This window comes from Falco rusticolus, chromosome 7, assembly GCF_015220075.1.
Source record: "Falco rusticolus isolate bFalRus1 chromosome 7, bFalRus1.pri, whole genome shotgun sequence".
NCBI classification, from domain to species: Eukaryota; Metazoa; Chordata; class Aves; order Falconiformes; family Falconidae; genus Falco; species Falco rusticolus.
Window position 1 is genome coordinate 63,850,667 of NC_051193.1, and position 279,006 is coordinate 64,129,672.

Genomic DNA, 279,006 nt, shown 5'->3' on the forward strand with positions numbered 1-279,006 from the left:
TGCCAGGGCAGAGCCACTGCTTGGCCAGGAGCTTGCATGGCCCTGGATGCTGTGAGCAGTGAGTGCCCGATAACAACCATGGCTCATTTCTTTGTTCCGAGGAAGAAGAATGTCCTTTCCATCCTCACCTAATTACTTTCTTATGCAGCAGTGGAAAGAATGCTTGCGCCTAAACCTGACAAGAGAAAATTATCAACGCCATAAACAAAGCCATAAACAAAGCAGCCAAGAGCCCAAGCAGTGCTCAAATCTAGAGCAGGCAACCCTGGAGCATACTGACTTGGGATGCAAGTGGATTCCTCCTGTCTGGAGGTGCTGGGTCACCCCAGGGAAGATGGAGACTCACGGCACCCCCAGGAGACCACACCTCCACAGGAGCCTGCACTTGGAGCCCTGACGGTGGCAGGGCTGCAGGAGCTTGTGCTTCACTAACAGAGCTGGCAAACGAGACGTGCAAACCCAAGGAAGCCATCGATGGCCCTCCAGTACCTCTTTGCAGCTGGCTGTAGCGGAGCCTGGCCCAGGGAGCTGGCATCCCTTCTCAAATCAGCTTCACTCCATGTTTACAGTAACCCTCCCCACAGCTGGACACTGCGCTCCTTCCAGCCTCACACATGCAAACACTCCTGTGCTCTGCTGGGACATGCTGGTGCCGTTTGATCCCATGTTAAGCGCTGTGGCAGAGCCGGGGCTGGCTGAGGGCACAAGGGGCTGCAGGCACAGGCACCTGGGGAGGGGAGCGACCACATCCCCAGTGCAGGTGGGTGATGTCCAGGTGCTCAGGCACGGGCTCGCTGCCTCTTGGCCCTATGGCTCATTTCATATTTGGCCATCCCTGAAAACACACCCTTTGGAAAAGGGGAAGCACAGCACATGGGGAGTCATAGCTCAGGCTGGGCTTCCGCGTGCCGCTCAGTGGGGGCTCAGCAGGCAAACATGAAATACCTCATTTCTTAGGAACTCGCACAGGCAGAATGCGGACAGTCAGGCTGATGGTTGCTCAGATCGAACCCATGCCCAGGAGGAGATCAGCAGCAGAGAGAGGATGGGGCAGCAGGCTGGTAAGCATGGTTTGACAGCCTGGCCTCCATCAGCAGGGAGCACAGGGCTCCTCCGCAAGGGGCCAGCTGCAGGTGGGCAGCTCGAAGTCCCCTTCACTGCCTTCACTTCCCCTTAATTCACTGCACGAGCTTCTAGGCAGCAGAGATGGCACCAGAGGAGAGGCTGAGGGCAGCTGCAGCTGCAGTACCTCTCTAAGTCCATGCTTTCCAGAGCCAGAGCACCAAGGTGAACGAGGCAGACTTGGGGGCCAGCACAGAAAGCAAAGGTCTTATCAGATCCTGCAGAGAAGAGCAGCAAAGGTGGACTATGCTGATGGCATAGCCCTTCTCACCTGCCACTGCTACGGCAGAGATGAGGGGTGCTTGGGCAGCTGAGGATCAAAGCCACAGGGCCAGAGGCAGAAGGGTCAAGGTGGGCTGAGAGATGAGCACGAGTCACATCTCCCTGAGCCCTCTCAAAGGACAAGGAGGTAAGGGGGTCTTCAGGACTGCACTGATGGGGGTCCCTCTGTGGCAGGACCCCTCAGTGCTCTCATTCCCCTACCCACTTGCTCCACACCAGCTCTGCATGACTCCCTTGGGGGGTAGCACCTGGGAGCCATGCTTCCAGGGCCAGTTGGCCCCCAGATGTGGCTCCTGGCACTGTATCCCTTAGATTAATTAGCCCCCTTTCTCTTCCTCTTTAGAAGGGTTCACAACCCACATGTGCTGCTTCCTCCGCTGTGAGCAGAACCCTAACACGCTGCAGATGGGACACATTCCACGGATTCAGGAGCTGCCGGCAGCTCCCACAAAGGAAGAAGGAGCACTCCCCCCTACTCGGGGCTGAAGGGCAGGGGAAGGTTGGCCAGCTCCACCAGCTTAAAAATCAGGGTGTGGAGCCAGCCTTTTAGAGGTGCAAGTCAAGCTTCTCTGAACAGAGCTACCTCACACCAGGAGGGAGGACACGGCAGCCCTGGGGAGCTGGATGGAGAAATAATAGAGGCAGCAGTGCAGAGACACCTCTGGAGGGGACCTCTGTAACCACGAGCATCAGAGAGGCAGGAAAAGCGGCTTCTGAATTTGCAAACACATCCAGCAAATCCTCCACAGACAGCATTCCCACCCCTCGCCTTTGCCATGACATACACACAGCTCAGGACATGCATGCTTACAGCACCCAGGGAAGGAGACGTTCCCAGTGGACAGACAAGCCACTCCAGTCGGACACACAGCCTGGCCCTCCAGCCACCTCCACCCACTCTTGGTGTGTCCCTCAGAGCCCTGGGGTACATCCCAGCCTCTCCCTGTGAGGAAGCCGCCAGCAGGCAGCCGAGAGCCATGTAAGCCACGGTTTGTTGACAGAAAACAGAAGGGAAACTGTCCAGCAGCTCCTTGTCGAAAGCCAAAGTTTGCTGGTTTTACTGTTCCTTCTGCTTTGATTTAACCAGGGCCATCTCTGAGAAGGAAGAAGGAGGCTCAGACCAGCCAAGTGGGTGTCCCACAACTGGAATCCTTGGTTGTGGCTGAGCACATGCTGGAAAAGAGGTTACAGCAGGAGACGAAAACGTGCCGCTAGGAAGAAGAAACCTGGAGAACAGGACCAGATGGCAGAACCCAAGGGATGGGGGTGCAGAGTGAGGCAGTGAGGAGGTTGCCGTAGGCTACTGCAGCAGAAAGGCTCTGGTGGGGTTGGCTGCAGAGCACAAGTGGTTCCTTATTTATCCATCACATTCTTTCAAGCCCCTTCAGCAACCCTTCAGGAGAGGGGGAAAAAAACCCACCAAAAACAAAACCCAAAAAACCAACCCTCAGCTAGAATGTGACTCATGCAGAGCTACAGCAGCTCAGGGGAAGCTGTCCATTTATAATTAATGAAGTCCTGTTTGCAATGATCCAACTGCAATCTCCTCTCTCCCCAGGAGCCTGGTCTGGCCTCTCTGCTTCTTCGATACCTGCGGCTGGAACCACACGTGGCGGGGAAAGGGGCCTGGAAACCAGGAAAGCCTGAGCATCCCCGAGGAGCACGGAGGCTGCCCCGACCAGTAAACCCATTCCATCACACATTCCCTGTGGCAGCAAGCCTGGTCAGGACATCAACCTGATGTGAGGCTCCAACCAGAGTGCTCATTAGTCAGCTGTCCTCACTAAAGGGAGGAAAGGAAAGGAAAGAAGGAAGCAGAACCTCTTGCCATTTTCAAGGGCTGTGACCCATGAAGCGAGAATATTCCCCACGTGGTTGTGGCAGTGTTGAGTGTGGAAAGGGCCCCAGTAGTGTGGATTTCCATCACCTTTCTTCTCTTCCCTTTTCCACTGGGGTCAACACAAGAAGGCTTTTCCTGAGGCAGCCATCAAACATCATCAGCTTGTCACAGACTGAAAGGGAACAGGGAAGCAGGAGCAACGACTTAAGGATATGCAGGGAGCGTGGGGTGCTCTCCTCAGTGGAAAGTCTCCCTTCCTGGTCTCTGGTACCACTTCAGAGGCAGTGCTTCCCAACTAGCCCACAACCTGGAGAAAAGATAAGGGATCTAAGCAAGATGACCCAGCAGCAAGGACGGAAGAAACCAGGCGATCCCCAGACTGTGCTGAAGAAGGTCTCTCTGAGAAATTCCTCCCACACTGAACTTCTCAAAAGAGCTGCATTTCCTTTGTATTATTTTAAACAACAAAAAGACCAGAAAAAAACCAAACCTAAATCAAATTTTGATTTCTACTGGGATTAAAGCAGTTTCATTCCTGCTTCTGATTCCAAAGCAATCTTCCTAAAAAGCAACAACACTCATTTCCTTCAAGTTGCTGTTCTTCCCTTAAAACCCCCACCTTGGCTGCCCAGGGCATGGGGAACTCTGACTGGAAGTCCTTCAGCCCATCAGCTTTGCATATCCAAGGAAAACTGATGATGGCCACATAGATCCTGAAATGGGAATGATCAGTGGGGCTGACATTATATCTGTATTTTAGTTTGGTTACTCTCCTATCCTGAAATTGCAGGCCTGCTCCCCATCGCAGGATTTTAGGTGCTTTCCTAACAATTTGGGCGCTGGAATGGCTGCATGAGCAGTGATCTCAGCTCATTACAATGCAGTGATTTCAAGTGGATGTTTAATAGCTTATTAATGAGTGAATCTTAGGGAACTGCAAGAAGTGGCAATTATTAGGTGGCGTGTGTTAGGACTGAAGTCGAGCAATAGACCAGTTCATTGACACTTTACAGTCCCATTGGGTAATTATTGGGATTAGGCTGAGTACCCAAATTTCCCAGCTATGACTTCATAGGCTGGGAATCCAGCTCTCCCATGACATCACAGCTCCAGAAGTCTCCCTCACCAGTTGCCACACTGACTCTGCTGTCACCCACTCTACAAACAGGCATGGCACACAGCCTTAAGAAAGGGCCCAGACTCTTACAGGAAAAAGAATAATGAAGAATAAGTTTAACAAGGAAATAAATGCAGGGCAACTGCAGAGAACATGAGCAAAGCCCCTTTCCATGCCACACCACATCAGGTCATCTTCTGAGAAGAGCAAAGAGCTTGGGATGGGAAAGCATCCACTTCCCTCCAGGGCAGGGACCACGCCAAGTGCAGAACAAAAAAAAAAAAAAAAATCTATAGCAGTATTACAGAGATGGCACTTGCAATTTTCCTGCCTCTCCCAGAACTGGGTTTGGAGCTCAGGGAGAAACAGGGACAATGCAAACCTGCCCTCTGTGCCGATGATTGCTCCTGCCCCATGCGTGCTGAGCTCTGGCACGCACTTTCAGGCCATGCCTCTGCCTTCCCTCCCTCTCCCCTTCCCCTCTCTCTCAGCCCCGCTGAGCAGGCAAGGCAACCTCGCACAGCTCAGCCACGCAGCAGCGCCAGCAGCCTGGGTGGCTGCCCCGATGGCAGGGGTGGTGGCTGAGATGGCAGCTGGCACTGCTAAGGTGGGAGAGACCCTCTCTCCTTCCTCCCTCTTGGAGCCTGGCCCCACGCATCCCTGAGCCAAGCGAAGCATGTCTCGGAGGGTCGCAGGGCTGAAGGAGGTGGGAAGCTCCCAATGTCCCTGGGGAATGTCCCCACAGCAGCAGCATCAGGCCAGAACTGCCTGCTCCGAGGCTGTGTGAAGCTAGGTGGGTCTACAGGCAGCTCCTGCTGCAGGTGAGCCTACAGGCAGCTCCTGCTGCAGGTGAGCAGGAGGAAGGCAGGCAGGGGTACGGAGCAGCAAAGGCACTTGCACAAGCCAGGAGTGCTTGTGCAGAAGAGATGAAAATGAAGCAACAGCACCAGTCTGCCTTATGCCCGCCAGAAGGGACAAAAGGTTGCTGAAGGCTCCTGGCTCGGCACAGAGCATGGCCAGGGCCACCCCAGGTGCAGGAGAAAGTGCTGTTTGTGGGGGCCCCTCTCAATGCCACTTTGGGCTCTTGTTCCGTGAGCGGTTAGGACTGATATGGATCCCGGCTTTCCTCAGTGCTGCCCCTGGCCCGAGTTACCCCTGCCTTACTGTCTGCTTCCAGCAAAGGCAGCTGCCCCTACGGCACGTGCTGCCTACCTTGTTGCTTTTGGTCAGGCTCTGCTCCCCTGCAAGCTTGGCTGGCTCTGTGGTGGCTCTGGAGGGTGTGAGCATCACTGACAAAGCCTTTAGGCTACACGAATCACCCAGCAGTACCAGTGGAGCCAAAATCCTGTGTGAAAGCAAGCTGAGGAGCTTGAGGTGTAGGGAGATAGACCATCAGCCTGGCTGTCACCTCTGAGCCTGCATGCACCATGTGTAGCTAAGGTGGTGTGGTATCAGCCCTGCCTCATCCCCACCATCCACAGGCTTCCTGCACCCCCTGCATCCACAGGGCTAGCTGTCCCCCCTACCCCAGAGGGCTGGTGCCCCCCTCTCTGACAGCTCACTGCTGCCACTGGTCCTCCCACTGGGACTGCACTTCTCCCCAGCACAGCTTTTGGGAGCCTGATCCAGGGCCAGCAGCAGGACACCTTCCCCAGCCCAGGGGGGATGCCTGCTTTTCAGGCCAAAGGCACATGGGAAGTTTGGCCCAGGGAAGCAGTTGCCCCATCTCAGTTCCCTGGACAAAGCCGGTGGGAAGCTGCTGCGACCTGCAGTGCCTCCCAGACCACAGAGCTGCTGGAGGGGTTGAGACAAACCACAGAAAATACCACAGAGGCTGGTGGCCAGCTCTAGCTCTGTGCTTCCTCACCAGGACAGATCTGACCAAGGCTGATGCACCCCGCGGGCGCATCCATGTCGCCCGTACAACCAGGACAGCTTCTTCTGAGATGGCTCCAGTGCTGCTAAATGGAGGCTGGGAGCTGAGGGATATTCTGGCTTGCCCCTTTCTTCCCTCACGGTCTGACTCTGGGTTGCCATGAACTACGGCTGACCCACAGCTCTGTGCCTCACCTGTCCCTGCCCCAGTATCCATATCCTATATGGCACCAGCCCCTTGGCCTCTGCTCAGCTCAAGCCTCCAGCTGGCTTTGGGGCCACTGCTAGAAACATTATAGCACACCTGTTCTTCAGATGAGGGTTTACAGCCAAGGCTAGCACATCTGGATTGTAAAATAGACATTTGGAAGTTTATCAACATGTTTCCAAACAGTCTGGGTATGGCAGAGGCTCTGTCTCGATGCTTTAGTGGAGGAAGCAGCTGGACTGGAAGGGTGGTTCAGTGTCCTTCTCACGCCCCGTGCAGGCTGGGCCAAGCCCCACACGCACATGCACACCCCAGAAACCAAAGTGCCTCTTCCTGACACTCGTGGTCCAGGAAGCCGTGTCAGCAAGGCTCTAGGAGGGAAACGGGGAAGTGAAATCCAGTGCCCTTCCCACCCCAGAACCCGCTGACGCAGCTGTGCTGAGCCTAGACTTCAGCCAAACATCTCCTAGAAACACCGCCTGCTCAGAAAATTGGTTGGGAATCTGCAGCGTGTGCGCTGGGGGGGATAACTGACTCCATCAGCTTGGTCCTGTGCAAAGCTCAGCCGCCAACAGCCTCCAGGGCTTTCGCTCTCAGCAAAGTCCTGATCAGCAGCAGCGTCAAGCTGCCACTAATGGGTTTGTCAGCACCAAGCAGATCTAAAGGAGGAACATGGCCCGCTGCCCTGAGTTGTTTCACGTGCGCAGCCTCTCTCATCGTATTAGTTCCTCAGATGTGCAGCTCTCACACCCGTGCTAACAACAGACCTCCCACGTAAGCGTTCAGTAACATACTCTGATTTTGGTCTCTACCCAGCCATCCCCCGCCAACAGAAACACAGCTGATACTTCGGAGTGTGAGTGACACAGAGGCGAGAGTCGCACAAGACCTGTAAAGCTGGTGGAGCAGGAGGTAGCTCTGCCCCCAGCGTGCAGGAGAGCTTTGGTAACGTGGTGGTGGTTGCTTCCCACAAGATCTTCAGGTGGTCTAGGTCTAAGTTCACAGCAGCTGCTTAACAATCCTTCTCCTGACAGTAAAGCAAAGCAATGCTAGATACAGATATGCTGCCCTCCAAAACTGCTCCTCCCCTCACTCTCATGCTGCAATAGCCTAGCTGGCAGCTGGCATGGTCTCCCCTCATCTCATTCCATTTTGCCGGTCCACCTGCAGGTGAAGGCAACACTACTGCCATGCTGTGCTCTCCTCACCCCTGAAGGAGAAACCGCTTTGCTAACCTGGTGGCTGAGCACTGCACAAGTATCTACAGGAACCAGCAAATATGGCACAAAAGGAAACACTTCTTTCAAGCTGGATTAATCCCTTCACTTCTCTGCAATGCAGTAGCCTATACATTTATACCTATTTTACAGCCCTTTGGGGGCTTGGGCAGACCTAGGTTCCTGCATCAGCTCCACCTGAGTGAATCTCTTCCCTCTCCAACCCACATGTTCTCAGTAATATTGAACTACATCTTTAAAGGCACTAATTCAAAATGGTTCCAAGCTCAGAGCACTTTGGTGCAGGAGGCTGGGGAGAGATGAGGGTGTGAAGGCCAGGGGTAACACCAAACCTTCAAACGCTACACCTGCAGTGATGGAAATGCAAATGTATTTCTCTAGTGCTTTGCCCTCGGCCGGGTTCTTTGGCCTTATGGATCTGTTTCAAAAGCCTTGTGCTGGGGCTGCAGAGCTCCCAAAATATCCTGGAAATAAGAGCGACCTGACTTGGAAGAGCAGCAGCATAGAGAGACCTGATGATGCCTAAACAGAGCCCGTGACAAGGGGGGCGGGGCACTGCCCCACAGTGCTGATGCTGGGACCCGAGTTCAGTCCTGGCTCTCACACAAGCTGCTTCTGTGATCTCAGATGAACCATCGAGCTTCAGCCCTCAGGTACAAAGTGGGAAAGAGACCTCCCCCACACACCCACTCTCCTGTTTGCCCGTATCCCGTGCTGGGCCCTCTGGCACTAGAGTGAGCCACATTACACAGAACAAAGAGCATACTGTAGGAGAAAACATCTGAATTCATGTGAGAGCTGCACACACGCCACCACTGAGGGGAAACAAGCCTGTTTAGCTGCACCTACCCCTGAGCACGTGTAACGCTGTCCAAAGTGCATGCTAGGGCCACATTTGCTGCTGGGTACTTCTTCCATGGGACCTGGAGAACATGCAAAGTTGCTAGCAGCAATTCAGGGTGAGAGGCTTTGCAAGACATGACCTGGAAAATAAGGAAAGGGGATCCAAACTGTCATCTGGATCTTCAGGCAAATTTGCCTCTTGCAACTGGATGGGCCGGTGGGCCCATCTGCCCAGACCATCCCAGATGGTGTGTTTTCACCGACAGAGGCAATATAGCTTTGCATTTCTCAGTAAATTGAGCTGGTCACCTCTAAGCTTACAGGTCACTGGGTCTGCTGTCCCTTCCTCCCCCTTGGGGCATAAATCTGACCCCACCCCCACCCCCCCACCCCGAGGCAGGCAGGTCCTGCCCATGACAGCCAGCGCTTTGTTCGGCAGCTGAGCCAACATTTCCTCCCGAGGGAGAGTGTAACTCCACAGAGGCAAAGGTCAAGTGTGCTCTTCCCAAAGCTGAGGATTTGCCTTTGCCACTTAATCCAGGCTGAGATCTCACAGCCGGCACAGAGCTGCTCCCGAGGCCGGGAACACAGCCTTTGCGGGAAGAGGAGGGAGCACGCCTGGGGCACGAGAGACCGAACACCTGCCCTTCACCACAAGCCTCCAGGGCAGCAGCAAGGAGGATGCCAGAAAAACAACTCCCCACCAGATACCTCATCGCTATTTTGTGAAATAACCCTGCCCTTGCCCCCACCGATTCAGGTCGATCACCAAAGAGTCGGTGCCTAAGTTGCAGGTCACTTTACAGCCCTGCCTGCTCTGGGGAGGAGTGGAAGCCAGCCAGCTTCACCACCTCAATGCCTGGAGGCAGCACCTCAGGCAGCTTCCAACAGCTCTCCGGAGTGGTCCTACCCTGCAGGGCTCAGCCACAGCCCTGCAAGGGAGCGGTGAAGGACCTCATCACGCTGGTTTCAGAATGGAGGTGAGGAGGAAACAGGCTCCTACTGTCCTTGTCTCAGTCAGCCATAAGCCTCCCAGCCATGACCAAGCAAGAAGGTGGTCCTGGCAGTGGACAGCATCCCTTGGTAGTCTTCCACAGAACCACAGACCGGTTGACGTGGGATGGGACCTCTGGAGATGGTCCCCATCCAGCCTCCTACTCAGACCAGGGTGCTCAGAGCCACATCCTGTTGGGTTTTTGAACCCTTCCCAGGATGGAGGCTCTGCAGCCTCCCTGCACAGCCTGCTCCAGCGTTGTTTACTGTCGTCTGACCTCTAACACAGGTGGCCACTGGCCATCTTTGCTGCAATGGGTTTGGTCACCACCAGAGGAGATGGGGTGCCTGTCTTGGGGACGTGACATCCCTGAACTCGCACAACACTCCTGGCTGCGCCGCCTGGCTCCAGTCCCCAGGGGTGTCCTCCAACCCCCAAGTCAGGGCCGGGTTCAGGAGGCGAAGCCCAGAGCAAAAGGGGGGTGTCCCCATCACTCGCACTGACCATGCAAACAGCGACAGCAGATCCAGCCCTTGCTGTTTCGCTCCACTTCTTGCTTTCTGTTCAAGGCAACCGAAGAAGCATGGGGGGACACACACATCATTTGGCAGGAAGACTTTCTTCTTTCAGAGTTGATTGCCTCTGAGGTTGAGGAGGATTAACCCTACAGCCCCTCTGTAAAGACCAGACTCCCCCATGGCCACCCTCCCTGCCGGCCCTGCAGTCAGCGCGGATCCATGAGGATCCCCAGCCCATAAGCCTGTTTTCACGGATCTGTGCCATTTTACCTCCCGGTGCTTTTCTGGTTCTCATTATCTCTGCAGAGCTGATGACACTTAGACATTTCAACTCCCTGGAGGCTTTTTCTGGCACTTTAAGCCTGATTTATGCAATGCAGCCATGGCCTTCCCAATCACCCAGGCTCACCTCTGCCTTGTTAACACCCTGGCTGGCCAAGGACCTTCCCCCACCTGCCAGCAGATCCGAACCAGGCTGACCCTCTGCACCCTCCGGAGTTAAAGCCTTGGCAGTTTTCTCCTGCTATCCCTTTCCCTCTCATTCATCACTGGTCATTAATCACAGCAGCCTCTTTCCACGGGGGACCTGCCTCCACAGACCCAGACCTGCCCCTGCAGCTGCCAGGGGAAATCCCAGGGGCAGGAGCGGAACAAGGGTAAACCCAATTAGCAGTCATCATGTAACGCTACCAATAACCTTAGCCTGGTCATTAACCTCAGCTGCTGGGAGGGCATCACGGGCTTGGGGTCCCTCCCCAGCCCAGTGGGATGCTTCTGGCAGGGAAAACGGCCTCTTCCCCAGCCTCACGTCTTCTGCTCTTGCTAGAAACCAGTTCAGAAACACAACAGTTTGGGGTCTGAACAGCCCTTAACACTTATCACTGCCTGTCCCCAGAGGCAAATCCAAATCCAAAGTACAGCTACAACACATGTATATCTGTTTGCAACACCTCGTTGGAGGAATTAAAGAGTAACAATGATACCGTACTTGGGACACGATGACAACCGCTTCCATCCAGCCAAACAAGACCGAGGCCAAGGCTGGTCCAGCCTACTAAATGGTGCTAGAGCTTCAGGCTGGGCATGGTACCAAACATTACAGTGGAGCCCCTCTACATGGCCCCTAGATATCTTTGCATTTGCAGGCCTGGCGACCTTTCCAAGCTTCTCTCCACCATCCTGCTATTTCTTTTCAGGCTGTTTCTTGCTCCTTGTCCATACTGCCTGCACGAGCTGTTTTGCAGGAGGAAGGTCGTTTCACGAGCCGTCTGCGTTGTACCTTATGCAAGGCAGGGTGAACCGCCTCTGCAAGGCAAACCTTGCACCTCCATGTTGTACTTGGACGCATCCGTCTCGCTTGTGTTATGGGAACGGCCTGGCCTCTGTCCAAGTCAACCACTGCTGTCACCTGGAGAGGAAGGGTGACAGCTCTATGACCTGGATACCCCGCACATTCCCTCCGAGACCTCTGCAGCGCCCGCATCCCACCGGGCCTGCCAGGGAGCAGGATCGAAGGAGGGCAGCTGGACAGGAGCCCTGCAAGCCAGCCAGGCCTCCATGTACCGGCCACTGGATTTGAATCTGAAGCCGCTAACAAATGAGGTGAAGGAAAAGTCTGGAACAGGGACCAAGTCTGGTCGTGGTTTGAGCCCTGAGTCCAGAGCAGCTGGTGCAGCCTGGCAGGCGATACACAACTCAGCTGTCCCGAACACCCTTGCTGAGCTGAAACTTTCTCCAGCGTGGGCCATGCGTACCATTCCACCTCAAACTCCTGCAGTCTGGTAAAATTACAGGTAAGGGAAGGACCCTCTGCCCCCCGCCCAAAGCCGACTATGCATCCAGCGTGCAAGGCAAGCTGAAGCCCCAGAGAGCAGCTGCCTAAAGCTGTTTGTAGTAATTTACCACAACTGAACATCCCCCCACCCCCAAACTCCTAGGTCCCAGGACCCCAGCAACACATCATCCAGAGCACAAGCCTTCCTCAGCTCACACCGCGCTGTGAGCTCTCCTCAGAAGACGGGTGCCCCTTCCTACTCTGCTTGCAGAGCTGGGGCAGGCTCTCTTCCAACTGGATGCCATCCAGAGCCTCCCCCGAGGTCCGGAGAAGGGAGCACTGTTGCTCCGAGGGGCGGGAGAAGGGACAGGGAAGGCAAGGCACAGGGGTTAGGTGGCACTACAGGAACCCAGTACCTGGGGGTGTTGGGGTGAAACGTACTGTGGGGTCAGACCTTTCTGTCGCTACAGCTCCAGCGATTTCCCTCTTTCCATCTGCCTTCCCACCATCTGCTGAGGCGACTGCAAGGGAGAGGAGGTTTGCAAGGGTCACTCTTGGGCCAAAGCAGATGGAAAGGACCTGCTGTGAGCATTTTGCTAGAGATGGGCCAGACAGCTGCAGCATGCCTCTCAGCCCTGCCGATGGCTCACCAGATCACCCAGCACACGGAGAGCACCGGGGCCAAAGGAGCTGGCTCAGGACGGCACACGCTGCCCTGGAGGCTGGCCTGCAGTGACGGAGGGTCTGCAGCTGGGCAGAGGAGTGAACTAACAAGCTGTTCAAGTCCTTCATCAGAAGCCTGAGCAAACAAATACTGCCAGGACCTGGTCTCTCCCCAGTTGGGGACCGTCCTTCTGATCAGACACGGTTTTTCACAGCATTCCCTGAGGGGGAGAAGCAGCAGCACCTTTGCTACACGGAGCTCCAGAGCCTTCTCCTCCCTCCGTGCCTGTGAACCCGCTCCAGACTTCTCAGCCCTGCAGGCCTCCAAACCTGGCCTGCCGCAGACTTAATTAACTCCCTTGCTCATTTATGGTCTTTTGTCACTAAAGCAAGTAATTGGCGCACAGAGGCAGCAAATCCTCATGTGTGCTCACATGGACCCAACTGCTCCCTTTGGCCTGCTGGGGAAGCCCTCTCCTGCTCACCACTGGTGCCCGCAGCCCCCCTGCATGGCCAACCACTTCAGGATCATCCGTAGGGAGCAAGCACGCTGCCTCCCTGTTTGTTGCAAGCTCCCTCAGCACCTTTGTGGCCATCAGAAGACACCAGAGTCTTCTCAGGGCATGACCCCTTTGAATTGAAGCAAGAAACTTTGTCTGGATCATACACTGCACGCTGTCTCCCTGTCTCCCTTGCTAGCACCAAGACACCCCTCCGGGTTTCTCATCACTCCCTTTTGTTTGCACATTTGCTCACGCACGCTTGGAAGCCTCCAGCCCAGCACAGGCACCAGTGAGACTGCCACACTGGTTTCCCTCCTCATTAGTGCTCACTCAGGTTTGCACACAGCTGGTGTAAGAACAAGGTGGCCCCACTGCTCCTTTAACCCCCATGTTCCCTCTTGCCCCTGGCACCACAAGGATGGAGAAGAGCAGAGCGGCAAGGGCCTTTTTCACATGGGGGTATCTGGGCAGGATTACCCCAGGGTCCTGGACCAAACAGGCAGCTCCTCAGCCTTTGGAAACCTCCCTCGCCTTTGTTCCTTGGCCTTCTAGGGTTGGGGGAAGGGATCCCAATGAACATGTTTGTGCTGTTGTTCTTAATAGGTTGTTGTGTAACACAGAGGGAAGTGACTACACCGGGGACCCCAGCTGAGAACAGAGACTTTAATCCTGCTGCCCAGGGAAAACTTGGAAAAAATACCTACATCTGTTCTGTTGCATTAGGCTCATGGCTCAGAGACTGACAGCTGACCCTGGCTGCTCATGATGCCAAGGTACGGTCCCTGCCAAACAGTGCCAGGGTAAATTACCATGACTGATTAGAAAGGCAAAAGGCAGCCAGAGAAAACTAGGGGAGGAGCTCTCCCTGTGCAGGTTTTTCTGGAGAAGACCAAGCCAGAGTGCATCAGGGCACTTTATCTCGCCACATAGCCAACCAGAGCAGAGGAGCAACAGTGGAAGACAGCAGAGCAGGGAATGGGATGCAGGGAGAGGGATGAAGGTGTCCTCACCAAAAGCAAAGAAGAAATCACAGCTGCATCTTACCACTCTGTGGGGCTCACCAAGGGTGGCCTTCAGGAGACAACCCTCCTCCTCCTCACTGAACATGTGCTAGGCTGAGGCCACAGAGGAAAAAAGGTGCTCTTGTGTCTACAAGCAGGGATCATGGTTCAAGAAGGGGAGGGGGCAAGTATTGCCCGCACAGAGCAGCGCACACTCTTCCTGCCATGAGTCTGCCAGCTCTAGGACAAGTAAGAACACAAGTGTGGGGCTTCCTGACCCAGCACTGCAACACAGCTCCCTTCCAAGCTCAGGCGTTGTCATCACCTCACATCCATCCAACAGCTCAGAGAAGAGTACAAGGGAAATAAGTTACCCAGGGAACAAAACCACACTACCAAAATTTGGCTAATGGCAGACACCCAGACACTTTGGAAACATGTCAAAGACTTCTCACTGTATTTGGTGGGGCTCTACATTGATACACCCACTGGGAATGCAATAGATGCTGCACTGGGACCACAGGGCACGAGGGAGAGCCCCTTCTCTGTGCAGCCTCTCCTACAAACACAGCAGGGTGCTGAGGGTGGCCCTCCTGCAGCTGGGAGAGGGTTTCTGGACATCCATTAACACCCAGTTTTCTGTGAAGGATCTGCCTGTTCCTTATTCAAGTATTAAATCGACTCAACCGTAATTAGCATGACATCTATGACAGGATTAAAGCGGATTCTCTCTTCCTGCCTAGGGCCACCAGTTGCCAACCACTCCTCCAGGTCAGCATCCTGCACAGGGGTGGCTAGCAGAAGCAGAAAGGAAGTGCCTTTGTAACTCCTGTCTGTCAGAGGCAGGCTTTGGCCCTGAAGCAGGAAGGTTTGTTTGCTTTAAATCTTATTTAACCGCGGCTGTTTTCATTATCCACATCCATGTCACACTTTTATCCACCCTTCGGAGGACAGGGAGGAAAGCTCTTGCTTTCCTCAGTCCATCTGTGGAGCAGACAGCTTTGATTAGCCACGTGCTTGTTGCCTTTCAATCCCTGCTGGCTGTCGCTTTGACCTTGTTCGACAAGACAAAGAAATCAGGAGAAGCTGTGTTTCCTCAGGACCTTTCAGCCTTTTATAAACTTTTATTTCAACACCACAACCTCCTATCAGACTCCGGTCCTCCATCAGTCTCCATAGGCTACCTCTTCACACAATCCTAAAGCAAGAATCCTGCTGGGAAATGCAGCCAGAGAGATGCCTTCTGATCCATGAGCACTTCTGCTCTAGAATCTAAAGATGCTTCTCGGGTCCAGCACCACCAGTCCCATGACTCTACCACCTTCTTCCCACTCTGCTGTTGCTGTTTGACCTGGTGCCTTTCCCTCTGCTCCTTACACTGCTGGGGAACAGATCCATCAAGGTCAGAGCCTCAGGCCTGAGCTGGCTTGGCAGCACCAAATGCATTACACCTCGCTAATGTGTTTGGCATGTGGCTCCTCTGAAACCCTGCCACTTTGCACTTCCATCGCAGCTCAGCCCTGCTCAGGGGGAGGAACCAGAGGGGCTGAGGCACAGCAGAGCCAACTCCTAGAAAGACATTCCCAAAGCGCCTTCCAAAGCTACTTCCAACAGGCTACTGACACCACTAGCTACAAAGTGCAAGGTCATCTGGGCCAAGGCACCTCTACTCAAAAAACACCTGATGCAGAGTGAGGCCTGTGCAGGGACCACTTCAGGACAGTTGCCCTCTGAAGGTGGTAACAGGGTCCTTTTTCCCTCCTGTCCTTGGAATGGCTGCACTGCCTCAGTCACCTACTGCAACTCATCCAAGCTCACATCACCTTCCACTCCCCCAGGCTCTCTGGAAAGGCTAGTGGTGCCTGCAGTTAATTAAAAAAAAAAAAAAAAAAGGTCCATTTTGTTATAACGAGTCCTAGAAAGAGAATGTCAGGTCTCTCTGTGCTCTGTGCATCAGCTCAATTCTGCTTTCCTGGTTCATGCATTAAAACTCTTTCTCCCCTCGCAAACCAATGACTAATCTGCATCTCAGAGCCTGAGGGAACACATTTAATCTGGTTAGTGTTAACCGATGTTGTTTGTTTGTATTAAGCACATTATTCTTCCTAAGCTATTTGTCTTGAATCTCCTGAGAGAGGGCTGCAGGTTAATCATAAATATGTAAATCCAGCTTCCCTTCATGCATTTTACATGTGTTGCCTATTGGAAAACAAAAAGGCAAGGGGGAGTGGTGCAACAGGGAACATTTCCGAGATGCTCATGTCTCATATGCTCCAGTTTGGGGATTAGAAGTGCAGCAAGAGAATCTGCCAGCCTAACAGCCGTTTACCAGACTAACAACAACAAAAAAAAACCCACCACAAAACCCCAACCTGCAGCGTTTCACGAGAGCTGAAGCTGGCCGCTTAAACCTGACCAGCTCAAGTCGACTATCGGTCCCCCTCTGGTGGCCAACCAGCCGGAGTCACCTTCTGTCGGCAGAACAGGGCTGCCACATGGGTACCTGTCCCTGCACCGCGGCACCTGGAGCATCCCTGAGCCCGGGGCAGTGTCATGCAGCGGCACTTCAAAGCGCAGGGCTGAGTCAGGGAGCATGGCAGACCAGGGCATCAGGGTAGAATGTCACGGAAGTCTTCTAAAAAAGGAAAAGGTTCATTACCAGAACAGGCAGCATCTGCCCACTCCCCTCCAACTTGGCAGCCTTAGAGCTATCTACAACTAGGCTCTCCATTTTTAAGAGCAAAATAGTGTAGCACTAGGAGCCCCCACGTTGAAATAGGGCCCTATTGTGCAAGGAGCTATACAGCATCTGGTCACAGAGAGACTGTCTGCTCTTTGGGATGGGGAATGAGATGGGGAGAAAGGACAGGAGATGAACAAGAAGAAAGCCAGCTGAAGGGAACTGGTCAGTGTAAGAGAGAGCAAGCGGTGAGATGCTCTCAATGGGTGAGGGAACGCAGCAAGACAACAGTTCAATGTCTTACTAGAAGACGCCAAGGCAACATTTTAGCGCTGTCATTTTTAGTTTCAGCAATGACTACAATTGCTACCAGTGTACCGCACGTTGTTCCCAGTACAAAAAAGCCTAGGAGAGGGAAGGCTGCATACTGCTGCTGACTGCTCTAGTCACAGACGACTGGGCTGCCAGTTTTCCCTAAAAAGGAGTCTGAGTCTGTTCCACACCAGCAATAAAGGCCTCGGCAAACCTGAGCTAGCTTCTACACAGCAAACCGCTTCTCCAGACAAATCCGAAACCCCCAGAGCTGGTTTAATCATCCTCCAAGAGGAGTGCACAGAACCGCGTTTCCTTGTTTCTTCACCCACTGCCGTAAGCGGCACTATCTCACCTCAAGGCAACCTTACACTTCAGCTACTGCAGCACAAGAGAACCCCCGGCAGCTGTTCCTTCTGGTAAGAGATGAGATTTCTAAGATTACTCAGAAAATTGCATGAGTTTACAGGCCTTCAGAATTATGTTAGCATAATTCCCTAAATTAAGTGGTGGGTACGGGCCAAGACACTTCTTGCAGCTTATCAGAAAATTGCCTCAAGAGGGAGAAAAGAATTTGGTTTTGGCCACAGCAGAGTCACTCCCCCCAGAACCACCCAAACTCACTCCGGCCTTCACATGCTTCAGAGTTTTCTCTGAAGCAGCCTTAGGCCAATTCCAGTTTCTCCATCCCTCATATGGTGCAAAAGCTCTACTTCCTTCATCTGTACTCACTGCAGCTTTATACCAAGGCTGAGAGGCTTGGCTCTCGGCCTCACTCTCCACTTCCAACCCCGTGTGCAATTGCCCGTGCCCCAACAGACTTTGTAGCACGCCATCCCTGCAGAAGGGTAGCTGGAAAACACTGATTGGGAATTTTGGGTGAACTTCAGCTACAGCTGTTTCATTTTACTGCAGAAAAAGTTATAGCGAATGATGTCTACAAATGAACACATTCATGCAGTAACACCTCCCTCCTACAATCAAGTTTCATGCTCTGGAGAGCGGAGATTAGGGTTTCTCACGCATTCAATAAAAAAAAAACAAAAAACAAAAAACCCACAACAAAACAAACAAGGAAAGAGCTTAAGAGGAAGATTTTAGAATCTCAGATCTTTGCACCATACAACTGATGCCAAGACAGGCTAAGGTTCTGGTGGACTTTGCTGTTTCCCGTAAGTGTTTTCCTTTTATAGCTCCCACAATCACAAGTTCAAACTATTTCTGCTGCCATATGTCAGGTCAGTCAGACACAAGATGGTAGCAGAACAGCCAAATCCATACAAAACACAGCAATTCACAATGTTACAGCCTGGTTCAACTGACTAATTGAGCCATAACACTATGAGAGCAAGAAGAGATCTTAGCAAAATCAAGCATAATTTCCCAATTTTCTCATTCAGGTATCTGAAAGAAAGTCCTTCTCTGTTAGTTCTACAATTGAGGCAACCAGACAGCTGAGCAGCGAAACAGTGCACAAAAATCCATTTTTCCAAGCAGCACAACTTGACACATCTGAGGTCAAGTGGCTGTGTATGGAAGCAAGGATCCTAAGACATTAGGCAACTCCTTGCTATTGCTGGACACACAAGCTGAGGCATGTAGGATTCCAGCACGAAGCGCACAGGCATTATTTCTCTCCTAGCCACAAGTCCGTGCCAGGTGCCAGAATAAATGGAGGCTGTGCAGTCAGCAACAAGTCACTGTCACCACTCCCTCTCCAAGACATCACAAGAAACTGGCGATCAGGACGGACAATGTGGGCAGCCAGATGATAGCACACATCCTGCAAAGAGAGGCAGAAACTTTAGCACCTACTTCATGCTAAAGTAATCCAGCATGTCAAGCTCCCTCCTTCACACCCAAACAGATAGTTTCTGAAAACTCCAGCCCCGACTTGGCCCCCTTCCCGTGAGTAATACTGGTCATGGCGTGCAAAGATATGTCCACATGTTTTACTGTGTATCATTTTGCTCATGCCAAGTTTGCAAAGTCACCCACCTTTTAGCGCCCTAACCCCAACTCTGGCTGCCCTAGACTCACAACCTCTGCAATTTGCAAGGGTCACTGGAACTTCAGTTTCTGGATTCCTCATTGCTTTATCTAACCTCCGCCTTCTCAGAGTTCAGCGTAACACAACTTTGTTCCCACTGGAGCTTCTAAAAAATACCATGACCCAGCACAATGCTACAGAGGCAATCCCAGAGATGCACATGCACCGCTCGCTCTCTTCTATAGCTAGTGCTCATGGCTTGAAAGGCAGAGTCAAGGCTAGATGCCAGTTTCATAATACATAACATCTCCTTAGTTACGTGGTGGAACACAACACAGCCAGCCATTGCTATACTGGCTGAAGATGGGCTAAACTGGGAGCCCAGTGGGATGCTGGGGTGGAGGTACCACATTCTGTCCAGTACCATTGCTCCGACACCAAACACAAAGCCCAGGAAACAGTGTTTTCACCATTTTAAAGGCAACAATGCTATTGGACAGAGAATCATGTTGCAGAATCTTCTCAAGTTTTAAAGTTATGATTTAAATCCTTAGGCTATTAAAAAAAACCCCAACCTCATCCAAGGAAAACCAGCGATAAATTGAATGCTTTTTGTCAGAGCTAGCAACAGCTCAAAGAATCACAGAAATTGGATATTGCCCCTGAAGGCAACAAGCTGCTAATTTACTCATTACTCCGTATTTGTTAGCACGTACTTGCAGGTACATTGTTTCCACCCTGCAATCGGAAAGTATTTTATACAACTTAAAACTCTTCTCCTGCCTTCATCTAACCCTCTTAACGCTATAGTGAAGCATCAGCAGTACAAATACCTGCAGCTCAGAAAGTCAGGTAATACACGGCGAGATGGAAAAGTAATGGCACCAGCTGCATTATTAGTTTACATAAGAGTCCTTAAAATACTTTCTGGCATTACCAGCTGCTTCAGCCCATATTCCAGCCTACTGCAGAGAAGCCTCACGGTGGTCTGTAAGCCCCCAGCCCAGAGTCCTGCCTCTTCCCAGAAGCTCACAGGTCCTGGGTTCAGTCAGGCATCCTGAAAGGCTGCAGGTGGAGAACCGTCCTCCCCCGGCTGCAGCAGACCTCAGCGAGACACCTGAAGACCTGGAAAGGCCCCTTGCCTAGGGACAGCACTAACCAGTTTGATTCCCTCTGTACCAAAAGAACACTGAGCTGAGAAGGCAGCGTTTTTAAAATATTTTATTTATTATACAAACTATTTACAAAATCAGCTACTACAACCGCAGGCTTCCAAATTTTGGCTGTTCTCTGCCAGCAATTCACCAGAGGGAACTAGCATACGACCTGTATCATCCACAGCTCCTGGTTTCTAAAAACACGCAACATGGCCTGCAGGCACAGGCTGAAGCCAGGCCCTCTGCACCTCAAAGCAGCTTCAGGAGATACGAAACCTGTCTGAGATGATACCAGGATCCTAAAGATTTCTACAGAAGGGCCTCTATTAAGTGGGAATAGAGTGGGTAAAAAGAAAAGTAACGAGCCTCTGCCAGAAGTAACGTACAGTACAGGTGACCAAAGCACATCCCCACTGCCAGTGTTAAGGGCAGCATAAAAAGTGACTGTCCTGGGAAAGGGTATAAAGCTAGAGACAAGTTTAGAAACATTATGATGGATCTCAGGAACACGGGACCAGCTAGGGGCCCGTGGAAACAATGGGAATGGGTTTAGTTGACTAAGCACCCATCACAGTTCTGACTGCACTTGTGTTAAGAACTCCTTGGCATCTGCACAGCTGCTAGGAAGCATGGGGTGCTGGCTGCAATGTGATGAGAAGCATTTAGGAACTCCTTCCAGCAGAGGAAGACTGCTCAACATCCAGCTACTTTATCCTCAGAATAAAAAAGTCCAGCTCAAGAGAAGAAGGGAGAAGATTCCTGAGGAAGATGTCACTGGCAGAGTTTACCCATAGCTGCAAGTCTGGAAACGCCCTCACCAGGTGAGACTGCAAGACAAGGCTGCAACATGGGAACAGCATGAAGCTATGCCTCTCAACAAACAGGAGTTAAGCCAAGCACCACCACCTTCTCTCAGTCCCTGGAGAAAGCAGTGAAGTGGTGGCAGGGAGAACACAGGAGCTGTACCTCTACCGAACATGGAAGCCACCTGTAGCGTAAATAAAATAGTACCGTACTCTCCACCCAAAGGAGGTCAGGACCTTGCAGAATGGAGCCCGCACTAGAAAAAGGGAGAACAGCCACTACTGAAGTGATCCATCAGAGCGCGACAGTGGCAACTCTCACGCTGGCAGCCTCCCAGCACCTTGGTGCCAGTGAGGGAATGAATTCACAAGGCAAAGAAATCCCCCTGAGTAGTCTCAATGTTCAGCTGGCTGCTTTTTGGCACCAAAATGGCTTATTCTTTAATGTACAGAAGTAACACACTCAGCCCAAGAATGGCTAAGATGCTGCCTTAAAAACATTTCCTAGATGTAGAATGTTTCCTCCGAATTCTCCATCAATTCAACTAAGCTATACTGGAAAAGCACACACAGTTATCTTAAAATATCCATACTGCGCAGAAGTCTGCCCAGTTCAGCCTGAGGATAGCAGAAGGGGACTGAAGAGGATGATGTGACTTTTCATCTAATAGCGTTCTAAAATTAGCTCAGGAAGGCCAGTCTGAGACTCCATTCTGGAAGAAATCCAGCAATTCCATAATCCAGGGAAAGCTTACGTTGCAGGTAATAGCAACACAGATTTCTCATACTTTGACTCCTGCATGCCTTTGACTCCTGACCTGAAACGTCTAAAAAACAGTTGAGAACTTTAAATATCTTGAATTTTGCTTCACTGAAGAACTCATCAAGATTCTCAGATTTCCCTTCCCTTTATTTCCCTGGGAAGGGCTGAATGGACTGCCAGCAACAACACAACCCAGTCATAAGCTCACTTCTCACGCTGGTCTGCCCACTCCTCTCCCCACAAGCCAGACAACAGTGAGCGCAGGCTGTTGAGTGATCACTTGAGTGAAGTTCTAGTTAACATTTTGTGCTGGAAAGCCTGCAGTACTGAACAGAACAGGAGGAAAGGAGAGCTGAAGAAGGAGGTGGAAAGACTGGGAAGACAGAAAGCCAGCTGCTCTCCAGGCACCAGCACCCCTCTGGAAACTCTGCCTGAAATGCAGGAGAGAGAGAGAGAAGCCTCAGGCTGCTGCATGATAGAGGTAGAAGCCAAGACCCTGTGGGATGCTGGGGTGGAGGCACCATGTTCTACCCGGTACCATCACCCCAACAACAAACACAAGCCCAGTGCACACTGTAGCTGCTTACTGACCTGTCCCTTACTACAGAACGTACATACCCTGAAGGTGAACGTGGGATAGGCATTGGTGCTCAGCATTGAGGGATCACACCCATGCCCATACTCTCTCTCCTGAGGAAGGGAAAAGAAGGCAAGGGCATGGGACAGCTTCCTGTGCAACATCAACTATCAGAAACATTCAGTGGAGGAGAAACTCCTCTTCCAGTTCATTTGCAGAGGCTCATTACCAGCCGCTGCTGGAGAAGGACGCTTCTGCTGCTGGACCCTGGTGGAGGTAGTACAGGATCACTGTCAGGGCCAGCACTTGTGCTCCAGTGAGATTGTTCTCCCCCTTGGGTTATTCCCTCCAGTGGACACTGCCCATTTTTCTCTGTGGCACAGGCAACAGCAGCATCCAGAGCAAGATGGAGAAGAACCACCAGAAACCCTTCTGGGTCAGGTGCTGGAAGGATGGACAACCCTATACTCCTCACGAGTCATAGAGTTAGATGAGCTAATCGGAGACATCACTGGGGGAGTTGAGCCAAGACATGGGAAGTTACTAAGGCTTCCCGTGAGCCAGGTTTCCAACAAAGCTCCATGCTGGTCTTCCCTCTTCCTGCCAGAGAGCTACAATAAAGGCAGCTCAGCAGACATCCTGCACCTCACTGTAACTTCTGCTTATAAACTTCATCTTGTCACAGAAGGATGGTGTACAGGGTGCACAGAAATCAAATGCAGTATCTTCTTGATGAATGCACCACAGTCCTTTCACTGTTTCATGTTGACCCAGAGGGAGAATGAGGGAAAGGAAAAAGATGAGCTCTTGATGACATATCTGGGACACAGAAAGGCCACGTGACATCTTCTAGATAACAAATTCCTTTACATGGAGTCTTTGCTCTGCTTCCATTGCCCATGTGAAGGGAAGGAGAACAAGCAGAGGACTGAACCTGGGTCTCGCCACGAAGAGCCAGGAGGCTAGATGGTCTCCTGGAAAGGGGAAATCACAGCATGCCAAAGCCCTCACAACCCTCGCTGATAGCTAGCTGCAGCATCTTGTGCACTTCTTCATAGGAGTCATAAGTAGGGAGGCACAGCTGGTTAAAACTGTAAAACAAAACAAAAATTCCATTCAGACCAGATCTGAGAGGTGACCATCTCCATCAGCTGCTTTTAGACGAGTTGACAAGAGCATCACACACATTACATGTTACACATTGCTTGCCCACCACAACTAGCTAGTCATTCCCAAAAGCACGATGCAGAATGTTCCACTGTCCCAGGATACTTGCCAAGTGTGGGCTGTTGGCAAAGTACTGTGAGTTGGAGCCGCAATGATCTGGAAAGATGGGCAGAGTGCAGCAAAACCTCCTGGGGGCAGCTGGGAGGAACCAGTTGTGAACTGCAAGAGCCTGGCCAGCTCTTCCTGTGTGAAACTGGAAACCACGGTCCAAAACCACCTCATGACCTGTTAGGAAACAGGAAAGGTAAAACCAGGTCAGCCAAGCAAATCAAATAAGCATATAAACGATTTATAGGAAGATCAGTCAATTGCCCTTGCAAGCAAGTACTCTACTAATAGTCACAATTTTTTGTTTTTACCAGGATGACACATAGAGACAAGTATTAGATAGTTTGTTCTTATCAGTTAAGAAATGTCCCACGCTACTACCTCCCACCATTCCTTTCTCTTAAAGCAGAAAGGCTTCTGCTCTTCCCACAGAGATTTTATTTTTAGAAATACCTGCATAGGCAATGAGGCAGGTCTACAATGCAGAAGCTCATTTTGCTTCATGCACTACGCTAATCTCTTACTTTATCACATCCTCTGGTACTTTTGTAGGAAGGTGGAACCATCCATGTTTACAGCCAGAAGCTTGTATTCCCAGTCTCTTTTCATCTTGGGTGTTTTGGCAGCTTCCATTATTTTTCTAAATGAAGCTGCTACCATTACCATACCCCTCCCACCGGGAAAGGCAGGGAGGGATGGAAACAATTACAGGGTACAAAATTAGGCTACTACATCAGTAGCCTTTACCACAGCACTGAATTGCAAACACTCCATGTGGGCTGCAATCACGATCTTCAAGCATCCCTTAGAGATCAGTGTACCACCGTTAACATCTTCAGTAGCAAGAATTGCCATCAATTCCTCCCGATTCCCTGCTGAACTGTATTTTGTTGGATGTTCTTACAAAGACCTCTGCCGCTGATTTTTACCTCCTGGTAACTGACTAAGCATCGTCTCCACTCAGCCAGGCTGAAAGATCTCTCTAGGGGGAAACATTATTTCATAATGCAGGGAGTCCTACTCCTGACCCCTGAATCTTCCAGTTCATCTTTCTGGAAGCTTAATTTCCAACGAGGCAATCTGCCACTGCTGTAGTTGGGATAATGGGTTTCAGCAAGCAGGAGGGAGAAATCCTTTCATTTACCTTCTCACGGAAGTGCCAAGATCCTCCTACAACTACAGCATGTGCCTTGAAGTCACAGACACTGATATCTCCAGTACCACACATCAGCAACTGAAAAGCAAGAGACTGGAATCAGAAAGTCAGGAGCCCAGGAAACAAGGTAACAGCTACTGTGCAAATTACAAACATTTAAAATGCTTAGAGAAGAAACATTTTGACTTTATTCCAGATCCAGGAAGTGCTCTATTTGTCAGAGAGGAGAGGAACTTTGTCAGAGAGGAGGGGAAGTAAGAGTAGAGATCTTTAGGGAGGCAGCAATTACCTCAAGCTCATTCTCATCAAATATAGCCAGGAGGTTCTCAGGAACTAGTTCGTTAAGACCTGGAAGAGAAGAGCAGAGCAGCAAGTGCTATCCCCTGGGACATAAAGGCAGAAAGGAAAGGGTAGCAGACAGCATGTTACCTTTCAGGAAGTGATCCACCTCCTCTCTAACCTGATTGGCCAGCCTGTACTGCGCAAGCAGATTTAGATATAAGATTTTGTTTTCATTGGTCACTGGTACTTGTGCCCCTCCTGTCACCAGTTCAACTACCTGAAAACAGGAGAACACTTGACATGAGCAGCCTTCCCCAGACCTCAACTCCCAGCCAAAATAACCACAGGCAAGGAGCTACTGCCCAGAGTAAGCTCAGTTTTCTGGGGCACTGAGCCGAGTTCTCAGCCTCCACTGCTATAGGCAGAAGGGGTTAAACTGTCCCACCTTCAGGAACTGCCTCCCTCACCTTCTCCAGCTGTCCTGTTTTGCTATACTTCTCCTCAGCAAAGACCAGATCCATCTCACTCACATCATTGTTCAGTATGAAACAAACTTTGGATTTATAGAATTCTGGATCATCTGTTTCAAAATACTGTGTGAAAGAAAAAGAAGGCAGGGACATGGAGGGAATGAAAAAAAAAATATATACACTGTTAAAAATATATACACTGTTAACCAGGACTCTGGATCTGCTTCTACTACACTAATGTTCGACCTCTCCCCAGACCAATACAGGCTTCAGACGAGGCTGGGAAGGTTTACCTTATAATGCATGCGTAGTCCTATGATCTGAGCCAGGAAGGATCGGGTGAAGCGAGCTCGAACCAGTTGTTTGTAAGCACCTCCCAGAGATGATTCATAAAGACACTTTCCTACTAGGCGGCCTGCAAATTCATACACTTTGAGTCGTAAATATGTGGGACGCCCTGGATTTGGATGCACCTGTGAAAAGGAGGCAAAATGAAATATCCAAATATCAGACAAGGCTAGCACAAATAGCAAGTATGGAACCAGTTCAAGTCACTACATCTCTCAGGCTGCCCCAAGGAGCTTTAGTGTACTATCCTCAAAGCCAAGCAAGAGAAATAAAATACCTGAGCCAGAAAAGGATTCTGAAACATTCAAACCCAACATAACCTCTGGACACTCTGACATCAACTCCTCTTGCCCAGTCCACCCTTCCCTGTTCATCTATCCAGTTCTTTGACACTTTAATGTGTTAAGATCATCAAGCAAAGCTTTGAGAAAGGCACTGGAAGTGGCTGTGCAGGCAAGCTAAAGAATGGGTAAGGCTGCACATCGCTTAATAGCAGCAGCATTATTTAACCATCAGCACATCAATGCACACATTTCTGTGCATTCAGCATGGGAACTGCAGACTCACCAAGGCCTGGTTGTTATCACTAAAGCGGGTAAAGAGTTGATTGGTGGTATCAAATAACGCCTTACAGATGAGCTCAAACCACTCTCTTCGTGGACCTCCCCAGTCCAGAGCTACAAGATAAAAAAAAAGCTTGGTCATTCATGGGTCATTAATTTAAGAGTTTCATGCATGCTGCTTAGTATTACCTGACACGAGAGCCCATGACAGTGAGCAGCTCCATAGCAAAAAAGCAGTAGACAGGGACTCCAGCACTCTAGGTTCTTCCCCCAAACCTAATCCTAATACTTTTTATTTGGTCCCCATGTAAAGTAGGGATAGAATTGCAGCAGCAGGATAATTGACTAACATCTGTGAGAAAGTGAAAGGGCTGGAAAGCCACGAAGGATAGACATACTACAAGAAACCAGAACTTCAGACTAAAACTAATTCATCAGCATCCCTTTCATTTCCTTCCCACATATATTCACAGGATAACTCACCTTCTTCATCCTGAAAAATTACTTCAAAGTTTTTGCTCCAGTCAGAAACAGAAAAATTCCGTGTTGCTTTAAAAGACTGGAAAAAAAAAAAAAAGAAAAAAAGAAAATAGCAGCAGCCGTTACTGCTTGGCACCTCATAACCAATATGCAATCCTGCACATGTGGATGGGCAATTTAAGCAACACAAAAACCCAAGAAACAGTCTAGTACTCTAAAGTATAACAGTGAGAATTAGGAACTCCTAAGGTCTGATTCTTATTTGTCTAAGGTCACATAAGCCAATTCCTCATTTCCTATTATGAGACACATTATTCACACAAATACAGCTCATCTTAAAACCAGTGTGAGGTCTTAGCACAGCACAGATATAGCCCTCTCAGGGCTGCAGTACCATAGTTTAAGGTATGAAAGTGCCTGTGGGAAGAAGCAACTTCTGTAAAGCACTCTCAGCCCACGAGTTAGATTTAAAAAAGGAATGTTTCAGAGAGCATTAGAAAATAGCTTGAAGGTTTCACTGAGTTCATACTTTAAGCAAGTCACGATGCAAAAAAGTAACAAAATATTTGAAGTGTCTAGAACTTCCTGCATCCCAATTCTGGATTCCAGTTGAAGAAAATTTAACAAGCTATACAGCAGTCCTCAGTCATACAGGTAACTTTGTCTTAGCTTGTCTTCAAATAGGTTAGAGCATCACACTAGTCACGCCTCTGCACTAAACACACTGGTCACATTCATTGTGCCTGTCAACCTTGGACACTAAAGCTTACATCCATTATTACGGCACTAAATTTATTTTGTCTTACTAGGCTGTAACACCAATGCTCATGACCGTGCAGGAACTTCCAAAATAGTGGGGAAAAAACAGTCATGGAAATACTGTTTAGAAGTGAAGTCATTTTGTAGCAAGCTATTAAGAGAAACAATCTTGCAAACACTTCAAGCTTATACATGCAGAAAATATTCCAAAACACCAGGTTACTGAGTATAAATCAATGGAAATCTCAGCCACTCCTGCTTTCCCTTCTATGTTCTTTTCCATCTTTGCAACACTACTGTTGTGAGATGCGGGAACAGTAAGTCAGTGTACACCGTATTTAGAATGTCAGTTAACTGTATTATATGAATGACTCTTAAGTTCGATTTTAGAAACACATCAGCTCAGGTCAGCATCAGTGAAGCCTTAACTCAAGGACTCTACAGAATATTTTATCATCACACTGAACCACTACTAGAAGCCTGTTGATGCAGAGTTTCACGCATGCAGCTTAGCAACACCTGATTTGACAGCTTATCTCACTGAATGGCTCTGTACCAGAAAAACTGTAAATAAAGACTCAGAAGCTCTAGGTTCTGCACCCAAATCTGGTCCAGTTAGACATCTCCCTCTAGGCCTCATTCCCAATGTAAAGCGGGGACAGAACAGCACCAGCAGAATTCCTGCTTTTACAGGCTTTGCATGCATTTACCCTAGATATCTCGCAGGGCTTGATTTCCTCTGTGATGAGCTCCTTAGAACCTTACCAAAGCTGAAGTTTCCTGATTACTCAAGAAATTGATCTGATCTTACTGGCTGTAGAGAAGTAATGCAGGACCCCACACAATAAAAAACCTGAACACAGAGGAGCTACCTTGAAAATTTTTATGTGGGTTCCCCCCCACTCCCATCTCAAGCCATCTACTGGCATCTGTCTTGAAGCAGAAGGTCTAATGATTTTCAGCACGGTTGCCCTAGCACATGCCAGTTGGGATTTCTTTAGGCACCAAGCAGAAGGAAAAGCATGAAGAAAGCACCGGGTTTAAGTGAAGTGACCTATACACTCACCGACTCCAGCAGACAGTGACGGCTGACCTTCAGCGTGACCTTCGAATGAGGTCTTTTCATATGCACCTGACGTAGCTCTCGCTGAAAGAAGTTCACTTTGTCCTGGAAGGTCTCCGAGCCTCCTGAGAATAGCGGCAATTTGGGTCAGGCCTGAGATGTCAACACCGCAAAAATCTTGAAGGCATTCCTAAGACTAACTGCACAGATCAGCTTTACAGCCCAAGGATGAGTTTATTACAGCACGGTTTGGAGACAGAACTCCAAAGGCACTTTGCAGTTAGTCTTGCTCACATTCAGACACTCACAGGCGTTCTTTCAAAGAGCCTGACAGAAAACACGATATGAATAGGAACAGCTGGCATGATGAAATACATTCACTGGAAGCACCAAGAGGAATAGAACATGATATTCCAGGAATCAGAGTTTTCATCAGAGGTCATTGAGTGCTGGAAATCCTCATTCCCCAGGGAAAGTACCAGACTGAAGCGCTAATTTCCTGACTACTGTACCCACCTCACCACCCCTTTACCTATGTTTTTATGCAGAGAGCGAATGAAAGTGGCTGCCAAGATGTTCCTCTCCTTGCAGCTGAGCTCCACAGGGGGTTGGATCCCATCATCCACCACCAGTGTCAGTAATTTGTGCACAGGGTCAGGACCAAGGTATGAAAACTAGCAGCAAAAAGATGCAAGAAAGAGTAAACCCATCATGCACAAGACACAGTATGCTCAGCACAGAGCAACACCACCTGCAATCTAAGACTTTCTCTGCTCACCCATGCAGATGCAGCTAACAGGAACACTATTTCAAGCATTCAGACTCCAGTTAGGAGACTGCTTCAAACTTCACACCCTAGCCTAGGGGCTTCAGTGGACACAATCACAGCATTTTTATAGCAAGGTTATGAGGAAAAAAAAACCCAACCAAAAAAAGCAAAAAGAATCAAGACTTTTGCCTAGCACTGGGACAAAAGCCAGGAAGAAGTGATACAATAGGCTCCTATTCATAAACATTAGCAGAATTTAGGCACCGAGAGGGGTTGTGTTGATTTTTTTATGCAACAAAATGTTGCTCTGTGGGTGGAAGCCCTACTCTCCAAAAGGAAAAACGCTGTCGTTCACAAGGACCACAAGCTAACGACACAGAGGTGCAGTGACAGCTACATGGAAAGAGGCTCACCTTTGTGCCAGGACATACTCTAAAGGTGAAAAGGCGCCATGGAATGATCTTCAGATAAAATTCTTTCACTGAGAATTGCTGAGTAACAACAAGGAAAAGAAAATGTTAAAGGTCACACATCTGTTAAGGGCTGTCCCTTAAACATGAGGCATAGCACAGATCCACAAGGCCAGACCTCCCTCCACGCCCAGGGACAGGTTTCTGCAACATTTGGTGACATCTTCTGGCATGATACATAAAAACCTTTTATGTTATACAGAACTGTAAATTACCTGTCAGTAAGACTTTACTGCCTGCATTTATGATGCATGTGGGATCCCAGCACAACACAGATTTTACAGCAGTAAGCTGCTGCTTTCAGTAGAACATCACCAGTCTAACAGGAAGGTAATGTTAAGTACACTTGAGAGGCTGAATTCAGGACAAGATTGTAACGTACTGACAAAAAGGTTTTGGAAAAAGTCACACTAACAAAACTATTGCTGTTACTAGTCCCTAATTTTCAGAACCATTTCAAACAACTTTTTAAAAGCACTTGCAATTGCTAAATCCAGGAGATGTAGAGAAATTTCTTCTCAATGTATTTCTGCCAGGACAAATAACTACCAATTTTGGAACTGTGGCCTTCTGGAGAGCAAGCTAAAATGAAATTTTAGCATCTTTAGACAAAACAAAAACCCATTTCCTGCACAAGCCTGTTCTAGCTGTGATGACTGGAAAAAATGACGAGCAGCATTTCTCCAGAAACAAAGCTAATATGAAAAGCAATCCCTTAAAGCAATAACAGCATACTAAGTTATCTGCTGTAGCGGACAGATGCTCTAGGTACATATACAGATATCCAGGGATACAATTATGCAAGCAGGCAGCAGATTTCTAAATCTCTAGCAACACCCTCCATCCTGTAACTGTTTCACAGTCCTCTCTCTCTCAGAACAGCAACTCCTACATTAGTCTTTGATTTTGATATTTACCACTGCATTTTTCAGAATGAATTCAGATTGATAAATTAACAAAATGAATTTAAATTTATTAGAAGATTTAGTGGAATTTTCCTTCTAGTTTCCCTAAATGCTCATAGGCAATAATAAGGGGAAACAGTCCATTAACATATTCTTACTATAAGAGTTTCTCAGTTTCTCTTGACTTGCTTGAATTCTGTTTCTTTTACTTATACATTTATCCTTTGTCCTCTGATTACTTTTTTTTCTTTTCCCTGAAACAGTCAAGAAACAGAACAAAGACATAAAGTCTGAGAATCTCTAAGTTCCAGTCTACAGGTACCAGAAATTAAGAAAGTGAATTGCAGGTCTGACCTGACCAGAACAAAGGAAAGGTAAACGGAATATCTACTGAACAATCAGGAAGAAAACTCCTAGTGCACTTTAGATCAGGCTTAGAAAGATGCATGGAGTCCTAAAACTTCAAGGAGGATTTTAACATTATTCTCAGTCATGAGCTCTGTGTTTGCTCTCTAGCCTGAGGCAAACCTTTTTTAACCAAATCTGAGACGCCTAAATCTGGAGCTAAGATACAGGGCACAAGGAAGCTCTTCAGCTGCAGTGTACTTTAAACGTGCACTCAAGAGTGGTAACTTTGTGATATCTACCTTAGGTGACACATAGCAGTACACTTTTTTAGGTTTCTTCACTTTCTCAGGAGTTTGGCTGTCAGAGGGAGAATCTTCATCTTCATCCTCAGTTGCAGTAGAAGGACGGCGCTGGGAGGAGCTCAGATGCACTGGTGGAAGTTGCCACTGAGTGTTGGTATAACTAGGAGCATCATAAAGGTAGGCTTCAAAGTAAATACTGACACCTGAGGTGGACACATTGCGTTCTACAATGTTCTTTTCATTCTCTGTGGGAAACAGATATAAAAGAGTTGTGTAAATCTTAATGGAGACCAGAATCAAAAAGTAAAGTGTCCACAGACCACCACCAGATTAGTTACTATGATTTTAAAGAAAAAGCTACACATCCAAAGGAAAACCTCGTCAAATAAACTCTGATAAAGAGAACCCAGGAGTGAGATGAAAAGATTTCCAAACAGCAGTTTGTGTCCTGGCTTCAGACAGTGACTGGTTGAATAAAAAAAGGAAAAAGGCATACAGAACCTCTCTCTCAGAGCACCAGCCTGAAGGGATAGCCACTTGACAGCCACATTGCGAACTGGCTCACTCCTGAAGAAACCAGGAATTGTGAAATAGTGAAAAAGCACATAAGTTACACCATATAGCTTAACATACAACACCTGACTGGCTCACTTCCAGCATGGCTCAGATGCCAAGTATTAGCAAGCAATAAAAATTGCCTCATTTCAGAGGTAAACCACCTGAGATAGGGGAAAAAACACATGTGATTTTATCCGCTGATGGAACAAGTGTATCAGCCTTCAGAGATGTCCCTTGCCAGCAGCAAATTCATTTACCTTAGCATTTTTAAATGAACAGGCATTCCTTGAGCAATAAAGCATGGCTAGCCTGTAGGGAAGCCACATTTGCTCTGCTACATAAATGTGCAAAGCACCTTGTAAGAGGACACCTGGACAAAGAATACTGAGTAGCTCTTGACTCACCACTTAGAACAATGATATCAAAATCACCATTGCTTATGGGCTGGTTCTGGTAGGAGATGCAGGCATGGAAACATCCCCTACGGTGCAAGGTGAGTCGGAAGAACACTTCACAAGTCTGCCTATCGGACACCACAGACTTCTCAAACACAACGTCAGAGCTCTCTTCTTCTTGAGGACCCAGCTAAACAGAAAACAAATTAATAATAGGGGGCTCTCTAGCTCACCTGAAGTCAAGCGGCAAGGGATAAGGTTGCGCTCACCTCATGGATGGAGAGGCTGTAATTGTGCTCATCTATCAGGGACACAGAATTGCTGGTGGGATTGTCATACTCATCTCTGGGAGCTATCTGCAGAGTGTGCTGCTGCCCACAGGTCAGCACCAGAGTGGAGAAATGGCAGACAATTTTGGTTTTGGAGGGAACCACCATCCCTGAAGCAGACAACAGTTTAGAGTCAAACAAATTGCAAGGTGAAGCTACAAAGAACAAAGGAAAAGCAACTAGGGGCACAATACCCTTGAAAATGGATCAAATCTAAACACATTCCATGCCCCTAAATTCAAAAGACAAAGTATCTGAGCACTGAAATACATGGTGTGGTGCACAGGGCTTGCCTTGGATCAGAAACTTAATACTGATAAAGCAAACCCGGTTAGTAGCCCTCTAAGGAATACTTTTTTCCATCATCCCAACCTTCAGCTCAAGAACTTGATCCCACTGCACGTATAAAACACAAGTCGGCTGACATCCAAGGAAACCTGCAAATTCAGCTTACCAAACAAACTTTAGCCTGGAGGGCATCTGAGTTAAACCTGAGCTGCTTCTTTCTGAAGGGGTATCTCACCAAACTTTGTGTCTATTCACAATGCAATGATATTAGAGCTACTTTCAATGAACATGCACAAAAAATATAAAAGATGCTGATTGGGGTCAATAAACAAAAGTAGAAGGGAACAAATTCAAAATGGATAAAAAGGAAGTGTTTTTAAAGAAGTGTATAACCAAAGGTATCAACTGCTTCAGAAGCTTAAAGAAATAAAGTAAGGTATTCAAAAGAGGAAGAGTCAAATCATGACAGCATTTCTAATTCAGATACAAATGAACTCAACACTCACAAAAGGCATTCTCTGACTACTAGATGGATCACGAAGAACTTGCTACAGAACAGAGAACGTGACAGAAGTGATTAGGGTATTTAAGCAGCACTAATGACTTGTTCTGTAAGACAATTTCTATTTCACCACGTACTGGCAGCCACAAGCACGTTTTAATCATGGGTCTACTGCTGGGATCTACACAAGGCAAGAGGAAAATGGTGTAGGGCAACTCTTTCCCTGTAACTTACCTATTTTAGCTGGAAACACATTTACCTAACTGCCTCCAATACCTCGAAATCTACTTTGAATCATCAGAGGGCCACTTAGACCTTACCTGGCTGGAACACCTTGTAGTAAGGGCTGTAGGCCACATTCAAGCCACCAAGTTTTACAGTGATCTCGTATCTCCCAGCCCTGCGCACAGTGAAGGCCACTTTCACCACATTAGAGTTAGGCTCCTGAAGAACTTCCTGGGTTACAGGAATATCAATTGCTAGCTCCACATGGCAGATGTGAACTCGCAGCCCCACAGTTCGGTGAGCAGGGAAGGGCTGCCCATTTTTATAGAATAACTGCATGGGAAATAGAGAAGTCCAGGTAAGCAAAAATGTGCAGCGCACAGAGTAAAAGAAAGCAAATTGCCTTGGGGCAACAAGGGCAAGAATCCCAGCTCGGTAAAGGAAAAAAAACTAACAGCCAGCTCTGTCACACAGGCTGTGTTTTCCAAAGCGAACAGGGCACAAGTGGGCATTTAACAGCCTCATGCTCTTTTGTGCTGGGGTTCAAATGAGTGCCCTGAAATGAACATCTCTAGGCACTTCTTCTCTGCACTGTTAGTGCAATATGAGAGCAGAAACCAAGAGGAGCCACTACGGAAAAGTAAAAAGGAAAGCTACATGCTTTCAGAGAAACAAGCAGGTCTTGCCCATTTGTACAGCTAAGCTGTGGAAAAGCTGTCACCAATTTGTTACAGAAAACACCACGGAGAAGATGCCGACATAAGAAGCTGACCCAGTGTGTACTGATAAGAAGCATCAGCATGAAAATGCGTTAGATAAAAATCACAGGCAGCTCAATCACAATCTGCCAGACAATTTCAGAAGGTATCACACCTCAACAAGTACTTCTTTCCAAGGGAAGAATTACACCTTGAAACCCCGTGTGCATGGCTCTTCAAGAGCCAGCAGCTTCTGGGCCAGATCCTGCCTGCCACCTGCAATCAGCCTGCAGTCAGCAAACATTCCCTGTTTCTAAACAAGGGAGGGTGGGTGGCCTGAAGTAGTATGTATCCTGACTGTCAGTGAGAGAAATCAGTGCACCTAACAGCTACTGTTGATGAATAAAGGGCTAAGCAAACGGGAGACAAGCATGAAGCAGAAGGACTCACTTCTGGAGCTGCCATGAGTGAGAGTCAGTAAGGTGAAGGGACTATATTTAAACAGCAGGAACAGAACAAGACCCTTTCCCTTTAGCTCTTTTACACTGCCTGCTTTGGACTTAGAACTCCTCACTCATCCTCAAGCAGAAGGGTTTTCTTTATCTTCCCAAGAGGGATAGGTATGGCAACTTAGATGAACCTTTCTTCTTATTTTGATACCCTTCTGGATAGGGAAGGTGAGGCAGAAAGGTGGGCACATGAGCCCAACAAAACCTGTTCAAACTTCTTCCATGTAATGCCGAACTCCCAGCGTTCAGGCCCCTCTCCCATCTTACTTGTATACTTGTCCCATTCCCCTAGACTTGGCGTTTTGGGATTGGAGGGAAACAAGACTCCTTGGCAGGCTTTTCCAGGTCAGGCATAATAACAATAAATTTTGGAGGAATGGGGAGCGGCCATAAAGCACTAAAGCTCTTGGGTTGGTAAAATGCCCATTCCCACGCTCCTGACTTCAGCTGCACAACCAAAAGAAAGATAGCACCAAGTCTATTAAAGACAGGCTCAGCCACTCACTTCCCAGTAAAGGAAGCATTAGACAGGACAAGCTTGGTCTCCTCCGGCTCTTCAGAGGATTCTAATCAGAGGGAGATAATACTTTAAGGAGGGCAAACCTCAGATATGTGCTTACAGAGTTCTGCAACACAGTTACGGGGGCAGAAGACAAACAGATAGCTTTCCTACTCCTTGCTTGGAGCTTGGGCCCAACGAAACACATCTGTAAATCCCACCCCTCAGACCTCTGCTTCTGCCCCCAAAGCTGTATGGAAACAGAAATATTCCCTTACATGCACTCGGAAGGCCATGCTATGGCCCACCTCATAGGGGTCCTTCCAATCCCAGGAGATTTTGCAGGACCGGGGATCCAGGTAGTTGCCTCGCACGTAGTCATAAATAGTTCGCTCCCCTCGGCGTTCCCGGTCCTCATGCTGAAGGAAGCTGACTATACGTGCGGCAAATTCAAAGAGGAACTTAATGGTGAAGAAAGCTACCACAGATACCGTGATCCCACCTGCAGCAAGGAGAGAACAGAGGGAGGTTGCAGCAGCATGGCTGAGTCAGGCACCAAAATCCCCTCCGCATAAGCCCAAGATGCCTTTTATTAATGACATTCTACTCTACTGCAAATTAGGTGTTTAAGGCAGAAGCTATTGTGTGAACATTTATCATTTGTGTTATGCTACAAGTAAGGTTAGAGAGTAGCAAGTCCCTTGAAACCCTGCAAATGACTGCAAACAGAGGAAATAGGTAAAGGTGGTACAGAGCCTCAGGTATGGCTAGCAGACATCCCAACAGAAGCATGGAATTTCCTTTGAGTTGCAAATCAGAACTACAGAGGTTCCTTTAAGGGAAACAGTCATATAAGCACACAACCCCTGCACATCACATTAAGGCTGAATTAAGAAGCACCATGGAGGCAACAACCCTGCACTAGTTCTCAAAAGAAAAAGTAAGGGGATGGCTTGGGAATGAGGTCAATGGAAGGATTTTAGGAACAAGAAGAATGATGGAGAGGCAAGTCTGCCAGGTGGAGGGCACAGTGTGGGGTGACAGTAACTTCATGTTTGTTAGGTAGACTCTGCACTATCATGAAAGCAGAGGCTTTCAAGAAACCCTTCTAAAGCCTATGGAGAGGTCAACAAATACAATGGCAGCCTTTCCTTCACTTACCAATAATGTAAAACATCAGGTCCCTTCGGTGAGACACACAGCCGAGGATCACAGCTGCATCTAGAACACAAAATAGGCCAAGTCCAGTCCAATGACTCTTCCTCACACACATTGGCCTAAATTTAATCTAGGATTCCTCAGGCAAGTACCTATTGATCATCTGTCTTCCTCTCCAAAGACATCCCTAAAGCATTATTGCGTAAGACTGTGAAATAGACAAATAGCACAGCATGCTACAAGGAATGGGTCTCCCTCCATCACAGATTCAGAGATCTATAGGGACAACATACTACCCTCAGAAAACAGTGAAAGCAGGCTCTGGGTACAGCAAGAAGGAACTGCTTTTTGCAGGATCACCAACTTCAACAGCAGCAGCTAAAAGCCATTCATCTAAACACACCCACTTGCTTCTACAAGTTGCAACGTTGACTTCCAGTCTGCACATCACAGAGCCACCACCGAAATGGAAAGAACTTGGCCCTCAACCAGCAACCTTAGAAGAAAAAGCTATAGAATAAAAGGGTTGTGGACATCCCCATTTGTTCAGAACAAATAAAATCCTTCTAGGGTGGAGCAGAATCCAGTTTTTGCCCTGTAACTCTACGACAGAAAGTACGAATGCAACTGCACAACAGTCCACTTGTATTTTCCTACTCACTTCCACAAAGTGGAACTCACTCAAAGTGCTGAAACTCTTGCTGATCAACACATAAACTAAAACCTTGGGGTTTTACGCTACTAAGATTACCGCAGTTTTTAGAGACACCAACCTAGAATCAAGTTTTCACTGAGGGGACTGCTAAACAAACATGGAGTGAAAAGACCGCACCCAGAACAACAACATGCTGTTTGGTTGATAAGACACAGCTGACAGATGGAACAAGAGCAGCAGCAAGGAACATGTGTGGCAATTAGACAAACAATTTCACATACATTAATGCATACAATGTAGCTCGCCATGTCACCATTCAGTTAGTGAGAAGGTACATTGTGCATTCAAGCTGCTTTTTCTTTTTTCTTTTTTTTTAACCAAACACAAAAGGGGAGTTATTCATCAGTCATCTCAACAGCAGCAGCAATGGACATCAGCACGCAGAAAGCTTAAATGAGGTATTTCCCCCCCAACAATAGCCATGACTTTCCAGCCCAGCAAATCCCCTTTGCTGGCCTCCACAGATATTCCATCGCTCCAACCAAAGAGGATCCACATACCTTTACACAAGTGCCCATGTTCTAAAAGCCAAAAGGAGGGTATCCATTCTTCAGCATCCTTCCTCTTTGTGCCCAACACTGGGGCAAATGTCAGCAAGAAGAGGCCATAGAGAAGATGATGAAATTCCTGGAACTTGCATCACAGAATCACTGCTGAAAGGTGAGGACCCGAGCACAGCAATTCCTTCCTCTTTGTGAAAAAGGATTGTCCTGCAGTGCTGCTCCCTGTAGCTTGTTTGCTAGGTTCCCTGGAAATGGAAAAGGAGAGAGAAAAGTTAGATCTCTCCATTGTTGTGAAGAAGTCTAGCAAGTAGAAACATGTGAGGGCTGCAAGATGCAAGAGTATCACCAGACATCGTATCCATAGGAGAGGTGCTATACAGGTATCGCTGTCGATGAGGTCCTAGGCTTCACCGTATCCTCAAACCCTGCCCTGTCACAATCTCATTTCATTATATGACCCCCCGAAACCAGCAGATTCAAGATGGAACAAAGTATGTCCTCCTCCATAGGTTTCATCAGGCTCATGGGTTTCATGGAACAGCTAAGAACCTGTGCTGTTCATGAGGAGTGCTAAGGATCGGTACCACTTCAAGACTTCAGATCCCACAAAATGCCATGTACTATTCTCAGACTGATTTTTCCCAGATTTAGAGGGCTATTTACAGTAAAGCTTAAAAAAAGAGAAGTCTTTGAAAATTCTTGGACCCCAAATCAAACCAGGTAATTTTTTTTTTGCTGTTGTTTTAGGTATTCAGGAAACCAGTATCCTCATAAGGCACTTTGCTATCCACTAAATTACAGTTTACTGCCAGGAGTGAGATAAAAGAATAAAAATCTAATAGTAGCATACAAAACCCAGGACACATGCCAGAAGAAAAGCCATAGAGCCTACACAGTTGGTATGCAGAACACAGATTATATAAAGGAGTGAGAATGAAATGAGCAGACCCAGGCTCATCACAGCAGCTGTCTGTAAAGACAGTCACCTCTTCTGGGGATGTGATGTGCTCCTCCTGCCTGCCATACCACCACCTCAGCTGCCACTTCCTCCCTTCTCCCCCCTCATCTACCTTCCTCTTCAGATGTCTCTTATGTCCCTCCATCCCAATAATCATACAGATCTGGCTGCCTTCGTACACTTCCACTAAGCTTTCTAACACAGATGAAAACCGACAGCTAAGCCTGTGCGGAGCTCTTTGATTGCACTGCAGAAGCAGCCAGACTCTCACAGTCTTTTCATCCCCCACATCTCAAGGAAAATCCCACCCACCCAACTATTTTCTTCTTTCCTCTGCTTGAGCAAACAGTGTTGCAGTCCCCAGGGCATAAATTCTCATTCTCCTCCTAGACAAAGTTTCAGGTTTCTAAACTCTTATCTCTGAGTATTAAGGATCACAGAGCCAGCAATTTCCTTGCTATTTTAGCTCTTTCACAATACATACCCAAGATGTGCTACAAATGCCTGGTTGAAATTCTACTCCAGCTTGGCCTGGCTGCGGAAGGTGTGTGGCTCCTTCCCACACAGCTGAGGAATTTCACAGAAACTTATCAATATTTGGGAATCTATGAGATCTCCCTCCAGCACCTTACAGAACCAGTCTCTTCATGTCACCAAAAAAACGTGACACAAAACCGGCCCTGTGGGTTCAACTACCCAAGCTATTTCTGCCTCTAGTTGGCAACTCTTTCCCTTCTGTAAAGCATACCACAAGTTACATAGCCTCTCTCTCTCTCAAGCAATAAAAAGAGAAAGACCCATAATTTCAGTTACAAGCATTTTAAAGTCAATTGAAGCCTGAGTCTTGATCAGGGTTGCAGAATTTCAGAGCTCGCTGGACACAGGGAATTAGAACTGAATCCCTCAACCAGCACAGCAACTTCTCATTTTATTATCTCTGCATGAAGTGGTAAACAAGACATCAAATCAGGCAGCCACCAGAGATGAAGTGCCTGTCATACAATCAACCTCCTTCTAACATACACGCTGCCAGCAGCTTTAAGGATGCTCTTGCAGCTGGGATACATCGGGGTAAAGAACCTCGTGGCAAGTAGCTGGTATCCAAGAGATGTTGCCACTCATGTATCAGAATGCAGATCTAAATTAAAATAATATCCGCGTTAAGAATTGTCAGCTTACACTCTGGGAAAATAGTTCTGAAAATCAGCAATATCAGGTGCCAACATAGCCAAGCTGGAAAAAAAAATGCTGAATTGTCCGACAAGCCTTAGTGATCTTGATCCAAGGACAGAGCAAGCAATGGTCTCCTGCCACCTGCAGGGAACATGGGGATTTGGAAAGCTTCACCTTGACTCAAGGAGAAGTACTGGCATAATCAGGATAGACAGCATGGAATCATAAAGTAAACTATATTAGTGCCATTGCTTCTCTCAAGTCAGCAAGGAAAAGAAATCCAGTAATGGGCAATATGTCTTGTTTCTACTACAGCTCTGCAAAGCCAGAGGAACACAATGCAAAGCTCCAGAAGGAAGCACAAGTGTAGCTGCACATACAAAAATAACTATATAACGCATTCACACATGGCTACAGCTACAAAGGCAGTCATGAGCACGCTGTACAGAACTGATTTACTGAGCTCATTGGAAATCTATTGTGCCTACTGGGTTTTTTGGTGCTTTGATAAATTTAGCTTCCTTTCTTCTCTCCCTTGACAAGCTCCAAAATTAAGAAGAAAGATGGCTTTAAAACCTTTCTGCAGGTTGATACTACCTCATACAATCAAGATGAGAGAACATTTCATCTCCGTGCAGAATGTCCTCTCGATCCATGTGCACAGATGTCCACCACCAACAGCACATGCATCTTATGCCACGCACAACACAATTCTCTTCTGAATGAAAAGGCACAGTATTTTCTCACACGAAGTAAAGCTTGCACAAACCAATGGACAGGAATGCCCATGGAACCCAACTTTAAAATACAACTACAGAAGTCTGAAGAGTCAGCGCAAAAGGCACTGAGCAGGCTCCAGTATCAGCTGTCAAGGACAAAAGCCACATCAACAGCCAATGTCCACACAGAACAGTCACTCACTCATCAGGGCTGGAATTTGTCATATGCATTTACACACAAGCCGAATAAAATAGTGGCAAGAGGAAAAAAAATATAGGAGACTTGCCAACTGCCTAAGTCTAGTGAGTTTTCATCGCAACTGAACCACCACCAGCGCTGTCAGCTCCTCCCATCCTCCTCAAACACAGCCAGCCAGCCAGATGGCAGCTTTCAGGCCAGTCTCATCTTGACACCAGATCTGCTCTCCAAACCACAACATTCAGCCACTTGCCACCCTACATGCCCACGAGGAAAGCATATCACTCCCCTCATCCTTGATTATTTCCTTCACCCACACCTTTTACATAACTTAGGCAGCATCAGGGGAGCTCCACCAACTACATTTCATCAACCACCAATTAAGCCTGGTACAATCCCCTGGGTGGACAGCTCAGCCATAGTTTCCCTAATGAATCCAGTCCTTCCTTAAGCCTAATTTTCTTCCTCATTGTCAGAGCCTCAGTTCACAGTTCTACTGAAGCCAGCACTTCAGGAAAAAACTCTCGCATATTAAGTACCTCGTTGGCCGCACAGCTGATTTTTCTGACCAGCACACCAGATAAAACCGGTTGCATTTGGAAGATACCAACAGCTACCAGTTCCCACTAATCCCAGAATCTTGCATAAGAAAGATGGTAACAGGGAGGCCTCTCTCACCCTTTCCTGCACAGGGCACTAGAAACCAAGTGCCCAGGACTAGTTTGAGAACTTGGAGAACATCTTACGTGTGCAGGAAAGGTATTTTGAGCCAGCCTACACTATTACAGCTGCAGCATGCACAGCTGAAGTGACGCTCATTGGCTAGGATGATCTCGGGTCACAACTGTTGATAAGATCTATAGATAACGGCAGCTCGCTGCTCTTCATGAAGTTCCCGATCCAGGGCGCAGCAAAGCCAGCATTACGTTAAATCTTCAGAACTCGCCAGCCCAGCTTAAAGCGGGCTGAAGACCTCCATGGCCCGCCAGCCCCGCAGAGCGGCACAGCCGGCGGGAAGGCGGCCGGCCGGTGCGCTGGGGCTCCCGTCCAGCCCGCACTGGCTGCGGCCCGGCCCGGCCACCAAACCCCGCGGCCTTTCCGCCGGCCCCGCTAGACCGACGGCCCCGCGCAGGCGGCGCAGCCCAACGGAAAGCGAAAGCTGGAGGCCGCGGCGGGGCAGGCACAGTCAGCCCCTCCCGCTCACCCCGAGCCGCCCGGCCCCGCCGCGGCCCTCCCGGGGCGCCCACCCGCCCAGCAGCCCCAGAGCCGGCAGCGAGGCCGCCCGCGCATCCCCCGCTGCCACCCGCGGCCGGGCCGGCACCCCGGGGGCGAGGCGGGGAGGCCGGGACACGCCTGCCCCGCCTCGCCCCACTCTCCCCGCCGGAGCCCGCCCTCCCGTTTCCCCGAGGCGCGGGAGGGGAGCCATTACCGAAGGCCCCAGACGCGGCGCCGGACCCGCTGCTGTGCGCGACCGGCACAGGCTGCCGCTGCCCCGTGCTGGCGGCCGGAAGTGACGCCACTGCCGGGCCTTCCCGGCGGGGCGGGGCCCGGGAACGCGCCGTGACGTCACCGGAGGTGGCGGCGGCAGCGGCGGCAGCATGGTGAGCGGAGCGCGGCTCAGGGGCGCCGGGCGGGGGGTGCTGGGGTCTCTGCCCGATCCGTCACGGCTGCGTGCCTGTCTCGTTGCAGGGGAAGCAGAAGAAGGTGCGGAAGTACGCGGCCATGAAGCGCATGATCAGCCTCCGGGACCAACGCATGTGAGTGTGGCTGCGGCGGGGCCCGCTCCCGGGCGGGGCGGCCATCCCGGGCCAGGCCTCTCGCCGTGGCCGCCCTTCCCTGTCGCGCTCTCCCAGGAGTGCCTCTGTTTCTTTGCAGTAACGAGAAGGACCGGGCGAAAGGCCCGGTGAAGAAGAAGGAGGACCCGAGTGCCATCAAGGAGCGGGAGGTGTAAGTGCTGCGGTGTTCGGGGGGGCCGGCCACGGTGCCCCAAACCGAGGGGACTGGGAGATGGTGAGAGGCCCGATGGGTCACCGTGCCACGCTGCCGTGTGTTATTTCTGCTCGTTACCCTTCCTTTATTCTGTGCAAGTTCTAGGATTGGATGTTTTAATTGCAACTAACTGATTTGAATTCTTTGCTTTCCTGGCAGCCCCCAGCATCCCTCTTGCTTGTTCTTCCAGTATAATACCCAGTTGGGACCCCCTTACCACATCCTCGTTGACACTAACTTCATCAACTTCTCCATCAAGGCCAAGCTGGACCTAGTGCAGTCGATGATGGACTGTCTCTATGCCAAGTGTGAGTGTCTGCAGTGCTCGCAGCTTCTTCTGGACCATGTAGCACCATGGCGTGCACGTGATGTGCTTTATCGGCCTCACGCCACTAGCTGAGGATAATGGAAAACTTGAAAAAAGGGATACATGCCATAATCATCGAGCTCACTGTTCATGGCAGTGGTAACCCTGGAACTGTTTGTGGTTTCAGTCAGACAGTGGTCTTAAATGCTAATCTCAACAAAGGTAAAGCATTAGTAACTTAAAAATCTAAAATTGCCGTGGCATGGGCAAACTCAGTGGCTCTACATTTCATCACTTTGCAGTGTTATTTGTTCTCATAGGTTTAAAACTGTAAGTGATATGTTATAGAATTCCATGGTAGATAGTTCCTGGGCATGTGGGTAATATGCAGGGGTCTGTGAAGAAATACTGCTTGCTTTTAATACAGGCTTTTTTTACGTGTAGGTATTCCATGTATCACAGATTGTGTAATGGGTGAAATTGAGAAGTTAGGGCAGAAGTACCGTGTGGCGTTAAGGTAGGTGCAGGGTGTTCTTTTCCATTTGTGGAACTTAATATTTTAATATAAACAAATGAAAAGCACTTTTCCATGATGGTGCTCTGGCAGTAGAGGGTGTTGCAGAGTCCCAAACTAGGTTTTCTTTCTCTGGCTGTACGAGATCAGTACAATGGCGTGAGTTTTAGATTTTTTAAAAAAAACCTGAATGCTAAGTGTGAGTGCACAATGTTGATCTGTAAATATTTTTTACTCCTATGACTTTCAAAATAACTTTCTCCTGTTTCTCAAAATATATATTTTTTTTTTATTTACAGAAATTTCTAAAAATTAAGAAGTGACCCAAGTTTTATGGAACCCTTCACTCATGCCTCATGTTATTCTTATAGGAGTAGGTAGCATGTACTAATAATCTAGAGCCAGGTTATTGCGTGATCTGTACAAAACTAGTCCAATGTAGTTCATGCTGTCCCGGTGTACCAGTCATGTATTGTTCTTTACTTTTTATTTTGGCCCGTTGTGTTGTAAAGTATCTGAGTGCATCCCTTAAACAGCTTTGATGTTCTCTTTCAGAGAGCGAGTGAAGTGTTCCTATATGCATATGAACGGTCAGATACCAGAAGTTCTAGTTCTTCTCACAGATAACTTGTTTCAAATGACTTCATTAGGCAGGAGCCTAACATTGTAGGGATCTTGAATCCAACTAACAAGTAACCTATAAGAATTAGCTGAACAAATTTCGTTCTTTTTTTGCTCCTTATCTCAATTGACCTGTTGTGTACCTTTCACTCCATCCCTTCAGCCTTTGTTTTGAGAGTAACGTGCTGTATATCACAGAAAGGGGCATTCCTGTTCCTCCATACTGTGTTATGGTACACTCCAGCCTAATTGCTGTGATGCTGCCTTATGTGTCCCCACAGAATTGCCAAGGACCCTCGGTTTGAACGCTTGCCATGTATGCACAAAGGGACCTACGCAGATGACTGCTTGGTACAGAGGGTCACTCAGGTATTTCTGTTTCTGAAATTTTCTTTACTGTGCTAACATACTAAAAATTCCTGAACCTTCCTAGTTACTGATGACTTAAATTTCTCACAGACTAACTGTAAAATCTCACTACAGGACAGTTTCAGTCCCTAGCACAACTTTATTTGAAGCAAGGTATAGTCTTCCCTGAGCATTCTTGTATAGGACAGCACCAAGAAGCACTTGGGGTGGGAGAGCTGTTGGCTGGGAAGGCTGGACAGACTTTGGATGTTTCTACGAGTGTGTTTGGATGAGCAGAAGGACATTACTAGTCTGCTATGGAATTCTGTACAAGTCCTAGTTACACCTTGCGAAGGGCTCGTAGCTCTTGTGTTAAATGAGCCCACCCCAATAGAAGTTTTTGCTCAGCTTTGCCTCCTTTCTGTGAGTTCACTGGTGTTGAATCTTGACTGGCTTCTTTCTCTGCAGCACAAATGTTACATTGTGGCCACAGTGGATAAAGAGCTCAAGCGGAGAATACGAAAAATCCCAGGAGTGCCTATAATGTACATTTCCAGGCACAGGTAAGGGGCCTCTGACAGGGAGGAACACCACCTGGTACGATCTTGGTCTGACAGGGTGAGGCCAGTGTTTCCATAGATCAGTTCTGCTTACCAGCAGCAGGACTACCAGGCAGATGCATTCTACAAATCGTGAGGAAAAGAACCTTTCTTCTTCCACATTCTATTTGGTAGCTTTGTGTACCCTCAGCTATGTGATTTAATTTGTTTCTTAGCAAAAAACTAAACCAACTCAGAAGGATACTAGTGCAGCAATTTCAATGCAACAGATTTTTCCAGTACCTTCAAGTACTGGCTTACTTTATTATTTTTTTTTTATATGCAGTAGGACCAGTGATCTACTGTAAAAACATTTGTTTAAATTCATCTGTTCCTTCCAAAGCACTCGTAAAGCCTAGACTAAGAAGTCTTTACTCACCTTTGTCATATACAGTGTTGTAATTTTTCCTCTGCATAATGTACAGCCCAGCAGATCTATCTTGCATCAAGCCTATGCCAAATTGTTTCACAGTATGGTAGATCTGTTTGGTAGCATGGTAAGGAGATAAGTCAGGGTGTGGAGAGAAAAGGGCCAGTGTCTTCAGATTGGATGGGAGAGATACTGGAAAGGAGGCACTATGCTAGCAGTGGAGACAATGAGTCTAGTAATGCAGACAAAGCAGTGTATCAGAAATGTATAAATATACATAAATATGTAAAGTCTTAACTGATCTATAACGTGGCTCAGAAGATTTTTCTCTCAAAATGTCTTTGCCTCTTAACTCACTCTGGCTACAAATCATAAGTTGAATGGCCAAAGTTTTATTTGCCATGGTGGCTGGCTCTTGAATCCTAAGTCAGATCTTATCACCAATTTTTTTCCTTCTCTGGAGACAATGAGTTTTTGAGATGCCCAATTTCTGAGTTTGAGGTGAAGGATAACAGCAGTCTTATGAAAGTTTTTCACTTTTGGAAGTAATATTTTCTTGCTGGGTATCTGAACTGCAGATAGAAATGCGGCAAAGCTTGTTGCTGTTCAGTCTCCTGTAAGCCTGTTGCTGCATGGGGAGAGTAGAAATGTGGAGCAGGTTGTCTTCATAGGTTTTCCCTCCTTCTTTCTCAGATACAACATTGAGAGAATGCCAGATGATTATGGAGCACCTCGACTCTAATCTGTTCAGCCAAGCCATCAATGCCAGGACTCAGAGCCAGGATAAGGGTCTCTCTCGTTCCAGCCCTCCTGCTTCCTTTTTTTGCTGGGACTCTGCACATAGGACTGTGGGTGACATTGGACTGACATCATAGCCTTGATCTTCCAAGAAAAAGCTACTTGGAAGAGTCTGGTTTTATTCATCCTTGCTCTGACTTGGCCTGACTACCTACAGCTGGGAGAAGCACATGAGAAATAGAGGACAGCAGTGTCTGGAACATACTTAACTCTCTCTTCATTGGGATCATTGGAAAAAGTGATTTCAGCATTCTAAATTAAATATTGGTGATGCAACTCTGGCTGAGAATGAAACCACAGATACTTCAGAAGTTTTTTTATTGCTGCACCTGTAGATGGACTAATACTCCTCTGGGAAGCTCCCTCACACCTGTGCCATGAGCAAATCAGAATCTGCATTCTGGAGAAAAGGCATCAGATCTGCACCAGTTGGTGTGCCTTCTCTGGGCCAGCGGTCTGGAAGATTTTAATTCAGAATTGATAAGCTCTTACTCAACTGTACAATGAATGAAGTTCAGTTAAGTGTCCTGCTCAGATTCCTGTGTCTGTACTGGGTTAGCTGGCAGCCCGGTCCTTTTGCATGCAGAGTGCTGGCAGGAGGGCAAGGTTGGGCCAGGACAGATCTCTCCCTCGTGTTTGCTTGGCACCTATGCACCTCAAAGCCTTATCCCTTCCGTTAGGTGTCAGGGAAGAGCAGGAAGGTATCAGACTGTGACAGGAAGGTGTCAGACTGGGGAAGATATTAATGTGGGCTTGAAGCAGAGTTGGGGGGTGGAGGGGGAATCAGAGCAATGGCAGTGGATCAAGAGTCACACAGACCTGCAGCATTTGCTGCAGGGAAGGAAGTGGTCAGAGGAGGGAGGAAAAAGAAGTGGTTAAGCCACATGGAGAAATGCAGGGGAAAAAATACTTCAAAGCCATGACTTTGCATTCTCGTATCTTCATTACTTTTTAATTTTTAGCAATATAATTTGCTCTTCTGATCTCTGCGGTGAAGAGAATTGTCTTAAGACTGAGAGACAAGAGAAAATATATGAGGGTCACAAGGAGCCAACGTGCCAAATCATGCTTCCTGGCCAAAATGCTGGAGTTGAGCTATAGTGAAGGGGGAGAATTAAAATCTATATTCTTGGTATAATTAAGAAAACTTCCAAACTTTAAGAGTTTTTTATCCTGTAGTGCCTGGTTTGGCTGTAGAGAATAGCTGAACTCAGCTGTCTGTATGCTGGACACCATACAGCGATGATAATGCGTGCTGGTAACTTTCTTGCCAGCACTCTGCCTCTACAGATACTACAGAAAACTTTGGGAACACATCAGACTCACCCTTCATATTGTCTCTTTGCTTGCTGCAGGCTCACCTACTAAACTCATCCCTGAAATAGCAGCATACTGACACTTGCAAAACAAACCCCCTTCCAAGCTATCATAACTGAAGTTTATCTTCTCCACCTTCAGCCAGCAACCCTGAGATTTTACACTCGGTGTGTAATTGTACATTTCAAAAATAATATCCTTGGTTTTCTTCTCTCAATCCAAGTCACATTTCCTTAAGCTAAATGTATTGTCACAAACACTTGAAGACCATGTTTAGTCAAATGAGGACTGAGAAACCGTTGTAGAATGAGATCTGTGTAACTTTGTTTTCTGAATAATTCTGGTGGTTTTGAAAGATTTTTTCAAGTACAGAGTTAACTAGAATTGTTCCTGTGCAAATAACTTCACTAGAATTAGCCCAAATGGAAGGAGGCTGGAGGAGAAACGGTCGCTCCTGGTAATATTGGATAGAAATCTTTTTGGCACTGGAGAGGAGGTCAAAGGCACAGCAACATGATGAATTTGGGGGATGTCTATCTGCCAGCAGAATGCCTGTTGGAGGGACTTCATGAAAATATATGTATGTAGCATGAACTGTGGGTAGGAATCAAAGCAAATGTGTCCATTTACTGAAGTGTTTTACTCCTTAAATTAACGTTCCAGTTTTGCCTCCTGTTGCTAAAAAGGCAGATTACAAGGAATAGGCACAAGGCAATTGCTAAGGAAGTCTTAAGAGGGCTGGAGGATTAGCAGCAGAGAGAAAGTATTGGCAGTGAGAAAACCCATCAGGAAATTTTTATTAATTGAGGATAATTGGCAAGACAGATTAACTCGAAAGAGCCTAGTCAGAAGAGAAACAGGACAGGAAAGGACCACCAGAGTAATCAGTTGCTTCCCCTGCAGTCCCAGGGAACCTGAGTACCAGACACTTGGTTCAGAGGAAAAATATTTACTCCATGCAGACCATGGCATCCCAACCTCAGATCCAACTTACAGTATATCAAAAGGAGGAAAGATTATAACAGGAAAGAGTTTGGTAAGCGAGAATGCTTTGATGTTCCTACAAATGCAGAACTCTGCCAGTCCAAACCAGAAAAGAAATTCTTTCCTGACCCAACTCTGGCAGTTGGTTTAAACCTGCACATGAGTTAAGATATCAAACAGATGCCTGCAGTGTTTCTCGGTAACTCCAGGGAATCCGGCCTCCCCCTTAACATCCTGTCTCTTGCTGTAGCCAGTTTCCATAGCTTCAGAGGACAGAACAATCAGAAAAGCCACAAAAAAGGTCTGAAGTTATGCAAGGGATGGGGGAAAAAACAATTCCTGCTTCTTTCTGGGGGCCACCAGAAGGCCCAGGATTGCTGAGCATTCCCACTGGGTAATGTGAAGAGATGTAAGGTGCTGATCCAAGATGTGACAGTGGTTAATTGAGGGATAAGTGAAATGTGGTAAAATAGCATTTAGAAGCAGGAAGAGCACAGACTATTAAAAAATGAACTAAAACTAGCATGATGACATATATTAATGTTACAGACTGTAATAGACTAAAAGGGCATAATGTGGACTTAAAAGGGTTGCTTTAGGACAAGGTAATGTTGGGTAAAGCCAATGTATCTTGGCTGGCAGGAGGCAACTCTACTGCGGCACGAACCAGATTTGGGTATTGACAAAAGCATCTGTCAAGTTATTTGGAAATCACAGTTTGGCCTCCTTGATACAGGCTGGAAAACAGTTGCTGCTGAAGGTGGTTGAGTGCATGTATTTCTTCATAAGGGGTGTAAAAGGTTTCTTTGCAATATTGAATAACCACAACAAACAGCAAGAAACAAGCAAAACAGCAGGAGAGACGTGCCTGCAGGAAATAACGTTGAGTAAACTGATGACAAGAGAACTCGCTTTCAGTGAACCAGTCAGGAGGGTAAGTCAAAGGATGTTTGCAACGGGAATTCCTTATTTTGAAAGAACGGGCTTTCAAAAGCTTAGTGAGTAAACTGGTCCAAAAAGCTTGGGTATATAGGTGTCAAGTACATGTATGATATGGAGGAGATGGGGGCTAAAAGCACAAATGCTATCTGGAAGTCATATTTACTGCAAGAGAGATCTTAAGAGTTGCACCACCCTACACAGAAAAGGATTAGATGAAAAGAAAGGATGCTGAAGAACAGAAAAAACAGGATACTAAAGAACAGAAAAGACAGTTCTATATGTATTAAATTAATTAAAATAGTTTCTTTAAAGATTTGCATCTTGTAACTTGAGTTCATGCTCTACTTGAAGCTTTTCTTGTAGATTCATGGCGCATCACCTCCAGATTCCCTGTAACTATAAATGAACAAAAAAGTCCGACTTTTCCAGCAACTGGGACAACACTTATTTATACACCTAACAATCTGTTTTTCCTGATTGGAAAGGCTTTGGACTTTTCCTCCAACACCTGCCTTTCTCCGCTGGCCAGGGATCCTTGATTCACCAGCCCCAAACCAGAGACTGAACATCAGTAATTGCTCAGGTTTTCTGTTCAGGAAGGAGGGCAAGCAGCGGGACACCACAGCGCTGGTGTGCTGCTGAGCAGAACAGCAGCCACTAGGCTTTGCTGCTCAGCTTACTAGAATTGGTATGTCCAAAAGCTCCTGTCTATTCTCTACAATGGGAGTTCAGCACTTCGTATATAAACCTTTGTTAACCGGCTATGGAACATCTCTCTGTTTAACTTGTTACTTCAGTGTGGGAAGAGAGAAAGGAGGAAAAATTCTTCCCTGCTCCTCGGGGGACAGTTGCTTCTGGAATGGATGGGGCGGTTTCACATATCCGCTGCTCTGTTTGCCTCTCGCGTTTATTACAGCGTATATTCAGCGTATGCAGTGAAAACACAAAATCCTTCGCATCGATTCCAGGCGGCAGATCCCCTGGATCGCCCCCTCCCCCGCACCGCCCTTCGGGGCGCGCAGACTCCCGAGGCCCAGCCCGGCCGGGTTGTGGTTGCGCTCGTTTCACCCTTCAGTCACTACGACAATTAATTAGCTCCACCGGGGCACCGGCTTTGGCGCGGCCGCGGCGCAGCCCCTGAGGAGAACGGCGGGCAGGCGCGGAAACATGGCCGCCGCCCCGGGGTAACCGAGGCCGCCGGGCCGGCCACGCACCGCCTGGCTCGCAGTCCCGCGGCACCCGCCGGCTCGTCGCCCGCCGACACAAAATGGAGCCTCGCTCCGCCCCGCCCGCCGGGGTGCGTTCCATCTGCCCTCCGCCGCTGCCTGTCTCTCACCCGAGCCGACCGGGGGCTGGCGGGAAGCGGGGCAGCGGCGCTCTGCACTCGCCTCCGCCCCTCTCTATACGCTCTGCCGCCTCGTTAGCGGCCTCCCCCCCGCAGTGCCGGAAGTTTCCCGCTAGGTGGCGCGGTGCCGGCGCCTAGCCCCCGGCGGGGGAAGCCGCTCGACGCTCTAGCGCGCCGGGCGCGCTCTATTGCCCGGGAGGGCGGAGCGCGCCCCCGCGCAGGCGCCGTGGGCCGCACGCGCCGCCGCCGCGGCCTGTGGAAGCGCCGCGGTCCGCTCCCGCAGCCCCGCCATGTACCCGGCCTGGGGCTTGTACGGGGCGGCGGGGCACTACCCGCCGCCGCCGACCTCCATCCCGCCCCCGCCGCTGCCCATCCCTCCCCCCAGCGTGCCGCCTCCCGCCGTCCCGCCGATGCCGCTCCCCAGCTACCCGCCGCCGGGCCCCGCGCCCCCACCCGCCGCTACCGCCGCCGCCCCGCCGCCGCCGCCCGCCGGTACCTCGGGGTTCCTGAGCCTGCAGGAGCAGCACCTGGCGCAGCTGCAGCAGCTCCAGCAGATGCACCAGAAGCAGCTACAGTCCGTGCTGCTGGGGCCGCCGCCGCCGCCGGGGCCGCCCCCTCCGGGGCTGCCGCCGCCGCCGCTGCCCGGCTCCTTCACCGACTGGCAGCAGCCGCCGCCGCCCGTGCCGCCGCCGGTCCGCAGCTACCAGAAGCAGTTCGCCCACCGCGAGCCGCCGCCGCCGACCCGCAAGCCGCCCGCCGCCGCCCGGGAGCGCGACGGCCAGGAACCGCCGGGCGGCCACGGCGACTGGGGCGAGCCGGTGCCCTCCTCGCCGGTGCCCATGGACATGGAGCTGTCCTCGCCGCCGCAGTCCCCGCAGCCCGCCGCCCAGCCCTACCTGCCCCCCGCCCAGGCCTACCTGCCGCCCCCACAGGCGGAGCCCTACCCGCCCCCCGCCCAGCCGCCGTCGGCCCAGTCCCCGCCGCTCCAGCCGTACCTGTCCCGGGCGCAGGCCTCCCAGCCGCCCCCCTCCTTCTCCGAGCCCCCGCCCTCCTACCTGGAGCCCCCGCCGGCCACCGCCTCCCAGCCCTACCTGCCGCCCCCTGCGCAGGGCTACATGGCGCACCCCCAGCCCTACCTGCTCCCCTCGCAGGCCTCCCCCTCGCAGGGGGCGCAGCCCGGCCTGGCCCCCTCCATCCCCCCCCCTGCCAAGCCGTCGCAGGCCCATTTCCCCCCGCCCCAGCCGTCCCTGCCCCTGCCCGCCGCTGCCCAGCCGGAGGCCGCGCAGGGCGCCGCCAAGGAGGCCGGGGGCGCCGAGCAGCCGGACCCCTCCACCATGACTCCCCAGGTAAGGCAGGGCCAGCCCCGCACTCACCGGGGCAGCGGTGGCCGCTGGGCCGGGGCCCGGTAAGGGCACCCCGCGGGTGCGCTCGGTCCACGTAATCCTGAAGGATTCAGTCTGCCTTGGAAGCCCGGGAGCGACATGGCTCTGGCCAGGCTCCCTAAATTCTTCTTTACCCCGTGGTGGTTGTCAGGATGTAACAAACTATCGTTTCTCCAGAGCGGATGAGTTGTTTAAGGGACAGTCTGACTCCTGGCTGAATTAAATTTATTTGGTTTTTTGAGGGAGTCTCTGTTAGTCTCTGGAGAATTGTTTTCCAGCGTACAGCGTGTGGGCAACCTGCACCAAACCTTTGTTGACTTCATCCAACCTGTTGTGAGATGCAGCACTCTGCTTAGTGCCCGCTGCGGGATGGGTGCTGCCTGTCTTCAGTGCTGCCTTCATTTAGTTTTCTCATGGGATTGTGTTTCAGTTGTCTGATTGATGTCAGAATCATGACTTTTAATCTTGCCATACGTTGTTAAAGCTGCAAAAGTGTTCCTGTCACGGTACATTGTTGCCCGTCACTTAGACCTCTATGTTTTGTGCTACACGTGCTTGATCTTCTGGTCTCAAATTGTATGGGGCGTTGCAGGAAAATGTTCTGAAATGCTTTTGAGGTAAAAAATATTGTTCATGCTGTGTGCTTTTTGTGTACACTAGGGCCAGAATGCCTGCAAAATGTTGGCATGCTTCACTTCTTAAAGGTGGGCAGCTCCATTGAGCTTGACATTACTGTTCGTGTGCATTGAGTTAGGGACAGGCCACTTGCTTGAGGTTAAGCATGCACAAGGAGACACATGTGGCGAGGTCCTCAGCTATGTATGCAGGTCAGGCAGATTGACTGAAGCTTTTGCATGGTTTTAGGGTCAGGTTGTAGAGATCCGGCTGCTGGAACAAAGCTGAAGTGCACACTTTGCATTGAGATTATTAAAGTTTTAAAAGACAACTGGGTTTGGCAAATTGATCTTAGGATTTTGATTTGAAGCAAAGTTTGCAGATATCCTGAAGTCACTGACACTTTAAATGTTAATCGTTGTGACACCTTTTTAACTGTGTCCATTAAAATTCCATACCAATACCTGAGTATGTTTGGGAATATATAATAGTTAAGTTTGCACCATATAATTAATCACTGCCTAGCAAAGGGGTGCTTTCAGTTCATGCATTTAATTTTATGAAGGTTTTGGACAGAACTAGGTGATCTTTTACAGTGATAGCAATGGTGTTGTCTCTAAAATGACCGGTGTGCAACAAACCAATCTTACACATTGAGACGAGATACTGTTTTATTACAGATGCGCAGGTCTGGATGCTAACAAACCAAGCTAGCATACTGCTGTACAAAGTTACAGGCGTTATATACAAAATCTTATCACACTTGCCCTGCCAAGAAGGCAGGTCCATCTAGAGGATTGACTACACATTGGCATATCCATTACCTAACTTACTACTAGGTATGCTCGCTGAGGAAGGGTCTTTTAGGGAGCCTAGGGCTTTCCCTTAGGAGTGTGACTTTTAGTATTATAATGAGGCTAATTCACTTCTAGGGGAAGGCTAAAGACCATAAGAGCTCAGAGTTTTAACATAAATAAGGTGGTCTAAGTGATGTGCATGGCTTACATCAGGAAGATAGCATGTTCTTTGTTTCTCCCAAAGCTGACTCGCTTGATTAGAAGCCCAGTCATTAGTTGTTCTTGATGACTCTGGGGGTCAACTTGATGTAAACTCTGTGCACATGTAGTTAAGCACTAAATCAGAGTTCAAGAATTGAGGAGTTTTAGATGATAATGAGACTCATTAATTTTTTTAATGACAAAACCCTGAAAAATCAGGTGTAGAAAGTGATGTTAATTTGGTATTGAGGCCACTTGCTGACTTCTTAAATTACTGAACTTAAGGCTGAACAGTAAACTGTAATTCCTCCCCCCTGACGTAGCCTGCAATTTCATTAGTGTTATTTAATTGTTCTAACCACTCTCTCCTTTCCAGAAGTCACAAGTAATGCATTATTGTGGTGTGCACATAGAAGCAGCAGAATACTGCTGAAGTTTGTCTGGTGTATGAGTGTTTATACAAACAACTTCTATCCTGACTAATTGGATTACTGTCATGCACAATTCAGTCTTAACGCAAAAGGAGTATGGTACTTTTGCTGATCATAAAATCGTATAACAGATTGATACAATTTTGGCTGTCTTGGGCTGTAAAATAAGACAGGATTTGGAGCAACAAGTCCTTAAGCAACAGGAGTAGGAAAGCAAAGCATAGTGATGCTTTCTTGCTAATGGTCTTAAAATCCAAGTAGGGAAATACTGTAAGTTGCCATGTATAAGATCCTGTTAAGCCTTTGTTTAAACTGGTAATAGAAAACGATTCTTTCTCATCCCACAGTAACAGTGGCTGCAGCCACACAGATCAGTGTTTTTCTCTTAACGTAGACAATATTATGCAATTTGCCATGAGTTAGTGTTTTATTATTTCTCTTTCCTGTCTAAAAATAAGATACCACTCTTTGCCTTGACAATATTGTGAGTTTAGCATGGTTTCTTACATGGGTGTGCAGTTGGATTAATTTGCTGGATTCTTGTGTTTCTCTACAATCAGTTGCATCTTTTGTCAAGTCCTGATAAAAAAACCTGTGGTATGCTCCATCTAATATTCGGGTGCTGAATGCTGCTGTTTATTTGCAGTAGTAAACAAGTATGTGTGGGTGCCACTGTACCCATAAATATGCATTTATCTACATCTGTTGAAACTACCTTAGCTTTACCACATTACCTCTCAGGAGTCTGCTGCACTCTTTGAAATCCCCCCTTTGTTTTATAAAGGGTGCTAAGCCATTCTTTTGCCGTCTTTACCAGAAAAGGACCAAGTGTTCCCCAAAATAGGCATTATGTTATGGTCTAGGGTCACCTAAATTAATTTCAAAGTAGTCTTTTGGTACAGGCTCTGCGTTAATATTTTTAGTGGTATGTCCTGCGGTCAGGAGCTGATAGTTTTGGTTTCAGTGTTCCCTGTAGAATGCAGCAGGTGTAGTTTCTCGGACAGCCAAAGATGGAAAAATGCAAGTGTTGATGCTGCTGTGCTTCTTGGGTTTAAGGATCGTAACTGGACTTGAAAAATGACAGTCATCGTGAGAAGATGAGCGCTCAAATAACTGAGCTTTTCACCATCAGGGATTTTCTACACTAGCACTTCTGTTTTGCTCAGACTAAGCTGTAGAGATCTTCCTTTCCACTTTTCTTGTGCTTCTCAGATAGAACCTGCAATACATGTGTCACTGACTTCATCTGCTACAAACAGTAGGTGACAAGATGTTATCACAGCTCTTTGTGTGAACCCCTGGTCATATTACGGGTTTTGGCCCTTTGTCCAGTTGGTAGAACGAAGAGAAAAAACCAAGGATCTGCAGAGACAACAATTTTTTGGCAGTAGAACGGGTGCTCACCAAGCACAGCATCCAACACTGTCATGGTAAATCCACCTTTTGAGAGGGATAATTGAATCAGCTTCTGTATAGCTGGGGATGTATACTCCTCCCTGGTGTTGAAAGTTGCACTTACTACAGCATGTTGTTGAAGGCTTCAGAGTGTGAATTCTGGAGTGTGGATGTGTATCTTCCACCCAGAGCCATGGCAGCTCTTCTGAGTCATATTCTTGTTAAAAAGATTCTTGGCAGGAATTGCTGCAGGATCAACATAAAGTCCAAGAAGCATAGCCTCTCCTTCCATTGACCTCATCTCCAAGTTACAGTTCTACAGAAGTACTTTTTTAAAAATACAGCTCCGTGTTTAATTGCGCCTGCTAGATTACTACCAGTAGAAAACATCATTCCTTATTTGAGAGTAAGGTAGGCTTTTGGAGGAAGCGTGCGCTTCTTTTAAACCTGTTTTAAGATAGGCAGAATGGTTCAGTTTTGAGAAATCTCATCAGACAGTACCTACCGCTTTGTTATTGTCACACTTGTATTTTTAAATACCTGCATCTTTTCGATTCTTCTGTTTCTGAGTGGGCTTTATCTAGGTGTCTTTTCTTAATTGTGCATGCCTGGACGAGAGGGAAGAACAGAATATACGAAAGAAAAAGAGCAGTCACATTCTCGGAGGTAGTGGGGCTGACAGGAGAGCACGAGAATGGTTGCACTAGGTCAGACCAAAAGTATGGTATTTTATCATTGTCTTTGACAGTGAATAAAAGCAGATGCTAAGAGAAGAACTTAAAAATCAAGTGTGTAGTGGTAGTTCCTAAAATATAGGAGCTGCCTTAGCTGCAGTTGGTGTCATTTATTTTTAAAATCTGTAGACTTCTCTTCGATGAGCTTATGGAGCTGTGTCTTGAATCCACAAAACTGTAGCCCTTGCAGTGGTCTCTGACAGGGACTTTGGTAGCACGAGGCCATGTCAGGTGAAGAGCTGCCGCCCACGTGTTTTAAATCTGCGTCCTGCTAGTCTGGTTTGATGCCTGGTATTTCTTGCGTTGGGAGAGATACAGAACTGTCGGTTCCTGTTCAGGTCTTGTTAAGAGGTACCACTTCTTAGGTGCTGAGATACATACCTTCAGTGTTTTGTTCTTTATGTTGGTGGCAGCTTACAGTGCTTTGAATCTACTGTCATCTGCCTGGAGTACTCTAATTCTAGCCTGAAATAGTTAAAATTGAAAGCTTGGTCACTTCTTAAGTGAAAATTTTTTTGGGGTGCAACCATCTCTACTTACCTCTTCAGCTGTTCAATGAATAAGAATTAACGAGAATTCAGACAATAAATAATCTTTGCTATATGCTGGGTTCTGATCGTGCTTTTCTCTGTCACAGGCTTCATTGAAATGTCTCCACCACAATTTCTCAGCTGTCATTTTTGCTCTACTTGATGTGCATTCTCTGTTTCATTCTTTCTTGTACATTTCCTCCTTTTTCTCTTTACTGCTCCCTTACTCATATTTATCCTACATTTTCCCTTCATTTTACCTAAGTTAGTCTTATAGTAAGTACCTATAGTTGTTAGGAATAAAAAGCACTAAAAGTATGGTACTTATCACATATCTGTAGTAATTTGGTTTATTGTTGGCCATCTTTCTGCTTTTCATTATTGTTCTCTTTAGCTGTAAGCTTTTTGAGATAGGAAATCTGCTGTAGGTGCTGTGCCTTATGTAGTGGTTTCTGAATTTTGGTTTGTTCTTCTGACATCCATTGTAATACTGTCGATGATGAAGGGAGTTTTCCCTCAGATTTTAATACTACTGTAGAGTATAATTCTAGTGACTATCATGAATTAATTTTCATGGTTTTTCCCATGAAACTTGTCTTAGAAAATTTCTGTGTATTGTAGGAACAGCAGCAATACTGGTACCAGCAGCACCTGCTTAGCCTGCAGCAAAGAGCAAAAGCCCATGCTCAGGGACAGCAGCAAATGAAAGGTCCAGTAGTGAAGGATTCATCTGAGCAGAGAGCAAAGTCTGAAGAAGGGAAAATGAGTGCTTCAACTCAACAGTCTGAACCTCCTCCGCTTAATGAATCCCTGCCTCCAGCTTCCAAAGACGATGAGTCTTCTCTTACATCCACTGAAACCCAGGTAGGCTCTGTAAAGTGATGCCACTCCATTTGTTGTGCTAGATGGGACAAAGAAACAGGAAAATAATGCCATCAAATTGTCATGTATACTATGTAACAATAACAAAATATGGCAAAGCAATCTTAAAAGAACATTTGCTAAGGCTGCACCTATTAAAAAAAATAAAAATACACTCCTTGTATATAGACTTATATAGTCACCCACACATGCACCGAGTGAGTCCAAGCTTGACTCGCTTACAACTTCCCCAACATTGTCATCTTTATCTGTGAGATACACTTTGTGGTACCTAAGTGCAAAATCAAGTACTCGGTAGGTAGGGAATACTATCTTTAAGACACTGTTCCTTAATTCCTCTCTGGCAGTTTGTCAGTTCGGGCTCCCCTTCTCTCTGTGTTACAGTTTGTCTGAAAGCCAAGAACTCTTCATGCAGTATTTTTGTCAGCATGCTTAATTACAGTATATAATGGATGGAGATCATAATCAAAGTTTGAACAGATTGCTGTAGGGTAGTAAATTGACCTGCAGCATGTGCTCCACTTTAACCTAAGGTGTGTGGGTTCCTACCAAGTGGCAAAAATAATGCACTCAGAGTTACTTTACCTCATCACAAAAAAGCAATGTTGTCTCATTATGCTGTGAGCACCAGATGACAGATTTTATTAATCTCTTTCCTGTAGGTAGTTTCTGTATGTATGAATACCCTAATTGCTATCAACCTAACCTTTAGATTAGACTATTCACATTCAGAATAAATGATATAAACATCAGCCTTCCAGAAGCTGTGGGTGGCCAGAACACTGAAATACAGAGTGATAAAATAACAGACACTGAGAAAGTTCTGGTGAAGCGGGTAGTGGCCAAGCGTGTTTCTCTTTTGACAGAAGGAGCTTTCTTTTATTTATAGTATTTGCCTTTTTCTCTAGCTCAATATTGAACCTCCTGATGACCCTGAGGAAGATTTGAGATTGCAGCAACTGCAAGCAGCAGCAGCTCAGTGGCAGCAGCATCCCCATCACCGGGTTGGATTTCAGTATCAGAGAATAATGCAGAAACATGCCCAGCTGCAACAGATAGTACAGCAGTATCAACAGATTATGCAACAGCCTCCACATTTACAGGTGAAACACTAAGGAATATACTTCCTGCGTGACCTAACACTCATGATCTACTGAAAAACAAGTAGTTGAATAATTTCTCGTGGTTGTCTCGTTTGTCTAGCTACTTTTTCTGCTTGGGTAGAAGTCTATATCCCCTTTTCCTACTGTCACTCAACTTCAGAATGAAAAAAGAATTGACAGATGGCAATGAAGCTTCAGTAGGATGAGAAATACACAATTTTACACTTGTAAGATTTTTCAGACGTACCTGGGTGTTACAGGAGCAAAGCTGAACACAATATTTAATTTACTCAGCTTTGAATGTTTTACTGCTGGTGAAACGGTTCAGAAGAAAGGTCGGATAAACAGATGATTCCATGGAGTAATTTGGTGGCTGCTTTTCTTTATAACACTGTGTAGTACAAAAATAAATATGTACAATGATAAGTAAACAGATGCCCAAAAAATGCAGTTAAAGTAATTTAAAAAATCACTGTCTCGTATTATTTTTGACTCAGATAATCAGTGAAATAAAGAGTCTTAATAACAAGTTCAGATAGTTGTATCAGTGTTGCAACCTTTAAGCTTTTAAGTAGAAGATTTCTTTATTAGAGAATGGAGTCAGCTTTTTCTGGAGTGGGGGAGTTTGTACATTAAGGATTTCTTTGTAGCTTGGGCTGTCTGCTTGTTTTTTAAAAAAAGTCTTAGGATTCCCTTGAATCCTAAAAATCTCAGACAAGATCAAGCCATGGATATTAAGACCTGTATCTACCTATAATGAAAGGGAGTACCTCCTTGAAAGAAGCTTCATTGTGCTAATAAGATGATCTGGCAAAGGCTCAGAGAAGAATAATTGCTGACAGTGAAGCAGGTTAATAGCAGAAACTGAAACCTTGAGAAATAGCAGTGTACTGTATATATTGAAAGTGTGAAGAATGATTTGGGCTTTAGCCATTGTTATTGTCCAGTAATAATTCAGCTTGGAGCCCTTTGATTATAGCTTTCTTCAGCTGATCTGTCTGGAAAAAAAAAAAGCCTTTTACACATAGAAGTCCTCTGGTCATAAAAATGTGTAAATTGTCACAATGAGTTTAGACATCACAGTTGGCATTCGCTTTTGTTTCAGTGCAGCTCTTCCTCAAGCTTCTGCCCAAGTCAGAAATTGTGATAGCACAAGTGATACTGAAATATGTGGCTCTGAAAATAACTAAGATGGCATTTTGAAGCAATTCTTGTATTATTATTATTGCAGACAATGTCAGTGGACATGCAGCTGCGACATTATGAGGCACAGCAAAAACAGTTCCAGCAGCTTCATAAAGATTGGGAGCGATCAATGAACCAACAGTGGCAGCATCAGCTTCAAACCTACCCTCACAAAGACCAGCTTCAAGAGTATGAGAAACAGTGGAAAGCATGGGATGAACAGATGAAGGTGACTCAGTCCCACCTGCAGGAGAAAGTGAGCTCACTCCAAAATCTGAAGAACCAATATCCTGCAAATGTTTCGCTGCCACCTCCATTTGTTCCATATTCTCAAACCACTCAAGGTGGCATTCCTATTATGCCTCCAACGTTACCTTCAACTACACCTCCACTGGTGCCCCCACCTCTCTCTTCTCAGTTACCCAACTCCTCTGCCCCTTCAGGATCCAGTTCTCAAAGCAGTCAATCTACTGAAACACCAAGGCCAGCTCTGCTTCCAACCCCTGGTACCTATGCATCAAAAATAGCAAGTTCAACTGTCTATTCGTCTTACCATTCTCAAGTAGGTTCATCCTTTGGCTCTTCAGACCATGGAAAGTCTCAAGTTCATCTTGGTAAACAGAATATTTCATCTGAGCAAGGATGTGGGGATCTGAAAGGCACTTCTGCAGTGTCTTCAACACATGCACCTACCATGCAGGATAAGCCAGTGAGGTCGGGTGGATTGCTTCCAGATCCTCCCAGATCAGCTCGTTTTGAAGGCCCCAGAGGCCCTAGGTAAGGATGGTTTTGTTGATTTCTACATGTTCCAGGCTACAAGACGTTCAGTGATATGTTAAGAAATGAAACCTATATCTTACTCTTAAATCTTTCTGAGGTCACTTGAAGTGTTTTGTCTTTGGTGAAGGTTTTGGTTTTAATGTATGTACACCATGCTCTGTATTTATCTTATTAAAGCAAGGATAGATAGGTGCCTTTCACCTGAGCATTATCAAGAATAGAATGCTTCCCCCCCCCCCCCCCCCCCCCCCAGTAAAATGCTTGGGCACACCACACCATTTTCATTCCCAGAGACATAATATCCCTTTATGTGAAAATGGGAAAGCTCTTGTGAATATTTGATATGTCTTTGCTGTCCTTAGTTTGAAGATAACTCGCACTTGAAAGAGTGATCCTATATGAGAAGTGATCTAAATTCCCAGCATTTTCTCTGTGGTACTTGGAACACAGTTTAGGAAAATTTAAAGCAAAAATGTTGAAAGGTTGTTTTTTAAGGTGTTGCTATGTATGGTAGCACTTCAATGTGGGCATTCTGGAAGGCATTCAGGAAAGTATTCAGATGTATGAATGTACTAACGTAGCTGCTTACTGGCAATTTAGATGCTATTTATTTTTTAGAAATGACAAAAAGTACTCTGTAATCCAACATTTATTGCAGAAAGAAATGAAGGTTCAAAACTGTTCAGTACTTGAACTTCTAGTGTGAGAGAGTTCTGAGCTGTACACTTGTCCTACTCAATGCATTTTTCAAAGTGGCTGTTTGATAAGAGAGGTAGCGCTTGTCATAAGTACAAATCAGTGGTTTTCTACACGTGTGGCATTACTCAGCATTGAAACAGTTATAAACAAGCGAGAAGGAAAGAAATGAAGATTTGAGCCTTAGGATCCTAGCATTGGGATTCTTTGCCACTTTTTCTTTTGCATTACATCATGATGGTCTTTGTTTTGAAAGTTGGTACCTTTAAGTTTTGGTAAGATACGGGATTTTTTTCTAATTTATATCTTCATTTTTATCAGGTGGATGGCCTGCTGTCTTAATGTAAAGCTACTCTAAAAGCCAGTGTTCTGTGACTCTTAAGCGGTTTTATACCTGCCACACGGTTTAATCCAACACCTTGGTTTTGGAATGTTTTTCTTTCATACTTGTCGTGGTATCAGGTTGCAAAACCACATCTGTCCTGTCCAGTCATTAGTTCAAGATGGGTTGATGTGATGCCTAGTGAATCAAAGAACAGTGGTGTTCTGTTCAGTTGTTTCTATCCTTGCATACCCTGCTAGACTTTACAATCGTATCTTGGTATTTATTTCCCTTCTCTTTGCTTCCAAAGTTATTTTTCATGAATAATAATTCATTAATTGCTAGCAATGTCGATTATTTTTTTATAACTTTGAATAATTTTCTACCTCTCGTTTTGTTTTTTTTTTAAAAAGTGTTGTTTCTGGTGCTGGGGATTTGTTGGATGTACTATTCTGAACAGACTGCTTTCATGATTTGCTAGTGCATGTCTTTTATGTGTACTGGTTTAGAGCTCAGTGATGTGTGATGATTGGCTATGAATAATCAAAAAATCTCTACAATGTGCACACAGGAGCTCTGGTTTTGAGCATACTTACAGTATTTAATTAACACTGTAATCTTTGTGCATTCCTATATTGTGATTGCATGACCATTCTAGTGTTTTATCAAAGCTTTCCCAAAAATCTGTTTACTGTCTCTTCTTAATATAGTTAGTAGAAAAGAGAGTCCCAATAAATTTTTAACTGAACTTGAGATAAATTAAATTTTTTGTGGTTACCTGCTGCCATCCCAGCTAAAATGTCCCAGGTAATGACTAAAAATATGAAAAGACACACACCTTTCCCCTATTTTCAGCAATTTTCTCAAGAAACTCTAAAGAACTGTCTTGAACTAGTTTTCAGAATTTTGGGGATAAGTGTGTCTTACAGTATCCAGCCTTTTACCTGCAGCTTCCCTGTAAAAGTTGATCCTTCGAATCTAATTTATCTTGCCACTATGCTTTTAATTTCTTCTTTTTTCTCTTCCTGTTCATCTTGACCTCCCTCTACCCCCAAAAAAGACAGTTAACTGTGTTAATTTACCAGGGCTATTAAAGCTGTTTGAGGTTGTATAAATTATTTGCCAAATTGCTTACTGAAAGAGTAAATTCTACAAGTCAACTGCTGTTGGTAACTAGGCAGTAATGAATTAATATCCATAGAATTATAGTTTGAGTTGGAAGAGAGCTTTAAAGGTCATCTAGTCCCAACCCCTCTGCCATGAGCAGGGACATCTTCAATGAGATCAGGTTGCTCAGAGCCCCGTCCAGCCTGACCTTGAATGTTTCCAGGGATGGGGCATCTGCCTCCTCTCTGGGCAACCAGTTCCAGTGTTTCAGCACCCTCATGGTAAAAAATTTCTTCCTTATATCTAGTCTAAAACTAACCCTCTTTTATGTTCCAGCGCAACAGGCCTTACTAAAAAGTCTGTCCCTCTCTTTCTCATAAGTCCCCTTTATATCCATACTTCCATAAGTATTGGAAGGCTGCAATAAGGTCTCTCCAGAGCCGCCTCCTCTCTAGGCTGAACAACTGTAACTCTCATCCTGTCCTCATGGGACAGGTGTTCCATCCCTCAAACCGTTTTTGTGGCCTCCTCTGGACCTGCTCCAACAGGCCTATGTCTGTCTTGTGCTGAGGACTCCAGAGCTGGGCACGGTACTGTACAGGGGGGTCTCACCAGAGTGGAGTAGAGGGGTAGTCACCCCCATCGACCTGCTGGCCACACTGTTTTTCATGCAGCCTAGGATACGGTTGGCTTTCTGGGCTGCAAGCACACGTTGCCAGCTCATGTTGAGCTTTCTGTCTACCTGCACCCCCAAGTCCTCCTCCACAGGGCTCTTCTCAATCCCTTCATCCCCCAGCCTGTATTGATACCAGGGGCTGCCCCAGCTCTGGTGCAGGACCTTGCAGGATCTTTGTGTCCCTTGCCAAGTTCAGCTCCAGCCACACTTTAGTCTTTCTGGCACCATCCAGTGAGACACAACCATGAATCCCAAACGTCCAAGCAACCTGACTTAGGACATGAGTTCTCTATTTTGTGTAAAATGATTTTGATTTGTTCGAGTCTATTATGTAAGTCAGTATTTGAGCATATGCTTAAAGATTGAATTTTTTTTACTAGATTGGCCTTGTTAAATATGATCACAGTAATTATTCTTCATTAGTTTGCCTGACCTGTGTCCTCATATTCAAACAACAGTTGCAGGTGCTCTCAAAAGAAATTATAGAAGTGATGTAATGAAAATATATTTGTTTTAGGCATATGTTCTTGCATGGAACTGACCAGTTATCACAGTCTGTGCTTTCTGAAAGGATCCATATTTACAGATTTGTTTAGAAGGCATTCATCACCATAGTTAAGTAGGCTTGTTGCATACTGTCAAAACAAAAGTTTGAGTTGTTGACTGCAACAAAACTTCTGTTAAAAGTTGAAACTTTTTTTCAAATGAGTTTGCTGGCTTTCTTTGTCAGTCAGGTTTCAGTCCTGAGGTATTTAAACCAAATTTCCTTTTAGGGTTGCATCATCTGCAAATGGCTTAAATGGGTCTTCAGTGGACGATATTGAATTGGAGACCGTGTCTCTGTGCTCCTGCACTGGTTCATTAGGGACTGATCTGAAGGCACGCTAGGATTCATCAGTTAGAAGTTACTTTTGGAGGGGTGAAACTGTCTTTTAGAGGATTTGAATTTGATGTGTTCATGTGACTAAAATGGCCATTATGTCATCTATAGGTTTGATCGACCTCGAGGAAGAGGATATGACAAATTTGAAGGCTCCAGACAGAGAGGGCCTCGTTTTGACTCCCAGCGCTCAGAAGGATACCGGTCGCGTTTTGACCGCCAGAATACAGATGGACAGTCTTCAAGTAGGTGGGGGACTATCCCACGAGGACCAGCAGCACAGTTTTATACTTCAACAAATGCATCACACGGACATGGTTCCCGACCTAGCGGCCCACGGTGGATGGGGCCCAGGCCTCATTTGGGACAGCAGCAGCAGTCACAGGCAGACTCACAGTCAGAAAACAAAGAACCTTTTACAGATGTAGCTGGCAACCAGCAGTCCGTAAGCAGAACACAGTCTACTCCAGATGCACAGAGTGCAGGTTCCGTTGAGCCAAATGAGGACCTGACAAGCACTCAACAGGAGCCATCCAAACCCGAAGTTAAAGAAACTATTTCAGACCCGCCCAAAAAGTGGACGTGGAGTTCACACGATCCTAACCAGCAAGTAGAAGAGTCCAAAGCACCTACTTCACCTATTCAGAGCCAGAAATCCGCAACCCTTTCTAGTAACCCTGTAGCTTTGCAATCAGGTATTGCAAGAACAGGCGGTGCGGTAACCCCCGTCACAGGAAATCAGGATTTGGATTCACCAGATGACCAGTTGATTGCTTCAGATAGCACGCAGGGTCTGCCCGGCCCAGAAGGCAGAGGGAAAGGGCCCTTTATACATGAAGATAGAGGCAAGGGACCAGTAAGCAGGGGAAGGGGGCAGGGCAGGCTGGATGATGGCCGTGGCAGAGGGCAGGGGGAGGGCCGTGGCTGGGGAATGGGCCGTGGCCGGGGGATGGGCAGGATGGATGGTGGCCGGGGAATGGGCAGGATGGATGGTGGTTGGGGAATGGGCAGGATGGACGATGGCCATGGCCGGGGGATGGGCAGGATGGATGATGGCCGTGGCAGAGGATACGTGTACAGAGGCAGAGGGCAGGCTAGGCAGGCATCCATCCGTGGCAGAGGGATGTTCAGGAGAGCAGGCAGCAGGGAGAGGATGCCAGATAGGCGGTCAGGCAGCAGGGAGAGGATGCCAGACGGGCGGTCTGGCAGCCGAGAGAGGGGACTGGGTGGACGGTCAGATAGCCATGAGAGGGTGTTCTGTAGCCGAGACAGAGAGCTAGCTGCACGGACAGGCAGCCGGGACAGGGGACGGGCAGGCAGCCGGGAGAGAGGCCTCGTCAGGCGGGCGGGTAGCCGGGAGAGAGAGCCCATGCGGCGGGCGGGTAGCCGGGAGAGAGAGCCCATGCGGCGGGCGGGTAGCCGGGAGAGGGTCCCTGTCAGGCGGGCAGGTAGCCGGGAGAGGGTCCCTGTCAGGCGGGCAGGTAGCCGGGAGAGGGGCCCGGTCAGGCAGGCAGGTAACCGGGAGAGGGGTCCCATCAGGAGCTGTGAGAGGGAAGCGGGAAGATCGGACACAAGCAATATAGATAAACCCATTCACCTAGGAGATGACCCTGACAAATTGCCTCCATACCATCGAGATGAGACGCTCAGGGGTTCTTGGGGTCATGAAGATGATAGAATGCAGGAGGAATTTCCTTTAGATAGTCAAGATGACCCTTCTTTGGAGCATGAACGATTGGATGACTGGGAAAGAGAACGATACTGGAGAGATCACAACTCTGATTATCAGGATGATTCTGTAGATACATATGACAGAGATGACAGGTTGCAATCCCACCACTCATTGCCTCCATTATCTCCCCTACCACCACTACCTCCTTTATCATCTGATCGTGACAGACGAGATTCTTGGTGGGATGACTGGAAAAGGCCAAGAGAGAGGGAACTAGAGAGGGATCTAGATAGGACTGGAAGATCCTCAGATATGTATGATCAAGATATAGACCGAGAGTGGGATAGAGACTGGGACATGAGACCTATGGATGACAGAGAAATGGGGAATCGTGACCTGGATATTCCCCCTCTACCACCATTACCACCTCTTCCACCTCTGGACAGATACCGTGAAGATAGGTGGAGGGAGGATCGGAACAGAGATCATTATGACAGAGACCTCCGAGACAGGGGGGAGCTGAGGATTCGAGAATATCCAGAAAGATACGACACATGGCGGGAGAAGCAAGACTACCTTCCTGAAAGGACTGACTGGGAGAGGGAACGGTTGTCAGATAGGTGGTACCCAGATGATGGAGACAGAATGCGGTCTTTGGATGATCATTCAGATTCATCCCTTCCTCCACCTTCACATTCCTCTGATATGCTGGGAGCAGATTCAAACCTGGACTCAGACCAGTCCTTGGGAGGAGTGATGGTCCTTAGCCAAAGACAGCATGAGATAATTCTGAAGGCTGCCCAGGAACTCAAAATGCTTAGGTGAGTTGCCTGCTTCTGTCACTTTAGGTGGGAATCCCATTCTGTGGAGAATGGTGCTCCTTTCCTAATTCGTTCCTTGATTTACGCAGTAATGGCTTAATTTCTTGTCACCACAGCATGATAGTAGGAACTCAGGTGGAAGAAGTTATTTGGAGTACCTCCATCACATCTTTTGTGGATGGACTTTTTTCTTAAATAGGTGGTTGTTCCTTTCGCCATGAGTATGGAGTTTCCCTGTTTGTTACTTTCCAGGAAGACGCCTGTCCACATCACCTGACCAGTCTTACTGTTGTCCTCAAGTGAGCTTGTTGATAATTGCTTTTTAATAGTTACCTGTCAAGATTTACATTAGTGTGGTTCTTAATTCACACAATAGGACCTATTTAATTTTTTGATACTGCTTACTTTTTAATTAAAGCATATGAGGGTTTTTTCTTTTTACTATGCTCCCTCATTTGAAACCCAGCATAGTCAGTGAATAATTTTGTCAAGTTCAGTTGATCTCAGTTCGGAGGATCAGCATAACAGCAGGGGTAACAATCAGGAAGATGTGAATGCAAAAGTCACCAAGACCACGTTTTAGAAAGCAGCTACTAGACTCCCTAAGGCTTTAATAGGTGTTTATTTCAAACTAAATAATGGAATATCCTCTTAAACATCAGAAACATCCTACGACTCGGTAAATTTAGTAATATTAGAATGAACGGAGTACATATCATCTATCCAAATGCTATCTTTGTGATGTGATGCATGGGTTTAGGTGCATTAAGTGTATTTAAAAAAAAAAAACAAAACAACAAAAGAACACTGGAAGATTCGTTTCTTTTGACTATTTCCAGTGAATGGGATCTTTGAGGAGATTGTAGAGAAAAGAGGAAGAATCTTAGAGACAGGGGTTCACGCGGTTCATCCTATTCATGAGTTAGTGAGAGAGCGCTAAGGCTTAGTGCCTAGTAAAGACAGGGGTTTAGTTTCACAAACAAGATCTGCTAAAATAATGGGCAATTAAAATGAATGTTTGGTTATCATTATTCCATTTACATCAAACCATGCTGAAAGATACAGAGGTGTTTTGCACTTTCCTTTAAACTGTTGTTTTCAGACTCATAAGATTGCTAAGCATCTGCCCCATATGGAAGGCCTTAGTTGCATGCCAAAATGCCAAAAAAAAAAAATCAGTTTAAAACCGGAGAACTTTTATTCTGAATAATTTAATCTTTCACTGCAATTGGATTAATTCAACAGGTGTTAGTAATGGTGAAATCTGTGTTATAAAGCAATATTTGCCGAAAGTTTGGAGCAACAGATAATCTTCAGCTTCCTGACTTCCCCACTGCCTCAGCTTGCCAGGCATGTGTTTTGCTGTTTAATGTGACTAGCTGCAAGCCAGTAGACTTTAAGCTAATGACCAGAGTTTGGGAATCACTACTGAAGTGACTACCTTATTAGGGCTGAAATATTTAAACATAGGAACTAAAATGTTTTATGTAAGAAAGTAGACACATACACCTCTTTCTAAGACAGTAAGAAGGAGAAATATAAACATGATACTGATAACTGATTTTTTAGTTGAATATGAGGGTAATTTTAAAAAGAGCTACACTGGTACTTCTCATGAGGTTCTGATAAGCAGATGACTCCAGTCTGAACAGCAGGAACAACTTTAAGGAGACTGCTTATGTTTTGGGGTTTTTTTGGAGCAAAGAGTTATTATACCGATAGTGTGGTGCCTAACTGCTTTCATCTCCAAAAGTAAAGCCTTCATCTGGCTTTGCTTTTATTGTGTATAAAAGAGCATACTCTGAGTTGCATGCTGTTCTGTATTTGTCATCTGGTGTATTTTTCCTAAGCCAGGTGTAAAGAAGACATGAATGGTAGCAGCTGTTCACTTTACTCTGTACTAATGCAGCAATTGAGATCCCTTTCTCTGAGCCAAGTTCCCCTTGTGCTGGACACTGAACAGATTCATTACTAGTCAGGATGGTCTCCGTTGTGCCTAGTACAGAGGGATCCCGTTCTTAGTTGGTCTTTGGGAACTGATTTAATGCATACAATTAATATGAACAAAGTTATTAGCAATAAAAAAAACTAGATTAAAAAATGCTAACAAAAACTGGGAGGAAAGGAAATCATACTGAATACAACTTTGTAATCCGGTGATTGTCATATTCACTCCTGGTCTTGGTCTCTGCTTCGTATACTATGTATTGGTTGTATATTAAATAACATTTTGATATATAAAACAAGGAAACAAAAGTTTAAATCACCATTTGGTTTTAAATATTGGAATCTGTGTTGTATTTTGTTGGCCTCGATCCTGTTAGTGTGCAAACCAGAGCAAATCCCTGAGAGCATTTATGCACACATTTCCGATGGGCTTTTTGTTTACCTATTACAACAGGTGTTGGCAGAAGCCAAAATTCCAGCTTTGCTCTTTGCTGTCCAATTGGAGTGGTTCTGGCCAAGCGCAGAAGCATAGCTGCATCTCTCGGGGAAACTTTTGATCAAAAAAGGATGCAGCTAATACACTAAATACCACCATGGTTAGGTGGATATGAAACGGGGATTTCCGAATCACAGTGTTGACCATGCAAAGCATGGTGTGTCCTTTTCTTCTTTCTTCTTGGCCCCTGATGCTAGTGTAATACGTAGTTTTCACCATGAATGTTGATTTCTTTAATTTTTCATTTAAACTACAGACTGATAATGCTTTCTTGTGATTCATGTGCAGAGAGCAAAAAGAACAGCTACAGAAGCTGAAAGAATTTAAACCTGACATTTCCACGCAGGACTCTCCGAGATCACAGAACACGAGCACAAGGCCAGGTGCCTTTCAGGTAAATTCATCTTACTTCATAACATGATGTTAGTAATTACTACTAATGTGTATGTCCAATCAGTTCCATGCTGTGATGGTCAAACTTCTCTGTGGAATGCCTCCCCAGCAGCCCTTACGACCTCATCAGTCTTCTGTCGGGGCAAAGCAACTTCTTAGTTTCTTTAGATTTTCAAAAGCCTTTTCTACTCCTCCAGTCCACCGTGTCTTCTGAGCATGACCCACTGGGGACAGTAGCACATGCAGGAAGAGGTGAGCTCTTCCAAAACAGGGGCGTAAGGCTTATGAGAACACCTTCCTCTTCCTTGCCTAAGTTCTGACATCTTGCTCTGGTTTTCCTACTGTAAGAGCACTCTTCTCTTTGAAGTTAGAGAAATTTGAGGACAGGTCCATCCGGAAGTGAAATATTTCAACACAGAGTGGGCATTAGCTTTCTGTTTGCCGTCTTTACTGGGAATTCTCATTACCCTCTGGAATATTATAAAAGTGCATGGAAGCTCACATTTGTGTTCTTCCGTGACTTCGTCTCCTGTTGTGATGCAAGTTATTCCTCTGCTGCAATCTCCTGGTTGGTTCTGGGGACTCTTCTCAGCTCTTTTTTTTTTTTTTTCTTTTTTTTTTTGATTATTCATACCCAGTCATAAACCAGCTAAATTTCTGCAGTCCAGTTAACTGAGGTTTATAAACCCTACCTAGAACAAACAATTTTCTTAAATGTTTGTTGGAGGAGACACCTGGATCGATGCACAGTCTTTATTCTTCATCCCATATTAACCCCAAAGTTACCGCTACTAATAAATTTAGCCGTAATGAACTCTGGGTCTGACATTTAGCCAGACCAAGCTTCGTTTGTCCTTCCCTCCAGAGACGTGTTATGCAGTGAGTGAGGCACTGCAAGTTGTTGGGGTTTCTTGCCTGGGTAACCAACCTCTACCTTGTTTATAGTGTCTATAGAGTAAAATAATGGAACAGATATACTACCAAGAACTGCAGGTATGTGGATCCCTTTAGGAAGTGACTCTACTCAGCTTTGATATTTTGTATCTCAGACTACTTCAGCCATCTGCCTAAAGGTGTTCAAATAACTCTTGTCTTTCTTGGGATTCCTGCCTTCAGGTTTCTGCTGTGACTTTGAACTGTTTTTACGAAGTTCAGCTTTGCATCTACAACCATTCTTCAAGTTTTGTTGCATGTTACTAACAAGGCTGCTTGTAACTTGGCATCTGCTGTGATGCTGAAAACTCTTGTGATGCAGCATGCGGGGTTCCACAGGGATGTTTGGTCCATGATGGGTTTTTTTGTTGTTCTGGTTTTCCACTAGGCAAGACCTCCCCATTTCTTACATTGATCTGATGTTGATCTCATTAAGGGATTTCCAGGTTTTCTGCTCTCTGGGAATTTTTCCAGTGACTTCCAGAAAGAAGCTGGCCTTATCAGTCCTTTTGTGCCTCACCAAGCTGCCCTACTTTCAGACTTTTTCAGCCTCCTCACAGACAGCAGGAATCTTTGCAGACAGCAGGAGTCTTTGGGAATAAAACCATAGACACTTTTGAGCTGAGATAGGCCTACTGGAGCTTAAATTGGTAAGGTTATTTTGAAGGAGAAAATAAATGGTACTTAAGCCTTCACATAGTGAACAAATGCTGAATTAATTCAGGCCACCCGTTCTTGAAATACTGTCCTCCTACCTGTAGCACCTTGATGGAGGTACTAGAAAATGCTTATGATTTGATTACTGATTGCCATTGTGCTTACTGACTTACAGAGGATGAGAGAAGGTTAGTTTACAGATCTACATTAAAAGTGCTTTCTGCATCTAGGTCTCTTCTCAGCTATCTTCAGAGGCACCAGTAGAAGCCCAAGCTATTAAACCTTCTCCTGCTGTTATTATAAAGCCTCCCGTGTTGTTCAGACAGCCCACCCCTGTGACAAGACCAAGTGCCCCACTGACAAGGCCTGCTACACCTATGACAAGGCCACATGCTCCAGTTTCTACTCCAACTACAACCCCAAGTCATGGTCAGTCTTTAAAACCATCACCTTCTACTGTGGAACAGGAACGCTGGGATGAGGATTCTTTCCACGGACTGTGGGACACAAATGAGGATAAAGGAGCAAATATGGAGTACGAGTTGTGTAAACAGGAGTCAATGATGCCTCCACCTGTCTCCTCGCCTGTGAAAGTACCTGCTGTTCACACCCCTGTTCCGTCAGCCGTACCAGTGTCCCTTCCTCCAGTTATTCCACCGGTTCCTAAAGCACCTGTAATTCAGCAGACTGTGGATTATGGCCACGGGCGAGGTGGGTATTACAGTGTATTTGTTCGATCTGTGACAGAGAGCTAGCTAGTCCTCCTAGCTTCTTTCTAAGGAGTATGCCACACAAAGCAGGCTTTAGATGTTCTGCAGTTGACCTGTAGGCTGTGTACATTGCGATCCAATGCTAAGCCATGCAGTTTTAAGGAATCTGTAACCTCCAGTCTTGAGTTTAATGTTTTCTTCAATGCTGTGATAATGAGCTACTTCATGTGAACTGACTGGTGTATAGCTACATCTGCTTCTAATAAACACCAACTGACGTGATGGCATCGATGTGCTATATTTAGATTGATATTGATACTTTCCCTTAATACCTTTGCAGCTGAGTATGGAAATAACTATGTTAGAAGGTGCTTTGGATTGTTACAGTTCTTGGGTGTGACTTTGTAACTTAAAGCAGAATGTGACTGATGTTTGCATTATTTATATAGTGCTTAATGAGTGTGAGGTACCCTCTAGGCAGGGAGGGAGAAGAAGTCCTAGTTCTGAAGAGTGTGTGCCCTAGATAAGCATTTAACATATAAACAGTCAAGGGCTCTGATTTTTAGTGTTGAGCTTATCAAAGCTAAAACTCAACACTAGTTTTTTAATAGAATTAATTTCCTTCATTCTTCATTTTTTAACAGGAGTGAAATCATGTCATAAAGAAGTTCTTAAATTGTGCATTGCCATTTAAAGAGTGTTTTTTCTCTCTCTAGGGTGCCATAACATGAATTGAAGCCCTATCAATTTCATCAAGTAGATGTTTTAGTAAAAGCTGTTAGAAAAATCGTCACTGTTAGGAATCTAAAGTGAGCGTTTCAGTTAATATTCTTGACATTACAGTAGTTCTATCACTTATTGAAATTTCAGAGCATTTTAATGTTTATAATCTTGTGACCATGCGTGCTGCCTAAACTCATGTAAGAAGGCAGAAGTCCCATTCTTAAGGCAGTGATATACATACTTAAACACACAAACCCACTTCAGACTTTCAAAACCGTGTTGTTGTGTATTTATGTATAGCTCTTTTTGCATTATCCTTTAAAAGAATTTCTGGTAAATGATTCCAGTCACTTTTAATGCCATTGATTACTTTTCATGACAGAGGAAAGGCAATGAAAGAGGGGTATCTTAAGACCTTAATTTTTTTATTATTATTTTTAACCAGATATAACCACCAGTAAAGTGGAACAGATTCCATATGGGGAGAGGGTGACCCTGCGACCAGAACCTCTACCAGAGAGACAAACATTTCAAAAAGGTAGGGAGCACTTGGCTAGCTCTCAGAAAGTTAGTTAGCTCTTAAGAAAAGTTGTAAGGCACTAAAAGTGTATTTTAAACTAAGTAACTCTTGTTTAAGCTAGAACTGCTTCATTGCTTTTCAGAGGCCCATAAAAATAACGGTTCGTATTGTCAAGACGAGTAATGCAAGCAACGTAGCTTTAAGTAGGATGGTATGTTATGGTTGTCTCTTACAGTCGGGAAAGAGATTCAGTGGCTGATTAAGTCCATTCTGTATACCTTTCTTGCACTCTTCTTTATTGCTTTTCCTTCAAAAATAATAAGAAATTCAGAGTAAGTTTTAGTAATTTGGGTTTCTCCTTTCAGAGCACCCTGGTCGTTACAACAGAGAAAGAGATCGTGAGCCTTATTTTGAGCGTCAAGGTAATTCCAACACAGATCATCGGGATTTCAAGAGAGAGCGGGAATTACACAGAGACCGTGGTCCTGTGGACTATGAACGAGAGAGATTTGAAAAAGAGCGGCATCCCCGAGATGATAGGTATGTGGTTTTGGAACACTGTATACAATTCAGGCAGTGCTAAGTATCAGGCTGTCCATTTTGCCTATGAGATACATGTTCATTTCTCTCTGGAATGCATAGCAGAAATTCTAGAAATATGCAAGATACTCTTTTGGCAGGGTTCTTCCTCCTACACCTTCAAGGACTCAGTCTTACCGTGACAAGAAAGACCATCCCTCCTCCAGGCGGGGTGGTTTTGAAAGACCACCATATGAACGAAAGACAGATCGTCCAGCATATGATCATGGTCCTTCCATGTTTGGAGGTACAGTTTCTCAGTCTTGAAACCATGCTAGAATATTATGAAAAATATGGACTCACAGAGGTAAATATTAATCAGGAGAAAATTAATTTATTTACAGTATTTCTTTGTTCTGAATATATAATTCAGGAAAATTTATTTGGGGAGTGTCATGTAGTTTTGAGTGGTGATGTGATCAGGAGCACAACAGTTTTATAATCTGCTAAAAAATGTCTTTGATTGTAATATGTTCAAGATAAGAAATCTGAATTATTTTGAGGACAAATCTGTGAATTTATCCTAAAATAATGAAGGTCTGTTTAAATCAGCTCAGCTGGGTATGAACATCTTAATTTTTTTATTTTACTGAACTAAGAAAATTCTTCTGTCCAAACACTGGAATTTGAAGGTGATCGTAGAAATTACCCTGAGGAAAGGATTCCTATTTCTGCTCCTTCAATGCCCCGTCAGCCACCACCTGCTCCACGAGTGGAGAGGAAGCCAGAATCTAAAAATGTAGATGATATTTTGAAGCCACCAGGACGGGATAGCAGGCCAGAGAGGGTGAGTATGCATTCTGAAAGCAGTGATCGGTTTCTGTGAGGTCTTTATTCAGGTAAAATGCTCACAAGGGGAATATGTTGGGAACAAGCCTATATGTGAGGAAGCTCTGGAAATTCTCTTGGTTCCTTTGCAAATGCCTACACAGCTATTAGGAGTCTGCAGGAGATGTAAACTTCCTGGGATTCCTATGATAAAATTCCTGTTAGTGGATAACATTAATGTATTTTTGACTCTTCTGAGATCTTCATTTGGGTTTCTGATGTAGCGGAGGAAAGACTTGGCTTTACACAGAATCAGAAATTTGGCAACGCACCATATAAAATAAGAAAGAACAAGATTCATGCTATAAAACATTTAGACAAGTTTCAGTCAGTTAATTATACCTGAACCAGTTCTGTAACGTCTTACACTGTATAAGCTGCTGAGATGATTAATGTAATTTATTCTGTAGAACTGCTATCACTCCTCACGCCCTGGCTTGTAAAATTGGCAGTAAGGTATGCTACTGGCTTTGCTTGGTGATCTGCGAGCCCAGAGCAAATAATTTTCTAGAAGAAATTTTTTGCAAAAGGAGTTCTGTTAAATGTAGTACAGTATCATGTCTTCTTACATGCTCTTTGTTTCAGATTGTAATCATAATGAGAGGGTTGCCTGGCAGTGGAAAGACACATGTAGCAAAACTCATCAGGGTATGTAAACAACTGCTCAGTCTGTAGTGCTGCTTGTCCTTTACGTGCTTCCTCTGCAAAACAGCAGAGGAAAACAGCTTTCTGTTTGTCTGGAATTTCAGCCTGTTGTTCTTCAGTGTTCTGTCTTCATATGGCCTGTGAATCCCTTGCACTATTACCAAACATGAACGATGCTGCTTGCTTCTTGTTTTGAATATAGAGCAGGGGACTGCTCTTTGCCAAAAAAAGTTTGAAGATCATCTGTAGCAGGATGGAATTTTTACAGCAAGAGTTCATGTTTTCTTTTTGCTTTCTTTCCAGGATAAGGAAGTAGAGTGTGGAGGACCTGCACCAAGAGTCCTCAGCCTTGATGACTATTTCATCACTGAAGTGGAAAAAGAAGAGAGAGACCCAGATACAGGGAAAAAAGTGAAAAAGAAGGTACTTTTAGTTCAGTTGCTTATCTTGACAAAGAAACATTCTGGAAAAGCACAGTGGCAATCAGGATTTCAGTCTGTGGCTTTGTAAGAGTGCAGGGATCTGTGGGCTGTTTTTCAAAACAAGTCAATGTAACTGAAGGGCAGTATGGGCAGTTTCTTAAACGTTGAACTGGAAAATGTGTTTCTTACACCAGTGTACTTTGTGGACATGACAGTCAGCAGTGGAACATTAGCAATTTAATAGGTGTCCTCTTTCTTAAATGCTTTTGTCCTTGATAAAGGTGATGGAGTACGAATATGAAGCTGATATGGAAGAGACCTATCGTACCAGCATGTTTAAAACTTTCAAAAAGACCTTGGATGATGGCTTCTTTCCCTTCATTATCCTTGATGCTATCAATGATAGAGTGCGACATTTTGAACAGTTTTGGAGTGCTGCAAAAACCAAGGGGTTTGAGGTAATGGAGCCTAAAAAGCATTTGAACTTCCTAGCACCCATATGCTGGTATTTCTAAACTTTTGAATGCAAAGTCCCTCCCTCATTCAGGAAAAATGCTGTGGTCTACAGTTACAAATTTGCCTTTCTTAGAATGTGCAACTGCAGAGTGTATCGCCAGGTAGAAAAATAGCTCTAAATACTGATTTACAATATTTAATATTGTCTTTCTCTTTCTAGGTGTACTTAGCTGAAATGAGTGCGGATAACCAGACGTGTTCCAAGAGGAATATTCATGGACGCAAGCTAAAGGAAATCAGCAGGGTAACTGTATACATCTGGAGTCATAGGATTAATGATAGGTTTCATTGTATTTTTAGCCCTGCTGTTGTTGGAAAACTATAGACCTCTTTTAGACTACATAATGCTCACACTTCTCTAAGAAGAGCTGGTAGTTATTTCATGGGACTTACTGAAATTAATTTTCTTAAATACAGATACATCTTGTTCATTAATAGAAACCCAGTTTTCCATTGAATCTATTATATTTTTAGAGTTGCTTCATTTTTGTTTGTTTTTTGTTAGATGTCTGATCACTGGGAGGCAGCACCACGTCACATGATGCGCCTGGACATTCGTTCTCTATTGCAAGATGCTGCTATCGAAGAGGTGAGAATCTCTGTGCTCATTAAAATTACAAATTACATACATGTGACTATACTGAAAATACAAAGCAAAGCGTGATCACAACAGGGCAGTTATACTTGGCACTGTAGAAAGCCAGAATCACTGTGTCAGACAAGTGTATTCCATTATTCCTACCAATTACCCAAACATGAAAGTACATGTTACATTTATATTACCTTTCTGGAGACTAGACTTATACATCTTTGAGCAAGAGTTGAAGCCACTTTGCTCTTAGCAACTGTTGAGTACCAGTTAAAGAGGATCTTTGCTCTCTCAGATGAAACTCAGGACTTTTTCAGATTACTGGATTAGTTGGATCATAATTTGAAGAAGTAGTTTGATAAAATAAATAAACAAATTTGAACTACTCTCAGTCCCTGCTTTGAGACATACAGACCTGTAGCAGAGAATGAAGAAATAACTTGTAGCAGAAAATTACACTTGCTGTAGAGGATTGCCTCTTTTTTATTCCATCTCCAGTTTGCCATGACATGCATCTTTGGTGTGTTGGCTTTCTCTGTTGTTGCATTTTTCTTTGGCAGGTGTTTCAGGTGCTCTGGGAATAAAGTAGTATGTTAATCGTATGGTCATCGAAAATGTGCCATAGTTGTATGTTGCTGTCAGAACAGCTCTTGCCGTGGTCGTAGAAAGCGGTGAACTGCTGAAGTAGGAAGAGAGTTTACTCTTTGCAGTTTGTGGTGAGATCAGCAGGTTATTTTTGAATCTCCAAGTTCCTCGTGTCAGAAAATAGTAATCTTCTAGAGGACAGCAAAAAGCTCAGCTCTCATGTAGACGCGGAGAAGGGCAGATTTGGGATTTACTCTGTTTGTATCAAGGTTTTACTAACGGTATGAAGAACTGTACGTACTTGGAGAGTTTTAGGTATTCTATGGTATACACATGAATCCCTATTAGAGATGTGGACCCCAGAAAGAATTCTGTTAGATGGGTAGGGTTAGATGTGTGCCTTAACATAACAAAGAAAATGGATGCTTTAACCTCTGTGGTTGTTATTCTTCACTGTGATACTTAAATATATACAAGATAAGAGCTCGATTAGAGATGTTTTATGCAGAGCACGCCATTCCAGTGATATGTAAATGGCAAGTTTAAGATCTTTTTCTGAGATTTCAAGTTTCGAGATGTGATTACATGGGAAGCAAGAGAAGGATCTTACTGTTACAGACACTGACAGCACAAAGAAAGCATGTGAAAGAAGAGATTAAACAAGTGCTACTTTCCCACACAGTTTGTCACTAGCTAGAGCAGAGCATGCTTCTGAGGGAAGCTAAAATGGAGCCAGTACTCATATATATTGCATCATCATACTTTCCAAGATGAATCCTTTCTTTCCTCTTTTATTTGAACTTGTAATCTTCTACTTACTCTGCTAAAACCCCAATATTTACAAGTCAAGCCGTGCCTTGTAAGTCTGTGTTTGTGCTTTGGAACAGGTGGAGATGGAGGATTTTGATGCAAATATTGAAGACCAGAAAGAAGAAGTCAAGAAGGATTCAGCAGAGGAGGAAGAAAGTGAACTGGTAGGAGACACATCAACCATCTCTAACAAAATGTTTGTTAATGTGTCTGAGGGAGAATCTCAGTCTTATAAACGCCAACCCACTGCCATTCTTAGCAGTGCGATCTTAATACACAGATTTCTAGTTGTTTATTCCTTAAACACTTCTAGGAGAACTTTAATGTTAAATCATACTATTCCTAACTGATTTTTTTAAGAATCTGTGAGTGTATGCCACAAACCATTATCAGTGGAGAGTGGCAACATGCCTCTTACAGCCATTTATAAGTTGCACTATACTATAGCATTGCCTTCCAGATTATCTAAGAATTACACTAAGTTGAGGATGGGAAGAATGGGCAAAGATTAATTTAGCTTATTTCCTCTCACGTGTCTAAAGACCTCTTCTTGACTGTCACAGTATATGACAACAGTTTTGAAGAAGAATGCTTTCTCTGCCAAGGCTCGCTGACTTTGTTTGTCAGTAGGTATCTCCAAGATGAGGGATTAGGTCTCTTGGGTAAATGAAGGTTAGAGAATTGCCCTGAGGGCTGGTGGTTTTAGGTATGTATTTAAAAGGCTACGAAAGGCTTCCTAATGTAACTTCTTGGTATGTGTTGGAGCTGCAGCTACTCAGTGCTTGATGAGTTGAACGTGTCAAACCCTGGTTCCCACAACCAAGCAGTTAAACTCCAATAAACAGGAAGTAACCGAAAATGTCTGAGACGAGCAAGTCCTTTTTCTTGATGGAAATTCAGTATTCCTCAGGAGTGACAGTTTAGAAAGCAGTTGAAGGTACAGAATAAAAAAAATTAAGCTTAGGAAGAGTGGATTTTAATAAACATCTGGTTTTTTGCAACATGACTTATTTATTCTCTTTACTACATTATTCTTTGGCACAGAGTATGAGACTGCATAAAGTGTGGTTAGAACATTTCAAAGGCGCATCCATGTTTACAAGAATATGGCTGCTAGTCTCGTTTCTTGGAAATGAGCTATACCTGGAAGAGAAGGTTGTCTTTAGTTTTTGAGACATCTGTGCACAAGAGAGTGTGTGTGTATGTGTGTGTTTATGGGCTCTGGGGAGTGTCCTAATGTGCAGCCAATAAAACAATAGGCCTTTTCTTTATGAGACAAAGGAGAAATCTTGGTGGTGAAAACTATGCAAATTATTCATAACTAAAAGTAATCTACTTATAAGAACGTTTTCTATTCAGATTCACAAGACATGAAAAATAGCAAAGAAATACCTGCCATATGTAATCTCTGCTGTTCAGTCACATGGCTAATCTCGGAGAGGGTTATGTCAGACAGAAAGGTGGAACAGTACACTGTATTTGGTATCTGCCTTCTTGAGAGCAGTTGGTAAGGGTTCTTCAATTCGTTTTGCTGCATTTAATCCTGTGGAAAAGAGAGAGGTCTGCAGTTCCTGCTATCTGGCAGATGTCCTTGAAATATCCAGCTGTCTTGTACCAAAGCATGAAGTCTGAATCTTTTCTTATCCTATTTGAGGACCGGGATATTGTACAGATTCAGCACACAATAGGCCATTTCACACCATCAAAGTCACTCTTTTGTTGCTATTATCAACTCCCATAGGGTTGTTTGTAGCATTCAGACAATTCTTGCTTTTCTGTGCTTGATGGTATGAATTATTGATGCTTTTAACTTAGTGTTCTCACCAGTGTATCACATCACTTTGTTCAATACAAGCTTCTAGCTGTGGTGTAAACTTACTGAGCAAACTTTAATGTGCAACTTTGTTTAAAAGTATGAATATGCATATATATATATATACATGAAGTTTATTTGTTACAAGGAAATACTGCAGCACAAACTGTAGTAGTTTGTATTAATTACAGACTTGATTAAAAACAATAGAATACAGAGATCTGATAAGTCACTGATATATGCTTGATAGAAAAGAGGTCTTTCAGGGATTTTGGAACAGCAGTGCTGAATGTAATCAAAAGCATTATAGCTCTCTGGAGTAGTACACTGATTGAGTAACCTTTAGCATTAACAAATACACGTTTTACACACTGAGGCAACCTATAAATAGAGCAGGAAAGAAGTTAGTGTAATAAAACTGGTCTGTGGATTGTTGTTTTCTTGTTGAAATCTTCTAGAGTAGTTCTTTTCCCTCTCTATTAAAAATCATTCTTAAAATAATGATATTCTCACAGGGGTTCCATTTCACTACATTGAACTTTTTATGTGATTCCAGAGAAACATAAGTAGTTTTACACTGAATCTGAACAGCTGATATGAGTTATAAGGGGTGCTTAGTAAGGATTCACTTGTCCAAGAGTATAAAATGAAAAGATAACAAGAAGATATCTAAAATAAATAAGTTTTTACTGAATTTAGTATCACTATGCTCGTTTACAAGGAATAAACTGGCTAAAGATCATTATATGTAAAATGCATGATGACACTATTTGTAGGGAAAAAAGTGTTTTAAAAAAATCATTGAACTAAGAGGGTTATATTAAAATGAAAAATAATACTGAAATCTTAGTAATTCACAGATACTCGCATTTAAACTAAGGAAAGAATTTTGTTTAGATGTGGACTAACCACTCATACATGAATTTACTATGTCCCTTCGAAAGGATTAAGTAAAGTTTGTATGTGGTAAATCTCGGATGTAATGTTAAAAGTTCATGACTGTGGTAACTTTTTCATTTGTATTTGTAAAGCTTTGAATATTCTTTATGCCTGATAAGTTGCGTTACAATAACTTTGCCACCTGGGAAAATGTAATATAGTAACCGTGCACACAGTGCCATTGCTGTCTTTAGACTCTTTCCGGAGTTCTGTGTTTGCAGAGGGCAGCACTCTTGTAACGATTTGCAAGGGCTGCTAAAATCACTGAATGGGAAATGGATGCAGAAGTTCTGAAATACTGAGTAATTTGTTTCCTTCATCTGATAACAAGAATTGTGACTTACAAAAAGAAATACCTTAAGCTCCCATTATAATGCTGTTTCCAGTTCAAAAGTGATATGCATGTGTGTCTCTCTCTAATCCTCCGAGCTTCTCTCTGTGTATGATTTAGGGTTACATTCCGAAAAGCAAATGGGAGATGGACACTTCTGAGGCAAAGCTAGGTGGGTATTTATTTTTTCCTGTTTCTTATAGTTGGTATCTGATCATGTTTGCAAAACCTGAATTTTTTATTTTTACTGTGCCTCCTTACCCAAACCAAATAAATGTGTTGATTTCACATGTGTCTGAAACTGCAAAAACATTTGTGTGGAAAAAGAATGTGTCTTCTGCCAAAGGCAAGGGAGTTATGACTTTCTAACCATCACTGTTTTATATATTCATTAATTGTTCTTCCATCTGTTCAAGGAAAGTTCTTTGTCTTAAAATTTAAAAAAAGCAGTATTTCTGTTCTTTATTCATCTCTTCCGTATTATAAAAAGCAGAGTCAACTTACATTGCACTTGCATTCTTGTTCATACTGCATACCTTTTCTTCAAGCCTTAATGTCATCAGTAACTTACTTTCTTGGAGACATGCCTAGTAGCTAACTGTATTGAAGATGTTTCTCGCTCTCCAAAATAGACACGTGTGAGGACAAAGTAGTGCCGTGTTTTGAAGCTGGTTCTGAATGTTTAGGCCTCCGTGTATCCTATCAACAACTTGGGTATTGAAAAGTTAAAGTGCGTTATGCTTTTCAGTTCCAGGAGAATACTAGAATAATCCTTCTTAGTAGGATGCAAAATGGACTTTGCAGGAGCACAAGGGCACTATTTTTGCTATACTCTTTGTTCTGATTAGTGTTGGTGGTCGCGTTAGATGTAAGTGCTAATATTAGGATTCTGTGGAAGTCAAAAGCAACTTTCAGGCTGAAATGCATGCACTATGGCTGTGATGGAAGGTCTACACATGGAAAGGGGGTTTTAGTCATTATGATCAGTTTGGGAGTTTGTTTGTTTTGGGGTTTTTTTTCCCAACTGAATAGTAATGGTTCTAAGTGAAGATTTTATCAGTGCAATCTGCATAAAACTGCTATTTTCTGTCACATCTATGAGAAGTAACAAATATCTGAATGGGACACAGCATGTCTTAACATTTTTGAGGTTTGCTTCCGCATGTGTGGTACAGCCCTGTGTATCATAACTTTCCAATAACCAAAACCACAATTGCACCATAGAAACAGTATTAGAAGTTCTGCCTTACGTAAAGCAGCCTTTCATCCTTTGCTGTTAACTGCTTAGTTGCACCATCTCTTCTGCTGCTGTGCTCTCTTTTAAGTCATTTAAATATTAGTGGAATATATTGACACTGTGGCACCTGCAGTACCACTGGAGGAGCCTTGTACTTAATGATTCTGGCATATCAAACAGCTAGGCAGTTAGAATTAATTCAGGATTGCTCTGCATTTTTGTTAAGAGTTGATTGTTTTAATATCTTAAGATTATTTCTCAAGTTTGTAATGATTTTTATCCCAATTATGTATGAAATCATGGTACTGGAAAACTGTATTGTTGAAGAATGCTCTGATACTTTGTGTTGTATTCCAAATAACATAGACTACTTTAAATACTGAGTAGTAGGAACAGATGCATTGCACTGGATGCGGTGAACTTTAAGTCATCCCGTGTGTTTTACAGATACCACAGGAGTCCAAAGTGTGTTCTAAAAATACTGAAGTTTTGTGTGTAGTTTCTGGCAGCGTGGAGACTGTGACTGCAGTAGAAATTTACAGATAGCTTTCAAAATTGACCTCTCTCATGATCAAATACTGCTAAAAAATAGAAATTAAGAACTGTGTTGTGTTTCTTTGCATATGAAAACCCTGTAATATAAAACGCAGGATTTTTATATGGTCTCCACTTAAGTGTAAAAAGGAGGAGCAGGTAGCAGGGTCAGTTTTATGCTAATGTAAGTTACTTGCAAGGCTGTCGCAATAATCCTTTAACAATCAAAAACTCCATTAACAAACTGGATGTTAGCATGCTGCAAGACACAGATACAGGTGCCAAGAAGGTCTTTCTATTAAATCTATATTCACTGTTTTGCTTTCATAACTACCTTCTAGATTAATTTTTATAAATATATAGAACCATAGATTAAAAGTAAATTCTGAAAGAACATACATTTTTTTAAAAGCCAGGCATTCATATAGAAAGAATGATGTTTCTTTGAGAAATTGCTCTGCAAAGGCAGGCAAATTTTAGCTCAAGGTATGCATTATAAGTGCTTGCAGTCTGTGAGTAAGAATTATTATATTTATTTCACAATAAGACTTTGTTGTAGATTACCAATTAAAATTACCTCCTGAAAGGCATGTAAACTGTGGTATGCATTCGTTATTTCCTGGGAGCTGGCCTTCCCGTTAGGTTTTTTGCCTTGGTCCCAGAAGGCACACATTTGCAGAAGTGATTTAAGTGCAGAATCCAAAAACAACACTAAGTCTTGTTCTGCTTTTATTTTCTTTCTGAGTAAGCGTTGTTACAGGAAATCACAATAAGATCTTACTGATTGTAATAAGCCTCTGAAAAGTTGTAGTTCTTTAGCTGTGACACTGACTTGTGACAATCGCCATACTGTATGCCCCAGAGCTCTTGTTTTAGTTCAGATTTACTTTGGCAGGGGTGATGCATTCCTCACCCTGAGTATGTGTGTGGTATATCATTTCCTTATGTGCTGTGAGTGCACAGCCACATTTTTATTCTAAAGTCTAATTACTGGTCTGTCTCAGTGCATAATGCACACTGGTTCTTGCATTTACAGAAGTGGATTTGCACTTTAAAAATTTGACTGTATTCAAAGTGTTTAGCACAATACTCTGTTTCCAATTGCGGCTTAGTGGTGAGTTCTCTGAAATTTCAGGAAAGGAGAAAAGAGCTCTGGCATAGCTGAAGTTTTGGTACCTTTGTAAAATTTACTCTAGAACACAAATAACTTTTTACATAAAACGTTGTGGCTTTATTGTATAAGAAGGGCAAAAGATTCATTTAGTTTTTGAAGGAGCTAATTAAGTCACTTTCTGATGCTTTATTATTAAAATTCTAAAGGTGAGTTTTTAACTTCTGCGGGTTTCTAGAAATGCTGCTGCTTCGTTGTTTTTAAAATTGAAATGGTAAAATGATGTTTGATAGTTTAACACCAGTCATCCTCCATATATATTCACAAGTACCATTGTTACAAAATGACACCTTGTCTTATTTTCAGAAAAGAATGTTCTGAAATGATGCTTTGTGGTAGGCTTTTGACACTTCTGTAGTGTGTCTACTGCATGGCACCTGTGCTTTGAACCACGATAGTATGGATGGAAGCAGATCCCTCTGGAAAGGCAATCCAACTTCATACATGGAAGGAGATCACATTTTAAAATAAATTCTTTGTAGCAGTAACAAAAAGGATCAGAGGGGAACTTCACACCCTGAATGCCTCCTGAACTCCTCTGTTGATGTGTGAGAACTACACATCTCTTGGCGATATTTTCAGTTGGCCTGTGTGCAGCAGGGAGGGGGGAGAACGAACTCTTTTCTTCCACACTGGTGACGGGATGAGCTTGCATCGTAGCACATTGCCTTCCAACAGGAATATGTCTCTGTACAGATACTTGCCAAGAGAGAGCTCCTGAATTTTCAGTTCTTCATGTTCCTAAATGCTCCCCAATGCGTTTGTTGCTCTCCTTTTCAATGTTTTGGGTTGGGTTGTTGTTTGGTTTTTTTTCTGGAAACCCTTATGCTACGAATGGTCTGTGCTGATTGTTCTGAGAGTAATACTGAGGAGCAGTGCAAGTATGTTACATGCTGGAGTAACAGGGGAATATTGTATAAATTAATTTTGTCTTCTAGAGCGAGTGCCGTCTTTCTGTGGAGATTGAGCTTCAAATTTGGCAGATATAACTTAGAGCAAAAGAAGAACCTTAACTGAATTGTGTCACAAGATACCACGTAACAGATACAAATATCCTGCACTGTTATGTTGACTTTTATAAAAGGCAGAGGGGGATTAAAACGTTTTCTTAGCAGAAATTCTTTATCTGTTCCAGGGAAATGGGGCAAAGGTGGAGTCTTTAAAAACTCTAGAGTTGTATGAGGGAGAAATTACTTCATTAGTTTATGGCATTTAAATTATACTGGCATGTCTGCATCACCATTGCCTCACATTATCTCCGTTGTTGCTCTTTTCTCTCTCATATTAAGAAAAAAAAAACAACTCATCTCTGAACTGAGCTTCTTTAAATACATACCTTTGAACATCCTCTTCTGCTGTCCAGAAAATATGCTGCCTTCTATTTGGTTGAATTCTGAGGCCTTTTGTGGGTGAATTTAATTACATCAGTGACTTCTGAAACAATGTTACTGACATCACTGGAAATGGTTTACAGAATATAACTGCCAAGCTTAGTGTTCCTTCTGCATATACTTGAATTGTTGTCCTATAAAATGGTAGCATACATCGACAGAAGTACTAGGATTTGCTCTGACTTGTAAAGCTGATTTTCGTTTTCAGGCTTTATTGTTCGTAATATTACAATGAATACTTCATCTTTCTAAAAGCAGTTTGCCACATTATTTCAAGAATGTGTTGTTTTTTCACTGAAAATAAAGTGTCCAAAGAGGAACAAAATTTTAGAACCTAGGAATGGAATTGTTTCTTCTCATGCCTTATCGATTCAATAAGAAAAAGAAGAAAATTATGACTGTGGGACAAACACTGCTCAAATATTCATGACTGACCTCTTACACCATGAAACAAAAGATTCTGAGAGGGTTTTTTTCCGATCCTGGAGGATTTTTTGAGTGTGTTTTCCTTGTGGGGAGAGAAAAAGTAAGGGGGGGGGTTGGGGGGCGGGGATCAGGGTTTCCAAGGAGCTTTTTGTTTAGCAGAAACAGTATCTCAAAAAACTTGTCTTTGATGCGTTAATTTCTATGATCGTCACTTGTTCCCTGATACTGCATGTATGCCGTGTTTGACACAGTATTAAACCCCAAATTTGGGGAAAATGCTACAGCTTTAGTATTGTGTTCAAATACAGAAAGGTGGATATGTGGTTCCTAGCTATTTGTGGCTACATTGTACCTGTAAGGACAGACTCCATATAGTGTGAATATCCAGAAGAACAAGCTTTTTTCCCTCGTACAAATAACAAGACTGAGTGTTATTGCCACACAGTTAATGTGAAAGATCAATAAAACTTGAAAATGCTGTTGAGTCTTCTCTAGTTTATTTCAACTGTCATCATTCTACCTGTCAAGACAAGCTGGATGTACAAGTTCTGCTGCTCATTCTTTTGAAAATTTTTCCACTCTCGTCTTGTTTGTGTGAATAATGGAAAAAAAAATTCTCCTTTAACTCTGAGGCTCTGTGTTTGTTCTCAGACAAGCTGGATGGTTTGCGGACTGGCACTAAAAGGAAACGTGACTGGGAAGCAATTGCCAGCAGAATGGAAGATTATCTACAGCTTCCGGATGACTATGATACACGTGCTTCTGAACCTGGAAAGAAAAGGGTAATAAATTTTCAAATGACTTACCGTCTGTGTATGACCATTTAACGGTCTCTGTGAAAAAGAGTTTGTGTCAAGTCGTTCAGTGTCTATGAATATGGCAATTTCACTGACTCACTTTTCATTTCGCTATTCCATTAGATTCTGTAAGAGAATATTCTTGAGGGTAGGGTCTTCCAGAGGTAAACAGATTCATTATAACGAAGTGAGGCATTGTAAATAGTAAAGATTAACTATGCGTGATATGGCTTTTGAGATTGAGAATGGAATCATGTCCCATTTCTTGCCAGGGGAGATGACACGCTTTGTTTCAGAGCAACCCACAGAGTCCTGTTCTTATGCTGTATGTTTTGTCATGAGATAGTGTGATATACAGTGCAGATTCCAAGATAAGGTGATGAATTTATTAAGCTGATTTTTTGTCAGGTTTTGTAATAAGTAGGCAGAGAAATGGTAGGCTGTTCTTATGTTCAAAAAGGTTCAGCTGAGGAAAGTATCAGCTATGTAGGTTTTATATCAATTAAGTCTTGTAGATGTTACCTCCTGCATATACCTTACATATAGCTTGGGGGATGGTGTATAAGAAGTTGGCTTCAACCACTTTATATGTATTTCTGTTCTGAACACAAAATGCTACCTCTTCAAATACCATTGTGAAAAAACGGGCAAAAAATCAGAAGATGATGAGAGAGGTAATAGGAAGAGGTAATGCCTTTTTTTTTTTTTTTCTCCTCCAAAACAGAAAGACCAGCTTTTGCCACTAAAAGTAATTTGAGTTAACTGTTGGTGTTGAGACTCTGTTTTGTTCTGTAATGTCAAACACAAAACGGGACAGCATGCGTGAGGGAAATGGAAATACTAAGGCACTGGCAGAGAAAGTGATGGTGGAAGAACGCAGACATTGGTTATCAGCAGGAATGCCTGGGGAGATCCAAGTAGACTGTGAAATAGGGAGGTGCTGGCAGAAAGGTGACAAGCCTACGTCCCCAAATAAGAAGTCAGCCCAAGTGAGACTAATCAGTTAGGATGTCAAGGAAGAGTTCCTTCACTTACCGTTTTTTCTCATCCTGCAACTGTGTGTTCCAGCTGAGTTTCTGGACTGTTTTCCTTCATCATCACCTCCCTCACTCCCTCCTCCCTCTTGCACTCCCTCCCATTGCTGTCTGTGTTTGTGGGTTGAGGGAGTGTATGTCTGAGGGGGAGGAATGCAAGTCATCTGTGTGACCATGAAGAGCCACAGAGGAGATGGCTGCACCTGTAAAGATGGGAGATAAAAAACACATGAAGAAGTTTTTTAGTGTAAAGAAATAGCAGGAAGATGTAAATAGACACGTATCACAGAAGATAGAGAAGAAAATTGTCCCTCAATCACTCATTCAGTGCTGAGTTGCTCTTTAACACTGTCTGTCTGTAGTTTCATTAGTCATCTTCTAGATGTTTCCATTGTGCAACTGAAAGACAAGTTGTACAAAAAAGGAGGACATTAAATGAATCTTTGATCGTTCTTCCTGCAGAAAGCGTTGCTTTGAACGGAGAAATAATTGTAGTAATTACGCTTCAGCTCTCAGAATTATAGCATTGAAATGGAAAAGGCTCATCATCTGTACCTTTCTTCTACTCCATGGGACACCTGAGATACTAAATTAGAAATAATATAACTCCTGTAGTTTGCATCCTTACCCATTGGAAAACAAATCAATATTTACATGTTCAAAGGAAAATGAGTACAAATTAGAGAATTCTTGTATTCTTATCTGCAGTGGAAAGCCTAGACTTGTCTCAGGATTTTTTAAGAGGTTGTCTTACTGATAGTGTGTTCTCCATAGGTGCGGTGGGCAGATCTAGAAGAAAAAAAAGATGCAGACAGGAAAAGGGCCATTGGTTTTGTTGTTGGACAAACAGATTGGGAGAAGATAACAGATGAAAGTGGTCATCTTGCTGAGAGAGCCCTCAACCGCACCAAGTATATATGAAAAAGTGGTTAAATGGAATTTTGTGCCTTTAAGGTAAGTATTCACTCTTCCTGCGTGTTTATAGCCTTCATGGGTTTTAGATTTTTTAAGAGTTAAGGTTGCAGTTCCTGTCATTGTTAGAGTTCTCCCAGACAAGAGTATTTTATTTGGTACCTTGTGTAATAGGCATCAGCTGTGCCCATTCAATGTGCACCCTCCTGTACAGCATCTAAAAATAAAAGGTGAAGGATTGTCAACTCTCTCCAACCCTTATTATCAGGAAAATAACGTTTTCATTAAAAGAGTAGTTTAACTGCATGCCTAGTCCTACCTAGTTCAGATTTGGCTTACTGTATCTTAACTCTGACCACATTAATTGCTGTTTTACCGGGTGTAACAAACTTTTCCTTTCTTTACAGGCCATTTGCTCTGAGGAGAAGTCAACCAAGGTGTCATGAGCATCTTGCATGGGTCATGTCACTCCCACCTTCACAGTTTTTCTTTGTTATTTTAGTTTCAGCAATTTTCTTGAGATATTGGCAGATAACCAGTGCTCTCAAAAAAAAAAAAAGAAAAAAGAAAACAAAAAAAAGAAACCCCACACCGAATCCCACTGCTCCTAAGTGAGAGAGACAGTTTACTTTTTAATATTTTTGGAGGGGAGGGAGGGGGAGGGCCATTAGTTTTAGCTGCTGTTTGTGGGATAAAGTGGAAGGACTAGACAGATGTTACCTCCACTGTACCATCACAGAATGTTTATCACCTTTGCTTCGTGGCCGTTCTCGTTTTATACTGTATGTACCTTGTAGCTTATTGTATTAGGAAGCAGAACAATAAATTTCACTATAAACTCGGTGTTCTTGGTGGACCATATAGCATGATTTCTGTTCTGACATTTCAAATGTGGTCTGTGTTCACATGTTGGCAGTACTCAGAACCGTCCTTACCTGGAAGAGGCTGTGCTTCATATTCTGGAACGTGTCCTGTCTTCTAGGTTTATCACCTCTGCTCTTCTCAGAGAGAGCTCCATTAAGGCCCCAGGTTTTGCTGGCTCTTAGGAGTCATACCATTCTCATTCCTCCTGGAGAGCAGGAATGATTGTTATTTTTTTGAATCCTAGTTTCTCAGTTATGTCAAATTTCCATTACTACGTGAGTATAAATTCTGTTGGATGGCTCTGAAATACTCAAGGTAGTAATGTGTGAAAAACATTTATTTAATGCTCAACTTGAAAACGGGTATTGCACAGTTTTCTGGAGAGTAGCCTAGAAAATTCATTTTGGTCTTACTCTGTCTTTTAGTCAACACTGATCCCTATCAGGGTATTTCATTCCATTCCTAAGTCTACTGTCTCTTAGGAGAAACATCATGAAAAGAAGCAGCAAAGACCAGAAGTTATACCCTTCTATTCCTTTAATAAATGTGTTTAAGCTTGCTAAAAAATATAAATGAATAGCAGTCCATACTATTAAAAGTGGTACAAATTCTTCATAGGTGCTGGTATATGGCTTCTGCACAGCATCAGGTTTGCTGGTGAGAACGTTCTTTTGTCCTCTCAAGTTTTGAAGCAAATGCCTTGTGTTAAAAATGTTGTGACCAGGGAAGGTGTTTAAATCCGAAAATGGCTGCCGTTTTACTGGTGAACTAAATTTTTTCTCCTGATCTTTCTGAGGGAAGAAAATGAGGTCCTGAATTTCCTTCTCTGCTATTCTTTGTTGCTCTGCTGAGTGATTGCAGTACGGTTTGCATTTAGGTTGGCAAATCAACTAGTTCTGGTCTGGTGGTAGTTCATGCGGCTAAAGGAGAGCCGTGGTGCTAATGGATGGTTTGGTTTGTCACTCTTCATATTTTGATTTACTGGATGTTTCTCAGCCTCATCTGTGATGCATGATTGAAAGCCCACTGGTGAACGAGGGGAATAGCTGAACTTGTGTTGTGCTCTGAATGTGTTTAATACAAGAAAATCAAGCTCCCCAAATGCAGTGGTTTTAAAATGGAAGGTAATAAATGTGCATTTTCTGTGCATACATACTACTATGTAGCATATATACTTTTTTTAATGTTGCGAAGTACTCTTTGAATTCTGACTGAAAATTGTTCACAAAGGGAAAAGAATTAACGCGAAATCAGTATGTGTATTGCTGTGGAAATCGGGCAAGCTTTGGTTTGGAGAAATTACTCTCTCAGGTATGTGCAAAATGGGTTTCAGCCTATCCTCGGTGGTCCATAACAAAATGGGAGTCCTTGTGGCACACCATTGTTACGAGTTGATGCTGTTTCTTGACTTTTAAGAACTGATAATGATTTTTGTCTGTATTTTTGGTAATGCACCTGAACCAGATGCTTTTCTAACATTTTCCTTTCCAGGCTAAGTAATATTTCTGCAGCATGCAAATGGATAGTGTGTTGCAGAACTGATTATACTGTTTATTGTTTTTAACAATTTTGAAAGTTACGTTAGTAGATAACACCCGGAGGGGTCACACTGTTCATTCCATGGTGCATGTAGAATTAGAGATAAGCAGAGAATACATGTAAAGTTATACTTTACTCTGGTGAGAACAGAGAGAAGATGTATGAATCTTCAAGTTTAAGGAGAATTTTCAGTTACAAAAACGTAGTGTTTCAGACTGTCAGACTGATCAGAACAGGCTGAAGGCCTTGGGGTTTTTTGTTGTTGTTTTTGTTTTCCTGGTTCCCTGAAGGTTCAGAACTTACCCATTTCTGTAATGCAAAAATATCGTTCCATAATCTTTGCCTTTTGTTGCAGTTGCTTTGAATGTTTAGCAGGTCGGTCTCCACTTGTTTGATGGGAAGTGGTTCTCGAAGTAACTTATGCCATAACTACAGCCTGTAACAATTACTCTAGTCCTTCAGTGAATGAAGAAATGGAGCCAAAAGGAAGATTCATCATTGCTGCTGACAGAACTGAGAGTAGCTGGGTAGTCCCATGCTTGGCTCGTAGTCAGAGGTTGGTGATTAGTGATTTTGCTTTTGTCTGGAAAAGCCTTCACTACAGAATCAACTAAGTTTTGATCTTGATTTAGTTCTTACTCATCATCTACTCGCCGATACTGGCAGTAGATTCTTTCACAGCACTGAACAGAAAGAATACCCGCTTTCTTTGATGGCTAAATAGGAAAGTGTGCATCCAGCGCTTGGATAATGATCTGTCTTTGACCATGCTAACTCTAAGTTGTGCTGAGTCGTAAGTTGGACTGTTCTGTGCAGTGCATCACATTTAAAAATACAACTCGGAAAAAATCTTCAGCTGCTGCAGGATGGAACCGCTACCTCTTGAGCAGAGTTGACTGTTAAAACAATATTTTCTGTGAATTATGATTTCTCATGGCACTTCAGTTTTTCTCAAGATGGCCTGCTGTTTTTAAGAATATTGAAACTGTCTTGCAGTAGAAGTACACATGCTTTTTGCAAGGGAGTGTGTAACCTAAGACATGCTGCTGCTGTTTGACTGTAGGATTGCTCATTAAGCATGGTGGTCTGACTATGGTGTGAAAGAGTGAAAGCAGCGTAGAATGTTAAGTCAGTTCTGGAAATGCCATGGCTTTTTTTTTCTTATATCTTTACATTGACATAGATAAACGACTTAACTTGCATTATTAATTCCCAGTCTTTAGAAGGAAGATTTGTGCTGGTAAAAGCTAGGGTTGTATCTTTCACCCATCAGGTAGGATTTGGTATTTTTTGGACTTTGCTTCAGTCGGCTTTGTGAACCCTGTCCATTAATTGTTCCTCGCCTCTGTTGGTCAACAAAAATACTGGTTGTTACTGTCTGTTTGTAAGGCATTGTTTTAACTATTTTCTGAAACCTGTTAGTCTCTGAACAATCCTTTAGATACTGTGGAGATCCTCATTAGGATTTCAGCAGTGGCTTTTATGAAAGGATTGAATTGGAAAAGTAGAGTTGTAATATTACACTGAAACAAATATATTAACTTATCCCCAAAAAGCCTACATACAATCCAATTGGATAGTTAAAAATTATGAAGAATCGTGATTTGCAAGTCACATCAGAAAGTATGCTTCCTGCAGAAGAATAATCTGTCATTAGTGTGCTTTTAAATGAGAGAGAACAACATGACTTCACCAGCCAAAGTCAGGTTTTCCCAATCTGAGATTTCAACATCATTGGAATGCTCTGAGAATCCTTACCAAAGAAATGAAGTCATTCAGCCTGTGGAACAGCTTGTTGCCACCTAGACAAATTTATTGTTACCAGAAGAAAAAAATATTCTTTGTCCATTTATTTAACGCAGCTGTCACGGTGGATCGTTTCATGCCCTTCAGACACAATTTCCCTTGGCAGATTGTGCCCTTTTATTACTAATACTGCTGCAACCAAATTTGGGAAGCCCACACAATATTGGACGGACTCTCGGGACTTGAAGAAAACGTGGTTTATCTGAGTTGGAGGCAAACTGTGGGTTTTGCTATGAAGTTCTTAATGTCTTTGTCAGCATGCAGCTAGCTAACCATGAGTTGACTGAACTGAAAACCAGGAACTCTCTTGGAATATTGTGACTTGGTGTACATGGACTAAAAAGGGAAAGCATCTTTGCCTGTGGAACCTGTGGACCTGTTCACATGGTCTGCGTCTTCAGGAAGTCAAATACTGATGGGTGCATGGTTCCTTCTTATTATGCTTCTCTTTGTTATTTAATGTTTCCCAGATTACTTCTGGAAAATGAGGTCTCAATACTGAACCTGAAGTCCACTGACAATTTGGGATCAAACTGCACCAGGACAACCTGGATACTATGAGATAACGTATTTGAGCAGCAGATGTGGCCATCTCAGTTGAGATCTGCCCATGTGCAGCGTGAACTATAAGGGGGTAAAAAGAAATTCAAGTTCCTACAATGTGGTGGTGTAAGACTGTTTATACTTGGGTTTCTTACAGTAGAAATGATGAGAAAGAACAGAAAATTCCTCAAATTCAAAATATGAATGGCACAATTCTCTGTTTTGGGTGTCTAGAGCAACCATCTTTTATTCTCTCATAAAACTTGAGTCAAAATTGTTTTCTCCTGCTCATCTGTTCCTACAGGTGCGAGTCAAAATCTTTCAACCAGCTAAAGGAACACCAAGTAACTCTACTGGATTCTGCTCAAGATTAATCACTTTTTTCTTCACGGTGGAACTGTTTTGTTTCATTCTTACCAGGGGAGTGTTACAGCAATTCGGTGTCCCTTTCTACCACTGCCAGATTTGGATGGTAATGGACCTGGAGCCTTAAATCTTCTGTGTGCATGTAGGTTGGAAAATTGGCGATTTTGTTCAGGTGGATTATGACTTTCTAGCTGATTAATTCTGTTTGGCAGCAAAATGTGCTCTTTTATTCATGGTTTTGCTTAAACCAGGTAAGCGCAAGTCCGGTTACCTAACAAAAAGTACAGTACTGGAAATGGAGAGATAAGTGTGTTCTGAAGTCGTTCACGTTTTCCATTCTGTGTTAGGTTTCTAGCCAGGAGGCTCTGGTCTCTTTGGATTGTAGGATTTAAGATCTGAATGTGAAAAACCTTAAAGCTGCATGGGTGGAAATGGCATGGTTTCATTATTTTTTTCCTAATATTTTTTGGACATGTGGAACTCGAGCATGGAATCTCTTTGGGAGGGGAGGCCTTTCCCTAGGGCTTGTGCTCTGGAGCATCAGTCATTCAAATATTTCTCCATACTGCTTCGCTTGTATGTGTGTACAAGGGACAAAGTTTGTTTCCCTGACTGTTGAAGATACACATGTATGAATGGATCTTCAGCTTTACACAAGAAATTCCTGATACTTTTTATTAGGATGGCATCTGAACTGACTGCTGTGACCAGTATATTTATGTATGAAGCTACTGTGTTTGTACAGTTAGTACTCTCAGGGGAGCACATGAAGACTACAAGGTTGTCACCACTTTCCCAATTCCTGTGATGTTGCTGTCTTTGGAGAGAAATCATAACTGTAGTGCTCAAGGAGGTGGGGCATGGACCACCAACCTGAGAACTCCTAAGAAGTGAAAACTCGCCATCTAAATGAAGAAAAAACAAAGTGAAAGAAATGAAAAATAGGAATTCAGTTCGTTTTACTCTAATTACCTGAGCTGGAATCTGTCTTGTGTGACTAGAATATGCTAGCAATTCCACTGCCTGGGGTATCTGCTTTAGCAACTGGCTGCATATATATTTATGGAGGAGAATCTGAAATTAATCCCTACCGTTTTTTGTCTGCAGGTCAAAAGTACAGTTGAGCAAACTGATTTAGAAAGCAGTTCCTCTTGAAAAAGCCTGTTAAGGGTGATTTGAAAGTATGTTTTAATTCTCTTTAAAAGTACAAGCCACTAACAGTTTGCATGTAAACTGAAATACTGCCCCCCAAAAAATACAAGCATCTTTCAAAAACCAAGATTTCTTCTGTTTAAATCTTGTAGGATGTTAGTTTTCTCTGGGGAATTAGCACAGAAAGAGAACAGAACTGCAGTTCTTGCCTGCTTCAGAATGTAAATGGCCTTAAAATGCAAAAACCTAAATACTTGTTTTGACAGGTAGGTAATACAGGCAATTACTTTAATTTGGCACTACACCATATGTGGATGACAAGGTATCTTAAGCAGTGTTTAAAAATTATCTTTTTATTCTCTGTTGGTAAGTCTGATGCAGGTAGTAATAAAAGTTTTGTTCGACCACTGTTGCTAGCCTTTGTACACGTAGCTTCTGGTTTTTGAGAATGCTGTGTTACTGTTTGGAGCGTAGAAAACACAGCTTTACCAACAAACACCTAGACTGTTTCAACTTACTCATCTGTGGATGCTCAGAACTCTTGTGCCAGCAGTGAGTCTGTACTGCTATTGTTTGAGGTGTTTGTTTTTCCATTTCCTTTGAACCAAAGTTGCCAGATTCTTTTTGAAGAAGACGTGGACAGATTAACTTGTCTGGTAGCAGATCTCATTATACTCTTAAATTAGTCACACAGAAATCAATGTTTTTCAGGTAATGACAAGCAGATGGCACTAAAGCTTTGATTTCATGGGAGGATTACATTGGAGAAAAAACAAAAGCTTGAAATTGTTTCCACTATAATTAAATTGTTGTGGTTTCATATTGCTCAATACAGTTTTAAACTCTTAAGTTATATTTCACGAAAGAAAAAGTCACCACTTTTCTATGGAAAAAAATTCAGTGGATTAACATTGCGCTATTGTGTGGAGTATCACTTGCGGTCCACAGTCAAGGTTTTGCGCTCCGTTGAACCTGCGTGCTGCACAAGTATGGAACAGTATCTTTCCTCTGCCTTAAGAAGAGGCATCAAAATTAAATAGTCTTTCTATACCCTGCTTGAAAGCTTGACAACTACCAACATCTGATGGAGAATGAGATTTAACTTGCTAGTAGCTGCTTTTGGATTGTAGAGTCTTTAAATATATTGTAGCAAGAAATAGTTCTTCTGAAGCCTTCCAGGGTTTTTTATTGAATCTTTTCTTTTTTCCTCTTGGAATGAAGAAACCTAAGGATAAATATCCAAACCAAAGCACTAAAGATAATTCTAATTGAAGAACCCACTGGCTTCACTCTGACTAAGAAATCTCAGAACTTCAGCTTGATCAGAGATGCTACCAAGATCTCTCACAAAGAAACTTACTTGAAGCTCTGCTGTGAACAGCTCAAACAGGTTTGCATGATATATGATACAATTACTGCACATTTTGTAGAAGGTACTTTATAGTCAAGGAGGAATGTGAATACCCTTTTCCAGTAAGTCCACAATCTACATGTTCCTTTATTAGGAATATAATGATTTGTATCTCCTTTCCCTTCTCCCAGCAAGCAGAGAGAATCTGACGTAAGGCTGAAGGGATGGCCCTGAAGTAAACTTGGGTATAAACTTCCTCGTTTTTACTTGAAAGTCCGTCTGTTACAGTCTCATTGCAGTATATATGTTTCAGATATAGCTTGAGAATAATATTCAGATACCCTTTAAGCAATTTACTTACAAATCTCTTAGGGGGAAGACACTAACACGGTGAGTATGCTGCACTGCTACTAGTATGCTAACAGTGCGTGTCTGTACCTCCTATTTGAAGATTAACTTGGAGCAGAATAAAAATCTGACTAAAAAGCTAGATTTTCCTCAGTAAAATGAGTGGTACCACCTTCAGTGATAAATATTTCTCCATTGCCTCCTTTGTCATTGTGCCCGGCACTGGCTTGTAGAAGATATTCTCAGTCCTGTGGATTTCCATCTGTCCCTTGTCCCTAAGCTGGACTTGCCCCGTGCTGCATTGAAGGGACTATCTAGAAACGGACTGGCACGATTTATGTTTTGCTAAATGCAGAAATGCTGACCATACCATGTTGTCACTTTGCACTCTGCTTGGATAGTTGCTTGGATTCTGCATCTAAATCATAGCCTTGAATTTCAATTGAAAAGCCACAGTTGCCCAGGGGATTTCTCTCAGGCTGTCCTCCGCTCCATATTCTGCCGCAGTGGCAGCCGGCACAGTCAGGGTGTCGGAGGCGAGTTCCTCGGCAGTGTCCGTTCGAGCTGAATGTTCTCCTAGAGGTGGGCTCTCCAGGAGTATTGTGGAATTTCTGTGTTCATTCAGACATTTCTTCTCAGCGTCTGACCTTTTTGGTGCTGAGTTCTGTAAACAGAAACCCAAGGGTGCTGCCTTCTTGTTCATGGACAGTTGTTCACCATTCCTAGTGAAACAACTTCAGAAATACACATTTCCTTATAAATCTGTGCAACTGGCGTCAGGTCCGGGGTTGGTGATGAGGTGACTACATTTTTGCAGGAATGTGATTTGTGTGTGTTCTCTGTCTGGGTGTGTGTGTTCACAGCAGGATTGATTTCAAATGTCATGGCCTTGGAAAATACTCTTTTCTCAGCAGTTCTGTATAAGTCTTATTTAGATGAATGCTTTAGGCTGAGACTTTGGTATATTAGTTATTCCATTTTAGGAGATTTACCTTTCTGAGATAAAGATGTATAGCTTATCTCTTGCAGTACAAGAGATTTTCCTTTTCTAGACTATTGTGTCATTTCCTTTTATCTTAATTTGTCCTTGGCTACATGCGTTAAGATGAGGGAAATCTATTTTTAACAGTGGAAGCTACTTGTTAGCCTCAACGTACAGGAGAGAAAAATAATGTACTTATCTCCTGGTGTTAATTAACCTAATTAACCTTTTTTTCTGCATTTTCTAGCGCAGGTCATAAACAAATGTGTAATGCATCTCTCATGTAGATCATAGAAAACTTAAAAGTGTGATGCTGAGATCAGTTTCATTTACGTTCAGTTCTCCGGACTGGATTAGTCCAGTCCAGCAGGGATTTAAGACCTGTATGTGACCTCCAAAGCCTTCTGCACTGCTATTTTTCAAATTTCAGTCTTTGCTGTGATTTTTTTTTTTTTTTTACTGTTATTCCCTTCTGTGCTTGTGTCAAGTTGTATAGACCTGGTGAGTAAAGAGTTCAGTATAGCTGAATGTACAGATGGAGTCTGTGTACTGTAGAAACACTGTTCACTTTCTACAATATGTACGTTGCTTTCTTTTTATTGATTTTTATATTACTGGTTTCATTGTTCCCTACCTTTGATACGCCAGCTGTGGAGAAGGAAGACCTCTGAAAATAATGACGCTAAAGTTGCCATTGAGTTTAAAGTCATTAATGTTATTAAAATATTTTACAAATGCACACCTGGTCGGCATCTTCCCTGGCAAAAAGGATATAAATTTGAAGCAAAATCAAGACTGGACAGTGTTCTAGGTAATTTTGGAAAGCATAAAAGGGTAGAAAAACATTGCAAAAAAGCAAGAATTTGAATTCAGCGTTCAGTGTTATGGTCTTTTTTTTTTTTTCTTTGCTGACTTTCTAACTGATAAAAGACACAGGTTTTGAAAACAGGATATTACGTGAAATTCTGCTTTTTGTGATCTCAGGGAGAAGAATGCTCAGTAGGAATTGGGCACCATTTTTTGACTCACAGTGTTACTAACTGGGATTTTTTTGTGTGTGGCTGGGTTTTTTTTGCTGGTGTTGTCACAGAGTTTGGTTTATTTCAAGAGCAGTTTTGCCTTTGGAAGCAGCAGCGTACCTCCAGCAGCGTCACTGACATGTTGCCCTTGAACCCTATGCACACAGGGATTCCGTCCTGCGCCCAGGATGCCTCTGAGCCAAGTTCTGAGCAGTTAATGTGGAGCAGATAAGCCCTGTTACCAGAGAGGGAGTGGCACAAAGATGCATGTCTTCAGTGATGCTTCTCAGAAATCACCTTATAACTTCTCATAGACTAATTAACTTTATTTTTGTCTAGGGGTTTATCCTCATGAGTCAGTGCTCTTCTATTTTGCAGATGAGCTGGGGGGGATGCTACGCCTTAACGTGGAATGGTGGATGAATCGCGTGTAATTCTGAACTGTGTGTGGTGTGCATTCACGTGCTGAGGCACACCAAGTGTCCAAAGCTGTGCTGCGGTTGTATGTATTGATAACACACCTGTGTGCTAAGGCCTGAACCGTGCCGAACTGCGTTGTCATGGCAGGGGATTTTCCCAATGCTACAGTTCTGTTTAAATGTCTTATGGGGAAAACAGATCTTGGAGAGGCATCTGCGTAAAACCTTCCTCCCTGTTAATCTCGGTGCTCCTTTGTTTGTACCAGGATTTAGGGCTATTTATTGTATGTAGATCTTTCACATGTAGGACCTGATTATTTTTTTTTTTGTAATGCCATATTTACCTTGTCATTACTCCATTAACTTTACGGATTTCTGTTTTGCACCTGCATGATATCAGTAACATCTACAATAATTGCATTTATCTATCCTCTCCACATTCCTCTCCCCCAGCTCACTTAATTGTTGTTTTGTATATCTGAGAATCCTTTCTCAACTTCAGCTTCCAGCGTGCGTTGTTATGTTTTGGGCGTGGGGCTCGTAACTCTATGGTTTATTTCCAGTGGAAAAAGCCACTGAATTCTTGCAAACACATAGCTGCTCAATAACAAACTGAATAAGAAAATTGAACTGGCACCAGAAGGCTTATAGGAGAAGCTTTGTGAGACGGTGAACTGAGTTTTGCCAACCGCTGAACCAGCAAGATCCTTGGATCACCGGAGCATGTTGCGGGGGCAATGCAAGGGCCGGTAGATTTTTCTGAAAAGACTTTTGGGACATTACACGCTGCTTTCAGGTGATGTCAGTGCCTGAGGAACGCTTTCCACACTGGTTCCAGCCTCATTTGCAGAGAGGAGCTGCTCTGCAAAGGATTGCTACTGCCACCGCTTGCCAGAGAACAACTTCTGCAGCAGGAGCAGCTGCATGGTGCTGAGGCTGGTGGCTGGCTGTGGTTGGCATGGCAGGCTAACGGTAGTGTTAAGAGACTTAAGATCTGATGGTACCTGCCAGTCTACTGACTGACTGAGGCCTTCATATTTGGTATTTGTTAAGGAAAGTATCTTGAGTTTTGACGTTAGGGTATTCCCTAAATATTCACATAAATGTTGGCCTGTGATTCATAAATCTGGGGGTGAATGGTCACAGACGGAGGTGGGGTGATCGGAGTAAATCAAGGCCGTGAGGCGATGGTGGGCTTCACTGGGAGTGCGTCGGTGCAGGCAGACTGTAGGGTGTTGGTAGGGAATAGAGTGGCTGCTGGTGTTCCTGAGCATGTAAAGGAAAGAAAATGCTGTCTTTAAGATACACAGTGCAGTTTCATGAAAGCAAGCTTATGATAACTGGAGATACAGGATTCTGGAGTGCTGCCTCAGCTGTTTGAGAGTTTGCACGACAATGATTTGTTTGGTACCAAAGAGATGCTCTGTGCCATTGCAGTCTTCCCCAGAGTAGCTGCTCAAGAAACACTGATGCTGAGATAATTCCTTCCTGCACGAGGTGACCCCTTCTAAAATACGAAATGCAACCATCTTGAGGAGTAAGCCCAGGATCTGCGAGGATTTTGTTTCCCCTACTGGTGTAACCGTCCACATGCAGAAAGCATGGCCACCAGCATCCTGGTTACATTGCGGATATGGAAGATACTTGCATGAACAAATCGTAAAGTATAGTGTTAACGGACATGTTTCTGGTGAAATGCTAATGTGGGTGAGTATAGTATTGTCGCTCCTTTACATTTCAATAATTCATCAAAGCTCCCTGAAATTCTCAAAACAATGTTTGGCACAAGATCAAATGCTCCTGCTGTGGTTTAGCTTGTTACAGCCTTGGGAAGCCAGGATCGATCCTGTGCCCTGAATACAGACACCTTCACTGGCTGGACCATGACTGAGATGGTGTTTCCAGCTTCCAGGTGCTGCCAGTTCCTGCAACGATTGCTCTGGTCTTTTTGATAACATCACTCATTAAAAGTTTAATCAGAAATGGAGGTGAGATCGCTTTGAAGCTCAGGGGTTAGAAATAGCTGCAGAACCAGTGGTCCGAAGTCACAGCGTGACGGAGGAAAAGGCGGTGAAGGGCTTTACCTGCGCTCTGACAGCAGCAGCGACCCCGGGTCTGCACAGGGGCTCTACCCGGCAGTTGTGTGAAGAGCCCAGTGCTGAGTAAAAAACCCCCGGTGGTCTGTGCTGGCTTGGGAATGCCATGCCGTGGGCACGGACTTCAACAAAAACCAACAAAAAACCTCTGCCGGAGCCGAGAAGCGCGGCTTTGCTGCTGCTTGGGGTGATGCTGACGGCCGCAGCCTGGAGCATCGCTGGGCATGGATGGGTGATACCTGCTCTCTGTAATGGTTGCTCAGGAGAGGAGAGCGCTGTGGCTTTTAAGGATACAGTTTGTATAGCGTTACCTTTTTGTAGCTACTATTCCTAAAGTGTTTTATCTAAAAACAGCCTTTGTAATAGTTTTTATTTGAAGCCGGGTTGCGCTGCCAGCCACAGGGACTTGATAGGTGCGGAGCTGGGTAGGGCTGGCCTCGCCTCTCCCTGGAGCATGAATTCATGGTGTTTTCAAAAGTTATACTTATTTCTACTGTTTCTTACTCATAGACCTGGAAATCAGAAATGGATTATTAATTGAATATTCTGTGCTCTCTGAGAACCAAATGAGGACGAGTTTTATGTAGAGATGTATAGATACATATATACACATATATGTTGTCAGGTATTTCACTTAGTTTTTTAAAATAATACAAAAGTATTTTTTTATCATTTCTGTTCTTTATGTAAAGCTATGGATGACATATATACGTGCTTTGGGAAATCCAGTAAAATATTTTCTTTGAAGTTTCAGGTTTTTTCCTCTATCTTGTGTTTTTCGTACCCCCAGCTTTTCACTTCACCACCTGCTTTAAGCTGCTTGTTTTCCGTGATTGCAATAAGAAAAGATTGATCCTGTTGGGTGCATGCTGGCACTTTTAATAATGATCCTTGTTAATCTAGTAGAACAACTAGCGAGAAAACAATAAAAGCCTGAGCAATAAACGCCAGCAGGGAAGCTGCCGTGCTGGGCTCGTGCCAGTTGGATTTAATGCTGTGTCATTAAGAGTTGCTTGGTAGGTAATGGGAAATAGTCTCAGAAAGTGTCTGTCAAGTGCCCGTTTTATTGGAATAGAAAAACCCAGAATGGTGTTTGATCCTAATTCACAAGACGAAAATTACCCTACGAGCTTTTAATCAAAAGCCTAGTGCTAAGAACGGGATTACGGAATCTGGGAAGCCTGTAAGAAATACTGCAGATGCTGATGGTAGGTGTGATTGCTTACTGTAAATATGCTGAAAGTCAGCCAAAAGGGAAAGTGCTCAAATTTTAGGTCTTCATAATGTTTGTATGTTGCTAAAAAAAAAAAAAAAAAAAAAAAAAAGCCAATCGTGGCATGAGACTTGATGATAATGAGAGTTTACCTGCCACTTGTCAGCCTGTCCAGTTAGCTTGGAAGGAATGAGTATGGACTGTATTGTCACACATGTTGAATGTTGACCCAAATCTGCTTTTCCTTGAGACCCACGGCACAGCTCTTGCTAGCTTTACTTGAGTAGCCATTCTCAAGCATTCTAGGTGAGGCCTGCTTTTAAAAACGGATTTACTAGTTTGGTATTTCTCTGTGCATGGACAGATGTGCTTGTTCTCTGGCAGCCTGCCCCCCAGCTTCCCCACCCCAGCTGCCTCCCCTCCAAGACGAGCGTTACCCCCAGCCGACCTGCTGGGCCTGTGCTCAGCATTCAGCAGAGGCTGTCCGTCCTCTCCTCGCTCCTTTGTGCACCCTTGCCGAGAGTAAATATCCCCCTCAAAAGCCCCTGGGCTACAGGACTGCCCCCATATCGCTGTGCTGGCCAGTGCTGCCTGGTTGGGGCACAGCTCCCAGCAAGAAATCTCCCTTTTCCACCCTGTGTGTCCCTGCGCCCAGGGTTTAGTGCTTGCACCTGAGCTGCTGCAGGCAGGCTGGCAAGCCGGGGCGCCCCAGAAGGCAGAGTGCAGCCCTCTCTGTGTGGCTGCATTGCCACCATCTCATCAAAATGGTATTTTTATTGCATAAGTGGAGAGCAGCTCAGCTAGCTGCTGCTGGAAGCAGCTTGCACAGTCCCGCTGCCCAGCTCCCATCCCCTGGTCCATGGCTCCGTGCCAGTGTGATATTTCACGGTGTGCAAAAAAAAACCAAAAAAAAAACCAAAAAAAAAACCCCTTTTGCTGCCAGCTGGAGATACCAGTCTGTCCTGGGGGACCCCACAGGGTGTTTCATCCTTGAGACTGTCTCCACAGTCTCTCTGTGCATAGCTTCTCCTTCTCCTGGCGTGGCCCTGGGTCTGCAGCATAGGGCAGCTGAACACACCAGGTGCAGAGGAAAGGGTGTCTTCTCCAGCTGAAAAGTGATGTCAGATCTCGCAGATGTGGTATTTGTACTGTAACCTGGATTAATCCATCCTTCCAAGGCATGTAATGGGACAGCAAATGCTGCTGAGGCTTTGTGAGCACAGGCCACTGGCTCACCAGGGTACGCTAACCTGCAGAGAGCTGCACTGATGCCAAATACTCATCTGAGCTGCGTATATGAGGGAAGGTGCCTTCCAAGAACATCTGCTCGAGCTGGGAGCCTCTAGGGCTGGTTCAGTCCCTGCAGACAGGTCCAAGTCATTAGGAGTCAAGAAAAACTAGAGATATTTTATCGTTTGTCAGAGTTTCCCCCCCAAGCTATTTTGGCACACTGGATGCACATTCACTAAGAACTTCAAGCTCTAATTAGCTGTACTTGAGTAATAAGGGTTCTTATGCTAAGTAATAACATAGATGAGTATGGAAGTGCTCTCAGAACCTCAGCAACTTAGTCAGTGGGGTCACATCTCCCTCTTTTGGCTGCTGCGAGATGCCAGCAGTCTGGAGGCAGGGAACAGCAATATGTAGTGCTTAGCAGTCTTTGCTGCTGTTTAGCTGTATCGATGGGGTGCGTTGCTTTGCATGGGTTATGAATGTAACTGGAAATGCAAAAGGATAGCCCCAAGGAATTGGTCCCAGAGGAGACAGGTGCAGGCGGCTGTGGGCTTTTTGCGTATGCCACAGAAATTTGGATAGAGGGAAGGAAATGCTTTTTGGGTTTGGGGTTTTTTTTTAAGATGAAATTGAGTCAGCAGTAGGTGCATGTGCTACTCACATTGCTTTCTTGGGTAATTAGTGGGAAATGGTTAAGCAAGAGTCCACCCAAGCCCGAGGGTCATGACAGCAGTCACAGCCTGGGCATCGGCTCTCAATCTCCCCTGTTAGATTTTGTTTGAAAACTAGCTGCCGTACCTTGGGCACTGCTAGAATGTAACTGAAATTACAGGTGTACCCTGCGTGGCACAACCAGTAAAACGCTAATTTCTTAATTCATAGTTTCCCTTAGGCTTCGGGCTCCATTGCCCCTAGAGCAACGCCAGCTCTCCCTGTGTCCCAGCAGGTGTGCTGCCTTCTCTATGTTGGTGCTCCTGCGACCTCGCTGCAGGGAAGGTGGTGCGAGTCCCCCCTTCCTTCTGTGCCAGCCATCTGCTGCTTTCCAAGGCTCTCGCAGGAGCGCAGGGCTGTGATTCAGCTCGCCCCACTTCAGTGCCGCACACCAGAGCTGTGCCCACCCAGGTGCAGCCTCCCTGGCCACGGGCAGCCGAGCATCCCCGAAGGAGGCAGCTGCACCCCAGGCTCCCCAGAAAAAGAGCCTGGCTTGCAGGGGGAGCACGAAGTGAGCAAAAGGTGGGTATACGCTCCCTCTGCATCCTTGACAGCTCTGTGTTCTCGGTCACACTTGGCTGAAGGTGGACAGGGGTTGAAAAGTTGCTGGGGAAGGTGCCAGCCAGACAAGCACCCTGTGGTCCTGCATCCTTCACAGAGTCCCTCTAGTCCTGCTTTTTTTTCCTGTTCCTGTTGGATGGGAATTCTGCCTGGGAATTCAACCTGTGGATACAAGTGGCAAGGCCTCATCACTGGCAAAGGATAACTGAAGTGAGATGCTGTTTGTTGTGGTCACGCTTTCATGCATTTCACGTTGTGGTCCACGCTTCATAAAAGCCAGTGTAAACCAGCTCTGTAGCTCCTGCTCCTTTGCAGTTACATGGCAAACACTGGAGCACAGATATTGCTCTGAACACTGGGTCCCATCCCGTTCAACATCTTCATTAATGGCTGGGTTGTGGAGTCTCCCTCCTGGGAGACACTCAAAAACCATCTGGACATGGTCTTGGGCAACTGTTTGAACATGGGATTGGACCTGCAGAGGTCCCTGCCACCCTCAGCCACTCTGTGACTCTGTGACTTGTGGTCACAGGTTTGGCCTTGCCCTAAGCCCCCCACCTGCTGCTTTACTGACATTATAAACACACGTTATCAGAGGAAGCAAGAAACTGCTTCCCCCAGGGACTCGGCGTAAAAGCTTTATTTCAGCAGGACGTCTTCAGTAAACCTGTACCTTGGGTACCCTCACTGTTTAGCTATGGCCTAAAGAATTTACTGATTCCCTGGGCCAGGCCATCGTTTCCTTTCCCAGCAGCACAGGTTTTGCCTACCCGGCGTGTTACTTCAGCTCTGAGGTGGTTATTGCCTGCAGGAGCGGCAATAACCTGTCCATGATGCCACCAACTGTGCTTCCCCGATGCTGTACGTTTGAGTCCAGCACCTGTAAGCTTTGGGATATGGCTCTGTCTGCCTCCAGCCCCTGCTTCCTGATCCCCCCAAGTTCCACTTGGGCTCAGACTGACCCCAAGGCATTGGGGTGCAGTTGTGTGTTTAAACGAGCACATCAGTTAGTGGGGGCCGCTCAGCCCTGCAGGGATGCTGGCAGGAGGAATAAACCCTTTTGCTGGAGTGTCATTCTTTTCCCAACGAAAAGGCCAGAAATTCCCAGGGTAACGCTTTAGAGCAGAAGTTATCAAGTGGTCTCTAGGGATGTAAAGGGGTAACAAACTGCATTTATTTAAAAACAGATTGAGTAAATTTGGTGTTGGGGTTGCAAAATATACAAACCTCAAGAAATGAGCATACAAACAGAAGCAGGAAATCTGGCTAGCGGCACTTGGGATGGGGGAACTGCTGTAAAATTGCCCCTATTTTGGAGACCCCATCCTGCCCTGATGTTACCACGTGCTTCCTTACCCCTGCAGACGCACCCTGTGCACTCGTCTGACGCTGGAGCTGCGATTTCCCTCTCCTGTGTCACTCACTGGGCTCTAGTACCCAGCCGGCACCTGGCAGCACATCCAGCATCTTGGCCTCCTCCCAATCCTCTTCTCTCTCAGTGTTTTGCACAGGGACGTCATTGTTCATCCACAGCTATGCATCGCTGCCCTCCCAGAGGCCCCTTGCCGTGCCTCTCCCAGAACCTCCCTCCTCCTCACAGCTTTTTCCCTCCCCACCACCTCTGCCAGGACGGCAGCACTCTTAACACGCAACGCTTTGCCACGGTCCATCAGGTGGAAAAGCAGCCACTGAGTCTTGGTCACAGGGAGAAGAAACCTCCTTGCATTTACACCCCTACGCCAATGGGGCTGCAGACCTCAGGGCCCAGCTCCTCACCAGCTTGTGCTAAAACTCACTGGGACTGTCAGGTCCCAGATAATTTGCTCCTCTTTCACCACGGGCAGGTTGCAGCAATGTTTGGGGCAGCTTTGCCCACAGAAGCACAGCATACAGGGACATAGGTGGGTGTTCATCGTGCTGCCCTCCTCCCCGGCGCTGGGCTGATGGGGGCTGGCTGGGGGGGGCGAGGGGTGCCGGCTGCATGCCCTGCTCCCCCCCAGCCCCGCGGGTAACGCTGCTGCTGGACGGTGGCTCCGGGGCTGCTTCCAGTGGCACACGCTCACCGGCTTGGCCACAGCATGCAGCTGCACGGGGGGGGGTGGGGGGGTGGGGGTGGAGCTCTTGCAGACCAGCACAGGGGAGGGAGGGGGGGAGTGTTGGTCATGCTGGCTACAACAAACACTGGTTTTACATCTCCCAGACAGGGTCAACTATCCCCTCGGGGTGCTTGAAACGCTGGAATTCACCAGCTGTTTTCTTTGGACACGGGCTTGTTGTATCTGGACAGAAACCGAGGTGTGCTGTTGGACTGGGCACATCCACTAGTTTGCTGCGCCAAGAAAACTTTGCCCACTGCTAGGACCTCTGCCTGCTTTATAAACAGAAAGCCTGTTTGCCCTGAGCTGTGGCCCTTTGGAGGAGGAAGGTGGCTCACCCAGGGTCATGGGGAGAGCTGGGGCAAGGCGATTTCCCAGGCTCCAACCTGATGGCTTCATCTCTGTCCCTCCCCCGCAAGGGTCCCCACCAAGACCCCACCATCTTTGAGCAGACGAATAAAACACACACACCATAAAGTCCCAGCACCTGAGGGATGTGACAGACCTCACCCAAGGAGCTGTCTTATAGGCCAGAGAGAAAATACTCAGGATAATGGATGCTGTACAGAGTGCCCATGGGGTGCGTAGCACATGGTGGCTGCACACAGGACTCAGGGCTGCTTTCACAGAGTCTCAGCTGCGGAGCAGTTCCTGGGAGCAGTCGGCAGCTTTGAACCCTTCTGGGATGTCACTGTCCAGTTTGGAAATGATTTTGTAAATAGGTTTCTTCCAGGAGGGGTCGGCATCCTTGCCCGCCCTGACAGCGCTGAAGAACTCCTGCAGTGTGAGGCTGGCCACCTCCAGGAACCGCCCGGGCACCTGCAGTGAGACAGGCATCACCCACGGCACCACCAGGTCCCCAGCTCCCCCTCACCCTCGAAACCCCACTGCCCCACCACCCTTGCCCCCCAGCTCCCCCTCCTCACCTCAAAGTCATTCCCCTTGTTATAGTGCATGTTGAGGGCGCGGAAAAGCTCTGAGTCCCGGGAGACCCGGAGGGTGCCAGCATCCATGACGCCCTCCAGCAGGGCCTGCCGGGCAAACTTCTCCACCTGGATGTAGTAAAACTCACGGAAGTTGCTGAACCACTTGATGAGCTGGGAGGTGATGCAGCGGCTGAACTGCCGAGGGGGAGAGCCAGAGGGCAGGTGTCATGCCAGCTTGGAGCCTCTGCAAGCCCAGCCGCGCACCCAGCCCTGCCCCAGGGCTGCAAAAATGCCAGCCAGGACCACGACGACGTGGGGGAGTCTGTGGCACCTCTCACCGCTGAGACTCAGATCCCAACCACCTCGCGGTGGGGAGGCACGTTTGTGATGCGCTTTAATCCCAAATGCACCTTGATTGCACAAAGCAAAGATCTGGCAGCCCAGGTCTGCCACAGCCCTAAGCACCCACTCCAGGGCAGCCCATGCTGAAGCAGGTGCCATCCCCCTGCTCCTGCCAGCGAGGTGGAGGGCACACCAACGCATCCCCTTCCCCGTGGTTCCCTGGCGGGGAAGGTGCTGGGTGCCATGCCGCACGGGAGTCCTGCCTGGCAGCAGCACCAGGCGCTGCCGTTTTACCTGCACATCGAGGAAGTAGGTCTTCAGGAGAGTGGAGCTGGGGTAGCGGGTGAAGAAAAACATCAGCTTGGCCTTCTTCAGGTGTCCGGGTGTCAGTGCCTCCTGCATCTGCCTCGGGGTCAAGGAAAGCCTGCACGCAGCAGCCCCACCGGCTCGGCACATCCCTGAGCACACGTGCCTGGTGCCCACAGGAAGCCCCCACCACGGCCTGGCAGGAAGGTGTAGGGGGTTCAGCCCTGGCTGGGCAGCCACTGGCTTTTCCCTTTGGCATCCCCAGGGAAGCTGCTGCTCCCCACAGCGCTTCCCAGGCCGGTGGGAACAGAGATTTCCATGAGGCACTTGTTCCTGGCATAGGGTGCTGGGACTGCCGGGATGGCCTAAGAGCAGGCTTGGGAGCTCCCAACTTTCACCCCCAGCTACACTATAGCATCTAACCAACCCTGAGGAGCAGCAATGGCCCTCCACAGCTCAGGACACCTCTCCTGCTCACCCCTTAGTAGCTCTCTGTGCAGCAGCAGGGACCCTGGCCCTGGGGAGACCAGCAGGGGCTGTGCCGCGCTGTGGCTCCAGAGGACAAGGGGAACACACCAAAGCCCAGGGACATCTTTACCTCCAGCCAAGCCCAGGGACCTCTCCAGCTGCCCCCAAAGGATATATGGGTGGAGGTGAAGGGTGCCCCATCCATCACAACCTGCAGCTCCCCGCGGCCATCGCTGCCAGCCGGCAGCAGCGCCAGGCTCTCCATGTCAGCAGGGCTCAAGGGCAAGGGATGCTGCTGCTGCTGTCTCACAACCGACGACCTCAGTTTGACGGTTCCCCAGTGCAAGTCGAGGGGCTCCAGAGGACCCCTCTCTGGAGCAGAGGGGCTCCCATAAGAGCTGCTGCCCCAGAGGCTGCGCTGGCCATAGCCCAGCAGCTGGCTCAGCAGCTGGCTGTCCTGGACAGGGGCAGCTGAGCCCAGTGAATAACCCATGCTGGGTATCTGAGAGGGTTTTCTGGCCCCCTTTGAACTGAGAGAGCCAGCATGAGAGCCTGGGCTCTTCCCTGAAGCTCCTGACAGGGCCTCAGCCCGGGGTGAGCTCAGCAAGCCTGGTGTGTTCACAGGAGATGGCTTAGCAAGTGGCTTTCTGCATTTCCCAGCAGGAAAAGACTCTCTCTTGGCATCTGGCTCTGGCACTGGGAGGCTGCGGTGCTGCTGCAGAAGGTGACTGGCTGTCTTCGGCCAGATGGTCTTCAGGACAGAGTCCACCACCTGGGACATCACCCCAGCCAGCTCATGCTTCAGCGCCTGCGAGAGGACCCTCACTGCCAAGGGCAGGCCACCTGTGTCACCTCTGTCCTTGTCATCCTCTGGCCCATGCACGTCGAGGACGCTCCTCCAGAGAGGCACTTCATGTGAGTCACTGGTGGCAGTGGCACTGTCCTTGTCCTGTCTGTCTCCAGGCTTTCCAGGCAGTGGATGCACTTTCTCAGCACCTTCCTGGGATTGGGCATTGTCCCCAGAATCACAGACCTGGGAGAACTTCTCCTGAAGCTGCTTCAGCTGCTGCTCTAAATAGCAAAGCTGCTCCTTCAGCTGCTGGCAGTCCTCGGCATGGAGGCTGCCTCCCGCAGGGACCACTCGCCCAGCCACCCCTGCACCCTGCTGGGGCACCCTCGGCTTCCTCTTGCTCTCCCGGGGCACCTCGCCACCCCTCTCCCTCTGATGCCCAAAAGCTGCCTCCAGGCTGGTGTCAAATGCCTGAGGGGTTGGTGGGAGGCTCATGCCTTGGATGATGCTCTCCACCCTGGCCCGCTTGGCTCGGAGGTGCTGGTCAGAGAGCTGGTCCCTGTCACCAGCACAGGGCACGGGAGCCAGGGTCCTGGGGAATGCCAGGGCTTGTGCTCCTTCTCCAGCAGATGCACCACACTCGTGGTCCTGCGGCAGGGCCACTGCCTGAGAGGAAGGGAAAAGGATGGTGGGATCCAGGCTCCTGCCAGCCGCTGGGTGGCTGAGGAGCTGTGAGATCAGGGTTGCACTGGGGGAAGGCAAGAGAGAGTCGGTCTGGAAACAGGGCTCTGACTTCAGCCGCTGGCCGTGTCCTGAAGCAGCACGGTCTCTGTCCTGCTCAGAGCCAGTCCTGCCATCCATCATCTCTCCTTCCTGCCTCGACACCGGAGAGCTGACCCTCAGCTGGTTGGGGATCATTTCCAGTGACAGACTGGCAGGCTTCCTGCGTGTCTGATGTTTCAGACTGCTAGCGGTGTGGAGCTAGAGAAAGAGCAAGAAACATCAGTGGGCAGGACCTCATACAGCAGCTTTCCATGCACACGGCCAGAGATTTTTCCTTCCACATTTGCAGGGCATCCCTGCTCCTCTGCAAAACCTACTGCACCAGGGAATGACCCAGGCAGGAACCTCCAGCCACTGCAAAACCTGTGAGCAGGTTGTCGGCTGTCACACAACAGCAGCAACGCTCTGGACACTGTCACAGCTCCCACCTGCCAACCCGGCATTCATTATGCCCAGGCTACATTTAACATGTTGAGCCCTTAGATGTGCCCAGCAGCCCATTTTGGGATGTGCCCAGAGCATTTGGGAAAACTCCCCCTGGGGCTCTGGACTCAGAGTGGTGAGCACCAGACAGAGTCCCCTGCCACACATGCCTGGGCAAAGGTGGTTTTGGGTGCTCCTGGGTGCTGGCAGAGCAGAGGGACATCCCTGCTGAAGGCACTCACGGCACACAGCAGCTCAGCCAGGGCACGGCTGCTGTCTGCTTCTGCCAGCATCCAGCAGCCCAGAGGGCACGGTGATGGGCGGCAGCACTGCAGGGCCAGGGTTGCACAAACAGGCTGGTGGAAAGGGACATAGCGAGGGTGAAAGTGTGATGTGAACTGCTGCGAGCAGGGCACAGGGGGATGTTCAGGCTAACACAGCACGGGGCTCCTAAGCACTTGGCAAAACACTGAATGAAAGGGATGGGGATTACCCGGGAAGAGAAAAACTACTGACCCAGCAGCCCCAGGCTTAAAATTGTTACGCTGACTCCAGGCAAGGGTCCACCCCCTCCTCTCGTTTGCTCGCTCAGACAGCTTTGAAAAAGTAGGTGCAAAAGCTCGTATTCTGGGCAATTACAAAGTAACCACCCCTGTGGGATGCTTCTTCCTCATCCACATTAATTAGCAGTGGGTTTGCATCCCTGAAGTAGGACAGTTTGTGTCTCTTCCAGACACCTTTAAAGTGTCTGAGATTCTTTTGCTATACCCAGAAATAGCTGATCATTTTCATATCCATCAGTCTCCTGTCCCCGTGATTATCTGCTCCACGGCGAGTCCCCCAGGCTAATGAACAGTGTAGAAAATTAGTTTCTTCTCACTGCTTTATAAGCAGGGTGCCTTTCTTTGAACAGCCCTGTATTCCAGGCGGGTATCTGGGAGAGCTCTACCTTTTGTAGAGCTCTAGTCTTGACAAACCCAAGTATTTTCTGGGTTGTCCAACACTACTTGTTGCTCTCCCTTGTTGTCTCCCCACCACTCCCAACTAGTAGACTTTCCTTTTCCTAACAGTCTGCCATGGGGGCATTCAAACTGCTTGGCTTACTGATGGCCAGCGCCAGGCCGGGGTGCCAGCAGCTCATGGCATCACCTGGTGCAACAGGCTTCACCATGCCCGCAGCCGCCTCCCAGCCTGCCGGCCACTTCCAACAAAGCCACACAACAAATGCAATGCGGTCGCAGGTTTCATCCACCCTCAAGCCTTTCTGAGTGGTGTGGGCATGAGACAGCCGGTCCTGCTACCTCGCTTGGTTAATTACAGAAATGCCTTCTTTTGGCCCTTGGTCACAATTTCTCACCTCCCCTGAGCTCAACTGCAAGGTCAGGGAGCTCACCCAGCCCCTCCGCTGAGGCATCCCGGAAAGCCGGGGTGATACACCCCTTGCCCACACATCGCCTCAGAGCTGGCCAGAAGCTCTCAGCTTGCCTAAGGCTTCCAGCATCTTTCTGCTGGAGATCTGGAAGGTGGGAGCGGAGCCTGTGGTCTCAGGCCATGGCAGCCCAACGTGGGTGCCCTCCGCTCCCCACCGCAGCCTCGCCAGCGCCGGCAGCTGCTGCCCCCAGCCAACTGCCCCCGCTGGCACAGCAGCCGGTGCCTCGGTTCCCTTCCCACCAGCCGTCACCGTAGCACCTTCCAAAGCACTACAAAGCAGCCGAGGCTCCTCTTACCTGAAGAAAAAGACCAAGTAACGAGACGCAGATGCTCAGAAGGGAGCGCGTCCTCCCCCGCGGCAGCTACCCCAGGGGGGCTCCTGGGCAGGACAGCCGCCTGTCGCCCCCCGGCACCGCGGACCCCCCTCTCCGAGCCTTCCCCGGCCGCTGCACCCCCTGCCCAGAGCAGGGGACCCCCGGGCCGAGCCTGGCCCCGCTCACCGGCGCTCCGCGGGCGGAGGCGGCCGGGAGCAGCGTGCGGGGCCGGGGGCGCGGCGGCGCCTCCTCCCGCCGCGCTCGGTCATTTAAAGCGGGAGCGGGGAGGCGGGAGGTGGCCAACCGGCTGGGAACGGCTCCTGAATATGCAGATGGTGCCCGGGAGGTCAGGGCCAGCCCGGGGGCCGGGCAGCCCCCTGCTGCTAATAGACCCCGGCTCGGGCGGGGAAGGGGGCGAGCTGCAGGCTGCCCGGGTGGGCAGAGGGCCGTTCCCCCCGCCAGAATTCCATCTGGAAACCCCCAGCCAGCGTTCGGGATGCTGAACTGTTGGTGGGATGATGCAAATCCACGCGGTTAGAGGCCAAGCGGTGCCCCAGGCAAGTGAAGAGCCGCCCAGGGGTTCCCGGTGCTGCCCAGCTTCCAGGGAAAGCGCCCAGGCACTTGCAGCATCCCTGCCACGGCGGGACAGAGGCATTTCGGCTGGCCTAGAGGTCTGCGGTGGAGGATATGGCCAGGAAAGGGAACAAGACAGGAAAAGCAGCAACACCAAGTCCCTTGCTTACAACAGGGTGTTTTAGAGACACTGCCGGAGCTGTGCTCTGAGCTGAGCGCAGCCGGTCCCCGGCCCCAGGACAAACCCACCTGCCCCAGGGGCACGCAGGGTTGTGAGCTTTGTGTAGAAGCCATGGGACAGGTGGACAAAGCCTACGTACGCGTGCCGCTCCTGGGGCTTAGCCTCCTTTGCCTCCATATACTTCCTTGAACGTGGTGATGTTTGGTGTATTCATTTGGTACAGGAGGCTGTGGTTAAAAGCAGTTGGCATCAAGTGGTCTTACTCAAAGATATCAGCCCTCAGACAACAGATCGCAGAGAAATCCCTGGCAGAGAGGTCTTTCGGGCTCACTTGCCTTTTATTAAAGCAGTCAGTTCAACCTGAAAGCCACAGAGACTATCCCCTGTTGATTTTTATCCAACCTCTTACATTGAAAATGATCCCAAGGATGTTCATTGAAAATTTATATGAGGAGACTATTTTGAAGGTTGCAGTTTACCATTCATATATTATTAAGCAATGGCTAAATTGAGGACACGTGCATAACCTAAACTTGGCCTCTTTGAGAGCTGTCTGGCTGCCAGACAGCCTTTTATGACTATCCCGAGCTAATTCTCATATTCTGCAAATGGGTTCCTTGAGTTTTCTTCCACCAGCGGTCCCCCACCTGGAAGCAGGCAGAAAACAGAAGCTAGCTGGGGGATTTTCAAATGTTTTCAATATACAGATGGCATTCGAGGAACGGGGCTTACTTGTGGACTCGTGCATGTTTGTCATGGTGAGAGGGCCTCCTTGCCCATTTCCAGCCATGCAACATCCCACTGGCTAATGCCAGTGACCGTGTCATCCTACCTGAGGCCGACCCCATGATTTTGTCAAGGCGAGAAGGAAAACCACTGGTACAGCTGTCCTGCAGCAATCCAGAGTTGGTTCAATAAAGCGTCATGAAACGGCACCCGCTGGTTACCGGGTGTCCATTCACATACCAGGAACTGTAGGTAACATAACTTACAGGTAACATAACTTGTAATGTGAAAGCCCCTGTGTCCGCTTGTGCTGGGGCCAGTACAGCACGTGGACAGGCAGGGCTGCACAAAGGTAGGGACAACCAGGACACAAGGCGTGACTGAACCATCTGCCTGCCACGGGGTCCCATGCGGGGCTGTGGCAGACATCTCAGGTTCAAAGGAGGCTCTTGAGCTACCACAGCCTATCTGCAGCCTTGCCCTGCCCCACAGCCCCTGCCTTAGGCCTGTCCTCACCCCACAGCCCCGTCCCCAGCCTGCCCTTGCCCCACAGCCCCTGCCTTAGGCCTGTCCCTGCCCCACAGCCTTGTCACCAACCTGCCCCCGCCCCACAGCCCCTGCCTTAGGCCTATCCTCACCCCACAGCCCCGTCCCCAGCCTGTCCCTGCCCCACAGCCCTGCCTTAAGCCTGCCCTTGCCCTCGCTCCCCCCCCCCCCCCCCGCCCGCGGTGGTGCCGGCCCTCTGGCCCCGCTCCCGCCGTTCCGGAGAGGTTGGTCCGGCCCTACGCACTTCCGGCTCGCGCCGGGCCTGCTTCCGGTGTCCGCCCTCCGGCTCCTCCCGCCGCCGCCACCGCGATGCTGCTGCTGTGGCGGTCCCGCTGCCTCGGCCGGGCGCTGGGCCGCTCGCTGCGCGCCCTCCGGCAGGTACTGCCCGCTGCGGGCACCGGCCGCGAAGAGGGAGGAGGGAGGGGCGGCGGCTGGGCGGGCGAGGACGGCGGCGCCAAGGGCACCGGGACGCGTCCCCCCCTTCCCCTCCCGGCCGCCGCCCCGCGGGGGGGGGGCGGCGGGGGCGGCGCCCCCGGGGCGGGGGCCGGGGCGAGCGCGGCGCTGCCCCTCCTCGGGCTCCGCGCCGCCGGGGGCCGCGTTCCGCCCCGCGCCGGGCCGAGCCCGGCCCGTAGGGAAGGGCAGCGGCGGCAACGGGCAGGGCTGGCTGACGGGCAGAGCTCCCGCAAACCGCCGCTCCTGCGCTGGGCCGAGGCGTTGGGGGTCTCTGTTGGCAGCCGCCACTCGCCTCGCACCTCCCCGGCTGGGGTCAGCCCGGTGCAGCACTGGCCGATACAGCGGTGCCCGCTGCCTCATTTAGTTCTTGGGCTCCATTTCTCAAAGCGGTGGTTGGACCGATGCGAGCGGCGGGGCCCCGGGCCGGGCCGCCGTGGGCTCGCAGGGGCTAACAGCCAGTGCCAGCTGCTCACACCCACAGCAGGGCTGCTCACAGCCACCTGGCTTCTGGCCTTTGCTGACTTGTGGCCACATCGTTTAAATAGCAAACGTGCCTAGCTTTGCGTGCGTACATATATATGCACATGCGTATATATACATATACATGCATACCTACAGGTGGGAAAAGATCACTTCACTTCCAGATGACCAGCTGAAGGCTTAGAGCAAGACATCTGGTTTTAGCCATTGTGTGAGTCTAAGCAAGCAAGTGTTGACAGTTAATTGTAATGTTGAACGTTTAATTATGTCATGCTTCCTCCTAGGGCTGTTGTGTATTAAATGCTTGTCTCTGGGTGCTACAGACAGATTTGTGTTTATAAATACTTTGTGTATATATGAAACTGTGCTATAAACAATTTGTAACTATATTATATTTTGTTATATGTACATGCAAACTGATTATAGTGCAGTTTAAAATAAGTTTAAGTGGCATTTTAACAATATTGAGGTTTTGTCAGCTCTCAGTGGTGCTGTGTAATTGTACAGAACAGGGGGGAAAGCCAGATGGAATATTCAAACCTGTTACAAAACTAGTCTGCAAATCAGGAGGTTGCAAGAGATTATAGCTGAGGACTGGGAAGGGGAGGTAATTTTAGCTGTTAGGTGTACTGGAAGAGTTGAGAAGTCAAGGTGGTAGTAGTAGTTTAATTTCCATTTGTGTAGGTATATGGGAAGTAAGTTTTGACTAAGGGGGGTAATACATGCTTTTTGAACAGACATCAAACCTCTGATGGGAGAAGTGAGAACAATAGACGTGTACCAAATTCATAAGTGTAGGGTTGAATGGGAGAAAAGTGGAGTCGGCACAAAATGAGGGTAGGGAAGGGTTGGCTGGATTTTGATGATCTCGTGAAAGAGGAAGAGGTCTTGGATTAATCTATCAAGCAGAAGTCACGCATGTGCATCAGTAGCCTGCATCTGAGCATGTAAGACTCGAGGTGAGGGGGTACAGCTGTTGAAGGATGACCTGAAAAAGTCCAGAGAAGAGCTAGTCTGAAAAAAGATGGTTTGATCAGGAGTTGCATTCAGTGCTTTGAGAATCAAGTCCTTCTGTTTATGTGGGGAAGAGTTTGTAAGAACTTTTTCATCCCTGTTTGATCCTCCCCACATGCTGGAGGAGTTCTCAAGCCTGTCGTCTTAGTAACAGTATCCTTTACCACTCAGTATTGTTATCTCCATCTCATCTTAGCATCTGTCCTGCTGTGCTATATATAATTGTGTTAAAATCCATGAAACATGTGCAGTGGGTTTTTTGTGTGTAGCAGTGGTTTGGACTGATCCTTGTTTTGAAAGCAGCAGCTTCTTTGCTTTGAAGAAGAAGCTGGGGCTGGAGGACTGATTGCTGTGGTCCCTGTCATCAGAGCTGCCCAGCACTGGGCTTCTCTTTTGCCTCTGTTGTAATTAACTGTAGCCTCTTGTTCACTTGGTGTCCTTACCTGAACTGGTCCCTGTGCCCGCAGTTGCAGAAGTTTTGTGAAAATATGCAGGCTGTCACTTCAGCTGATTTATTCTGTAATTTATTTCAGTGTGTAGTGACCTACTGGAAGGTGACAGCTCCTTGAAAGGTGTGGCCTGGGACACTGTGCTAGAGTCATTTTGAGATTACAACAGTTATAAAAACAATTCTGAGAAGTCATGTGAAACATGGGGGAAAAATTAATCAGTTGATTTGTGAGTCACTAGCTAATTAGACCAGGATTTACTTTTCCAAGTGGAGGCTGCCTTTTTAAAGTGATCCAAAGTGCTAATGTCAGCTGGTAAAACCTAAATGTTTCCATTTTCACTGAAGAAGCTCCAAGGTCAGGCAGAAGGCAGATTTAACAAGGTGATACCAGGAACAGGTGCAATCATAGCAGTTCCTTCAGGGAAAAAGGGAACAGGAAACAACAGCCTTGTCAAGCATCTCCCGGTGATGCATGACACGCAATGGTTCTGCGGAATGCAGGACAGAGGAATCTCAGTATCTTGTATGAGCGACTTCCTCCTCACATTAGAGCGCTTTCCCTCATTTTGTAACCTAAAAGACAGAAGGGAAGAGTGATACCAATTTTTTCATTAATTTTGCACCAGTTGTGGAACACAAACTTGGCACCTCATGCAGGTGTGTTTTCTCACAACAATTTATTTTAGGACAGGCCTTCTAAACTTTTTTTTTTGTGTGTGTTAAACTTTACAATAAACTGGTCCTGAGAAAATAAAATTGGCTGTTTCTGCTTCAGTCTAAGTTCTTTCCTGACAAGTTATTGTCTGGGACGTTAAGAATACCTTTAACCACTTTTCTATAAAGCACCCAGGAGGAAATTAATGGTCAGAGGGGAGCTCAAGTTGCTTGGTATTTTATTTGTCATTTGACTTCCTATTATCTGGGACATTACTAGAAAGTGGGAAGGATTTGATCAATACAGGAGCTAATGTATGTGCTGAGGATTGTGGTGCTTTAGGTTCTTGACCAAGTGTGGTTACATTGAAGTTTGTCTTCCTGATCTCAGCTTGAGGCTAGCTCTACACAAACTAGATCTGAGTTAGCAGGGGGCCAGTGCTGCACCAAGATTAAGAGTTGTAGCGTTCACGATGACTCTGCAAAGACTGTCCAGTGCTCCTCCCTGCTTTCCCTTTCCCAGCCAGACCTGGGGCAGGGACTCCAGCGGGCCCCGCTAGAAGCCAGTTTTGCAGAACCGTTAGTCCAGGATCATCGGTCCCTGTAGTGGACCATTAAGCAGGGTAGCAGTAGCTGCATGGCGCTGGTGGGGCTCCCGAGCTCTGCCAGACCCAGGCTGGCTTAGCAGTGACTCAGCCTAGCTGCCTGCATCCGTAGCATGCTAACCATAACCATGTTGAACTGCCCATCGGTCACTGAGTTGACTATGCTTTAATATCAGAGAAGGCAAATCCATCAGTAAATTTGGATAATTAAACTGCCAGTGGGTCGATTCCAGGCCTGTTAGTAGTTCTGATGATATGCAGTGTTCACTGAATGTATTTTTGCATGCTACAGCACTCGGTCCTGTAGATGGTATGACAAGCTTAAGTATCTTTTTGGTCCTTGATCTCTGTGTTGTCATATCACACGCATCTCCACAAATTATTTTGATATTTAAGATCAGTTATATCCCATCCTACTTGCTTCGGCGAAGTTGAAATCAGGGCTTGTACACAAACGTCCCTTCAGACACTTGACAATGCGAATGAAATCTAATTTTTACCTCTTACCTTAGCTGCTGGGTAGGGGTGTTTTGAGCTCTTGAGTAGCTGTTGTTCCAAATCAGTCAGCTGTGCTTTTGTCATGCTTACCATGGTATTTTCCTATAGTTTTTAAAGAGTTCTTAGGTTCTCCAGATCTGCGGGTTTGATGCTAGAGAAATGTATGATAACAATAGGGAAAGTAACTAGAATACCTTAAAATGTCTTTTTGAGGAATGTTATGCTGAGCTAGAAGTGCAGTCAATGATTACATGGGTACAAAACGTCACCAGAAGGTGGAATTCCTGGCTCGCTGAAGGCAGTAGAAATTTTGCCATCGGGGGAAATTCTGACCTTCTGGAGTTCAAAGGCTCCATAGCCTTAAAACAAACAAACAAAGCCCCCCAAATGCTGCGTTCATGACTGTAGGAGTAAACAACATGGGATGTTTTTTTATTGTATTCAGTAGCTATCCTTGACCTCATTTGTAGCAAATTTTAGTGAATTGGTCTTTAGAAATCTGTTCCTTCTTAAAGAGGAAACTGTGCATGGGAAGGTCAAAGCAGCTGGAGCCACAGCTGAAAACCACGTGCATCAGGTTTAACGTCACTCTACAGGAAAGCGTCCTGGAAGCAGACAAAGCAAAGAGGAGGGTGTAGATGCCCTCACCATCTCCTGCTCTTGCACAATATGGGAAAGTAGCACGCCAACAGTCTGGAGCATGGGAATGGTGGGTCCTGTCTCTCTCTGATCCAGGTCTCGTGAGAAAACCAAAGTTCTTCTAGGGTGGGTCCATCGCTTGGCAATACTGATAGTTCCTCTTCTCTCTGACAGGGGAACTGTACTCTGGCAAGATGCTCTCTGTCTGGTGAGTCTTATGCTTTTATTTCATTTCAAACTACCTAGACAGAACAGAGCTGATGACGGAAGTTGGTAATAGGTTTGATTGGAATGTATTTCTGTCAATCAAGTCACGAAGGAACAGTTGGTGAAATGAGCTGTGTTTCCATGTGAGTGCCTCCCTTGCCTAACGTACATGCTGTCCATTCCATTGGGCTCTGGTGAAGATTTCACAGCAGTAGCACAGTGTATTTCAAGCATTGCAGTGCCTGAAACACATGCTATTGCAGAGCCTAGCTCTCTAATAAACTCCTTTGAAAATGATGGGTGAATGTTAAGTGACATGTCAAATCTAGTATGCCTCTGAATTCATCCTTGGTGCTTAAACTGGATTTTCCCAGAGCTGTTTTTTCTAGCTGTACAGTGTTTATATAGTGTTACATCACTCACTTCTGAGTCCACTTTGGGAAACCAGTTAAATCTGCTTACCTTCTCCGGTTTCTAGAGTTCCAATAACAGCTCTTTAGTAGGGGATGGCATCAAAATTATATTGCTTTTCTAAAAAATCAAATGGGGAAATGGTTCTTCCTTCTGGCATTGTGTAACTGAGATAATTATGTTCTTCAGTTGCTATGCTGACTCTTTTTAAGATCAGTCTGGAAAACTGCCCAGTGCCCTGAAAGAGACAAAGGACAGGAGTTCAGTTTGTAGTAAAAATTGCAGTGTCAGGGCATGTGAGCGGTGAGGGAAGGGGACACTGGGATATGTGAAACTGAGAAGCGATGCAAGTACCTCCCTGCTGTGAGTTTTGGAACAGGGGCTGGACAGAGAAGAGGGGTGCCGGTGGCTTGCTGTTTGGCCCTACACTGTTTTCGTTCCGTGAGACTGTGAGGCTCCCTGGGGGTGCCTCTTAGGGCACTGATGCCTTGCTCCTGTTAGGAACCCCTTTCTGTTCGTGAGGGTAACGCAGTAGCAACTGAGGTTTTAGCAGTCCTGGAGGTGTCCCATGTAGCTGTTCCCTGGTTTTGTTCTGACTGGGGTAGCTACTGCGTTGTTTGCCCTTTTCAAAAGTTATCCTTACTAGCTTTAAGGTCAAGAGAGAACTGGTTTTACCACCTCTGTAAATCTAGATGAAGACAAGACCACTGGCAAGCTCTGGGCAGGTTTGATGGCACTGAGGTGCCTCTCTGTGGCTATGTTCCCCACTTAGTCCCAAGCTTCTTTCAGGGTGAACAGTGGTGTCCTCTGCACCCTTTACCTGACAGGGACACTTGAGGACCGGATGGCTGGGTAACACCATTCTCATTCACAGGTGTGGCTGGAAGCCAGGGACTGGCTTACATGAACAGCAGGAAGCTTGTGTAAGTATCCCCTGGAAAGCTGTGATGTGGAGAGGTTGGGGCTGCTCTAGTCCTGATAAGATTTGAGGGCTGGGAGGCAGAATATGGTTGGCTGTCATAAAATCCCCGTGCATATTGTGGGAGCGTGGAGCTAGCCCTAACAAAATCTGGGGTTTGCAGGTCAGGAGCTGTGGCATGCTTAAATAAAATAAGCTTTGTTTGGAACCAGATACCAAGGCAGGAGAAGGACAGGGATGAGGAGACTGCTGATAAATGGATCTCTACCCTTTGATTATCTGATGAAAAGTCTTGTTTGCTATGTGGTGGCCTCCTGGTAGGATTTTGATAGGTGAAATGGAGTGGCTTAGGGAGCTGTCATATGGCAAGGTTTACATTGCTGGGGTGGTCTTGTAGAAATGTATTTGGGGAAATAACCTTAAGAGTGCATCCATAAAAGCCTGAAACGCTGGTCTGTTTGCACCAAGTAGCCTGTGTTAGAGGAGACGCTAAAGCATGTTTGCTTCAGGTTTCCAAATGTGTGAGTAGGTACAAAAAAATCCTTTGGAATGCTTGGGGTTGCCAGCTCCCTGTGAAGGGACATGGTGGAGAGAAGTAGCTGGATGCGTTGCCATAGGCAATGTATGGTTCTTTCTCTTTTGTTGTTGGGGTTTTTTTTTCTTCGTTTGGTTTTGGAGCAATCTAGCAACTTCTGTAGAGGGCAACAGTCCTGATCTGAAGGTAAAAAATGGTTACCCACCCATAGGGTGGGCTGGCTAGGTCAGCCTTTTATCAGTATTTAAACCACAGTGGTTCCATTGGGTTGTCTCCCTAAATTAAAGCTCCATAAATGTCAGTTCTCACTGAGTTTCTGAGGGCACTAGTGATGGTAAGCTGTTATGTTTCCTTTCTTAGTGGGATTGCTGCAGCTTGAGGGGTAAGTAGGAGTCCCTTGGAACAAATACATCAGAACAGCTGAGCAGCCTTTCAGATCAGTTAAGCAAATGTAAATTCTGTACTTGGGCTTGGAGCTGGCAGCCTGCAGAGGAACATCCTTCTGTGTTCATCTCTTTCTCTCTTTCTGCAGAGTAAATAGCTCCAGTGTCTTCACTGTCCGTTACTTCAGAACCACTGCATTACGTAGTAAGTAAAAAGCCAGGAGTCAGTGGGATGGCTCGTGTGCTACTTGTTGCTGTCCTGACAACAGCCGAAGCTACCTCTTCCCACCCATGGTCTAGGCGCATTGCCGCCCTGCCTCGATGGATGGCTGAGGGTTTATGTCAGCCCTCAAGATTTTGTCTGGCATTCCTGTCACAATGTGACTTTCAGCCAGATGGGAATTTCTCTGGCATTTAAATGTTAATCAGCGTTGAAGGAAGAAGGCCAACATTTGATGTCTGTTGACCTACCCCCTCGAAGTAGAGTCCTGCAGACAAGAATGAAGCAATGCTGTAAGTTTTGAGCTCTGAATGCATTCACGTCTGTCTGTCTCTCTCACAGGGGATGATGTGGTTACGGTGAACACACCAGCCTTTGCAGAGTCAGTCACAGAAGGAGATGTCAGGTGGGAGAAAGGTAAGCAGCTGCCTCTTCCCTGAAATTCTCAGCACCTTTACTGCTGCACTGGACAGCTCAGGGATGGATTGTAGTTCACTGGCTGACAAGACAACCTGCTCTGTGCCTTTCGATCTGTGACAAATGAGGCAGTTAACTGCAGTTCTCCTAAGGGGTAAGGATTGCAGTTACAGCCTTGGCACCTCTCTGTCGTGGGTCATGTTGGGTGAAGGGTGTTGTCTAAACTGGAAACAGACTGTGACTGTGCAATAGCTTGATTGATTGAGCTAGACTTTTCTTTAGAAGTTCTGGAGAGCTGGGGTGAGAAAATACTGGGTTAGTGGGGGAGACTGCTGTGGGTTAAGAGGGGAGGCTGGAGCATACCTACCTCCTCACAGTGGTCTTCATATCTATTGTTCAGCTGTTGGAGACACAGTGGCAGAAGATGAAGTGGTGTGTGAGATTGAAACAGACAAGGTAGGAGTTTTCTGGACCAAAACTTCTTCTAGTTCTGTAGTGGGTACCCTGTATGGCTTCTCTCCTGCTAAGAGCTCCTAGAGCCTGCAGGCCCTGCCTGTGTCTCCTGCTCCCTTCACGGAAAAAAGCTTTTCTCATCTAGTGTGAAAGCTGGATGTGCCTTAAGTGAGAATTCTTTGATAACCCTTGCTTCCTCATACATTTGGTTAAGCATCAGTGGTGCTGATGTTTGTTGGAGTTGCAGTTCCACTCCTTCCAATTCCGGTGCTTAAGCTTTGAAACCTGTTTGTGTTTAAACAGAGGAGAAATCTGCAGAGCCATAGGATGTCTTCAGATTGTGTTAAATTTAGCCTTTACGTTTACTCACTCCTTAAAGGACTCTTAAGCTTTGAAGTTCTTGCTAAAGTTCCCTGCCAAGTTATGCTGCTGGTGTTGCTGTCAGGAAGATGCTGGCAGTGGGTCAATTCTTGATTGTACCCTGGAGCAGGAAGGTCAGGCTATAAGTTACACTGCCAGCATCTCCTAAAACTTCTAAGTATTGGCACAAAATCCTGGTGGAGGATATGAACACTGGTGCCAATGGTGCGAGACAGAGCCGCTGTCTGTGCCAAATGACAGTGTGTATCTGCATATTGGCATCTTCTCTTGGGCGCTTGTTCTCCATCCAATGTCTGGGGAAGTTTCACTGATTTTCCTTTTTGCAGACATCAGTGCAAGTTCCAGCCCCAGCAGCTGGTGTGATTGAAGCCCTTCTGGTACCTGATGGTGGCAAAGTGGAAGGGGGGACACCTCTGTTCAAACTCAGGAAAACTGGAGGTGAGCCAGGCATATATAACTTGCATGAGCCTTCCTGTTTCCACTGATGTTTTTCTGAAGATGGAAGCAAGGCATTTAGAGGGATCCTGAGAGGGCTTATATGTTTCCTCCATCTACCTCTCTAGCTGGATGAAAATACTGCTGTTGTCCATTAGAAAAGGGGGGGAACTTTCCTTTTGCTCGCTCTGGAGGAGACTGCAGCTCTAAGCTAAAATTAATTGAGAATTCCCCTGATACAGCTTTCTTCCCTGCCCTGTTCTCATCAGCATCCAGTTTCCTACCAATGAGGAGATCGAAGGTGTTGATTAGTAAAACACTTTCACCATAGGATCTTCTTGTGGTGGCTCCTGTCAGTTCAGTAGTGCTGAGAATATAAAGGCCCTCTGCTGGGGGGTTAACTTACCATGGTTCTTCCTTGTCTTTCAGCTGCTCCTGCCAAGGCCAAACCAGCAGCAGCCCCTCCTCCTCCTGCAGCCCCTGAACCTGTAGCTGCGGCTGCTCCTCCCCCTGCTGCAGCACCAATTCCCACTACAATGCCACCAGTGCCACCTGTGTCAGCTCAGCCCATTGACAGCAAGCCAGGTGAGGCAACAGCCATATTCTCCTATTTTCAAGCCTTTCTTCCTTGTGGAGAGTGTGTAAGGTTAAAGACAGCAAACAGTTTGGTGCGTATGGTGAAGGCCTCCCCACATTATTGCCCTGCATGCTCCAGACTGGCGAGCTCAGCTGTGCCTGGAACCCGTCTAGCCCTGTTCAAGGCTGCTTCCACGCTGTGTTACTTGAGCAAGGAGCTCAAACGGGCTTTCTAACTCGGGGCATCGCGATCAAGACCTGGCTTCCCTTTTTGACTGATGTGTTCTTTACCCTCAGTGTCTGCGGTGAAGCCAGCTGCAGCCCCAGCGGCAGCCCCTCCTGGGGAGACAGTGCCCAGCAAAGGTGCCAGATCAGAGCATAGGGTAAGCTGTGGGAACAGGGGCATTGCCAGTGCTTCTGTTGCTGAGTGACAATCTGTTCCGGCATTTTCTGGCTGTGTCTGCACCTACCTGTTCACACCCAGCTCAATGGGGCTGTGACAGATGGGGATATTCTCTGCTTGGAGGCACACATTTAGGGGCTGGAGGAAGAGCCAGGTCCAATCTGACACAGGTCTTTTTGAGGCAAAAGTCTTGTCTTGAGCTCTCCTGACTGAGCACAGAAAGCTCAGTGTGATCTTCTTGGTTGGTCCACAAGCCCTCAGCAAAGGGCTGAGGCTGCTGCAGCTGCCTTGTGCATTCATAAGAGAACACGGTTGAGCAGCTGCCTTCTTAGCAATCTTGCTTTTCTCACATTAGCCTCATGCTGGGAACCTACACATGTTTGGAGGTCTTGAGAAACACATAGGTTGGAAGTAGTCATACTGTGATGCGTTTCAGCACTGCTTTTCAGGTGAACTGGGTGTTGAGCTGGGAAGCTCTGTAGTGATATCAACTTCTCAGCCTGTCATGCTCCTCAAAGAGACGAGTGAAAACCTTGGCCCTAGGCATCTTACTGGTCAACCAGACAGCAAGAAGAAGGGCCTGTTGAGTTTTTTGTGCATTTTGCCCCTTGGATGAGCTTGAGGCAGCTTCTGATTATATCTTTTTAATTTTCAGGTGAAAATGAATAGGATGCGTCAGCGTATTGCTCAGCGGCTGAAAGAGGCTCAGAATACTTGTGCCATGCTGACCACTTTCAACGAGATCGATATGAGGTGAGGACCAGATCTCTTTTTCCTTTTATGAGTCGAAATAGATGCAGGCAGTCATCTTGAAATAGCAGTCAAGACTTTGCTGATTCTCTTCAGAGAGATTGGCAAACGTATCTGTTGGGACCTCTTTCTTAGGTGTGTACCACACTGTTTGTGCAGCTTCACCAGGACCATGCTGGTGTTGCAATATGAGGGGTGCATAACTTCCTAATGGCCTGTTCTTACTTGGGAATCATCTGCTGCTTGTAAAAGGGGCAGCCTGGTTCCTCATCTGCGTGGTTCTTGGTTGAGGACTGATAGGTGTTGAGCAGAAGACCAGGTGTGACTGGTACCACTTGTAGAGTGGCTATTAGAAGACAGCAAGTTGTAGCATCTGCTTTCTGCCACCCCACCAAGTTACTGCTTTTGGAGGTGGGCCTATTTAGCTTCCCGTGAGGTGGTTCCCCAGGGCTCATCAGCCTTTCAGGTGAGTTTTACATAGGTCTGAGGCATTTGCTGTGGGATGGTGCAGATTTCCAGAGACGGACTAGCATCCTTCCGCATCCCCTTTGGGCAGGTGGGGGTCTTCTGACTCAAGCGATTGCATGGACTGAACGCACTAATGGCTTTGGAGGGCGGGCAGCTTATGTTACAGTGCATTAAGGGGAAATTGTGCCCAAATCAAATTGCTTTGTGAAATCCTATTCTGCTCCTTAAAGACAAAACATGTAAATATTTGGGTCTCAGAACAATAAGGCTGGCAAAATAGTCTTGATTGGAGGGGAAGTGCTGCAGCTTTATCTCCTCTCGGAGGCTCATTGAGGTGTCGCTTTACGCTGGCCTCGGGCTCTCGTTGCATCTGGTAATCTGGTTTGGATTGATTGCTGTGAGGTTGACTCTTGAGGACCTGTGCTGGGGCCTCCTGCTTCCCACGGGGGTCAGCGTCTGAAAGGAGGAAGCCATAATGAGCCGGTTTCATAGCAGACCTCATCCTTATTGCCGCAGTCCTTGTGTCTTGGGAGGCACTAATGTCTTTGGGTGGTAATCCTAGCCCTAAACAAGGTTAATCACGGGAAAACAAACACTCTAAACCATGGAGAACCTGCCCCAAGCTGAAGCTGTCTCTTCAAAGACTCAAGGTCCCTGGAGGGGGCAGGGATGGACCACGCAATTCTACAGCATCTGGCATTAGCCTGGTGTAGCCAGAGCTTGTAGCCACAGCTTGGTTGACTTTATAAATGGCCTATGTTCTGATAAATAGAAGCAGTGGGGAAACATGATTAGTCTGGATGAGAACTATAGGTGGGCTGGCACTCACTGCCATAGCATCTGGGAAAATTTCTCTCATATTCACTCAACTCCCAAAGCCGGTGAGTTAAGTACTGAGGCATCGTTGTGGTGGCAGGTGCTGGACTTGCACAACGATTGAAGTTTTTTCCCTCAAATCACCATGTGCGTCTTTTCTGCTCTTGGCATTTCCTGCTTTTTCACCCCTCTGGGGTTGGCCCAGGCACACCTGCAGTTGCTCTCTGTGGTACCACACTGGTATCAGCATTGGTGTCCCCAGAGAATTGGTGGCAATGTCAGGCTGAAGCAGGAAATACACCATGCCCCATCTTGCTTTTGTGCCTGGCAGGTTGAGTTTGCGGTCCAGGACCAGTTCCTGTTAGATCTTTTGGCAGGGGCCTTAGAGCCACCTTCAGCCCACTTCAGGTGTGACATTCGAAGGATTTTTCAGCAGACCAGGTGTTCGGCACTTGGTTTGCAGTCTTTGGGGCTGGTGCTGAAATCTGTTCTAGAGTGAGGGAGCGGTGTTTTCTTGGACTCCCTGCTGACCAGCGTTGTCATGTGTTTTGTAGCAACATCCGGGAGATGAGAGCTGTACACAAGGATACCTTTTTGAAAAAGCACAACCTGAAGCTAGGTTTCATGTCAGCTTTTGTGAAAGCTGCAGCTTTTGCTCTGCAGGACCAGCCTGTTGTGAATGCAGGTGAGTGGGGACCCTTGCCGGTGAGTCTCACCAGTGAACATGGCAGAGTGGGGAAAAGCAGGTTGCTAGGTCAGTGGCAGGGCTAATACTTTGGATAAGCAAGTCAAATACACAGGAAAAAGGAAGACAGTCCTGTGTGCTGCAGCTGGTTTTGCTAATGCCACTTACGTAGGCAGAGGACAGCTTGCCAAGAGGGGCTCTGTTATGCCGGGGTTGCCAGGAGCGGGGCTGGGGCCCCAGCCTGCAGAAAGCAGAGCCTGCTGGCTGCTGTAGTGGTGGCTGCTGTAGGTGCAGTGCAGTTCCTGGGGCTGTCAGAGGTGCTTGCTTAAACCCAGAAGAGGAGGATAACCAAGAGCATGTGTGAAGGGAACTGACCTATCTGGACTGTGTTTCCTTTCTGCCTATGCTGATGCTTCTCCCACAGGGGCAGCGAGGGCTTATTTTTCTCTGGAGTTGTGTTTAAGCTAGAGACGAGCAAGTTGTTATGATTTGGTGGCTACTTCTGGCCTGTTGAGCCCTTGATCCTGGGTACTGCATGTGTAACACAGCTTTTTTTTTTCTCCTAGTGATTGATGACACGACCAAAGAGATTGTGTACAGGGACTATGTGGACATCAGTGTCGCTGTAGCAACTCCCCGGGTAGGTACCTCAGATGCTTTGGCCATGCTTCCTCAGGTCTGGAATGGTCATATACTTGGAGCCAACTCAGCTTTGAGCTCTACTGCAGCAGAAACTTCCTGATGAGACTGATCTATAAATGAGACATCTTATACGTTGTGGACTGCAGAGATGGGTTTTGGGAGAAGATGGAGGACCAAAAATATTCTGCCACTGTACTAGGAGATATAGTAACAAGGTTATTATAGATCTCAGTGGTTAATGAGTAGGGCCAAGTTAGGGAAACCCTTTTTTTTTTTGTGCACCTGTGAGGATATGGCATAGACAATAAAAGCTTTGCATGTCCTGTCCTTTGGCTAACCCTGCTGTGCTGTTCCACCATTTCTGTAAATGACATTGCTGCTTCAAAGAGATATTCCTGTCCAGGGAGGGTATGGGATGGAGATACAGCTGTTGAATTAGTTGAGTCTGTTGTGAGGCAGAGGTTTGGCCAGGACTGAGGTTCTGACACTGCTCCCAAAGTCTAGGAGAGGTCCAGCACAAAGAGACTCCACTATTCTTGCGGAGAAAGAGGTGGCAGCTGAACTCTGCCCAGTGTCTCACCTGCTTTTACAGATGTGGAACTGCATCCAGACAGACCACGTATATTTTATGAGACGGGCTTACAAAGGCAAAGATGATGTCTCATTTACCGTGTTGGCCCTCGGTGCGTGTCCTGGCAGATTTCCTGGCAGGCTGCCAGGGTGTGAGGCAGCTCTGCCAACCACCTGCTGTGTGCTGAGACAGCAGGAACTCTGCTGGGCTGAGGCCAGGCTCCTGCCCCGTAACAGTTACCTGTGTGTCACTGCAGTGAGTTTGCTGATCATGCATTTCGCTTCTCCCTAGGGTCTTGTGGTCCCTGTCGTTAGGAACGTAGAAAACATGAACTTTGCTGACATAGAACGTGCTATCTATGAGTTGGGGGAGAAGGTAAGGAAAGTTGGAGGGTTTTCTGGAAAAGGTTGGGAGGAATGGGAAGAACTGGGGGTGCTGGACAGGCACGAATTGATTCAATCCCTCTGTGTCATCATCTCTGACCTCTAACACACTTGAGTCGTGCTGTGGGGAGTGATCCAGTTACATCTGTGGCTCTGCTCCTGCCTTACAGGCAGGCCTGTCTACTTGTTGCCTTTCCAGAAGACCAAAACCTATGCATTAGTGACATGGTGTGTCTTCACCGTTGTCTTTAGAGGCCAAGGCTGAGATGCCCTGGGGTAGAAGTCCCTGTGTCTGTCTCCTACAAAATCAGGAGTTGGAAATGAAGGCAAGAGAATCCTTCCCCAATGCCAGTAAATGTTCAGATCTAAAGACAGGGTGCATTTGCAAGTGATTTGTGCTGGTTTTCAGCTGAACAGATCAGTAAGTGAAGCTCCTGCCATTAGCATTTATTCCTGGAGAGGCTGAATGTCCAGACACTTGTCCTTTGCCTTCTGTGATCTGTGGGGCTTTCTAAGACCGTACTTTTTCTTCTAGGCACGGAAGAATGAACTGGCCATCGAAGACATGGATGGTGGCACTTTCACAATCAGCAATGGAGGGGTTTTCGGGTCACTCTTTGGGACACCTATCATTAACCCCCCCCAGTCTGCCATCTTAGGCATGCATGCCATCTTCGACAGGCCTGTGGCTGTCGGGGGCAAGGTAGGTGGAGCTGCGCAGCAGATTTCAGTGAACAGAGGGGAGGGCTCGGTGGAGTGAGGACCACAGCCCGTAAGCTTTTTCTAGGGAGTTGGTGTCAACTTCTGAAAGGCTTTACTGTGAAGGGGGAGCAGAGACTAATGGGTGTAAGGCAGCTTTTCTGGCACCGGTACTTGCCTGAGGTGTGCAGGGGGTCTTGTCCTGTTTGTGAGGGGGAGAACTGGATAATCTGCTTAGGTGTGGGGCAGAGGAGGGGGCTGTAGCCTCTGTGATAGAGAACGGGTCCAGAAAGGGACCTAGTCTTGTGTGGCGATCAGTGCCTGAGTGAGTGAGTGGGTAGGTCATCCTGCCAGGCAGGACACATCGAGGAGAGCCTGAACCCTGGATTCAGGATAGGGAGAAGGCAGGGTCTCCCTCAGTTTCACAGGAGGGCGTCATGCAGGCAGTAGAGCTGAGCTCGCTAATGCCGGTCTTATTCCTTCAGATCGAGGTGCGGCCCATGATGTTTGTGGCACTGACGTACGATCACCGGCTGATTGACGGCAGAGAGGCAGTGACTTTCCTGCGCAAGATCAAGGCAGCGGTGGAGGATCCCCGCGTGCTGCTGCTCGACCTGTAGGGCAGCCGCACCCCCACAGCACCCACCCAGAGCAGGGCCGCAGCACCAGCAAGGGCAATGCAGGGCATTCAGGAACTGGCAGGGGTCATTCCAGTCTCCCTCCCTCCGCTGTGGTTGGAGCTGTCCCAGAGGGAGTTGTGGGGATAGCTCCTACCTCCTTTCCTATTCTGTTTAACGAAGGTTCAGTTTCTCATGAGGATTGCTGTGCGGTGGGCCAACCACTGAACGGCACTGCCTTTCCGGAGCTGTCTGTATGGCATCCTCTCCCTCACAGCACCAAACTCTCACCTCTAGCTTGTCCTATACCACTGGAAACTGCTTGCTGCTGCTGGGCTAGGGTACCCTTCCCTGCCGCTCCAAGGCGGGTTCAGCTTTATTTCCTAGCACTGAGGTTCCTGGGAGGGAGAGGAGAGGAAAGGCTACTGTTCTGTCCCTGTTTTGCTTAAAAATATTTCACACTCATCTGCTTTGCGAGGGCAGTCTGGGGACCCCCCAGGCTGCTTGCAGCAGAGATTTTGATCAGAGCAGGGCTTGAGGTAGGTGTCACGCCTCTAGCAGTGCCCTAGTTACACTCCCTCCACAGACAGGAATGCAGCAGCGGCAAGCTCCCCTGCTTTCCCTTGGAGATGATTGTCTCTCCAGCCTGGTCACCGTGGCATGAATGTTCGTGTCCGGGTGGGCAGAGCGCGTGACCTCTGTGGAGGTAGCACTGTTCCTGGGGGAACAACCCTTTTCACCATTACATGCCTGACACGGGGGCAAGAACCAGCCCCCAGCAGCTGTCCTTGAATCACAGCTCACTGATGGTGGATCCGACTGCTGGCTTCCTGCGTGCGAGGGCTTGGCCCGCTACCAGCGGGGAGACAGCTGGGGAGGGCCAGGTCTTCAATGTATATCCCAGCCCAAGGCTGCTGGTTTTGGGGGGAGGGGGGCAGTCCTTAATCTGATAGCGCACACATGTATTGGGGAGTGAGGGGGTTGCTAGTGCCTGCAGACTCTATTACTCTTACCCTCTACACAGAACTTGTAACTAAAATATTTAACACAGCGGATTTTAAATGAAATAAAAATGGGCAACAACTGCGAGGTGGGGGTGTGTTTGAGGGGGCAGGCAGCAGCTCCTGGACAAGGGCCCTGGCATCAGCAGCGTCGCTAAGTGTAGTGTGAGAAGCCTGTCACCTGGTGGTGAGAGGAAAGGGAATGGGAGCTGGGCCCTTCGCAGGTGGGTCTAAATTGTGGCTTCTCTGGCTGTGAACTGCTGTCCTCAAACCCTCTTTGGCACAGGGTTGGCTGTTCCCAGCAAAGATGAGGTTTTGGGGGCTGGAAATGGTCCGTTTCTCGGTCTAGCAAGAGAAGCGTTGCAGACGGTGAGGAAATCCCAGTGTGTGGTAAGTGGCATGATGGCCAAGAGGGGGACTTGGGAGAGGCTGTTACAGTACCGGTGTGGAGCCGGGTTGGTTTGTCCCTGATAGAACAGGGGAGAGCTGTAAACCATGCACGTGGGGAAAACAGCCCTTAGGGGTTGCAGAGGGAGAAAGCAGGCAAGATCAAAGGACTGTCAAGTGCAAGTTGGCTGTGGTGCTGAGACTTTCCCCAGGGAGCTGTCTGGGTTGGAACAATATGAAATTGTTCCTGGATCATGGCAGGGTTTTTCCAGCTCCGACACCAACTTCAGAGAATGGTTTGCCTTTCCCGGCTATGAGTGAAGAAAGCAGCCCCTTTTAACAGAAAACTGTTCCACTTACAGCTTGCGTGCTGGTGAGAGCAGTGCCTGGTGCTGGTTCCTGCATCTTCCTGGCAGCTCTGGACAAACTGGTGCGTGGAGTCAGCTTGCTTCTGACTGCCCCTGGTTGAGGTAGGTGAGGAAGAGAGGAAAAACCCCTTCCCTTGCTGTATAGGAAGGGCAAAGAATCTAGCCACTCTTGCACAAGTACATTGAAAGAGAAAGTTCTGATTAGAAAATGCTGCTAGCACCAGTGCTCTGCGCTGGTTTAGGATACGGGGGGCCCACCTTGGCTTTGTACGTGAGCCTGGGGAAGGGCAATGGCCATGTTCTGTCAGAGGCTGCAATAAATGGGGCCTTCCAACTGGGAATGTACAGCCAAGCTCCTAAAATGATGCAGTTTAGCCAACTGCTCTTATTTAATCTGCCTGCTCTATTTAATCCGCCCTGCTGGGGCTTGCTGTAGGAGGGCGGTGCAGCTGCTGTGCTTAAAGCTGCCTTTTGACCCTCCTGGGTGACACCCATGGCAGTGTCCTGCTGGGGCTTTGGCCACAGGGTGGGTCCTGCTGAGCCTCCCCTCAATCACACAGGATTAGGAGGCTGGTGGCTGTGGGTGCAGCCAGGAAAGGCTGCCCTGGAGTGGAAAAGCACCAGGCGCTGCGTGGAATTAGCGGTCTGCTCCCTGGTTAGCCCTCTTGCTCCTGCACGGCCTTTCAGGTACCTTCGCTGGAGTGGGAGAGGAGTTTCTCCCAGGCTTTGCTCCCCTCTGCTGGACAAGCACCCGGAGGCAGCGAGGAGCAGGCAGGGTGGTAGCGGCCGGTGGCAAGCAGGAGCTGGAACCAGCTAGCCACTGGGAAGTTTCACTGGTGCCGGTAATTCCTTACCGTTGGGGATGAGGGAGCGCTGCGAGCACGCGGGGGGGAGATGCAGCACTCCACTGCTGCCATTGCTAGCTCATCCTTCAGCCTAGGGCTTTGACTTGCACAAATCAGCACAGCAGCTGCTGCTTCAGGCTGTTGGCAGATGCCTTTTCTTCCATCCTGGTTTGTCTTTACTTTTGCCCTTCTTCCGTCTGTGCTGGCTCTCAGCGTTCATCCCGTTAACGGCTTGCTGTTTGATCTACCAGGGGCAACTGCGCTCAAAGCACAGCGGGGAGGGCAGCGGGCTGCCGTCCTGCAGCAGAAAGGAGCACCCAGGCACGGGAGGCTGGGGCCAGAACGGGTAACAACAAAAATCAGGGCTGGAAGAAGAACACAGGTACTCTGTGCGTTTTTCTCAACTCTGATCTGCGGCCACGCAGCCCCAGGAACCTGTGGGGCAGGCAGCTCGGTGCCACCTTCTGGGTTTTGGCTGCAGGGTGCTGACAGCCAGTGGGTGATGCCATCCCCGGGGCTCTCCCGCACTCAGCACGCTTGGTCCAGGCCTGGCTGGCCTGGCTCAGATACAAAAGGACGCTTCTGCAAGCAATAATGAGTGGTTTATTTTATTTCAGAGGGCTGAGGGGAGAAGAGCAGAGGGCTCCCTCCTGTCTCACCCCTGCATCAGGCATTACCCACACACACATGCAGTCAGGGATGGGCACAGACCCCAGGCTTGGGCACCAGCCGGTGGGGCCCAGAGGAGATGCACTTGGAAGCCACAAAAAAAAATAACAGGGGAGAGGGTCGCTGTGGTAGTAGCAGAGATAAAAACCATAGGGAGGGAGTCCCGAGGCGAGACGCTAAGCTGAGCAAGGGATGCCCCAGAAGGGGAGCATAGCCTCACCCCAGGGGTGGGCACCTGGCTTCCCTTTCCCACCAGGGAGGACCTAGAGAAGACAGCCTGGCCCAGACTGCAGCCTCCTCTTGGAGACACCAGCAAACACAAGCAGAGACAGAAGAACACGTCAGGCTGCAAAACCTCATGCGTACCCCACACCGGGACAGCCCTTGCAGGCAACCCCCCCAGCAGGCAGAGCTGCCAGTGCCACCCGGGGTCGCTAGTGCCAGGACAGTGGCTCTGTGCCCAGCTCCCTGCAGGGAGGACAGCCTGCCTAGCCCACCAGCTTGTTCCACGGGACGGTGCTGAAGAAGGAGTGGGACTTCAGCTTCGCCATGCCACCTCCTCCAGAGCCCAGACGCCACTTTGGGTTGTACTGCAGGAGCTGTGGAGAAAGGGGACGGGGCAGCAGGATGGGGATACTGGAAAAGCTACCCCAGCTGGACCCTGCCTTTCCACAGTGCCTCGCCCTGTGCTGCCTCACCTCGGTGAGCAGCGATGTGGCAGCCAGGCTAAGCCCTTCTGGCAGATGCAGCTGGGTGTGAGGTTGAATCCCTGAAGGGTGGTTTAGGGACAGTGGCTGCAGGAGGTAGAAGGAGATGGTGAGTGGAGGAACCGAGAAGGGTAGGAGGGCCCTGCTGAGCCATCATTGCCACACAACCCCAGCCCTGTACAGCAGGATTTAAAACCTGGTGTACTGAAGACCCAGAGGCTGTGCACAGGCACTAGGAACCACAAGCCTGAAGCAACCTGGCACAGCACCGAGGTGCCAGTGGGGCAAGGTACTGTCCCAGCCCCGGCATGGCAGGGAGACCTTGCACCACAGAGTCACCTCTGCCTCCCCCCTCCTTGCACAGCTCCGCTGCCTCTTACCACTCCTGTCAGCAACTCATACAAGAGTGAGCCAAAGCTCCAACAGTCAGCTGCTTCGGTGGGCTCTGCGATCCCCCCCACTTCTGCAGAAAAAGCCAGAGAGGTATTAATTAGAGTGGGAGGCAGGGAGCACCAGTGGCTGTACCACGCTGGGCCTATCTCGCTGCCTGCAGAAGCCCCCTCTTCCCCGGTTGGTGGCAGTGGGCAGAAGGCAGGGGATGCATTCCTTACCTGGGGCACTGTACAGCTCTTCCCGTGCCTGGCTGCAGTATTGGGGCTCCACCTCTGTCCACTGGCCAAAGAAGGTGAGACGGACGTGACCTGCAGAGCAGCACCAGAGCCAAAAGCAGGGAGGTTAGGACAAAGCTAGGGGCTTTGGTTGCAGCACAAAGCCAAGCCACATCCCTGCAATGGCAACAGCCAGGGCACTGGGCCCCTGCCATGCCCTGAATGCTGAGGCACTGCACATCCCCCAGCCTCCCACCGCTTGCACGAGATGCCCAGCAGGCACTCGCAGCTGGTGAGACTGGTCAGGTGGGCTCCAAGCTCACAGACCTCAGTGCAGGCTGTAGTGAGGAAAGAAGCAGTTTTTAAAGGGGGGGAAGGTTAGCTTTCCCATTGCAAAGCTCTCTGCATTTTTCTTTTCCTAAGCAATTTGTACCTCTCCAGAGATACCCAGATGTTGCCAGCTGAGCAGAGACTTGCATTCAGCTTGCACTGACAGCAGTAGCCGTGGCTTTGAGGGATGGGACGGCTCCAGAATCCCCCAGCAGGCAGTAACTACAAGCAGAGGAAAACTGCAGTCCCACTAACCTCAGGCACAGTTCAGCTGGTCTCAGCTTCCCCATGCTGGGACTTCCCAGGCAGACAGCCCCTGCGGGGGAACAGGGGCAATGCATTCCTGTGGCTACAGCCCCTGACTCTCCCACTGCAGAGCCATCTCTTGCAATACCGCTTGGAAATCCCAGCTGAGACTGCACTTCCAGGATCAGCAACATCCAAACCCCTCCAGACTCCCACCCTCCCCCAAAGCAAACTCTAGAAGGTCCTCATCTCCTGGAAATGGGGCAAGTGGCAGTCTCCCAGCCAAAAGGCCATCCTCCTCCTCCTCAAGGCAGCAGCCTGGGGCACTACCTACCAGCTGCATCAAGCAACAGGTTCCTGGGGTTGAGGTCCCGGCACAAGACGCCCTGTTGGTGAAGTCCCTCTAAGGCCAGGAGGATTTCTGCTGCCCACAGCTGCACCTGCTCCTCCTTCACAGCCCACGCTCTCCGGCCGTGCTCCTGGGAAGCCAAAGCCCTGCGCTGTCCTGATGGTGGCTGCTCGCTGAGCCGGCCACAGGTCAGCCTTGCTCCCCGCGAGGGCTCCCGTGCTTCTGGGTCAGGCCCACCGGGCTTGGCAGAGCTGGATGGGGCAACTCCTGCATGAAGCTGTCTCTGACCTGAGGTCAGGCAGGGCTGAGCCCAGGGGACCTCAGACACTTGCTGAGGCGGCGGCTCCCCTGCCCCTGGCTGGCCCCCTCCTCTCACAGTCTTTGGTAGAGGGGCAGGTCCCTGGGGAAGCCTGGGGTCTTGCTGGGAGGCTGCTCTCGCCGATATGCAGCCCACGCCACCTGTTAGAGCGTCCCAGGGGTAGACGACCAAGCCCTGGCTGGCAGGGTGGCCAGGAGCTTTGGCTGATGCTGCCGGAACATGGTCCATGATGCCAGACACAGCCTGTGTCACACACAGATCCTGCCCTCTGGCTGCAGCCCTTACGCTGCCAGCGGGAGCAAGGCGAAGCTGGCAGTGGTTCCCTAAGCTGGTGTCCGTGGGGTTGGGGGACTGCTCCCCAGGCGGCGAGGCATCAGTGTTTCCCAGTACTCGGTGAGTTGCAGAGCCTGGGAGGCCATTGCCTGTGCAAGCAGAGAAGATGGAGACTTGGCTGCTGCCCTGGGAGCTTCCCACGCCATCCTCTCTGCCACGGTCCCTCAGGGCTTGAACAGCGTTTGAATCGGCAGGTCCCTGCTGGACACAGTACTTGGAGCGGAGGTGAGACCACAGCGTCTCCCCTGGAAAGCAGAGAGAACAAGTGATGGGGCAGAAAGCATCCGTGGCTCCCCCACTGCACACACAGCCCGTTCAGGCACAGGCCAAGGCTGACACGCTGGGGACGTGACCGAGCATCATTAACGTCCCCTGCAGCAAAGCTCAAGTCCATGCAGCATGCTCCCCAGCCCTGCAAGCACACCCGTGCTCAACACCACACCTCCCCGGGACCTAGCACACCAAAGGCTCATTCCACCCTCTTTTAGGAGCCCTGTTCCGCATTCTGCACAGTTGCCTTGATCTCAGCTCTGCCACTTCCATGTCACAGGCGAGCCACATCTTCATAGACCCCTGAACCCACCCCCACTTCCCCCTGAAAGCCTTTCCTCCCCGCATGACAGAGATGCCACAGAGCCCCCACAGCACGGCACAGAGCCCATGGGTCAGCGAGGAGCCAGCGCAGCAGGCCCTGGAGCCCGCAGCACCCGCCAGGGTTTCCCAGCCTCACTATGTTCAGCTGCTCCCTGCTTTCTGCACATTCACCCTACAGCAACACACAGGGCGTTTGAGACTCAACACACATCAGCCTTCATTTGCCATTGCTGGAGTCCAGCTGCAGCTTCCTACACATCCACTCAACCAGCAGAGAGCAAAGAAGCTCCTTAGGACAAGCCTCCACCTTGTCACACTTCTTCACCAGGATCTGGGACAAGCCTTAAGTTTGCCTCCTTGTTGAACCCGAACCCCGATGTGCTCCCTGCCCTTTATGCCCCAATTCTCCATCTCCTCTCTTTGGTCTGGTCTCAGAATCCAGTGCGACCTCTTCTTTTGTAAACAAAAAATGCTTTACAAAGGTCTTATCAAGGGAGTTTTGTTCTACAACATCCAGGTGAACTGCTTCACTTGGTTCTTCTCCATCACCTTCTTGTCATGGTCAAACAATGTCAGTAAAATGAAGGTTTTTTTCTTTTCAAGATGCTGAGCCACATCAACTTCTTTACATCAAGGCATGACATTTCCTCCCATGGGACTCTAGTCCCTAAGGACAGTTTCCATATAAAACACACCCACAACCTCTCTCCCCTTGTAGGTCTCCGCAGGTCCCATTTCTAAGTTACTTCCCCAGTCAGCTCTTACCAGACCTCCAGAATCCCCAGTACAGCCGAGCAGCTCCTTCTACAAAGTCTCCCAGCCTTGGTACCCACCACCCTTCCATGAAGAAGACAGCTTGTGCTGTCACTATTAAAAGTGCAGTTCCAAAGCAGCAGGAGAAACATATTTGAGATTACAAAGAAAGGGAGGCTGGGGATAAGAGCAGGATGCTCCACGGACAGGAGGCAATGTCATCTCCACTCACCCTGCACGTGCTCCAGGTGGAGGAAGATGGAGTCCTCACTCACATAGTAGCACAACAGCTTGACCATGAAGGGGACCCCATGAGGGATGATGGTCTGTCGCTCACGGGTCTCAACGTGGGATTTGGGGAGGCTCTGAGGAGGTACAGGCAGATGGGTGTTACAGCGTGGTAGAGACTTGGACTCCCTGCAACCTAGCACTGGGCAGGAGGCCAGCCAGAAAAGTAGGGTGCCATCTGCCCCACGCCACGGCTGCTCCCCTGCGACACCTGCAATGGAGCTCCCTATCTGCAGAGTCCTGCAGCTCATGCTGAGAGATCTGTCAGTCCCCAGCAGCCAGCTGTGATGAGGCAGGGCTCTGCAAAGCTCTGCCAAGGCAGACCACTCCCCACCTGCACTGTGGGACCCAGAGGACACTGCTGGTCCACCCCCCACAACTACCCCTACTCCCTTCAGACGGGAACCTGCCATCCCAGCCCTCTCTCCTCTGGAGCTGATGCTTCTCCCTGTCAGGCTCCTTGTCCAATTATTAAACTCCTTTATTTTTAGTTCAAGGGTGCTGGAAAACGCCCTAGGACTTGTACTGAGCACACCTCATCCACAACCTGTTTCAGGGGTTGACCCAGATTAACATGGGCATAAGGTTTGGCTTGCAGCATTACAAGGCAGAGAGAGGTGACCGAGGAGAACCACTTCCCTTCTGATCACGGAAGATGGCTGAGGCAGCCAAAAGAAACTTTATGAACAATGAACTTCCTCCAACACCTCTGTCAGCTGCTATTTTTTGGTCCTCCAGCCATCTGTTTGGACAAGGAGGCTCTGGGACAACAGGGAGAAGCAGGCAGATGGACCTGAAAACACCCACCTTCAGTATAAAGGTCCCACCAGTGGCCGGATCCTGGACAATCTGCACCTGGAAACAGTATATACAGCACCGGTCAGAAGCGGTGATGGCTCCCACCCCAACACACAGCCTACAGGAATGACCGCAGGGACTCAGCTCTGCATCTGCAACAAACTCCCACCCAACTCGAAGAGTTTGGTGGTGCTCAAACCCCTACTCCTGAACGACAAAGCACGGGTTATTAGTAATGAGATAGCCATGCAACCAGGGAGCAGAAAGTTAATCAGGAGGTGACTCCCACACCATTTTTGCTTCTCTCACAAAAGAAGGGTTTCGCACTGCTCCTTCTGGGCTCGGTGGGGTGCGCCGGGCTGCCCACCTGGGCCTCGGCAGGGACAGGAGGACCGCGCCAGTCCTGCCAAACTCAGACGTGTGAACAGCAGAGGAGAGCAGTGTGCCAGTGCGTGTATGGAGACGGTAACCTGGCACCTTTGCTCCAAGATGGTGAGCTACTGATTAGCTGGTTCAGCCAGACAGCTTGTCTTCTGCTGCAGTCTAGATTATCCATAGGAGTCCACCACCGCGGTGCCTAAGCATCAGGCACGATTCCATGCATGGGAAAGAACTGAATGCATCAACCTCCAAGCTCTGGTAAGAAGTAATGGGCACATTAACAGATTTCCCAACTAACTCCTACTAAAGGGTCTTGCATCCTTGCCTGCAAATTTTCCTTGGCGGGAGTGGCGTGGATGGATACCCTCACATTTCTTGGTGGGTGTGCTGGGGGCTGGCACCCCCATCCCAGCTGCCAGGACCCTCTAGCTTACACTCCCTTTGGTCCCACACCAGCCTCACAAACACCCCCACCCCATTCCAGGTCAAGTCATTCTATTACCTTATCGATCACGCCCACAACCTTACACCGTCTCAGGTTCTCCACTGCGGAGCTCAGTGTCCTGATCGGCCGGAAGCGCAGGCTGCTGTAACCCTGCAAGGTGGTGAGAGAAGATGAGGGACCTGGAGATGCTACCGTCCATGACAGCAGGTGACAGAAGTCCCCACATTTTAAAGAGGCGGCAACACTGCCAGGCCGGTCAGCATCCAGAGACAATGTTCCAACAGCTGTGCTTGACTCCTAACATCAGCTGAACCATTTTCCTGGCCAGCTCCTGGATTTCTGAGTTTTTTGGGGAAAGCTTGCACCTGCAGAATGGGTAAAATCACTCCAAAATTTGGACCCGGACTGCTTCAACACCAAGGGGATCTGTATAGAAGATAGTTGTCTTTCTCCCCTGTCTTTCTCATCAGGCTCTGACCCTGCCCTGCCTCAATCCCTTCTCCCTTCATTAACCACCTCCTTCCCACAATGCAGCAAGCAGCCATCATCTTTGGTTTCCATCCAGGTGGGAAGGAACGATGTGGCAGATGACATTTTTAACAAGGTGGTCTCCCCCAGTGCCTTCAGTCCCGCCAAACGCAGCCATTTTCACTGCAGCAGCAGCAAGCTAAACATGCCCCCCCCCTCATCCCAGGGGGGCTGGCTGCACCCCAGGCAAGCGGGGCCCACCTCAGCTCTTCGATCCCGGCAGGGCGAGGGGCTGCCAGCTCCCTCACAGCCACCAGCACGCCGGGACACTCTGCAGCTCATGAATCTGCCATTTTCTCTACACCACCTCACCATGGCATCAGGCAGAGGCAGCTGAGGAGGCTCACTGGGGCTGCTTTATGTGTGTGTGTGTCCATCCCAGGTTTCCCAGTGCCACAGATCCGCTGCCATCCCACCCATGCCGCCCCACACCAGCCCCTCACCGTGGTAGTGGGGTTGCCATCCCCTGCAGCCCGCTGGAGGTGGCAGTTGAAGATTTCCTCCGCGCGCCTCAGGTACTGCGTGATCTTCCGCTTCACAGCCTCCCGACGCTCCTTGTTGGGGTCAACTGCAGTGGGCACAGAGGGTGGGTGTGAGGGGCTTGCCACGCTGCCTAGAGGGACACCCTGGTCCCCTGGCCACGATGCCTGGAGGGACACCCCGGTCCCATTGCAACGCTCACAGGAGGGATGCCCTGGTCCCCTGGCCATACTGCCCAGAGGGATGCTCCAGTCCCCTCGGTCTTCTGCCAGTAGGGATGGCACTGGCCCCCTGCCTGCAATCCCTGAAGGGACGCCCCAGCCCCCTTGTGACGCCCCAGCCCCCTTGTCACGCTCCTCAGAGGGATAACCCGGTCCCATCGCTGCTCCCCGGGAGGGATGCCCTGGTCCCCTTGTCATTCTCCTCAGACAGATGCCCTAGTCCCCTGGCTGCCCCCAGGGAGGGATGCCCCGCTCGCCTTCACCGCCCCCCGGCGGGGACGCCCCGGGCCCCTCGCTGCCCCGCCCCGCGCCCCCGGAGACCCCCGCGCCCCCGGAGAGCCCCGCACCCTGCACGCCGCGCAGCAGCACGTCCACGCCGTTCTGGTAGTGGTTGAAGGCCTCCTCGTAGTCCTCGCTGACGTCCCGCTCCAGCGCCAGGCGCAGCTGCCGCGCCGCCTCCACCAGGTAGTCCCGGCGCCCGCCGCCCTCGGGGCCCGCCGGCGCCACGCGGCCCCGCAGCTGCCCCAGGTAGACGCGGGCCTGCGCCAGCGCCCGGGAGCACGGCTCGGCCTCCGGCCGGCTCATGGCCCCGCGCCGCCCCGCGCCGCCGGCGGACAGCGGGACGCGCGGGTGAGGCGCGCCGCACGCCCCGGCCCTTCGCCGGCCGGTAACCGGGCGCCGCTGAGCGGCACGGCCCCCCTGCCCCGCCCCCCGCCGCCGCCCCCGCCGCGGGCGCGCACCCGGGCGAGCGCCGCCGGCAGCATCCCCCGGTGCCGCCGGATGCGGCGCGCGGGGAGGGGCGGGGCCGCGCCGGGGCCGCGTGCCGCCGCCGCTCGCCCCCGGGGCGGTGGGGCCGCCGGGGCGCCGCCGATTGGCTGCGGATGAGATCATCGTCCCGCCCCCCGCAGGGGGCTGCGCCTGGGGAGGGGGACCCGGACCGCCGAGCGGGGGTGTCCCGGCGGGGGGAGGGGGGCTCCGGACCACCGCGGGGGCGTCCCGGCCAGAGGAAGAGTGTCTCCGCCGGGGGAGGGGGTCCCGCACCACCAAGGAGGGAGGTCCCGGCCGGGGGGGGGGGGGATCCCCGACGGGGGTCCCACCCCACCGCAGGGTCTTCATCGCTCTATAAGCACCGTTGCTCTGCTCGCGTTATCATCATCATTAGTCACCATTAATTACCCTTAACTAATAAAGCTCCCATTCATTAAGTTCTGCCTTTGCTACCCTATTTCCTTGCTCCCGTGCCACGTAATTAGCCGTGTTTTAAATAGGCTTTGCCTCTGCCTGTGGAAAGGCGCTCCCACCCGGGTGGTCCTCGCTCTCCCACCCACCCACCTGCTCTCCCACCCACCCGCTCTCCCTGTGCCGCTGCCCCCAGCCCTGGGCTCCCTGCCAGCCCTTTCGCCAGCGCTCACAGACCCGTTTGGGTTTACACGCTTGTTTCAAACATATGGAGCCAGGAATGCCAGCAGGAACGCGTTCAGGTGCTGCGAAACGCCAGCGCAGCCAAGATCCCAGGCTTGGGATTAGATAGCAAATGCTTTATACGTGGGAAATACGAGTGTCTGGCTCAACCTAGAAGCGTGCGTTCCTGGTCTGGCTTTTTCTTGGAAGGCCAGGTCTGCTGGATCACCGCAGTAATCAGCGAAGGCCAGGTCTGCTGGATCACCACAGTAATCAGCGAAGGCCAGGTCTGCTGGATCACCGCAGTAATCAGCGAAGGCCAGGTCTGCTGGATCACCACAGTAATCAGCGAAGGCCAGGTCTGCTGGATCACCACAGTAATCAGCGAAGGCCAGGTCTGCTGGATCACCGCAGTAATCAGCGAAGGAGACGTGCTGAATCAGGAATGCTCAGCCAGGCTCAGGCCACGTGGTTTGCTACGTCCATCCATGGGATCGTCGGTCCGGATCCAAATAACCACCTCACTGGGGTGGTGGCAGGGGACCTGCAAAGGGCGGAAAGCTGGAATGAAATCCCAGTGGTGCCCCAAGAAAGACTGTGCTGAGACTGGTTGGGAAGAAGGAGGCACCTGCATCTTTGCCCATCCCTTCCCAAGAGATGGGCATGTCCCGTTGCAACAGGAACCGTTTCTGAAAGGCAGTTTCACTGTGACAGGTGCTGGCCCTGTGCCCTGCCACCGCAGCCACCCCGGCCTGGATGGTGACAGTGCTCAGCCCCTGCTGGAGCCAGGACTCGCCATGGGCTGGCCCCAGCCCTTCCCAGTTAAAGCTGCGTCCCCTCTGGATGGGAAGGGAGGAGATAGATGATGGGGGGTTAACATCCTCCTGGGACCCCCCAGTGGTGCTTTGCAGAGCTGAGCAGGGCTGGCTTTGGGCAGTCCCCGAGCAGCCACACTGCGGGGCCAGCAAGGCAGAGGGGACAAGGGGCAGGCGCAGAAGAGAGTGAGCCAAAGGCATTGGCAAGAAGTGCCCCAAGAACTGGAAGGAAAAGCCTTGCAAGGGCAGGGAAAGCACGTGCACCAGCCCTGAGGCACAGCAGCCCTTACCTGTGGGCTTCCAGATTCCCATGCCAGTGCTGCCTGGAGGATGTTAAATTTGGGGGGCTATTTTTAGATTAACCTGCTGAAGAGCTTGTAGCCCTTGTCAAGAATTAAGAACTTCCAAAGTGAGACCAGCACTGACAACAGGGAGGGGAGTGAGAGCTGCCCTTTTTCTCACAGCCTAAAATAGATGCATGAGAGATGGCAAAAGCTTAAAACACCCTGAGACTGCAAACACCGCTGGCTCCAACACGCAGAAAAATCACACCTGAGGATGCAAAATCTTGTATGTCACAAGGAAGAGGTTAGGACCTTGGAGCACCTTCATCTGAACAGAGACAGGCAGGAGACCTGCGCTGGCATGAGCAGGGAGAAGGTGCTAGGAGGCAGCGCTCCACTGGCATCCCAGAACTGGGGAAGCTGGAGGCTACCAGCAAAGCTTTAAGGTCAGGGCCTCGTCAGCCACAGTGCTACATCTCTGGGCTGATCTCCACATCACCTTTGTAGGTACCTCCCCCCGAATAATTGATGTTTTTGTTCCTAGCGTAGCCTGGAGCCCAGCTTATGTTTTGTCTCCCCTATAAGTCTCCTTCTAAAGCAGCTGGCTGCAGCTCTGGCTCCTAAAGCCTTATTAAACAAACCTTTGCTCCGTAAGGCTGCGAGACAGGGAGCGCACGGACACCGATAACCCCGCGGCATGCTGCTCCCCTGAGACAGCTGTCCATCTGCAACGGGCACACAGGCGGGGAAAAGATGGGGGATTTGGGAGCACCAGGGCCAGGGCACGTTTGCTGTCTATCCCTGGAGGACCAGCATGGGTTTGTTCTGGCCCCCGCTGGCTTTGGGAGTGGGGGCTGTCCCGGTGAACCTGTCCCCTCCGACAGCCCCGCTCTGCAGTGCCTGGGGGACATGGGGATCTGTAGATGCAGCTGACATTGTCACAGTGCTCAAGGGACACTTCCGCTGTGGCCAGGGAGGGCTGGCAGGAGCTACTGATGTAAGCCTCCAAAAAAGGCACAACTGGGAGCAGCACAGAGTAGGGACAGGCAAACAGCGGCTGGTCCCCTTGGGAAGGAGCATGGGGGGTGGCCCTAAGCCCCAAGCCAGGAGCCCTGCTCTCCCCACCAGGGCAGCAGGCCCACAGCCTGACCCTTATGTCACCGTGAGGTGCAATGTCCTGCTGGAAGTCCCTGCCACCCTGGGATGAGGAGGGTGCCAGGGCACTGCCAGGACTCTCCTGTCTGGCAGGGACAGGAGCCAGTTCTCTCCTGGGCACATAATGCTTGCAACAGCCCAGGGAAGCACCGGGGGGGCTGCCAGGGCTCATTGGGTTTCTCTCACCAGTGAAGCCTCAGTGAAATATCAGAGCTGGAGGGAGCCCCAACACCTGGAGATGCAGCTCCCAAACCTTCCATGCCGGTGGTGCCTTCCCCTGCTCCTGCCCCAGCAGATCCCCTCATCGCTGTCGCAGCAGGACAGCCACATCCCTCCCAGGCACCCACATCCTTACCATCCACCCCGCCACCCCACACCAGGCGAGGAGCAGGGGATGAGGGTGCACGCAGCACCCAGGGGGGTCGGGCAGTGCAGGGGAGAAGGAACACACATGGCTGTGTAACGCAGACATCCAGCCCCACCGGCTCTGGTGAAAAACTGAAAACTCTCAGTGCCGAGCAACAGCCAAAGAGGTGATGCCCGACACCAAGAACTGGTAGGAAAAGCCACTGGGTGGGAGTTGGTTTGAATTGTTTTTAACCCTACTCACAGCTCTTGACCAACTTATTTTTATTAATTAACATTCTTGGGTTTGCGTAACTTCCTTTTTAAAGGCTTAATACTACCACGGTGATATTTTTACTGTTAAAAACAATACAGAAACCATCACGTACATCCCTTAAGCACTCCACACAGTTCTTAGCCTCACAGCGCAACCAGCCAGGCTGAAGCAGCACATGGGGATGGGGAGATCCTGCCCAGACCAGGACAGGCCACCCCAGCTAGGGTGTCCCATGGCCCACACAGACCCCGAGCAGTGTGGGAAGGGGAGCAGAGAGCCCCCCTCTCACCCGTGAGGCAGCCAAGGAGGAGCTTCGTGGGGCATGGTTGGGGCAGAGCCCACACAGGCTGTGCCGGGCCCGGGACACTGGGGATGCCAGAAGTGGAAATGGGGTCCAAAAAGGATCCAGCAAGCTCCTGGAGGATATGCCCAGCTGCACATGTGCAACTCACCCAGTCCATGCTGTGCTGTATGGTGGCAGCGTGGAGGTTCACAGCACCTGAACACCCATCACTGGCTTCCCCCGCCAGGGTACCACTGCCGCAGGACCTGCCCTGCCCCCACGGCCCTGTGTCAGCCCAGCATTGTGGCTCTGAGGGAGCCTGCCCTGACTTCAGGCTGCCACATCGGGTGTGGGGAGGAGCTGCCTTGGATCCCAACACCTGCTACGTTCAGGCTTCACTCTTGTTCCTCAGTGCAGGATAAACAGCAGGTCACCTCATCTGATGGCAATGTTGAAGCCTTTGCACATCTTACCCGCCAGCCTTTTGCTTGAAGTTTTCAAGTATAACCCTTGATTCTGTTTTAACCCCATGCCAGGGGTGTCCAGTTTGCCCTTCAGGCTTGCAGTTGTGTGCACCGCTTCGGGGCATGGCTTGCACAGCAGAGCAGCACAGGATGCACTTGGCAGCCAGCCCCAGCTCCGCTGCAGTGGGGAAGGGGGGATGGAGAGCCCCAGGGGAACCGCTGCAGGTCTGCAGACACAGGGGCTGGGGCTGCGCCCCCGGGCATGGGCACAGACCTGGCTGTGTGGTGAAAGCAGGGAACAGCAGCACCCACAGCCACCTCAGTGAGAGCCACCACCCCCTCCTACACACCCCAGGATGGTCCCAGTAAGAGACAGGGCCCCACTCTGGGTGAATGAGCCCTTGGTGGGTGTGAAGGCTTGCGGGCAGCCTGCACCCCCTCCAGCCTTGCAATCAGCCCAGCCGGGGAGAAGGAAAGCCACAGGACAGTGAGAGGCAGACGTTTGGATTGAGGGGAGTGCAGGATGGGGATGGTCAATGGGGAGAGGTACCAGCCCACACACCACGGTGTGGAGGAGAAGGACAGTTCCCCAAGGGTCTCCCAGTACCCTCCTGAGCTCCAGCACATGGGTAGCCTCTAGCCTGAGGAGCAGCTTGGTCCTGACCTGCTGGTTGCCCATCTCCAGCACCGCACCAAGGGCAGCCTCTTGGGTACTGCAGGAGCTGTTGCTGGGGACAAGCCCTGGGCCACCACAGGAGTGCCCTCCCCCAGCCTGGGTGGGTGCCCAGGGGGAAGAGCCCTGCCTGCGGCTGCTGGAAAGCAGACAGGAGTGCTCACGCTGCCAGCTCCAGTATCTGACCACCAGGTTTTATTGAGCACGGCAAGGCTGGGATGTGGCTGTGAGTACGCGAGGAGCTCTGGCAACCCCAATTCTCTCTCCTTCCCCAGCAGGAGAGCTTCCCAGGCAAGCTCCCTGGCACCCTCCTGGGCTGCCCTGTGCCAAGGCTGGGAGGGACGCAGCCCTGAAGCCTCGCCTGTCCCAGGTTTCCTTCCTCCCCAGCTGCAGGGCGCTGGCACGACAGAGCAATTGTGCAGCTGCAGCCCTCTGGAGCAGTCTCCGCTCGCCCCCCACATCACGCTGTCCCCAGCCAGCTCCAGCAGCATGTCCACCAGCTCCGCTCCTCATTGCCCCCAGGATGCCCTCAAACACCAGCACGCTGCTCGAGGTCCTCATCTTCAGCCCCAAGCCTGATCACAGGTCCTTTTGTCCTGTTGCTAACGGTGCAAGGGAGTCCTCTGTTCCAGACTGCATTCCCACCAGAGCCAAGCAAGGGTCCCATCAGCTCTTCCCCACCAGAGTCCTGCTCCCCACCGCTGCCTGGTGGGGCATGGCTCCACAAGTCCCCCAAGCCAGGGGAAAACGCAGCCAGCTCAAACCCAGGGGGCAGGAGCAAGGCCGGGGGCAGAGCGGAGGCTACCTGCGTGGTGTGCCACATCTGCAAAGAGAGCAGGGCATGGGGTGAGCACTGCCAGCACTGGGGGGACACTCGGACTTCCAGGCTCACCTGCTCTGCCCTAAGTCCCTTTGTGCCTGGCCCCCCTGACACCCTGCAGGGGTAGGGACCGCAGGCAGCACCTTCATGGGGAGGAGTGAGGGCAACGGGGCTGAGCCCTGAGCAGTGGGATTCAGACAAAATGGGGAAATGCAACACTAAAGTGCCAGACATGGGCACCATACCCCAAAGCGTCCGCAGTAAGCGTCCAGCCTGCGCCGTTACTGCAGGCGGTTTGGGAGAGTCAGCTAAACGTAAGAAGGGAAAGGGCAGAGTAACCCAAATAACAGCCAGTCAAGGACAGCAGGAAGGACACGGCTAGCAGCAAGATGAGGTTGAATCTGGAAATTCACAGATCCAGGAAACCCAGCGTGGTCTGTGATGGCAATAGAGCTACACACCATCCAGTCACCCATTCCATCCATCCCCACCCCGGGTGGGGCTGGCCAGCCTTGAGCTGTGGAGGCTACGGAGCACCTATTGAGCCTCCAGTAAGAGGCCCATTTCCCCACAGCCGCCCACTGTCCCCTCCGTCCTCCTGTCTCTGCCCCTCACTGCTCACAGTGTCAGTAAAAACCTAAAGGCTTAATGAAGCTGCTCATCCCAAAGAAATGAGTCCCCAGCCACCACCCATACCTGCCCCTGCTCACTTACAGTTCACAGTCTTTACGTCTCTTCTTGTCTTGTCTTCTCTTACCTCTGCCCTTGGACCTCCTCCTTGGAAAGGAAAGTACCACAGGAGAGGCTGATGGGTGGGAGGTGACACCCACAACCCCAGCCGGTAATGCTGCCCCCAACACCGCTTACCTTCCCAACCTCATCAGGTCCTGGCGGGGCCTGCAGGGTGGGAAAAGGACAAAGTGAAGCGGTTACTTGGGCAACACTGTCTGTCGAGCTGCTGGAGGTGGTTCCTTGAGATGCCCCAGTGCGCAACACAATCTACCACTCATGCTTAAAACAGACCCGATATGACTTTTCCCCACATTATCAACTCCTCCAGTAGGAGCCGATTGCAGCAGGCAGGGAGAAGGCAGAGCCAGCAAAGGAGCAGGGGATGGTCAGCTTTGGTGACTCCCCTGGGGATGTGACATTTTGCCCATGAGGCCGGGAAGCAGAGGTTCAGTTTCAGCTGCTCTCAGTGACAGCTTTCATAGCTCAGCTGGTTAAACAAGATGCAAAGTCCTGAGTAACACGTGGGATTTGCTGCAAAGTCTCAGCGGTGGTTCTCAGACAGCAGCCATGACATACTTGGCTTAAGCATCCCCTACAGGGGCCAAGGCCAGGACATCCACCGTGCCTACGCTAAAATTCAAAGGGGAGCAATGTAAAGGTGTGGAGGGCCACTTCAGGAGAAGCCAAAAGGTGCTACGAAAGCAAGAACTTTACATAGACTCAAAGGCAGCCTGCACAAGCGCGTGTAGACCTCCTGGGAGTTACCCTGGGTGGGAAAACCACAACAGGCTCAGGAAATTCCCTGCACGGAAAATAGCTGGAAGTGGAGCAGGGGGAAGTAACACATGTGCTTCTTCCCGCTCCCCCTTCTGCATCCACCAACAGATGCTCCAGAGATGGTACAGAGCTGGATGGGCCTTGGGTCTGCTCCAGCACAGCCGCTCTTACAACTGCAGGGGAATACCGACCCAGGGATCCTCAGGCTTTTCTTCCAGGCAAGGATCCTGTCTAACAGCTGCCCAGCAGGACACTCAGTCCCCAGTTTTCGCAATACTGCATTGCCCTTGGGTTATGATGGAGAGCAAATGCCAGGACCCCCCCGCCATTGGTGCTGGAGAGGCTCTGTGGCAGGGACAGGCTGTGGGCAGCACCCACTGGAGCCACCCCCTGCTCCCACAGCACCACAGCCCCCAGGCTGAGGCCCCTGCCCAAGCTCTCATCAATTCTGGGCCAACATGAGCACCCTGGAGGGGTTAACGACATGCGAGAAGTCTGTGGCAGTTTGGTGCTGTGCATCCATCCCAGGCCAGTGCTGCATATCCACGCCAGGTTGACACTGCATGTTTTAAATTGTCATTTGTCAGCTTGGATGTAAGCCCCTGCTCCCCAGCCCCAGCTGGGCAGCCCCCCTCAAATGGAAGCCCCAGGCCCAGCCCTTCAGCTTCCCCTTCAGGCCACAGTCACGCTTAGGTACGCCGAGCCATGGAGCTCTCTGCTAAGGCACCACCTTGGGCATGCTGTCCCACACCAAACGCCTGCCTCAGAGCCACCAGCCCTGCTCCACTACCCACAGGCAGCTCCTCCAGCCAGAGGAGCCCACACCAGGCATGCCAAGGCAGCCGCAGGGATGGGGGTCACAGACATCCCTGCTCGCAGAGCCAGGCTGCCGCAGCAGCTCCAGCCCGGGCTGCACAATGCTGCGCAGCCCACTGGCTGCGGGGAGCGGGCTGCGGAGGCAGTGTCAGCCATAAGCACTGGCAACCCCCCGTCCAGAGATAGCGGGTGGATGTGTTGAGGGGTGTCCCAGCAGGTCGGGGTGTCCCCAGGGCATCCTTGCCCCATGTGCAAGGCAAGCTGGCGGGGTCACAGGGGTGCAAGATGAGCCTGGGGGTCCCTACCTGCACTCGCACTGCTTGTGCTCGGTGAACGCCATCTCCACGTAGGGTGCCTCCCCATTTGGCTTTATCTTCAGGAGCTGAAAGAGGAGCAAAGGTTACTTCCCGGCCGGCGGCAGGAGGGGGCTGGAAGGGCTCCCACGGCACTGCCTCGCCACCCCAGCCTCTCGGGCAGACGCGTGTCTAACCTGTTCCTCGGGACCTCCGGCAGCGGAGACGCCACCTCTGCACGCAGACAGCGCCAGCCAGGCCCGGCTGCCCCGGCAGCTTGGGAGGCTCTGCCAGTGCTGCCCCGTGTCTTCAGGGCTGGAATTTAAGGCCCACGGTCTTGGGATTTCCCAGCCTTAGAGGAGATTTTTTTTCTGCCTCTGCCTTCGTGGAGAGCTTTCACGTATTTGACCACTTTGCACTCCTCCCTTCTCTGATGGAAATATCCCCCTAGTCACGTTTTCCAGACCATTCCTGGTGCTGCTACCTCCTCCTGGCTCCCTTTCCCACAGCACAGAGCCTGGATTCAGTAGCACCATGCCACCCCAGCCCCAGGGTGCAGGATTTGCCCTGTCACATGTCAGTCCACAGCCCAGCCTGGAGTTCAGGTTGGACATCCAGGGGCTTCACAGGGTATGTTCATCATCGGTGTGATCCACCCTAGCCCCCACAGTGGTGCCTGGCACTGCCACCCCGCACATGGCAGTGGGATCCCTCCGGTGGAGGCAGACCTGCACTGGGGGAGCTACCTTCCCTTGATGTCAGGCTCTTGCTCCACCTCAGTCAAAAATTTTTTTGGAGATTCCAACACATTTTCAGCCCCCAAGGGATCAAAATCACCGGTGATTTATTGCAGGCACTCTCTAGTCCATCACCCACAGCAAAACAGAGCTTTTCGCTGCTGCTGCAGCGGGTTGATCTCCAGCAGCGCGGCACAAGGGCTGCAGTGTGAGGACAATGGCTGCCTGGCACATGGGGCAGAGCCAACCAGCAGCTTGTTGGCAGCCCGGGATCTCCCACCCCACCTCGCACTGCTCCTACAGTGGGGACTGGAAAAGCAGCCCTTCATGCTCACCGTGCCCCCAGCACACATTTACTGTCATCACCACCACGGGCATCTCCTGTCAGACAAGAACCTTGCTGCTCCCTGCAACCAAGGGGCAGCTCCCACTCTGCCCCGGCAAGCAGAGTCACGGGCAACCCGGGCACTCCTAGCCCCACCGCAGGGCAGGGAAGGTCTGAAAAGGTGACAGCAGGCAGCGAGATGGACCATGCAGAGAGGAGAGGGCAGGGAACAGGGAGCAAGGCCAGTACCACCAGGGATGTCACCTGGCCTCAAGGACAAGCCCAAAGAACAGGCAGAGGGACCCTCCTGGTTTGGCATGTGTTTCAGCAGTTGCGAGCGAGCCCCCTCCCATGTTTCCCACGCTGCTACGATGGCTGGAGGATGTGGAGCTGCAAGTTGACCCTGCCGGTGCTTGGCGAGGAGCCCACCGCCTCCCCAGTGCGGCCACAGCCCCACAGGAGCAGTGCTTACCTGCATGGTGACCTTGCTCGTCTCCACAGGGATGCAGCGGAGACCCTCGTCCCCACAGCAGCCACCGCAGCGCTGCAGGGAGACGCAGGAGGGTCTGAAAATGTACTCCACTTCGTTGGGGAACTCGGTAATGACGTCCACCAGCTGCTCCAGAGGCCGGCAGAAACTACGATTCCAGATCTCCCGAAAGGTCAGGACTGCAAGATCCCGGGGTAGGGGGCTGTAAGGACCCAGCCCGGAGAGGCTGAGCCCAGCCCCCCCCCCCCCCCCGCCCCGCGCTGGGGCAGGTGCAGCAGCCGTGGCGGGGTCCTACATCCCTCACGGGGGCACAGGGATGCAGGGGACCCCCTCGTACTCCCCGCAAGTCCATCACCGCACGGGTACAGGGTGTCATCCACCCCGACGGGCTCGTTCTCCAGCTGCCCGCCAGCTCCTGCCCCTTCTCCACAGAACCCCAGCTTTGCCACCGCCCCCCGCCGCTCCCCTGCCCTCCCCGGCGGGCGCCGGAGCCCACCCCGCAGCGCGGGGGACACCGTCCCCTCGGGTCTCATCGCGGGGAGAGCAGAGGGCAGCCGAAGCGGGGTGTTCCTGCCCGGGACCCCCCCCCCGGCACCGGAGGAGCGGCAAGACCGGGGCAGGGCTGCGCTCCGCTCGGGGCCGAGGGGAACAGGCTGCTCCGCGCCCCGGCACAGCTCCCCCCTGCCCGCCCCCCCCCGAGCATCACCGCGGGGATAGCGGCCCCGGGGGTGCGGAGCCCCCCCATCGGCTGCCGCCCGCTCCCAGCGGGGCACCGGCGGCCGCCCGCTGCCAACTCACCGGGCGGCTCCGCGCTGGCCGTCCCCCGCGCCTCCGGGACCTACAGGGAGGGAAAGGCGGGCGCTGGCGGCACGGAGCGGGGGGTCCCGCCGCCGGCCCCTCACCCAGCGCCTGGAAGAGCCGCCCCGGCAGCCACGGGCGCCCCGGGCAGCGGCACCGGCGGGGGCCAGGCTGCGTCCGCCCCGACCCGCTCCCGCCCCCCGGCTCTCACCGGGGCGGGGGGCGCGCCCAGCGTCCCGGCCACCAGCAGCCGCAGGAAGGCACCGAGCAGCCGCATCGCCGCTCCCGGCACCGACTCCGCCGGCACCGACTCCGCCGGCACCGACTCCGCCGGCACCGACTCCGCCGCTACCGCCCCGGCATGCCGCCCCGCCGCCGCCAGGCCACCGGCCCCGCCGTGCCGCCTCCGCCGCCGCCGGGCCATGGGAGCGCGCCCCGCTCCGCCGCCGTATTTCACCGCCGCCGCCGCGCCCCGCCCCCGCCCGCCCCGGCCCCGCCGCGGGGCGGGAGCAGGTGCCCGGCCCCGGCGGCAGCGGGGCCGCTCGGTGTCCCCCGCGCGCGGCGGAGCCCCGCCGCCAGTTCCCCACCCCGGCCGCCCCGGGGCTGCTCGGTACCGGCCGGTGGCCGGTGCATCCCCAGCGGGCGGGGAGTGCTGGGGCTGCCAAGGGTCCTGCCCGCCCCTCCCGGGTGCGCTGTCCCGCGCCCACCCGGGCACCCCCTGCCCGTCCACCCAGCCCGTTGCCCCTGCCAGCCCCCGCCGCCGGGACCCTGGCAGGGGGTTTCCAGCCCCCTCAGCCCCGGGGGACAGCATCCCAGGGGACAGCATCCCGGGGGCAGCATCCCGGTCAGCAGAATCCCGGGGGCAGCAGCATCCCGGGGGCAGCATCCCAGGGGACAGCATCCCGGGAACAGCATCCTGGGGAACCAGCCGGGCCTGGCTGCTGTGGGGGGTCCCTCCAGCTGGGGAGGGCAGGGGCACAGCTGTGCCCTCAAGTGGGTCTGGGGCCAAATGCTGCCACCAAGGGTAAGCCCAAAGGAGCTCTGTGGCCTTTTCTGTTCTATTTTTAAGCCCCAGCAGCCAGGAAAAGTGGGAAGCGAAGAGATGCCAGCGGGCAACATGATCCCCCGTGGGCCACAGGTCCTGGGGATGTGACGGCTCTGTGTCCCTGCCAGGATTCACATTTCTGTCCTCCCGGGAGGGTGGGGAGGCTGCTCTAGGGCTTCCCTGCCCACCTCTATGTGAGGTCTGTCCCTGTGCCTTGTCCCCAGACCTGTGGGGTCTGTCCCCAGGGGATGCAGGACATGCCAGCCCCCTGTCCCCAGCCCCACCGGGCCATGCAGGTGGCAGTGGCTCAGGCATCAGTGGGAGCTGGGTCCTGCCTGGATCTTCCAGGAGTTCTGCCTGGAGCTTCCAGGCTTTGGTACTGCTGAGTGTGTGAGAAAGCTGCTGGAGTGGGGCCTGGCAAATTAGCAGGGAGATGCTGCAGAGATAAGCGTGCAGAAATCCCGGCCCCGCCAAGGGGGGGGGGCCCGGGTGCGCTGCAGTTCATCACCCATCGGCACAGCGCGGCGGCTGGCTGCGGGGGGCTGCCTGTTCACCCTCATCCCCAGCTGGGCAGCAGGGAGCACGTAATGCCCCCACTGCCGTGGCTGGAGCATGGCTGTGCTGTCCCTCTGCCACCCCACCAACCATCGTGGGCCAAGGCACCCCCCCACACCTCCCCTGGGATGGTTTTGAGACGGGAGCGGGAGCGTTTCCTCCCACCTGAGAGCCCAGACCAGAGGCTGCCCCGAGCAGCAGCTGCTGCCAACTCACTGGACAGACAGAATCCTGTTATTGCAAAGACCGTGACCACATGGGGCCTCACGCCTGTCCTTGCAGGAAGGTCCCTCGGGGCCACCCCTCAGACACAAGGCCAGCTTCTGGCGCTGGAGCAAAGGGCTCTCCCCCAGGAGCCGTGTGGCTGGGGAGACCAGCCCTTAATTGCTGAGTGCAATCCTGTTCCTGGTCTGAAGCTATTTCCTCAGAGGCCTTGGGCAGAGTTTACATTCCTGGGATGAGCATCCCCTTTCTAGGCAGCATGGAGCAGAGACAGGAGCAGAGAAATAATATTTGGACACTGGTAACCTGTGACCAGCAACATCCTTCTGCAAATGGAAGAAATATCCAGCTGGCTGGGGCCATGGCCGCTCGCTTTCCCCTCTGCTGCGCTCCTTCCCTGGGGGCCAAGCTTACCCTTCCCCAGCTGCAGGACAGGGCTGGAGGTCGATGCTATAAATGCACCAGTCCCGCGCGCTGCCGCCCACCGGGCTCTGGGGAGCAGAACTACGCACTTTGGGAACAAGGGACAGAGAAGGCTCAAGGGACCGGCCTGGGACATAAGGCAAATAGAGACATTTCCTTAAAGGGCAGATGCCTCCCACACGGTGAGCCCCATGTGTGGGCTGAGAGCATCGCCTCAATTTGCCACCGCTCGCCTGTGCCACCTCCCTGCCCCGCTCGCAGCACTGGGGAGCGAGGCGGGTGGGCAGTGACGGTGCATCCCTGCTGCGGGTGAGCCCCAGCCCCGGTACCTGGCTGCAAGCACACCCAGCGCAGCCCTGCCAGGGCACGGGCTCACCTCCACGTCAGCACGAAGACATAAGGCGCAGGGCTCCTCACGCCCGCCCTTCATCCCAGAGCACCCATGTTTCACCCTCGACGTTCTGTTCAGCTGCTTTCCCAGGCCCTGTGATCCAGCTCTTCGACCCTCCTAAGCCCCCCCATCAGTGAGCACGGAGGGCTTGGTTCGTAGCTAGTGCTGAGATAAACCCCCTCCGTCTTCTGCAGGTGATGCCGCTGGAGTGGGGATGGAAAGCAAAAGGTAGAGGGCTGGAGGCTGGCTGCTTGGAGCTGTGTGTACCTGCGTGTGGGGGTGGGAAAGGGGATGAGCATGGACTGGCAGAGGCTTCACCAACACCAGCCTCTCTGCACAGGGAAACCCAGGCCTCCCTGCTGAGAGATCTCGCTGCTGATCTCTTCTGCGAAACACAGGGCTCTCCAGTGCCCTTACAGGCAAGCAGGGCTGCACCAGTAACCCCTGGGTGGCCAGCATTGCTCCTCAAGGAAACAACCTGCAAACCACCTGCCTGGGCACCCTGAAGGACTCCCTGGAGCCATGCCGAAGCGGCTCCAGCTCAGAGACGCGCCAGCAGCAGCACATCTCTAGCTCCCGGCGGCTGCTTGCTGTGGAGTCAATGCCTCCTCCCAGGCCAGGTGCGCAGGGGGATGTGTTTGCCAAGGGGGAGGCTGACAATAGGGGGAAATGAGCCATGCCGCACACCCCGATGGTGGTGGCTCACGGTCCCAGTCGCTGCTGCCCGCGGCAGGCGGAAGCGTCCGGCCTTAGTCAGCCCCGGCTGCACGTGGCAGGAACTCTGCTGTTTGTTTTGGTTCCTCGGGAGGGGAGCTCGGCCTCCCCAGGGACCTGTGACCAAAACCCCAGGCACCTGATGGCCCGGCTGCATGGCTGGGGAGAGCAGGGTCTGGCTGCCCCTGGGTCACGGGCACTAGGGCTGGCTCAGGTCAGGCACGAGCTCGGGATGGGCACCAGGGCTGCCCAGGGGCACTCAAGGCAGGAGACTGGCCAGGCAGAGCCCGCAGCAAGCCCAGCAGCTGCATCCAGGCACCGTTTAAATCCTCTGTGGAGTCAGGGATGATGCGACTCAGGAGGAGATCCCTGAGACTGCCCGAGCCAAGCCCTGAGAAGCCATGACCCGCAGCCAGCCAGCGCTCCAGAACAGGTCGGTGGCTGGCGGACCCAGCACTGCTCAGCTTAGTGCTTCCTCTTCTAGCACAGGCTGGGTTTGGTGCTGAGGCTGAGCCTGGGGCAGGGGACAGTCACCTTCCCACCCGGCAAAAAGCTGTGGGCAGGTGGCAAAGCAATGCCAGCAGCAGACAGGGGGGTTAATGATGCCTAGCTGTTTCCCAGCCCAGCTGTCAGTCAGGTGTGCCTGGCTGGGAGGTGACACTGGTGACACTGCCGGCTGCATCCGCATTGCTCGGTGGCCAGCCGGCCAGGTAGCCCTGCACGAAAGGGACTGGCCAGGCCGCGGGTGTTTGCAGGAGAGCACAGCCCTGGAGCAGGGCGAGGCACCGGAGAGCCGAACCGCAGCCCCAAGCATACGTGGGTGCCTACAGGTAAGCGCGTCGTCAGCAGCCTCCGCAGGGCGTGCAGTGCCTGCGCCAAACAGCCCCTTGTACGAGAGGTACCGAGAGTGCGGAGCGGGAAGCTCCCACAGCACGGCTCACCTCCCGCTGCCCCAGCCCCGCTCCTGAAGCCCTGGGTGGGAGCAGAGGCCCCAGACCCCAGAAAGCCTGCAGGAATTTCTCTCCGGTGGCTGCAGTGTGCTGTGCTTGGGAAAGCCCAAACAGGCTGCGACCAGGACAGACTGGCACAGCAGCGTGTACATTACCCCCCACCGCCGGCAGAGATGAAACACCCCACGTTGTCTCATGGGGCAGGAGGGACAGGGTCTGGCAACCCCAGGAGGAACAGGACTCTCCCAGCAGGAGCGGAGCCGCCCCTCTCCCCAGGAAAGAGATGGAGGTTACTTTTCCACCGGAGAACCAAGCACGTTCTGCACATCTACCCTGTTTCATCTCTCCTGGCAGGAGGGCGGTGAGCATAGAACGGAGAGGAGAGGCACACGGGCACGAAGCTGCTCCGCTGCTGCCCCTCGCCTCCCAGCCCTTCGGCCCAGCCAGCCGGTGGGCAGGGGCTGCCAGGAGCTCCTCTCCCCTGCCAAACTCGATCCCCATCCACACCCAGCCCAGAGCTTCTGGCTGCTTATCATGTGGATGCAGTTCTCCTGCTTTTAGCTGTCATAATATTGACACAAAGCAAAATAATAGTGATGGCAAGACTCTGCCTGGCTCTGGAAGGCAAACAGGCGAGGAGACAGGGAGCAGCAGGCTCTGCTATTGTGCAGGACGGGGCAGCAGCCCAGGCTGCTTCCAAGTTCTGCTCCCCGGCATCACGCCTGCTGATAAGGGGGGGGGCTGTGGGATGCGAGCGGAGGGGGATGCAGGCTCCGCAGCACGCTCTCCCCGTCGAGGAGCGAACGTGTGCATCAGCAGGGCTTCATCCCCGAGGCTTTCCCAGAACGTGGGTGGAGGAGTGGCTCATCTCTCCCTTTCCCTGAAACCTGGCAGCCGCTGAATAGCTGCCATCACCCGCAGCAGACAATGAGCAAAGCGAGGCCGGGGCCAGCTGCAGCGCCGGGAGCGCATGAGCGGAGGAACTGCAGGGACCTGGCCGGTGACCAGGAAGCAGCCCAGACTGCTGGTGTCACGGACCCCTCGGTGACCACAAAGCGGCCAGCCCGCGCTTTGTCTCGACCCAAAGCCCTGGCTTCCTGCAGCCGCGCCGCCATTTGCTCGGAGGCTTCTCTGAAGCCAGCCTGGAGGGACGGGCCCCTGCCATCACCTCCTCCCCGGCGCGGCCAGCCTGCTGCGTGCCCTCTGAGCGGCGACAGAGCCATGGCCAACACCTGCACGGTGCCAGCCAGCCCCCCCCGAGCCACTCGTGCCTTTGGTGGCACCGACCAAACCGACGCCTTTTCCGGGTACAAAGAACTGGCACACCATCAGCAATGCCGGGGCCAGCACCGCCCGCACAGCCCTGCGCCGCGGTCCCTCATCCCTCGCCGGCGCTTGTTTTCCTACATGACATGCAGTGACTTCCCACACTTCCCGCGCCTCTTCCTGACCAGCCTGGCCTTTGAACCAGCTGCTTCCAGCTGCCTGCATCCCTGAGAGGAGACCTGGGGAACTGCCACAGATGAACGAGCCGACGAGAGAGGCTCCACATCCAGGGGAGGCATCTGTACGCCAGCTTCCCATGCCTCTCCCGCAGACTGGCAATGGCGCGGGGCAGCCCAGAAAAACCTTCCTGCTTCCCAGCCTTGGTCCCTATTTTTAAGGCTCTAAAAAGGAGAGGGGCACAAACGGCAAACTTGCTGGCAGGAGAGATGGTCCCTGGGCCAGATTCAGAACCGCCTACTCTTTTCCCGTAGGGATCGCAGACTCCATCGGTACCGCAAGGGTCTGGCTATGGGCTCAGCCTGCCCGCGGGCGCTGCGCTGACACCAGGATGAGCCAGCAGCCGTTCTCCAGGCAGACAGGCGCACGTACACGCGGGCTGCTGAGCAAGGAGCTGCATCCAACCCTTCGCTAACGTGAGGCACCGAATCCACCCAGTTACTCCCCATAGCACGCCCTGCCTGTTTCTCCTCAGCCACCCAGGCAGTCACAGCAGCCACACTTTCCCAAGGATGGCCAGTTTAGGGGACAGTTGTTAACCGGGTCATCAGCGAGGACCAGCAGAACACGTGCCCCGGTACCTGCAGCGTCACCCATGAATTTCAAGCATGCTAAAACTGCCGATGACGCAGGCAACACGTGCGTGCACCTCCAGACCCCCAGAGCTGACCCTTCCAGCTATTCACATGCCTGCTTTTGATCACCAGCTGTTTGTTTGGGGTTTTTGTTCTCTTTCCCTGGAAGCTCCAGTTTTACGCGTGCATTCGGTGCTCAGTTCAGCCCACCATTTCCACCCCCTTCACCTACTAAGCGACCTACTTTCTCCCCCGTAGCACGCAGAAAACACTGGTTTAGGCTTCCTCAGCCCTTCAGCATTCACTCCTGCCTCCTTAACAGCCCTGCCTCCGCATCTCTGGCTGTAAGAGCTTTGGGCTCCAGTTGTCCCCTCTGGTTTTGTCTCAAGTCTTTGAGCACAGACCTTCCACAGAGCAATCCTACCACACCAAAGGCACCTTTGGTGCACCCTTCCCCTTAGACTGTGCTTTGCATTCCCCCCATTCCCATGCCATCCTTAACTCAGTCATTTGTGCTCAGCGAGTGGCTTAGGCATCCAGCGATGACCCTATGCTGCGTCTTCCCATGTCACCTATCCAGCCTTCACAGCCCGTGCTGCGCTGACAGCCTGCCCTGTTGCTGCTGCTGGGCCGTGGCTGTGCTGGCTCTGTCCTGCTGGCTCCTTCCCTTCGCGTGAGCATCCCGCCTTGCTTACCCGGGTGTTGCAGACGAGTCCAATTACTAGAGTTCAGCAAACTCCAATTCCCCTCCCTGGCATTTCATCCAGCCCACTTATCTGCCGAGAGTTTCTAATCCAAACAGCCTCCCAGCACAGGATGTTCCAGTGCGCTCGGGCTCTACCCAGCCTCTGTCCTGCCTTCTCCTCCCTCACACGAGCACTTGGGGGATGACATTTGGTCCCCTGGGATGCAGAGTTCACTGGGTGGAGGGGAGCAGTGTCTCCAGCAGCCACCCCCGAGGGTACAGAGCAGGACACCATCCTGGGCAGGCTGGCAGCTCTCCAAGGAGATGAACCAGTTTTCAGCTTCTCTGCAGGCCCCGAAAATGTGCTGCCTTGCTCAGCTGGCCAGCTCATCCCCTGCTCAGCTCTTTTGCCCACAGCACCAGCAACCCCTGCAGTCGTGTCAGTCTCCTCGCTTGCTCACGCACCAACTGGGAAGCTGCAGCAGCCAACTCTGCTGGAGGGGACCTGGATACACTCAGGAAGGGAAGGGAAGGAGGGTGTGCTATGCAGGAGGCAGCTGCCTGTGGCTGCAGCAGGAGAGTGGGGTCCTAGTCTGCAACACCTGGCAACTTTGGACCACTAGATGAGTCTCCTTCCAGCTGCTCAGGGATGAACACGTGCACATCCCACCACATTGCCTCTGCCACAGTGGCCAGCACCGCCTGCAAGGCAGCAAGATTTCAGCTAAGTACACCAGGACACCAACATGCATCTTTCCAGTTGCCTTTCCCCACTTGCCCCGTGCTCCCCACACTGCCTGTCCTCTTCTCCACTCCCTCCTTTTCAGTCCTCCTGGGCACTCCCTGCCTAACTCATGGGTCCTGGCAGCAGCTGCTGGATAATGACAACCAGATGTCTCTCAGCTGCGGTCCCTTTGAGCAGCCAGCGCCTGGAGTTTGCCTTTCAGCTCTCCAGAGAGCCACAGGATCTGGCTCAGCTCAGCTCCACAGGGCTAACAGCTCCCAAAATCCCCATTCAGAGCCTTTCATTCATGAAATACAAGGCAGCAGACCAAGTGCAGGACTCTGTCCCTCAAGGGACACCAGACTGCTGGCCGTCTTTGGCTGGCTGTGGCAGCAATGCCCAGTGGAAAGTGCTGTAGGGAACAGGGCAGGAACAGTGCGAGCAGGGAAAAACCTCTGTAGCCTGGCAAGGCGCTGAGAAGAAACTGCCCCGCAATAGTTACTGGGACCAGAGCAGGGAATGTAAACAGCCCAGCATCCACAAGGAGGTCATAACCTCAGAGTCCGGTTTCCCTTCTTCTTCTCCCTCTCCTGCCTAATCTCCAAGAGCTGCTCTGTTTACTAGTGAGATAAGTAAACAAACAAAGGAAAGCTCCGAAGCAATTTTTTTTTTTTTTTTTTACCAAGTCACTGCATGTCCCAGTCCCAGGGTGCACACATGGGAGCGGTCTCTGCACGCCATGGCAGCTGGCACACAGCAATATGCAGGCACTGCCAGCAGCAGAGGCAGGCAGCTGATGGGTTGCCTTGCCTCCCATGTAGCTGTGTGGACAGGCAAAAGCATGAAGTGTGTGACCCTGTGCAAATACAGAGCCAGGTAGGCCTGGCTCCAGGGAGCCTCCAGTTTACACAAGGTGGAAGAAAACAGACCCCTAAAGCTGGGGAAAAGGGGGAAGAGAAGGGAAGGCAGCAGGGAACGAGAACATGCCTGGTTGGCACAGAAGGGCCCAGTACAGCTGAACCCACAGCAAGGCAAACCCTGTTACCCTTCACTGACTCTCTCCAGGGGCAAAGAACGAGACAAGCTCATCAAGCAGGGAAACTGTGACTTTCAGCCAGGGCAGCAGCACCCCCCAAGCACATCCAGGCAAACCCAGACATGTGGCCTTTCACCAGGTGATGCAGCAAGCCTCTTTCCGCAGGCTGGCATGCACTCTGGCTTCCAGGCACACTTGAGGAAGGGGCACTTGAGGAAGCCACAGGAGAGAGGTGTGGAAGGACTCAGTCCATCCCAGGCTTTGGGTCACAAATCATCTGCAATATGTCCCCAAGACCCAACCCACCGGCTGTTGGCACCTTCCTGGGGACCTGACACTCCTTGGAGAGCAGCTGGTGAGTCCTAAAGAATCAGACAAGCACAAAATAGATGTGACGAGCACCCAAGGCCCTCCAGGCCCCTACAGAAAGCACCTACTGAAAGCTTCCAGCATAAACCAGTTTGCTTTGATTTCCTAATCTAAACCAACAGGACACAGAGCAGCACCACGGAGTACAGCAGTGCCGCAATCAGAATTATTCCGCGGCTCCTGCCTGTTCCCTGGACACAGCGCTCCAGGAACTAGACACAAAGGAGCTACATTCCTGCCTTATCCAGGGCCGGTTCTGGCTCTGCCAGCAAGAACAATCGGACTGCCAGGAACTGCGCCTTTCCCACCCCATTTGCTTTGGCTCCCTGAGCCTGGAACACCGCACCGTCCAAAGTAAATCCCTGCACATGGGCTCTCCCTGCTGCTCGGCACAGGCCCGGCTCCCTCCCTCCCGCCCTACAGCACAGGCGCTGCCTTCCCTCGCACAGGCCCTTCCGGACACCGGCCCGCAGCATTCCCACCACCGAAGCGGCAGCGCGCAGGCCCGGCCCCTCCCCGTGCGGCGGCAGCCCCGCCGCTCCGCCCCGGGGGACCCCGCCAGCACCACGCCCCCCAGGCTGTACCAGGGGCACCCCGCCAGGGAGGCGGCCCGCCGCCCCCGCCCGCCCGGCTCCAGAACTCCCCACCCGGCCGCCCCGCACCGGCACCGCGGCCTGCAGCGAAGCGCGGCCGCACCCCGCCCCTCTGGGCCCGGCCCACCGCCGGCCCACAAGCCCCCGCGCCACGCGGGGTCAGGGGTCACCACCCCCGTTTCCCCGGTGACGGACCCACTCCCTGCCCCCCGCCGCCCAGGCCACGCGCGGCCTCCGCCACTCCCTGCCAGCCGCAGCCCGCCCGCGCTTCCCATTGGCTGCGCCACCGCAGGAGGGTGGGAGCGCTTTGGCAGCTTCCGCCAATGGGGAAGCGGGGCGGCGGAAGCGGAAGCGGGGCGAGTGGCTACGGAGCTCAGCGGGGCAGGAGCGCTGCCGCCACCATGCCGGGCGCCGCCGAGCGCGGCTCGGAGCTCTCGGAGCAGATCGAGGCCTTCGTGGCGCGGCTGCGGGGCGGCGGGGAGCGGCCGCGCTCTGAGGACACGGCGCGGCAGACGCTGTCGCTACTGCGGAAGATCATCGCGCACGGGCGATGGAGCCGGGCCGGTGAGGGCGGCGGCGGGCGGACGCAGTGCTTCTTCCGGGTGCTGGGAGGAAGGCGGCAGCAGAGCCCGGCGGCAGGGGCTCGGCAGTTGCCGGGTCCGGCGCTCCGGTGGCGGCCGTAGGGTGCAGAGGGAGTGGCAAGGCCGGGGCAGGCCCGGTGCGGCGGCCGGTGCGTGTGCGGTGGCCGGTGCGGCCGGGAGCCTCGCTGGCAGCTGCCAGTGGGTCCGGGCTCCAGCACTTGACCTGCTGAGCCGCAGAGCCTCCCACCCCACAGCCTTGCTCTTCTCTCGATGCGTCGGTCTGAGCATGGGCTGTTCCAGCAGCAGCCGGTTTCCTCTGTCACTCAACTTACTGCTTATGGTTTTCCGTAAGTTTTGAGTGTGTGCTGCGTCCAGGTGATTCATAGTACAGACACCGCAGTGGAACGAGCAGCCCTGTGAGCAGCTTTCAGCTGGCATCTCTGTGCTTCCTGGTGTTGCATTACTAGTGGCAGCACCAGTCTCTGGTTGTGAGGCATCTGTGGGGCACACGCATCGGTTTGATGCTTGCGTGGGTTTGCTCTGGGCAGCAATAACCAAGGCCTTTCCCTCTTTCAGGAGAGCTCATGGATCTGATCCGGACAGAGGGCCAGAGGATGATGGCAGCCCAACCGTCTGAGACAACCGTGGGCAACATGGTGCGGCGAGTGCTGAAGGTCATTCGGGAAGAGTATGGCAGGTGAAGTGCCCCTGTACCCCGGCGTACCCCTGTACCCTATACTGACAGGTCTTGCTGCCTGTACCCCTCCTAGGAGCCCAGAACAGCCTTCCCACACACCGTGTCCTGCTGCTTCTGTGAGATCTCTGTAGTTTCCATCACCCCCCTGTTCCCGCCTCTCCTGTAGAGGGGCTCGGTGAGTTTAACATCAGAGGAAACCTGTCATTTTCAGCATAGCTGATAACATTTCCTTTAGTGAAACTCCTCTTGGCGTAAGTGCTGTGGGTGCACGAGAACAGTCTGTGCCCTGACCTCGGGCCTCTCTCCTTGCATTCCCAGGAGGGTCCATCCTACTGGAGCAGTCACCTTGAGCCTGCTCCTCATCTGTGGGCTGCAGCGTTTGCATACAACTTAGGAAGGCACTTCATGGCAGAGCTTTGGGTGTCTTTCTGCTAGAGACAGCTAGGGAAGCTCTTCAGCACACTGTGGCGTGCCTCCTGTGTGTGGTTTTCCTTCCTCTCTGTTGACATCCAGGTGTGCTGCGCTGTGGGGATGGTACTCAGCCTGGCCATGCCCCTGCCTTCTCTCCCGAGGCTGAAAGGCTGTTTCTCATCTCGCCCCAGGCTTCATGGGCGCAGTGAGGAAAGTGACCAGCAAGAATCTCTGCACAAACTGCTGACTTCTGGAGGACTGAGCGAGGATTTCAACACCCCTTATCCTCCCCTCAAAGCTAATGTTATTGAAGCTATTAATGAGCTGCTAGTAGAGCTAGGTAACGGATGGGTCTGAACTGCCCCAGGGGTGGAGCTTCTTATGGGATGGGAGCGATGCTTTCCCCTCCTCTTGGGTGGAAAGAAAACAACAAGGATCAGGGAGGCTTAACCTGAAGGAACTAAGGAACTGAAGTCCTGCTGCTCCCAGGACTTAGTTTGGCTTACGGGGAGATGGGTGGAACACTGCAGAGGGAACAGAGTGGGGGCTGTTGGCCTGTGTTCTTGGTCTTCTGGGAAGTTGAGTCCTCTGAGGAAGAGTCTAAAAAATACACCAAGGTTGGACTTAATCCCTATGCACATATAACCTGACCCTTGTCACAGAGCACTGTGATACATTTTTCTTCTTCTGCGATCTTGTGACAGATCAGGTGTCCAGCTCTCAGTCTGAGGCACAGGTTGCCCTGCCTCTCCTTTCTGTGTGGTTCTAGTGCTATTGAACTGTCACTAGTTGTTGCATGGGCATGGTCGTTATCTGGAGTTGTGCTGACATAATCCACTCCCCTCACAATAGAGTTTTTAGTGTGGCTATTTCTAGGAGTAGCTGGGGAGCACAGGGTATTCAAGGGCCAGCTTCTTGGTCCCTGTCCACTGGTAAAAAGAACAGGGAGAAAAGCTGTTCCTGCTCTACCAGTGCTCGTAGCATCGCTGTAGTAAAAAATGATCTTGTTGGACAGCCCTAGCAGCACAAGTGTTGCTTTTCCACCTATGGCTTCCTTCTGTTACAGAGGGCACCACTGAAAACATTGCTATGCAGGCGCTGGAGCACATCCACTCCAATGAGGTGATCATGACCATTGGCTACTCGCGCACTGTTGAGGCTTTCCTGAAGGAAGCTGCCCGCAAGCGGAAATTCCAGGTCATTGTGGCAGAGTGTGCACCGTTCTGCCAGGTAAGGCCCCAGCTGGCTGTCGTCTCCAGGCACCACGCTGTCCTGCGCATTCTTACTGAAATCTTGTCTCTGGAGGCAAGCTGAGTGTTACAGAAGTTCCTTTGCAGTTGAGAGACTGAAGGCGGCTTGTTATCGTACCCTGTGTCCTTCAGTTGGAGGGCTGTATTTGTGCCCCATCGCTTGGTATTTTCGCAGTTCAGACAAGAATTGAGTGCTAATATCTCTACAACTGCACTGCAAGGAGCTGTGTCCCAGGGGACCAATTGGATTCTCCTTTTTAGGGTCACGAAATGGCTGTCCGGCTATCTAAAGAGAACATTGAAACTACTGTCATGAGCGATGCAGCTATTTTTGCGGTCATGTCTCGAGTCAACAAGGTAAGGAGGGCTCCACTGGAGGAGGGAGTTCACAGGAGGTTAGGTGCTTTGGCTTCCCACACCAGCCACAGGTCCCAGCAGTGATGGATGCATTTCTTCACTGAAAACTCAAAACTGTAATAGTCCCTGTTTACAGCTGGGGTGGAGATTTGGGGTGGAATCCCAAGTCAGTGTGATGGCTCACTGCACAGTGATAGGTTTTTCTGCCTTAGTGGCTAACAGACAGAACAGTTATAAGAAACGAAGCCAGGAGAGCCTCAAAAGGATTAACCTTAGTTTTTAAAGAAGATGGAACAAAAAGCAGCATTTCCAAAGAGGAAAAACTCTCCTTGTCTGGAATGCAAAATTGGTGGCGAAGGGAATCACCAAGGTGTGTTTTTTCAAACAACATACCTGTTCTGTACTTTTATAGAGATGAAGACTTGGCACTCCAAACTCAAAAAAAAAAAAAATCTTTTTACTTAATAAAATCTAGCTACACCAGTTGCAGCAAGGGCATTGTTGCAGGCAGCAGTTCAAGTTACTTGTGCAATGCTTACTTTGCGGGCTTGTAGAACAACAAGGAACACAGCCCAGTTTCTGCTCAGTGTTCCCTGCAGTAGAACATACATTTGTCCTCTGAAGTTCTCTGTGCTGGCCTCACCATGCTGGAGTCATGTTCTTGTTAGAGAGCAACGTCTCGGTGCAGAGCCAGTGCCAGATGAAACAGATCAGGCATCCAACTGTCCTGTAACTCCAGCCTTTGGCTGGCTGGCTGTTCTGACAAACTCCTCCTCCAGCTCATCCAGCAGGGTCCGAGCCAGGAAGCGTTCCTTCCCCACTCTGCTGTGGAACATGCTATCTAATGCTCATTTGCCTTTTAAGGTCATCATTGGTACAAAGACAATCCTGGCCAACGGCGCCCTGATCGCTGTGAGTGGGACTCACACTCTAGCGCTGGCAGCTAAACACCACTCCACTCCGCTCATTGTGTGTGCCCCCATGTTCAAGCTGTCACCACAGGTAGGCACAGCAGCAATTCAGGACTAAGCCTGCTCTACATAGAGATGGGGGGTGACTTTACGCTTGTGGGAGCTCAGGATGGACAGCACCATCTGTCCCAAGGGGAGGTTGGTAAATGAGCCATCTCCCCCATCTGGTGCTGTTACTTCACATAGGAAGTCCTGACGCATGCCACATTTGGAGGAGGGTCTCCTTGAAGCACCCTCTGCCACATGTGGTAAGCAGTGCATGAGGTGTAAGGATGTAGACCACTGCCTACTAGAGACTGACATCACCATAGTTATTTTTTCTTCAACCACAGCGGATTTCAATTTATATCTTTGGTGTTGAAAGACCCTGTGTACTGACAGAGGAGGTAGATGGAGATGCTCTAAACTGTTTCTTGCACCCTACTTTCTCAGTATTGCCAGATGAAGTTGCAGACCGAGGATTTAGCTTCTCTGCTCCAGTCCCCTAGGCTTTGCAGAAAGGCAGCCAGGTTGTAGGTGGCTCTAAAAGTGCTGAGGGAAAACCCTTCACCTGTAGATGTTACAGAGGTTCTAGGCACAAGCACTATGTAATTATTGTAAACAAGTGTCGTATCACCTGGCAGTCATCTTCCTCTGCTTCCAGCACTCAGGTTCTGTTTTCACTAGGATAATGAGGCAGTCCTTTTTTTTTTTTTTTTTTTTCCTCCCCCCCCCCCCCCCCCTTCCTGTACTCTTTCTCATTCAGTTTCCTAATGAAGAAGATTCATTCCACAAGTTTGTGTCACCACAGGAAGTGCTGCCGTTCACAGAAGGTACTGGTTCTTCTTTATATAGCCTGGTCAATCTGGTTCAGACTATAATTTAAAAGAAATTTTTTAATAGCTCACATAAAGCTTAAATGTAAGACTGTCCTGTAACCCAAGACAGAAAATCCTTTCTTACTGTCTTAAGCAGAAGAGAAGTGCTGGGAACCATCCTATTTTATACATAACTTTCTATTACAGGAAGTACAGAGAAAGGATTTCCCTTGAACACTATCTTTGCACTTTTGCTTCTGCTCTGAAATAGTCAGTGTTTTATTATAGGATTGTAATAATGGTGCCAGGCAGGTGGAAGTTTCCTGTGGGACAGAGCAGATGCCCAACGCTGAGGGCAGCTTCCTTTCCTTCCTACAACTCATGTTAACCTCCTGAAACTTTGTTGTGTGATCCACTTGTTGAAGCCCAGTATCTCTGCAATGGGCTGCCCACAGAAGCACCATCTTCAGAAAGGCACCAGCTCCCAAGTACCTTTTCAGATAGCAAAGCCTCCTTCAAAGCCCTGTTTCTATGTGACAAAGACTACCAGGTTTGGCACAGGTTTTTGGTTTTGGCCTTCTGAGCTTTTCTTTAAATAATAACTTTGGCAGCATCAGGACTCTTACATCCTGGTTACATACTGGCGGTTTTTTTTTTTCAATTAGTAACTACATCAGGGGATCTGTGGTCTTTTATCAGTAAAAACTACCAAAAGAGAGTGCTGCCATTCATCCAAGATTGCTGTATACCTCTAATTCCATGACATCAGTGAGGAAGCTGGAAAGTATCCAGGACATTCCAGTACTGACTTCAGGATGGCATGCACATAGCCAGTGAGCTCAGGAAGATGTTCAGAAGGCTAAATGTACTTTGAGTTGCTTTGCCTAATATTGCTGCTATTCACTTTACAGGGGAGATCCTGGCAAAGATCAATGTTCACTGCCCAGTGTTTGACTACGTCCCTCCAGAGCTCATTACTCTCTTCATTTCTAACATCGGGGGTAACGCACCTTCCTACATCTACCGCCTCATGAGTGAGCTCTACCATCCAGATGACTATGAACTGTAAGGCCACAAAGCGCATCACTCTCTAGACTCTTCCCAACCTTCTCTTTAGAAAGATACAACAGCTGATTAAAGTGTACCTTGTGGTCAGGTTGCTGTGGGGAATTTGCTCAGCAATGTCTTTCCTACCCAAAAGCAACAGAAGGCAGAGCTCTCGTACAGGTTTGGATCTCAGCTGTTAGAAGTCACATGGAGCTGCTAACCTAACTTTGATTTTTGAAACAGCAAGGTGGGAGTTTAACTCTCTGGGGCAGCTAAGCTGTTACTTCAAAGTAGGCTGCAATAAAGGCTGTTTACCATGATCTCACTGTTAAGCACGTTTTCTATATGCAGTTTCTTTGTTTCTTTAACTAGCAAGAGTTTTACCAATGTAGTGAGTTGCCTGCACCCGTGACGCAGTAACAGGCTTTAAGGTGTGCTTTCATCTATGTGTGTGATGGGAATCCATTGGCAGTTGTGTTCAAAATGGATTTTTTTTTGGTAGAAATTTCTGATAATTTTTGGTGACCTGCTGAAATACAAACCAGCTTTTTGTACAATGCTGGAATGGAATTTCCATTCTTGATGAAAAGCAGACCTTGAGAAGTCCTGTCAGCTAGCTGCTTCGCCTCCCTGTCAGAAGGCAGAGCTCAACCTCTTGTTTCGCTTATTGTAGTCTGAGGGTCTTTCCTTTCCTGTACTGAGTGACTGTGATTATTCTTCTTGGGTGGACCTCTCTCATTTGGAAAGCTCTCGATTTTTGTGAGGGTCAGCATGGAATGTCTTAGAAATCTCAGGCTGTTGCAGGTCAGTCAGATCACTCTTCATTAGTCCCCTTTCATTAATGTATGGCAATACACTACACCACAGGTAAGGCATCAAATGAAATTAGTTTCCACTCCTTTTGCTTTTGATTCAGCAGCTGTCAGTCTCTGGTTTGGTTTTAAGTTGTATCTCTGTGATTAAACAAAGACATCTTCTTCTTTTACCATTGTGAAATAAGCTCTACTCCTCTACCTTAGACTGAGATGCAAAATAGAATTGGGACCTGTAAAAAAATTCTACCTATTGTAAAAAAATGCCATGGGCTATTTAGTTATTTCTGTGGGGGTAAGTTTCTGTACCCTGGGAATGTATGGCTATACTAAGATTTAGAAATCTCTCACTCAAAAACACAAACTGCAGGGAGCTGGAGAAATCTGTGTGTCATTCGTTGGCTAGTTAAAAAGAATGGTTTTTGATCCTAACTTGGCCTGTATATACTATGAAGCTGGTCAATCCTCATTCCAACCACTACCATGAGCCCAAGGAATGAGTTTATATTAATTTTATTAGTAAATACCTCCCCATTTTCAAAGCACTATAAAATAAAGTGTCTTCTCTCTTATGCAGAATCATGCTGTAATTGCTGAAAAAAAGCACTTTAGTAACTGTGAGAGGGTGCAACTCCTTGCCTCCGATCGTCAAGCACTGACATAAGGCCCAGGCTTACAATGTAATTCCTTATGTTGAAGATGCTTCTCCAGGCTACGTGGGGTGGGCTCCTTCTGCTGTGTTCTCCTGCCTGGCCTCTGCTTCTTAGGTCAGTACTCGGAGCAGGAGACTGCACTGGCTCAGAAACTTGGCTCCACACAGGGTGTTGCTAACAACAGGGGCACCTGGATCATACCAACACTTCTAGTGGTTGCAGCTTACAGTCTTAACTTTTTTGATTAGGGTTGGGTTTTTTTTCCAAATAGATGCCATGCTCGTGCCATCTTCCGCAGTCTAGCCAGATTAGGTTTAGGCTGGAGGGAGAAAAATTCAGCAGCACTAAATCATAACTCATTTAAGTAAATGAGCTTCAGTGCCTCCACAGTTGCCCTAATACAGTCATTCCCAAGTTTTTTTAATATCTAATTTGAAGTTCCACCTGGCTTTCAACAGAATCCAATTTCATAACTTAACATAGCACAGTAATAGCAAAGGAGAAGGAATAATTTTTTTTAAGTGTTGTCATTTCTTTGCTTTCTCCCCTCCCCCCTTTTTACAACACCTTAAACTTCAGGGAAGCAGGCATTTGTTTAATTATTATCTCTTCCAGTAGCAGAATATCAGAATTTACCTATTTTTTAAGTTTTACACTTAAAAACTGCAAACACGTTAAATATATGCTTAACTTTTAAGGACGTGTGGACTGCATTCAAGTCAATGTGACCATTCAAATGAAATATGGTAAGGTCCTTGCTAAAATGTTTGCAGGACAGAGGTATCAGCTATGTAAAAATTCAAGTAAGATACAGCCATTGCTGATGGTTTCTAGTTCCAACACACCTATGGGGCGTGCCTCTGATAATCCAGAGTGTGGATTATCAGAGGCATATCTGTCTCCCACACAGTACCTGCTTTTCCTGCTGTAGATGGTCTGTGTCTGCAAGAGGCATCATGGAAGGTCTTCCATGAGCACACTGGAAGGGCAGCTGGCAAGATGACAAAGCTTCAATAAGCCTGCAGCTCTCCTCCAAAGTCAAATGCTCATTAAACTTAATAGCTCCTGAAAAAAAGATACAAATTCTTCCATGTGCTGCCAAAGAGAATTCAAACCACCCAGCTGACTTCCCTCCACTCTGTGGTTTTCACAAAAACAAGGCAGCTCCCAGAGATTAGCTGGGGAGGCACAAAGGCTGCATTAGGGCAGACCTGGGGCTTAGCTCAGACTGCTACATAAGGATCAGCTTCCCGTGGCCTAAACCTTCACCCAACCTAGGTCTGATGGACTCTAAGATTACTAGTTTTTGGCTTTTCAGATGACACTGCAAGAGGCAAATGTTTGGGGTTTTTTGCTTTTTACATGTGCGTGTGTGCCTGTGTTACAGGTGAAGACATAAGCAGTTCACAAATCAAAAACCAAGGTGACACCTAATATCAGTTCCATAGGCTTTACCAGTTTGATGTGCCTGCCACTGACAGGCATCAGTTCCAAGACGAAATGCTAGCCCTGCCACTAAGTCCTTTCTGAGAAATGAGCACTTAATGGTATCCAAAGGAAATCAGAGCAGAGTGTTAGGGACTCATTTCAGAGGTGTTTACAACCTTTAGTCTTCACAGATGCACAAGACCATCTGCAATCTGTCTTTCAGCCATGGGACTTTTTTAGATGTAAAGAAAATCATATACTGTCTGCAATTTGTAAAATGCAGTGACACGCTGTGAAAACAGATGCTTTCGGTTCACGTTTATCTCTTCAGCATAATCTTGTTAATACTGTATATGGCAGAGGAATTGCCACAAGAGACTATAGAGCTACTGCCATCTACACATGTAAGGTCTGCTCATTTCCAGGTCCTGGAAAGCCGTAGTCCCTTAGAAGATGTAAATTCTTAATGAACTCCTTCCAAAAATACTTCAAAGGTCACAGGCACACTTAAACTAGCACTTTTGGTACTTACATGAAGTAAAAAATGCTTTTTGGGAAGGGTCTGTAAGTGATCTTTCCTACTTGCTTTCAAGCACCTTCTAGCACCTCCTCTTGCCCCTTCACAGAGCTGTTACTTGAGTGGTTTAGAGCTCACAGGGATGAGTGCAGCTCAGAACTGTATTCTATCTGTGTTTCATATGAGGGTTGGAAAACATGAATAAATCAGAGCAGCATTGCTTGTCCCTCACAGTGCAGTCCATGAAAAGACCTTTATCTCCTCTTCCCTCTGAAGCACAAACTAATCCTAGAATTCCTGCAAACGTTCTAAAACCACTGCCCCAGGGAAGATGTGTAGAGACAGAAAGGTTAAAAAAAAGAATGAAAGAAAAGTACAGTTTCCCTACCATGACAGGCCTGGGAAGCTAACACCTTCAGAAATGTCAGAGGCAGTGGCCCTCGTGCTCCTCCTCCTGTGGTCTGCACTAGCTAAAAGTAGTAAGGGAACATCATCTTACTTTCCATTTAATATGAGAAAAAGGAAGAACTTTAACACAAGAGAGACTAAAAATGAGGAAAAGCTAGTGGATTATCTAGCCCACCTCTCATTTGAGATTTAACACACTCCCTTTGGTTCATGCAGTAAGCTTTGCATTATTATAGTCAGTTTTAGAAGCAGCCCCAACTCACCTCAACTTGTTCTTGAATAAGCTCCTGGAAAGAAAAAAGGTATTATCAGTTGCTATTTCTCCCTTTCATTACCCATATCCTACTTTGTCCACATCTGTGTATAATTTACTGTGTAACTGCCAAAACCAGGAAAAATGATGCTGTTGCACAGTGTGAAAGATCTAGCTGCAAGTCCTGGCCTCTGACAAATACCTTACCAGACCTTAGGCTAATCACTTGGTTTCTCTCTGCATCAGTTTCCTATGTGTAGAATGGGTATAATGGAACTCTCATACCTCAGGGTGCAATGAATGCATGTTATCTTTGAATAGCTGCCCATTCTTTGGATGATAGTCTATGAGGGTTTCATTTCTGATGTCTAAAATGCAATGAATTCATAATCAATCATGAAGAGGTGCTACCAGTCCTAATTAAAATAAAAAGGACTGCAGAAGAGATCTGCCAAAATGCTTATGAGATCTTGAGGCGTCAACTAACAATGAGTGCTCACGAGGCAGAGACCTGATCCCCTCCTCCACCACTTTTAGTGTTCTTGGCTCCCAAATCACAGCAGGGGATTGCATTTTGAGTTCTTCCAGATCATAACAAGGTATGAAAAGAAAATTTAAATCAGATTATGATCTCTGTTTCTTCTTTTCATATGAAAAGATGTATGGGAAGACAGGACTGATTCACAATGGCTCAGCCTAGGGGCTAAATACAGTGCTTCAGGAACAATTTTTAAGGAGTCCTTGAAGAAGTTATGATTGTGGAGAAATGTTTGCAATGGGAACTGCAAGTAATCAGTTCAGCAGTTTTTTCCTCAAACTGCAGAACATCTGGAACAGCAGCTTTTAGAAAGCTGTACTGCCCATGCAGAGATTTCATGACAACAACTTTAAATCTTAACAAATAATATTTCTGTATTGGCAATAGTGATCATTTTACTGTTCATTCAAGCATTCATGAGCAGTAAACTGTTGAAACATCTGTACTATTTACTGTTTTTCTTAGCTTCTTCACTAGTCCAAGTCTGAAACAGTCTCTTATTGTTTCTGTTATAGTTCAGGGACTTCAGCTGTGGAACTATTTAGCTATTAAAAGGGATGACACCCATGTTTGCCAAGGGACTTCATTGTCTCCCTCATAACAGAGATACTCTAATACCCTGGGCCATTAACACAGAGCAAGACCCCGTATCAGAATTTCACCCATACCCACAGCTGACCTCCACAATGTTTTTAGTGACAGGTTGTCTTTTCCGTCGTAATTCGTTGGCTTCTCTTTCTATAAAACACAGTGGCACTTTCCTCACTAGAATCAAGGAGCTGTTGGTCTCAGAAAATGATAATTCAAGACCCAAGTCCTCCAAATTTTTGTAGCAGCATCTGAGGAAAAAAAATACCAGAAAGACATCAACCACAGTAGCTATGTTTCCACAGCATACATAAATATTTCTGTAGTCTACATGTATGTTTCTTCCTGCAAGTTTCCGTAAAATGCAAGATGCAAGAATCCATGCATCATGAGATTCCAAGTAATTCTGCCCTTTCAGCCTACATTCAGCCGCATTTTTTCACTCCAGTCAGTTGTGCGTATTTCATGTTCCACAGCCACAAGATCTAAGCGTTCCTGTATTATGTGGAGCTTTATGTCTATATTTATAAATCTGTCTTTACTAAAGATGCATGAGGTGTCTGGTTCAACACACAAACACTCCAAATACTGAAATTATGCAGCATAAAGACTCCTTTCAGTTCAACCTAAAAAATTGTGATTTCAATTGGCATGTAATAGCAAATATTTACAATGGAAAAAATATTGTAAGAGATTTATGATAATTAACTTTATATCCCATTAAACAAAGAGAACCCAGGAAAGAACAACTTCTGGTGGATCTGACGTATTTCACCCTGTGGATGGAAAAATACACGCAAAACTGGGACTTCATAGTCAGACGAGAACTCATCTTCAAAATGAAAACAACTGTAGCAATATATAGTTTAGTTTATTAACTCAGGGAATATTCACTTAAAACAGTTGGTGAAGGTCAGTTTTAGAAAAAAGATTCTTTTTAGAAAAGAGATTCTTTGAACAAAAAAGCAGCTCATCTAGACTTACTAAAGTCAGTCATGAGAATAATGTAATTATTAGCCTCCATATGAAGATGACTTGTGTAATTCTACCCAAAAAAGGAAGACAAGTATAGCCTTTAGCAAAAGCAAAGAAAGACAGAAAAAGCCCATTGTGGTGAAATTACAGAATCCAAGCAGCTATTGAAGTCAGTCAGGGCTTTTCTTTTTTTCTTTAAGGGGGTGTTGGGGGGAAAGGAAGTTCAAGAGAGTCAACTGAACAATGCATTACTACAATGCTTGGTGGACAAATAACAGAATCAAAGCTGCAGGTGAACCAGAGGTCCAGCTGAACTGTTAAATAGCAAGCAGAGCTGAAGAGAAAGGTCTTTTAGGGAACTTGATTGATTTCATTACATCCAATTTTAACACAGAATAGTTATACTCTGCCAGCAACAATAACAGTATTTAGATTTGTACACAGTACTTTTTAATTCATAATTTTTAGTAAGGATAGTCGCACAGAATGATTGAAAAGAGATGAACTGCCAATAAATACCGATAAATTAAAGAGCAACACAATAAAAGCATCAGTAAGCCAGCACTAGTAAGATTCTTGAATCAATTTTTTTAATAATGGAAAATTACAACTGGCATCCCACTGTGCTGAGTAATTTAACCAGTGTCCTTAAAAGAAAACCATGCCTCTCTGATTTACTTTATCTTTCTGATTTTTGCAGTTTATTTGTAATTTAGCTGATGAAGAAAAGCAGCTCACAAAATTTATTTGGTCTTTCAAAAGCCTTTGATGATGCCTCTTAAAAGTAGCTAGAAAAGCAAATGCAGGAAGTTGTCATGGATAGAAGAGTAACATTTGTTGTGACTTAGAAACTACGGAAAAAAGTATGCTGGCAACAGATGTTCAGTGTTCAACATGAGTCCTCATCTGTATCTTCATAATTGTTTATCAATGACATGGAAAAGAAGAGGCATGGTCAAGCAGACAGATTTGTAGAAAACAAATTATTTTGGTTAGCTGAGACTAAAGATGATATTGAACTCAATCAGAATGTAAACAAAGTAGAAAAATGATGAATAAAAAAAGTATAATTAAAAATGGACATAAAAACCTAAATTCACTACTCCCAAAGACAAATATATGCAAATTATCAGGAATAATTTGATCTATTTGCACATTTTGCTGGTTTCTAGGTAAATAGCAAAAATCTAAAAAACCCCACAACTCTGTATGTTTCATTGCCATGACTATTCAACAAACAAGCAGTTCATGCAAGCAGCAGTAGCCAAAAAACCAAACAAAATATCAGAAGTGGATATAATAGACAGAAAATATGGGTACAACTGCAAAGCTACCATACAAATCAACATGATACCCTCACTTGGTATATTGTATTAAATTTTGGCCATCTGCTCTCAAAAGTAGATATATCAGAAGCCGAAGACATTCAAAGACGAGTGCAAACATCAGGAGGCACTGCAAATATTGTGGGGTTAGCAAGACCATCATTCAGAGGTGGGAACAACAAAGGCATCCAAATATTCCTGAACTATGAACAGCAACAGTTACAACCTCACATTTTTCCCTAAGGCTAGTGCTTTACACATTCCTTTGGAATTTCTGGTACTGGCCACTGTCAAAAAAGTTACCAAACAAATATAGCAGTGACACTGTTATGATTGGAATACGCCCAAAAAGGACTTTACACCAAACAAATGTATCCCTACAACAGGCAACAATTGTAACAAGGAGTGATTTAAAAGCTGTGGAGTTTGCCACAGACATCACAAAAAAGAGCAGTTTGAGAATAATGAGGTAGTCCTGTGAACGTTAAGATAGTACTTCACCTGAAAATGAAGGACAATGCAGGGGGGGGAAAAACCATAAATGCATACGGCAGGTGACAGGCAGGGATTTTGGGGAAAAAAGCTTGATTATTGTCCAATAGGTCTGCAACAGTCCAACAACAGATCTGTATCTAAACGTGCAGTACAAAAGTTAAATATCCTAATAGTAGCTAGGCCCCCATTCTGAAACATTTGGGCAACAGTGTTCATTAGTTACGCTTGGCAGGCACCTAGGATTAAAGAATGTGTTTTTGAAGGATTCACAACACAGACTTCCCATACCCCATCCCTCCCAAACACTGCCTGTTAAATCAGCGACTGGATCAACACTATGGGCACTGGACTCTGGTGTACACTCCCAAGTCCTGTGCCCCAGACAGCAGGATCTGTTGGAGACTGCGTTGGCACTTTACTGGCCTGCCCGTGAAGGTTTACTTTCCCAGGGAAAGCAGAGCACGCTGCGGCAGCACCGAGATGGCATATCACAGGGTTTTGTCTTGAGATGTTGTAACAACATGCCTGAGAAGCACATCTATATTCCTCGGCACAGATATAGCCAATTGGTCTCGGCTCAGGAAAGAATCAACAGCTTCTTTCCTGAGCTTCACGGTAACCTAGCAATGCACAGAGATCTTCCTGGTCAACAGAGCCATCCCCAAAGGTTTAGAGCTATTGGCCATTACCAACCGCAGAAATCTTCTTTGTTCTTCTGTAACTTCAATTTCCAAAGGGGGAGAGATGGAGGAGGACAGCAATTTCTTCTTGCCACATGCTGCAGCTTCCTTCTCATAGGAATCTGTGAATGAATCATTTAGAAGTATTCCCTCTTTGAGTATTTACGCAGGCATTATCCTTAATGACCCTATGGTTTGGCATGTAAACCTCTGTTTGGATTAAAAAGTGACCACAGAATGCCTTCTCCTGAAACTTGTGGAGGACTGGGAATGTCACAAACCAGACATCTAGTCTCTGGGGAAGGGTTGGTTAATGCCACTTTGTTTTTTCCCACCAGTTCCAAAAAAGAGTCACCCTAAATAGCAAAAAAACTACTGATATATTTAGTCCAACTCAGAGAGAGCAATTTTTCCACAGAAAAGTCTGATATAAATGACATTAAAATACTATTAATTAAGCGTTTCTCCTTTCGCTCTTTAACTTTTTTCACTACCAGACCAAAAGGAGTGGAGTTCCCGGAACCCTCTCTGCAGGAACTGCGCAGTATTTGTTGATGAAAGAGAAGGTCAATGATTTTTAAGTACTTGATGGATGACTATTGTGCTTTTTAACAGTGAAACCGATGGCTAATGAGCTTACAGAGAAGACTATTATCCCTTTGCAAACAGTTTCAGACTGTGGAAATGTTAGGCTTTAAGTACAGTATTCAGCTAAAAAGGAACTAAATGAACTATGCTCTTTCGTCCGCATCCCATGTCTTATTCCTCACAGTATAACCATATAATCTTATTGATGTTGTTCTATTTCCTCTTCATTGTTTTTCCTATCAGTCTTCCTGCTCTTTCATTATGTCAGGACTATTTTCGTTCGATAGTTCTGTCAGTAAAGACTGTATCTTCTATTTTTGGAAACACTGTACAATTCTCAGCTGCCAATACTATGACTGCTATACATACTGAATGTCTGCACTCTCCTAGGGATCAGGATAAAGATGAGACACGAATATCCTGTTGGTCCTATACATCCCAAACAGCTCATTTGTACTTTATGTGCACTAATTATCTTTTTTCCCAAGACTGTCAGAACCCTCACCTGCAATAAGCTGCTCCAAGCGGATCCGTTCATGAGCTGCATGTTGGTCCACCAAGATCAAGAGGTTTCCATCTAAAAATGTACCACAACAGATGAGAAATAGGCAACTTTGCACCAGACAACTGCACAGGTCGGGAAGAATGACCGCTCTCTACAGCCCACATTTAGAAGATAACTATCAACCAGTTTTACAGAAATAAAGTGAGGAGGAGGCTGTGTTGGCAGAACATAAAGTCACTACAGAACAGAATTTTAGTGATCCAAATTGGCGTTTAAATTAAGGTAATTAGATTGAGTCAGAAACTCTTGTCTATGGACATCTTCTAACGCCAGATTGAGAGCTAAGGTCACCCACAAAGTGTTCTGTTTAATACAGCCTTTAAAAATGTTACAAAAACTACTGGGTTTGAATGCCTTTTTTGTACAGCTTCAGCAAGCTTCAACAATGAATATGTCCAGACACTGTGAACAGAATCTGGGAGATGTTAGTAATTTGAGTACAATCTATTTTTATAACACTAATCTGAAGGCAGTAGGAACATTCAACAACATCCAAAATAAAGATAAAGAAGATCCAGGAAATTTCAAGTGAAGACTAACATTTTCCTCTAATCACAGTATCATCCCAAGGCAAGAAGAGAATACAAACAGGATAGCATTCCCTCTGCAGTCTAAATACACTTGACAGACACCTCAACTTTGTGTTAATAACCACTCTTACCTGCCTTTTTATCCATTTCTTTCCTAGTGTTGATTAAACAAGCAATAAATTTATTGTCCACTTGCTGAAGAACCTGTAAGATACTCAGAAAAATCACTACTCAGTGGTAAAATCATTTTTAAAATTAAGACAAACAAAAGAAGACAACAATCAAAATGGATCAAGTGCAACAAACAGCTAGTAGGATGATTAGGAGAGCGGAAACCACATCTTTTCCAATCCCAAAGGCTTAAAGAATTTGTCCTAGCAAAACCAAGATGGTATATAATTACTCTTTATAAATACAGTGGGGGGCTAAATATGGAAAAGGCAGCAATTATTTAAGCCAAAATACAATATTGGCACAAGGTCAAATCTGTAAATTGCTCATGAAACAATTTAGTCTGGAACAAAGAGAAAGTTTTAAAATATCCAAGAAAATTATTCTGGATCAAATTTTTTTCAAAGAAAGTCAAAAGGGCAAGAGCTCTAATTGTTCTAAGTTGGAGCTGGAAATCTACAGAATTTAATAGATTAAATGGTTGTGTAGAAGCCTTCTTGAATTGTGAGTTAAAGCTGTGCACAGCGACTCTGAGTATTTGATTTGCTGATTATCACCAAAAGAAAATGTAAACAACCTTTTTTTTTAAACTGTCCTGTGTTTAAGGACTTGTGCTGATCATCTGTAGCAGTCAGGAAGCATTTTTTTTTTTTTAATCTCATTTTCTGATGTAGAATTTGCCTCTATGACTTGAGTCCACCTTTCCCTCAAGCATCAGAAATGAACCACAGCTACAGGGAATACTGAGCAGGGCTGCACAATGCTTTCAGTATCTTATTCTTAGATGTAAATTAACAGATGTGGTGTTAGGGAGGAATTTCTCCCCAAGTCACATAGACAGAGCTCACTGAATTCTCTGTCTCACAACATGTGCATTGTTCACCTCCTAGGTAAAAATGAAGAGATGATCCTATTCCTTTGCAGGAATGAAAGACATTAATGATTCTATTTATTCTTTTCCTGCGGTATGATGCAACATTCTGTGCTTTTGGTCTTTTCTATGGAGATTCTAAAAATTACAATAGGGCACTGAAGGTAGCGTTTAGCTTCTTCAGGGATGGGAAGTGGTAATTTCTTCTAGCTTTACCTCCTTTGAAACATAAAAAGGAAAACATTACGCAGGTAAAGTTAACTACAGAACCACTCAGTAAGTTTTAAAGAATAGTTCTTATTATGAATAAACAGAAAAATGGTACCTTCCATTTTCCAGCTTTCCTCTCCTGTCTTTTTGAAACATAACCTGTTTACTGTAATAACTTTATTTACTCCTGTTATTCTTGCACACACAACAGAAATAAGGGAATCATTTGGATCCTTGTCCACTCTGGAGATCAACATTACCATGTCCCACACAGTCAGAACCTGCAACCTCAAATCAGCAACCTGATTGCATGAGAATAATGCTAACTGGGCCTGGAAGGCTTTTGTTACTGGGATGCAACAAAGGGAGAGAATCCACTGTGGCACTTCAGTCCAGGCAGACCATCAAAGAACGCAAATTGAAGCCACACATTTACATTAGCTTTTAAGCTAACATATAAAACATTTGATAAAGAAGCACTAAAACAGTTAAACTTGATGCTATGATGCCATTTTTAAGAATCACTTTTTAGGGCAGACATAAATCTTGAAGTGAAATTTCAAGCCTTTCTGTGAAGCCTGAGATTTGCTTTTGAAATTACCCTGCTGAAGAATTAAATTTCTAAGGTCAACACAAATGGAAGATGCAGGACAGACATTTCAGAGGAGTACAAACTAAGCGAATGCCTACAATAAATATAAAAAATTGCCCATTGAAATATCATTTAGTTAACAGTGCTTCTAAGCAGCAGTAGTAGGGCTGCCTCTTGATTTGATTTAACCATAAAGTCAAGGAATGTTAGAGTCACTTGCAGACAGCTGATTAACCACAAGCTGATACTAAGATCTGGCATGACATATGTCTGCTGGTATCACACAGCAACCAAGAATTCTGTTGGTGTTTGTGAAAATTAGGGATATGAACTATTTCCCTGGATACCTCTTTCCCACCAGGCAGAAACATCAGCAAATCCCATCTGCTGAATGGGAATTTGGCGGTAAAAACTAGTAATAGATCATACAGTACCTGCATTGAATGAACCATATCTTTGGTGAAACGATAAGGATACAATATATTGTGAATTTTTACAGCCAGATTGTCAGCCTGACCGCTGGTCACATCAACAGCAATCTGTAAAAACAGAATTACAGATCAGGCAGGCTATAAAGGATATGGCAAAAAAACCCAACAACCCAAACAAACATAAAATACTCCCAACAAACCAGCTTTAAGAAAAACTGGAACTAAGTCTGTATTTTGACAAACCAAGCTTTCTGCAAGGAACAGCACTAGCTAAAGATACCACACAACAAACCCTCTGCTTCCATCCCCATATACTTTCCCATCTGGATATTACCTGCTAACTTCAATGCATTCAGCTGATTTCAAGTACCTACCAGAAAACCCGAAGTTAATCATCAGCCTACGTGAGCTCTCAATGGATTGCATTACAAAAGATGCATTACCCTGAAATGAGTCAGAGTACACATCACGGCAACAACTGAACAAAACTGTTCCTTTTCAGAAACTCACCAGCAGGTGGTTTGCTACTCCATCCCTATTGTTTGCAGGTGGAAATGGTTACATACGTATGTTTACACACACACACGGCATGATGATGAAAGATAATGCTATCTCATGACAACAAAGGAAGTTTTTCTAAAAGCTCCAACATTGTTTCCCTCTCACATGCTATAATCCTGCCAGGCTATAAAAACAATTATAGTAAAATACACTTCTAAGACCCATTGCATCCCAGAGAAGAAAGGTGGATTATTTTAATTCTGTTCACAGACAACAGACACGATATTACAATTCTGCCATTTGATAACTTTTAAGATTACTATCTCTTAGACAGTAGAAAGAAAGACAGCTTACAATAATGTTTTGCTTTTGAAATAACATAAGCAAAAGATTAGCCTGATACCTGCTTCTCTGACTTTGAACAAATTCATGACAACTTAGTCTATAAAAAAACGTAACTGCCAGGTCTACAGTCTAATATATCACTGAAGACCTTATATGTAATTATTACAGTATTTGCAATTTTGGCCCCCATGTCAGAAAATAACCGAAGGCTAAAATGATTCTTACCTTAGCACGAGATGGAAGATAACACTCACCTCTGGGCAGGGAACAAAAACAGGATTATGCCATTCTGAAAGCAACGACTGGAGAGACTCCCCTTCAGCATCTAGGAAAGAACACATACACAACACAGGGGCTACCACCATCCATCAGTGGAAGGTGCATTGGGTACCTTTACCTCACACAAGTACTACCTTACTTTTTTCCTTCATAAAAAGGGCAGAATGTACAAATAAATAATGGAACGTGAGACTGGGCTTTAACTTTCTGCTTTAACTAGGAAGCACACTATGCAGCTTTCGGACTGCTGCAGCACAGTTCAACAGGCCCTGGAAATGGGGGGTGGGGGGGTGTAGGGAAGGGGGGAAGAAAGACCTGTTTAGCTACCCACTCCCTCTGGACAAAGCCACATACCAAAAAGATGATTTCATCCTTTCCACCACAAAAAAAGTTGTGAGGATTGAAACTATTTTTCACATTCCAAGGTTGGAACAAGTACAAAGAAGGGAGTAGGTAATTATTCTTTAAACTACTGACATAATTCAACAAAGAACTGGGTATTTCATCCTGTAAATAAGTATCCCCTAACCTGCCTTCAACCCTAAAAGATTTTTTTTTTCCAGTTCTAGATTTGAGATGACTCACACGGTCCCATTGTTAACAGACCTTGAGTAATTCTGGGTTCCTGTTGGGACATCTGGGAGAATTCTTTGATTTGTTTTTGCCACAGAACACTGTGTCCTGGAAAGCTGGCCCTACCTCGCAGATCCTGGCTTGCTAGAGTCTTCTCTTTTCGAGGTCTAGGAAGGAAGGGTAGCACAATCTCACTTCTAAAGGGATGGCACCTGAACTGAATCCCTAAACACAATACAAATTTACTGCTGTAGATTCAACAGCATGCAAAATTACAAAAGCTGTACAATTATTATATTCTTGTAAACAAGCCTGTGTTTAGCCCTGTACAAATTAAGAGTATCCCACAGATTTTGCAATCTAACATTGAGAATTAAAAGTACGTATGTAAAAAGTTAAGAATTGCCAGACTCGCACCAGGAAATGCATTTTAAAATAGTACCGTGGCTTCTGCAGGACTGTCCTTAAAAATTGGCTGCTGCTTTAAAAATGTAACAACTATTTCCAGAATTAGTGCAATCAGAAGTGTTATCCCCAAAGAAAAAGAGGAGGCATATAGCAGTCTGTCAGATACTGAATCACTCTTGAATTCCCTCCATTAAGGAGTGGCAAAACTGTCAGTCTATCACCACTCCTATCAGTATTTATCACAGTTATCAGGAACTTGTAAAACTGAAAACTACAAGTCAGTGAGACTGCATGAGATATCAGAGTTAGCCTAACAACATGTTCCTACCCACCCAGAAATGATTTAATGATATTACAAACCTGCACTGTTATCAAGATTATTAAGAAAAGTGGCCCACATTTCCAGCACAGTGGTAAACATTTCACCCTTCCTTTGGTACAATTCAGACTTCTATTCTTTGTGAAATAATAATGAATTAATAAAGTTCCTTTCTACTGAGAAATTAAGGGTGTGCATTCAGGAAAAGTGGCAGAGTGATAACGCCAAAGAAAAACAGCTGCGTGCTGATAAGCTGTGTGAAAAGGCTCTATGAGATCCTAGGCCAGTCCGTAGACTCCTGAGTGTTGGCTCCATTCCAGTAAGGACCACTGATAGTCCTACCCTGGGGACCAAGAATCCTTTCAAGAATCCAAACTGGCAGCCCAGCACAGGAGAGTAACTCAGCATCCCATTGTCACAAAATCCAGAAGAGAGGACAAGATGGCCTGACATGATTCCTGGTAAAGCGGCCAATTGAAGAATGCTGGCTAATTCAGACTCTGGCAGAACTTTTATAGCTATTGTCACAGAAAGGTATTATCTCTCAAGCTGACAGAAGCATACATGATCTATATGAACAGAAGTCCAGTATTTTATACATGTAATAAACAGTCATCTCCCTGCTTATTGTTGCAGGAAAATCCTTGTTCAGGATATACATTGCTCACACAGCTAGGATTTTCTTGCCCAAAGGCCAATAAGAATTCAGAGCTGGCAGAGATATTAATATGATTTTTCTGGCAAGTAACGTCAGAAAAGGTGCTGAGGATAATAATGTATCTACTTAATACATGCAAACCACATACAAGTACCATGCTTGAGTATTCATTTTCACTAACCTCAATTAGATCATTAAAATATCCTTACTGTAATGACGCATCAGTCAATAATGTAATAAAAGTAACAAAAAATGTAACTGTAGCTGGCATAAGAAAGACCAAGTTGAACCGGGATGTTAACCTACAAATGCATAGCATTAAATTATTCAAAAAAGCATCTGATGGTGAAATGAAGCCTGATGGATTTTCCCATAGCACTCAGTTTAATCAGTACAAAGATGCCTGAGGCTAACCTACAAAATCTAGCATTTCTGTTGAGCACATGGCTTGTGACTGGACAAGATGGCAGATGGCCACCACTGGAATGGAAAAGATGATATTGATTATTCCTACCTTTTTCCACCTGTCACCCACCAACATACTTTCCCTAAATTTGTGTATGAGATGCCGTTCTTAATAAATCATGGGGCTACAAAATTCTAAGTTGACACCTTGGGGTTACTGACGTTACTCTAAAAAGCAAAGTGAAAGCATACATAGCAAGTGAAGAAATTATTCCACTCCTGGGTCTTAACAACAGTCCAAAACAGTGCTCAACAGCAAGAGACATGAAGGTTACATTAGGATACAGCTATGTTTATTCCTACGGCTTAAAAGAATGAATATCCTTTGCTTGAAAAATGTGTCTGAATGTTTGTGTTGAACTTCAAAAATCTAAGCTCTATAGGGTCTAGCCACAGTGCAAACACCCTGTGAAGGTCTAGGAGGTCCAACCTTCAACTTAAAAAAAGCTGCAGTAGACATCTCACCAAAGAACACCACCATTGACAGAGCTAAGGAAGAGTGGCACCATCGGTACGACAGAGAGTAACACCAGTGATAAGGCTAAGAAAGAACAGTGCCATTGGAGGTAAAAAGATACAACACAATACACATCTTCAAGACTACAGACTATATACATAATCTGAAAGGGTACATGAGGTATTCTCTTCATAAACATGAATGTGCTACCCAAACGCCCTGGGTGGAAGGTCAAGCTTCACATCTCAGTGCTTTGGCTGGCTACCAAACAGCACTGTGGGCAACTGACCCACAGAAATTAAAAGTGTTAGTCCGGGAGAGTACATTTGCACTTGCAAGTAGTTTTACCTAATAAAACCAGAGACATTTATGAGCAAATTTCTAACAAATTTACTTAAATGGAACACCATAAATATTAAGAATTATTGGCATAAATTATTATTATTATAAGGGAATAGCTTAACAACTGAAACACCTACTGCACCAGTGTTTCTGTAACTGGTGATAAAGAAGGAAATAACAGAAAAAGTGAAACAAACCAGAGGCTGTCATGATTGATTAGACAAATATTTCATGGGAGAACCATCTAGAAAGAAGTTCAGACTACATTTTCAGGGCAAATTATGCAGCAGCAAATAGTCTACATGTGGAATAGCTGCATCTTCACTCATAAAATCTACCTATAGACAGAACAAAGAACAACTTTGAACAAAGATACGTCCATGGAAGGGAGAATTATCAAAAACACTATTCTGCCGAGCCAGATCAGGAGGACACAGAAAGCTAGACCCAACAGACAGATCAATGAAGACTCATGAACACCACACCCTTGAAAAATACAATGCAATGTAGTGTCTTGTCATTCCTGGAAAAGCTCCACCATCAGACCACCACCAGCACTGTACAACACCTCCTACAAAGCCAAGTGTGAAGGAACAGCCTTCCAAAATCTGCAGAAAGGAGATTACACATTCTCAACGAAGAGTTAAGATTTTCATTCATTTTCCAAAGGTTGTTTTAAATTGTCTATGCAGATTGAAAAAATATCATCTTCATATGGGGCTTTCAGTAACAACATATGCTTAGAAACATAACTGTTTAGGACAAAATGGTAAAAACCACAATATTTTTCTGGTACGCTTGCTTTGAAGTATGTTTCTCATTTTATATATGACATCAATTATATATAACTGTGATCACAGTAAATGTCATGATGCCCAGTGAAAACTAGGCAGCTGTCTGGTAATTGACAAGTTGCTGACATTTATTTTTACTGTTTTATTAAAAAGTCATCTTTTAGTATCTTGGATGTTAACATCTTACTGTCTCCATAGTTCCCAACACTTTCCTGTTTTCCATACAGCTATTACATGTAGGGCAGCAGTTATTTCAGTATACAGTCAGGTGCTACCAGCAAGATGTTTTATGCACATAACAGAAAACAAATGGCTTTCCTCATCCCATTTTTACCACCACCTCTCTTACCATTCTCTGAAACAACATTCACAGCCATTGTTGTTATATCTTGAATGCAGGCAGCTCGAAATTGTTCCGTAGGAGGAGTGCTGTAGGTGCTCAGTCCTGTTGCTTTATTGATGTATATTGTCTTACCCGATGAAACATCAAAATCTTGCAGCCAGTCAGAACAAGATAAGTCATTTCTGGGATCACCTGTGCTTGTGTTGTCTGCAGAGAATTCCAAGTTACTTAGGAAGGTCATATGGGGAACCTCAGTAGCTTTCAAATTTTTTTCTGAGGATTCATCTAATGTGCTTTTATCTTTACAGATTATGTTTGCACAATCCTTTTTAGCAGGTAATGATAAAATATTGCTTGAAGAGACTGTGCATTCCCCTTCTACATTGCTGAGCGGTGATGGGCTAACAGTACCTTTCACGAACTCTGTTATACTGTCTGACTGCCAGCACGCACCCTCCTTAGAAATGCTGTAACTATATTCCCCCATTTTTTCCACTGAGGATTTATATGTTTGACAAGTATTATACAAAAAATCGTTATTTGAAGATTCAAGATCAAAATAGTAATCTTTTCTACTTGGACCTATTTGGAGTTGTTCATCAAGTTGTCCTTCTACTTTGCCGCCACTTTTCATCCTGGACAGTTTGGATGACAACGATCCTGGAGATCTTTTACAACTTGCATTTTTGTTACTAACCTGAGAGTAATCAGACAATGTCAGAGGACTCTGACAAAGAGCTCGTTTGTCCTGTGAAGTTTCTTCAATGCAGAATAAAGTCTCTTCCAAAGAACCAAAAACTTGGCTACTATTATTCGAATCTGTATCTTCCACAGCTGGAGTTTCACAAGTGCTCAAGTTACCATGGTGACTATTCTCATTCTTTGAAAAGTCACAATTAGCTTGTGAATTTAAAATCGGGAGACCAACTACACTTCGCTCTGACAATGGTGTTGGTAGTGTACACCTGATTCTCCCATAACATCTCCTGAACTTTTCTAATGAACCCAGCTGTGTGGACAAGCTCAACTTCTTAGAGGGCTGAGATCTTGGCACAGCTATTTGTCTTCTAGGGCTTTTTGTAACTTTATAGTGAGGAATACCTGAAGAAGTTGCCAGCGGCAATTCTGTAACATTTGATGTCTCATAATGTCTTTTACCGGTGGCAGTAGGCATAGCTATCTCCTCATGCACCTGATCTGACAAAGTTTTTTTCTCCAACCACTCATTACCATCAGCCATGCGTACTTCTCTGGTGTGAGGAGGTGGATATTCTTTATTTGTATTACTGGAAATATTCTTACCATTTAAAGACTGAATCCGAAAATTCACTTTGTTGCCAAAAATATCCTTGGCACCGACAGGGCCAGGCCTACACTGCATGTTTAACGCAAGATTTGTTTCTGTTTGTTCACATTCATGTGGGGGCTCACTTTGCCTAGCACATGTTATGAAGCCTGTAGAGCACAATCGTAACGGTATTGAACTAACAGGTCCTCTTCTAGCATCATCTGTCACTTCAACTGTTTCCCTGTCTCCTCCTCCTGCATTACAGAGTCTCATCAATGAACTTCCGGAAACAGTTTCCGTTGCTGTTTCATTAGAGTCTTCTCCCTCAGATGGCAACTGAATAATATCATTATTTAAGATACAGACCTTATCACTTTTGTGCACTGCTTTGCCTTGCTGGCTTTCCACATCTTTTATGTAACTCTCTGCACAATGCTGCAGGTCACCACAACAGTCTATTTTTCTTATTTCTGATCTGGCCCCTCCAGTGAAAGAAGAACGAAGATTTTCTGAAGGTTTCAGATGAGTATCAGACGCTTTTTGGGAACTGTTAGTGTCTTTTGGCTCCTGCTCAGAGATATGTGATACAATGAAATCAGTCGTGTCATCTTTGCTGGGCAGTGAAATCTCCACTTCATTGTTTCTACATGGATCAGATGGTTCAGCAATCTTCTGATTCAGGGTGATTTCAGTTTCCTGTAAATTTTTATTTAACTCTGTAAGATTTGAAGATTTCTTTGCAGTAACAGATTTCCTTTTTACATCTTTTGATTGCAAGTTACACATTTCATAGGAATCTGCAATTTCATTGCACGCTTTCTCAAAACTGTCTTGGATACTCTTCTCATCAGAAATTGAGGGCTTCAGAACTGGAGCGTTATGCAAACAAAAGTCATTATCTTCATTAAATTCTCTGATGTCCTCACTACACGGTTCAATAAATAAATTTTCTCGTTTCAAAAATATTTTCACTCCTTCCTCTACACAATTTAGAAGAGCATCCCAGTTCTGGAACTCAATCAGAGTCTTTGCAGGTTCCAGACACACATCATAGTCACTGTATGCACAGGTCACATTGAGAATAAAGATCCCGTACAATTCCGGGCCACAACGATGGCGACCGGGACTTGAACTAGCCTGTCTGCTCGCAGGGCCACTTTTTGCCTTGCAAATGACACTTTCTTTTCTTAATAAAAAATCAATTAGTTTATGTAGTCTTGTCTTTAAAACAAGCCTTCTATTCACATACAAGAACTGCATATTCTTGTTGTAATGTCCTTCAGTACTGATATAACCACTTATCTCAAATCCCCCAGACTTATGCTTTATTTCTCGTAACTTCTGAGATCTGCCCAACCCATAAATTTGACAAAATCGTGAGTATACATCTCTTGTCTTAGGGAGCTGAAGCACCATAGAACAAGAAATGTCATTCCTTAAAGAAAGGGAAACAGAGGGATGCATCAGTGAAACAGCCTCTACTTTCTGTCTCACTCTCTCAAATTCCAGCATAGGATCCATACATTTTCTCCTCACCGGTAACTGATGGAACAGATTACACACAGTGACTGTAGTTCCACCACTTGGTCTGCTCAATTCAGCTTCACAGACTTCCAGTGCTCGCCCATTGTGAAACAGTTTCACAAATGTTTTTGCTGTCCTGCTGGTCTTAGATGAAACTTCCACTATACTGGCCATGTTGGCTATGCTTGCCACAGCCTCCCCTCTAAAACCGTAGAACGTCAGGTTCTCCAAGTCTCCCACTGAGCTGCACTTGCTGGTGAAGTACCGCTTTCCCATTAGATTTAAGTCCTCTCTCCCCATCCCGGAGCCATTGTCCACCACCTGGATCTTAAAAGCTTCCAAATCCACCCTGATAGCTATACATGTTGCTTTGGCATCAATGCTATTGAGGACAAGCTCCTCAACACACTGCCCCAGTGAGTTGATAGTCACTCCAGAACGCAGCTTGGCTCGAACATCTTCCACCAAACATTTGATCATGTCAAAATCAGATTGATGAGAAATTCAAGAAACTGCCAGGAGCTCACTCCTCCATGTTCCTTAAAATTATGCTCTGGGTGGAGAAAAAAAAAAAAACAAACCAAATTAAAAGCCTGGAAAAACTTTCATTTAGTGCATTCACCTTCATAAATACACTTTTCTCAGTTTTTCAGGTATTCAGAGGCTATTTCTGTGGTGACTTTCCTGCTCAGGCTTTGACTATACATCATTGGTGCCTTCTGGGTAAAAGCTCAGAATATGAGTCTATGCTCTTTACTAACAACATACTTGATTCTGAAATGTAACGCACCCAAACCAAACTCCAACCACGATGAAGCAAAACTCAAAGAACCTGCAAATAAAAGGTTTCTACTTCTATTTGTATCAAAAATACAAAAGTACCACCAAGAACTGGGCAGAGCATTGCTTTCCTCTGGTTTTCACCTCAGCACCCTCACATCAACTCACGATGCCTCATTCCGGCCAAAGAGCATCTGCTGCAATTCTAAGGAATACAGCAGGCTTGGGAACGGCTGTGGGATGGCTGAGTAAGCTGGTTATGTGAAAAAGGACCCACTATTTCCCAAGTCCCTCATGCCTGCAGGTTTCTCATTCAAGAGGGCGCGCCATTCCCCCTCACGCCCCCGGCGCGGAGCTCCCCTGCAGCTCGGCATCGCTGCTCGCCCCCCCCCCCCCCCCCGCCCCGGGCCCGGCGGCCCCTCCGTGACAGGCGTGCGGGGCTGCCCAGCCCCAGGGGCAGCGGAGACCCTCCGTGACAGGCGTGCGGGGCTGCCCGGCCCCAGAGGCAGCGGAGACCCTCCGCGACAGGCGAAGGGGCTGCCTGGCCCCACGGGCAGCGGAGACCCGCGCCCGGCCTCGCTGCCACAGGCGGGGCCCAGGGCGGCCGCAGCAGCGGGCCCTCCCCTCACCTGGGCCCCGCCGCTGCCAGGCTGGGCGACCCCGCTCCTACCGGCCCCGCGGCCCCTCTCACCCCTCGGTACCGGGCTGGGCGGGGCGGCCCCGCAGCGGCCGCCGCTCCCACGGTGCGGTAGGACTGGGGGGACACGGGACCGGCGCGGCCGGAGGCGGCGGCGACTACGGCTCCCAGCAGGCCGGGCGCGCCGCGCGGTGCACGCCGGGAGCTGCGGAGCCGCCCCAGGGCAGCCGGAGCCGGGACCCGGGCAGCGCCCCTCCCCCCGCCGCCGCCCTCACGGCCGCACCGGGCTCCCCCGCGGCACCTCCCCGGCCACAGGGCCGCGATCCATTCAACCCACGTACGACGCACCCGTTCCACACAAGAAGCAAGCTCCAAGCAATTTTATTCTAAATTAAAAGCCAAGGTCGGGAGCAAAATTCATGTTTCTGAGGCATTCAGAGCACAGAAATGACGCTTTTAGCAATCTGTCCTACCAGCACTGATTCTGTGATTTCCTTCATGTGAGCGTAACACTATACAAAATCCAAAGAATTTTACTGATGTGCAACTAAACCCCGCCCTGCGCATACATTCAGAAATAAAGAGGCCGTGTCCCTGCACAGCCCCCGCAAAAAAGGCAGCACACCTCTTCCTCCACCTGCCAAAACTCTGTGAAAGGCTGGGAGTTAGACTGACAGTACAACGAATCAATAAATTAGAAACGTAATAAAATAAAGTTCTCTAGAGCTGAATAGTGGCTAACTGAACTAACGGGGAAGAGGGGAAACATTCTGTGAGGGGACGCCATGCCGCAGATTTTGCTCCTTCCCGGACAAAGTTATTTCAAAATCTGGAAGTCTTGGTGTTCCAACTCCGTGATCTTCTTCTCATTGCTGAACTCGGCTCGGCTGATGCGGGACTGGGGGCTTCCTATCTTCCTGAGCCATTCCTGCAGCTCCCGCACCCTGGCTGTTGGACCCTGAATTTGTCCTTGCACAGTGCCGTGGCTAGTATTTTGGACCCAACCAACGAGTCCTAGCCTCTTAGCCTCCCCCTGAGAAGACAACGCAGAGCAAAACGAGATTAATTCGAACTGTTAAGAGAGCTACAGAATGACATTCACATACAGCAGTCAATTTTATAGCTAAGACACAGACTTCCAAGAAGCTCCTCAGGCTCAGGCAGCGGGAAAGCAGCAGAGGACGCACCCCAGCACTTCATAATATTCTTCCGCATGAAAAACTGGGGCTGAAAAGCACTTTTCAGCCGTGCTTATGTAACACAGCACAGGCTGCCCGCAGCACTGACAGGATGGCTGCCCTGACTCCGGAGCCCGGGCCGCGGCCATCACCCAGCCCACCCCTGGCTCAGTCCCACCGAGGCGCCCACAGGAACTGCGGCCGCCCCTCACGGCTTCCCCCCAGCCCGGGGCTAAGCCCAGGACCCCGCCCCGCCAGCCCTGCCCCGCACCTGGGTGTACTTGCGGAAGAAGACGCCCTGCACCTTGCCGTACACCTCGTAGTCCACGGAAAGCAGGCCCTCGCCCTCCGCCATGGCGGCGCCGCCCGCCTCCTCCTGCCGCCGCCGCCACGCCCCACTGCGCCTGCGCGGCGTCCTCTCTCTGGGGGTGTGGCCTCGCTCCCACGCCCCCCCCCCCCCCACCTTGGAGCCAATGAAAATCCAGGACCGGCATGCGGCCTCATGAATAATGTATATTGACTCGCCCTCCGCTCAGTCTCCCCTCCTCGGCCATAGAGGTGCGGTCCTCCCAGAGAGCAGAGTGGATGAATGACCGTTGCGGAGGAACCACAGAGAGGCCGCTCAGCAGCGAGAGCGGCGCAGGAACTGGCATTCGCGTGCCCCTATCCAGGCAACGCAGCGACCGGGGTGGGCAGAGCTCCGCGCTTCCCGGGCGACCGGCGGCAGCCGCGGGTCTCGGGTCCTGCGGGTTATGACAGACCCAGAAGCGAAACGGGTGGCGACGCCGCATGTCGCGGAGTCCGGGCGCAGCCCCACAGGTAACTTAGCGGGTAACCCCACTCGCCCCGCGACGCCGGCCTGCGGCGTGGGTACCGCACACGCTCCGGGGGATGCGGTAGAACGAGCCTACTGAGCTCTACCGGACACCTGCGTGTCACAGTCGTGTGCCGCACTGGAGGATCTGCCGTGCCGAAACTGGAGGGACGCGTACAGGAAACTCCCTGAGGGGGGGCTCTAACAGTTTCTGTGGCAGTACAGCATATTTCTGCTGTTACCGTGATAAGACAGGGCTCAGGCAGAAAGCTAACTGAAATACCTTATTTCTGGCTGCATAAATGATTGGGACTAGAAGAGGCACTATGGGAGCTCCCTAGATGGAACAAATGTAAAGATTTACAGAACTTGGAAAAGTTACAAAACCTTCGCTAACGTTCATTATAGTTCCTCAATGTAGCCTCCAGGTGTAGACTGTTCAGAGAAAATTTGTCCAGTTTTGGATAAGATAGTCTGTAATGACTTTGCTTCTAACCTCAGGCTCTTTCTCACGCACAGAATGGCTTGGTTTCCGCCAGTGCGTTCTGTGATGGCAGCTCCTAAGCTTGTTCCCTGTTCCCAGCTGGCATACCAGAACAACTTTCAGCATAAACTCCTATCCGATAAAGAGGAAAGTTTAAAGGATCACTATGCCCAAAAGAGCCAAAGCTATTCTCTTTCTCCGGAAAGTAGTCAATACAGCTCTGGGTATGGAGGCTTCTGTTCTAATGGGCTGCAGGGCAAGTACCTTACCAGCCAGGCCAAGACTCTGCCAGCTATATCAGTAGCCGGACGGAAAGAAGGAGTGGACCGTGCATATCCTTTGAAGCCAGTTCTTCACTACTGGAATGTGAGTGGTCCAGTGGTCAACACAGCACAGCTCAGGAGTTCCCCATACATGGAGGAAGCTCCAAATAGTAGGCTTAACTCAATGAGAAAAGGGCAGCTTCCAGCAGGGAGGTTTCCGCTAGCTACAGTGTTCTCTCCTTGGACAGAAGAACCTAAACAGTCAGCCTCCCACCTATACAGGAGCAAGCAGGCCTACATCCTAAAGTTGGAGGAAGATGGATGGAAAATGGAACAGGAAATTCGAAAGCAAGAGGCCCTCCTTAGAGAGAAGCTGAGTAGAACAAAGGAGGAGCTTAGGAGGATTCAGAGAGAGAAGGAGCTTGTCAAAGCAGAGGAGAGAAGAGGCAGAGAAGCAGAGAGGACCCATGAGGAAAAGGCTGCAAGGCACCCTGAGGAGAGAATGTTCAGAGTTGCAGTCAGGCCAGGTGATGGGGTCTTCGGTGGGGTGCAGTCCGCAGAGGCCACTGTCCCCAAGCCTGGCACTGCCCGCCACTCCCAAGAACTGGCTATGAGGAAACTCAAGAAGGAACAGCTGGTGGCCAGCAACAGCAGAATTCGAGACCACGTACCCCAGGAGCTTTCAGCCTCTTCTTCAGAGCTGGCCGCAGAAGGTAGCTCTTGTCCTGCCACCCATTCAGTCCAAGGTTCTGGTGACCACCCGTTTGCAGAGGCGCCATGCATGCAGGCTGCCAGTGATGAGGAGCAGCAGGAGCTTGGAGAGTGCAGCTTCTGCGGACGTAAGTTTTTCCTTAGAAGGCTTGAGAAGCATATGAGTATCTGCAGCAAGATCCAACACTCCAAGAAGAAAGTGTTTGACTCAAGCAAAGTCCAAGCTAGGGGCACAGAACTGGAACAGTTTCAGCAGTGGAAGAGCTCAGAGAGGCCTCAGGTAATGTGCAGTCCCTTTGCCTCCCTCAACCCACATCTGCTGCTCACATTCCTTCCACCTTGACATCTAATTCTGACTGAGATGTGAGCACCTTCACGTGTACGTGGGGCTAAGGGATAAAATCCAGCTATTGCCTCTGAAAGGTTCTTGCCAAATAGATCCATTTAAAATCTAATAGATGGGAGGGCGAGGGTCCTAACTTGTCTTTATAATGTGTTGAGGGTGTGTGCTCCCAGAGAAAGCTCACTCCTTGCTGTAGTCAGGGTGCTCAGGATGCAGACCAGGTCTGCTGCAGTAAAGCTTTATGATGGGAAGGGCTGCAGAGAACTGACTGAAAATCCAGGTAGTAACACAGGCTGTTAAAATGAAGGCAGTGGAAACATGCAGCTCTGTTCCTGCAAAGCAGCTGTAGCAAACTGCTCCAGTTCTATGGTCCTACTGCTTGCTTTTCTGGTTAGTCTTAAGATCTTTCTATGTATTGATGTCTCCATCAGTATTTCCTTCAAATCCTTCTCTGTGCTGGTCTTTTTGATCCCCTTTGATCCTCAGTTTCTCAGCGAGGGTTTTATGTCGACAGGGAGTGGCCAGGGAAGGGTGACCTGGGTTGGACCCTGAGCATAAGACGAGAATGGAGGCTGACGGTGGTGCCAGTTGCTCTGACTGCCTTTCCCTTCTGCAGAGGAAGCCACCCAGAAGGAACAACTGGAGACAGAAGCATGATTATTTAATGCAGACCCTGCAGCAGGCCCGTCAGGTTCAGCAAATCGTCTCCCAGGGAGGAAAGGCACCTGCCCCGCCCTCATTGCCTCCCATCGAAAACTCAGACTACGTTGCCTGCCCCTACTGCACCCGCCGATTTTCTCCCCAAGCAGCTGAGAGACATATTCCCAAATGCAAAACCATCAAGAACAGGCCCCCACCCCCACCACAGAGGAAGTGCTGTTGAGACGGTGTCCCACTGTACCTGCTGTTGTCATTCCCTGCCTGTTTTCTGCCAGGTTTCCAGCCACAGACACTTGTGATTTTCCTGCTTTCCCTAGTCTCAACACTGGCTGCAAGCATTGAGCTTGTAGTGCAGCAAGTGAACAACCTGGGACGTGTAAGCAGGATACTAGAACACCTGTACTTTGACCTGTGCCGCCCTGTGCAGGGTGCCCCTCTGGGTGCCGCTTCTCCCCTCAATGAACTCTCAGCGTAGGCGTAAGGCAGGCACTGGCTACTCAGCTGGGCAGGGGAAAAAAGGCTGTTGCTGGGGTCAGCAGTGAGGAGCAAACCAGTCATCAGAAATGGGACTGCTGTTCAGAACTGTATTTTGCCTGTAGGTTAAGGTGGCTTGGGTGCTGATTGTTTTGTTTTTTTTAACTATTGCCCGATGTGAAGAGAGCTGCTTTAGCTCACCAGTGGCTACAGACTCCTTTTTTTTTTTTTTTTTTTTCCCTTCTCCAAAAGCATGGAGTAATGCTGTTTGTGAGAAGAAGGGCTGGGCCAAACAAAGCATCTGCCTTTTGTTTGCTGTGCAGCTCTGTAGGTGCAGTATTCAACCCTGGACGTGCTAACAGCAACGGTGGTTCTGGCTAATGTAGCATTTTTATTGTAGCTACCTGCAAGAGACTGGGATGCAGGGGCTGCCTCTTTGGTTTTGAGGTGGCTTTTTTTTTTTTTTGTCATAGAAAGGAGTCCACATTCTTCAAAACTTTAGCATTTAGACAAGACATTTGGAAAAGTCAGAGGGAGGGAGGGGAGGAAACTATGTAAGCAGTTAACTTTTTCAGCACACAGACTGCTGTGTTGTTCTGTCCATGATACCTGTGCTAGATGACAGGATCCAGAGCTGTCATTTCATCCTTGCTAGTGCTCTGTCCTATTTGTTGTAGCAGTGTTCAGCTGAATAACGAAAGCTCTGTAGGTAGGTTTATTCCACGCTTGTTCTGCAGCAGCCCAAGAGTTTATTTAGATGCTTTTCTAGAATACTGGTGACAATCCTGGGCCTACGTCTTACCAGTTGAAGATCTGTAATGTGACCACTTAAAAATCCAGTGTGCCTTGTTTTGGTTGGAAAAGAAGAACTGGGAGGAGTATTATTAAATGCTTCCTCAACACAGGAAGCCCAGGATCAGAAATTCAGGGGGTTAGAAAAGCTACCAGTAGCAAGCATTTAATGTTTGGGTCCGTATGTCAATTCACGTGCATTTAACAGCTGAGTACTCTGGACCAGCCAGGCCCTAGAGGCAACAGAACAACCATCCCAATGCGTTACCTACCATGTATAACAGCTGGGGCTCTGAGCTGGGAAGGGGTGGAAGAAGAAATATTTAATTAAAGAAGAATGGCACATGAGATCAAAAATAGGTCATGAATAAGCACAGACTGGAAATTAGGTTTCTAACCAGGAGAAGAGTGAGATCACGGAAAAACCTTCCAAATAATTCAGCACAGGCAAGGAACCTACATTGTTTCAAGATGGACTTGGAGAAGATCACGGAGCAGAGCATACAGCAGGAGTTAGAAATAAAAAATTTTCATACAGAGCGTTTGTTGCTGTCTCCAGGCTTTTTGTATAATGTGTGAACAACACCTCAGTGGCAGTTCTGTGCCTCAGTGCATCACTTTCAGGATCTGAGAAGGAATTTCCTCCCCTCAATTCTTAACTTGGCTTCTGATTTTTTTATCTTTTAATTTATATCCAAAATATTTAAGAACTGTTACAGTTAAAAAAACCCAGACACCACCCCCGGACAGTACACTGAGGAACTTCACATCAGAAAACCCGTTAGCTGTTTCACTCATATGTTCAGGGTTAAATCAACAATTAGATTTAATATAAAAAAATCCTTCTTTTGCTTTCTCATTAAGACGCAAGATACTTCCTGGGGATTCTGGCCTCACACTAAAGGTCTTAGTTTGCCACACTGTCAGAGGGTCTTTTGCAGGAAATAGGTGTCCTACAGACCCTTTTAGAGAACCATCTGCTTGTAACTGGTGCCAGTTCCTGCACATTTTTTAAGTCAGTTATTTTTCCAGATTCTGATTTTTAATATGTCAGATTAGTTCTGTTGTGTAAAGTTGTTTTAAATGGTCACAGAGCGGTTTGTGTTCTCAAAGAATGACTACTTTGTATGACAGAGTTGCAACAGGAAGGAAACAAGGAAAAAAAACAACCCAGCAGCTCCTTTTGCAAGTCCTTTAGTAAGGTAGCAGCAGCTCATGGGAACCTAGAAAAAGATGAAAGTGACTAAACTGGACTAGTCAGAAGCTGAAAAAACACTCCAGCCCTCCATGGGTGGATGTGACTCCTGAAAGAAGTTGGAGAGCTTCTACCCTATAAATATGTGGGCAGAAATCTCAATCCCTTGGCACATCCTAGAAAAGCACGAAGGTCCCAGAAAGGGTCAGTGCAGTGCTGTGCCAGCGGGTAGGAGCATACAAACCTAGAGAGTAGAGAAAAACCAGACTTGAAACAAGGGAAAATAATTTGCTATATCCAAATCAATTGGAGAAGGAAGACCAACCAACACTTTAACTTCAGAGCTTCAAAATAGAGGACAGCAAGAGGTAGGAAAGGGGTGAAGTGGAACCTTTATGCCAGCCTCCTTGATGAAAGGTGCAACTGAATTAACAAAAGGTAGTTAAGAAATTCAGTACCACTGCCTGTCTTATAATATTAACTAATTTCTCTTGTGCTATGTTTTATTGACCGTATTTAGTGGACTCTAAAAGTCAGCAGAGTGCAAATGGTGACTGGGGTAGACACAGAAAAGCTTTTGATACTGTAAAATAAATCTATCTGTTGGGGACTAAAGTGACAGGCAAACTGCTAACACAGAGATTGAAACTGTAGATTAAATGAAAGTTATTGGAATTAAATCACCAGGCTTCATTTATCATATTTGTTTTAAAGCTAGCAGTGGGCAGCTGACCCCTCTTTGCTGAGCTATTGTTTCAGGTCAAGACAGACAGCAGTCCCCAGGAAGTCTCTGATAACTGGTTTAAAACTTAGTAACAGTTTAGCCAAAGTATCAGGCTCAGGACCAAGATTTACTCCACTACTTTGCTATCATGGGCAGTGTTAGCCCGGCACTGCTCAAGCTATGTTATTCACACCAGCTCAGTTCCTCTTTGGCTACTGCAGTACAATCCCTCTTAAAGACATGCTGCATTTTCAGCGTCCAAATCTCTGGTGTATTTTAAGGCTTTGACCCAGCTCTACCTCTCAAGATATTTTACAATTTACTAAAAACCCTGATAAAGTATGACAGGCTTTAAGTACAGTGTGCAGGACCAGTTGGCCAAGCAGATGTCAGGCAGGTTCTCCCTTCTGTGGGCCTTAATGCTCAGTAGAAGCTGTTCTGAGAGAAACAGGTACTTCTTCCCTTTGAGCCTCTCTCTTCCTGTTACTCATTTCCCACTTGGCACCACTGAAATAAACACAAGCACAAAAGCCCCCTGACATCACTAGGAAGAGATGTAGCAGCAAGAGAAAAAAAGAGTCAGTTTGTTGTTTGTTTGGTTTTTTAATGAAGGGACACAGAACGTGACTTTTTTGTTTCCCCACACCAAAGAACCTGCCAGCCCACTGGCCCTCTTTCTATAAGCAAAAAACCCACCCCAAAACAACAGAATGCCATGAAGCCAGCTGAATATATGCATATTTTCCCTCCCTCTCTTGCCAAAAAAACAACCAACCAAACCCAAACCAAAAAACCAAGACTCCAAACACAGGAGAATGAGTTTAAACATTTATTTAAACAGAAACTCCAAACCACTCCACCCTTTAACCTTTCAAAAAAAGACAACGACAAACTAGTTTTCAGCCAGAGTGTCAGAGCAGGCATAAGTTGTGTTCCACTATAACAACTCAGTAGCAATACTAGCAGGAGACCAACACATATGCAGCTAGCACTGCAAGAAGGGGAGAAGTAAGAAGGGGTTTGAAACTGCTCAAAGGCACTTCTGCCCACTTGCCCTTCTGTTTTCAGCCCAAAACAAAGGTGCTGGCTTTAAACTGCTTTTTTGGTTGCATAGCTGGCTGGTGTGAAATCTGTGGTCTGTAACAGGCACAACCTGGATAGCGTGAATCCTCTAAGGCACATATGAGATTGTGGAACACAGGGCATCCTCTGTCAGGAACCCTCATCCTCCACTAGATCCAAGGGGAATCCAGTCTGTGCACCTAGCTTCCCAACTGCAGAGCATTGAGAAATGAGGATAGCAGTGCACTGCAGGAGAGCGACTCCCATCAGCTTGGTGCTTGCTTATTGGACATGGCTCAGGCTCAACTCTTCACTCCTCAAAGGCACTGCTGCAATGTGACCAACTCAATCATTTCCAACTGCAACAACAACCCTCAAGCCGGGACCCTAACCTGAGAACTGGCTTCAACGCACATGGGGGAAAGGAGAGCAGTCACAAGGGCAACCAAGTGATGCGGCTGTGCCAGGGCGCCCGGCACCCACCACCTCCCAGGAGGGCTGTCCTCCTGCCCTTCCTTCAGGAACAATGGATGAGCACACTGGTACAATCCTTGCCCTGGACACTGCGCTGGAGAGACTACACTTGGTTCAGCTCCAAGATACTAGCAATAGGCACCGAAGAAATATTGAAGGAGCATAAGTTTTACAAGCAAATGGTTTGACATCCATCTCTAGAGACAAATGGGGAATGCTGGCTCCCCCCAAACAGTCTCTCGAAAGAAGTAGTCTAGGAGAGGTGACAGGATATCCAACTCCACTAGACCTAAGGCAATTCCAGTGACATGCCATTGATGGGGATGGTTTAAGCCTGATGAAATCACCTCACTCTCACAGCAAAGGTGAGAGGCACTCAGGACTCCTTAGAGGTGTCACGTAAGGCGGAGGAGGCAAGCTGCTCCCAGAGATCCTACCAATCCCATAAGCTTACTTCAAAGTCAGTTTGCTAACAAATTTAAGGGGAATAAAATTAACCTCATTCTCAAACAGGAAATGAGGAAATCTTGAGCATCTGACCATACTTCTTCCCATCTCCAATTTTCTTGGGAAAGCCTCTTGCTTCTAGAAAGAAGGTGAATTCCAGACAGAGACTTGATCATTCCTGGTCATTGGGGAAGGCTGCATCCTGTGACCACAGCATTAATGACCCCATTCTGGGTAGGAAACTGCATTCCAGCTTCATCAAAACACTGAGTGGAAAAACACTGATTCTTCCCACACCCACACAGAGCGTGGGCACCAGGGGCTGAGGAGAACAGAAGCCAAGCAGGGAGCAGCTACAGGCTTATGCCAAGAAACCAGAAGCTCTGGCATCCAATCCAAGTTGAACAGCTGGAGCAAGAAATGGGTGGCTTAGTCTGAGGCCCAGATGCTTGTCATCTGGTTGGGAAGCAGGTGGTCTGAAACCGAGAACTAGAGATCCCATCTCAGATAGTCCCTGCTCCTGCTGTTGGAAACAACACCGGATTCACTCATCTCGATGCACTGCCTGGAAGTTGGAAAGCTCTAGGCACCCAGAATAAAGCCTTTAAACTCTTGTCTGTATGGGCCACTGGACACAGCCGTATGGCCAGAAGCTGTGCCTCGAGGCCAGGGACATGCCGTCTACCATTATCTCCCTAAGAGGAAGATCTCTGTTGCCTCCAGAATGAGACCTTCTCTGCTCCCTCTGCCCCTCGGCAGCGGGGAGCAGCCTCACCGGCTGGGCCTTACCATATGGTAGGGAGAGGATCCAAGTCCTTCACCCCTCTGAAGTGAAAGTGGCGAGTCTTAGGGTTCAGCCAGCTTCAGTACAAAACAAGTCTCCTCCTCTCATCTAGAGATGCAGTGATGAATACTGGGGTCCCAAAGGCAGCTCCCAAGAAGCAGTGAAACAATGAAAGGGCCACAAGCTGCTACTGGAGCTGTTGCCATAATGGGGCCATTCTGCCTCATGTGCAGAATTGACAGGTAAGGTACAAAGAGGAGCTGCTGCTGCTTCAACCACTGAGCTGGCCTAGAGCTCAGGGGCCCTTCCTCTCTCAAACTCACTCCTAGTTCGTATCAAACGTACATGGGTGCTGCTCTGGAGCCTCCGGCCTCGCTCCTTGTCTGCGAGTGACCTGAAGCCAGGAAAGCCGCTCTCTGCATTCGGTTAGTGTGCTGTGAAATTAGATGGATCCCAGTGGGCTCAGGAGACTAGAGGCTGGAGCGGCACGAGTCCGTTCCCAGGAGACACCAGGAATCTGAATCCAAGTCAGGTTTCGGATCCACTTCCATCTCCTCTTTGGCTGTCTGTGTTCCTTTGGAATGAACCTCCACCTGCCAAAACACACAGCAGTTATCCAAACAGCTCTAGGACTAGCTGCAAAGAAGCTAAGAGCCACAGAAGGCACAGTTCCTATTCTCCACATCCCTTTGTAACTCCCCGCGACATCTGACCACCCATCCCTTCTCATCAGGAGATGATGAGAATCCCAGGGAATCCCAGACAATGAGGTCCCTCAAGGACTAGGCTGTCCTCACAGGAAACTCTCTTCTTGGCTTCATTCCTGTTGCTACTACCAGAGCCTACATCAGCAGCTCAAAGCAGAGCCAGGCATCATGCTCAGTGTCCCCCTTCTGCTCTAAGGGAGACATCTGTTAAGAGCTGCTTCCTGCTGCGCAGCCTCTACAATCCATGCAGGAGTGCAGTGAGCCCCGAGCATGGATGTGCACCCAGGTGACAAGTCCTCACCTGCTGCATTCCCTCCATCCCCCTGCAGAACCGCTGGAGTTGGGCACTCAGACGAACAGTTTCCTGCTGCAGCTTCTTCTGATCATCCAGACACTGTAAAACCAGGCCTCGGAGGTGCGTCACCTCCACTTGCAGAGCACTGCACATGCAGCCCACAACAGGAGATGTAGCCTTCCCTTCGCTGCATGGCAAGGTTGGACTCAGACAAGCAGGCTGCAGAGACATGGAGAGAAGTCAGGCCAGATCTGACTGCAAGGCCAGGAGTTATATACGCCACAAGAAGAAACCGTTCACAGAAAATGTCACCCCAGCTCATTTCCCAGCTTCCCAAACTTCTAGCAGCCAAGGTCAGCAAGCTACTAGTCATTATGTCTTCAATACAAAGCCACTAACTTCCTCCTTTTTCTGGGAAAGCTGCTCCTGTCCTCCTATCATCAAAATCCACCTGGTTTACCCCTCTTTCCCTAAGCCTGGGATCTGTGCCTGCTCTTGGGACAGAAAACTCCTGGAATAAAGTAGTCTCACAGGTTGCGGTTTCTCAGTGATTTCCTGTATCAGTGCTTCTTTCTATCTCACAGCAATTTCTGCTTTCTAAATTTCTATCTTCTGCTAGGCTTCTGGGCTCTAGGCTTCTCTTCTTTAACCATATTTTTCCACAGAACTGATCTCAGTATTTTCAATCTGACAAAGCTCAAGCTTCGTGTTCTAGATTCCTATGAATTGTTCTCTTTGCAGCATCATCTCTGATTATCAACAGCCCTCTTTTCCTCATCCAGATGAATTAGGCCAATCCAACACTCTCTTCTCAGCTCTCCCCATAATTCAGATGTTGCCATTTATGGTCCCAAACATCTTGGGGTGGGTAACATTACCCAGGGTTCCATTTTGGGATTGTTTAATCCAACAGGTTCCTCAGAGGCCACTTTGAGTCCTTGAAGTTTCTGGTAGGGGAGAGTCTCCTTCTCAGGCTCTGAAGATGCCATGCTCAGAGGAAAGGGGCTGTCAGGCATGGGGATGAATTCAGCATTCTCCAGTTCCTGGATACACAAAAGCAGCACTGTCAGGCCTGCCTGCCTTCATCTCCTCAACCAATGCACCCACACCCTCTTGTGGTAAAAAAGGCAGTGAGGCTTAAAGGGCTCCCCGTGCAGCACAGCTCTGAGAAGCTTTCAGAGCATCCCTTAAAGGTGGAAGGGGCCATTTGTTTTTCCCCAGCCTAGATCCCCAATTTAAGGCGTTTCTGAGACCCCCACTTACCTTCCGTAGCCAGCCAGGGCAGGAGCTGCTGTCGGAACTGTTGCCTCCCTTAGCTTCTGTGGTGCTGATCCAGCCCCCCAGCTCACGATCTGCCTCCATTGTTCCCCGAAAGCCTCCACTGGGATTGGGGGTCTCCGCTTCCTGTTCATTATCTTCTTCCTCTCCTCCTCCAGTTGTGCAGCTCTGAGCCACTAGCAAACAAGAGTGAAAACTTTATACTTTCCCCACCTCTGCTATTCCCATTGTCAAACCCCAACTGGAGCAGAGAAGATGCAGAAATTTGGGCTGTAAGGCCAGGATGAGAGCACATGCTAGTGGCACCTCCCTCAACAGCTCATCTCCTAACACTCCCCGCAGGCCTCCCCAAAAGGGCTTGCGTGCAGCAGTTTTCTGCAGCTTCTTGGCCCCAGCCCTCCCACAGGTCCAAGAAACTGGACTCCGTCTCTCCCAGCAGCTGCCCCATAGCCATCGTTCCCTCATCAGCTCCCTTCAGTGACTTCCTCACAGCTTTTCCCTGCGAAATTGAAGTTTGAGAACTACAAACGCCTCTCTGCATCCATGTTCTTCCGCCCATTAACAGTTCTCCCTTTCCCAGCTTTGGGCCATCCATTCCCATGCACGACACCAACTGGATTTCCTCCTTTTCACCTCTTCTGTGAGGAGTTTCACACAGAGAAACAATGCAGCAGGACCAGACTGCACCCACTCAAACCAACCACTGAACGGACTTAAACCACTGCTCCCCAGGGCAGGTTACTCACCAGTACCAATGGACAGGCCACTGCTGTTGGATCGGATTGTTTTAGAGTTCAACACCTTTTCTGTAAGGAGAGAAGCATGCTTTCAGTTAGAGTGCCGCATCAAAAGCAAGACAACTCCTAGAGGCACACAACAAAGCCAATGTTGCAGGCCTAGAGCTCCGAGCGGCTTGCCACGTTCCCCCACACCACCCTGGCCTGTTCCCAGGCAGGATTTATAGCCCAGGTCCTGGCAAGCAATACATCATCATAACCAAAATCCCAAAATTTCATCCTAAAGTGACACTTACCAACAATGATGATGGTGTGCCAGCCACGGCATGACAGGTCTGGAACATGATGCAACGATCCAAATATTGGCCGAGGCCATGAGGTACAAATATCCGAGCCGTGAGCTCTCTCAGTTGATGTCATTGCCAGGCGCCCATTCCCACCATTACCCCAGGCAAAGATATGGTTGTCTGAGGAAAGAGATTCAGAAGCCTCAGTTCCCTCCCTCTCTCCCTCTTGATCAGTAATTGCTACAGGGATCACAGCCTTTCTGCTGTAACTGCTATCCCAAACTATCTAATCAACCAGCTCCATTTTGCCAGTGGGAGAACAAACTGGTAACAACAGTAAACTGGTAAAACAGGCAGCCACCCAAGCTGGCACTCTGCAGCCCCAGGGACAGCAAATGCTTGGCACTGTGCTGGGTCAGCTAACAGCCTCCAGTCTAGGAGGATTTCTTTATTTCAGTGCAGTGCTGCGGGGGTGGTCTAGGAAATGATCAGTGGGAGTCAGTTAACCACCCTGCAGATCTAGTTCAAAGGAACCCACCACAACTTTGCAAAGACCCACTCACCGTCAGTAGCAGCTATGGTGAATTCATCTCCACATGAAACCCTTATCACCTGCTTACCCCCCAGGGGGCCTCCCAGCAGGTTAATTCCCAGGTGCTTCTTATAGTCCCCAACACCAAGCTGTCCGCACTTGTTGGAGCCGAAGGTCAGCAGGCGGCCTCGCTCTGAGAGGAGGAACGAGGAGACAGTCACAGCAAGGACCCAACTTGGGAAGCAGCCATGCATGCAGAGAACTAGCAGCAACAGCCCACGACCAGGAACAACTCTGCTGAGAAGCCAGCCAGGATGGGAGGGGACAGTGCCACCCAAGAGGAATGGCTTCAGCCTGGAAACACTTCCCCAGTTCCTTCTCCTATTGCTCCCCTTTTCTGATGCTGGGGGCTGGGACTCCTCCCTCCCAGCCCTCTGACTGGTGTCACCTGGGCAAAGCCTAACTCGGTCATAAACAATTCCTTCACTAGCGTAATCCTTCCCCAAACCTTTGTTTTTCCCCTTTAAAAAAAATGAAGGCTGACCCAGAAGCTGATGCTGCTGCTTCAGCTGGCCAGGAGGCAACGCTACTGAGGAACAGGAATCCTGGGCTCCGGGAGCAGGCCTAAGCCTTGCTACCAAGAGCACAACCCTCAATGTCAAGGGTCAGGCTGAAAGGGCAAAGCTGATGTAAAGTAATCCAGCAACCAGTATCCACTTCTTAATACACAGGGCTCACCATCAATGGAAGCTGTGTGTGTCTTCCCTGGAGAAATGGTACGGATCTTGTAGAAGGACAGCTGCTTGGCCAGAGTAAGGGAAGTGGCATATGGCACCTCACAGTATGTCTGAGAAAACACACGCGGATAAGCAGAGAGTCAAAACCCACATTCATCAGCTAAGATCTACTCAAGCAGGTCTTGGCAGACCACAACATTAACCTAGACAATCCCAACATGGGTATGGAAAAGAACTGCCAGAATCCATGTCACTGGCTAAGTCACCCTGGAGCAGCTCGCTATCCATTTCGCTACCTCAGACCTGATGTCAGCCCATAGGGCAGACAGGAAACTGAGGAACAAACCACCTCTTCCTACAATCCCAGTATCCATTGTCTTGGACTGGAACTAACAAATTGGCACAAAGCTAATGAAGGCTTGGTCACTCTCACAGGACCTCCATTTTCTCATATACTACTGACTGCTGGGAGCTGGAGCCAGGGACCCAAACGCACTTACGTCATGGTTGATTATCCCTGATGTGCACTGATTCAGGCCCAGCTTGTTGAACTCGTTGAGTCCGCATGCCAATACTTTGCCTGTCTGAGTGAGCAGGAAAGTACCATCACAGCCACAGTGAACGGACACAATGTTTAAGGTCTTTGGAACATCCACCTGTGTGGAAGAAATATATCCCAAAAAATGAAAATCCCAACACCTACTACACTGAAGCTGGCACACGGAAAACATATGGGGTTAGAGCAGCGGTTCAGCTAGTCTGGGCCCTGACAATAGCCAGTGCAGTTCTTTTGAGTGAGGGGGTACCATGAAGTCTATAGCATACCGAAACTCTGGTCACAACGCAGAAACTCAAGGCATCCTAGACCTTGTGTCCAGACACCAGTGAGCCAGCACAGGAACCAGAAACGTGGTGCACAGGCATCCTGGCCAGCTGGGGTCCACAAGCACCAGACCCAATTAGCTGAGCAGGGCTGGGTCTGTGCTGCGTGGGTGCAATACCATGTGATCGCGGATATTTGTCCTCCAGGCACATATTTGTTCCTTTCTAACCCCCAATGGGTTATATTATCTCATTACCCCTAGCACTGTATTTCAAGAGGGTTTTACTTGCAACTCATCTTTAACTCATTATGTCAAATTGAAAGACCCCCAGCTGTTTGCACTGCTGCAAGTTTCCTCTACAGCCCCGAGGTACACAGTTTGGTATTTCCTACTACAATTTCTACAACAATAAGTTTGGCATTTCCAGTTCCAGCGTAGAGATCGGAGCAATCAAGCTCTAAGTCACGATGCTGGCTGGATTGGGAGTGGTATGCCCCTCTGCCATGATCTCTAGGAAGAAATTAAGCAAAATGAAGTGATGAAGAAAAGTTAAAACCCTCGCAAACTCTATGATATCTCAGAAAAACACCTGAACCTCAGGCAGTTAATATTTCCAAACAGCAACTAATTTGGATTTACGCCATGCAGATTTGGAGAAGTAGTCACAGCCCTACCTTCTGAGGGGTGTAGTGATCTTCTTCTGAATCCAAGCCCAAGCGCCCTGCACCAGTGAAAACACTGCAGTTAGAAATGGCCTCACCAGGTGCCCATCCCTAAGGAATGGTATTGTCTCACCACAGTCCCAAAGGCATCTCCCTCCAGAACTAGAAACCTGCTCCCCTACGTGCACCGTTGCCTGCCAATCCTCAAGGTAACCCAATCCCACTCACAGAAAAACTGCCCTACCCAGATGGAAGCCAAAACTAAAGTGCCAAGTACTCAGTCCCCGGTTCCCCTTTCTTACAAGGAAAGAAAGCCCCAAAGATACAATGTTCTTTGCCTCCTGGTGCACCCAGACAGCCTTCACCCAGGGCCTGCATTACACACCTGCACCAAGCCACTTTTTCGAGGCATGCCCCAGAAACCCTCTAGGTTCCAGGGAGACTCTACCTACCATACTCTCCACAGCCCCAAGTGTACACTTCTCTGTTCCTGGTCAGCACTGCCACATGGTTATCTCCACACGAGACCTGCTCCACAGGGTTGGTAAGAAAGAAATCCAGCTGCAGGGGCTCAAGCACTTCAGAGCCATAAGCCTTGTCAACGCCAATGCATCCGTAATAGTCCGAGCCAAAGGCATACACCTGGCCCTCATCTGAAGGACACAAGGGAAGCTTGGTCAGCACAAAGAGCTTGTATTAGGTGGCATATTAACCTCTTAGGGCACGGCCGGAACAACCTCTTTTCTGTAATCCTCCTCCTCTTTAGTGCAGAACAATGTGATCAGAAGATAAGGAGTGCTTTCTTGTTCATGTTAAGATGGATGACCTTACTCCACCACCTTCAGCTATTTCAGGCCACCAGCGTAAAAAGATCTTGCATTGAACCTGCCACTTTCTTTAACAGAAACCCCAAAATCAATCCTGTAGCTCCCTAAGTCACTCCTCCAGCACACCAAGCATCTGAGCTTATCTGTCAAACCTCTGCTTTTCCAGCACTGGCAAAATAAGCTGGAAACTACCTTCTTCAAGATTTGTTTTCATGGGTAAAGCAAGAATCAAATTCTTCCGTAACAGACAACACCACAGTTAACAGATCTTCAGAAGTATGAGCAGGGTTAGGACTAGAGACAGCTACCAAGTCTCAAGCTTTCTGAATTAAATAGCAAATCTCAGATACACATCTTCTTTTATCATTGGGTGATTCTTTCCCCACACAGTCCAAAAAGAGTCTCAAACACATTTACATTCATGACTTTCAGCTCCTCTGTCTTTAATACAGGCATGTATGGAGGCACCACATGCAACAGCAGGGACTCCGCACAGCCACAAGGAGCTGTGCTCAGCACCCAGCATCATCATCAAAACAAAGCTCATCCCTAGCAAAACACCCAGCCTTCTAGGGAGTCAGTATTGTCCTCTGTAAAATAGTGTTGATCTATCTCCACTACTGTACCTACTACTGTCAAAACTGAGGGGTGAGTAACATATGAGGCTTTCTCCTTTGTGCACAAAGCTGCTCTGCTAATCTTACTGTGAAGGCAAACACCTCCACAGCACAGCAAAGTGAGGGGATGCTGGTCCCCTTCCCTCTCTCACCTGTGATGCACACTGTGAAGTCATCTCCACAGGACACCTGGCGAATGGCTTTTCCCTGAAGCTTCTCAACATGCTTTGGCTGCCGGTAGGAGGCTCTGTCTCCATGTCCCAGCTGCCCGTGCAACTTGGTGCCACCCTGCATATTCTGCAAGACAGAAACCTCTGGTAAGGTTATGTACCCACAACTCCAGAGACAGTGCCGATAGTTATAGCACCTCAAACAAAAACCAGAAGACAACAAAGAGCACGAGAAAGTGTGTTAACTACTCTAGGGAAGAGACTGCTATCTGTGTAGTGTAACAACATTCTAAATGCAGCACAGGCTTTCAGGCAGTTAGGTACTAACAAGGAGTGACCTGGTCTCAGGCCACCAGCTGGTGAGGAATCCCTGCTCCTTTCTCATTTGCCAGGTTTGATACAGGACTGAAATTATCTTCGGCTTTTGGACTTACTTTTCTAAATCCTAATGGCTTGAAAGAAACCCATAACATAAAACAAATGTCACCGAAGTGGCCAGACCTACCAGTGCTACAGGAAAAACAAAACAACTCTGAGTAGTGTGAAGCTAAAACTAAAACATTAACAGCCAGATGGAAGTTTTCAGTGGCCATTCTTGCAGGAACATCCAGCAAATTACTTCAAGTTGCTCTCCTCCCATTTGGATGTCTTTCTTCTCTCACCCACCTAAGGGTAATTTCTAATCTGTCTTAACAGCTTCTGTATCATCAATACAAAAGCCTGTGGAAGCCTGGAGATGCAGAATACCTCCACATCACTGACCATCTAAGCCTGAGAAGGCTGGATTCAATTGTTTTAAATGCATTATATGCCAACATTTTTTTACTCACTTTAAACTATTACAGAACTTCCATTCATCATAAAAAGCGGAGTTGTTTAGTATAAGACATATCTAGTTTCACCCACAAGTTGCCTGTATTACAATGAGGTCAACTCATGTCACCCGTTCTGATCTCGGAAAACCTTCCTCAAAAACGCATAAAGCCAACAGAACATCCTAAACCCTCCACTGCATTTCTAGTAGTCAGGAAGGGGAGGAAAAGGTGTCTGATTCTGTGTCTGAGCCCACAAGACCACCATTTACAATCCTCAAGCGCACAGCAAGTCTCCAATACACCTCCTGTCATGACGGAAAACTTGAGAAACACACCTGCCTTGGAGACTTGGGTCAGCCCCGAAGCAGACAGCCTCACAGCGTCCACTATAAGCAACATTTCTCCTTTTCCAAGCCACTCTCCCATCTAATTCTAACAGGCTTACTGAATGGTCTGTGGTGGATCTGGACCTTCCTTTCCCACCCTCACCCCCTTCCTGCAGTTTCTCTCACTTACCACCCAGGTGTAGAGCTCCTTCTCCACCGTCACCACAGCAAAGTGAGTGTTACCAGCACACACCTGGCGTGCGCTGCAGCCACTTTTGATGGCATCCAGCTTCTGGGGGGTGGACTTCCCACCCCCCCAAACATACACCTCACTAGTGCGCGAAGTCACCACTGCAATGGGAGCCTCATTCATGGTACTTGACCTGCACAAGATCCCCCCCGACAAAACACACAGGCTTTTAATGAGGAGTTCACATTCACTGTCATCACTCATTTTCCTACTGTTGTCTATCGGTTTCCCCTTCATGACCACTCAGGGTTTTTCTTTTCACAAACTTCTGAACTCTTTTTGTTGAGTGGTTGTGAGGCCTCAACTGCTATAGAGAGACTCAGGTTCAAACCTGTCTCAGAGCAGCACAGAAAGCAGCCCCCAGGAAGCATTTTAACAAGCCTACAGTCTAATTTGACATAATTTAAAAAGACTGGGCTTTCACTGAATGGCCACGGTGCTATCCTCATTTGTGAAAGAGAAAAAAAAAAGCCTTACAAATGGTCACGAAATCTAGCTCAGAATATAGCAGCATCCAAAAGCTTCAAACTTCCCTCTTTCCTCTTGTATACAGTCTGCGAGCAACCCATGAACTGGGATAACTTCACATTAAGCGCTCAGATAGTAGTTCCAAGTTTAAGAGGGAAAAAAAGGTTAAATTCTATCTGACAAATCAACAGAAAAAACAGCTATATGTGTCACAGAAGCTACCTGCTTCATGGAGCAACCCTGCCTACAGGCTTGCTGTGGACTGTGGAGAACCTCTGCATATATCCAGTTTTTTGAAAGATATCTATGTTCGTTTAATATTCAACATCCAGTCACATTCCTCCTGCTGAAGGGAATCTGCATGAAAGGGGGGATCTACATTACATCCTCAGATATGCAGGCTGTAAAGACTACATCCTCAGTAGGGCAGATTAGAGCTGTATGGGACCTGCTGAGGTAAGGCTCCAGCCATACATATAAGCAGGATAAAAAAGGCAGAGTAAAATGTGGGACAATAACCACGTAACAACTATGTCAAATTCCTAGCATTTAGGGATCTTCTGAACTACACTCTTCCATTAAGATTGTCACGAACTAACACTCTCAGCAAAGTTCCTCTCTGGGGAGCTGTTCTCTCCAGACTTCCTTTCAGACACATGCCCAAATAATTACCTTGGTCGCTTATTTGGCCCATTAAGCAGTGTGACTTTCTCTTCCATCTCCCTGCCAAAGGAGAAAAAGCATTTTAGGAAACAGTAACGTCGCCCAAAGCAATTTACTGACAAGCAGCACACACAGACCGGTTTCCTTTCCAATCAAATGCTGCTCCCTCTTGGAAGAAATGTAGCAGTTATTTACCAGCTCACAGCAATACACAGTAAGTAGGGCAGAAGTAATGTACCATACAGCTAACAAACTTCCAGAAGAGCTGAGAACAACAAACTACATACATACCAGAATGTGGCCAACCAATACCCATATAGCACAAGAATGATCTTATATGGCTAAATATCAGGATCTGAGCTTTTACCAGTGCATACAGCAAGACAAAACGCAAACTTTGCTGACCACCAAAAAGAATCTTGGTATAAAGGACTAAGTCTGCCGTTCCCAAAGTCACCAATGTGGGATCCAAACAGTCCAGAATTATGGTCCACCTTTCATAAAAAGACAGCGTGTACAGGCTGATGTCAAACTAAGGTAAAATGGGCCACTTTCAAGGCAACTTTCTCCAGAAGACAGAGGCAACAAAGGGAGAAAGTGAAAGTTTCTACATTGGATGATACATTATTTTAAAAGGCCTTTTCCAATGAGCATAGGAGGATCTCTGTGACCCTTCGTTCACAGAAATTTGAAGAGCAGGAACCAGCAGTCCTCAAAGGAGCCTCAGAAAGGGATGCCTCAAGGTTCTCAATACAACAGCTTCTAAGACAAAGGATGCTGAGATCCTTCTCACCATACCCATGCACCAACAGAACATCAGATCAGAAGACAGCAAGAATGCACTCCTCTCCTAAAGAGGTAAAGTATACTTCAACAACTGCGTCACATCAGCCCAAATTAACTTCAGGACTTTGCCTCAAAGCATAAATGCCACTAAGCTGCACAAACCCTGCTGCTCTCCCCAACACCTGTCCAGGTTTCAGGCAAGACCATCTGATTACCTCCTGCGTTTGCTGAGAAGGGGATGTTCAAGCAATTCATCTGCAGTGGGTCTCTTCTCTGGATCCTGAAAGAAGTGAGCAACAAGTCATTCTCTGGGAAATGCTCATCATCTACAAGGAAATCTTGGGCCAGAAGACCTCATTCAAGCCTACATGGACCTCCTTCCCTGACTCCCTTCAGAAGGGAAAGGAATTCATTCAAATATTAGGAATGAATAGGGATAAATGCCAAGGATGTGCAGGAGGGACTTCCATGCTCTGACAGTATCAATAATATGTTTGTTTTCAAGGCATTAGTTCCCTACAGCAAGCCAGTCACAGTCAGAAAGTCAGAACCTTAAGAGACTATAGAGACAATATTCCCACCTCTGCAGCATTGCATTAGAAAATAATTGCTTCTGCCAGCCCATTAAATAATTGGTGTCAGCGTAAATTCAGCACCTGTCCAGAGCCTGCCAGACTGAATGGCATCTTGAGACAATGCTTTCAGAGACCTGGAGGAAGCCCAGCCCTAGCGATGCCTCAGGCCTCACAGAAATTACCCTGCATCAACAGCCCTCATGCTGAAACAGGCATGTCATTCCCCTTCACCCCTGAACTCCATGGCTTAGGCAGCTGGGAAGGGGTGTTTGAAAATTAAAAAGTACTTCACCAACCTGATCAAGGCAGGAATTCACCATCTGGATCAGCTCCCGGGAGTAGACAGTGGAATCAACCTCCATGGCACGATTTCCCTGTACAATCTTCACACAAAGGTTCAGGGGATTCTAGGCAGAAACCAAAAACCAGCTGTAAGGGAACTGAACTGGACAATGTGTCCACTGGGGAGAGATGCTATAAGGCCACCATTATTTTTTTTTGCTCCTTCTCTGATCAGGACACATCCCTCTGCTTCCCTGCCTAGCAGGTTCTCCAAAAACTTAATAATACTTCCTGCAGAAATGGTACCTCTGATAGGCAGGACTTGGTGGCAACATCCAGCTTTTCACCAAATTCCCTAACAGTGGAGGGAGGACAAGTGTCTCTCTGCATGGAATCTCCTATGCAGCATATTGCCATTGAAACACTGCACAGCAGCAAAGTTACAGGCGACTTGGTAGCCATGATGAGAGGATGTCAGGAAAGGATGGTATTTTCACATTGTCTCTTCAAGGGTTACAAAATTTTGCACCGTGGTAGCTACCAGCTTTTCCCATCTATGGGCTCAAGTTCGCAAATCACACATGCCAGCCAGCAATGCTCCCTTTCACCCTCCTCATGCCAGCTTGACCACCAGCTTCTCTTGCACCCAAACTTCGAGAAAGTGTAAGAGGATTAAATCCTATGAAATCCGAAGGCTGGAATTTTTCACTTAGAATGCTGCACAGAAAATTTGCGGACAGTAACGCTGAAAAAAACCCAAAAAACTACACAACCACAAACTTCCTCCTTGTAGAGAAAAGGATGTTTCATTCACAACCATGATACAAATGACCACAGCTTGTATTCTGCATCTGGTAAACCCAGGGCTGCAGACAAGGGTAGATTTGGCAGAAGCCAGAGACACACCTGCAGTGCAGGGTAGGGGAAATCGTGCAGACATTTCCTTTGGCTATAGTTGGCCCTCCCAGGCCACTGTTTTCTTAATCAGCAGATTCAAACAATGAAAGAAAAACACGAGCTAAGAAAGCTATGAGCCAAGTGCGAATCTCAGGGCGATAAAAAAATAAGGTTACTCAGTCCATCCTCATTTGCAGACTTACAGTAGCGTCAAAGGTCCTCTTCAGAGTAAGCAGCTCAAAGATGACACAGCCCACAGCCCAAATATCTGATTTGAAGTTGTATTTCACACCCTGGCAGAGTTCTGGGGACATATAATACGGAGTTCCCACCAACTAGGAAAAATAACATTTAAAAATCAGAAATGGTTTTCAGGAGTTCTGCATCCATCATGTTCACACATGTTCACACCATGAGCATTAGAGCTAGATGCAGCTATCACACAGCACTGAAGTGACACAGATGACAAAGCTCACCAACACGCTGGAGGGATGCGAACAATGAGCATGCTTCTTTGCTTCTCATCAACAAGCCTGCGCCTGAGTTTCTTAGAAGATCCTAGGCACCTCTCTGCTCAGATTCTGATGTGGTACACAGTTCTCAGTAGAGTAGTAGTCATGAGAACACAGTGAGGACTGCCCCCTCTCTTAAATATATTACATTTAGAGGTAATCAGGGGCTTACGTACTGACTGGGCATATGGAAACCCCAGGCATATGGAAACCTGCCTAAGAGGCTGAAGGAAAAGGTACCAAGCAAAGCTTCTAAACACAGATGCCAGCCCATGGCGATGGTGCCACTCTGTCGCATCACAAGGTACTGCCAGGACAAAGGCTACTCTGTCTCTGACAAAAAAAACGGGATACTTTTGGTTCAGTAAGTAGAAAGCTGGCTCAAGTCCCACCTGAAAGGCTTTCACTTCAGAAGTGGACTTTCCTCAACAACCGGTTTAAAACAGAACACCCCTCACCACACACAAAATCCCCAAATCCAGTACAGAACTACAGCAGCCCCCCCAGGAACAACAGAAATAGCGGCACAGCTCAAAGTCACAACAAGGAGACAGAGAACAAACAAGATAAAAGGTGTAAGAATGAAGCTTCCAGATGAATGGAGCTCATTCCCTAGCAAGGAACTAGACAGCGAAATAAAATGAGAAAGACAATTTAGAAGAAGGGGAAATATTTATAGTTGCCCTCTTTTCAACCCTCAGCAAAGCTCCAAGGACTACAAAGTTTGCCCTTCATTAGACTCTGCTAGTACACTGGATACCTAATGGGCACATTTAGAACCTCCATCTCCTTTCCATTTCCCATTACCAAGCGTGACAGCTAGAGAGCTGTGCAAGTCCTGGCCACGGGAAGGTTTAGAAGCCCAGCTATTTGGAGTATCAGATGGAGAACTAGGACACAGCGCCTAAACCTTTTTAAAGCAAAGGATAATGTACGCTTTCTGTAACACAGAGGTGTATTTTCGAAATCTTCCTTGGTAAATGCGAGAAAGAATGATAAATTAAGAGATCAGCATTTAGCAAGCAAACTTTTTACAAAATCACAGTTTGACTGTTGCAATCACAAATACTGACAATAACATGTTTTGCACCGTTTTCACAAAAAAATTACTTCCAGACTGCCGCTGGTCATTAGATCACAAACTGAGCCACTGGCACACTGACACAGCACATCCAGCATATACAGGATGAAATATGGTTGAAGGTATGTCTCAGAAGTAAAAAAGGAAAAAAAAAAAAAGCTCGCAGGTATAGATGGAACACACACAACACAGGCAAAACCAAGCCTAGACATTCACAGCATAGACTGCACTTTCTCTGAGAACTAGAAGACTGTGAAAAACATGACAAACAAAAGTGGTTTTGCTGCAGCCCAGCTTAAGTGAGAGCTTTATGCAGTAGCCTTGAGTTCCCACTTACCGTGCAACTGCACAATAGCGCTCATGTTCTGGAAGAAGGCTGGCAAGTGTTGAACTACACATCCTAGCAGAACACCAATAGCTTGCATTAAATCTAATAATACGGCCTGATGAGGGGAAGTGCAAGCTGGTTGGCTTGCATCCCAAACTATAATAAAGGCCTTCAGCAGATAGGAGCTCCAGACAACGTCTCCCCTTCCAAGCCTAGTGCTCACCACAGAAATTCATGGAGCTGGGAAATCCAAGCCGAGCCTTCCAGGTGCCTGCAATACAGCTTACCCTGTGTCATAACTCTGGCTGCGAAACTGCTTTGTGGAAGGGTCGGGAACAAAGCCAAGCTTGACAGCTTGGTAGAACTAATCTCTCCAGCAAAGCTTCGCCCCCCTCCAAGAGCATTATCAATAAACCATACACCTGGTTGCCATAAGAAGCACAAGTGCCTTCTTACTTCTTTGTAATTCAGTTCAGAGCCTGAGTATTAAAGAGACAGGAGATATATCTATGGCATGGTGCAATGTCACGCAAGCAAGTCCAAGCTATCTCAGATCCAGCTGAGGTAAAATGCCCCTGTTAGCACAACAGCATGACAAAATTAATTTAACTGACTAAGCTGCACTTAACTAGCCCAGAGGGAGAGCGGTGTACTGATGTGACTCTACTGCTATCTCTGTACCTTCAGATAGCACTGCCTTTGTATTACATAAATTCACCTATAGAAGTACCATGCCTAGGTACCAGGGAAAGAAAAGCAGCGCTCTGCAGCACAGCCACACTGGCTCTGGCAAAATTCCACGCCCACAGTGGCACTTATCTTTAGTCTACTGCTGCTTTGCAGAGAGACAGACCTCCAAAACGTAACCTTAGAGCAAGGATAACTGCAGGCTACAACATCCCAGCAAATACGCTGATGTTAGTGAGACAACACTGAGGGAAATCGAGGGGAGAGGGAAAGGAAAACCACAGAAGACAAGCAGCAAGAATGTACACCATCCCTGGTCTTCTGCAAGGCATGCCGAGATGAAAGGAAAAACAAACCTCAGTTTGCACACAAAGGCAGCAGATACTCACAGTCTCAGCCATAGAGTACTCGGAGTTCAGCTTCTTTGCCAACCCATAGTCTCCCAATTTAATCAGGTTTGCCTTGGTTAGAAAGATATTTAATGTCTTTATATCTCTGAAAGGAGAAAAAGAAATGCAGACACTCGAATATATTTCTGGGTTTCACAGTTTTCCACACGTTACTGCACCTCCCCCCCCAAATGAGGTACTTGCTATTCTGTCACACACACACAGAGCTCTCCGAAGGCAATTTGACCCCAAGTACTGGGGTAGTTATCCACGTTTTATCAATAACCCACATAAACACAACACAGTCTAAAAAGCTCAGGCTCCAGACACCTATATAAAGGCTACAGATCAAAGATAGCTCTTTTCCCCCTCTCAGTCTCTTCTCATATGAAGGTCATTGAGCAGGTCTTATTTTTCCTGGTTTTAAAAACAGACCTAAGCCAGGAGTCACTGAGCTCACCAAAAAATGTAAATTGTGCATGAATATGTATGTATGCAAATATAAATACACACACAAAGGGTGTGTAACAGATGCCATTCTACAACTACAAGTGTAACATCCCTCTACCTTACGCCTCAGGAACAACTCTTTATAATATGATGTACTATGCCCAGAAGATCAAAAGGCTGATTGCCACGAAAATGCAGGGTTCTGAAACTCATTGAAAACACTTTCTCCCAGACAGAGTAATTTATATGTAGTTTCACAGATTAATATAAGAGGCTGTAAATAGAGAGGAAGCCCCCGCAGTACGATATGCTTCCCATGGCCAACACTTCGTAACACCCCCTTTTCCTAACGTACCATCAACAACTTCCCAGTGTAGATCAGGACAACATCAAGTAAAGCAGCACTTTGCATTCATCCACTTGGGGCATCGCAAAGTCCTGGGTCACTCTGACAATGTCTGCAGCAGAAGGAAATCACTGCAAACATTTAAATAACTGTTCAATTCGTTATTATGGAAGGATCTGGGGCCACACATGTTCCTAGACTGGGAACCTTGCTGTGAAGATGGGCAACAGAGCTGGTAAGTAGGAAATCATCACAAAGTAGGGCAGACACGACATCTGCTTTAGGTCAAAAACTTCGGCACTACTTTGTTGACAGTAGGGTACCAACCCTTCATTAGCAAGGCTTGCCAATTACCAGACATTCAGAATGGCAGCAACCAGGATGTTATCCCACAGAAAACATCCTCACACAGCTATGCTCATTAGTTAGAGAAGGATGTTGTGCAGCACACGATCCAACCCCATGCTGGAAACAGTTGTCTACATGTGCGGTACTCCCCAGACCACCACAGCCTCCTTGAAGCACACATAAGCCAAGAAATTTACCCCTCCCAAACAGAACAGGGCAACAGGAAAAGGTAATTAGCTACTCATTAAAATCTCACAGTCAACGTCAAAATTACCACTACCAGCTAACAAGCTACGTTACCTCCTTAAATAATAGGCCCGAGAAATGAGATGAAGCAAAATACAGGACAGATCTTTGCATGGGTTATATTACAGCAATGCACAAATGCAAAGCTTTCATCATTGTTATCCTCCATGAATTACAGAAGGATGTACATGTTGGTTTGAAGCTATTAATTGCGGAATGGGTAGGAAGTACCTTTGGCCTGTGGTAACTGCTCTTCCTATCCACTTTAGCAAACTTTGTTTACATGCTATAGCAATAAAGAGCCAATTTACTTCCTTCCTGCATGGATGAACTCTTTTAACAGAGCTGCAGCATGAAAGATGGCAATTCCATTTTCACATACAACATTTATTGCACATTTATCAGAAGATGGTTTCTAGCCCAATAAAAATTCTTTACAGAAGTGATACTTCACATCTAGGCAGTCCAGCTACGCTTTGGAGAGAAGTTCAGCGCTTGCTTTAAACACAGAAACAAAGGCTACTCCATGTTCGGCACTCACATCCATGAACCACACCGGTTACCTCAGCTTCACGATATGCCACACTTACCTGTGAAGAATTCCTGCTCGATGAATGCAGCTCACAGCTGATGCTATTTGAAAGAGATACCAAACCACCATCTGCAAAGGTAGGAATAAAAGCTTTATGTGAGGCTCAAAAAAACCCCCCACAAAACCCCATACATCCCTGTCAGGCACAACGAAAGGGCCTGACTGTACCATTTAGATGCTCTTTCAGGAGCATGAAAATTTAGAATTCCCTGGCTTGGAAATCTCTGAAAAGATATTCCAAAAGGCAGATTGTTCTAGTGCCACTCACAGTGTCTGTCCTGACCAGCGCCAAAGAATTCAATGAGTGAAAAGACCTAGGAATGACAGCTAATGACCACCTGGGAAAGATCGACAGTGGGGCTCTCTGGAATATGAACTGTGACCATTTAATATTCACCAAGCACTGCAAGGCCTTAAAAGTCATTATGTAAGATAAATAAGTATAATCATTAACCACCTCAGCATCAGAACATTAGGTGGAAACAGACAGCGGAAAATAAGTTCAAAAACAATAAAGAAAAAAAGAAGTAACATGAAAAAAATCTATGGTGAGACAGATTCAAGGTAATTACTCAGAAAAGAACCTAAAAAATGGTTCAGAAGAGAAAGAAATTGAGTACCAACCAGGAAGAAACATAAAAAGAGGTTTAAAGTCAAAAGTTAGCCAAGGTCATAATGCAACCAAAGCCATTTGAGCATGTTTTTTCATTATTCCTCCCTTGGAAGTCTGTACTGTTTATAGACAGCCAAAAAGGAAAAATTAAGAGTTTCTGATAGTCCATAAATGCTTGCAATATTCAACAGGCGAGAAAGGATGTCAGTCCCCAGATAGACACAAAAATTCCCCACCAGCACTAGAGAAAAAATGTTGTTTAAGTACTCGGATCCCCAGAACATTAAGCCAACCCCACCACTCCCTCAAGCCGATCCAAATTACCTCTTCTTCAAATAACTTGTCTTTCTGCCGCAGAATCTTATCGTAGAGGTTCCCTCCTGTAATTAGAGCAAGAAAGACAGAGAGGTTCATCTTAGTTAATAGTAGCAGTTACTCTGCTCAGGTACTGCTGGGAATACTCAAATCCCCCAAGAGATCTGATGAATCACTACAGCTCTCCCTCAACACTCTTCACTTAAAACTGGTCAGACTCTCACAAAATTAAGTTGTTTTTCTATCGAAGAACTTTACTGGCATATCTAAGCTTAAGCAGAGATGATTCCTTTTTAACACCACCATTTAATACTATCTGAAAAGTGAATCAGTAAGATAAGTTTTTTACCTGTTAAGTGCCTCTTGGGATATGTAAACATTTATAACCTGTACACCAAATCACGTGTGAGATTGTCCTATTCAGCATTATTTATAAATAAATACATTTAAAAAAGAGAAAGAAAGCAATTATAAATTCAGAGTAGCCCCTGAAAACACAAGTTACTGTCTTTCCCCATTTACTGCCCAGCTTTGACATGCCTGTCTCCTTCATCTGCCCTGTCAAATACATCAATGCAGAAGTCACAAAGTGTTGACAGCAGCAGCACCACCAAAAGCCTGAAATCAGCAGACTCTTTAGGTCACCTCACAATTTCAAGACAGCCGACTGAAAATCAAGGAGAGCTAAAAGAAATGATGCTGAAGGCAGCAGGCATTGACACTCCTTTTCAGATTAGCATCCTACCAGTAAATCCCAAATCTCTGATCACATCCTGTTGCTATTCCATTTCCTAATTATCATATATTATGTCCTAACAGTAACGGAACACCAGGCCCTTTCCAATTCCCACAGGCATGGTGCAAGACATCTTTCTGCTGTATAATTTCCATGGGCCTATCAAGTTGTAGATGTCCAACACAGGTCACAACGGCTCCGTTGCCTACTGGGGGGACTTATTTCAGACTTCCACGTTTGGAAGATTTTTCTGATATTCTAATTAAGATCCCTTCACTTAATTTCTTTTCATTCAGCCTTGCTATAACCTCTCAACAATTCTTTTTTCTGCCTCATGTTCACATTTGTAAATTAACTACAAATCACCCTTCACATTCCCAAATTAACCAAATTATTAATTTCTGCCTCTTCTTATGAACCTCTTTCCTAGCAATTCAGACTGTGCAGGCTTTTAGTGAATTCTGTTTCTCATCTCTGATTTTTTGCCATCTTTTTTTGCAACATGAGAGGTACTACATCACCGAAATCCTACACAAGGGGACAAACTAGCTCTTGACTAAGACAATAAATACCTCTATGCACACATACTAAAACCAAATTACTTCCTTCTTTGTTTCATCTAATCACATCCAACCTTCTGACACTCTATACTCTCTTCAACAAATGTATGTTACAGGATGTTTCTTCCCAAATCCATTTCAGATGTATTCACTGGTGTTATGAAAAATCCAAGTCTTAATGGTACCATGATTTATATACAGGACTATAGGCAAATAAATCAGTAACTTGGCTTCCTCCCCTGTAAAATGGGGACAATATTTACTCAAATTTGGAAGTCTTTCCTAGATTTCCAGAAGAGATGTGCCAATTGTACAGTAAAAGCTCTGGATTCTGAGGAGTGTCTGATAGACACTAGTCCAGGCTCACTTTAAACATTACTCACAAATTATCTTGGACTTTTACACTGTGAAAAACCCACAGAAACTATTAATACATCAGCAAAACCAATATCCTGTACCACTCAGATGCAGGCAACGCAGGCTATATACTCATCTCTTGGTTATTGTTCCAAAGTAAAACAGTTTAGAGACATTAACAAACACGTACAGACATCAGTACTATGCAGCTTCTCTCTGTGCCCTCCAATGAATTTATAATGGACCCAAGCATGCAGTCTTTTTGGGGCAGCAAAATAACTCACACAGAGTATTCCTAAAATAAATGGGAGCACGGAAGAGCCAACATTCCCCTACTCTTGCACCCAACTCCACCCTGCATAAGAACAAAAAGCAGAGAAGCAAAACCAGCTTTGGCCAACCTGCCAACCAGGGTGTTCTCACAAAAATACTTGGTAACTTACTCTCCAACCTGTCCCAGTGAAAGCAACCTGTCTAAGATGATAACAACATGATAACAGCCTTTTCCACCAAAAGAAGGTTTCTGCTGATGAGCCAAGGCTTAACATAACCCCCAAACACACGCAGGATACCTAGTCAGGGGAGTTGTCCCACTCACCCCAATAGGAACCATATTGCAGTTCTAGGTACGTATCCTGTTCCAGCACCATTAGCCATATGTGACCTCCTCTTCCAGCTATCCAAGAGCAGCTGCAGCTTAGACCATCATATCAAATCCTTCCACCTCTACATCCCATCTGGGACCGTTTCCCCTGCAAACTCCAAAAAATACTACCTGATCTACTCTTGGACAGAATTTTAATGTTTTCTCCACCACCAGAAGGACCAGATTATTATTTTTTTAATAATAAACACAGAAGCTGATAGCACAAGGCAGGAAAAAGTCCTGACTGTGGTGTGCCAGTAGATTTTTAAAACTGATTTATAATTGCCAAATGGAGAGGTCTATTTAAGTGATGCTACTGACAAACAGCCCCACTCTGTACTGGCAGAGGCGCCTGAATATCCTTATGATCTTTTCCCGCTGTCCTCCTAAAAGAACACAGCAAGGCGCATTAGAAGCATACATTACCAATAACCAACTTCTTCCACTGCACCAGCTACTCAGAAGACTTGAGAAATCGCCTACTGCCTGAACTGCTTGCACTAACTACTGGGCTTCTTTCTTTGGCACCCGAGTGACAAAGCAGTCGAAGGGTTCTCAACCTCTTCTTCAGCAGCTATGCAGCAGAATTCCCCTCCACTCCTCTGCTCCCCAGAGGACACCCCAGGAAAACTTGTTGCAGGTTCTGCAGGAGGGTGACTCAGCAATGTGGCAGCTGCCTGTCTGTAAGTGGGAGTAAGGATCTCACCATTACAGTACTCCAGCTCAATCAGCAGCGTGGTGTTATCCATGAAGTGATTGTAGTAAGCAATGATGTTCTCATGCTGCAACAAGGCAAGAATAACGATTTCGTTCAAAGCATCACGACGCTCTTTTTCTGACAGCCGGGTCAGGTCCACCTCCTTCCACACTACAAGTGAGTCATCCTGAAACACAAAAACATCTTTTAATTAAAAACACGCTACTACAAAGAGAACAGTATGTGCCTTTACAGCAGGAAATTAAAATTTCAGGAAAGGTAAAAAAAAACTTTCCTGCCTCTTACAGATTTCGGACAAAGATTCTCAACAACAGTAAGTTTTGAAGTTTTCTGTTTGTTCCTAGGAATAGCGATGGCCTAAAGCCATCTTTCTAGCTGGCCAGCACTCGCTTTGACAAAAATAAAAAAATTTTAAAAAAAGGAAAAGAAAAAAACCCAAAAACCAAAACCTAAAACCCCAAAAAACATACTACAAGGTTTCCAGGGGAAGACACATAATTTGGTTTGTTCCAATGAAGACTAAACATACTCCAGTTCAATAAAGGCAGGACAGTATATTTCCAATCCCATAACTGTAGAATATTGCACGCCATAATCCATTACAACCACCCAGGTATTCCTAAAAAAAAATATACATAAAAAATATCACGGAAATGAGAACAAATCCAGTTTGCCCCTGTTAGGCCCATCCATGTTGTCAGACACACTATGAGTGATCTGTTAAGTGAACAGTGTTCACTTACAGCTGTTCAAGCCGTGACACCTTGGGGTGGCCTTCACCCAGAGAAAAACTGAAGAACTTGCCTTGGGAAGAAAGTCAAGCGCTTTTCTTTGACAGCCACTAAAAAGCACAACTATGATCAAACTGGATAGGACTAAATGACCTGGGAGCGAGAGGAGGACTGGCTTTGCAGCCAGCTGCCCCTGATTATGCTGAAATGCTGATGCCGCGAGAGAGTTACCTGTATGAGATGCCCCCATGTCCTCTGTGACTGGAATAAAACATAGAAAAATGAGGAATCTATTAGCGTCAGAAGAGTCTACACATCTCTCTACAGAACTTCAGGGGACCGAGCGACTGGTGGCTCCCAAATGTGCTGAAACCCAAACCCTGCGCCCCTCGACAGCAAGGGCCGAAGTCACGGCTGTCAGTTGCCCAGAGGGCTGTCATCAGTCGCCCAGAGGGGGCATCAATCGCCCAGCGGGCTGTTGTCAGTCACCCAGAGGGCCACTGGTGGCCCAGAAGGCAGTCAGTCACCAAGAGGGCCGTCAGTCGCACAGAGGGGCATCAATGACCCCGAGGGCTGTTTTCAGTCACCGAGAGGGCTGGTGTCGGTGGGCCAGAGGGCTGCCGTCAGTCGCCCAGAGGGCCGTCGGTGGCCCAGAGAGCTTTCAGTCGCCCAGAGGGCCGTCAGTCAGTCACCGCGGGGGCTCTCCGGGCGCCGGGGCCTCCAAGCACGCAGCCTCCGGAGCCCCCCGGCTCGCCCTGCCGGCGGCCCCCGTCCCGCTCGGCGCTGCCCCCGGGGGAGGAGGCGGCGGCGGGGATCCCTACGGGCGGAGGCAGCCTACCTCGGTGCGGCGGTAGAGGGTGGCCTCGCCGAAGGCGCCGCGGCCCAGGGTGCGGATGGGGATGTAGTGCAGCTCCTCCTGCTCGCCAGGCAAGCCGCCGCCGCCGCGGGAGCCGCCCCTGCCCGAGGACTCGCTGCCGAAGTCGGAGCTGATGGAGTCGCAGTGCCGCTCGTACTCGCCCAGCGACATGGCGGCGGCGCGGCCCGGCTCCCCCTCAGCGAGGCCCCGCGAGCCCCACGGGCTCCATGTTGGCTCCCCACGGCGACCCGGAACCGTTTCCTGCCGCCGCGACCTCCGCGCTCCCGCCTCCGCCGGGGCCCGGGCCCGGCCCGGCCCGCCCCCCCGAGCCCCGGCCGCCCGCCCCCGGAGCCTCGGCCCCGGCCGCCCCCCCGAGCCCGGCCCCGGCCCCCGAACGGCCGAAACCGGCGCTTGAAGCCATGTAACGCGCGCGGGCCGCCCGCCGCCACCTCAGGTGCCTCAGCGCTCGCAGGGGAAGGATTTTACTCCCCAAGCAGTCGAAGTTCAAGGTTATTTTCCTAAAAAGCTTTCAAATGGTTATTTTGGTACTAAAAAGCGGAAGTAAATGATTTGTACCAAAAAAAAAAAAGGCATTGCTGTTTCTTATGGCGCGGATACTGACTTTCCTTCTTGCTTACCTGTGTTATGCATAATGCGCTTTATTGAAAAATAAATGCTGGAAGGGAGAACAGACCCATAAACACCACCACTGTGTCCCCAGCTCAAAAAAGATGAGGGTGGATTCACGTTTCACACCGTTAATTAAACATCGCAGCATCCCCTGCTGTGCCCCTCGCTCTTCCATGGCTTTTTCTTTCCAGCCAAGATGAAATAAACTCAAAGCTTCATAAATAATATCTTAGATCCGGAGCTGCAGCAACTTTTCCATCATAAAGAAGTATTAGCAACCTGAATCTTAGGTAAGTGATTTATTTTCTTCACAGATGATGCATGCCATCATCATTTGAATATTGTGTTTTCAAAGTTCAGCAGTCACAACCACGGATGGGGAAGCCAGAGTTGAACGATAGGGAATGTTCTCTTCAGGACAGGTGATCCAGTGCTTACAGGAGACGTCAGGGATTTGTGCTTCGGCATCTGAAGTGAGGTATGACAAAGCCTGGTTAGCTTTTGTGCCTCTACCTCCGGAATATGCTGTATTGCTCAGAGCATGAAACAAGTGGGGTTCCTTGCAATGCAGCGAGGGTTAAACAGCTGTTTGTCGTTATACACACCTATTTTAAAAGTGAGTAACTTACCCATCAAAGTTTATTTGCTGTGTGCATCGTAACTAGTTCCATACAAAGACGTTGTCCTTCCAAGCAGCAAAGACAGCATGTTGGTTTTAGAATTAAGGAGCTTGCAGGAAGGCATGAAAAAGTTCAGACAGATTCTGCTAAGGATCATTCACTCCTTCCACTACAAGGGCAGTACCTGGCAAAATGTCACCTGGCAAATAATAATAATAAGAATTTAAAAAAAAAAAACTAGATGGCAAAATATCATGGAAGTGGGATTAAGGAATCTGAAACAGTTGTAGAAAGCCAGAAGACTAATTGAAAAAGTCAATCTTCATTCTTCCGATTTGAAAAGTAGAGTTCTCTTGCCCATTATTATCTATGGTATCATACAAATTCTTCCATAAAATGATCACAGTAGTAGCTACAATCAGGTTTAGCCGCCCCAGAGCATTGCCTTTAGTATGCTTTAAAAAGCAGGGCAGTAATTCTCACAGCAAGATGCCCCTAAGGGAAGTAGCAGCCACTGCCCGCTCAGGTTTATTGGAGTATGACTGAAGAATGTGCACCCAACCTCAGACTGAATTTTTTACTCTAGCATTTGAAGAAATCTCACCACCTAGAGGCAATGTGCCATTCTGCCTCTTGCAAAATCACTACTGAAGGATGAATTTTGTAAGGGTAGGAACACTGTCATTTAAACCAAATTATAGCAGGTATCTGCCTTAGTTCAAAGATCTGATTCATAGTTTTCAGAGTCAAGACAGTACATTGATTATGTTACTAAGACAAGGAAACAGCAGGTCACACTGAGAAGGAAGAAATGACAAGGCATCTACATGGTTCATTATAATTAAGATGACAATACCATCAGATTCCGGTTACATATGTATAGCAAATACCTTATACCTGGGGGAAGATTATCCAAACAGATTCAGGGGGAAATACAAGACTGAGCAGCTAGTATGGGTGAGCAAACCCTAGTGGGTAAAGCTCTGCAGCAAATAAGACCAGAGCAGCGATGGGATATAGCTGGAGAACACAAGCAGGCCCTTCCCTCTGCTTGCCTCATCTGCGTGGCAGCCGTAGGAACAGCATCCCCCATATAACGAAGAAAAAACAAATTCATCTCATCATGATGCCAACAGCATAGCTTGGTGCAGCTTATGCAAAGATCACGTAATGCAATCAATTTAAAAGCTCAGGGAAAAAGTACCTCGGAAATAGCAGCTATGAAAGGAAATTAAGTGACAGGAAACCGCAGAAATGAGACAGAGCAATGCGAGCATGGTTCTGTTGTTGCCTTTTTTGAGTAATGTGCCCCCAAAGGAAGTTATTCAACATTTTACATGTACATTCAACATGTACATTTTACTGCAAAACCTGAAATACAAGAAGTCCGATGGGTCCTTCAGGACACAGCAGTTTTCTCCAAACATGAGCTAAACAAATGATCCTCACAGCAAAGATCGCTGGGACGGACACCTAGAGACCACAGGTCCCCTGGCAGGCAGTGTCAGCAAGCTGAAAGCGCTGAAGCCGAGTTTAAGGTGATAAACCACATGGGCCTCTGGCAATAGAAGGAGCAATCAGACATCTGTTACCGCCATTTTGCAGAAAGTTTAAGTCGCTTCAGCTACAACTGAAACAGAGCAACTCCCAGCTCCTGTCAGCGCAGCAGACTTCCAGTGCAAAGCAAAACAGGCTTCCTACAAACACTGCTGAGCAAATGCAAGTATTCTAGTGCTGCAACAAAAGCTTGGGCTCACCCGTTTCAGGTTTACAAAATGATCCAAGAAATGCCAACAGGCAGTTTTTCTAAATCCTCTGCTCCTTCCACCTTACTCAGAGAAAGGCAGGCCTGCCAGAGCCACCACACCACCACCGGTGGTGGTTTGGGAGAGGAATAAAAGAACAAGCACAAACCTGACAAATTTTTCAGGTGGAGAAGGGGCAGGAGACAAGACTACCAACCCTGAACTCCCAGAGTCTTCACCAGACCCAACTGGTTTTTCTCCTGTGAAATATTCATCCATTTCAGGTTCGTGCTCTCTCCTTCCCAACAAACCACCTTCAATGTATGGGAAGTTCATTTCCCAGAGACTTTGTTCACTAAGGGCAAGGCCACATCAGACATCTGAAAGACAAGTACAGCAGAGGGACACAACTAAAGGTATGAGAGACAGACAAATACATCACGTGTACTGGCAGGGGTGAAGAGAGGCAACGCTACTTTTCAAAACCTCTGCAGTAGGACCCCGTGAAATGCACAGGCAGGAATCCCCTAACGATCTCACCAACCAGTTGCCAAACTAGTTTTGAGTTGAAAAATCTACTAGTTAGGAAACAACACAGGTGTACATACATACACTTGGGTTATTTCTCACATAGCTGAGCAGCTTGTAAGAAATGAGCAGAGTGTGTAAAATGCTCATCCCCTCATGCATGCACGTGAACAGCAGCTGCAGCAGGAACTTTGTACAGGGTGCAGCCTACATTGGCATAGCAGGGGGCTGGGGGGGGAAGGGAATATGCAAAGATATACGTTACTTAGGAATGCTCACGCGCTGTGTCAAGTAGCGTGATAATTAAATCGTTAGTCACATTGACAAGTGGGTGGAAGAGGCTGGAAATGTCTGATGCAGTTTGCTACGGGCAATTATAGATTTGCCAGCAACGCATCTGTCACACGCAAAGATGGGCTCAGACCCAAGTATCTGCAACAGCTCAACTTTAGCCCATTTCCCACAAGTAAAATGGAACGAAGACACCAGGCTCTGCATCCGCAGTGCTGTAGAACAGCTCAGACCCACCACCAACCTAGCCAACCTACCGCATGAGAACAGCTGTGCAATTCCACATGCTCAAATATTCATCCGGGAAGGAACTTGCAGAGGCTAATCCTTATCCAAAGATCTGGGAATTTCCCTTCTTGAAACTCTCCCCAATACTACTTACTAGTTACATAGCATTTATGTGCCCCCCAGTCCTGTTACACAGCATATCTCACTTGACTGCTGCATTGACAAAAGGCTCACAGGCTCAGCGGAGATCTGAGAGCAGTTCAGTAAATACCTGACCACTCTCTTCAGGAAGCATCTGCCACTCACACAGGACCAATTAATCTTTGCAACAATGTAAAATTTCCTCTAAAGCACAAAACTGAAAGTAATTCCATTTGTCTTAATGAACTACATTTTACGTGGGAGCTGACTGTGGAAAAACTGGATCTCGAGAGTGCCAGCCTTCTCACTGTCAGCCTCAAAATTCTTCCACATAATGGGATATAATTAAGAAGTGGAAGGAAGAAAGGCCAAGAGTAACTTGCATTAAGAGACACCTTGCTTGCTGTGCCGGTCCCACTCACAGGGAAGTCTCTGCAGCCAGTACCTTTCCCAGGTCAGAATTCTCAAATTCTTTAGAAATTAACTGTTGCTACAGCAACCCAAAGGCTTGCAGGGGGGGTGGCGATGGTGGGTGTCTGTGTACTTGCTGCTTCCTGCGACACATCAGCTTGTAGGAAACGGCAGCTGGTAGGAATGTGCATGTAAGAGGACAAGACTCACACGGACAACTGTGGTGGGTTGGTTTTCCCCAAAGAAATTTTATTTGAGAAAGTTGACAAAAATCCCCCAACCAGTCATTACAGGTAAATCCACACCAGTCCCCCGCACCTGCTCCCCAGTAACCATACCAGTACAGTGAAGATCAAAACGTAACACCAGAACAATGACACTGTAACAGTCACCTGGGGAACTTAAGGCCTCACCACCATTTTTAAGATACAGATATCTTTGTACTCAGATAAGGACGGGGAGAGGATATCAAAACAGACAAGACTGGAAAAGCCCCTTTCTTGTACTGTCTTTTCAAGTTATATAAAAACAAAAGCAGAACCTTAACAGATCTACAGGCTTCAAACTGTAGGACCTTAAACTACCTTCAAATGACTTCTGTAATTCAGTCCTGTGGCATCACTGCTGTTCTGCACTATAACAGCTTTCAAAAACATACAAGGATAAAATTGATGCAAGGGCAGAGGAGTGGATGTGGATTCTTAATATGGCTTTATCAAAAAAGAAACAAATTAAAAGCAATCTAAGCACTTAGCGGTGGAACTAACAACTCCAGTAACTTCGCAATGGCAAAGGGGAGGGAAAGTACTAATGTATTTAGATGACGAGAGGTCGTCTTTTCATCCTCTTTCCCATCGCCTCCCCCCCGGACAACCATTTCCTTCCCAGCAACAGATCAGATTCAGGTCAGAAATCATAAATCCATGTTTTCAGAATGGTAGGCCAGGCCCAGGGCCATGACAACCCCTTCCCTAGCCAGAAGTGTCTAGGCACATGACACCAGAATGCTGTGCTGCTGAACCATTTGCACTGAAGGAATGCAGGGAAGGTGAAAGAATTTTAATCACTGCCTAAAAACTGCAGCAAGTAAGTCCAGGAAGTTAACCTGCCTGTTTTTTCCCAGCCTGGCTTATTTAACATCATGCCATCTGGATGGCTGAGAAACGACAAGAAGCTACTTGCTCTCTCTAGTACCGCAAAGGAGAATAACAATTACATTAAGGGCACAGTTCAGACTCCCCCAGACATAGAATTAGCCTATTCCTACCCTGTACTGCTTTTCTGAGTTCATCCACATTCTTCCAACTCCTCTGCCAACCTGCAAGGCACCCTTGCACCCTCAGAGCTCAACACAGGGTACAGGCCCTCGTATTTCATGTGAGCAGCAGCCCACTTGGCTTTGAGGTCTCAAAAACGAGGTCCAGCCAGCTGCCTGCTGGATAAACACTACACTGTTAGATAAGAAAAGTCTCCTGCTCAATGTAAGCCCAAGTTTTGCAGCACAACCTGCTCCTATTTGCTCTGTGACTGTATCTGATGGAGGCCTCCCGTCTGCTACACAAAAGGCCGTCCCTGACCAAGGCTTTCAGGAAAGCTGCTGCACCATTTCAGAACAAGAGAGGCAAACCCAAGACAAACATGTGGAGCAAGGGCAGGACCAAGGCTGGACAGCTTATCTGAGCAAAAGCAGGCTTCTCCTTTCCAAGCTCAAACACGCTCCCAAGCCCTACTTCCAAGGCTCCCCTTCCTCCAGGCTGAACCACCGTATGCTCGAGTGCCCTGACCCGTCAGCACAGACACCAGCTCCCACAGGGAGAAACACAGAGGTCCACGACAGGGACCAAACCTTGGACCTCCCTCTATCCTCAGGCCCTGCTGGAATGATGAATCCTATCGCTTTGTACTCACCTCCATTTGCACAGGGCTTAGATCCCGGCTGGTCAGAACAGGGAATGTCCCGCTCTGCCCTGGTGCCCACTGCATGGCACCTAAAGAGCTCAGCAGGGTCAAGTGGCTCAGAGTAACACTACAGTCACAGACAGATGGGAGACATCATCAAGCCAAGATTATAAAAGGAGAACAGACAGCGCAAAAAACTTGCTGCAGCTGTCGTGGAAACATCTTTTTTTTTTATTTAATCACTGCCCCAAGAATACCCAAACCCATCAAAACCTCCCCCACCCTCAACATCCAACAGGATTTCACAAGTCCCCCGTTGCCTCCAACGTTTAGGTTCCCCTCCCCCTTTAGGGTCCAAGTTCCTGCAGAAAAGCTCCAGTCAGTGGGTATCATCTGTGAGATGGCTCCAGGGGGCCACAGCTGGGTCCCAGCGGTGTCCAGCTGGGTCTGAGAGGAGGGGGAGGAGGACTTGCTCCTTTACTCAATCAGTTTCTTGGCCTTGAAGAAGCGACGCAGGTAGAAAACCTGCCAGGTGGCCAGTCCGATGAGACAGCACATGGAGAAAATGCTGAAGTACAGAACCCGGGTGTTTGTTGACTCTGAAACAGACAATATACCATTGCACAGGAGCCTGCATCACAGGATGTGCCTCAAGAGAGCAAAGTTCCCAGGATTTCCTCTCCCCACCCTTCGAAGGCAACGATATCATACAGCACGAAGGCAAGGGCACCCAAGCCACCAGCAGTAACTCAGTAAACACAGAGGGAACAAGAAGGATAATGAGAGAGAACAAGGTGAAACTGTGGTCAGTGGGCAACATTAAATGGTACAGAGTAACCCACATTCAGGATGGAGAAAGAAATTCTGGAGGTGGGACACACAAGACTCAGTGATTGCTTCAGAAGGAGAGAAGTATCAGCAGGTTTCCCTTACTAGGAACAGAAGGGACAGAGACCGCTACAAGGGCTTGCTCTCCAAATGCTGTGCTAGTAACACCCCGCAGAAGTAAGTAAGGGGTCTTAGAGCTCCATCCCTCTGAAGGAGCACACAGTCTCTTACCATTCGTGTCCCTCATCTCTTCTTCTCGTTTCTTCATATAAGCAAAGTCATTAACAATGGACTCTGAAAGATCTTCCAGGCGCCTCAGTTCTACTTCCAGAGGCTTCAACTTCTCCACTTTAGCAATCTAGAAAACAGAAGAGTCAGGCAATCACTAAGCCAAAACCAAAAGCTCCCCCACATGGGTTTTTTACTGCCAGTTTGAACCACTCCTCCTCACACACTACAAATCTGGGACATCCTTCCCCCAGGGAAAGCACCTCTACAAGCCCGAAATTACCACTGCATTAAAACACTACTCACTTCTCCCACCTGTTCTCTGAAACACACTTTCCTACTACCCCTCCTACACAACGGAGGAGCACAGCATGCCTACAAGCACATTTCTTCCTTATTCAGCCTAACGTTAGCTTATTTACAGTTGACTTCTGAGGAGTGGGTAGAAGAGCCTGCCACATGACTAAACCTCCAGTGAATAGAAATCAGAGTGAGATATAGGTGACTAACTTACATACGCATACGATACTGTTCTATAGGCACACAGGATATTAGCACCGAGACTCACCGTTGCCACACGCCCCAGAAAGCAGCCTGATTCCCAGTAGTAATAAAAGCGCAATGGTTTGATTACACCCACGAGAGCTCAGGGCTTTTTTCATCACTTACGACTGACAACCTCAAGGGCTGCATAGGCTCTAGGTAGGGACCACGCCGCTACGAAGTGCTCCATCTGCCTCAAGCCACCAGGTGGCGCTGCTGGAATACGTATGGGACAGGCTGCCACCGAGCCAGTTGAAGAAGGAAAAAGAAAAATACACTTCCCTCATAAAAGCTGGTTTTAGAGGACATCATTTTTGCGCAGCACAGGCAACCCACAGTCCTACAAGTCACAGGGTTTTATCCAAAAAAGAAAAGTCCACAGGAAATACAGTTAGAAAGCATGGTCCACAACAGCAGCTATTTAAAGTTGGATGTGAAAACATGTGTGCCTTCACCCGTCCTGGCTGTAACCTGACTACACATTATGTAAAATCTGTGACACAAGGACATTGCTCAAAGGAAGCTAGCTGCAACTCCTGCCACTGCTACAGCATGGAGTTTGAGTAACTCTGGTCCTTGCATAGAATTTGCTGCTATTGCCAAGAAGCGACAGGCACCTGCCATGAAGGCTAGATGCCATTGTCCCCAAGTAATGCAGCAGAAGAAAGATGTGCTACAGGAAACTACAGAAAGCACATGGACACCTGCAGCTCACCAACGGTCTCACAGCCACACAGAATTACTCAGACATAAGCCACAGGACAGCATCTCTCAGTGGTCTGTGCTGACAGGCAGGCAACAGGGTGCCCAGGGTGCAAGCATCACCAAAACACCACTTCCAGAGGCAGCTGCCTGGGTGTCAGAGCCCACCTGAGGAGATGCTCGGGACCAGGCCAGTGCTAGCTGATCAGCTGTTTCACTGAAGGGTCTTCACATGACACACATATCCTGGCAAGTAGCAAGCCATCAAGCAGTCATCTGAGGCTTTTTATGCTGAGGTGAGCTGTATATTACAGCTTTGCCTGCACGGCAGTGTCAATTTGGTGAACGTTTGTGAGAAGAGATAGGAAAGGGGAGGTTAAACCCCTGCTGCTTTCTAGTGGCCTGGACACATACCTGCCAGCAGGGCTTTGCTGAAAAACTCGCACCCGTTTAAGCATGCCTATGGCCCAGACTGCTGAGGAAGCTAGAGCAGCAGGTCTGTAACACACACAAAGACTCAGGCAGCTCTACTGACAAGAGAGCCCCACACTGACCAGCTCCACGATGTTCCTGGAGGGCACCTTTCCTCATTCACAGAAGGCTATAAAGGTTCCACTGGGGAAAAACAAGGCTTGTCTGCTGCATCCTGCATCCCTTCAGCTGCTCTTAATAGGTGTAGCTAGGATCATCTGATAGCTACTTGTAGTGCTGCGTGCACTCTGAAATGCACATCCTGGAACCTCTTTCGTCCCTAGAGAAGCCAATATGCACAGCTGCTCCAAGGGATTTTTGTAAAAAGCCCACCAAGCACTTGTGATGATGGAACACCATCATCCTAGAATGAACATCTGAACCACCAGAACTGACATGACAACTCCACTAACTCCTCAGGGGCCACTCAAAAATCTGTCAAAGCCTAACTCTCTTCCTAGCATAGGAAGAGACACACTGTAGCCAAGAATTGACAAGGAACAGCTGATCTGGAAAGGAACCCAGATCACCAAGCCTTCTTGGTGCCCTCTGAAAAGTCTTTTCACTCTTCCCTACCTTCATTTCTACTTATCAAATACAGAAAGTTATTCCTCCCTACCCCAGAGAACTAAGGTATAACATTGCCATGCAGTTAGCTTTTCTAACCCAGCTCACTCTCCAAGGTGCTTTGCTCCAAGAATGTCCAGATCTATGAAAGCTTATAAAGCCAGACTTGGATGTTACCCCTCTTCTAACTGCATGTATCCATGCACAAGCAGGGTATCAGTGACCCTCGTTCAACTCCCCCCATCAAGTCTCCTTGCAGCAATTCAACAAGAACAACTCGGGACAGAAGACAGGTCATTGGCACCTTACAGCACACGAACATCACAAGCAAAAGGCTCAAAAAGGCATCAATTCAGGAAACCTGAGCAACAGGCCTGCCCTCTGAGGCCTTACAGCAACCAGTCAAGTCAAAACCCACAAATACTACAGCAACCTGGGGAGAGGGAATAAAAAAAAAAAGAAAACAGACTGCAAAGCAGTGTGGCTAAACATCTGTAGCAGCTGTGCAAACATTAAACCAGTCTGAGTCCTTTGCAGACATGCTGCTCAACAAGGCTCAACACAGTCTGCCCCTCTGAGAGATCTTCACAAGTCAAGGACGCTTGCCAGTGCTGCCAAGATCTCCATTTGGTATCAGGTGGGACTGCAAATCTAAATTCTTCTTTTCTCACATTTGTCTGTGGACCTTTTCCATTGATCTAACTAAGCTGACATGCATAATGGATATTTAGTTTTATTCCAAGACAATTTTATCAGTACAAACAGTGAGCATGTAGATATACAGTCATAGGAGAACCTTTCTGCACAGGCACAACACTTCTAGGTGGTGCTACAGTAATATAACTCAGAATATGCTGTGGGTTGTATTTAAAGAGATTCTGTAAATGCAGTCACCATAATTCTCCCACTTATGCTCTATGGGGTCATCCCATAAGATTTCAACATCTTGTAATCCTTTAGTAGCGGGTTGCCAGACAGCTGGTGCAACGATTGCTCTGCTCTTCCCTGACCCCAAGTGCTTTTTTACTCCCCACGTAGGATGTGCTCTAGACTGACTTCAGCCATGCAGGACCAGCTAGCCCAAAGCTCAAAAAGATACAAAAACTCCAGCATTACCATCTCAGAAATTTTTCTTTTTCTAACTGGCACCATAAACAGCATCCTCTGCTACCCACTGTCCTCCCTAAGGCATGTTCCATGCTTTTGTGCACAGCAGACACACAATCACTTGCAGGAATCTTTCTCTGCCAACAACTCTCATTTTCTCAGGCACAGGCTCTGTGCTGGGGGCTCACTGACCCTGAATTCTAGTAAGCCAAAAACATAGTAGCAACCATCAAAATTCAGCATCCAAACCAGCCAGGACTGTTCCAGCCACAAAGCAGCTGCTATTCCACAAAGCTGGCTCTTGGGTCTAAGAAAACTATGTCCTCTTAAGATGGAAACATTTAGGCTTTATGCCTATTTGCAATGTCACGCCTTCAAACCAAACACCCATTTCACACCAGCTGTTAGTCTGCCAAACACCTTTATGTTGATACACTGCCAGTTCTTCGAAACGCACAGGCGCCATTTCAGGGCTGTTGAGCTGGGACGTCTCACAGTCGGGAAGGTAAGAACAGTAACATCACAACTTGACCTTTAGGAGGATCTGATATTAACCTAAAATGCCCTCCGCTGCTGGGGCTTGGGAAACTTCACATCTCCGTATCTTGTTGCTTCTGATGCCTATGCCCAGAAGCTGGGTCATGCTGTCCTAGCAAAGAAATTCACACATTAGGCTCCAGTTCCCAGAGTAGAGAATTAATTTCAGTTGATGTTTGTCTTTTTTTTTTTTCCTCTCTCCTAACACACAAAGCTTCACTGGAATTGTAGGTTGCAGACAGGCTTTCATCACCACTGGGAAAACAACTTCCCATCATGAGCCCCAGATCTACAAATGGCATCACGTGAGTGCTGGGAAAGGGGAGCCTGCAGTGCAGGCAGCCAGGGGACATACCTCCTCGTAGTTCTTTGCTTCAACTCCATGCTTCATGTCCAGAATCACGAGCTGGTCCGGCATCCTCCCTGTTCCTGGAAGCATAATGAAAGGATTCATTGTGTGAAACATTCAGCCTGCCAGGAAATCACCAGCTCTCCCCACCACAGAGGAAGAGCTCACAATATCCCTCCCCTCCCTCCATGTCTGCAGCTAACTGCGGAGGCAGCACAGTCCAGCCTAAAAATACAGAGACTTCACAATAAATCCTGACTGTAGGAGAGCCTCCCAAAGATAATGAGAACAAGCTGTAACTAAAAGCACTAAATGTGTGTAGGATGCAAATCACTGTAAAAACTGCAGAGGATTAGAAGATGAATACCAGCTGCTATGAGACAGCCTGGTGAAAAACAAGTCACTAGAGGGACAGATATTCAACTGGGAAGCCCACGGTCCTCCTAGCAGGAAGCGCACCGGCAACTTGTCAAGGTTACTGGGGTTGTAAATGATTTTCCATCCAAAGGAGCAGAAGGTAAACTGCACCAATTGAGGAATATGGCATATGGGGACTACTGACCCTTGCATGCTGCAGTGTTTGTAGAAACGAAGGCAATCCCTTTACCAGCATATCTTTTCAGGGAAAGAACAGCTCAGATGGCTGAGATCCACACTGCTAACGCAAACCCTGAGATGGCAGAGGCTTCTGAAGCTGAGAAAACACCACTTCAGAGAACTGCCAGCTGAAGTTGCACAAACAGCGCGTAGAATAAGGCTGCAGTCAACAGCACAGCAGGTATCTTTTAAGGCTGTAGCCCCCAAGCTAGAGACACCTATGGCCAATAGGTTCTTCTGACTGTCATATCTGAGAACATTCATAAGAAAATTTTATTTTTATATATCTATATATATAGGATAGGCATACAACATACCCCAAAGAATGCAGCACATCATCTGACCCAAGTATCATATCCCACTATACCACCCACCAAGGAAATGTCTGTACATAACGCATTCCCAAATCCCAGCACTTTGGCCATACAGTTGTCCTCAGCTGGCTGCCAGCAAAACACCAAGTCCGAATTCACTTATACTATGAATTTCAGAGTCTTTATCCAGGATCACGTCCAATACTCACACTCTACTTTAGGAGTTTGCCAGATGGACATTCCCTCAGTCCACAAACAAATTAAATGTACAGGTTACACTGGGTCACTCCAGTCATAGCTAGGAAGATACTCCCGGTCTTCAATACAACATCCCCAATTTTCTCTCTACCCACTGAACAGCTCCTCAACACCAGACCAGAAATCACCTGTACCACTAGCAGAACCAGAATAACCTACTGACAAGGTGGTCCCCTATCAACTACAAACTGTTCCTTAACTTTCAGGAGCTCAAAATTCAACCCAGTTATGTAAGAGCCCAAACAGATAAATCGGGATTAGGATGGCATTTTTTTATTTTCTTATGAAAGACCGGTTACTGTAAGAACAAATTAAAATCCCTACGCTGTTCTTTAACAGACAGGCTGTAGACAACCACCAGTGCTCCTGTCTCCACCACAAGTTTTGACCGCTTGTGCCATACATATACCAGCACGCCTGGAGACTGGCAGGTAGGGCAGCCAACAGTAGCTGGAGAAGAAAATTCAAAGCACACAGTTCAGCAAGAGGTTTTTTTTAAAGTTGTTTAAATTACAGCAACTTGGATGGAGAGCTGGAGCTTCCAGGAAGAGATGAGAAAGATGAAAAGGCTAGTGAACAGGAGAACAGAACTGGAAGGATTAATTTGTCAGGCTGGAACAGAGAGCTGCCAAGAGGCAGTAAGAAACCAGAATGAGCTGCTGGTGCAAAGGGATGGAAAGCAGACATTCCGAAAGAGGTTAATGTTGTCAGGGACTGGCCTGGAAAAAGTCAAGCTGCTCTTCTATGAGTTTACTGAGCCCAGGGCACTAAGCAGCTCCCTTCATGCCCATCAGATCCTCAGTAACTCCCTGCTCCTCCTGCTCACCAGAGCAGCCTGAATCAGCAGCAAAGAGAAAAACAGTTAAATCCCAGAGATCCTGAACTAAACTGATACCTACTTCCCACAGGAGGTCTTCAAGAGATCATCTCACATGAGCACAGAACTGTTTCCAGGGAGATTAGGGGAGCTCCTAATTTGCAAAGTCAGTGGAAAACCACGATGGTTGAACTGGACGTCAGAAAATTTTCCCACAGAAATTCCAGAAAAAAAATAAGCCATAACACTCTTAAGAAAATTTGCAAAGAGACAGATTATAGAAGGAGCAAAGAGATAGAGCTTAGCACGCAGGCCCTACAGGGGAGCACGTAGCAAGGCCAGGCTGTCTGTCTCGGAGATTAGCATACAGTGGGAGAGTAAGCATGTCTGGGAACAGAGTACTGCTCAGGAAGACAGGATTCTTCCACGGTGGAAGAGGAGGGAAAAGGCCTGTCATGCAAACCCCCAAAGCTCCAAAAAGCACCCTAAGAACTCCTCCACTCTGATAAGGTGGACCTTCTAAACAGGACCTCCTCCTCACTTCCTCTTCCTCATTTCTGTGGTTAGGGATTGAGAAATCCCAGTTGCTTAGATCCCTCGGGTCCCAACGGCTCTGGGCTTCCTCTGCCAACAGTTTTTCTCTTCCAGTCCTCCACCAACATCCTCCTTGGCTGCCGCACAAGTCCTGACCACTTACTTGAGACTGTGGGGGGAAAAACCCAAAACCTTTAAAGAGAAACATGGGGATAAAACAGCACTTGGTCAGTTCCCCCATTCCCATGCTGACCTTACAGAGGAAACCATGCGCTTCCCTGTGACGTGGTTACTTCTCCCACAGTACCTTAACCAAGTCCTGCAGATGATCAAGCCTCACAGCACTGCCTCCCTTACTTTAATACTGCCTTGATTTCCAGCACAGGCATGGGAAATCTGAAGATACTCACCATGCAGCATCTCTCTTTAGCAAGGCAGTACTGGGGTACCTGGGTCCAAAAAGAAACTGCCAGCTTGGAGGCCCCTAAAGAGAAAGCCTGCAGAAGAGGATCCAGCTGCTCAATTGAACAGCTCTAGATTTTGGCACCTCAACGCCCCACTGGTCATCAGGCAGAAGCTGCATTTAGAAATGTTTTATCCTCATCAGTACTGAAAGCTTTCAAACAAACTTGCAACAATACAAGGGAGCCAGAGAACAAATATTTGCTACAACCCAAGGAGCTATAAGGGGCCCAGCCTAGGCAAGAAACCCCTGGTCATAAGCCCTGAAATAAGAGTCTAGACAAACTAAAGAAAGAAGCCTTTCCCACTTCAGTGTGTGATCGCAGGGAAGCTATGAAAGGTTCTGCAGGACTGTCTGGAGACTTCCCAAATACCCAGGTGTCGGACAGTAAATAGCACGAGTGACTCCTAGATGAGTCATTAGTGCCTGCATGTCTCGATGTGTTAAGGAGCATTTGGAAGCCCTACTTCTGGAGTGAAGTAAAAGCAAAATCATGAACATTTGGGGTCACTGCCTTATCTATAAAACACTATAGAAGAGGTGTTACACGCCAGATCCCTCCCAATCCCAACAAAAATGACAGCCTTCTCTTTCTGGAAAGTTCTCTTCAACTTGCAAACTATTTGCATTTTATACGTGGAACAGAACACCAAAAGAGAGGCTGCCTTTCAACAGGTATGAGGAATGCTGCTAGTGACTGCTCCGTGAAATGCTCTGAGATCTTATAGGGTAAGACCTAAGAAGAACTGGCTCCAGGGAGCAGAACTCCGAAAGCAACTGTGAAAATATGTGAGCACCTACAAACTTACATGCACTCACACCAACGCAGATGAGACTGGAGCCCACGTGTTCACTGTTTTCAGCACATTTTTCCTTAAGTTGAGCCCAGCCACTCAAAGCAGCACATGCGTCACACTCACAGGAAACGAGCGCTGAGATCGTCAGGCAACCATCCCTGCAGCACAAATGCAAGGCTGACGTTCTGCTCATTTCCCCTTCCCTTTATTGACCGCTTAAGAGAGCAGTTGCGGGTGCAAACAAAGGCCACGTTCTCTATACACACACTCCCCCCAACCCCAGAAAACAGTTGCTAACCTAACACAGAATTGCTGCCAAGTATGCATTGTGGAGAGATCACGTTCCACCAAATGGGGAGAGATGGTCAGCTGGGGAGAAAGACAGGGTCCTGAAGACGATGGCATCCTGCTCTGTCCTGGCTCGACTGCAAGATGGGGAGAAGCATGAAATGGGCAAAAGAGAAGTGGTTTGATCCCCAGTACTGCCACTCACTGCAACTGTGGTGACCTCCGTGGGAGGAACACGCAATTCCCCTTTCAGATGAAACCCAAGCGCTCTACATGACAGCCAGAGAATTTTACTTTACTTCAAATGCAACACCGACAGAGATATTCTGCAGTGAGCCTACAGCCTCCTGAAAATCAGCTTTAAGAGTCAAACAGCATTCTGTGGGCCACACTCAGTATCACTACCCCTAAACCGCACATCTATGCGAGCTTGATCAGAAACTAGATAGAAGCAGCCAACAGACCTTTCACTGCACTTACCTACGGGAAGCTTGCTCTCAAAGCAGGCCTCAAACATATCATAGTCTTCAGTGGTGAAGGCAAACTTGCCTTTAGTGGCATCCTCCTTGGCATACAGGATGTGCCCAGCAGAGTCAGTTATCTGTAAGAGACAACAAGGGTAAGAAACATGGTGCTTCACCACCACGGGCTCACACTGCCCATACAGGAAGGGTTCTCCTAGCCTCCCCCCTAGATCTGCTACTTTCTCCTTTCAGCAGTTTCCCTCCTTCCTTGCAACTGTATGAATTCCTCCCCTCCTCATCCCTGTTCCAGGAGCTGCAAAAATCAAGAGTGCCTCTAAGGTAAATTACTCTTAAACAAAAAAACAAAAAAAAAAAAAAAAAGGAAAAAAGCAATCAACCAACCAAAAAAACCCCAAAACCGAAAACCACACTAATTCCTCTTCCTCCTATAACCTCCAAATACAGAATACATTTAGGAACTCTAGCTGAACCAAACCGTTATTCACTGCCTTCATTTTGCACACACAATTCATAAATTCCCATAGCAACAGAGATATGGAGAAGCCTTACGGGACAAAAAAAATAAAAATAAAATAAAAAATCATTCCCCAGAAGATGAAATGGAGAAGGGCACATCCATTCCTCTCAAAATGAACCACCAGTGTGGCCCCGAGTTATACAAGGTTTGGGTGCCAAGATCCATAAAAGCAGCCACTCCAGGACAATTCAGACTACACAGACAGAATAATGACTGCTTTGCACTAAGTCTATGAAATTAACTAAGAATAGGCAAAAACTGTAGAAGGTCTACAAAAATGCTTCAACAAAGAGTAAAAACAAAAACAGAAAACCCAAAGACACACATTTCATGACGCAGACTTGAAAATCATTGTGCTCAATTAAAGGCTCGGTCCAGTTTAAATACTCTGACTGTGGAGAGAGGTAAAAAAAAACCCTGAAGGTGTCACAATACTGCATGAGTATCAACTGCGTGTGTTCCACTGGAATGTTTCCCAGTTTCCCTCAACTCTATCCTTCAGCAGGTCTGAAAAAGCATGGGTGCTAAAGTTAGGAGGGGCTTTTGAAAGTCTTAGAGGTGAAGAGACTAAAAAGCTTGGGAATAATTTTAAAGGTACATAAGACAGAAGTACACAAAATAATTTGTGGTATGGAAAAGGCAAGTCAGACATTCTCCTTTACGCCACCTTTCAACAGCAAAACAGCCTTTTTTTACTTGTACAAAGGCCATACAAAAGGGCTATGTACCCAAATTTTTTATAAGGAAACACTCTTTATTCTTTTAGAACAAGCTTATTAACTCCCTGCCACGGGATACCACTGATGCCAGCAGCCTGCTGGACTTGGAATAGATGCGGACCTTCACATGGATAACGAGAGCTGCTGCATTAGGCAGGAAAAATAAAGCATATAAATCCTCATGCCTCAGGCATAAACCATAGCAGGCAAGACTTCAGGAACAAGCTTCCTCTAGATACAGCTTATCCTGTAATTGCCTGTTACGGGATTTGCTGTAGCTGCCCTGAACCATATGGCATTTGTCAGTGTTGGAGAACAGCGAGGAGCATGGTTCTCCTCCCGCGCTGCCTGCTCAGAGCTCTACCTGTAGTCAAGCGGCGAGCAGATGAAAGCACACCTGCGTAGTCAGGCACGGGCAGCTGTGATGCCAGCCTCCGGCCACAAGCCACCAGACACAAGCCACCTCCTGTCTGGAAGTCACCAGGCTATTGAACACTTGAGCACTCGGCTCAAGTGAGTGAGCCCTACTGGAGGACATGACTGTCCACATTGGACCACGCAGACACAACGTAAAAGCATGTGTTTTGGTCACCATATGGTGCATGTTACGGAGCGGTCCTGATTAACCAAGATGCTTGATCAACGTGGTGCCGCATAATCTGCACACTGGGTTCTCCATCCCAAGGCACAAGAACACAGTAAAGCTCTCAAACGTCCCTATTATTTTAAGCACTGTTCCCTTAGGGCTTTGTAGCCACCAGAGCTAATCTTTAGCTAGCAAATATTATGCAGTTTGATCCATTTTTGCCCTTTGCAGCTCTAGCAATAGCCTGCTCACAAACAGAATTCTGGACAGTGTAAGCTCTGCTATCTGCTTTCATCAAAACTGAATAGCATCGCCCAAATCAGCCAAATGCACTGCCCATTCAGCTGGGACGCGGGGGTGGGGGAAGCTGCTAATAGCCCAGCCAGAATGAGTGTGGGGGAGTTGACCTGAAAGGGATTTTTCATTCTATTCTAACGTTATTTACGGTAACGCAATCCCCTACAGACAGGGCATTGTTCACCCTTGACAAACAGCCCAACGGTTCCCCAAACTGCCAGCCTTGACAATGGGGCAGAAGCACATGGCCAGGCCCAAAGGAGACCTCAGCCACACCAACGCTGCCCCTCAGCAGCCAGCTGGCAGAGCCCACGGATTCCTCCCAAACAGAGGGTGCCACTGTTAGTGCTGGGGTATCGCACACACAAAGCTCAGCTCACCAGCAGGAACTCAACTGAGCCCCACCAGAATTAACTACCAACCTCTTCCATGTGGTGGCCCGATCCAGGGGACCGAAGCAGACCATCCAGTGCAGACAGAGAGCCCACCTGCAGACATGATGTCTGAACTAACCTTTCCCCCATCGACCCAAAGACACACCTAGCAGAGGGGTTAGCGCACCAACAATAGGCCCAGCATGTTGGGAGGCCACAGCATATATTAACAAGAAGGAAAGCAAGAACTGCATGAATTATTATTTCTCCTTTGTAGCTTTTTGAACTAGTAAGGACTTTTATTGTAACTGCAAAAAAATAAAAAGAAGAAAAAACCCGCCAAAACCCAAAAAACAACTTCCATGAGCAGTCCTGCCTGGATACTAGCTTCAGCAGCAAAGCCAGACTAAGACCCAAGCATGGGATTCATCGTTTCACCGCCTCCCTAGACAAGTCCTCTGTCATCACCGTGAATTTTGGAAGAGACGGTGTGGGGTCAGTTGACCTAAGAGCAGCCAACCAGAGAACCAGGAGGCCTGACCACCAAGTGTTAAGAGACAGATGGGAACGTGGCAGTCTGAAACACATGCTCCTTACCAGGCAAGTACTACAGCAACATTTTAAGGCATTAAAGCTGCAGGCCTCCACCTATAAACAGACAAGTTTCCTCTTACAAATGATGTAAGAGCAGGAGAACAAGATTTTTAAAAAAGCAAGACTCCAGAAATGGCCTTCTCTAGCCATAACCAAGGACGACTGCCAGTAATGCGAGGCCGTCAGGCGTTTGTAGGCCGACGCTGGAAGGGCAACCTGATTTCAGCAGACCTCAAATACTCACTCAGTAACACTGAGCTCAGAGACTCCCGAGCAGACCGTTCGCTCCCTGTCTGCACACTTTTCCAAGCCTTTGGGCACCCAGACAGAAATAAAAACCAGACAGAAAGCTGTTACCAACTGATGACGTAGCCACGGACCTTAGTGAGTGAGGTGGGAAATGAAGAAAGCCCAGGGAAGGCGGACCGCGGACAGGATTAACGCAAAGTTGTTCTAGTTTTAATAGCTGCTTGTCACATCGGTTAGCGGCATATATTGTGCCGACCCTTCCCCTGTACTCCGCGAAGACGCTTTAGGATTATTTTCCTCGCTGTGGCAACCACCTGCCCCCTTAAATCCCACGCGTGCCGCCAGGCAGCAAGCGTGCCCTCCTGCACGGCCGCGTCGCGTACCGAGCCCCGGTGGCGGAGCACCGGCTGGCCCCGTCCCCGCAGCCTGCTGCTCCTGCCCGCCGTGCCAGGCCGGCCGCGGGACGGGGCCCTGGGAAAGCCACGTCACCGACCGCTTCCCCCGTGCGGTGCCGGTGGCCTCTGGGCGGCCTCGCCCGGCCGCCGCGCAGGGCCCCGGGCACGCAGGTTCCGGGGCGGCCGGGGTCGGCCGCTGCAGCGCGGCTCTGGGGGCAAACCCGTGTACGTGGCTCCAGCCGGCGGAGCCCGTGGTCGGGCGAGCGCTGCCCCGGCCCCCCCCGCGCCACGGGCGAGAGGCCGGGCCGCCGCAAGCCCCGCGCGTGGGTCGCTGTCACGCGTGGAAAACGTCACCACCACCCCCCGCCCTGCCCCCGCACGCCGGGGAGGCGGGGCCACGCCGCCCGCCCCGGCCGGCCCCCGCTGCCCCCGCCCCGGCCCGCGTCGCCGCGGCCGCACCTTGAGGTTGGCGGAGGGGCCGGTGGAGGAGCCCGGCGGGGCGCCGATCTCGTACTCGCCCGTGACCAGCGTGTCGCGGTGGATCTCCTCCCGCAGGCACTTCCGCGCCTTGCCCGGCAGCTGGAAGGAGATGGGCCGCGCCGGGCCCACCAGCGCCAGCAGCAGCAGCAGCGCCAGGAGCGGGGCCTGCCCGAGGCGGGGGCGGCCGGGCAGCGGCAGCGGCATGGCGGCGGCTCCGAGTGCAGCAGGCCCGGCCTCCGCCTCCGCCACACGTGACCCGCGCCGCCGCCCGCGTCACGGGGGGCGGGGCCGGGGCGGGGCTGCGGGGCGGGGCCTTGGGGCTGGCGGGGCGGGGGCGCCCAGGGCCCGCGGGGTGGGCTGCTCGGTGTCCCCCGGGGGAGGCTGCCCTGGGCTCAGGCGCTGGAGCCCGGCCCTTCGAGCGGGTGTTCTGTTGTTACATCAGTTGTGAATGAAAATAATTCATTAATAACGGAAGATAATGAGTGGCGATCGTTTCTTTCGTTAAAGAATTGAAAAATTATGACAAATCCAAGCGTGCTGCGGGGCGGAGGAGCGGGCTGGGAGCGGACAGGCAGCCTGGATTGCCCAGAGACCTCCAGGCAGCTGAGGTCCTCCCCTGGGAGGTGCACGCGCTGTTTAATTTATGGGTCATCTTAATTTCGGAGTAATTTCCCTCTCAGCTTCTCCAGCCAACAAAATTCCGTTTTATCTGACATCTCGCCTCCTCGCATCAGCACCCTACAGATACCATACGACAGCAGCAGAGCTGTGCGAGTGGTTTAGCCAGCAAAGAAAATTATGATGATTTTTTAGAGAGACTCCGAGGATGCGATGTTTTCCCTCCCTTTCCAGCATATGCTCAGATCTACCTTTTTCCCCTCTTGGTCTATTTTACCCTTTAGCAACACAGCACTAAAAAAACCCCACCCAGCTCTGCGCCGCTGCTTGGCCCGCACTGTACCACCAGCATCCCTCCGGCCTCAGCCTGGCTCCCCAGGCAAGGACGACAGGGACCACAGGGACAACGGGCACCGGTGGGACAAGCACCTTGCTGGGGGGGTGACCTGCCTTCACACGGAGCACAGGACGGTTTCCCAGGTGTGCGGTTGTGATCGCCACGGCTGCAGTCAGCTCCGGGCATCACCTGCAAGTACTTGGGTGTGCTGAGATGTAAGGAAGGGCAGGAGGAAAGAAAAAGGCAGTAACATCGCTGGAAAGCAAAAAAGCTCTTCTATTTCTAGTAACTTGAATTTAAAAAAAATACGCCATTGTTTCATTTTTAATTCTTAAACACCTCCAGTCATCTCTCTCCAGGCAAAACATGCCTTTAAGGATAAGCAGTGACTAGGAAGCGGTACAGACTCCGGTCTGAAGTGGCTCACAGCAGCAGTCAGTGCCTGGATGTTCCTGTGCAGACCCAGACAGGCCATGTCACGGCCAGAGCATTTTAAAAAAGTCCTGTGCTTTCACATCCTTGTGCTCATATCTGCCCGACAATACGATGAAGCCATCCATGTGAAGGAAAAGAAACAGAGCCCAACTGTACAGTGAGGGAGTGACCTCCTTGCTTGGCGGGACATAAAGAGAACCCTCACAAAAAAAAAAAAATCCCAACACTAGATCTTTGCCCTTCATTAAATGGCGTGTTAAGGAAACACAGTTTTCCTTAGCAGAGCGTGTATCTTTTACATGAAGGTCGAACGCGCTCAAATATTCAGCTTGTTGCTTTGCTTTATGCTCTACTTTATTGTTTGACATGGGATTTATGGTCACTTGTTGCACATTTCAATAAATCTTTATTTTTCTAATTGGTTCACAAACCTTTCCTTACTTGGACAATTCAATTATTTGGAAACTTCACCTTAAAATAAATATTTAGCTCTTTCTGCAATATGTCAAAGTATTTTTGCATAACAAAAACATTCTTTCCATTGCAGCACTTAAGGCAGAAATAGCTATTATTTCACAAGCTTTAAGAAATATAGATTACTAGAATCTGAAGATATGAAATGTTGTAATGTTGTGCCACAAAATTCCTGATGAAACACGCACAGCACGGCCAATCTCTCTGTGCAGAACATTCCTCATACCAATTATATGTGCCCAGCCTTCTAGCATGTTTAAAACACTCAATAATGCTTTATTGTCTGGGGCAAATATCAGAGAAAGTGGCTCATTCATGTTTAGGTAGCCTCATTTTCTAAAATCAAAGCATGATGTCAAACATCAAAGAGCAAAGATGTTTCTGACTCCAGTCCCTTCCTATTGCGGCTGTTTTGTCACGGTACGTTTTTAGATGAGTTACATTTACGACTGACAAATTTATCCCCCGGTTTCTTTATAGCCTTCTGTCGTCTGGATGCATTAAGCTAGAAACTGCCATGCAGACAAGTTCAGATCCAATTCTAAAACCCCATCCGAGATGCTTCAGTGCTTTAGCGTGTTGTGGAAGAAAACAGTGCCGAGCTGCAGCGAGCCTCTTCACAAACCCCAGCTTTTCCCTCTTTAAAGCTCTTAAAACATCCAATGAGGCAATCTTCCTTGAGTGTGCAAAGTAACTTAGAGCAGAGGGGGAAGCATTTTAAGATCATTTCAGCTGCAGATTTAGAAATAACAGTCTTGCAGGGACTTGCCTTAACGTTTCCACATAGTGGAGGCTGGCAAAATGAAACGCTTCCTGGAATTCTGAAACACTTCACAGAGGAGAAGGAGAGATTGATAACTTGTTATGCAACTTTCCAGATGAAGCGATGACCTAGTTGAGCTTAATCTGCTGTGTTAAGAGTTGTGGGAGCTCGGCAGTTAGCTGGAGGCAGGTATTTGTTCTCACTGCCGCTAATCCATAGACAAATGGGTGTATCCCCAAAGAAAGTATTACTCTGTCATCACCCAGTCATGATAAACTGTCAAAATTTAAACCATTCTGTTTGAGTATGCCTTTTATATTTCCAAATATCCCTAATGCCATTTCATTGCTGTCTTGAAAATGAGGAAGATAGCAATGAATTATTCAGCTTTCAGCCCTGTGTTAATGAGGGAGCACTGGAAACCTTTGGGTATCTCTGTGGCTTGAGGCAGCAATGGCCACTGAAGAAAATATGCCCTTTCCCACCACATTTCTGATTTTGTCTCAAATGAAAAAGAAGTTCACAAAGTGTTGGCAGTAGTCAGATTTTGCCATACCAAAATATATCTTTTGTCTACATAAATGGCAGAAAGCAGCACTAATTTGCTGTCTCCGTGAAACAATGTGTATGAATGTGTGTGAATGATGTAATTACAATTTTTATTTTTATTTTTTTACTGTTTCTGCGTCAGCTGCTGTGGCATTTCTGCATTTTCTCCTTTTGGACAATTAAAAGTTGAAACAATTTTCTTCTTAAAAACTATTCTAGACTTACTTTTATGCTCTAATCCTTTTGCATTCTGCCTTGCACCTGGCAATCCACTACAAGCTACTGAGAAACTTCTATAAAAACTACATACGCTTTACAATGCTAATCGCTGTTTTTACTAACCATGCAAAATTATTCATCCACTTCTGGAAAGTGCAAGGCCTCTTCTTTTAAGGGGCTATATTTGAACTCATTGCTGGGATATAACCATCACAGTCACCATCGTGATCACAATCCAGATGGGGATGTTATCCAATTGACTAAAAATAAATCAGTGGGTAAACAGCCATAAAACAGCACTGCACTGCTCTGCCTCCCCTGTGATCCGCCCCAGAGACCCCAGGCACTGTGTGCTGGCCCTATAGCTAAAATATATAGCGCTCGGATAGGAGGTGTGGAACAAAATAACCTTTAGATATCAAGAATCATGTAAGGTAATTCCTTGGAGGAGGCAAACTATTGTTACAATGGATTTATACGTATCTGCTTCCATTTCACCCAGTGACTGAAGTTATTTCTACCTAGTTAAAAATCCTGCAGAAATGTGAATTGGTTTTGCCTAAAATCAAGCGTATGGGGCTTGATCTCAAGCATGAGTTCATTTCAGGCAACAAAACATCCTTCATCAAAGGTAGCCCAGGTTCCATCACGCTCAAACCACGGCGAGGAGGTGAGCGCTCACTATGCTTCTCCCATCTCTCCCCAGTGCTTTGCCGGCTCCCAGGCAGGCTTTTGGCTTTCAAGCAATAGCCTGGCTGGCTCACAAGGCTCTTTCCCAGCTTCCTAAGGAAATCTCCCCCTTCACTTCACATCAGCTTTCACCTCCTGCCCTTCTGGAGCTCAAGGGGAGCCGGTTCCCCTTCCCACCCCCAGCAGGCAGCCCCAGCCGAAGCTCCGCTCCTCCTGCAGCAGCGTGCACCATGCGAGTCCCCAGCCACGCGGCTCCGCTGGGCTCTCCTGTCTTCCGCATCAGGATGAACTCGCCCAGCAAACACTGATAAAAGAGTCCACCTAGAAACCTCCACCCTCTGCGAGAAGCAGCTGGCTTGCTACCTCCTCTCAACCCTGTCCTGCCCTCCTCTGACCTCTGTGATAAATATGCCTCTGCTCAGGGAGGGTAAAACATTGCTGTTTGCATAGGCTTTCAAGATGCTCTGCAAAAGGTTGCGTGCAATTTTGTTTACCTGAGCCACAACTCTAAAAAAAAAATAGATGCTTAGGGTATTGTCATGTCTTAACAGGCAAGGTCTGCAATGTTAAGTCACACCATTATTTTTCTTTCAGTTATGAAACACGGTGCAGGCTCAGGACAGCACGGAAGAGAGTGCGTTGCGAGGTTTGGGGCATCACTTCATGGTTACTTTTTCTTAAAAGACTAGAGGTGTGATACACCTGATCGAATCCCCATCTCTGCATCCAGCCAGGCGCAGATGCTGCGTCCCTTTTCCAAGCAATGGGGAGAAAGAGGTTGTTGTAGAGAGAAGGTCATCCCATCCTGAACCAGACACCTAAATGGGGTGCAGTAAATCCCACCCCAGGTTTCTTCAAACTAAATTTATGCTGAAATCGAGGTCTAATCAGCGGTTACATCATATATTGCTGCTCTGTACAAGTTTGACTGAGCAGTGTCCTCACCTGTGAAAAAAAATGAGTGAAACGGAGAGATAAAGCCAACTTATAATGGACGGCACCTTGAATACAAGGTAGTTGGCCATGCTAGATCCACCTTCCTGCGGATCAGGTGGACTTCTCACTCTCCTCATCCCTGCCAACTGCGGGGGACCCCAGACCCACTTCCAGACCTCCCAGACCAGCTCCTCCACCATCCTCTTTCTGATGACAGCTAGTGATGGACGTGACAGGAGAATGGAGAAGCCCACAGCAGAAATACAGGACTTACTCATTCCAGCATCAAGTCTTTACTAGTTGGAGCTAACTAGAGGACCTCAGCAGAAGACTCACTACCCATTTTAAAACATACACTGACTTGTAACGAACTGGATGTTCCCTACCAGCCATATAACTTTCTGAATTCTTGAATTAAACGCTTTCCAGACTCGCTGTCCGATGCCTGTGAAGGTATTTCCTGAAATCAGTTTCAATTTTTAATAACTGAAAGTTTATTAGCTTATCTGTCATACAACTTGTCCTCCAGTGGTGCTTGAGGGGGACGTCGCCAAGCCGGCTCTCAGGGAGGATGGCTGCCCAAGCTGCGGGGAGAAATGCGTGAGTAGGTGTGAGGAAAGGCACGTGTATGCGTGTGTTTACGTGCGACTCTTCCAGATGAGCCCCAGTTAAGATGAGTTGTGACTTCAGTCGCGTATCCAAAAGGAAAATTTTAAACGGAATACTTAATGTAACCATCCAGAGAGACTTTCACGTGTCAAAAGTAATGCGAAAAATACCCAGGAATCAAAAAATAAATATTCTTGTGTAGGCTTAATGTGGAAAATACCCAGGAATCAAAAAATAAATATTCTTGTGTAGGCTTTGCACATGATAGCAGTGAGCTTTTACGATGTAGGAAGCCTGAAGTCTTTTTATTATTCTACTACAGTGATGATTAAATGTCAAAAAGGTTTGTTACTAGGGGCTGCATTTCTTCAAGGGCTAATTTTTATTATTATTTTTAGCTTCTCAGCTTCTCAGCATTTTTATCAGTCTATTCTCAGATCTTTCCTTCTTATATGTAGCAGGTTAGTGCAAGAACCATGGGGAGGGAACATCAAGACAGGAGAGCGCTCAAATTCCAATTTTAAACACAAAATTGATCTCAGCTGTAGCTATGGAGCCACTATTTCTGAATGACAGTATCCTCCTGTCACCTGTTAGTAGTAAACAGAGGATGCCTATGCACAGGGGCACTACAAGATATCTTTCAAAGATACCTTCATGCTAGACGCAATGCAGAGTACCAAGCCGGGTTCTCCAGTGAAAACCACCCTTAACGAATTCTTGCAGGCTGACATGGTTTTGTTCAGCTCAGAACAGCCTTGCTGATTATTTTAAGATTAACATGAAGAACACTCCTCCATGCAACTCATCAGAGCAGTCAGCATCTAGCAAATGGCTTCATGAACACCACCTCGTACGTATCAGCAACAGTGCAGCTGAACGCTGCTCGAGTCACCAGCTCTTGGGAGGAGGCTCGGCAGCCCGGGCAGCAGTTAGCTGGGATGTATTATTGGATGCCTTCACCCAGCTGCACTGTGTGGCGGCTTGAGTGTTAGATTATAAATATTCCCCCTTGTGAAAAGGGGAAGTTGGCTGGATGAACACTGATTCAGCAGGACATATTCATAGCCTCGGCAGAGATTGGTGTGTAAGGAAGCAGGAATGGGAAGCATTGAATTAGGCTTGGGAAGTCCCCTCTCTCCACAGGCTCATGAGGAGAGCACTTATCCCTGGAAGCTAGTCAGCATGGCACGTGGGCAACAGGAATATTAATAACTCCTCTACAGCAAGAGTTCTGCAGGGCAGGATGGCTCATCCAAACCACAGCCCCTGTGGCCACTCAGTGCAGATGGGCAACTTCTGCATTGCAGAGTTCCTTCTGCAAGGGCAAACGGAGCTGCTGGCTCCGTTTGTGGGGGTGCAGGAGGCACCCCGACAGCCAGGGAAGAGGTACCTCAGGGATACTGGTTTTCTCACTGCTGGCTGCAGGCAAGAAGTCACTCCTAAGCATCGTACCAAAGACTGATGGGCTTTGCAAGCCTTGCCGGTGTGGTGGGCTTAGTGAGCACCAAAGACATGGCTGGCCATTGCGTGTAACATCTGATACGGAGAATGTTAGTAGAGAGGACCTTTGGTGAGCAGCACAAGGAAGGCCTTCTAGCTGGAGGGAAGGGAAAATCTCGTGATGAAGATGGATACGATGTGCAGTCACAGGTTCTCACCTATCCTGCAGCAGGGCTAGGAAAAGCTGATAAGGGTCAAGCAGTAAGAGCAACATGGAAATCTCCTTTGCCCTACAGAAGGCTTCCCAAGAGGAGCAGGTCGTAGGAGAGGTGTCAGAGTGGTGGGATGACTCTGGAGTTTGTCTCAGTGGTAGCTTTGTGCGAGTGGCTCTGACTCACCAGGGCAATTCTGGACCAGGGGGGTTTCCAGGAGCCTGGGGCTGAAATCCCCAGGGATGTTAGTCTAGACAGGGTGCTCTTCCCTTTGACCTCACTGAGGGCCTCAGCTTCCTCTTTATGCCGGTAACGCCAGCTGCCAGGACAGGTTATTTTGGGCTACAGAACAGTTATGAAAGAGCAATGTGCTGAGGGTTTGAGGAAAAGGATGCTCCTGTTCTAAGTATCCTTTTCAGACCACAGTTGTGCCAGGCTGCTCCTTGCTACTCCTCACGGGAAACAATTTTTATTCCTGATGTCTTCTAAAGAGACCCAAACAGCCTGAGAATGGCTCCTTGCCTGATGCTCGGCGAGAGCTTGTAAAATGAGCTCAGATTCCCCCAGGATAACCAGAGGGAAATCCCAGTCATTAAATCTTCCGTCAAGTGACGTAAGACGGATTGCAAATTAATCCTGCTCCTCATTCATCTCATCCCAGCAGAGATCCCGCTAGTAAAAACCAGTCCTCCAACAGCCGCAGGGGAATCCCAGACTGTATCATAGTGCTCCCCTGCCCTCACCTGCAACAGCTACGCCTGGTGCTCAGTGTTCGCCTGTTACTTCTTCCACCCCTCAGGGGCTGGTGTGCAGGAGAAGATGCAGTGAGGTGTGAGCACACCAAAGGCTTCCCATATTCCACGCCGTGGAGCTGTGCAACCCTCTCTCTGCTTTTCCAGCTGCCTCACCTGCTTTGGTGCCTCATGTGAAGAGTGACGAGCCAGCATGGTCTGAGGAGGGAGGGTTTGTGGCTTGTGGGGAAAGGATGTGTTTTGTGGGCCTTTCTGGCCTGTCCCATCCATCCTGGTCCCTTCCACCTCTGTCTCCTCTGCTCTCTCAGAGGCTTTCAGCTACTAATAAACTAGCGATTTCAGTAAAAGGAAGGAACCTGGTAACCAGAGCAAGCACAGGGTGAATGCCCCCTGTCCAGCTGCCAGGCAGCACCTGGAGTTCTGCCTGCACGCAGTGTTGGCAGCGTGGGCAGCGTGGGCAGCGTGGGCAGCATGGGCAGGAGCCCTCCTGGGGCAGCATTGCAGGGGCATCAGGCTATGCTGGGTCATGTGGATGCAGGTGAAACTGTTTGTGGCTGGGAGGAGTCACACAGCCTTCGGTACCAACCCAGAGAAGCTGGGTTTTGCTACACATGAAGCCCTTTGATTCCCAAACACTCTTTCCGAACGGCCTCACTGAATACGCAAAACCAGCCTGTGCCACTTCAGGTGCTCCAGTGTGCTGCGCATGTGCACACTTCCCACAGCCTTGTCATGGGCCAAAGGAGAAGAGAACGGAGGACACAGGGACACTACAGGCCCATGGCTCTGCACGGTATGGTTGACATTTGGATTGCAGGGCAATTCCTCAGAAATGGTGAGATAAGATAACAGTGATAATAACCATAAGATAATGGTGAGACTGATACTTAGCAAACAATGTCCCCATGGAAATGCAAGCAACTTCCCGGTGGCCTCTGCCGGCTGAAAGCAGGACTGAGGAGGGACACCCTGGCATGACACAGGTGTCCCTCCTCTCATCTGGTCACTTCTCCCGTTGAGCTGTTCAAATCCAGGAACTCGTGGGGGAGATGACCAGATCTCATTTGCTCCGTGTGGCTTTGGGGTTTATTTTCAAGCTTGGCGTTAGGAGCTGCTGCTGTGGCTGCCTAGTTCATCTCTTTACCACACCGCTATATGTATCTGCGATTCCTGCCTCCAGGAGCTGGCTGGGATCTGAGCCACCTTTCCGAGAGCAGAGGTACCCAGCACTGCCGTGTGACAGAGGTAGAGGGGGAAGGTGGCAGAGCTCCAGGGGATGGGGCATAAATTACCTTCACGAGTGGGTACATCTCTCAGACCATGAAAGTAGTTTTAAACCTTTTGCCCTTTTTTTTTTTTTTAATTCTTTTTTTTTTTAATTGCTTTCCCGTAAATAAGGATTAACATAGAGTTTTTCTCCAGGGCTCTTGTCATCTTCAGTGTTTGACAAATAGCTCGCCTTCCTGAATCCTTTCCCTGTCAGCTGAATGAGGGTGGGGAACATTAGCCCTAGAGAAGAGGATGGGACACCAAAGCACCCATGTAGCCACATGGACATCAGGGAAAGATGTGTCCAAGGTCACAGATCTGGGCAATGTCACAGCGTATAGAGGACAACTGCATTCCAGGCTCTTTCTCCTCTGTTCAGCCAGCAAACCAGACAGTAAAAATCAAAGCCAACACATTGAAAAGAGAGAGCTGAAGTTAGACGCCTCCATCTGTGTGTGTGCTTTGGACAATGACACTATTATTTTTATCTGGTATTCAGAGGCTTTGAGCAATTGTAGTTTCTCATGTCATCAGGGAAAGGCTCAGACCTTATCTGGGTGTCTATGCAAGGATGTAGGTGACTGTTTATAAGCTTCTAGCCTAGGCTTTTTTCCTGGCTCTTTTTTCCTGTTTTTTTGTTGTTTTTTTTTTTGTTAAGGGGTCTGAGTCTCCACGAAGTGTGAAGTGTTTGCTGAAGCAGCTTTTCACCACTTTCCAGCACTACATAGCCTGGGGCTCCACCAAGTTGCAAAGTCAGCAGAGACAAGCAGGGCTGGCCAGCTCAGGCGGTCACCTCCCAGGGGACAGCAGCAGCTCTGTGTCCCAGCTCACAGAGGCAGGTTTGCGTGAAAGAACGCTCCGGCTGGGCTGGAGTATTCCCGCTCCAGCATTCCCCTGCTCGGGGGCTCAGCCCTGTGAGACTGGTCATTCCAGAGCTCAGCTTTCGGGGGGAGGCCTGCTCCGACCCCTGTGGTGTCTGCGCTGGGTGGGCGAGGGTCAGCGCAGCACCGGAGCCCGCGAGCGGTCAGCCTGTGTTCCCAAAAAGCAGCGACGAGGTGTGGAGTGATCCCCCAGCGCCTTCGGCAGCCGTGCCCCACCCCCACCCCCCGCCGCTGCCTCCTCTTCCACACATGGATCCCCTGCGGCCACACACCAGCTTGGCTGACGGATTTTACTTGAAAGCTCTGGCAGGCTGTGCCGCTAATGGCAGAGCCCTGAGCCGGCTCCCTCTGTCTCCCTGGAGTCCCTGCGCAGACGTAGGTGCACGTCACTGCCTGCTCTAATTTTATCCGTGTTTGATGGAAGAGACGAACTGAGCAGCAGGGAGGCAGCTATTTTGGTTTTCTCTGTGGCTGTGGGTTATATAAAGCATCCTGCCATGACCTGCGTTGCTCAGGACCTGCTTCGCTGTCCCCGTCCCAGCCACCACAGACCAGGGGCTCAGATCCCTGCTTGCCAGCAGCCAAGACCTGCACACGTGCGGCAGCCACATGGGCCAGGTGTGCCATACGTGCATGCGTACGGAGAGAGCGTGTCAACAAGATCCAAGGGTAACCAGCTATAGGGGGAGACTGGGTCTCCTCCTTGCCGTGTGGTGTGACATGCACTTGGGGGTTTCACCTGTTCCGACGCCCCGCACATCACACGTGCTCCCTGCCAGCATGGGCATGGGCACAGGCTGCCCGGGGTCTGCAAGCTTTGGCCTGCCGGTGCAGAGCACTGCAGCTTTCATCTCACCCGGGCGGGAGGAGCGGCTCCGTTAGGTGGCAGCAGCAGCAGCAGAAGCAGGAGCAGCAGCAGCAGCAGGAGGCTGCTCTCCCCATGGAACCTCTGTGGGTGCACAGGGGGGCGAGTGGGGCCATGGAGGAGCTTGGCTGGGCCAGCCCAGCACCTGGCACCGGGAGCTGGGCAGCGTGCTGGGGGACCCCATAGGGTGGAGGGGATGTGGGGGGCTCCTGCCTGTGCTTCCTGGGGCTCTGGGGTACCTCCGTCTGATGGGAGCCAAGCCCCAGTGAGGTCCCAGGGACTGTTCCCTGGGCTGACCCTCCCACACGTCAGGTAGGACGTGGTAAGCAGCTGGCAGCAATTCTGTCCTGTGCTAGCTGACCACAGCACCCACGCAATAGCTATTTCCCAACTGTGGGGAGCAAAGGCGTAGGCTACGCAGGGCTCCTCACATGCAGGGGCTGCTGCTCCTCCACGCCTGGCCCTCCCAAGCGGTGACTTCATCACCGATGCTCCAGCGCCTGGTCCCAGGCTGACGAGGCAGGGTAGCAAGCCTTGGGCTTGTCGGTTGGGGAATTCTTGGCAGGCGGCAGCGTGACCAGAGCTCCTTCTTCTCTGTCTGGTGCAGGCAGGGTCTGCCAACATCTGGGTTAGGTGCTAGAGCCCGCTGCCTGGGGGAAGTTTTGGGGAATGCCCCTTGCTTCGGTTTCTCGTGCAAGCAAGCAAATTTAATAGCACAATATGGATTTGGAAGCTAAAGTAATTAGGACGTGTCACTATCCGATTGGCACCTCCCTGCTCCTCTGCTCGCTGGGTTCTGCTTACCCGGTGCCCAGCTCTCCTGCTGACTCATGTCAAAGCCGCCTTCTCTCTAATGACCGGGGGTCAGGCCAGGGCCCAGCCTGCTCCCTGGTTCTCCTCGCTCCCACGCAGTTCCCGCTGAGCCTCCTGTGGCGGCACTGGCAGGACGCACCCATTTCCTAAAGAGTCACCTCCTGGGAACACTGCCGAGCTTCCACGGTGGCCACGGCATCTGACATGCCCACCCCCTCCAGGGCATGTCCCTGCCTGAAAGCCCCTGCCCGCTGTGGCCCAGCTGCTCCTGAGGATGCACTGCTGGGTGCGGGATAACACACAGGGCGAAGGGGGCTGCGCTCCGTGTACAACCCCTGCCCACCCACACAAGGACCTGCTGGCTGGGGTGGTAGTGCTGCTTCCTTAGGGTCTTCCTTGCAGGACCTGTATATGTCTTCCTCATGTACCCCCCGTGGGTGCTGGGAGCTGTGGGACCCCCAGCATGCCACCGCATCCACTTCGCCAGCACGCTTGCCGGGGCAGGCCCCTGGGAAAGCGGCAGGCGCAGAAGGCATGCTGGAGGAGGGACGGGAGTGCGTGCAGGAGCGTGCATGTGTGCACGTCAGGGAGAAGGAAGCCGGGCTGTGAGTGCTGGAGGCGTTGTGAGCGCCAGGCACAGGCTGACAGGCGAGGGCTGCCGCTCCCATAGGAAGTTAAAACTGTTTCACAACAGTCACGATTGCAGCAAGCGGCTCACTCCTGAGTGATCCTGCTTGCTGGGGACAGAGGGGACAATCAGCATCGAGAGGATGAGTGTAGCCCAGCCTGGGATACGGGGGAGCATCCTGAAGATCATGTGGATGGATTTGGTCTGTGTGGAGGGAGAGGATTTGCACGGAGTGCAGCAGCTCTGCAAGCCCCTGTCGTGCTGGCCGAACATCATGTTGTGTGTTCAAGGTGAAGGGACAGGAAAGGAGTGACGCTATTATGCAGCCCCCTGCAATGCCGCTGTGGATGCACTTCACTGTGAGTGCTGCCTGAAGGGCAGAAGCCACTAAAGCTGCCCAAACTGACACCAGAGCAACCAAGAAATGCACAAAGAAACTAAAATGCTTCATGGAGTGAAAATGTTACAGACCCAGGGTAAACTGGAATGGGAGAGCACCCAGTCAGCCTCCTCTCAGTTCTGCAAGGAAGTGCAAATGGATTGAAATATTGTGTAAAAGGGCAGGTGATGCCCCTCTCCCCCCAAGCCCTCCTGCTACAGCTCAGCTCCAGCACTCATTAAAGCCAGTCCTAGTGAGGCCAATTCAGTAAAGACTTGTCCCAGGCTGGGACTCACAAAGGCTCTGCAGATAATTGAAGTCCTATTAGCTCAGGGTCCTCTTGTGTGGCCACGGTGACACTGTTTTGGTGCCAGGGCTGTTAGAAGCGGTCTAAGCAATCCCAGCTCCTCAGCACACGTTCACATCCTCTCTGTTGCTCCGGCACAACACTATGCGCAGCTACTTGGCAAACCAGATCCAGGAGCTGATCTGGCAGAAAAGCCATCCTCTTTTGTTTTCCAGGGGTTAGCCGCTTGCCAGCACAGCTCACCGCAAGGCTCCAGAGCAGCACCATGCGCCTTGGCTTGGCCCAGGATGTGCCTGCTCTTCCTCCCAGATTGGGATCAGCTGATTTAGAAGGAGGTGGGCTGCTGCTGGCACCGCACCCTGCACCGTGCCGGCACAGGCGAGTGCCCAGCCGCCCAGGTTGCAGCTCCGCAGCAGTCCGAGCCGAGCTGCCCTAGGCTGGCTTTTCACGCTCCTCCTGGCACGGGACCCAGCCTTCTTCCTGCACCGGTTGCTGACTCCTGACTTTGCTCCCAGCCATTTCACCTTGCTATGCCAGCAGAGGACTAGCTGACAAAAGGCAGCAAAGGGTTTTCCGCTGAGGTAGCACAAGAGGGTGGCTCCTCACCCCACAGCCAAGAGCCGGACCTGGTCAAGAGTGGGGTTCCTCAGTGGGGAGGGGACCCTGGCAGAAGCTCAGCCCATGGCAAGCTTGAGCAGCAAGCAGCCTGAGCTGACCTCCAACCTGCTGAAATAAAGCGTTGCATTTCCAGCCGGGTCAGCATTCTGAACCAGCTTGCCATGTGGTTGCGTGCCCCTATAGCCAGCACAAGGGAAAGAAATGCGTGGCTCAGGCAGGAGGGGACCCGGAGCAACATGGGGCTGCGTGGCCACCCTCCTCACACCCCAGACCTCCAGCTCCTTGCTCTTGTCCCATGTCACTCAGCCAGGCCCATGCGGTGTGGGGCAGCACGAGTTTGGGAAGGAGCAGCCAGGGCAGGGCTGGAGGGAGGTGACCTGAACTTCTGCCACACACTGACCTCTGTCCTCCTGCCCCACTGCTCCTTGCCCATGGGTGAGGTCCTACAGCAGATGGGGGGGGGGGCACACCCCAGCCCTGCAGGGACACTGACTGGCAGCATGGGACACTGGGCTGCCTGGTTGACTGAGACAAGGCAGGAGCTAACAAGGAGGACACCGGGCTAATTAGCCCCTGTGGCTCCCTGCAGCCCGGGAGCTGTGATAGCCTGTGCCCTGGGATGGGATGGGGCCAGAACGCAGGCAGCCTGTCCTGGGAAAAAGGGAGCAGCAGGAGAAACTAGTGGCATTTTTACTTTCTCACTTTGGTGTGAAACATGGAGGAGAAACCATCCCCCTTACCACAGCTATGAGCTGCCTGGACAAGATGCATCTCAGATGGAAATGGGGCACCACTAATCCCCCACCGTGTGCCAGGCATCAGCAGCAGGAGCTGCCTGGGGCAAGGGCTGTGGGAGGGTGCAGGTCCCGGTGGGACATCCTCCCTGCTGGCCTCGGCCACTCTGGCAGGCGACTTTGGACGTGCTCTGCATTGCAGCTGGCCAGACCCCAGGCACGCTCCCCGCCTTTGGTCACCTACCCACACTTTCCCACGCTGTCGACGGTCCCTGGGTGCAGGTGACCGGGCACCTGCGGCATGCGGGGAGCTGCCATGACCATGCAGAAGGCCTTTTCTCATGCCTGGTGATTACCTTCCTAAACACCGGCACTTCAGGCTTGCCCTTGAGAAGCAAACACTAATTTCAGCCGCACCCTTTCCTGCCCTGGGGCTGCAGGGCGAGGGTATCCTCAATGTACACTGTGTTCACTGACAGGGGTGTGGGACAGGAACCAGCCCTCGTAAAATCGCCTGGATTGAACCTGCTGCCCTCAGCCTGCCAAACCAAACAGAGCTGATGTAAAGCTAACAGCAATGACAACAGCCTGGCTGCTGGCAAGGGTTGGGCAAGCAGCTGGTTTCCAGTTTGCTGGCCTCAGCAGATGGCGGCGGCAGCAGGAACAGGCGCTGGGAGTTCCCACCCCGCAGGCACCGACGCAGTGGCCGAGGCGGCCGGGGTGGCCCCAAGGTTCCCTCCTCTCCCATCTGCTAGCGGCATTTGTGCAACCCCCGGTGCGAAGACAGTCTTTGGGGTTCCAGGGGAACCCCCGGGCTGCTGTGACCCACCCACCCGGCCCTGGCACTGGAAGAAATGCCCATGGGTGGGTCCCCCCGGTGGGTCCCCCCCCAGCCAGGTCTCCTCGCCAGGCGTCGCACCTAGGAGAGCTGCAGGGTGGGAAGCTGATGTCAGAGGCAGAGACACCTGGAGCACACCTGAAGGCTGGCAGACAGGGAGGAGGCACAGTGCTGGGAGCAGGGCTCTTGGCATCAGCTCGTGCTGCCCAGGTACACAGGGAGGAATGTTTGGTCTGTCTGGCACCGCTGTGCGGTCTGCGGGGCTGTTTTGGCAGAGCGGGCTTTGCTGAGAATGCTGCTGTGAGGGGAGGGGCGGACCCGGCTGCTCTTCAAAAGACGGACCAGAAAACACTGCAACAACTGTGGTTCACTTTGCAGTTTCTTTCCTTTTTGTTCCAGCGCCGCGTCTCTGAGGTCTGATGCACACGTACTTCACACCCCTGCCCCGTGCAGCACCCCAGATGGCGAGCACTGGAGACCCACACGTGCTGCGGGTGCTCGGCCCACACCTGCAGCGGGGCACAAGCTCAACGCCTGCTCCTCTCAGAGCAGTGCCTGCAGGGCGGCCTCTGCAGCCATCCATCTGTCCATCCATCCATCCGGCCATTTGTCCATCCGTTTGTCCAGCCATCCATCCGTCCGCTCGTCCATCCGTCCGTTCGTTTGTCCGCCTACCCATCCCTCCCTGCCCTGGGCTCACCACTGCTGGTCAGGCCCCCCAGTGCAGCAGCCGCACAACTCACCTGGGTTAAAAATAAATCCTGCTTTTCAGCAGCCTTATTTTTAACCCTGAGCCCGTTTCCCTCCTCAGGTTACCCAGCCCCTGCCCCCCCGCCCTCAGCTGGGGCTGCCGGCCGCAGGCTCCGCTGCCAGCCCACGCCACAGACTGCGGCCTGCCCGTGGGAGCTCCCCGTGGCCAGACGCGTGGGCTGCGGGGTCCCCAGGCCGAGGGGCTCCCCCGAGCCGGGCGGAGGGGCGGGCCGGGCAGGGGTGCCCCGACGGCGGGGCCGTAGGAAGCCGGGAGGTGCCGGAGCCGCCGCCGGCCCCCGCGCCAGGCCCCCGACCGCCGCCGCCGCCGCCTCCCAAACAAACAACAGCCGCTCCCGCTGCCGTGGCGACAGAGCCCCACCCTCCGCCGCTGCCATGGCGACGTGGCCCCGCCCCTCCCGCCGCGGCTGACGCCGCCGCCTGCGTCGCCCGCGAGCTCCGGCGGGGAGAGGAGGGAGGGGGAGAACGATGACGTTGCCGGCCCGTTTCTATGGAAACCACGCACTAACGTCAACAGGTTTGTGTGTTTTCAACGTTCCGCCGTCTCCCGGGCAACGTCAGGCGGTCGCCCCGGCCCCAGCAACAGCGCCGCGATTCGCCGGGAGGGGCGGGGGGCGGGGCCGGCGCGGCGGCGGGGCCGCCCCCTCGGCGCGGCGGGGTCGGGGCGGCGGGCACAGGCCCGGGGCGCTGCGGCGGGTGTCCGGGCCGGGGGCACGGCGGCCCCGGGGGGCGCCCAGCCGGGGGCGGTGGGGGCTGTGTCACTGGCCCCACGGCCCGCCCGCCTGCCCCCCACGGCGGCCCGAGGGGGCGAGCGGGGCCCGGCGGGAGCCGGAGGGGTGCCGGAGGCCTCAGCAAGCACCTCAGCACCGCGGTGGGCAGCGCGGGTGGGCCGGGGGTCCCGGGCAGCCCTGCCGCCGGGCAGGACGGAGGCGCAGGCCCCAGGAGAGCGGTGTGCGCCGTGGGAGGCCAAGCACCGTCCGTGCCCAGCCCCGCGTTTCAGCTGCTGGAGCCCAAACCCACAGCTCCATCCTCTGCTTTCCCACCCGGGCCGGGCCGCTGCCTCCAGCCCCCGGGAGCCGCGGGGTTTGCCTGCGGAAGGCAGGTGGGAATCCCAGCTGACAGGACCCGTGGCGGGCTGGCTGGGGCCTTGTGCTGGAGCACAGGCTGCAGTGTCTCCCCGCTGGTGTGGGCCCACACCGGCGCTGGCACACTGGTGCCCAGGGAGCCCGGCAGGGCCGAGGGGTATGTCGCACTGGCGGGGGGTGCCAGATTTGCAGCATGCTGAGCTCCGCTGGGACCCTAAACCAGGCCCGGAGAAGGCGAGTTACCCTGTCCCTGCCGGCCTGACAGTTGTGCCCTGGCAGCACCCGGGCCCTCCATATGCTGTCACACTCAGGACCACTGTGCCTCTTCTGGGGGAGCACCTACTTGTGTTTCCAGGCCTGTACTCTCTGGCCTGTTTACATTTCTGTCTGACCTCGACAGGGAGGGAAGTGGTCGATCTCTTCGGGTGGTGGTGTGGGCCTGGATAAGGGCAAGTGCTTTCCTCTACTTGGAATGAACTGAGGGCTGGTAGCAGTGAGCAACAGAGACTGTCCTCCAGACCCCGTTCACCGTGCAGAGAGGGAGCAGAGCACCCCAGGTGATCTGCAAGTCTCGTACTCCTAGGTCTCTCTGTGCAAGGGCATGCTTAGCTCTTGGTGAAGTTGCACAGATACTTAGGGATGAGTTAACACCAAAGATGTTTCCTCCTCCCAGCAGTTCCCCCCAGCCAAACCAAATTGCTTGGCAGATCTGGATCCTTGGGGAGGATCAAAGCCTTGGGGCTGGGCTGGCAGCGCTCCATGCTGTTTACATGTATGTATATTCATGGCACTGTTAACCCCAGACTATTTAATAATACTGAATTTTGTATTTATTACATTTCTTAAATACCATCTATGGAACCTCAGTTTCCTGGGGTATTCCCAGTGTTTGTTCCTAGGTCAGAAAAGGCCGACTCTCTGCGTAGCCATGCCTCATCACTTACTCCCTTGCTGTGCTACTGGGGTTTCTATTCCTGCAGTGGCAGTGTCTTTCCACAGAGCCGACAGCTTCCTTCAGCTCTGCCTTGTGTGCAGTCTGACTGTCCAGCCAGAGGTACAGCTCAGCCTGAGCAGGGAGCAAACACTTTGCTTTCAAATCTTGCCATTGCCTTTTAGAAGCAGCAACTGAATGTGACTCCCTCCAGGCCAGGGTGGGCCAAGTCTCTGTGAGTCCCTGCAACTGCCCCATCACTACAAGACACTTTGCTTGTGTTAATGGCTGTCCTCCAGAGCAACCCACTTAAGTGCTGGTCTGTGACACCGAATGGTACAGGAGGAAGGTGATCTGGAGACTACCTCCAGTGAAGCAGGGCTGTCTCTCTAGGTTGTAGCAAAGCCTTAGGCTGTCCTCTTCCCTCCCAGGCTATCTTCAGCTTTGTGATCCTTTGTTTGTCCTGAGTCCCTTTGAGCTGTTCCCCGGAGCACTCCCCAGTCACAACAACTAGAGAGTTGCTTTCTGTCCCAAGCCAAACAATCTTTAACATCCTGTCCCCTCCCTTCAGTTTGGCTGCTTTGTTCTCTGCCCGCAAGAAAATCTCCTTAGCTAAGCACAGTGGCCTTTTCCTCCTTCAGCTCAGCGCTTCCTCCTCTGCTACCCTTGGCCCACTTTCTTCAAGAGCCACCACACCAATGGAGGAGTGGGACCCCTTTACCCAGACCCCAGCCCATGGCATAAGCATTGCTGCGGCTGCTTGGACCCACAGAGAAGAGGCTGCTTGAGCAATGGGACCATCCAGCTGCCACCTACAGAAAGCTCTTGGACACAGTGAGACGCCCAAACTTTCTCTTGCTTATGTGTGGGTTTATTGCAGGCTCCTTGTGGGGTTCCACTGAGGAAAGCACAGCTGTACTTGCCTCATTGGGATCTTGTTTGATTATCAGAAAAGACCTGCATCAGCCTGTCACGGGGTCTGAACATGCTGCCTCTCACCCAGTGCAAACTTCTTGCCTTTCATTTCTGGGACTTCACTTCTAAAACATTGAGCGGTTCTACAAATGCGCAGGTCGTTTTGTTTCAGGTGTTCTCTCCTCCTGGCTGGGCAGTGCCCTGGGGTTATAACCTGAGCATGCACAACGCCCTGGGATGGGCCTATGGCCCTGGAGCCGGTGGGGAGATAAGAGGCCAGCTTGGCCATGGTGCCCCAGCTCTGTCGCACCGCTGCAGCGCACGAAGGGATGGTACTGGCAGTGGCAGGAGCTGCGGCTGGAGAACTTTGTGCTTGAATTGCTCTGGGTTATGAACCCTCGCTCGTGGGGCGATGGCTGCCAGCCCAGCCCCAGGGCGGTGGGGTGCGGAGGAAGCGCCGCGATGGGTGACGCCGCCTTTTGGACCTGCTGGCTGTGAGCGGTGTGTGGTTTCATTAGTGTGCGGAGCGAGGTCCAGCCATGCCTGGTGAGCCAGCATCCCCCACGGTGCAGGCAAAAGCAGGAGGCAGAGTGGCGAGAATGGGTGGGAGGGCTCGACAGCGTCATCTACAGTAATTGGCGGCCCGTGGCATGCGGTGGCACGACCACGAGATGCCAGGATGTCTCCACTCGCAGTGTTTATTCTTTAGGATGTCCCTGTCACACACCCAGCTGCTGTGATTATTAATTACTATTTATACTTTGCTTTGGGTATGCACTGCATTTTAAATGCCAGCAGAGGTGGGAACCTTGCCCTCCTGGAGGCTCCCAGGCTAGGTGGGAGGCGATAGCTGCAGCGTGTCTTGGGGGGAGCTCAGCCCCCCCCGGATAATGTGCTATGGGCCCTTCCTCCACCCCCTGCTCCTTGGCCACATCAAGAGAGGGGGGCAGGCCCCCACCACTGGTTTATCAGCCCCCTTTCCTGCTTTTCCATCCTGTTTGCTCCTGAGCCCTGCAGCCCCAGCCCGGATCCGCAAACTTGCCTGGCACCAGGCAGACAGAGCGGGGTCCCTTGCGCCATGCTGGGAGCACATGCAGCAGGGGACACCGCGAACAGCCGGTGTCCAGGGGCAGCTGCACTAATAGGAACCTGCCCATGAAATCTGTACTGCAACGGGTGTTTGGGCTATTGCACGGATCCTCTGATGGTATGGGCAGGGTGCTTGGCCAAGCAGTGATGGCTTCTCAGTGCAGAGGGGTGTTTTACAACGAGGAGCAATTTTTTGGTGCCCACAGCAGTATCCCCTGCGTGCCAGCCCTGCTGCTGGACTCTGCCCCCCAGGTCTCCTTCCCACCCACTCCAGCAGCCCTGGGTTAGCTGGAGGCAGACATCTGTCACAGTGCGTGCCCGGAGAGGGAACATGGAACCACACTGTGGTCCATGCCACTGACAGAGGTGGGTCAGGGCTGTCACGCAGCTGCCAAAGGGCCATGCTGCTGGCATGAACTTTTTCCTGGTGAGTGGCCAAATTTAAGCACAACCATCTCCTGGCCCCAAAGCAGGTTTTGGCTGTGCGGGTTGCACTGACCCATATGCCTCAGGTGCTGTTCTGCTGTGGTTTTCCAAGCCCAGGCTCAGTCGCAAGCCCAGCTGTAGGAGGGGTGTGAAAACAGGGCCAAGTTCCCATGCTGCATTCTGGGGCCAGGGAGCTCGCTGCTCCCTCCTCAGCCTGGGAGCTCCAAGCTTCCCCATCTCCCTGCTTGGCGGGAGGAAAAGCTGGGGCCAGGCAGGTGGAGGGGTCCCGTTTGTACCCACGACAAGTTCCTCGCTGCATGCATGCTGTCCTTCTGCCCTGCCAGCACCCTTGTGATGCCCAAGCAGTACAGTGTCCGTGGCCTCCTCTGGCCTTCCCAGAGGAAGAGCCATCTCTGCTGGTAGTGGCCAGCAGCCACCTCCTCGCCAGCCCAGGGCCCAGCCATGCCATGGTCTTGTCTGGAGCTCAGGAATGGGTCATGCTGGGATGGGGGACCCCTACGCCTGGGCTGGGGGGAATCCCAGTCCCTATGGTGGCGCATCCCTACAGCTGAGGCCCAGCCAAGCACTGCCAGAGCCCAGTGAAACCCTGCTGGCCCAGGCTGTACAGCTTTAATAGTGTTGCAGCGCTCAGTGGACTCGTGGTCCGTTCCTCAGATCATGCTATTTTGCAAGGGCCAAACACCTCTGCCTGTTCCTGGCTGGTGAGGGGGGCAAGGAGCCTTCATCAGGCTCTGGTGGCATGCTGGCAAGGGCAACCCCGTCACCTGGGCAGGAGGTTTTGAGCTCTGAGTGTGTTTTGTCCCTGTGGTACTGCTTACTTCCTTTTTTTATTCTCACACACACTGCGGTAAAACGTGTGCACCCCGTGTTTGGAGGAAACAACAAACCCACGTCATGTGTTTTCGCTTTCAGTGTTTCCTTGCCTCCACGTGTTAGAAATGTGCAGTGTCCATGCACTTTCCATTTGGTACAGAGCGTGCTCGGTCACCAGTGGAGATGGCAACAAATGGTTTGCATGGGTGCCAGAAAAATATATTCAGCTTTGGTGAAGGGGATCCCCCTCCTTGATTTCGAGACACTTCTTTCGGAGTGGGTGTGTGTGTGGCAGTTTGGCTAGAGGAGCCCTGGGGCAGTTTGTAGATGGCAGCAGGGCTAAGCAGGGATTTTCTGAAATGAGCCTGGAAAATGTCTGGGACTTGAAGCTGTGTTGGAGGCTCTCGCCCATGCTGGGCACCAGTGCATCAACCCAGCGGCCGCAGAGGTTCAGCCGCTGGCAGGGACAGCAGGGTCGTGGCTTTGCTAATTTGCTGGCACGTCCCTTCCCTTCCCCCGGCAAAGCTGAGTGACCTCCAAAGAGACCGCTGCTTGCCCCACTGCTTCGGCAGGCAGCACGGGGGAATGCTGGCCGGGGGATGCTGGCTGGGGAGGGCAGCCCCGGGCAAGCCCGGGCTCTGGGGTGCCCTGCCAGGGGCTAGCCCACGGGCTGGCTCCGAGCTGGCGAGAGGCAGCGCTGGCCCCCGCGGGTCCTTCCCGGGGAGCGGTGCAGGCCGTGAGCTGCGGCAGTCCTTGGCTGTCCCCTCCGCTCTGACGGGCAGCTCAGAAATAGCAGCTGGCCCAGTTCTCCCGCCCCCGTGGCCCAGATCTCTAAGAACAGAGGCTGCTCGCACAGCAACAGCAACAGCAGCAGCATCAGGCGCTGCATTTAGCCCATGAGCTCAAACAGCGGGAGAGGGTGCCAGCAGGATCCCAGCCTGGCTGGGTGACGCTCCTGCTTGGAGACTGCGCTGCAGGCTCTGTTTGTTGCTGTAAACACGCTCGCTGCTGCAGCTTCCCTGTTACTATCTATAGCCCGATCTCTTGGCTCCCGTGCAAGGCGAGTCTGCGGTCTGGCTCCCAGCTTAGCCTGACCTGAGCCAGGGCTGCCTGACATCCCCGTCGTGGGTGGGTGTCTCCGGGCTTCGCTGCAACAAGGATCAAAACAAAACCCAAACTGGAGGAAAGGACGAGCCTCACCCCTCGTTCCTCGCCGGTGGTTTCCCGGTGGCCCCCTGCCCGTGCCCTTGGTGGGTGTCCCAGCGCCCGCGAGGGCTGCTCCCAAGCTCTCCCAACCTTCCTGGGGGGCTGCGGCCCCCCCAGGCTGCCCTGGCAGGGCTTCCCGGTGCCGTTACCCTCGCTCTCGCCGATTACTCTGTGTATACAACAGACAAGTAAATAGTGCCGCATGAGCGTAACGCGTTCCGCGCTGCAGGGAAGGGGGGAGCTCGGGCTCCCCGCACGCAGGGCGCGCCGCGGCCCCGTGCCCCGCCACGGCCAGACCCCGCTTCGTGCTGGGGACGGGGCTTCACACCCCGCGGGGCCCGGCCCCCGGCCCGGCCTCGCCGCCTCCCTCGCAGCTCCTGGCTCCGCCGCGGGGGCTGCGCGGGGGCTCCCGCCGAGCCGCGGTGCCGCCGCCCCCTCCCCCGCCCCACGCACCCCGGGACGGGGGTCAGCTGCGGCGGGACGGCGCCCACGGGGCCCCCGGCGGGGTCTCGCCGCGCGTGGGGAGGGGGAGGGGCCGCCGCGTCCCGGCCCGGCCCGGCCCGCGCACCGCCCGCCGCACTTGGCTGCAGCCTGGAGCGCTTCCCGTCAGTCACGCCCCCTCGCACAGGATGTATCCCATATAAGGATATCTGCGTCAGTGGGTTCCCGAGCCCGGCCGTACCACTGCGCGCGGGGGGGGGAACCCCGCCGGCGCTCCCCCGCCGCGCCGCCCGCGGGGCTCCTCCCGCCCGGCGGCCGCCTCCCGCCCCTCGCCGCGGTTCCTCTCGCCGGGAGGCGGGGGCGGGCGGCTCGCGGAGCGGCCTCGGGGGCGGTGTCGGGCGGGCGCGGGGCGGGCGGCCCCACCCGCGGGCACGGGTGGCGCGTCCCCAGTGACGTCGGCGGGAGGGTATAAAACGGAGGCGCCGCGCGGTACTCCAGCAGCAGAGGCAGCCCCGGCAGCGGAGCGGAGAGACGCGCGGCGCGGACCGGACAGAGGGACGCACGCAGCCGGCCCCCTCTTCGCCTGCTCCCCACGAGCGCTCCGCCACCGCCGCATCGCCCCGCACCGCCGGCTTGCGCATATTGAGCCGACATGATGTACCAGGGCTTCGCCGGAGAGTACGAGGCGCCCTCCTCCCGCTGCAGCAGCGCTTCCCCGGCCGGGGACAGCCTCACCTACTACCCTTCCCCGGCCGACTCCTTCTCCAGCATGGGCTCGCCCGTCAACCCGCAGGTGAGGCGCCGGGTACGCCGGCTGCGCCCTCGCCGCGGGGCGGGAGGGGACGGGTTGGGGTGGGACGGGAGCGGGCCGCGCGGTGCCCGCGGGGGGACGGGCAGGCCCCCGGCGGGCTGCCCCGGGTCGGGGGCTGGGCGGGGGGAGCGGCCCCAGTGCCGCGGCGGGGAGGGCGGGAGGAGCCGTGGCCCGGGCCGCGCTCTGCGGCGGGTGTGTAAAGCGGCTTCATTGATAAAACGCGAGTTCATTGAGGAGACTCCGGAGCAGCGTCTGCGTCAGCGCGGACGTCAGAGATATTTATAACAGGCCGCTCTCGTGCGGAGCCGGCGCTGGCAGCGCGGCGCCGTGGCCGGCGCGGCCCCGGGGGCGGCGGGGAGCGGTACGGGCGCCCCGCTGACGGCAGCCCCCCCTTCCTCTGTCCCGCAGGACTTCTGCACCGACCTGGCCGTCTCCAGCGCCAGCTTCGTGCCCACGGTGACTGCCATCTCCAGCAGCCCCGACCTGCAGTGGCTGGTGCAGCCCGCCCTCATCTCCTCGGTGGCCCCCTCCCAGGGCCGCGGGCACCCCTACGGCGTGTCGGCGCCCGCCCCCGCCGCCTACTCCCGCCCCGCAGTGCTGAAGGCGCCGGGCGGCCGTGGGCAAAGCATCGGTCGCAGGGGCAAAGTCGAGCAGGTGAGCGGCAGGACCGGGGTTGGGGGGGGGGGGGAGGGATATGGGGGGGATGCGGCCGGTGGGCTGCCCCGGCCGGGGGTCACCGGGCTGGCAGCGGGACTGAGCGGCCTCTCTCTGCCCACAGCTGTCACCGGAGGAGGAGGAGAAGAGAAGGATCCGCCGGGAAAGGAACAAGATGGCAGCGGCCAAGTGCCGCAACCGGCGGCGGGAGCTCACCGACACGCTGCAGGCGGTAAGTGCCGCCCGGCAGGCAGGGCGGGGGTGTGTGTGGGGGGTGGCAGGAGGAGGGGGACACACACTCCAGCTGGGGGTGATGCCGGCCTTGGCTGACAGCCTCGCTCCCTCTGCAGGAGACCGACCAGCTGGAGGAGGAGAAGTCTGCGCTGCAGGCGGAGATAGCTAACCTGCTGAAGGAGAAGGAGAAGCTGGAGTTCATCCTGGCGGCCCACCGGCCCGCCTGCAAGATGCCTGAGGAGCTGCGCTTCTCTGAGGAGCTGGCAGCTGCCACTGCGCTGGACCTGGGCACCCCCAGCCCCACCGTGGCTGAGGATGCTGCCTTTACCCTGCCACTGATGCCCGAGGCACCGCCGGCCGTGCTGCCCAAGGAGACTGGCAGCAGCGGGCTGGAGCTCAAGGCTGAGCCCTTCGATGAGCTGCTTTTCTCCACGGGGCCGCGGGAGGCCTCTCGCTCCGTGCCTGACATGGACCTGCCCGGGGCCTCCTCCTTCTATGCGTCGGACTGGGAGTCGCTGGCAGCTGGGCCCAGCAGTGAGCTGGAGCCCCTCTGCACCCCCGTGGTGACCTGCACCCCGTGCCCCAGCACCTACACCTCCACCTTCGTCTTCACCTACCCCGAGGCAGACGCCTTCCCCAGCTGCGCTGCTGCGCATCGGAAGGGCAGCAGCAGCAACGAGCCCTCATCTGACTCCCTCAGCTCCCCCACCCTCCTGGCCTTGTGAGGGGCTCCAGCATTGACTGACCTGTCGGGCCCCCTCCCCTGCCTGTGCACCCCCACGGACTCGCTGCTGTGCCCCATGGGGCTCCCCGGGCCTGGGGAGGGCCCCGCCACCGCCACCCCTGCCCCCCGTCTGGCCTGGTGCCCTGGGGCCTGGCAGAGCGCCCTGCGCCGAGGCATCGTACCTCTTCCAGAGATGTAGCAAATCGCATGGAGTTTGTCTCGTCCCCAATGGCCCATCCATGAGAGCTGGTAGTCTGTAGCATGTCCCACATGGCTGGGTAGGTGACTCCCTCCCCTCCTTAGTATCACTAGCATTAACTAATTAATCTCTTGGTTTTAAATGATTGGAATTTAACCTGGTGCTGGGTATCTTCAACTCGTATCTAGTGCAGCTGATTAACAATAACTACTGTGTTCCTGGCAATATCGTGTTCTGATGACTTAGCAATGACCCATCTTACATGGGGGGAAAGAGACTCTTTTATTTTCTAGTAGGTAGATAAATAGCTATATCCATGTACTGTAGTTCTACATTGATGTTCATTGTAACTTTACTGATCATGCATTGTTGAGGTGGTCTGAATGTTCTGACATAAGTTTTCCATGAAAACGTTTTTATTGTGTTTTTAATTTATTTATTAAGATGGATTCTCAGATATTTATATTTTTATTTTATTTTTTTCTACCTTGAGGTCTTTTTTGACATGTGGAAAGTGAATTTGGATGAAACTTAAGCATTGTTTGCTTATTATTGTTCAGAGACATTGTCAATAAAAGCATTTAAGTTGACTGCTGAAGCTGTCCTAGTGTTACCTTTTGCATTGCTTCCCTGGTGACCCTGAGGGGGTTCCCTGCTCTCTGATTTAGGCTGGCCTGTATCAACAGCAGGCTGGTGCTAGCTGCCTGAGGCACAGGGTGTGTTGGGGTGTGAATATTTAAATATTTAAGGCCAGACCTGTCCTTGCCCTGGTGTTACCAGGACTGGCTGTGGCTGTGCCCTTCCCACCCCTCCTGGTGGGCAAGCAGGGTCATTCCTCATGGCCTCCCCTATCTGCTCTGTCTGGATCTGCTCCCCTGTGTGTCACCTGGTGTGGCCTTTTGGTGACAAGCTGGAGCCCTCACTAGGAAGGAGGTAAAAAGGGCAGGTGAGTTCAGGGAGGCCACCTCCAGGCTGGGGCCCACCCAATGGCTCACATGTGCCTACCAGCCCAGCTTCCTCCTGGCTGGGGAGCAGAGGACATGCACCCTGGTGCTGGGTGCCCCTGGACTTGGTCTAGCACCTCTAAGAGGAGCTATAGCCCGTCTTCTTTTGGCCACAAGGGGAGAAGTGCGCCTGCACTTTCTTCTGACTTTGGGCTAAGTGGCATAAGGCAAATGGCTGACCCTTCCTTTGCCTCTCAGTTTCTATTAAAGCTGGTGGCCCAGTCCTTGAATGAGTTAGGGCAACCAGCCCACGTGCTCTGGGAACGTGCTCCTTCCCTGGGGTCTATGCAACATACCTTCTCTTGCCTGAGTCAGTTTAGAGGGGCTGCTACCCTCCATTATTCCTGCTGCTTGCCCACTGAAATGGGCTTCTCTGGCAGGACAGCAGCTGGGGCAGGTCACACCTGTGTGCAGAGCACTACTTTGCTCCTTCCCTAATGCTGGCACATGAAGAGTCCCACAAGAGTGGCTTTCACTGTTGAGAGCTCCTTCCTCAAGGTGGAGGCACAGACACCACCTGTGCTGGGTGTGTGTGTCCAGCTGAAGGCCACCTTGATGCAGCATTCTCAGGAAATCTCTGCAGGCTGGCATTCAGGGCTGGGTTTGTGTAACTCCACATTTCCTGGTCACTGCAGCCGGCTCTGCTTTCTTCACCCCTTCCCTAATCAGAACACGCACAGGATGTATCTCATCTCAGTAGCGTGTATTGCAGCTTCACAGCTTGCTCAACAAGGCTTGCTCTGTGCAAAAGCAAATATTACGTGTGCGGCTTACCGTCTTTCAACATTAAGCTGGAGGCAGCACTGACTCCAATTGCTACTGTGATGCCACCCACTGAGAGGCAACTACTTTCACACCGCCACTTGAGTTTGCAGGGGCAACACCCAGGCGCAGCAAGTGCACACTGACCCCTGAAGCAGTTGTCTAGGTGTAGCTGCACGAGAGTGAGACTTACATGACAAGTAACCCCGTGAAGTCAGTAAATCTGGAATCACAACATGCATTCTGCTGAAAGACCATCAGGTTCAGAGCTAGAGAACCCAGAGGTCTCAGAGAGCCCGCACACGCTGTTGAAATCACCAGACGTTCAGCAGAGGCAGAAAGGAGCCTCTAGCATCCCAAAATACCACACAGTCCCTTCAAAGTAGGTGGACTGATCCTGTCCTCATCATCTCTCATAATTACTGGAGAGGTTAAAACAAAATCTGAATTCTGATACACAGCAGTCCTGAAGCCTAGCTGAGGCTCTTCTTTCCAACAGCAGCGACAGCAAGTGCCAAGTGTGTCAGCTTTTGCATTTGTTACGCAATGATGTCAAACTCAGGGGTGGCACTACATGAGCCACCTTACGTTTAACCCCAAGCTCCAGCTCCACTCCTTGTCTTGCGATGCCTTGCCCCTCCCTGGACAATCCAAAATTCAGGATGTGCTACATAAAATGTATGGCATGTCATGAATGTGATTTATCTGCTTCCTAGTGTTTGAGAACTCTGTAGTAAAAGCTCACTTAAATCAGTGGGAAACTTGCCACTAACTTCAACAACAGAGCCATGAGAGGGAATAATGCAACAATCTCTGCTTGGATTACATGCATGTGCTTCAATTATAAGCTGTATCTGATACATCACACAGATACGGGCACAAAGCTTTGTGAAACAAAACAATGGAACGAGATAAGACAAGCAGGTAACGCTTGTGTTATTTCTGACGCCTCCTGTGCTCCTGATCCCGTTGAGGGCAGCAGTGTAATTAATTCTTAGAAATGAAACTGCAACGCGAGGAACGGTGGAATTTGTATTATGAATGACAAGGAGCAGGGCAGTAAGGCAACACGCAGAGCCTAAAACACGTTGCTAGCAGCCTACAGAAGGGTACAGGAGGGTGCTGGGGCTCCAGGGCTGCTCCAGCCCCCCCCAGGCGCGGCGGCCCCGCTCGCCCCTAGCCGCCAGCGCTCCTGCCCCGGGCCGCGGCGGGGCGGCCCCTCTCCCCGCAGCCTGCGGGCCGGGCGCGGGGCCCCGGGCGGCCCCCGCTGCCCCATACCTGAACCACCGCGGCGGTTCCCAGCGTCGGGCACGGCCCCAGCGCGACCCCGCGGGGCGCCCTCACGGAGCCGGGCGCGCGGCGGAGAGACCGCGAGCAGGGCTGAGGCGGGGTCTTCCCCGTGACCCCCGCGCCGGCCTAGGGGCCGGGCCCGCCCCGCCGCCACCGCCACTGTCACCGCTGCCCTCCCTCAGTGGCGGCCGCTGGGTCGACCGGGCCCCACTGCGCAGCCCCGGCGCAGGCCGCTGCGGGAGCCGCCTCATCCCGCCTCACGCCGCCGCCGGGCCGGGCCGAGCCGAGCCACTGCGCATGCGCGCCCGCCGCCTCGCCCCGCCCCGCCCCGCCCCGCCCCGCCGTGTTTACTGTTTGGTTGCCAGGGCGCCGCGCGGCGGGCGCGTCAGGGACGTGACGTTCCGCTCCCCGCGGAGGCGCTACGAGCCAACGCCATGACGCAAGTACTTCCGGCCGTGCCCATATATGGCATAAACGGCGGCGCCTCTTTCTTCCCCGCGGCGGGCGCTGGCCGGCGGCTCGCGCGTGCGGCTGGCCGGCGGAAGCTTCCAGAAGGGACGGGAGGTGGGCGGCCCGCGGGGGGAAGCGGTGCACGCGCGCGGGGGCCGTGGCCGTTGGCCTGGGCTTGTCCCGCGGGGAGGCACCGGGCTCCCGGCAGGTGGGCGCCCTCGGCGGGCTGAGGGGGCTCCCTGGGCGCCGGTACCCGCCCTCCGGTACCGCCCTCGCCGGCGGGGCTGAATCCCAGGCGGGTTTGCCGGTGCCAGCCTGTAGCTCCTGCTGGCCTTACCAGGGCCCCCCGAGCATGGCCTGTCTGCCTGCCTGTTCCCATGCTCGGCTCCTGGCTGGACCCGTGACGGTGGAAAAACAAAGGAGCTATAACTTAACGTTAAAAATTGGCATAATAATAATTAGCTTTTATTTCCATATGGAACTGGGTAAACGAAAATAATTACTGGGTTTTTTTTTACTGCGCTCGTGGTACAGGAATTACCCTGACTTCAGTATAGCAGGTGACCAGGCACCTGTATCCTTGAACACTTGTTCTGCCGGTTCTCTTGTTGTTTGTGTTGTTGTTACTTTGCCAATAAAGCTGACTCTTGCTTTCGGTCAAAATAGAACAGGATGCCTGCCAAAAAAAGTTCTCGGAGCCAGTGGACAGTCAAAAATAAATGAATTGTTCAGAGGAGATAAGGTTCTAGAAAAAAACCCCAACCCTAAATTAGTATTTTCTTCTGTGCTCACTGTAGAAGAACTTCAGAAGATTTCTGTGCTTGTGCACTTACTTTGTGAAGGATTTATCAGAGAGTATGCCTCAAGGTGAAGTGCCTGTAGAAAAGGTTATGAAACAAATAGCTAAAATAAAAAGCACTAAACAGTTGGACTGCATGATATTCATCCGAGAGATCTAAGAGAAGTCAAGATTTAAATAGCTGAGCTGCTTACTAATGATTTCGTTTAACATCACATTTAGAAGCGCTTTGATAACAGAATGGAAAGATTGTTAATATGCCAATTAAAAAAAAAAAAAAAGTGGGCTAGAAGAGTTCTGGGAGCTGCTGAGCAGTGAGCCTATTATCTGTACCTAGCAAGTTAATGAAAATAGTTTAAAAAAGGTGAACTCTAGTAGGTGTGGGGAGAAAATGGTACCAGGAGAGCTGGCAGAGCTTTTCTAAGGAGAGGTCCTGGCCTCATACCTTGTTTGGACTCTTCTGAGGAGTCGGGAAAACGTGGACAAGAGAGATTCAGCTGATGTCACGTACTTGGGTTTCTAAAAAGCATTCAACAAAATTTTCAGCAGAAGCAGCTATGGTATAAGAGAAGTTGTCAGGTGGGTAGATGACACTGGGTTAAAGACAGGTCACTGTAAAACAGGGCAAAGATGTTTACTTGGTGGAAGGAGTCAATATATGAAGTTCCACATGTTGAACTGAGCATCTGAATTGGAGCCTGTGGTCTGAGGGGAACTTTAGTAAAACATCACAATACAAAGAGAGTAGGTAATACAAGTTGGTGTACAGAAATGTGAAGTGTTTTAAATGACAGATGAACAATCCTGACTTAAGATACACAGAAACAGTCTAGAAGCAGTTTTATCACTTAGGAACAAGACCTTGGCATAATAACAGTTCTGTGAAAATCTCAGCTGAAGGCTTGGTAAATGAGCAAATCAAATGTTAGGCAGTAAGTAGGAAGAGCTAGAGAACAAAGCGGAGAGCATCGTTCCAGCACGGGGTAAACCCGCAGTGTGCCAGTGCTTTGAATGCCGTGTACAGTTCTGATCTTGCCTTCAGAAGGACACAGAGCACCATAAGAGGTGCAGAGAAGTACATGGGTGTTCTGAAGTGTGGAACAGCTTCTGGGTGAGAAACAGATAAATTAACTAAGACTCTTCATCCTTACAGACATGGGTAAGGGGGGTTTCTTTCAACATAAGAATGCTGTGCATTGAATGACAGTTGGGGGAGATGTGGGGTAAAACCATACTCGACAAAATTGCTTATTTCATATTGTGGTTACTCGTGAAAAATCTTGTTGCGTGATTTTGTGGATACTACAAGGGGTTTTTTTTGAGCTGAACGTTAAGTCCAGAAGATTAACAGAAGAAAAAGCTCATGAGGACTGTTAAATACAAAAATATCCCCTTTGGCTGTGGAAGTCCATGTTTCAGTAGATTTTTGGGGCCTTGGGGAATGCTGCGGGGAGGCAGCACTACACCCTGGCTTTGTCCTTGCAACCTTCTTCGGGTGGTTGCTGTCAGGTAGTGTTCAGAAGACTGGGGCTGGTCAGAGAGGGAGGAAAGTTGCACTTGGTGTCATCCATTAACTATTCCTATGTAGGTTTGTATTTACCTGAACTTTTGTTCTTATTCTGTTCTTCCTTATTGTAATGGTATTTGAAATTTGTTTAAATTACCACAAGATGTGATCTCATATGTCCGTGCTCCTCATCCGTTCAGATCTTTAACTGATAAGGTGGTTGGTTGACGCTGCTTCCCGGCAGGCTTTCCAGGCATAGTAGGTAGGCTGGTGACCCGGTGAGGTGCTGAAGTGAAACTAACAACACTCATTCTTCTCGTTTGGAAACAGCGGATGTCCACAAGGGATCTGGATATTATATCAACAGGATATCATGGGAAAACAAAAGAAGGTCATAACTAGCGTGTGGACAAAGTATCTGTATTATTTCCAATTATGGAGCTCTTGTTCTGTTTTCCCCCTGCCGCATCTGTAGTCCACAGAACAGCAGATTTTCAGCTTCTCTTCGCTGATTGTATTTGAGCTCTGTTTTTATACAAATGCTTTGTAACTTGATCCTGTTGGCTAAAGACAATTGGCTGCAACATTAAAGGAGTCCTTTTAATTCTGATTGTATCACATCTTCCATTTGATGAGTATTTAGCTCTTTCTAAAGAGCCCATCTGGAATCTTCTCATGCTAGGGAATAGGGGAAGTGAAACCAACTCATAATATAGTATTTCTCTGGTTTTGTTTGCAAAACTAAGTATTTGTTTTGAGTAAGTAACAGTATTGCAAAGGCCGTAAAATACAGTGTCAGTGTCAGTCTTAAAACATATAATCTGAAACATGCAGGATTCAGATGTTGCCAGGTTATTGGAGGTTTTGAGAAAACATCTTTTGACACCGCTCTGAAGTGTAGCGGGTGCTTCAGCATGAGAATGATGCAATTCCTGCTGTGAAGCGTTTGAACTCTTAATTGTAGGAGAAATGACAGTTGCCAGTAGCACACAGAAGAAGGAAGGACAAGATCTGTGACAGCATTTAAGCATGTGGTATGGCAATTGAATTAAAATAGTAACTTAACCTAATGATGATGTGTCACTAACCTCGAGGACACCAAGGGAGATAAACCAAAGTAATTTGCTGTTGTTACATAAGAGATGAGTGCAAAGTCAAGAATGGGGTTTCGGAGGCACAGATAAGGATTTCATTCTGAGACTTTCAAAGAATTCAGCTCTTCACAGCTTTAACTATTCATGGGAGTCACAGATCCTCCCATCCTCCCTTCTGCCCCCTTTTTTTCTTTTCCCTACTGTTTCTCAGCAAGTTCCGGGTGCCACGAGCCTGGGTTCCTTGGCTATGCCTGTGCTGCTAAATTGAAGGGGGTAGGCAGCAAGCTTGGGCATTGGGCTGCTGATTTGCCACCCTACTCTACTACACAGTAATACCTCTGGTCCCTGAAACAGTCTTGGCCTGTGTGGAGCAGCAATCTCCAAGGCGGTGCTTGGGTGTAGTTCAGAGGGTAGTGTGTGTCCGATGAGCAGCGGGCAGGGCTGTGTGAACCCTGGCTCCCTCCACTCCGCTGGGTCACCCAGCAATACCCTGGCAGGTTTCTTACTGGCAAACACCCCTCTGTGCTGTGGCGTATGACAGGCCCTTTAGCTTCATGCTGTGAATTACCCCTCTGGGCTACAGCACAGCCTTTATTTCTTCCATTCAGGGTGTTTGAAATGACACCCCTCGAATAATACTTGTGCTTTAGGGCTACAGGGGCAGACATCACGTGTAGTTCGGGGGTGACCACAGGCCAAGCGCTGCATAGTGTGGATGTGGCGAGTATGCCGCCTGGCCCTGCCACCACAGAGCAGCAGTTCCTGGCC

The 279,006-nt window shown here is 49.0% G+C and overlaps 14 protein-coding genes and 2 long non-coding RNA genes across 34 annotated transcripts; 7 read left to right on the forward strand and 9 right to left on the reverse strand.

Moving 5' to 3' along the window:
- Positions 1–18,053: 18,053 nt before the first annotated feature.
- On the reverse strand, positions 18,054–42,418 carry AREL1 (apoptosis resistant E3 ubiquitin protein ligase 1). Of its 4 annotated transcripts, XR_005105196.1 has the most exons (21): positions 42,308–42,418; positions 37,827–38,074; positions 36,615–36,674; positions 35,732–35,955; positions 33,843–34,080; positions 32,673–32,842; positions 32,413–32,593; positions 31,448–31,695; positions 29,839–29,916; positions 29,189–29,330; positions 28,660–28,781; positions 26,838–26,913; positions 26,359–26,468; positions 25,737–25,916; positions 25,441–25,566; positions 25,121–25,250; positions 24,981–25,039; positions 24,680–24,769; positions 23,537–23,712; positions 22,302–23,351; positions 18,054–18,753 (listed from the first exon to the last, which is right to left on the reverse strand). XR_005105196.1 is itself a non-coding variant. In XM_037393522.1 (20 exons), exons 3-20 carry the CDS (start codon positions 36,628–36,630, stop codon positions 23,249–23,251), a joined length of 2,442 nt encoding a protein of 813 aa, XP_037249419.1. In that variant the 5' UTR covers positions 36,631–36,674; positions 37,827–38,074; positions 42,308–42,418; the 3' UTR covers positions 20,163–23,248. The 4 variants fall into 4 exon arrangements, 3 of the variants coding, with proteins under 3 accessions (XP_037249419.1, XP_037249418.1, XP_037249421.1); XM_037393522.1 differs by lacking the exon at positions 18,054–18,753 and having other exon boundaries at positions 20,163–23,351; positions 32,440–32,593; XM_037393521.1 differs by lacking the exon at positions 18,054–18,753 and having other exon boundaries at positions 20,163–23,351.
- FCF1 (FCF1 rRNA-processing protein) lies at positions 42,385–46,960 on the forward strand. The gene is made up of 8 exons (XM_037393525.1): positions 42,385–42,479; positions 42,568–42,635; positions 42,754–42,825; positions 43,027–43,175; positions 43,619–43,691; positions 44,591–44,678; positions 45,126–45,220; positions 46,320–46,960. Exons 1-8 carry the CDS (start codon positions 42,477–42,479, stop codon positions 46,366–46,368), a joined length of 597 nt encoding a protein of 198 aa, XP_037249422.1. The 5' UTR covers positions 42,385–42,476; the 3' UTR covers positions 46,369–46,960.
- A 4,288-nt stretch (positions 46,961–51,248) lies between these two features.
- YLPM1 (YLP motif containing 1) lies at positions 51,249–90,002 on the forward strand. 7 transcript variants are annotated; one of them, XM_037393973.1, is made up of 21 exons: positions 51,249–52,358; positions 57,719–57,961; positions 58,888–59,082; positions 60,314–61,044; positions 64,840–67,221; positions 69,953–70,058; positions 71,878–72,358; positions 73,526–73,618; positions 73,966–74,140; positions 74,281–74,426; positions 74,779–74,966; positions 75,593–75,655; positions 75,956–76,075; positions 76,356–76,532; positions 76,751–76,834; positions 77,096–77,179; positions 78,652–78,738; positions 81,778–81,829; positions 87,068–87,198; positions 89,022–89,201; positions 89,567–90,002. In XM_037393973.1, exons 1-20 carry the CDS (start codon positions 51,303–51,305, stop codon positions 89,166–89,168), a joined length of 6,741 nt encoding a protein of 2,246 aa, XP_037249870.1. In that variant the 5' UTR covers positions 51,249–51,302; the 3' UTR covers positions 89,169–89,201; positions 89,567–90,002. The 7 variants fall into 7 exon arrangements, 6 of the variants coding, with proteins under 6 accessions (XP_037249870.1, XP_037249871.1, XP_037249873.1 ...); XM_037393974.1 differs by having other exon boundaries at positions 74,812–74,966; XM_037393976.1 differs by having other exon boundaries at positions 72,115–72,358.
- A 17,552-nt stretch (positions 90,003–107,554) lies between these two features.
- On the reverse strand, positions 107,555–111,281 carry PROX2 (prospero homeobox 2). The gene is made up of 4 exons (XM_037395235.1): positions 109,676–111,281; positions 109,021–109,128; positions 108,385–108,579; positions 107,555–108,277 (listed from the first exon to the last, which is right to left on the reverse strand). Exons 1-4 carry the CDS (start codon positions 111,206–111,208, stop codon positions 108,092–108,094), a joined length of 2,022 nt encoding a protein of 673 aa, XP_037251132.1. The 5' UTR covers positions 111,209–111,281; the 3' UTR covers positions 107,555–108,091.
- A 2,843-nt stretch (positions 111,282–114,124) lies between these two features.
- Positions 114,125–115,569, reverse strand: LOC119151079. Its single transcript, XR_005105294.1, has 3 exons — positions 115,512–115,569; positions 114,828–114,967; positions 114,125–114,642 (listed from the first exon to the last, which is right to left on the reverse strand). It is a non-coding gene; the product is annotated as an uncharacterized LOC119151079 (long non-coding RNA).
- DLST (dihydrolipoamide S-succinyltransferase) lies at positions 115,529–131,276 on the forward strand. 2 transcript variants are annotated; one of them, XM_037394449.1, is made up of 15 exons: positions 115,529–115,645; positions 120,236–120,269; positions 121,554–121,602; positions 122,666–122,721; positions 123,079–123,153; positions 123,554–123,609; positions 124,314–124,425; positions 124,852–125,007; positions 125,296–125,381; positions 126,057–126,154; positions 127,990–128,120; positions 128,687–128,760; positions 129,625–129,708; positions 130,252–130,419; positions 130,901–131,276. In XM_037394449.1, exons 1-15 carry the CDS (start codon positions 115,577–115,579, stop codon positions 131,033–131,035), a joined length of 1,383 nt encoding a protein of 460 aa, XP_037250346.1. In that variant the 5' UTR covers positions 115,529–115,576; the 3' UTR covers positions 131,036–131,276. The 2 variants fall into 2 exon arrangements, with proteins under 2 accessions (XP_037250346.1, XP_037250347.1); XM_037394450.1 differs by lacking the exon at positions 115,529–115,645 and adding an exon at positions 119,176–120,131.
- Positions 131,277–132,014: 738 nt separating this feature from the next.
- On the forward strand, positions 132,015–134,407 carry LOC119151080. Its single transcript, XR_005105295.1, has 2 exons — positions 132,015–132,890; positions 133,885–134,407. It is a non-coding gene; the product is annotated as an uncharacterized LOC119151080 (long non-coding RNA).
- Positions 134,217–142,389, reverse strand: RPS6KL1 (ribosomal protein S6 kinase like 1). Its single transcript, XM_037394448.1, has 10 exons — positions 142,030–142,389; positions 141,425–141,549; positions 140,511–140,603; positions 139,637–139,684; positions 138,774–138,906; positions 136,528–137,439; positions 135,621–135,710; positions 135,390–135,472; positions 135,001–135,096; positions 134,217–134,901 (listed from the first exon to the last, which is right to left on the reverse strand). Exons 1-10 carry the CDS (start codon positions 142,265–142,267, stop codon positions 134,791–134,793), a joined length of 1,929 nt encoding a protein of 642 aa, XP_037250345.1. The 5' UTR covers positions 142,268–142,389; the 3' UTR covers positions 134,217–134,790.
- Positions 142,390–145,950: 3,561 nt separating this feature from the next.
- Positions 145,951–153,551, reverse strand: PGF (placental growth factor). Of its 2 annotated transcripts, none has more exons than XM_037395992.1 (7): positions 153,379–153,551; positions 153,168–153,207; positions 152,352–152,548; positions 150,830–150,906; positions 149,067–149,096; positions 148,957–148,976; positions 145,951–148,202 (listed from the first exon to the last, which is right to left on the reverse strand). In XM_037395992.1, exons 1-7 carry the CDS (start codon positions 153,442–153,444, stop codon positions 148,138–148,140), a joined length of 495 nt encoding a protein of 164 aa, XP_037251889.1. In that variant the 5' UTR covers positions 153,445–153,551; the 3' UTR covers positions 145,951–148,137. The 2 variants fall into 2 exon arrangements, with proteins under 2 accessions (XP_037251889.1, XP_037251888.1); XM_037395991.1 differs by having other exon boundaries at positions 148,914–148,976.
- Positions 153,552–163,288: 9,737 nt separating this feature from the next.
- On the forward strand, positions 163,289–169,391 carry EIF2B2 (eukaryotic translation initiation factor 2B subunit beta). Its single transcript, XM_037393946.1, has 8 exons — positions 163,289–163,516; positions 164,110–164,230; positions 164,833–164,981; positions 165,708–165,871; positions 166,153–166,248; positions 167,113–167,250; positions 167,965–168,031; positions 168,928–169,391. The coding sequence occupies exons 1-8, from the start codon at positions 163,354–163,356 to the stop codon at positions 169,083–169,085; spliced, it is 1,056 nt and encodes a 351-aa protein (XP_037249843.1). The 5' UTR covers positions 163,289–163,353; the 3' UTR covers positions 169,086–169,391.
- A 981-nt stretch (positions 169,392–170,372) lies between these two features.
- On the reverse strand, positions 170,373–191,572 carry MLH3 (mutL homolog 3). Of its 6 annotated transcripts, none has more exons than XM_037393942.1 (13): positions 191,471–191,572; positions 187,184–190,542; positions 183,518–183,616; positions 182,794–182,864; positions 181,697–181,801; positions 179,550–179,622; positions 178,829–178,900; positions 177,749–177,857; positions 174,352–174,511; positions 173,145–173,168; positions 172,862–172,943; positions 171,442–171,593; positions 170,373–170,847 (listed from the first exon to the last, which is right to left on the reverse strand). In XM_037393942.1, the coding sequence occupies exons 2-13, from the start codon at positions 190,467–190,469 to the stop codon at positions 170,773–170,775; spliced, it is 4,308 nt and encodes a 1,435-aa protein (XP_037249839.1). In that variant the 5' UTR covers positions 190,470–190,542; positions 191,471–191,572; the 3' UTR covers positions 170,373–170,772. The 6 variants fall into 6 exon arrangements, 5 of the variants coding, with proteins under 5 accessions (XP_037249839.1, XP_037249838.1, XP_037249837.1 ...); XM_037393941.1 differs by having other exon boundaries at positions 191,440–191,572; XM_037393940.1 differs by having other exon boundaries at positions 191,399–191,572.
- Positions 191,573–191,771: 199 nt separating this feature from the next.
- Positions 191,772–192,991, reverse strand: ACYP1 (acylphosphatase 1). The gene is made up of 2 exons (XM_037395840.1): positions 192,856–192,991; positions 191,772–192,439 (listed from the first exon to the last, which is right to left on the reverse strand). Exons 1-2 carry the CDS (start codon positions 192,937–192,939, stop codon positions 192,224–192,226), a joined length of 300 nt encoding a protein of 99 aa, XP_037251737.1. The 5' UTR covers positions 192,940–192,991; the 3' UTR covers positions 191,772–192,223.
- A 162-nt stretch (positions 192,992–193,153) lies between these two features.
- ZC2HC1C (zinc finger C2HC-type containing 1C) lies at positions 193,154–197,659 on the forward strand. 2 transcript variants are annotated; one of them, XM_037395838.1, is made up of 3 exons: positions 193,154–193,403; positions 193,918–195,136; positions 195,816–197,659. In XM_037395838.1, the coding sequence occupies exons 1-3, from the start codon at positions 193,174–193,176 to the stop codon at positions 196,080–196,082; spliced, it is 1,716 nt and encodes a 571-aa protein (XP_037251735.1). In that variant the 5' UTR covers positions 193,154–193,173; the 3' UTR covers positions 196,083–197,659. The 2 variants fall into 2 exon arrangements, with proteins under 2 accessions (XP_037251735.1, XP_037251736.1); XM_037395839.1 differs by having other exon boundaries at positions 195,714–195,926.
- A 2,200-nt stretch (positions 197,660–199,859) lies between these two features.
- On the reverse strand, positions 199,860–225,327 carry NEK9 (NIMA related kinase 9). Of its 2 annotated transcripts, XM_037394871.1 has the most exons (23): positions 225,040–225,327; positions 224,433–224,462; positions 223,459–223,636; positions 220,463–220,518; positions 219,524–219,594; positions 217,544–217,649; positions 214,750–214,881; positions 213,664–213,774; positions 213,008–213,072; positions 212,016–212,066; positions 210,816–211,008; positions 209,467–209,611; positions 208,323–208,523; positions 207,883–207,929; positions 206,885–207,040; positions 206,386–206,494; positions 205,679–205,840; positions 205,125–205,295; positions 204,838–204,897; positions 204,077–204,267; positions 203,692–203,856; positions 202,820–203,032; positions 199,860–202,404 (listed from the first exon to the last, which is right to left on the reverse strand). In XM_037394871.1, exons 1-23 carry the CDS (start codon positions 225,226–225,228, stop codon positions 202,282–202,284), a joined length of 2,925 nt encoding a protein of 974 aa, XP_037250768.1. In that variant the 5' UTR covers positions 225,229–225,327; the 3' UTR covers positions 199,860–202,281. The 2 variants fall into 2 exon arrangements, with proteins under 2 accessions (XP_037250768.1, XP_037250769.1); XM_037394872.1 differs by lacking the exon at positions 224,433–224,462.
- Positions 225,328–229,875: 4,548 nt separating this feature from the next.
- On the reverse strand, positions 229,876–245,897 carry TMED10 (transmembrane p24 trafficking protein 10). The gene is made up of 5 exons (XM_037394567.1): positions 245,626–245,897; positions 241,431–241,551; positions 236,889–236,962; positions 232,610–232,736; positions 229,876–232,149 (listed from the first exon to the last, which is right to left on the reverse strand). The coding sequence occupies exons 1-5, from the start codon at positions 245,848–245,850 to the stop codon at positions 232,028–232,030; spliced, it is 669 nt and encodes a 222-aa protein (XP_037250464.1). The 5' UTR covers positions 245,851–245,897; the 3' UTR covers positions 229,876–232,027.
- A 23,300-nt stretch (positions 245,898–269,197) lies between these two features.
- FOS (Fos proto-oncogene, AP-1 transcription factor subunit) lies at positions 269,198–271,930 on the forward strand. The gene is made up of 4 exons (XM_037395651.1): positions 269,198–269,503; positions 269,930–270,175; positions 270,300–270,407; positions 270,526–271,930. Exons 1-4 carry the CDS (start codon positions 269,363–269,365, stop codon positions 271,132–271,134), a joined length of 1,104 nt encoding a protein of 367 aa, XP_037251548.1. The 5' UTR covers positions 269,198–269,362; the 3' UTR covers positions 271,135–271,930.
- Positions 271,931–279,006: the final 7,076 nt, after the last annotated feature.

Coding starts and splice junctions, on each gene's coding strand:
- NEK9 (XM_037394871.1), bottom strand. CDS start 225,228: ATGTCGCTGGGCGAGTACGAGCGGCACTGCGACTCCATCAGCTCCGAC. Junction 214,882..217,543: donor AGTACTCTATGGCTGAGACT/GTGAGTATCTGC, acceptor TATTTTTCCTAG/TTGGTGGGAACTCCGTATTA. Junction 213,073..213,663: donor TGAATTCCTGCCTTGATCAG/GTTGGTGAAGTA, acceptor CACTTCTTTCAG/GATCCAGAGAAGAGACCCAC.
- ACYP1 (XM_037395840.1), bottom strand. CDS start 192,939: ATGGCGGAGGGCGAGGGCCTGCTTTCCGTGGACTACGAGGTGTACGGC. Junction 192,440..192,855: donor TCTTCCGCAAGTACACCCAG/GTGCGGGGCAGG, acceptor TTGTCTTCTCAG/GGGGAGGCTAAGAGGCTAGG.
- ZC2HC1C (XM_037395838.1), top strand. CDS start 193,174: ATGACCGTTGCGGAGGAACCACAGAGAGGCCGCTCAGCAGCGAGAGCG. Junction 193,404..193,917: donor GTCCGGGCGCAGCCCCACAG/GTAACTTAGCGG, acceptor TCTCACGCACAG/AATGGCTTGGTTTCCGCCAG. Junction 195,137..195,815: donor AGAGCTCAGAGAGGCCTCAG/GTAATGTGCAGT, acceptor TCCCTTCTGCAG/AGGAAGCCACCCAGAAGGAA.
- EIF2B2 (XM_037393946.1), top strand. CDS start 163,354: ATGCCGGGCGCCGCCGAGCGCGGCTCGGAGCTCTCGGAGCAGATCGAG. Junction 166,249..167,112: donor TCATGTCTCGAGTCAACAAG/GTAAGGAGGGCT, acceptor TTGCCTTTTAAG/GTCATCATTGGTACAAAGAC. Junction 167,251..167,964: donor TGTTCAAGCTGTCACCACAG/GTAGGCACAGCA, acceptor TTTCTCATTCAG/TTTCCTAATGAAGAAGATTC.
- MLH3 (XM_037393942.1), bottom strand. CDS start 190,469: ATGATCAAATGTTTGGTGGAAGATGTTCGAGCCAAGCTGCGTTCTGGA. Junction 177,858..178,828: donor CTTGGAGCAGCTTATTGCAG/GTGAGGGTTCTG, acceptor ATTCATTCACAG/ATTCCTATGAGAAGGAAGCT. Junction 170,848..171,441: donor ATCTACAGCAGGAAAAGCAG/GTACTGTGTGGG, acceptor TTCTCCCTCCAG/CCTAAACCTAATCTGGCTAG.
- TMED10 (XM_037394567.1), bottom strand. CDS start 245,850: ATGCCGCTGCCGCTGCCCGGCCGCCCCCGCCTCGGGCAGGCCCCGCTC. Junction 241,552..245,625: donor GCCCCTCCGCCAACCTCAAG/GTGCGGCCGCGG, acceptor TGTCTCTTACAG/ATAACTGACTCTGCTGGGCA. Junction 232,737..236,888: donor AAGCAAAGAACTACGAGGAG/GTATGTCCCCTG, acceptor TCTGTTTTCTAG/ATTGCTAAAGTGGAGAAGTT.
- AREL1 (XM_037393521.1), bottom strand. Junction 31,696..32,412: donor TGATATCATTGTTCTAAGTG/GTGAGTCAAGAG, acceptor TGTTTCCCACAG/AGAATGAAAAGAACATTGTA. Junction 23,352..23,536: donor TTGCCAACAGCCCACACTTG/GCAAGTATCCTG, acceptor TTTGTTTTACAG/TTTTAACCAGCTGTGCCTCC.
- DLST (XM_037394449.1), top strand. CDS start 115,577: ATGCTGCTGCTGTGGCGGTCCCGCTGCCTCGGCCGGGCGCTGGGCCGC. Junction 121,603..122,665: donor ATGAACAGCAGGAAGCTTGT/GTAAGTATCCCC, acceptor CTCTTTCTGCAG/AGTAAATAGCTCCAGTGTCT. Junction 126,155..127,989: donor TTCAACGAGATCGATATGAG/GTGAGGACCAGA, acceptor TGTGTTTTGTAG/CAACATCCGGGAGATGAGAG.
- PGF (XM_037395992.1), bottom strand. CDS start 153,444: ATGCGGCTGCTCGGTGCCTTCCTGCGGCTGCTGGTGGCCGGGACGCTG. Junction 149,097..150,829: donor CACAAGCAGTGCGAGTGCAG/GTAGGGACCCCC, acceptor CCCACCCTGCAG/GCCCCGCCAGGACCTGATGA. Junction 148,203..148,956: donor GAGGAGGTCCAAGGGCAGAG/GTAAGAGAAGAC, acceptor CTCTCTTTGCAG/ATGTGGCACACCACGCAGGT.
- PROX2 (XM_037395235.1), bottom strand. CDS start 111,208: ATGATCCCCAACCAGCTGAGGGTCAGCTCTCCGGTGTCGAGGCAGGAA. Junction 108,580..109,020: donor CCTACTTCCTCGATGTGCAG/GTAAAACGGCAG, acceptor CCCCCTCGGCAG/TTCAGCCGCTGCATCACCTC. Junction 108,278..108,384: donor ACAAGGGGAATGACTTTGAG/GTGAGGAGGGGG, acceptor GTCTCACTGCAG/GTGCCCGGGCGGTTCCTGGA.
- YLPM1 (XM_037393973.1), top strand. CDS start 51,303: ATGTACCCGGCCTGGGGCTTGTACGGGGCGGCGGGGCACTACCCGCCG. Junction 59,083..60,313: donor AACAGCCTCCACATTTACAG/GTGAAACACTAA, acceptor TTATTATTGCAG/ACAATGTCAGTGGACATGCA. Junction 74,967..75,592: donor GGGATAGCAGGCCAGAGAGG/GTGAGTATGCAT, acceptor TCTTTGTTTCAG/ATTGTAATCATAATGAGAGG.
- RPS6KL1 (XM_037394448.1), bottom strand. CDS start 142,267: ATGAGCCGGCCGGAGGCCGAGCCGTGCTCCCGGGCGCTGGCGCAGGCC. Junction 139,685..140,510: donor TTGTGGGCGTGATCGATAAG/GTAATAGAATGA, acceptor TACTGTTTCCAG/GTGCAGATTGTCCAGGATCC. Junction 138,907..139,636: donor GTGGGACCTTTATACTGAAG/GTGGGTGTTTTC, acceptor GTACCTCCTCAG/AGCCTCCCCAAATCCCACGT.
- FCF1 (XM_037393525.1), top strand. Junction 43,176..43,618: donor GGACTGTCTCTATGCCAAGT/GTGAGTGTCTGC, acceptor TTTTACGTGTAG/GTATTCCATGTATCACAGAT. Junction 43,692..44,590: donor AAGTACCGTGTGGCGTTAAG/GTAGGTGCAGGG, acceptor GTGTCCCCACAG/AATTGCCAAGGACCCTCGGT.
- FOS (XM_037395651.1), top strand. CDS start 269,363: ATGATGTACCAGGGCTTCGCCGGAGAGTACGAGGCGCCCTCCTCCCGC. Junction 270,176..270,299: donor GCAGGGGCAAAGTCGAGCAG/GTGAGCGGCAGG, acceptor CTCTGCCCACAG/CTGTCACCGGAGGAGGAGGA. Junction 270,408..270,525: donor TCACCGACACGCTGCAGGCG/GTAAGTGCCGCC, acceptor CTCCCTCTGCAG/GAGACCGACCAGCTGGAGGA.